Source organism: Abramis brama, assembly GCF_963993115.1.
Source record: "Abramis brama genome assembly, chromosome: 13".
Taxonomy (NCBI): Eukaryota; Metazoa; Chordata; class Actinopteri; order Cypriniformes; family Leuciscidae; genus Abramis; species Abramis brama.
In genome coordinates this window covers 19,935,293-20,223,650 of record NC_139975.1, presented here as the reverse complement: position 1 = coordinate 20,223,650, position 288,358 = coordinate 19,935,293, and the positions used below count along the sequence as shown (strand labels likewise).

At 36.8% G+C, this 288,358-nt stretch overlaps 18 protein-coding genes across 32 annotated transcripts in view; 9 read left to right on the top strand and 9 right to left on the bottom strand.

Annotated features, from left to right (window-relative positions):
* mtnr1ab (melatonin receptor 1A b) overlaps window positions 1-8,577 on the bottom strand; it is a 19,926-nt gene extending 11,349 nt beyond the window's left edge. The window contains exon 1 of the mRNA XM_084134078.1: window positions 8,141-8,577. Coding sequence (XP_083990204.1) covers window positions 8,141-8,330 — 190 coding nt within the window. The 5' untranslated portion in view covers window positions 8,331-8,577. The remainder of the gene's footprint in view (window positions 1-8,140) is intronic.
* An 8,324-nt stretch (window positions 8,578-16,901) lies between these two features.
* fat1b (FAT atypical cadherin 1b) lies at window positions 16,902-49,003 on the bottom strand (the record flags this gene model as incomplete). Its single annotated transcript, XM_084133016.1, has 28 exons — window positions 16,902-16,911; window positions 18,129-18,180; window positions 19,319-19,438; window positions 19,809-20,407; window positions 20,486-20,596; window positions 20,697-20,850; window positions 21,606-22,068; window positions 22,157-22,308; window positions 23,929-24,060; window positions 24,313-25,114; window positions 26,808-26,996; window positions 27,137-27,280; window positions 27,432-27,569; window positions 28,191-28,405; window positions 28,490-28,879; window positions 31,060-31,293; window positions 32,378-32,531; window positions 32,686-32,882; window positions 33,825-37,883; window positions 38,372-38,582; window positions 38,693-38,968; window positions 40,137-40,276; window positions 40,507-40,572; window positions 41,949-42,159; window positions 42,462-42,776; window positions 43,187-43,248; window positions 44,189-44,503; window positions 45,742-49,003. 27 exons carry the CDS (start codon window positions 49,001-49,003, stop codon window positions 18,149-18,151), a joined length of 13,143 nt encoding a protein of 4,380 aa, XP_083989142.1. The 3' UTR covers window positions 16,902-16,911; window positions 18,129-18,148.
* A 31,635-nt stretch (window positions 49,004-80,638) lies between these two features.
* On the top strand, window positions 80,639-85,199 carry asah1a (N-acylsphingosine amidohydrolase (acid ceramidase) 1a). Its single transcript, XM_084133816.1, has 14 exons — window positions 80,639-80,777; window positions 80,873-80,916; window positions 81,040-81,130; window positions 81,328-81,411; window positions 82,282-82,360; window positions 82,571-82,645; window positions 82,743-82,788; window positions 82,894-83,038; window positions 83,116-83,170; window positions 83,285-83,366; window positions 83,933-84,064; window positions 84,146-84,269; window positions 84,437-84,493; window positions 84,667-85,199. Exons 1-14 carry the CDS (start codon window positions 80,709-80,711, stop codon window positions 84,754-84,756), a joined length of 1,173 nt encoding a protein of 390 aa, XP_083989942.1. The 5' UTR covers window positions 80,639-80,708; the 3' UTR covers window positions 84,757-85,199.
* A 749-nt stretch (window positions 85,200-85,948) lies between these two features.
* Window positions 85,949-89,452, top strand: fgl1 (fibrinogen-like 1). 2 transcript variants are annotated; one of them, XM_084132499.1, is made up of 7 exons: window positions 85,949-86,162; window positions 86,291-86,459; window positions 86,572-86,731; window positions 86,810-86,907; window positions 88,361-88,449; window positions 88,800-88,987; window positions 89,138-89,452. In XM_084132499.1, exons 1-7 carry the CDS (start codon window positions 86,094-86,096, stop codon window positions 89,295-89,297), a joined length of 933 nt encoding a protein of 310 aa, XP_083988625.1. In that variant the 5' UTR covers window positions 85,949-86,093; the 3' UTR covers window positions 89,298-89,452. The 2 variants fall into 2 exon arrangements, with proteins under 2 accessions (XP_083988625.1, XP_083988624.1); XM_084132498.1 differs by having other exon boundaries at window positions 86,572-86,907.
* Window positions 89,453-92,290: 2,838 nt separating this feature from the next.
* LOC311094776 (uncharacterized protein) lies at window positions 92,291-98,566 on the top strand. Its single transcript, XM_084132951.1, has 4 exons — window positions 92,291-92,487; window positions 95,029-96,689; window positions 97,823-98,042; window positions 98,294-98,566. The coding sequence occupies exons 2-4, from the start codon at window positions 95,142-95,144 to the stop codon at window positions 98,506-98,508; spliced, it is 1,983 nt and encodes a 660-aa protein (XP_083989077.1). The 5' UTR covers window positions 92,291-92,487; window positions 95,029-95,141; the 3' UTR covers window positions 98,509-98,566.
* A 5,187-nt stretch (window positions 98,567-103,753) lies between these two features.
* Window positions 103,754-122,384, top strand: mtus1a (microtubule associated tumor suppressor 1a). 3 transcript variants are annotated; one of them, XM_084132952.1, is made up of 10 exons: window positions 103,754-104,154; window positions 108,279-108,499; window positions 112,865-112,931; window positions 117,419-117,633; window positions 117,897-118,002; window positions 118,137-118,207; window positions 118,350-118,445; window positions 120,014-120,127; window positions 120,269-120,366; window positions 120,863-122,384. In XM_084132952.1, the coding sequence occupies exons 1-10, from the start codon at window positions 104,037-104,039 to the stop codon at window positions 121,074-121,076; spliced, it is 1,320 nt and encodes a 439-aa protein (XP_083989078.1). In that variant the 5' UTR covers window positions 103,754-104,036; the 3' UTR covers window positions 121,077-122,384. The 3 variants fall into 3 exon arrangements, with proteins under 3 accessions (XP_083989078.1, XP_083989080.1, XP_083989079.1); XM_084132954.1 differs by having other exon boundaries at window positions 103,894-104,154; window positions 120,011-120,127; XM_084132953.1 differs by lacking the exon at window positions 103,754-104,154 and adding an exon at window positions 104,303-104,426 and having other exon boundaries at window positions 120,011-120,127.
* pdgfrl (platelet-derived growth factor receptor-like) lies at window positions 122,378-127,178 on the bottom strand. Its single transcript, XM_084132955.1, has 6 exons — window positions 126,778-127,178; window positions 125,742-126,021; window positions 124,792-124,943; window positions 124,406-124,705; window positions 124,146-124,282; window positions 122,378-123,179 (listed from the first exon to the last, which is right to left on the bottom strand). The coding sequence occupies exons 1-6, from the start codon at window positions 126,830-126,832 to the stop codon at window positions 122,988-122,990; spliced, it is 1,116 nt and encodes a 371-aa protein (XP_083989081.1). The 5' UTR covers window positions 126,833-127,178; the 3' UTR covers window positions 122,378-122,987.
* A 1,072-nt stretch (window positions 127,179-128,250) lies between these two features.
* slc7a2 (solute carrier family 7 member 2) lies at window positions 128,251-142,765 on the bottom strand. 4 transcript variants are annotated; one of them, XM_084133689.1, is made up of 12 exons: window positions 142,438-142,765; window positions 140,421-140,808; window positions 140,177-140,332; window positions 139,291-139,456; window positions 139,041-139,177; window positions 138,732-138,954; window positions 135,348-135,484; window positions 133,532-133,634; window positions 132,725-132,924; window positions 132,481-132,647; window positions 129,885-129,993; window positions 128,251-129,730 (listed from the first exon to the last, which is right to left on the bottom strand). In XM_084133689.1, the coding sequence occupies exons 2-12, from the start codon at window positions 140,788-140,790 to the stop codon at window positions 129,585-129,587; spliced, it is 1,914 nt and encodes a 637-aa protein (XP_083989815.1). In that variant the 5' UTR covers window positions 140,791-140,808; window positions 142,438-142,765; the 3' UTR covers window positions 128,251-129,584. The 4 variants fall into 4 exon arrangements, with proteins under 4 accessions (XP_083989815.1, XP_083989813.1, XP_083989816.1 ...); XM_084133687.1 differs by lacking the exon at window positions 135,348-135,484 and adding an exon at window positions 135,931-136,070 and having other exon boundaries at window positions 142,438-142,697; XM_084133690.1 differs by having other exon boundaries at window positions 142,572-142,669.
* A 3,599-nt stretch (window positions 142,766-146,364) lies between these two features.
* On the top strand, window positions 146,365-158,779 carry mtmr7a (myotubularin related protein 7a). Of its 2 annotated transcripts, none has more exons than XM_084133686.1 (15): window positions 146,365-146,580; window positions 149,181-149,234; window positions 150,001-150,123; window positions 150,249-150,411; window positions 151,322-151,479; window positions 151,565-151,693; window positions 153,289-153,423; window positions 153,508-153,640; window positions 154,673-154,782; window positions 154,866-154,991; window positions 156,089-156,138; window positions 156,229-156,429; window positions 156,542-156,676; window positions 157,870-157,996; window positions 158,160-158,759. In XM_084133686.1, exons 2-15 carry the CDS (start codon window positions 149,211-149,213, stop codon window positions 158,508-158,510), a joined length of 1,965 nt encoding a protein of 654 aa, XP_083989812.1. In that variant the 5' UTR covers window positions 146,365-146,580; window positions 149,181-149,210; the 3' UTR covers window positions 158,511-158,759. The 2 variants fall into 2 exon arrangements, with proteins under 2 accessions (XP_083989812.1, XP_083989811.1); XM_084133685.1 differs by having other exon boundaries at window positions 146,382-146,580; window positions 148,939-149,234; window positions 158,160-158,779.
* A 2,337-nt stretch (window positions 158,780-161,116) lies between these two features.
* cnot7 (CCR4-NOT transcription complex, subunit 7) lies at window positions 161,117-167,114 on the top strand. 2 transcript variants are annotated; one of them, XM_084133684.1, is made up of 7 exons: window positions 161,117-161,239; window positions 162,452-162,658; window positions 164,023-164,216; window positions 164,392-164,553; window positions 164,757-164,901; window positions 165,637-165,747; window positions 165,836-167,114. In XM_084133684.1, exons 2-7 carry the CDS (start codon window positions 162,542-162,544, stop codon window positions 165,965-165,967), a joined length of 861 nt encoding a protein of 286 aa, XP_083989810.1. In that variant the 5' UTR covers window positions 161,117-161,239; window positions 162,452-162,541; the 3' UTR covers window positions 165,968-167,114. The 2 variants fall into 2 exon arrangements, with proteins under 2 accessions (XP_083989810.1, XP_083989809.1); XM_084133683.1 differs by having other exon boundaries at window positions 161,126-161,299.
* A 94-nt stretch (window positions 167,115-167,208) lies between these two features.
* On the bottom strand, window positions 167,209-179,169 carry zdhhc2 (zDHHC palmitoyltransferase 2). 2 transcript variants are annotated; one of them, XM_084133681.1, is made up of 14 exons: window positions 178,844-179,110; window positions 174,480-174,506; window positions 173,949-174,043; window positions 173,320-173,440; window positions 173,048-173,117; window positions 172,926-172,958; window positions 171,892-172,012; window positions 171,707-171,745; window positions 171,223-171,355; window positions 169,922-170,048; window positions 169,745-169,837; window positions 169,437-169,540; window positions 169,225-169,284; window positions 167,209-168,605 (listed from the first exon to the last, which is right to left on the bottom strand). In XM_084133681.1, the coding sequence occupies exons 1-13, from the start codon at window positions 178,962-178,964 to the stop codon at window positions 169,244-169,246; spliced, it is 1,125 nt and encodes a 374-aa protein (XP_083989807.1). In that variant the 5' UTR covers window positions 178,965-179,110; the 3' UTR covers window positions 167,209-168,605; window positions 169,225-169,243. The 2 variants fall into 2 exon arrangements, with proteins under 2 accessions (XP_083989807.1, XP_083989808.1); XM_084133682.1 differs by lacking the exon at window positions 171,707-171,745 and having other exon boundaries at window positions 178,844-179,169.
* Window positions 179,170-180,827: 1,658 nt separating this feature from the next.
* On the bottom strand, window positions 180,828-203,165 carry micu3b (mitochondrial calcium uptake family, member 3b). Of its 6 annotated transcripts, none has more exons than XM_084132796.1 (15): window positions 203,003-203,113; window positions 200,028-200,172; window positions 198,625-198,656; window positions 198,452-198,530; window positions 194,975-195,022; window positions 194,807-194,889; window positions 194,651-194,725; window positions 193,635-193,676; window positions 192,284-192,379; window positions 191,103-191,194; window positions 190,621-190,792; window positions 183,613-183,721; window positions 183,381-183,541; window positions 182,466-182,534; window positions 180,828-182,048 (listed from the first exon to the last, which is right to left on the bottom strand). In XM_084132796.1, exons 2-14 carry the CDS (start codon window positions 200,137-200,139, stop codon window positions 182,466-182,468), a joined length of 1,170 nt encoding a protein of 389 aa, XP_083988922.1. In that variant the 5' UTR covers window positions 200,140-200,172; window positions 203,003-203,113; the 3' UTR covers window positions 180,828-182,048. The 6 variants fall into 6 exon arrangements, with proteins under 6 accessions (XP_083988922.1, XP_083988919.1, XP_083988923.1 ...); XM_084132793.1 differs by lacking the exon at window positions 203,003-203,113 and adding an exon at window positions 201,446-201,790; XM_084132797.1 differs by lacking the exon at window positions 192,284-192,379 and having other exon boundaries at window positions 203,003-203,123.
* On the top strand, window positions 203,025-205,363 carry fgf20b (fibroblast growth factor 20b). Its single transcript, XM_084132802.1, has 3 exons — window positions 203,025-203,596; window positions 204,014-204,117; window positions 204,318-205,363. Exons 1-3 carry the CDS (start codon window positions 203,329-203,331, stop codon window positions 204,561-204,563), a joined length of 618 nt encoding a protein of 205 aa, XP_083988928.1. The 5' UTR covers window positions 203,025-203,328; the 3' UTR covers window positions 204,564-205,363.
* A 28,530-nt stretch (window positions 205,364-233,893) lies between these two features.
* her11 (hairy-related 11) lies at window positions 233,894-235,432 on the bottom strand (the record flags this gene model as incomplete). Its single annotated transcript, XM_084133772.1, has 4 exons — window positions 235,373-235,432; window positions 235,108-235,203; window positions 234,900-234,990; window positions 233,894-234,483 (listed from the first exon to the last, which is right to left on the bottom strand). Exons 1-4 carry the CDS (start codon window positions 235,397-235,399, stop codon window positions 233,894-233,896), a joined length of 804 nt encoding a protein of 267 aa, XP_083989898.1. The 5' UTR covers window positions 235,400-235,432.
* Window positions 235,433-237,787: 2,355 nt separating this feature from the next.
* On the top strand, window positions 237,788-238,542 carry her5 (hairy-related 5). Its single transcript, XM_084133758.1, has 2 exons — window positions 237,788-237,877; window positions 237,965-238,542. The coding sequence occupies exons 1-2, from the start codon at window positions 237,797-237,799 to the stop codon at window positions 238,469-238,471; spliced, it is 588 nt and encodes a 195-aa protein (XP_083989884.1). The 5' UTR covers window positions 237,788-237,796; the 3' UTR covers window positions 238,472-238,542.
* A 10,585-nt stretch (window positions 238,543-249,127) lies between these two features.
* On the bottom strand, window positions 249,128-250,366 carry pfdn6 (prefoldin subunit 6). The gene is made up of 4 exons (XM_084132497.1): window positions 250,175-250,366; window positions 249,730-249,800; window positions 249,511-249,635; window positions 249,128-249,409 (listed from the first exon to the last, which is right to left on the bottom strand). The coding sequence occupies exons 1-4, from the start codon at window positions 250,236-250,238 to the stop codon at window positions 249,289-249,291; spliced, it is 381 nt and encodes a 126-aa protein (XP_083988623.1). The 5' UTR covers window positions 250,239-250,366; the 3' UTR covers window positions 249,128-249,288.
* Window positions 250,367-250,631: 265 nt separating this feature from the next.
* On the top strand, window positions 250,632-285,592 carry mrpl11 (mitochondrial ribosomal protein L11). The gene is made up of 6 exons (XM_084132942.1): window positions 250,632-250,733; window positions 258,621-258,789; window positions 276,568-276,663; window positions 283,347-283,440; window positions 283,920-284,079; window positions 285,381-285,592. The coding sequence occupies exons 2-6, from the start codon at window positions 258,667-258,669 to the stop codon at window positions 285,484-285,486; spliced, it is 579 nt and encodes a 192-aa protein (XP_083989068.1). The 5' UTR covers window positions 250,632-250,733; window positions 258,621-258,666; the 3' UTR covers window positions 285,487-285,592.
* tmem265 (transmembrane protein 265) lies at window positions 263,116-268,732 on the bottom strand. Its single transcript, XM_084132937.1, has 2 exons — window positions 268,162-268,732; window positions 263,116-264,518 (listed from the first exon to the last, which is right to left on the bottom strand). Exon 2 carries the CDS (start codon window positions 264,515-264,517, stop codon window positions 263,468-263,470), a length of 1,050 nt encoding a protein of 349 aa, XP_083989063.1. The 5' UTR covers window position 264,518; window positions 268,162-268,732; the 3' UTR covers window positions 263,116-263,467.
* Window positions 285,593-288,358: the final 2,766 nt, after the last annotated feature.

Genomic DNA, 288,358 nt, shown 5'->3' with positions numbered 1-288,358 from the left:
ACATGTTTGCTATCAACACAGCATCAAGTTTAAATGAATTTAAAGGGATAGTTCACCCAAAAATTAAAATTCTGTCAGTAATTACTCACCCTCATGTTGTTCCAACTGCGTAAGACCTTCGTTCATCTTCGGAACACAAATTAAGATATTTTTGATTAAATCTGAGAGCTGATCACTCCTCCATAGGTTTCTATGTTTCTTGCTGGCCCAGAAAAGTTATTAAAGAGATCGTTAATACAGTCCAAGTGACTACAGTGGCTCAATCTTAAGTATATCAAGCGACGAGAATACTTTTTGTGCGCAAAAACAAACAAAAATAACGACTTTATTCCACTATTCATTTCCTTCTCTCTGGGCCTCGTAGTGTTTTTGCGCTGCGCTTCTGTGTTACACGTCATCACGCATCACACACATGACCAGCGTCAGCCAATAGTGAGCCTACGTGGTGACGTGCAACACAGACGCGCAGCGCAAAAACACTACGTGAACCAACTAGAGGTCCAGAGAGAAGGAAATGAATAGTAGAATAAAGTCGTTATTTTTGTTTGTTTTTGCGCACAAAAAGTATTCTCGTCGCTTGATATACTTAAGATTGAGCCACTGTAGTCACTTGGACTGTATTAACGATCTCTTTAATAACTTTTCTGGGCCAGCAAGTTTCAATCACATAGAAACCTATGGAGAAGTGATCCAGCTCTCAGATTTAATCAAAAATATCTTAATTTGTGTTCCGAAGATGAACCAAGGTCTTACGCGGTTGGAACAACATGAGGGTGAGTAATTACTGACAGAATTTTCATTTTTGGGTGAACTAACTCTTTAAGCCCCGTTAGTTTAGACATTTCTGGTAGATGCTATACTGTAACTACACCATCTAGATCTAAAAAGCATCTTTCACCAATGACAGCCATTCAAAAGCAGCCAAGTATTCAATATTCAATTCAATTCTCTTTTCCCAGATCATGATTTGTTTTTGTTGGGCACTTAAAAGAGTGAAGTGGATTTATATTGTTCTCGTTTGCTGCCTTTGACATCACAGCTCAGGTTAGTCACTAGTGAAGTCAGTCAATCAGCGTTGTCATGATGATGTTGATTCATAGTGTAGATGGACAAGAGACATATATTTAAGTTTGCAGTGGGAAAGCCAAGGGGATGTGTACTATTACAGTAAGTTATTATATTATATATAATTTTAATAATATAAATACATTCACTTTTCTTGCCAATTTGTTGCATTGCATACTAATGTATGTACAGAAGTATAACATGATATAAAAACATATAATATTATGTTGTATACTGTGCCCTTGATTTATCAAGAGTCAAATACAACAAAAGACAAAAACATTGATATGCAGTTGCTCTTTATCATCTAACTGAAAGAATAAGTCAGCACTCATTACAAATGACAATGTTGGGTATTTGTTTTCAGAACTAAGCTTTCTTGGCTTTAACCAAAAGATTTTGGGTCCCGTAGGTACAGTATCGGTTATATTTATTCAATATCCCTTTAATGAAGCTTCTCCACATCTAAGCAACCAGATATTAAAGCAAATACTGTATCACACTGATGGTCAAATTCTGGAATACTGGCTTCTAATTAGTATTGGCTGGGTATCGCATGTTTTTACTGCAGCCTTTGCAAAATAAACTTTGATATAATTTTGTCACTCCAACTGAGCACTAAAGAGAAGCTACACTAACCTTGAGTTCACAGAAATATTATGCTTAAATCAATATTTTATTGCTTTGGGATCTTGGAGGGCAGTTTCAAATGATACTGGAGTCTTTAAACAGAACTCAACACTCATGTCCTTAGTACAACTAAAGACAAGCAGAGTGGCAAAAGACAGAGGAAAAAGTACTGTACTGTATCTAGCATGTACTGTTCAGCTCACAATTGTGCACAGATTATATTAAAGGATCAGCACAATAAAATGTGTCATTCTAAGGTACTGAAAATCCCTTGATAAGGTAAAAATGGTAAATAAGCATATTTACTTCTAAGAGAAACAACTGACAAGAAAAAAACTAATTGAAAAACCCTGAAGGTGTTAATCTATACCTCAACAAAAAATATAGAGACACAGCAAGCAACATTTATTCATGAAGATCATTCCTCACTTCATCTCTGTAGATGATGAGACCATTATGAAGCCCAATCAGGGGGTTATCTGACATTTGATATTAAGTCATCTGCCACAGTCAAACCTAGATAAAGGGTCATAGTCCAGCCTTGCAGAAATACTGAACAAACCAATTCAAAGTGAGTGTGTGAGGATATTGATTTGTGCATTAACACATATATGTAAATTATGTTAATTTGGGCAATCACTCCACACACTGATATTTTGTTTGACTCTCAAGCAGAACAATATATAACTACTGGTATGTATAACATATGTAAAATAAGCAACAACCTGGCCTGACAAAACCTAAAAAAAAAAGTGTGTTTTAAACAAGAGATTGAGATTTAAACAAAACTAGCCCAATAAATGAACATGGCAACTGCTGCTTCAATTATTTGGAGTATTGTAAAAAAAAAAATATATAATAATAAAAAAAACAGTCATATAATAAGCAGCAGCAAAAAAATAAAATAAAATTTGTCTCCACTTATAAAAAATAGTATGGCCACAGAAAATTTGCTATGTCATGTGACATTTGATACAGACCCTGGATTAAAATGTCTGGCACGGTGGTGGACCAGGCTGGCTATGTTTAACAGCGGATGAGCCAAGAGTGGATCTTCAAAAAGGAGTCAGTCTGAAAGTGAGCGCAGCATCAGTACAGTGTATAAGCAATTGTCCATTCATTGCCCAGGCATCGAAACCAGCCCGAGGGCAGGCCAAGGGCCAAGGCAGGCAGGAGTGAGCACATGAACTCCTTGAGAATAAATAAAGATCATCTCAAAAAGCAAAAAATTAGTGAGTTTCCAACAGGGCAATGCAGTCTATTTGTCTGTATTTAGTTCTTTTTGGAGCGTGAATTAAAATAGCAATGAGGACATTCAGATGTGTGACATTAGATTTCATGAACTATCTATTCAATTTGTACTTTAAACATGGTAACATTTTTATTGAGATTGAATAATCACATCGTGGTTCAGTTAAACCTGAACAATAACTTTTAATCATCAGTACTATCACTTTATATCTATGTATGCACTTTGATTGAGACTTTTATATGCTGTTGTTTGAAAATACTTTAAGTAATCACTATTCTCGTTCCAGCCTGCTGAAAGGGCCCTTCTTCCGCTCACACAGCCTCTGTGAATAATTGGTAGAGGAGAGTTCCTCTTGAATGAACAGTGAACTTTATCTAATATGATCGCCTTGGGCTCATAAGCAAAGTCAGTGCTAAAGAACAGTAGTTAGAGATGAGAGCCGCATAGAGAAGATGGGCTCTGTTACACTGTCCGAGACCTTGAAAAATGTAAAAAGGGAACCAAGTGCCTGTATGGGGTTCTTGTAGCTCAACTGGTACTGCATGATGCCCACAATGCTAAGGTTATGGATTTGATTCCCAGTGTGAGTGTATATACCTTGAAATCTACAGGTATTGAGATATAACAAGCATATAGTACAGCATATCATTGCTAGCTCTCAGGTAGAGTTTCATTGGCAGTTTTATGATGTAGGTACACTGGCTGTGTTGAAAGGAGGCTTACCTAACAGCAGGGAATGGTTAGTCTGAATAATCTAAACAGACAGTTGTGCCACAGCAGATAGAGTCTTTGAGGTTGAGTAGCTTAAATAAAACAGATAGACCGCAATGGGGAGTAGCGGAACCACTTTGTTTCAGCACAGAAGAACAATGAAGAGCGAATGTATGCGTGCTCATGTGACCGCATTTTTTGTTTTTTAAATCACTTTACCTTTGTATATGTGGTGGAATGATTGCTAATTGAATATTCACACTGGGTCAGTGGTTTTCAAAATGGGCCATGGGAGGTCGTCTCATGGCGAGGAACATAATGAAGCACACATCGTGGGAGGCTAATGGAACAATTACTGGGTTAATTTGACCCACTTATCATAGGTTATAGTGCACTGTACTCAGTACAGGAGGAAACAAAAATAAACGTATATATTATTAAATAAAGAAATAAAATGTATTATTACAGTTTTTCTCAATCACTTTGGCACATTTTTTCGAAACAGTCTTAAAGGGTTAGTTCACCCAAAAATGAAAATTCTGTCAGTAATTACTCACCCTCATGTTGTTCCAACCCCATAAGATCTTCGTTCATCTTCGGAACACAAATTAAGACATTTTTGATTAAATCTAAGAGCTGGATCACTCCTCCATAGGCTTCTAAGGGATTGACACTTGGACTATATTAACGATGTCTTTAATAACTTTTCTGGGCCAGCAAGTTTCAATCCCTTAGAAGCCTATGGAGGAGTGATCCAGCTCTCAGATTTAATAAAAAAATATCTTAATTTGTGTTCCGAAGATGAACGAAGGTCTTACGGGGTTGGAACAACATGAGGGTGAGTAATTACTGACAGAATTTTCATTTTTGGGTGAACTAACCCTTTAAAGGGGTGGTATAATGCCCTTTTCACAAGATGTAAAATAAGTCTTTGATGTCCCCAGAGTGTGTATGTGAAGTTTTAGCTCAAAATACCCCACAGATATTTTTATATAGCATGTTAAAGTTGTCCCTTTTTGAGGGTCAGCAAAATGCACTGTTTTGTGTCTGTTCCTTTAAATGCAAATGAGCTGCTGCTCCCAGCACAGAGGGCGGAGCTTCAACAGCTTGCACTCACATAGACATGCACTGAAAATGTCAAAAACGTTTAGCCTTTCATGTTCAAACTGTATTCAGACAATGATGGAGAGACTCAAGAAGAAGTGACAACATGATGAATGCAACAGGACGTTTCTGAATGGTTAGTTGACAAATTTATGTAGCTTATGTGTAGTTATCTTCTAGTCATTGATTAGCATATTCTGTCTTGATAATCTATAAATTGTGTTCCGGGGGCGGGGTTTATGTAAATTTTAGGGATGGTGATGTCATTAACCCTGGAGGAATGTCGTGTAGTCCCTACCAGTCGTTTGTTGTAGTCCTTAAAAAGCGATTTCTTTAAAAGCAAATATCTCCCTTTGCTTTGAACTTTGAGCATTGTAACTTTGCAGATGTTGTTTATGCTCAAACAGCAACATTACACACTAACTAAAGTTAAAAAAGGGAAATCATAATCAGCCACCCCTTTAACATTATCTAAGTGCAATTGTCACAACTATTTGATGGAACATCAGAACTCTATTGCATTTCTGCGAAATGTAGTAACTCACCCAAAACTTTTATGCTTCAAAACCTAGTTATTGTGTCAGTAAATTGGCCAATGGCACTAAAATAAAAAGTGTTTTTGTCATTGTGCGAGGCACACCGATCAAAATGTTTAAATGTGTTTTCACCATGGAAATATTTGTTATATACAAATTTCATGTTTTTTTCTACTTTTTTGTTGGCACTAACTGCTTTATACAAAACTGTCAGTGTGACACCGGTGATAAGAACTCCATCCACTCCACCCACAGGAAAATGACTGGCATGTTGAGTTTTGTTTGATATTGTGCCAGTTACCTGAAACCTCATTTTGCTCACACAATGAAGGAATGTTTAGAAGTTGTGAAGAGTTTGACAATTTCACTGGGAATCAACTCATTAATTTTGATTAACAAGCCATATGAATTTAGTCATTGTGCAAATTGTAGACAATTGTACTTACTCTTTTACACACATGTGCCAAAGCGGATGCAATTTGCTTAAATCAATATGAAATTCAAATCTGATGTTGCCAAGAAACTAACTGTTCAGAGATCTGAACTTGTTTTGAGAAGGAAAAAAAAGTCTCTTTTGAGAATTGAGCCAAAGCTATTGAGAAAAACTGTAATTAAAACACCTGATGACTGAAAACATTACAACAAAGATGTGTAAACTGGAGAGACAATAATGAAATAGGTCAAAATGGAGAGTAAAGTACAAAGCACAGTAAATTTCAGGGAAAAGTGTTACAATTTACATAGTAATATCGTTAATTTGTTATATTTTGGTAATGAACATGTAATGAACAAGTACAGTAGGCTATTCTTATTGCGGGCACTTCAAAACATTGTGAATTCCTTATTTTCTGAATTGTTTGTTTAGAATACACATTAGCTTATTTCTGCATCGTGATGGGCTTAACAAAAATGAAAATTCTCTATAGCTGTGTCCCAATTTGGAGGCTCTGTCATTCGGAGGGCGCATTTGAAGGCTGCATACGATATCAAGGATGTTATAAAGGACGTAATAAAATTGACTGTTATTCCTTGTGATGTGCAAAATACTGTCATTTCTTTCTTACATTGCAATCTAACTGTTACTTTTCTTAAATGAGACCGCCTCGATGACGTATGCAGCCTTCAAATGCGCAGCCTCCGAATTTTGACAGCTGCAGTGACATAGGTGGTTCTTATGGAAAATCAGAAATACAGTGGTTGCCCCGGTTACTCCGGTGCACAAAGCAGTTGCATAACATTCTGTTTCTAATACAGAGAATGCTTATCACAGAGGAAAAAAAGGAAGGCATTCAGTATTTATGTGTTTTCAAACAGACATTCAAATTTTTTATATTTTTAACATTTAAATATTTTATTTAAATACATGCCAGTCCAGAAAGGATATCAATTGATTGAAAATGTTCTGATTTTTTATTGTTGTTCTTTGTGTTTTTTAGCACTTTAATCAGTTTGGAACATTTGTTTAATTAATACATTTGTATTATGTATTGTTTTATTGTATATAAATCTTAAAGTTTCTTCTTGTTATTATAAAAAAAGTTATTAAACTTATTATTAAGAGGACAATACTAAAGTTTGTTTATCAATTACTATTATAAAAGCTTCAGCAATTGTCGCAATATGAATATTTGATACCATCACATGCCTAAAGCCTACCAAATTTTAACAGCAAAAACATCAACATGCTGCTCCACATAATAATGCATATTTAAGTATATTTAGTTCATTGCAGTTGCTTTGTACTTTATGTAAACATAAGCACTGTAAAGCATGCACAAGTGCAGGCTACATTTTTGCCCAAGACTGGTTTTCCTTGTAAAATAGTGCTGTTGTAGTTTTCAAACTGGTGCCACAAACTTCACAGTTGAGGAACAACATAAGGTCTCTGTCTCTATTGGCAGAGAAATGTGACATATGGGCCGGTGTGACACCGGTGATAAGCACTCCATCCACTCACAGGAAAATGACTTGCCTGTTCAGTTTTGTTTGATATTGGGCCAGTTACCTGAAACCTCTAAAAATAGTCCCTTACTGCCCAATACAGTCAAATGAAAAACCCTGTCAGGAATGACAGAAAATATGTAAGAATCCAGTTTATGCAGAATGATGCATGATCTTAATTCATTTATGAACTCTTAAAACTCACTTCATACAGTGTACACTGTCTGTTAAATAGTATACATGTAGTCCTGTCAGTATTTGATATCCTGTAATTTTAAGCACCCCATTGACTGAAATCCTGGTGCCCAAATCCTGCTAGTAAGATTTTAATGAAATAATGTTATTATGACCAGTCATTGCCTCAGTAATAAATAAATGAATAAATAAATAAATAAATAAATAAATAAAGCAACTGTAGTGAGATAAGAATTTTAACTGCAAATCAAATAGATATAAATATTAAATACAATGAGTAATTACTAGTAAAGCTGAAAACTAGTAAGTACTGGAACAGTGGCTAACTGTAATACATATAGTCAGTTATATCAGAACAGTTAATATCTGAACCTATATAATGTTATAATGCAATGAATGACAAAAATGCCATAAAGTTCAACTCATATTGTTCCTTGTCACTACTGAGATTTACCCACTAGAATCTAAGGAATAAGTATTGGTGACGAATGAAATAAATGTTAGTCACTATTTAGCTACTAGTATCGAATGAATAGTTACAGGTGAAAGTGAGAAAGATAGCCTACTAATATTGGATCATCTGCTAGCAATTAAAAATAAGCACTGTAGGCTAGCGAGTGACAAAAAAAAAATAATACTAGTAACCTAGGTTTACATGAATAAATGTTTAAAAGGTTTGCAATGTTTGTTTTAAAAGCGACCTTACCTGCGTTTCTAAGTTTCTTGTTTCTGCACACGGAGAAAATCACCAAGAGGTTCCCCAATATATCAACCACGATAGTGAAGATCAGAAAGCAGCCCAAAGTTGTGGAGACCCAGGGAGGGCGATTCAGCGAGATCTCGTAAGGGCTCAATGAAGAACTGTTCATCAACCGGCTGCTGCCATTTATTTTCATCTTATCTTCACTTCATTAATCCTCGTCATAAAGCATAGGATTTGAGTCCATTGGAAAACCATGAGTGGCTGTTTTTGCGTTTACGTAAACTTGCGTAAATTGAAGGTCTCTTGTCATGTCATGGTCCTCGATGGAGTGCACGCCTTCATGGTCTGCGCGCGGACATGTGTCCGCACTTTTATAGCTTTGTGTCTACATCAGATTGTTGGTATGTAACATCCGACAGCAAGTTAAGTTCTTCTCAAATGCACATGGATGAGTGATGAAGCTGTCTGTGGATCGCTGTAACGCTGCCCCGCTGTGGAAGACAACGAAATCGGCTCGGAATTTGGGTCGGAGATGGTTGAGTTTCTTCTTTCACCTTTCACATCCATGTGCTATTATGCATGTGTCCATTCATTATTTTTGATAATTCATAGTTTATTTACACATTCACGTAGTTTAATTAATCGTTTCAGTGCGTGTCGTATTGGTTAATGACCTGGGCTGAAACTTGTAGGTTCAAACACTGATAAACCTTTCGTTTGACTCTTCAGCCCAAGTTGCTTCGTGGCTGTTTCTTTTTTTTGGTGAACTGTTAAAGCATTAAAGCCTAAATTTTAGGTCAGTTTGATGTGCACTCGAAAACATACATGTATAAGTTTAAATCTAATACTAATAATTCAACTTTTTACTCCTGTGCATCTTTCTCAGTGTAGATTTATTTTTTCAAAGTCGGGCATTTCCACCGTTATTACTGTAAAAGATACAGTTCATTAAACACATGTGACAGCTTCCTCCTGAGACAAAATTGAGATTTTTTTTTTGTATCACCCAGCCCTATAATAGACATGCAGTCAGTCATATCATGCATGCGCATGACTTTCAATGAAAAATTCTGAGAAGTTTTAATACATATTCCTGGTGTTATTATTCTAAAGAAAAAAGTGTGCCTTGCATTCTGTTATCTAAATGTAGGAGTTTTCCTACTGCCAGACAGACCTGCAAAAAGGATCTGAGCAGCAATAAATACTGTCCATTAAAAAACAACTTTTAGACCATGCAGCTGTCCATTTTGCACATACAGCCAAATGTATTCGTCATAGCTTAATGTGGTCCAAATGCTCTTTGGACTGTAGCTCTGCACCATGCATTAGCTTTGCATTAGAGGATGCCTGTCAGTGCAGCTTCTTTAAATAACTCACATTCAATAGTTGCAGTTTTATCTCTCTCATACACACTCCATTTCAGACATGTCAAAGCTACACATTTCAAGTTAAATATCATACATTGGAACTATTTTCCCCTGAAGTCCACTTAAAGTCTAGGTGTCTTGCACTAAAACAAATGATAATTTAAACTTTTTTCACAATCTCTCTGGCCTTTAAATTTACTGCAATATTAATGGGTTTTGGATATCAGGCTCAATATAATTCCCTCATTCTTCAAAAACATTCATTACATCATGACAAAACAGTCTGCACTTTAATGTGCCATACATTTGACTTATATCATCTTGTAAGTTTTTCCCTCTATGATCAACTTTCATGTATAAATTCCTTGAAATCAATATGCCATTTTGAAACTCCAGTATCTATATAGTTCAAGTGTTAACAATTGCATTTTATTGAACTTTTGACAGTATAACTTGAACGATGCACAGACAACTTTGGGGTTTGTTTCCAGATATTGAAGAGCAGCACACTTGAAAGAAGAAAAAAATCATCTTATCTGAAATGGAACAGATTAATGAGTTGGGAGTCTGGGGGACAATTTAAGGAAGAAGAATCCAATACAATTTTGCATTCGCTCATTCATCAAGACTGAAGATCTTAACATTTATTGACATGTACCCTTACCCTCCTATCAGAACACATTAACACTGGATCTCATTACACTTTACTCATGGTATTGGTTACTCTAGAGGACACATTACAGAGGAGAATATTCTAGCATTTCCATTTTTTTTTTCATGACATTGACATTAATATTTACAGTAAACACTAATGGAGGTAAAGACTATTATCATTTTTTTTTCCCAATCTCCCTGGGCTTGGTTATATAATTCTGAAACAACGTTGCATTTGAGCTCTGTAATGTGACACATAAATAGCAAATAGGTCATGCAATGGTGTGAAACTGCCAGCATCAGCTTTCAAACTTAAGTCACACATGTGACGCGCTTAAACACTTAAACAAACACAGGCTTGGGCGTTTTCATTTCTGTTTACACTTGTAATATAATAAAAAAATACCTCAACCTTTAAATCATGTCACGCTATCTACTACACCTTATTGTGAAGCAGATGGGAACAGATAGATAAGAACAGACAGCTTGGCTTAATGGCAAATTTACAAAGATATGATGATCTGATGACTGTCAGATTGAACAATGAAGGACAAAGCCACGTCCTAAGTAATTAACTTAAAGTGCATTGTTCGTCTCACTGGCATTTCATTGATAAAGGTTGACGTGTGGTGGACATGTGACCTCTCTGAGTTACCATTGGTTTCCCAAGTAGAGGTATTCGTTTGTATTGAGTTTAATTACATTCTGAACTTTGTCGGTCCTCAGATACGAGGAATCCTCACTCATTTTAAAGAGAGTGTGAGAAAGGGGATACTGGACCGTAGTCATCAATAAATCATTAAAGTGTACCGCGAGTTAATTCTGAGACAGAGCCTTTGTTTTAAAGAAGTAAGGAGACACTGGAGTTTTGGTTTTATCGTTCACTGTGTATCCAAGTAATATTAGGTTTGAGCTGAAGAAACTTTTTGACTCCATTTCAACTTTTCTGAACAGAATGATCAGAATGTTATCGAAATGTCTTTTACAGTGTGCTTATTAAGGACAAGACCTGAATGTCTTCCATTGGCTTTCAGAGAAGATTGATTCATGACCATGCAGTGGTTGTGGACAATCCTACATATTATGATGGTGTTGCTGACAAACTTGAGATTTGTACATTACATGGACAGTTTGTACCTTCAAAGAAGATCCTCTAAAAGCCATGTGAGAACATATAAATAGAAAATGCCCTTACTAGGATGAATAATGTTGACGTTTGTGTACATAAATTACCTACCTCAGGCATTAAATCTGTAAAGGAACAGACAGCATATTCAGCTTAGTTAAATTTCTGATTCGTTATGACACAGCCATGAGTCTTGCTGTGTTTCTGAGGCATGCTGCTCCAGGTCTTCGTGTGACTGTGAGTCCTCTGTCTTCAATAAACATTTGAGAAGTGAATATAAAATGAGAAATGCCATGTTCTGTGCTGAGCAATGAACACAGCCACCAAAATGGTATTTTGAGGTTTTGAAATAAAGAGAGGCTTGTAGTAAAGCCTGACATATTGTTTGGTCAAGATAAACGGTATAGGGAAGAAAGAAGGAGGATGGAAAAGACAAAGCGGGTGTGACAGTCATATCGGTTACCGAACAGATGACTGAAGGAGGAAAGAGGAAGACACAAAGAAGAGATAATGAGAGTGAAGAGAGTCACCTGGAAAGATGGATGAGGTCGGTCTTAAGTGAAAGAGAGAGAACGGTAGGAGAAACATCAAGCAAAGGAGACTGTGAAAAAGTTAACAATTATTGACCACAGTTGAACTCTGAAACTCTGAACTCTGTCTCTGAAAGGTAAAGATGTAGCTTTTCAATGTCTTTCAAATCAAACGTAATTTATTATTGTGACCATTATTATTATTATTCAAGGGAATATTATTTATTAATTTTATCTTAAATTTTGCCATAGGCTGGATAGAAAAATCAATGCTTCAATTAATTTGCTTCTAAATGTCACTTGAACTTGAAAATGGTTTATACTACAGTAAGTGACAATTTCTCAGATTCTGAAAGTTATATGAGAACCGACTATTTGTGAAATGCACAAACTTTTGCAGACGTCAGTGTCTACCACAGCAATATTGAAGTACACTGTTAAAAAAATGCCATTATCAGCAAAATTTTGGCAATGAAGGTAAAATTGATAAGGAATGATTATTTCAAATGGCAGAATGGTGTGTGTATCTTGTTGGGCTATTTTGTGTTTCATTTTATGGACAATTGGTATTTTGCAGCAACACGAAATGGCATTCTCTATTTTCCCTGGATGATAAATAACATTGAGCATGAATGAATAGGAAGAGCACAATAGGTATTCAAGGCTGGAATACAGCTTGTTGTTTATTTATGTATCCATTTATTTATTAAATTCATCATTTCTTCATTTTCCTGGAAATGGCCGGGAGCAACAATAGCTGCCATGAAGAGGTTATTCTTTGTAGATTTTTTCCCCACTAAAAAAATGCTTTGAAAAAACTTAAGAGATCTTTGTACGGGCACTTACAGCAGCCAGAGTTGAAACAAGGACATTCAACATTTCACCACTTTATCACCTTCTGTAGAGGCCAGGTGTGAGGAGACTGCTCATGACAATTACTCCCACTAAACAGGCTATTACCACCTGGTCTGCTCATTAGCATGTTTAATTGAACTTTCTGTGTGTGTGTGTGCGTGCGTGCGTGCATGTGTGTACGAGGATTACAATGAGTGCAATACAATAGGTCAAGTTGAAATTCTGAATGTTCTAGACGCAGTGGAATGTGTAAAGTGCTTTCTTGACACATAAATGTTTTTTCAATTAGCAGAATTTTTTCGAATTTACTGTTACAAAGGTTCAAGATATAATGAATATAATGAATTTTTATTATTCCTATTTTTTCAAAAGTTTTGAAATGTTTCATTTAACATAATTTCACAATTTTGGGCTTGTCCTTTGCGCAGACCTTTTTTTTGCGCAGAAAAGAATTACCCATTTATCTAAAAGCACTGGTCTATAACTGCTGCTCTAAAATAGGCCTATATGTATATTTATATTTTTGGAGGACATTGATTGTATGTAAGTGCTACTCAGGGTATACATATTTATAGACAGCCTAACTCAAGCTGAAAAACCCCTTCACGCACCTCTTGTTTAGGAGAGAGTTTCCATCCATCATTGACATTTGAAATTCAATCATCTATTATAGGCAAGCATGTCTCTTCTTCTATGTGCATTGGGTTATACGAGTGCACTGAAATTATACAGACACTTAAGTTGACTAGATTTATTTAGATTATTTTGACTTTTTTGATTAATAAATCAAAATCTCTTATTTGGCAGTTCACTCAAAGGGATGTTGAAAATCCTGACTGGCATATATTACTAGTTCATTTGTATAAATGGAAAATCAAGTTGAGCACATTGCATTGTGGGATACAGTATTGTGTATTGTGTACAGTACACAGTATGTGGTGTGAATTTTGGCAAAAGTCATCTATGGATTCCATGCATATATTCCATATAAAACCAGCAGGCCTAATACTATATAAAATTAGCATGGTATTATGTAATTTTGAACATAAATTCCCATTCATGGAGATCCTTGTAATATTTGTTGTTCATCACGGACCAGGCTAGGTCACACAATGACAGCGTCACATGACTGCATCATACAAGGTCAACCTGTCACACTGTGTTACGCATATATATCCTGTTCCTCGCCTCAGGCCTCTGTCACTACTTGTCAAAGCATTTACATGATGTTACTCTCATATAGTGATTTGTAAGACATGCACTAGTGTAGTCTTCCCTCCAGTATAGGCTACTATAAGCATGCTGTGGCCATTATATTATGCCTCATACAGTCAATAGAGAATAATTTAACTATCAGCAACATTCCAAAAATTAAAATATATTTTTATTGGAATAATCTCAAAATTAAGTGTTCAAATGTATTATCGTTATCAAAATAAACGTTATTAAGGTCTGAAATCTTGTAATAAAATGTTTTTTTGTTTGTTTGTTTTTTGACCCAATGGCTCCTTAGAGGCAGCTAACCCTACCCTCAACCTTAAACCTACCCATCCCCTCGCTGCCTGGAAGGCGCCGTTGGGGGCATAAAACACCAAACACCGTTATGCATGCAGTCAACCTGGTTGTTTGAATTTATGAGTGTGCTGCCCTCTAGTGTTCAATTGTATATATAATATGGAAAGAATCTCCCATGTATGTATGTATATGTATATATGTATATGTATATGTATATATATATATATATATATATATATATATATATATATAACGTCTTCATATATGTGTGTGTGTGTATATATATATATATATATATATATATATATATATATATATATTATCTGAAATTGTAACATTGAAACAAGCATTTTCTGTAAAGCTACTTTTGACCTGAATACTGTAGCCAAAAATAATGTAGACGTTTCATTAATCAGCTAGCTATTATTCTATTCTATTCTATTAAGTTTGAATTTTGCAAACATTTGAAACCATTAAAATGTTAACATGGTCATGCCCTAAGTTGTAAATTAGCAAAACACTCCTAATTTTACAATAAAATTTAACCTTGATAGCAGACGACCGTCTAGTCATTATTGCCATAACAGCCCTATTGAGGACATCTGCTATTAGCTCCGGATCATCAACCTTTGCAGATGCAAATTTCACAGCTTCAGAAAAGTCCCTTAATGACACTGTTTGATTGCAATAGTGGGGCTAAAGCAGCAGGAGAACAGTGAAGGGATCGTATCCTGTCATCCTCAGATGATTTTTAGCGCAATTTTCCACCGGACAAAATTGCGATTGTTAACTCATGATTTCTGTTCTGTCTGTGCGCACCAATCTTGCACTTCTATCTACTCCTCAACCAGACCACCTAGAGACTTCGGGTTTTCGGCATTATGTTAAGGAAGGTCTAATCTCGGGAACGCACAAAAAAAATCCAGGAAAAGATTTACTATCTCTTAGTGTTGTGATCCCATGAGGTCAGAAAATTGCGCTAAAACACTCAACGAGTTTTTATTACTTGTTTTACCTCACCATATGAACACAGATGCTTTCTACTCCCCAACCTCTTGCTGTTGATTGATAGACCTTCAGGTTATTTACAGTCTTAAAACAACCACCAAAAGAATATGAATGCATAAATGAGACAGAATAATGTATGTCTTAAAAATATTTTCATTTATGTACATACAGAACATCAACATTTCAAAGAGTCCACAAGGAGAGCATAATATACATTTTACAGACCATACATTATTGTGTAAAAAAAAGAGACAAATACAAATACATTTTCTTTTTTATGTTTCTAAAATTTTAAGTTGACATTCTTAAATAATGCCTCTTGCTGGGCACTGGTCATTGACAAACCTCAGTAAATAAATACTTAAGGGATTAAAACTTGAAACTTTAAATTTATTGTCAAATTTGCCTCTGATTACCCAAAACTAACTTGTATCATAGCAAATTTCACAACAGTAAAATTCTCACACTGACCATATCATTTCAATGACAACATTTCTTTTAATGTAAATTCATGTCAGCACGGGAAAAATGTTTGTTTAATTAAAGCTGAAGTGTGAAATTTTTAAATACTTCAATATACTGTAAACAATGGCTAAACCAATGGCATGAGTTTGGGGTTGGACTACTCTATATGTCTCTCTAAACCAATGGCAGAAGGTGGCAGTGTGGTTTAGTAATTCTGTTTGGTGAAGCTAGTGGCACAGAAATCACAGTTATTCACAATAATTTCAAGGTGCACTCTGTTTTTCTTTCCTCATAAAAAATGCACAAAAGGAATGCATAGTGCTATAAAAATTATATGTTTAAAATCGCATACACATAAAATGAAGGTCAATCATATCAGAGGCCAAATGCTCCTCCGTTTATCTTAACTGATTTGGAAATTTTCACTTGCAGAATAAATCATGGCTGACTGTGAATAGCACATTTGACTATGATGGCATTGATAACTAAAAAACAATACTTTACTGTGATGCTTCATCTAAACAGCTAGGTGAGAGTATAAAGTCCAAGACCACTGTCGTGTTGCCACTAATTTTTTGAAGAATAAAATAAAAAACAGAGTGCACCTTTAAAGTAAATCTAGGAATGCGTGTAACAGTGACATATCCAACTATACAAGATTTGACTTTAGGAATAAAGACATGATTCTGCATGAGAGACTTAAGGTGGTTTCAAATCAGAGCACATCAACCCACCAGTGTCACACCTCAGGTGTTACCAACCGCAGCTTCACTAAGATTTTCACGGTCACTGATCGTAGAATTGAATTTCTAACCACTGGCTGGCAAGTCTGAGTAAGTGAGTTTAGAAGTGTGGCTCACAAATGACTTTCCGAGAAATCGTTAATCTCAGCAGGTCCTATAGGTTGGCCCTGAGGCATCTCAAAGGTTGTTTCAATGAGCCGTGGGTAGCCATGGCTGTGATGTTGACTGGGCAACATGGAGTTTGACCTTGCTGTTGGGTGGATAACGTGATGGACCTCTGGTCTGGTATGCTGGTCGTACTCTGGAACTGCAGATATGTCAGTATTAAGAGGGAGAGCTGGAATTGGCAGGAAGTTCTCAATGTCACCGCCAGGAGTAAGGTAGTCCATGTCAAGCACATCTGGAGCGGTGTGCATAGAGGAGGACATCTGTACAAATTCATACTGGAGAAAACCTTGGACCCCAGAAGTGTAGATATTCTGCAGCCAATCTGAGGTATCCCAGTAATAGCCTGTTAGAAAACCAGACAGTTGTACACATTTATCGGAGATGGAAAATTTGTTAAGCTCAAAATATATATAATGTAGGTACTGATAAACAGAGTCACTATATTGTACATGGTTTTACACTACAACCATTCAAAAGTTTGGGATTGGTTGAATTTTTTTAATGGTTTTGAAAGAAGTCTTTTCTGCTCACCAAGGCTGTATTTATTTGATCAGATAAACAGTAAAACAGTAATATTGTGTATTATTATTATAATCTAAATTCACTGTTTTTCAATATATTTTAAAATGGAATAGCAAAAGTGAATTTTCAGCAGCCATCACTTCAGTCTTTAGTGTCACATAAACCTTCAGAAATCTGATTTGGTGCTCAAGAAACATTTCTTGTTATCATCAATGTTGAAAACAGTTGTACTCAATATTTTTTGTGGAAACCGTGATATATATATATATATATATATATTTTTTTTTTTTTTTTTGTGGATTCTATGATGAATAGAAAGTTCAAAGGAGCAGCATTTATTTGAAATAGAAACCTTTTGTAACATTATAAATGTCTTAACTGTCATGTTTGATCAATTGAAGGAATAAAATCATTTAATCCTTCCTGAATAAAAGTATTAATTTTTAAAACAACCAAACAAAAAAATCTTTCCGACCCCAAACTTTTGAACAGCAGTGTATATTGTCACATCATTCACACTCTCACAGCTGCAAGCAGCTCCACAACAGACACACTTCAGTAACGCTCACAGGTATCTTCAGACTATGCTTTGATAGTTTTGAGGCTCATTAATCTTAGACAGTGAGAAAGATCTGAGCACACTGGTTTGAAAGAGATTGGTATAACTCCTCCGAGTTAGAGAAGATTAAACAGCAAAGTGCCCCAGAGATCGATGCCAGTGCATAGGCAATTCACAAGAACCGATCAAATTCACACAGTTGTTCAGTGTAACCAAGCTTGCTAAAGCAGTGGAGCATGCATGAAGGGTCTGATAAACAACAAAACAGAAATAACCACTGTCATTCTCAGAGTACCAAAGCTCACAAGAAAAAAATCAACATTTCAAATGGCAAAATTAATCTCTTAAAATGTCCATGCAATAACATTGGTCAGTGTTTAACAGTGAATAAACAATCAGCTGAAGTGAGTTAGAGAAACATACAGAATGATGATAAATATGAAACCACTAACATGATGTGATATGTACATACTGTATACCTTTTTCTCACCATGTCAATCTATGTTTTGACAGGGTGTTTCACTTTGAAAGCTTGTAAAAGTAAAGAATAAAACATCAGTTATTAAATCTTATTTTACAATTCTTTTAATTTCATAAAACTTTACAAAAGACCATCCCCCAGTTTCACAGACAAGGCTTAAGCCTAGTCCCAGACTAAAATGCACGTTTGAGCTGTTTTAACTTAAAGCAACTTGACCTAGTCTGTTTTGTCTTAAGATGCACATCAGTAATGTTTTTTTTTCTAAGGCACGTTTAAAAAAAACTACTAATGTCCTAATTGAACTAAGGGATATTGTGTCTTAATCTAACCCCTGTCTGTGAAACCAGGGCCATATGTATTAAATCTGATTCTGATGATGGCGTTTGGTAACTAGGTCTTCTGTAAAGTCACTATAAAATGATTATTAGAACAGTAAGAATAGTATATCACCAAACGAATATTACACTTCTGTTCCAAACTTTGTGGGTCAGTAAGATTTGTTAATGTTTTTGAAAGAAGTATTTTATGATCACAGAGACTGCATTTATGTGATCAGAAATACAGAAAAAAACAGTAATATTGTGAAATATTATTACAATTTAATATAACTGTTTTCTATTGTAATATATTTTAAAATATAATGAATTCCTGTGATGCAATTTTCAGCAGCCATGACTCCATGTCTTCAGTGTTTGTTTTTTTTGGAATTAATTGATGATAGATGATAGAAAGATCAAAAGAACAGAATTTATTTGAAACTGAAACCTTGGTTTTACATTATAAATGTCTTTACTGTTACTTTTGATCAATAGAATGCGTTCTTCATGAATAAATTGATTAATTTATTTTAAAATAAAACAAAACCCTACTGACCCCAAACCTTTGAACGACAGCACCATAAGGCTAAACACATTCTAGTATAAAAGAAAACATGAATTGGTGACTAATACTCTAGTTCTAATTAATCACATGCATAACACTTACACTGCAGTCTGTTCAGAATCTCTGCTCAGATTTAAACCATATTAGGGCTGAATTCATTATAGACACGGACACACAGATGCATTAGTGAATACACCAGTGCACAAAATAAAAAATAGATGCTCTACAGAAAAATACCTACGTTTGTCAGATTGTGCATTAGTGGATTTAATTTCAAACTTGAAATTTTTGGTTTGTGCAACTTACTGTTGTCATCCGTGAAGTCTGATTGGAGGGAGCAGATGGACCGCAGCCCTCTATTATCACGAGAAAAGGAAACACTGTCGTCCTCAATTTCTAAACAGGAAGTCAAGTCTTGGACTTTTTCTGGAAGAATGAATATACAAAGAAGGAACAGAAAAGTAAAGAGCAATTCTGCAAAGTTCATAACTAAGACCAACTGCTAAACACCTGACTATTCATGAATTAATTTCAAGAACTCTATTGTTGTTTAAAGGTACCCTCAGTAACTAGTTTTACACTTAAAAATAGTCTTAAATAATAAATAAAAAAATAAAAGCTGACAATCTACATGGAGGCCACATGTGGAGATCACACGACCAGCCAAATAGTACTTGCTTTTTTACTGAGAGCATACATTGAAGTTGCGATATACTTTTTTCCCATATGACGTAAATCTGCATTAAACGGCTTCTCGAACTTGAGGCCTCCAACTGATGCTTCAGACTGCACTTACCATCATACTCCTCATCCCAATCTGCTTGTATGGAATCCTTTTCCGAGTGTGAATGGGATGCTTTGTGATGTGGTAGGTTAGGGGCAACACTGCACACAGCCACAGTCTTCCTAAGACCAAAGAGTGGATCTGGCGTGAAGCTGCTGAACTCAGGCACTGAGCCTCGGTTGTTTCGACATTCTCCAGGAATGCTGGGTGCGTAGGAGATGGGTCGCACCGGGACCTGCGGCGGGGTGTCCGGGCGGGATTCTTTTCGGGCTTGGTTGTATACACTGGACCTCTGAATGTAAGAATCAACATCTTTGTACTTATCAAGGTCTTTATCTCTCTTGCCAGATTTGGAGGTTCCTTTCCACACTATTAAGAAGAGAAACGTCAAAACAAAGATGGCTGTCAGGAATGCCAGCATTGCGACCAGTTCTCCAATCCAAGAGTTCCAGGATGAAGATATAAGTTGGTTTCTCACTTCTGTGTCCATCTCACACAGTTTCCCACTGAATCCCACCAAGCAAGAACAGTTAAAAGATCCATGTGTGTTGACACAACGGCCGTCATTGAAGCAAGGCCTGTCCACACACTCGTCAATATCAATCATGCACCTAAAAAATAAAAATGCTTTGTCAAATATATTGAGGAAAGTACCAAGATTTGTTAAGAGGTCAATAATAACAACAGACCTTTCTCCTTCGAATCCTGACTCACACTGACATATGGGTCCATCAAGACTGTCTATACACTGTCCACCATTTTGGCATGGATTCTCCTTGCAGAAAGGACCTATCTGACACCTGCGGTCATACAGACAGTTTTGGGCATACAGTAATTATGTCCCATTAGAAGATTTTATAGTCAAAATTTCACTTGTACAGTACATTGAAAGTGCAGTACCTTTGTCCTGAGTACTGGCCCCTGCATTTACAGGAGTAGTCCAGGTTATTCTGGATGCAGGTTCCTCCATACAGGCAGGGGTTGGAGTCACAAGGACTGATCTTGACCTCACAGTGAGTCCCAGAGAATGAAGTACTGCATTTACAGGCATAACCTGGGAGAATATCAATGATTCAGCAATAAACCAACTGATAGATATAATATGGAGGTCAGATAAAGATGTATCATCTACAGTGGAGTTAGAAACCAGAAAATGTTGGAGTTAGAAAGCAAAAAAAATTCTGCTATTCTAATTTATATTTAACCCATCATCAGATTAAATATTAAAATGTAATTCTGGGATAAAGTTAAAAATAGGAAACATAGTTACACAGACTTTATTTCTCAAAATTGCAACTACACTACCATTCAAAAGTTTGGGGTCAGTAATATTTTTTAATGTTTTTTGAAAAAAGTTTCTTATGGTCATCAAGTCTGTATTTATTTGGTAAGAAAACAACAACAGTAAAACAGAAATATTGTGAAATATTATTACAATTTAAATGAATGGATTTGAGAAATGTAATGCATCCTCGCTGAATAAAAGTATTCATTCAAGTCTTACTGACCCCAAACACTCCCAATGTGACTTAATATCTCACAATGAGACTTTTAAAAAAGTCACATTGTGAAAATGGAATATAAAGTCACATTAGGGGACATAAACTCCTTCAAGAAGTAAAGTCATAATTACTTGGGGTGAACTAAGGGCTAATCCTGGCTTAATCTAAACCCTGTCTGTGAAACTAGGCCCACATGTATTAAACATAGAGGGCATGTTGATATAGCTGATTATGGTGTTCAGTAACTAGAATAATTCACTTTTATATGAATACAGTATTAATCTACAGTATGTGGGGTTCAGTTTACCTCCACTCTGCCTCATCAAGCAGCTCCCTCCATTCAGGCAGGGATTACTAGAGCAGTCTGGAGATGGGAAGAAGACACAGCCAGGAGACACTCCTACCATGTCCTCAATGGCAACCCCTAATGGATCACTTGAGTCCAAGGACAGTCTCTGTCCATTGAACAGCACAGAGTCCATGCAGGCCTGTAGGCTGTTTGACACAGGCAGATTGCGCCTGAGTCTGGAAATGAGACGTTGAGCGTGTCCACCCAGGACCACCTGGTCGCCCAGGTTTAGGCAGTGGAGGGGTCCGGGTGCGATGCCTGACGCAGAATGGAGCTGATCCAGAACCAACCTGGCATAGTTCCCCTTCACTTCAAGTTCTGCCATGTGCCACTGTCCATCATTCACCAGGACACTGTGCACAGAAACTGTAGCGAGACCTAAACCGCAGTCAAACTGGAACTGCAGTTTGCCTCCAACTATCTGAGGAATACATACAGTCAGTATTAAGAAAATGAAAGAAAATGAATCAAGAAAATGAAATACAGAGTGATTTAATATTCTTTTATACCTCTAGAATGCTGTGGCCTGTTCCTTTGGCAAGCATTACTGTTCCTTCTCTTGAGAGAGTTTTTAACTTGAGCGTGAGCTTCACTTCTCTTGTGCTTTCTCTCAGGCGATATTTAATATAGCTGCTCTGGCTAAATGTCATTGAAGATCCTCCTTAGAACATAGAGGGAAAACAGGAAATAAAGTTAGTAGCACATTAATTAAAATAAATACAGATGACATTTAAGTTTGGATCATGGTTGCATGTGTCTATTTTACAAACCTTTATACTGGCTGGAAAAATAAATGTCTAACTAAATCATTTTAAGCCATGGAAAATTGTAGAAAATGTCATGCACAGAATACCCATGCTAAACTGTTTCTACCACAATCTCATTCTGCCCCACAAAGGGAAAACCAAAGACAGTCTCAGAAAGTTTGAACCTTTGAAATCGCTGGTGTCTCTGACGTCACAAACTACCCTGTAACCAATCAGGTCAACGTGTGATCGTCGACCAGTGGATCTTTGAGCTGGTGTGAGTGAGTGGAGACGGGGATAATTTTCATATTCATAGAACTGCATATACTAAATGAGATATTCACGAGTTCACACGTACATGAAATCAGATGTAGTATTTGGCATGCTGTCCGGGGGAGGGCTCCGAGCTCGGAATTTGGCCCAAACCCAGAGTACTCCCCCTTTTTACTGGGATAGAAACCAGCCGAGAGTGAGGTGATGGGGTGGTGGAGGGATGCTGTGAAACTTGACATGAGACAGAGGTGAGGAAAGGCTTTATTTATACCGGCTTCCTCTTTTGCTGATTGGTTGATTACCTGAACGTGCTCCTCCCGAACTTTGTTACATAAGGTGTAGCCCTTACATTGAATAACCTGAATAACATCCAAGCTATTTTTAGGCATGAAGATTTTTTTTTCAAGGAAAAATGTCATTTTGGTGATCAAAGATGAGTTTTAAAGCTACACTGTGTAGGATTTTCTCCCATCTAGCTGTGAAATTGTTTATGACTACCAACTGAATATTACTTTCTAGCCCCTCCCATTCCGAGGGCGTTTTAACTCCTACGGTGGCCGTATTATTTTAAATCTGCCGGCAGTCGCGAGTAATCTCCCCCTCGCATTCGTCACGGTGCCACTGACTGTCAAAACGCGAAAGGCGAAGCTTGAATTTCCAGGTATTTCCCTCTTTGGCTAATGTATTTTCAAGATGGAGGCACAACATGGCTGCCGCCAGTCGAGCGACTCGCTCGTATGTATTCTAAATGGCAGATTCTACGCTTACGAGAATACTTGATTAGTTGGTAGAAGTAATTACACATTAATGAACACATATCATTTTGAAAGAACAAAGTGTTTTTTGCTAAGAATCAACTTAAAAAATGACACAGTGTAGCTTTAAGGGATACAATTATTGACTACAGTCGGATATAATGGAGGATACCCATTATCAGCTGAAGAAATTCACTTCTATTATCTTGTAGTTGATTTACTGTTAAACACCTCATAGATCCTACTCAAGGGAAGCTGAAATTATGAAAAAATACCCTTGTGTTAAATTGCGCGTGTAAACACTGCTTCACCTAGTGATTAAATCTGCAAATTGCTGAAAATGAACCCTGTATTATTGTACTTAATGAATGTGTGTTTACACTACACACTAAAAGCTTGCAAATTATTATTAATTAAGTGAGCGGGGAACAATTTAATCTGCACCTGTAATGGGTCCTCAAGATGACACTTCTGTCTTATCTGATAAGGAAATTAATTTACTGTTACCTGAGCATTTGACTTTGGCACCACCTGTGCATATGCAGCTGTGTTTTTCTTTCCCAAAGCCTGACACACACTCATAGCCCTCTGGACATGGGTTGTTCACACAGGTGGTTTCATGCTTCAGGCACTTACTGTCTGAAAAGCATTTTTTTAATTGAGATTAAAATTACGTTTCAATTTAATTGTACTTTACTGTATTGGCATGATTGTTTTACATATTGTCAAAGCATCAGTATACATAATCACGATTTTAATTTCAATAATGTTACTTTTCAACAAATATTTTTACTTTTATGATTGTTAATATAATAATAGTACAATAGTTAATAGTAAAAATGAATAAATAAGGTTTTTAATGTCACATTTTATAATGGTCACATTGCATACCTGTGCAGAGGCATTCGGCTGTTATGTTGTGTTTAGGAGTGACATAGCTGACTCGGGCAGTGCTGTATGTGGCCATACTGGTCTGGTTAAGCAGGACCACTCGTCTGCAAATACTCCTGGGACATTCAGAGCTTGAGCACTGACTATTCAAAACCCTCACTACTTGTAGTCCTGTCATCTCTTTGATGGCTGCTCTGGAAGAGTTGAGCTTCTGAGAGAGGGCTTCCAGCGAGCTGGCGCCTCGTCCTGGTCTCTCAAAGAACAGAAGAACATCCAGGCCGTTGTTCATTTCTGCAGGCTGCAGACTGATCAACTGCATGGCGCCCCTGCGGACTCCGGCTACACTGCGGATAGCTTTTTGGACGTTTTTCCAGTGGTCCTGGATAAAATCCTCAGCAGAGATGCCAGCAAAGCCCACAGAAACAGAACTGTCCAGCATCTGCTCTGTGACCCGCAACACGTTCACTGTGACACTGGCTAAGGCTGAGAAACGACCGTCACTGACTGAGACATTAAGCTGGTAATAACCCACGTCCAAGCCTCCACGGGCCAACAATCTGCCATCCTTGCCAATGACAGAGAACAAGCTGTGTGACTGTGGCTCCAGATTGAATGTGAGCGTGTCATATTCATCTTGATCTGTGACGTGGACCTTGCCCAGCATGCCTCCGAAATACTCATCTTCCAAGATCATGATGAAAACATCCAGAGAAAGCACTGATGGAGGATACACACTCGCCTGTACTACAAGCACACTGACAGAAGTGACTGATTTCAGTGGGGGCCTTCCATTGTCAGACACCTGGAATCAGACACAGACCATTTTCATTTTAAATATGAAACTAAAGGTAATGGTTTGCAATAACTTTCATACTTCTCCATAACCTGTGCATACATACAGTATAGTTCAAAACTCCATGAAACCTTTAATATTTTCCTTTTATTCAAATTTTAAAATACATCAACTAACATTTTAAGCACTGAATAATATTTTTAAATGACAACTTAATCAAATAGAAAAAAAAATAAAGAAATGTAATCTATACACTAACATTTGGGGTCAGTGAGATTTTTAAAATGTTTTTGAAATAAGTATCTTCTTCTCACCAATTAAGGCTGCATTTATTTGATCAAAAAACAGTAAAATATTGTTAAATATTATTTCAATCTAAAATACCTATGTCTATTTTCTTACATTTTAAAATGTAATTTATTCCTGTGATGGCAAAGCTGAATTTTCAGCATAATTACTCCAGTCTTCAGTCTCACATGATCCTTCTGAAATTATTCTAATAAGCTGATTTGTTGCTCAAGAAATATTTATTATTATTATCAGTTAGAAAAAAAGTTGTGATACATTTTTTAAAGATTCTTTGATGGATAGAGAGTTCAAAACAACATAATTTATTTGAAGTAGAATTATTATATTATAAATGTCTTAACTGTAATTTTTGTTCAATTTAATGCACCCTTGTTGAATAAAAATATTAATTGGGGTGGGTAGTATATACAGTATATAATAAAATATAATATTAAAATAAATATAATATTAAAATAAATATAATATAAAATGACACATAATAATATAAATCAGATTTAAAATATGTCTATAATTTATTATAAAATTATGTGTTTAATGTATGCAAATTCTGTCAATATTATAGAACAGGCACAGGACCAGAAATTGTGGATAAGGTTTTCACTTGACTGCAATGACACTTGTTCAACACAAGAGGGAACTTTCAACACATAAATCTTTAAGAATGTCTGCTTCGTGTTTTTGATTTAATAACAAATGTATTTTTTAGGTTCACATACATAATGCTGTTCTCAGCCTACAGTACAAATCAGGCCATCACCTTCTAATCATGCATTGTTTGTCCAACTCTGAGTCAAGGAACCCTGCCATGAACCCAAAGTATTTGCAGACACTGGTTAAGTACCTTGAACCTTGTATTATTTCCTGATTTCAGACATTTTTTTGCTTCAATTCATTTAGTTGCAGAACCTGATTTCACCAAGTATAACATGTTCCTGGAACAACATCTTTGTTGATTCTGGAACAATATTGCAACCAACCAATCAGATTTGAGGGACAAGTTTACAGTTTATGTCAAGTTTAGGCTTACAACAAGGGTGCTTCTACATCAGTGTCATTCACCTATCATTTCCATGTGATTTTAGGGATAACTTATGGGTAGGGTTAGGTTTAGGGGTAAGGATATGGTTAGGATTGAATTTTCAAGGCTCAAGGCTCTCCTAATGCAACGTGCAAGGCTCTCCTAATGCTCTTTTTTAATTTCTAAAGAGAAAATGAACCTATAGAACCCCATTCTGATGAAAAAGTAACTTTTGCACTCTATCAGTGAGGTTTCTGGTCCTCTGGCTGTTTGTGAAGGACCCACTGGGATCTGTGAAGTTCAGTTCGAGAAACACTGCTCTAAAAGTCCCCTGAAGGACTGCTACACAACAAACGGACAAAGCTCAGTTCTCACCTGCACATGGAGTATGTGTTGGCCCTTTCTCAGTGGTCCAGCTGTCTTTATCACACCCTGCTGGTCTATGCTGAAGGGGCTTGTCTCATCACCCTTCAGAATACTAAAGGAGAAAGGAGGCCCATTTTGGGGGTAATCATTGTCTGTCACATTGAGCCGTAACACACTGGTCCCTGAAGGGAGATTCTCCTATCGAAGAGAGAAAGATACACAGAATCATTCCAACAGACCTGCGAGTTTACACCATCACCTCTCACTGAGAACTCAGGCATGGAGTAAGAAAAGGTAGGATTTAATTTTCTCTACTCTATAGGAGAGAGTGGTCTTGCCTGGATGATGAGACTATTGTTAGTCTGAGAGAAGACAGGTGGATTATCATTCACATCAGACACAGCCATGTTGATTACAGCGCTGTCGGATTTGGGGGGATTTCCACTGTCGGAGGCCAGCACGGTCAGCATGAAACTTTCTACCTAATTTAAAGGAGAAGAAAAAGATGAAGTCATCCTTGGCTTTCGCAAAGGAATTAGAAACACTGTTATCAAGACCTGTGAAGATCATTTCAAAGCCCACCTTTCCATAGTGAAGGGGAAGAAGTTACTTAAAAAGCTTAAAAAGCATTACCTTTTCCCTGTCCAACGGATGGACAAGTCGAAGTTCACCACTGACTGCATCCATGATGAATGGACACGTTTGGTTGTTGTCCTCAATGGAATAGTGGATTTGGTTGTTTAAATGGCCATCAATATCATTCGCTAGTACCTAAGGAAAAAGATCATTACACTTGATGAAAATCTGTTTATCTCACATAAACTATATGCCACATCTTTCTATACTGGCAAACCAACCAAACTTTACTTACTTACTTTAGCAATACTTTAGCAAACCAACCAAAATACTGTTTCATCATTTAATTAGATGTGCATACTGCTCACACAAAACTTGCCGGCACAATTCCAGGGTGTACAGAGTTTTTCATGCGGTTATTCGGTTGTTGTTCTGAGTGATTTTTTTAGCATGTTGAATTTGTTCTAATCTGTCTAAGAGTTGCCACTATGGCGAGTGATAAAGATGCGTTCCAGTGCTGGAAATTAGAAAAGTAATCAAAAAGTAATGAACTTTATGAATACTTTAATAAAGTAATTGAAAAAGTTACACTACTTATTACATTTTAAATATGGTAACTTTAAAATCTGTAACTTTTACATTTCCAAAGTAAACTTCCCAACATTGTTGATAGGTGATCGGCTACGTGACTGGTAAAACAGATCATATTGTGATGAGAAAGTGAACCTAAAACATAAAATACAAAACATAACTACCTACACTATGGACCACTACAAGGATAAGGTGTATCTTAATGCAAATATGCTAAACACTTACCGTCAGCACTGTGCTCCCGAGTCTGGCGTCCTCGCTGACTACAGCCGAGTAGATCTTCTGGCTGAACACAGGGCTGTTGTCATTGATGTCAAGGAGGTGAATGTTAACAGTTACTGTGTCACTGAGCGACTGTTTCCCTCTGGCGGTGGCTTTCACTGTCAGGTAGTGCTGTGGAGACACCTCATAGTCCAGCTGCTCCATCACAAAGATGTCACCTGCAAACACAAACATTCACTAAGTGATCCCCAAATCCATAGGGGAGTCCTCTTTGAGTGACTGTGTGTATATGTGTGTGTCACCTGTCTGTGAATCAATTCGGAAAGCTCCTTGCTCGTTGCCACTGGTGATAGAGTACGTTGTCTGGGAAGTAATTTCTCTGTCCCTGCTTGCAGCAAAGACATTCAGAAGCTTAGTCCCTACCGTAACACTTTCAGGAACTGTGGAAACGTAGTCCTTGCGCTCAAACACTGGTGGATGGTCATCAGCGTCCAGCACTGTCACCACTACAGAACTGAGAGAGGAGAGTCTATGGGGAGAGCCCTGGTCTGTAGCACGTACCCTCAGCACATGCATGGCCTTTGTCTGTCTGTCCAGGGACATTTCTAAACTGATAATTCCTGAGCTCTCCTCAATTGAAAACAGACCTCCGGCAGAGTCCTCAAACGAGTAACGTATTTTTCCATTCATCCCTGGAGATAAAGAAAAGGGAAAGAGTATTAGGAAATGCCAGTTTTGGAGGTCTCCATTAGATTTCTAACAGCCTGTATTAGATTTGTGGCAGCAAGGGACTGGGATCAAGTTGTTGTTGGTGGAAGAAGGCTGTCTGAGAGTAGTTTTATTCTATTTTCAGAATCCACTGAGTTCATTAAGTGTCCACAGAAGTCCCCTTTCCCTTTGAAGCCAGATTTTTTTTTTTTTTTACAGAAATGGTCAGAGTTTAATTCTTTATCAGTGATTAATATGCTGTTAACTCTGAACAAAACACAATATAGTAACAAAGTCTTGTATAGTAGAGTACTCTTCTAATATTTGAATATGCCAGAGCTGTGGCACAGTGGGCTGTATAAGACATGTCGGCTCGCAGGAAGCAAGGTTTAAGTCCACCCTCTCAAACCACTCACTTTAAAAAGATATCTTGTTAAATTTACAGTAAAAAACTGGCAGCTCTAATGAAAAAATGCCACATGAATAGGAGTTCATCGTAAGTGGGCTGTCCATAATACATGGTGTACAGTGTGAGCAGAGGGTCATAAACACAAAACCAAAACAGCATCAGGGTAACACATGACACTAAAATAATGAAATAAACATAACTAAATAACAGAAAATGTAACACGAAACATCCTAATGTACATTACTGATAACAAAAATAAAGGTAACTTGCAATTAACCAATAAACAGGTTTATACTGTAGCCTTTTTTTGTAAAGGCTTTTTTTTTTTTTTTTTAAGTGCTTCTTTCTACAATAGTCTTTATTCCACGAGAAAGAAAGAAAGAAAGAGTTGACAAAATCATTAGTTGAAAATTTGTTGAAAAAAAGTATTTAATAGGTAAAAGTGTCTTTAAAATGAAATTTGTAAGTGTTTTATAGTATATCCAAGGACATCTGGAGTACATGTACCTTTTTAAAAACCTTGGCTTTGGGCAGGTCTGAATTAACCTCATATTGTGACATAGGCTAAATAATGTTTGGGCCCCCGTGTCTAGAATGCCTATGCATAAATCTGGCACTGGCTTTGAGCAATAGAATAAAATGTACTGTAAACAAGAGAAGCAGTGGCCTGTGCTGTGATTTGGAGTCTTTGTAATTAAAATGACCCCCTTCCTAATGACAAATACGAAGTCTAAAATAAAGACACATTGCTGAGAAGAGTAAACATTTAAAATTTGGACCTAAATTGAGTAAGTGGGCAGAAGAATGTCATTATATAATTAAGTCATGAGTGGGTTGAAATTATAACATTCTGAGGAGAGCGGCTGGGCTTGCAATGAATCCCAAGTGATGCAAAAAATGTGTCTGTCCCTCTAATCTAATCCCTTCATGACATAGTGAGGCAGGAAGGCAGAAATATGATCTAATTGCTTCTTGTTGGGTTAATTTGCAGTTTATATACAAAACATACTTGTTCTCATCCTCATTAGTGCAATGAGAGCAGGCCTTGTTGTTGGTGTCGCCCGGTCGTCCAGCCTAATTGCATCTGACTAATTAACGCCTATGAAAATCCTATGATGACAGAGCTGAATGAATTGAAATTAATCACTTCACAATCTCCTCTCCAATCAGAAAATAATACTCGCAAACACATCTTGATGATGTTATTTCATGAAAGAAACGCTAATTACAAGACATCCTACCTGGCAGTTGTTTACTTTAGTTAGAGGCCACAATAATGTTTGCAAGACATATGATGCGGTTGAAATGATGATGATGCGAGTGATGATTGAAATGTTAAACAAGCAACAGGCAATGTGCTTGAGATGTCAAAAAGGAAAAAGCGATCTGAACTTACAAGGCATAAAAATTCAGATTATCTATATAAAATTAGAGTGTGGACTACTGCAAGAAAGTAATTGTTACCTTCGCAGGGAGCTAAGACAATTGTGCAAGAGTGAAGATTATACTAATTTGTTCCAACGTCATGGAACGCTACATGCTGAGTGAAGACGATAGTGATGAAAGGCCACACAGAGTAAAAGATGGCACAGACTAATGCAACTACTGCTCCAATCAGGTTACACTGCTGGAACCAATGACTGTACATCTAACTACAATCTAACAAATCTTTCTTCATTTTTGTATGAGGGAATTTGTAAAAACAAGGTTACCAAATAATAGAAACGGTTGCTTATGTTGAAAAGTTGTTCATACCAATATCTGCATCGAAGGCTTCTAGTCGTGCCACGCACGTCCCAGGTTGTGTATTCTGAAAAATGCTCACATGATGTGGGTCCGATGTGAATTTGGGGGCATTGTCATTAACGTCATCAACAGTGATGACCACAAAAGCTTGGCAGAAGCGATTGCCCCCATCCACTACACGCACAGTTAGGTTGTACACATCTGTCATCTCTCTGTCCAGGGTTACCAGCGTTTTCACTACACCTAGAAGAAAAATACAAAAATGTAAACTACCGTTTAAAAGTTTGGGGTCAGTTTTTTTTTAAAAGAAATTAAAAAACCTTACTTTTATTCAGCAAGGATAAAGGATACAGCAAGGACAATAAAGACATTTATATTGTTACAAAAGATATACTTCAAATAAATAAAGACTATTCAAATGAAGGTAAAAAACATTTTTCTTTTAAATTAGCATTTTTATCAGGCACATATGTTAATAAGTAATTTCACTTTAATGGCAATGATAAGTTTATTAGTCAGTTATTCAAATGATTATTTTCAAAAATGTCACTGATAAGAGTAAAATTAAAAACATGCTCATTTCAAAGAAAAATTGTCCGAAAAATGTCAGACGGACTTAGAGTTTTTTTGCATCTGAAGTCTTCAAATGCTGTTCTTTCTTATTTAACAAGAAATCCTGAAAACAATTTTCATCACTGTTTCCAATGAATAAAAATAAGAAATGCAGCAAATCAGCATATTAGAATGATTTCTGAAGGATCATATGACTATGAAGACTGCCATAATAATGCTGAATATTCAGCTTTGCCATCACAGGAATAAATTACACTTTAAAGCCTATTCAAATAAAATGTTATATTAATAAAATGAAATGCATATTTTGATCAAATAAATTAAGCCTTAGTGCGCATAAGGAGACTTCTTTCAAAAACATAACAAAATCTCACTGAACCCAAACTTTTGAACAGTAGTGTTTACGATACACTAATATATACTACATGTCAGCAAGAGAAGGATGGGCTCCCTCTGTTGAGTCTTGGTTCCTGCCAATGTACCTCTAAGAGAGTTTTTTCCTTGTTACTGTCATGCTTGGCTTGTTCACTTAAAGTTTTGAGGGATTATTTTATGTAAAGCGGCTTTGGAACAATATGTATTGCAGAAATCGCTATTCACATTGAACACTGAACGCTATAAAGTCAATAACGATCAGGACTGATAATCACAAGGTTGTGGGCTTGAACCTGGAAGGGATTGATTAATGAGCTACTGCCATTATGTCCTTGGATAAGATACTTAACCCCTTGCTTTAGATAAAATTTAATTTTACCTGTTTTAGTGTCAACTGTGAATGATTCAGCTCCGCTGCCACTCAACTGGTACGTGATTTCCGCATTTGACTGGATATCTGCATCAGTGGCTGAGACTTGAAGAATTTGTCTTCCAACAAGTGCATCTTCAGGAACAGTTTGCGCATACACATCCTGAGAACAAAAGTGGATTTCAATTTAAAGTGACTGAAGAAATGGGTGTTATCTAAAAAAAAAAATCATCTGTGAAAAATGTGCATATTCATTAAAAGTTCTCTGCACAGTCCAGAATAAATAACTCAGGGGCTAATGAATATACACATCATGCCTTTTCACAAACAGGACTGTTGTCATTTGCATCAAGGACAGTGATCTCTACGGTAGCCTTTGACTCAAAGGTTCCATCGGTGGCTGTGATGTTTAAAAGATAGAAATCTCTCTCCTCCCTGTCCAGGGTTTTGCTGACAGCGACCACCCAAACACCATCTGTGTGCTTCACATCAAACAGGCCCTGCGGGTCTCCACCTGAATACATTAAACAAAGAAAAATTAACTTTGGTCTAATCAGAAATATTTAATAAGGAGATTAGCAGTCAAATCATCATGCATTTAGCGTCATTCTAAACATCTTGGGGATTTTCATTGTATTTCTAGCTGCATACAAGATACTAATCAGGCGATGTAATGAAACTGAGGAAAATAACAAGATGCTCTGAATATCTCTAATCAGGGTCGGTATTATACAGAACACTCATATACATATCATAGATTATTCATAACATTCAGCAATTGAGCTGGTGGCATTAGTTCTGTAATTTCTTTCCAAAGGTTAATAAACACCTCACAAAATTGTCATGTTGTAATGCCAATACCAGTTTCTTTAAAGGGATAGTTCACATAAAGATGAAAATTTGGTCCATTTCTCACATAAAGCTATCATATGGCTTTAGACTAAGGGTTTTCAAACTGGTACCAGGGGCTGCAAGGGAATTGTAGGGGGCCAAGAAGAAAATATTTTACACCATGAATTTTTTTAATTGTAAAAGTTTAGGTTTTAACATTAAATATTTATTAAATATGTTTAATGCATTTTTTAACATTACTTTGTAATGATATGTATTGTGAAAAACGCTACAAATAAATCTGAATAAAATAAACAGAACTGAAAATGTTACGCTATGTTACAATAATAGACATTTGCCTTTATAATATGATGCATAATATGTAACACACAGTATCTTAAATGAAATATATATCTTAACATTTAAACAAGAGTTGCTTTAGAGGACTTATCACTTATTAGCTGAAATATAATGTACCATTTGATTTCATTGTATAGAAAAGAGCAGTCTGGACATTCTTCTTACAGGAACAAAAAATAATTACAGGGCATGAGAGTAAGACAAATAATCACATTTATGGTGATTTTAATCTCACTAGTTTTACTTGGTAGCATGGACAGTGTACCTGTGATAAAACAGCTGAACCTCCTGTTGATCTCCTCACTGTCAGAATCAACACAGTTGAGAATGGTGATAACTGTGCCTGGTGTAGATTCATCTTCTCTCACAGTACCTTTAAAAACTGCTTCAGCAAATAATGGAGGGTTGTCGTTTGAGTCCACAACTGTCACTTCTACAACAGTAGTGCCTGTCATGCGTAGCCCTTGGGCTCTGTCTGTGGCAACCACTGTGATTCGATATCGGTCTGCCTTTTCTCTGTCTATCTCTGTGAGGGTGGTTATCCAGCCCGTCTCACTGTCCACAGCAAACATCTCCAGAACATCAGGGTGCGCCTGGATTTCATGCAGAGTATAAGTGACCTGACCATTCAGCCAAGAATCAAGATCAGTGGCCTTGACTTGCACTACAGAAGTCCCTTCTGGTAGGTTTTCAACAATATATGACTGGTAGGGGAAGGACTCAAATTGTGGGCTGTTATCATTGACATCTTTGAGATGGATACTCACATCTATAGTTGAGACCATTTCCATGCCATCTTCAACGTCTCGGACCTGCACTGTAAGCTGATACCATTTGATAGTTTCATAGTCTAGTCTTTTTGTGAGTGCAAGCTTTCCAGTACTGCTGTCAATAGCAAAGACACCATCTTTGTTACTCTCTGGGGTGTTCCCTCCAACAAGGCTGTAGATCACAGACCGCTCATTCTGGGCTTGGAAGATATCCATCTCAGTTCCGACAGCCAGGTCTTCTGAAAGCTCCAACCACAGTGACGGCTCTGCAAACTTTGGGATTAATGTTTCAGGGGGAACTATTCTAATTGAAACAGGAATAATAGATTGCATTGGTGGGTTTCCAGAATCTTTAGCCTTCACAAAGAAGGAATACAGGCCAGTTTCCAGTCCAATTAGACTTTCCTTTGTGACAATTGCACCACTAAGTGGATGAATTTCGAAGTGCCCTGAATCAGAGTCAGCAGTGTAAATTATATCAGCATTACTTCCCTCATCTTCATCTACTGCAGATGTTTTGATCACAGTTGTACCACTGGGAGCATCTCCTGGCACAGTAACTTTGTATTCTGAGAGCCTGAATTTGGGTAAATTGTCATTCACGTCAGAGAGAATTACAATAACAGTACAAAAGCCTAATCGCCCACCGCCATCTTTAGCCATTAAACTGATGCTAATCACTTTCTCTTCTGGGTTTTCTCTGTCAAAACCCTCTACTGTGTGAATCCAGCCATCATCCTTGATGGTAAATTTATCATTGGCGATATCATTTACAATGATGAATGTCAATTGACCATATATCCCTGGGTCATTGTCAGTGGCTTCAACTTGTCCAACCAACGTACCAACTGGAGAGTTCTCAGGGAGCTCAAAAAGATACTCATCCTGGGTAAATGATGGGCTTTGTCTATTCTCAGCCATCACATAGATGTTTGCTTCAGCAGTACTTCTGAAAACACCATCAGTTACTGACAAAATTAAGCTGTAGAAGTGCTCAAGAGACTGTCGGCTGATGTTGGCAATCACAATTTCTCCACTTGACGCATCAATTGCAAATAAATTGTTGTCATTTCCAGACAAAATAGCATACTCCAGCTGTCTGGTTCCACGGCTGTCAGCATCATATGCTTTAACACAGGTCACAAGCTTCCCTGGAGAAGAAATCTCACTTATGGTGGCATTATAAAGCTGCTGTGCAAAAATAGGTGGGTTGTCATTAAGATCAGTTACATATATAATCACTTGGACCTCAGCAGACAGCTGAAATGCTCCACCATCAACAGCTTTTACAATCAGTTCATGCTGCAATTGCGTTTCATGGTCCAATAGTCCTGCAGTCCAAATGACTCCACTCTCAACATCTATTCTGAAGTGATCTGAGGTGGCTCCATCCTTTTCATACAACTGATAAAACAATACTGCATTGCTTCCTGTGTCAGAGTCCATGGCTACAACTTGTAACACAGAGGCTCCAATTACAACAGATTCAGAAATGCTAATATTATACACTGCCGCTTCAAATTTGGGTTTGTTGTCATTGACATCTTCCAATATGATATCTACAAAAACATCAGAGTTAGCCCCGGTTAGACAGTCTGTCGCCTGGACACTCAACCGATATGCGGGGTGAGCCTCATAATCCAATGGCTGGATGACTTCAATGAGTCCAGAATTGAAATTAATGTTGAACTGATTGAATGGGTTTCCTTCACTGATGCTGTAGACTGCACAATGTCCCGCAGATTGATTGGCCACGACTTGAAGTATAGAAGTACGAACTTGCACATTCTCAGGGATTACAATCTTGTAAAAAGGTCTTTCGAACACTGGTGTGGCTTTGTTTACCACTGAAATAATGACCTCTGCTTTTGAGAACAGTGGTGGGTTGCCTCTGTCTTGTGCAGTAATGTTAATGATGAACTTGCCAACATTTTCAAGCTCTAGAGGTCTCCTAAGAGATATTTCTCCTGACGGGCTTACTTGAAAATATTTATCATGCTTGTTCAAATAGTATGTAACCTCAGCATTTCTGCCAATATCTTTGTCCACGGTGGTCACCTTCCCGAAAACCGAACCCACGATTTTGTCAATCTGAACAACGGCGCTATTGGGCTGATCTATAAAGACAGGGGCATTATCATTCACATCCTCAATGTGCACTCGCACAAGCACATGGGCGGTTCCATTCAACCTTGACTCTTTTGTAACCTCCACAACGATTTCAAACAAATCCTGCTCTTCGCGGTCAAATGGGATGCCTGTGGAGAAAAGCACTCCAGATGTGCGTCCTATTTCAAATTTACTGTTAGGGTTGAGAATAGAATAAAACAAAGGCTCGTTTACTCTATTTCCAACTACAGAGAGGACTGCCAGGGTCTTCTTCTCCGTTGAGTTTTCTTGCACATAGGCGGTAACAATTTCCTGAATGAACTTCAGATTGTGACATTTATTATCTTTAACATTGACTTTCACAGTTGCAGTGCCAGTAAAACTTCCATCAAAAACCCGGATTGTCAGTCTGTACCTGCTCCGCAACTGTGTAGCATTTTGCACAAAAATATCACCTGAGGTTGGATCAAGCAGGAATTTGTTCCCTATGTTTCCATCTACAACTTCAAAGCGTAGTTTGGTGTCTGGCAGTGAGTCCTCGTCGGTAGCCTTTACTGTTATCACTTTAACCCCTTTGTAGGTTGGAAGGAGGAGTGTTGTCTCATATGAATCCTGAGTGAATTTTGGAGCACAATCATTGATGTTAATGACATGTATAGTCACGTTGGCAGTGTTTTGAGCAAACAAACGTGGCATCCCAGTGTCATGGACCTGAACTCTGAAGTTAAACACCTTTCTCTGCTCATAATCCAGGTTACTGAGAGTTTGAATAGCTCCAGTCCCAGAAACAATAGAAAAATAGTTATGAGCGAATGGCTCCATAATCTCATAGACAAGTCTGGCGTTTGACTGCTGATCAGCATCTGTTGCACGAACAACAAGTGGAACATTCTGAGAGGTCAGAGCCAGACTTCTGACAACAGCCGACTCACTGATGAAGCCAGTAAATTCAGGCTGAGTGAAAACAGGATTATTGTCATTTTCATCCTTTAGATGAATGTTTACTGTGACACTGCTCGACATTTCAGCCATGTCCGAACCTTGCACAATCAGTTTATATGACGAAAGGGTTTCAAAGTCCAGTTTTTTCCTTGTGATGATAGCACCAGAGTTTGGATTGATGTCAAACACACTGTTCACATTTCCCTCTTTGATCTGATAAATGATGGTTGATTGACTGAAGGCAGAAACTAAAGTTACAAAACTTCCAACAGGGACAGATTCACTGATTTCAGCCAATATTGAATTGAAGGGGAACTTCGGCTTGGTATTATCCGAGATAGTGACTGTGACCTGGACGCTTGTAACCACACTGAGAGGAGGTTCTCCTTTATCAGATGCTTTTATTAACAATTCATATTGGTCTCTGTATTCACGATCAAGTTCCCTTGCAACTGTTACAATGCCTGAAGACTGATCAATGTTGAAGGAATTTCCATGATTTCCTACAGAGAATAGAATAGTGAGAATAGAGAGCTTAAAAACAGATCATTTACATCTGATAAAAAATGCATTATTTGTAGTATTATTTATATTAGTATATATCAGGGGCGTGCAGTCCATATAATCTGTGAATGCTCTGCATACCCAAGCCATTCATTGACTTGCTAATTAATAACACTACAAATTACTATAAATTCCCTTGTTTGAGGTGTACCATAAAGCTTACATGATAAAAATACGTATGTAACTGTCAGTCATTTATTTATTTGCGTCTCGCTTATTATAAACCCATTCAACATATCTGACCAGGCACTTTTTTTTATGTGATGTGCCACCCAGCATACCCAGTTAAAGAAGTCACCGCTCGCCACTGGTATATATTATATATAGGATGTCCAGAAATGAATAATAGTTAATAACATTTGGATCGTTTTCCATTAACAATAAAATTTTCCAATGATTTGACAGTGTTAGTAGAGATAAGCTGTACCTGAATCTATGTTGTAGAGGATCTCAGCATTTAGGCCTTTGTCTTTGTCCAGAGCAGTGGCCTGTAATACCGATGAACCAATCGCAGCTGTTTCAAAGACACGGGCGGCGTACTGAGAGCTGGTGAACCATGGTACATTGTCATTACTGTCCTCCACGTTGATGATCACTCTCACAACATTACTTTTCACAGGCACACCTTGATCCCTAACCTGGAATAATATATATATATATATATTAACAACAATCAGCTGTTAAATGCAGTGTGGTTTTTATGCAGTTTCTTTTGTAGTGGACAAAAGAAGTATATAGATGGCCTTACCATTACTGTGAGAATATGTCTGTGCATGGTTTCATGGTCCAGTTTTTCAGCAGTGTACAGAAAGCCTGTCCCAGGATCAAGACTAAACTTCTTCAGGCTAAATAAGTCTGTGCTGCTCAACAGTGTGTATGATAATTTGTTCTTCTCATCTTTATCTGTTGCATTTATTTCCAGTATCTTCATACCAGGCTGGGTTTCCTCTGGAATACTTATCTCATATTGATTTTGTCCAAACTGGGGGCGATGTTCATTTGTGTCAAGAACTTGAATTATGACCTGTTTAACAAAGCACAATCCACACAGTAAATATTTTGAATATGTATTTGTTAAACATTTGTTATATTGTTATTATTATATTATATTACTTACATTATTTTAAGTATATGATTATTTATATTAACCATAATATAACAAAGGGAAAAATCTAGCTGCTTTAATGAAGTACTCCTACTTTTTTTTTTTTAAAGTTCTTCCAGTCAAAATCATTGCATATATGTCCAAAATCCACACTTAATCAAATTTAGATTTACATATTATTTTTGGAAGATGCATGTTTACTCAAGCAACAATAACGTACTCAGTACGTATTATTTGACCTTAGACACACATTTATTAAAATATTTAATTCACACAGACCCTGAAACTGCACACAAGTAAGAAGCCCATTATAGGATGACAAACTGTACAGAGTGCAATCTCCAGGAGGGCAATGCTCTCTGCAACAGGAGAGATGGACTGAGGGCTGAAACAGAGCTCTCTTTTAAAACATTACTCCCTCTCACATCATTCTTTGCCTCTGGGTCTGCTCACACTGATGGATGAGTCTCGCACTGTGACCTGATAAGGCTGGCTGGCTTGGCTGATACATGCAGGTATCGCCCAAGGAGAGGTATGTTCACACCATGACAAAAGGACAGTGGCAACTTATACATTAGAAAGACAGCAGTGAGCCTGACTTCAGCTAAGTGCGCCCAATAGTATCACAGTATGCAGGTGCCAGGGCACATTCCAGCTACTTGGGTTATCCTTTTTTTTTTAACATGAAATTTAATATTTTCTATTAAGCTTAAACCTGATATTTCTATATGTCATGTGTAGCAAGAGAAATGAGTGAAAGTTATACTAAGACACATGATCAAAAATATTCAAATATCAAGCATTTAGAAAAAAGCTAAATGATATGTTTCCTTTGTGACAAATTTAAACCTGGTATTCATTGTGAGACATGCAATCTTTTTAATTTTAAACTCTTTGCAATTTGAGCAGTGGCGAAATGTGTAGGTAATACTAAACAACAAAATAATTATCCTGTCAGAATACAGATCCACGCGTACACAATATGTCAAAGCAAAGATGTGCATAATTTCCTTATCTCTCCATCCAACTGATCCTATTTTACAATGCATGGGCAATTTCTTGGTAAGTGCCATTAAAGACAAAACACCTGAGTGCTGATGGATCTTGTTCCATCTGTTGCTTCAACGGTAAGGTTGTAATTTGACTGCCATTCAGCATCTAGAGCTCCAGCGATGATAATTGTGCCACTCGCCTTCTCCACATCAAAGTGGTTGCCAGCGTTTCCACCTTTTAGTACCAAAACAGACAGCAGCCACATATTAATGCTATTCACAAACAGGCAGAATTTTTGAATAATATAGAATTTGCATTAGCTATTAAAGTAGCAAACGTTCAAAGTAAATATTGTGCAAGATCGCTTCTACAGAATATGAATTCAGAACTCTTTCTGATATGTGACAGGAAATAATGCAAGAGCTGTGAGAAGATAGGAAATATTTCAATTTATCAGCAGATACCTGCTGTACAGTTCAGGTCACAAGCCATCTGTAGAATGTGAAAAGCTTCTTTAACATGTGTGACTCCTTGTGAAGCAAGAGTAGAGAAACAAGAAAAGAAAAGCAGATGAGCCAGACAAGGCGGCGGCAGAGGGGGAAAAAAACAGTTGAAAGCTGATTAGGGCAAAATCAAGGTTGGGTTATTGAAGATTATCTGAACATTGAACTTTAAAGAGCTGAAGCATCAAGAATGACTAGAGATTAAATAGCAAATACAATTCTGTCACCATTTATTCACCCTTTCTTCTAACCCTTATGATGTTCTTTCTTCCAAACATAAATGGAGATATGTAATGATGTTTTTTCCCCATGCAATTACAATGAATGGGAACTGAGGCTTTCAAACTTCAAAAAGCACCATCAAAATATTATAATGTGATGTCTTCTAAAGCCATTCAAAGACATTTTGTGAGGATTAAACTGAAGTTTAAATGAAACTAAAACTCAAAAATGAATTCTGTCATCATTTACTCACCCCCTGTGTGAGTTATTTGTAAGAACGTTGAAAAACAAACAACACTGGAACCCATTGACTATCATATATGGACAAAAACAGAGACATTCTTCAAAATATGTTTGTGGCGAGCAGGACGAGGCCGAGGGCCATGAGAGAACGGCGCGAGGCCGGTGGCGTGATTGATAATGAGCGACACCTGCGCAACGCACCAGTCTCGTATCTCTCATGGAGGAGCGGAAGCATAAAGGAGGACCGACTACAGTGAAGATCGAGAGAGGCCAGGCCTGGATTTATGTTGTGTTTTGTAATATGTGACAGCAGTCATCCGTGAGGGACTGCTGTCTTTACTTTCATTTTGTATTTGTTTATTTTACGTTTATTAAAGTCTTTGAATGTTCGCCGGCTCCCGCCTCCTTCTTCCCACAACATCTAACCTTGCTACAATGTTATTTTGTGTTACAAAGACGAAAGAAAGTCATAAAGCTTTAAAACACATTAGGGATAACAGAAATTGCATTTTTATGTAAACTATCACTCAAAAACATGATAGAAGTAACAATGTCCATAAATCATTTGTCATCAATTCTGGAGTTTAACTCACTGATTTTTTATAGCGTTTAACAGACCACTGGAGAGTAAGCTTATCAGTGAATAACAACTTAAATTTTAGGCTGTTCTTCACTTAAAGCTACCATATGACTTATAGGCTTGAAATGTATCGGATGAGTGTAATGGACACTTTCATGGAAACATTAATGATGCATTTGTGTCCGCTTTGAAGCTTGGAAACTCCTATACATTGCATAAAATCCAACATACTTGTATTAAATAACTCATGTTGTGATTCACTGAAGAAAGAGAGTCATATGGGTTTGGAATCACATGAGGGTGAATAGGTGGGTGGAAATATTATTTTAAGGCTGATTGTAGAGCTTTAGATCTTTACCTTTGATCGTAAACCATACAGGAGAGTCAATTGGCTGAGCGCTGATGACTCCCACCATATGGGCCACTGGATCATTCTCCATCACAGAGAATGAGAGCGGAATCTCCTCAAACGCCAGCAGTTGTTTAGCCAGCTTAGGCTTTGGAATCCACTCTATGTGCAACCGACAGATGGACGACTTTGAAGGCTTTCCATTGTCTGATGCTTTAATCTGCAAGACAGCAATGTGAGTGTTTTCTCCTGTTTTTTTTGACATAGACATATCAAGAGCCTATTTTTTAAGGATGGTAACTGTATGGGGCATACTGTATTTTTTTTGTTAACTGTATGTCAATAGGTGATTTCTGTCACAATATTTACTTAATTTAATTATCAAAGTTAACAAAATTCTCTATCATTTAGAAGCTGCATTCAAAATTCAAAAAATAATTTGTGTCCATTCATTCTGAAGCAGCAAATACACCTCCATTAAGTCTGTCACCATTTGGAGTCTAGGAATTGAAATAAACGTACTGTGAGAATATGATACTCCCCCGCTGAAAAAGCCTCTTTGGAGAACACAAACCCAGTTGTGTGCTCAATGAAGAATTTCCTGTGCTCTTCACCCTCCTCGATTGTGTATGAGATATCAGAGGAGGGACTCTCATCTCTGTCATAAGCAATCACTCGATAAATTGGCTCCCATTCGACTGCCTCTGGTCGTTCCACCAGCTTGATTTTAAAGGTCTTTTCCAGAAACTGGGGACTGTTGTCATTTTCATCCAATACGTTGACTATCACACGAACCGTTGTAGACTTGGTTGGACTGCCATCATCCGAAACAGTGATCTGTTTAAGAATAAAAAACAGATCTCAGGCCTGAGCGCTTGAGAAACTACTGCCAAAACAAACATGAGAGAGGCATAAAATATATTCAATTAAAGGTAAACTTCAATATCTCTTCAACATGAACAGTTCACCCAAAAATGTAAATTATTTTCACACCATCATGTTGTTTTAAACCAGTATGGTGTCATTTTTGTAATTGAAATACAAAATTAGAATGTCTCAAAAGAGTATTTCATTCATGAAGCAGACCAACCATAGTGCATGGATTACTTTTATATCCTTTTTAGAGCTGGGCATATTGTCACTTTGTTCTATTGTTGTATGAAGAAAAACAGCATGAAAATTCTTCTTTGACTTCTGTGGAAGTAAATACAATGCAATATCATCAGTTACAGGGTTCAGCAGCTTACTTCAAGAAGATGCTCTGCTTGCTTTTCTCTGTCCAGTTTCCGTGATGTGGTTGACACCAACCCTGTACAAGAAACGAAAAATGGTACATTTCAGTGTGTTTCTTCGTCTGACTGAGAAAACTTTCTATTAGTAATAAAAGATTCAAGCTGTTCTCCAGCCAAAAAAAAAGGGAAACATTCAGGCTTGACAGATAAAACTACCCTACATTTTGTATTCTTTTATGTTGCATTCCTTCATGTATTTTTTATTTTTTTGCAAAAGAGAAAAGAACTAGTCATAGTTTATGTAATACAGTATGTTCTCTGTTCCTGGAAACGCTAACTGAACGGTCATAATTATTCTCCAGAAAAACATTGAGTTCTCAATGTACCAACTAAGTTCAGTTTGTTCAATTGACTTTGGCAGCAAAATCCTTTGAAAAACTTTTTTCTTGCACTGTTGAGACCTTAAGCTGAGCTGACTGTGTGGCAAGTAATTTGGTGGAGGAGAAATCAATTGGCGCGTCAAATTAATTAGCTGCATTCATTACTTGTGCTGCTCAGTGAATGTAATTAACCAGCTGGTGTGAATATCAATGATGTTTAAAAACTTCAGGAAATATTTCATGTCAAAACGTGTTTTATGTTCAGAAAATGTGTTATTTACTTGTACATTTGTGAACATTAACATGTTAATGCTCATTAATTTTTCTCCCTCACAGGTATGAACATCACTCAAATTTTGCAGTTTATTAATGTCTATTGGTGTATATATTCAAGTACAGGGTAAAATGTTTTAAATTGTGTTCCCAAAATGTTCAAGGTGCTCCTTGTTGCATATGAAACATGAAGGGCATTGCTTTAAAAACACAGTCCCATTTTCATCATCATCATAATAATAATGCTAACACTGAAATAAATGTAAAAAATATGTAAAATGTATTTGAAATTCCTTATTTACTTGTTTAAAACACAAATCCACATGCTGGGATTTAGCAGTTTTGATCAGAAGCATCTATTTACCTGTCTGGGAGTTGATGGCAAAAAATCCCTGTGGATTTCCACTGGTTATTTTATATGAGAGATCATCACTTGATTCAGAGTCCAGGTCAAATGCTTGGATCTGGATGACAGAGACGTCTTTGGGAGAGTTCTCAGATACAGAAGAATAGTACACAGGCTCTGTTGTCAGTGGAGCATTATCATTGACATCTTGAACCTCGATGTAAACCTCCACAAATGAGGAAAGTGGCACAATTCCTTGGTCTGTAGCATAGACTGTAAGCCAGTAATGATTAGTAGTCTCACGATCAAGGGTCTCTTGTGTCCTTATAATGCCTGTGACAAAGAAAAGAAGAAGGAACATGTTGCACTACATGAAGCACTTTAAACATTTAGACTGAGACAGCACCAATGGTGCTGCTATAAAATCTTGTCACATGGCACAGGGAGTTTTGCATTGCAAACTCTAAAGTCTAGATAAGGATGAAGCCACCATACATAACCATACAAAGTAGGAACGTCTTACACATTGCTAATAATATTCTTTTTAAATGAAAACTGTAATCAACATACAGCAGAAGCAAAGAACGAATCTATTATCTATCAGGGAACTGAGAATTCATAACACAGACATTTGCATAAAAAATTAAATGTGTACAGGGCAGACATTATACATAAAATATTGAGTGAATAAGAGGGTAAGGGGAGATGAGGCAGCTCTTTTTGTTTCTCTGTTTGGCAGTGTCTGCTTTCACGCTGTGGGCTTTTTTCTAAAGGTAGCGGTGTGGCTTCTACAACTCAGTAAAACTTGATAACCTCTTTCCTCAGGGTGAGAGTGCCCAGCAAATCGCTCTTTGTTTCGCCCTCTTATTCTCTCTCTTTTTCATTTGGTCTCTCTCACGTCTTTAGATAGCACTATAGTACAAATAACAAAATTAAATCATTGTTGTTTGTTAAAAATGCATAGAGTGGACCCAAAGATTATTGGACACTTTTTTTATAGGCATGAAGAACATTTTAATAATTTAAATATTATAACCCTCTAAATAAATAACCCTTTTCCACTACAAAGAACCTTTTGTGCAATGGAAAGGTTCCATGGATGTTAAAAGTTCCTCATGGAATCATTGATGCCAATAAAGAACCTTTATTTTTTTTAAGAATGTATAAATTCAGTTCCCCTCAAGTTCACACAAGTGTCCTTGCAGAGTAACCACAGATGTAGTTCATCACATAAACTGTAACCATAATTTTGAACAATAATGAAATATTTTGCTTGAAAACTTCAATTACATTCACAATGCAACGAAATATGTTTAAATGTTCAAATACTTTTTGGAGCAATCTCTCATCATTCAATACAGAAGAACAAAAATATGACCATGAAAATTCATTTACAAGCCTCCATGGTATGCTCATTCAACATAGTGTTTGTTTGTCTTTAGATTTAGTGTGTAGATTCCTTAATACTACTGATGATTTACTTACAAATGTTTTGAATTAATAAACCCGATAGACTAATTTAATACATGTTTTTCCTTTAAAAAAGCAATAAAGAATACAAATTAGCTTACCGCTCTGATCATCAATGGTGAACACTCCAAGGCCTGAACCACCTCGTAAGGAGTAGCGAACTTCTCCATCCCTGCCGCTGTCCTCATCATGAGCTGTAACTTTCAGAACAGAGGTGCCAACTGGGATGTCTTCACTCACAGTGCCCCAGTCCACAAAGAATGGGAAAGAGGGGCGGTACATATTCTCATTAACATCCACGATATCCACTTGAATGAAGCAGGATGAGGATAAAGGGTTTGGCTTGCCTCTGTCTTTGGCTTTTGCTGTCAGATTATGTACTTGTCTTGTTTCGAAATCAAGAGTCTGAGAGACGTACACAGCTCCAGTCATTTTATCCACCTGAAAGTTTCCATCATCCCCATCTGTTAGACTGTATCTCACTTGTCCAGACAGGCCAAGGTCAGGATCGTGAGTTTCAAGCCAGAGCACCAAGGTGCCCACTGGAATGTCTTCTCTAACTCTGATATGGTATTGTTGGGGTATAAATGTAGGGGCATTATCATTCACATCCTTCAAATGAATGTGTAACAACACTGTTGATACCATTTTAGGCTCATCAATTGCTGCATCAAAAGCAGCCACCCTCAAAACAAACAATGGATTGGCCTCTCTGTCTAACAGCCCATTAACAGTTACAATCCCTGTTTCCTCATGTATGACAAATTTGTCAGTTTCAGTAAGAAACGAGTACCTAACCATTCCATTGACCGCTAAATCTTTATCTTTCGCTTCAAGCTGAATGATGTCTGTTGCCATAGCAGTGTCCTCACTTATTTCCACTGAATACTCACGCTGAAGGAACTCTGGACTGTTGTCATTGGCATCCAAAATGTTAACATCTAAAATATGAGATGAGGATTTCTGCGGTAAGCCGAGGTCATAAACAGTGATGTTGAGAGTGTAGCTGTCTGTTGTTTCTCTATCAAGTTGCTGGAAAACTTTAAGCCACCCTGTGTCAGATTCTATCGTGAAGCGGCTATCAAAATCTCCCCCTGAGATCACAAAAAGCAATTTCCCATTGAAGCCAGAGTCTGAATCGACAGCTCTTAGGAGTGCTACGCTTGTCCCTACAGGAAGGTCCTCTTTAACTTCTATTACAATAGGAGTGGACTCTATAAACTGTGGAGCGTGGCGGTTAACAGAATGGATGTCTGCGCATTCATCCTCTGCTTCTTTCTGACTGTGTAGTTTAGAGCCAAAAAGCAGCAGCCCTGCTAAAGTTCTCAGAACACCGGTCTCTGCACATTTGGAGTGGACATGTTTGAAAGCATTAACAACTGTTAGATTTAAGAACATAGGAGTACTTGATATTTCTCCATCGCTAGCAGTTATTTGCAGTTGGTGGAATGAGTGTTTCGCCGCATCGCCATCCCTCAGCGACTTTTTAAGTGTCAGCACCCCAGAGCTGGAATCCAATTCAAAAAGATTCAAGTTATTACCAGTGTCAATTCTGTACTGCACTACGCCGAGATCATCGGCATCAATGGCAGACACCACTATTATTTGTTCACCAACCCCTAGAGTTCTTGGCACAGTAACATCACAATCGATATTCTCAAATTGCGGCTTATTATCATTCAGGTTGGTGAGAGTGATTGAAACCACAGCCTCTGCCTCACGGCGGAAAGGGGAGCCCCAGTCTGAGGCTCGAATCTTTAGGGAGAATTTGCTTGGCATTATCTCATAATCTAGATCCTCTGCGGTGCTTATGACACCGGAGAAATAATCCACTTCAAAAGGCTGTTTGTTCACATTGACAATACTGTAGGTGACATAGCCATTTTCTCCGTCGTCTTTGTCATGAGCACGGACTGTTAAGATGCTGGTCCCAATGGGCACATTTTCGGCGATACTGGCTTCAAAATTAGATTTTTGAAAGGTTGGGGTGTTGTTGTTCACGTCACTTACACTGACAACCACCTTGGTCACTGCTCGCCTGTCACTGGTAACAACATCAAATTCATATTGACTGACACTTTCTGCTTTTATAGGTGTCGTGGTGGTAATAAGGCCTGTGTTTGGATTAATAACAAATGGATTCTCATGTTGTTGCATTTTAAATTGTAACGAGTATTTAATCTTAGAATGTTTCTGTACAGTTTTGACCATAACAACAGGAGAGAGAGGTGGCGCAAACTCACTAAGACTAACTCTATAGATGCTCTTCTCAAATGCAGGAGTCTCTGTGTATTCACTGGGCGGTCTCACCCTCACAACTATGGCTGAGGAAAACTTTGGAGGATTTCCCTTATCTTTAGCCTGCAATGTAAGATTGTACCCAAAACTATAACCCTCCCATTCCACTTCCTTGATGGCCTTGATCATGTATTCTTTGCTCCCAGGGTTTGTTCTGAATGTCTTGAACTGCTGGAGTGGATCTCCAGCTACGATGCTCAAAGAGGCAATCTCGCCGTTCTGCCCTTCATCACTGTCCTCCACAGTCACATATGCATAAGTGGGATCCCTGGTTGCGTTCCATGGAGTTAAGGGGACAGCTGTGACGACAGGTGCGTGTTCATTGGCCTGCAGAACGTGCACCTTTAGCTTTGCCGTGCTACTGCTGCTGCTACTCCCATAGAGCTTAAGACCTCTGTCCACGGCCAACACATCAATCTCATAAAGAGCCACCTCAGAGTAATCCAGCTTGCCTGCCAGAGTTATAACCCCACTAGTAGGATGAATGGCGAACATGTCAGTCCACTCTTTGAAGCTGAAATAGTACTCTCCGTTGGTGCCTGTGTCAGCATCTGTGGCAGAAACTCTGCCTATGCTTGTTCTGATGGCTAAGTTTTCAGGTACAGAAAAACTGTATGTAGTCGGTGAGAAAAGAGGTCTGAGATCATTCGTGTCCAGAACTTGTATTTTAACTTGTGTTTGTGCCTCAGCACCAGTATGTCTTTCAATAGCATTTACAGACAGTAGATAGTGGTCTTTTACTTCCCTATTGAGAGTGGCAGAATTCCCTCCTCTGGTCCTTATTCGCAGGAAACAGAAATTACCCAAAACATACTTCTCAGCTTTGAATAAATTATCATGGTCTCCGGATTCTATTAAGTACCAAATGTCCCAAGACTGGTTCGCCATGAAAATGCCCATTTTTATGGGGCATTCAACAAAGGTTTTTGCTGCTGAATTTTCAAATATCATTACATTGTAAATTGGATGAGTAAACTGAAAAGGCAATGCATCATCCAGTTGCTGGGCACCTAAGCAACTCCACATACACAGCATTACAAGATGGTTAATCCAGGATTTACCCATTGTGACACAGGTGATTACAGAGCCAACTGAAAAAAAAAACAGAGCAACAGGTGGAAGGAAAAACTGTAAATATGACATTAAAATAAATAGCACAATAATGTATCAATTCAACCCCCATGTGAAATTATTTAACCCTATAAAGCCTATACTGTATCATATTTTATACGTGAATTTATAAGGCCTCTAATTTATCAACATAATCAAAACTTTGTTTTCTACATGTCTTCTGTCATCTGATTGATAGTTTGTACATGTTTAGCAAGTAAATGGCATTTTAGTATAATTCTAAAAATGTCCACCTTCAGGACTTGGTCACGTTACTTTTTATAAAAGTCATTTTTGTTTTATTTTTAGATGTAAATTATTTTATTTAAATATTAGATATTTAAATATTTTAAGATAAATACTGGACTGATGCAGCTTAGGTTTACTTGATTATCCACACTTTTTTATTTTTTAAATATCAAGTTAAAATGTGACTGTGAGTCTGAAATATGATACTTCTGGCATTTGAGGAAAGTTTGCTACTGTACATCTCTCAATCATCATTGATTGCATTAAATGTTTCCCCCCCACAATAAAACTACAGAACTTTAATCATAAAACTAATCTAATATTAGAAACTAATAACTGATATTTAAATATCATCTTACCAAGACATATTATGGGGAAATATAAAGTGGCAGTTTATTCTTAAATGCAGTTTATGTAACTAGCTTGCTATACTGTTATAAATACCTTGGACTGGGCCTCTAAATAAAACTGAGGTGTTTTTCTCATTCTTAGTATAAGAATGTTATCTTCTTAGTATCTCATTCTTAAGTATAAGCTCCATATTCTCCTATATCATTGAGCAATAAAAGCCCAATTAAATATGATAGCTACTTAACAAAAACACTAATGTCACCCTTTTTTCTTTTTTTTCTTTTCTTTTTTGTCTAAACTGTTAAATTGAAATATATATTTATTTTGTCAGATTTTTATTTCAGGGCTACTTCAATACATACTTATAAATGCTTAATTCTGATTGGCCTATGGCAATATTGAGAAACACGCAGGAAGCGTCTGAAATCGCGTAGGCCTACGTTACTCGCAAAGCATGCATTTTAACCATTGACGAAGTACAATTTTACTACGAGGATTTTCGTGATAACTCTGGCACTTAAACTTGGACGTCCTGACTACGTTAAACTTGGTTCTATCTCCAATCGAACGGCTCCTCAACGGCTCAAGTGGCTCGAGTTGCTCGCCGCACACATCGTCAGCTCGTGCAGTTGCCTTGGCTACATCATTCAGGTATTAGTTTACTCGTAGTAAATTAATAGCTTATTTCTTTTCGTATTTATTTGTTTGTTTGGTAGTGTAACGTAATAAGAACGATAATGTAGGTCAGTGCAGAACAAACACGTGTATTTAGCGATAACGGCTTGATGACAGAAAATAGTCTATCCCATATAATTATTTGAATAAAAGGCTAGCCTAAATATGAGCTGAATAAAATATCAAAAATGTAGCCTACTGGTATTAAATGGTATTTTATTAACTGTATTTTATTTGAATTGATTTGAACAAGACTTTGTCAAGTTTTTGATTGCAAGCACATCGACAGTTCCGACTGAAAGACTCAGTTCTAAAGTTTGTCCTTATACTAAGCTCATTGTTAATGTAAGAAATGCACGCGTCTTATATAGGTTATACAGCCTAGCAGTGATCATCTTAGTAGGCTACAGATATTTATCGCGAGAGCAGATGAAGTTATGGAACTATTCTTTAAAGAAATTGATTTACCTGTATTATTATTTGTGAATAAAAGTGCATGGCTTTAGCTGTTACTTACCATCGCTGCAAAAGAATATTCGTGTAAATTAAGAAGCAATCCACATATAGGCTATATCAGGTATTTCCCAAATAGAAATGCGGTTTAAACTCCACATGAGCCGGAGAGCGGTGCCTCACACAGCTCACACTGATGCTGGATCATTACTGCTCCTCCGAGGAGTCGAGGACAGGTCCGTCTCGATCAGCCTCGATGATGTCATCAGTGTCAGAAGTAAGTTAAGTGGGCTACAGAATGGTTTGTGTGTGATCTGTCAGAAAAATATTTAAGTAACACATCAACAAGATTGTAATAATTCAACTACATGATAATTGTACACAGCTGATGCTACAAATAAGTGGAATGAAATATTTCGTTGTCATTTTGGACCACAGGGTATTTTCACCCTAATACTGTAGATGGGTGTGGTCATACTAATATGACAATAAATGAAAAATAATAAGTTTTATTTGTTTGTCTGTTTAATATTTATTTTTAAAAAAAAAAAAGGAAATTTTTGTCCTCTGAACTTGGTTGTGCTTGTCTTATGCTTGTCTCATTGCCATCATCAAACAATATTGTCTCGAAATTCTCACTTTTCCTCCATAATATTCCCTCTTTTATGCTTGATTGAGTGTTACCAGTTTTTACATGACAAACCTTTCTGATTTATTTTAAGTGCAAGGCATATGCTGAAATACACATTGCTTTAAATCAGTGCTGGTAAAATTAAGCCACGTGATTGTGTTTATTGAACAGTTGTTGTTTGTTTTGGGAAATAGATTGTAGTCCAAATGACATTAAGGAGCATTCAAAGTGTGTGTGTGTGTGTGTGTGTGTGTGTGTGTGTGTGTGTGTGTGTGTGTGTGTGTGTGTGTGTGTGTGTGTGTGTGTGTGTGTGTGAAGGGGTTCACAAAGGAAATACAATGGGGGGAAAGGCTATATGCACTTTCCTAATATCTCTTCCATCAAATCCAGAAACACCAAGAAACCTCGATATGCATCAGAATATTACTCCATAAAGTCCAGTTATTGTGCATTAAAAGTAACTTGCCAAGTGCATGGTAACATGCTTTATTTATAAATCTAGCAATAACAAAACTTAAACAAGCTAGACTTGCATACATGTAAAAACAGTTTGAATTTGTTGGACATTTTATTCACAAACTTGGTTATCCTCTCAGACTGGTGTAGTTTTTAAGATCCATTCAATAAACCACTGCCAGATTTTCTCCTTAATGAAAAACAACAGAATGCAAACCCTGCAGTTTCATTTTTGATTGTATTGGCACTTGCTTTGCAACAAGATGATACTCACAGCGTGGAAGCTGTAAGTGTTGCATTGATCGTTCATGAGTGGGAGGATATATATTGAATAAGCCTGTGAGCAAAACACTTTCGCTTTTTCATCTTGCTCTAACATGTTATTTGCATTCATCTCTGGCAAGAGACTACAGAGAAGCACTCTGCTGTTTTGAGACAATATGTGCTCTGTAATCTATATCCTCTCATGATACCGGCGGTGATATGCCCCTGTACAGTGCTGTTAAGTTAGACACAAAAGGAGAGATAAACACACAACACAGAGCCAAGAGAGAACCCATATTGCATCGTCTTTATTTCCCTAGCAGGATTACTCCGGTTCTCTGTAACGATGCAAAGAAGTGTGATGATAGCACACGGACATTGGTAATTAAACATGGAAAACAATCTGTGCAACACATTTACATAAGAAACTCATAGTCATGTGAAAATTAAGAAGCTGTATAATACCTTTCAAAACCTTTCATCAAAGTTATACATGAATTTTGAACAACACCCGTTTTTTGTCTTAGGACAACTTTGATGCACTTTTTTGATCCACTTCAAATGTTGACTACTGTATTTTAAAGGAACACTGCTTGTTTATCTTTTGTACATGCACTGATCATCTTTATGCAGAAATGACAGAATTGAAAAACAGGTGTGTTATTTAGATACACTGTCCATACAAAACACACTGAGCCATTTATTAAATCCCAAAACTGCAATACTTACACCATCTTTTAAACTTTAAAGCAAGAATACAATACAGAATGCAATTCTGTTTAGCCAGTGAAAGTGTGAATCTTGGCCCCAGTGAAAATAGCACTGTTGCCATCTTATGTGTGACAGTCCAAGACGAACAGATGAACAGCTCTAACTTCTCTTCCTTAGCTCTGGTCACAGAAACATAATGTTAAACAATAAATAGAATGGGTATAATACAGTGTATATATATATGTGTATATACAGTATGTGTATATACAGTATATATATATATATGTGTGTGTGTGTGTGTGTGTGTGTGTGTGTGTGGCAAAAAAAGAAGCTTTGAGTACACAACTAGTTTACAACTAAGTTTTTTTTTTTTTGTACTGCAACTATATTACAAGTGCATTTCTAGGTATACTGATAGTTTACTAGTCAAATACTTGCCTTGTAGCACTTTTTTTGTTTGTTTGTTTATGAAAGTTCATAAGTTGATGTGCATGGCATATGAAAAACATCACAACCTGCTGTTTTTCTTTTTTTAACATCCATAGAAATGAATAAAGAAAAATTATACAAATATACAGAACATTCTTAACTACCCATCCCAAATTATCGCACAAAAAAATAAACAGAAGAAAGAAGAAAAAAAGGGGGAGAAAAAAAAATCAATTCTCCAATTAAGGTACAGTCTCAACAAAGGAAAGGATAGGATTCCACATTTTATAAAATTAGTTAACAGAGTCTCTGATGGAGTGTTTAATTTTTCTAGGTGTAGACAGGACATTAAGTCCTTCAACCAAGAAAAATTAGAAGGGATTTCCTATGCAACAGTATTCGTCTTCTGGCTACCAATGAAGCAAAAGGAATAATATCAGCATGGCGCTTGTTGTACAAGCCAACAGGTGTTATTCCAAAAGATTATTCCAAAAATCATTGCAATTATTGCATTATAATTACTGCAATTATTGGGCAGGTTTTCACAGAGACACTAAGAGCCTTTGACAGTGTAGCAAAAAAAGAAGAATAGAAGGAATACAATTTAGGACAGGTATAAAATGTATGAGGATGATCTGCTGGGGATAGTGAACATCTATTGCACCTATCATCTTCTGTTAAAGAAAGTTTCTTCAATTTTGCTTTGGTGAAATGAATTCTGTGAACAACTTTAAACTGAATAAGATTCAAGCGAGCACAGATGCAGACAGAGTAATTTTAGCTAGAGCATTATTCCACAGCTCCTCGTCAAGCTCCAGTCCTAGCTCTCTCTCCCAGGTTCCCTTGAGTGCAAAAAGTGGAGGGAACTGCGAAGAGTGTAACAGGCCATAAATTGAGGAGATATGGCTATGTGATTTCGGAAGTGACATTATATCTTCAATTCAAGTTTTCTTTGGCTGGTGAGGGAAGGTATCAAAGTGTGCTTTAGAAAAGTCACGCAATTGAAAATAGCGGAATAAATTGGATTTAGGAATTTTGAATCTACTCAGCAAATCATTAAATGATGCAAATACATGATCATCAGGAAACAAATCATGAAACAGTACTAGGCCCTGTTTCGCTAAATTTGTTTTGCTAAATCATTTATGGGAAAACACTCATTTTAAACACATTTTAGCAAAGTTCAACTTATATCCTGAAATAAAGCCGAACTCATTCAACAGGTGCATTATGTTATCTATGAAGCTAAGAGGGTCTAAAACGTATAACAAGAGATCGTCTGCATACAATGAGACACGATGCTCCCTTCCTCCTCTATAAATGCCTGAAAACACTGAAGACTATTTTAATGCTATAGAGAGAGAGACTCTATAGCTAAGGCAAAGAGGAGAGGTGAAAGTGGGCAACCTTGACGGGTGTCACGAGAAAGAGAAAAATAAGGAGACGTTTCAGAGTTCGTTTTCACACAAGCTGATGGAGTGGAATATAGTAGACGAATCCATGAAATTATTTTAGGTCCGAACCCAAATTTTTGTAAGATAAATAATCCCACTCCATCTGGTCAAAAGCCTTCTCCTCGTCTAGCGAAATAACCATTTCTGGCCTTGATGACTTGATGGAGTAAAGACTACATTCAGGAGTCTACGTATATTGGATGACAACTGCCGACCCAGTATAAAGCCAGTTTGATCCTCTGATATAATGGACTGGAGATGAGCCTCTAAATGTTTGGCCAATACTTTAGCTTGTAAATTAATGTCATTATTAATTAGGCTAATAGGTCTGTAGCTGCCACAAAATGTAGAGTCTTTGTCTTTCTTTAATATTAAGGAAATCAAAGCTTGGTTTAAGGATGACGATAAGAATCCTTGATCTAGGGAGTGATTGTACAGTTCTAATAATAAGGGGGGTAACTGAGTGGAAAACTATACTTACAACTCTGATGTTCGTCTTTTTGAACATGACGAGTAGCCTGGAAATCCAGACCTAAATCTAAAAGATTAATGGTCTGGCGTCGACTAATGAAAATCGCCCAGCTCGAGGGGCGGCACCAAGCGTGCATTTGAAAATCTTGCTGCACGCAATTGGATAACACTACGACCAATCACAACAATAAACCCCAGCTACCAGCGGAGCTAACCTTATTGGATATTCTCTGATTATACTCTTACCGTATCCGGTCGGCGAAACAGCAAAAACGTCCTTCTTGCAAAGGAATGATTCGAGCGGCATCTTCTGTTCCTGTTTTAGATAAAAAGCCAAGTCTAACTCGTTCATTGTAGCCGCCAAAGCCGTTTCAAACAACCGGTATTCATCCATAGCCATCTTGCAATTTTTACTAATGACTTCGACGTCACAGCGCTGTCGTCATCTGTTTAGCTCGCCTCTGTCACAGTGTCTGGTTTGTGTTCCCTGGTTGTCCACTAGAGGTCCTCTTCCCGCACGGTGTCCTACACTCTGTTACTACATTTCCCATGATCCTGTCTGTCACTGAGTATTCATTGTGTTCAGCTGTTTCTCGTCACCTCGTTTAGCACTTGTGTATATACCCTGTCAGTTTCAGTGTCTGTCACGGAGTCCTTGTTTTATGTCCTCACACTTCTGTTCCTGTTTGCTGCCTGTTCTTGTTCGCTGCCTGTTCTTGTTCGCTGCCTGTTCTTGTTCGCTGCCTGTTCTTGTTCGCTTCCTGTTCTTGTTCGCTTCCTGTTCTTGTTCGCTGCCTGTTCTTGTTCGCTGCCTGTTCTTGTTCGCTGCCTGTTCTTGTTCGCTGCCTGTTCTTGTTCGTGTTTTATGTTCTTGGATTGACTTATTGGATTTTGACCATTTGCCTGAACTGATTGTGAGTATGGATTACCCCAATAAATTAACTGCACTTGGATCTCTCTCTTTTGTGTGTGATTCGTGACAGCCTCTGGCCCCCCTATATCAGATAACCCGATGTGATTGGTGCAGCTCAGATCGAGGGGCATATTTAATGAGCATCATTATTCGACACCAGAGTAACTCGTTGAGCAAATTCAACTTGTGCTCTCGCGAGAACTCTGGATTACCAGGGTACATGACGAGTAGCCAGAACACCGATTCACACAACCGATTAACCACGTAGAACTGTCAACTCCTTTTTGTGGCCCTTGTAAGAAATGTCTTTGTGAGATTTAGCCCAACTCATGACAGTTTCCTTAATGATGTATCGGTGAAATCTGATAATCAGCGGACGTGGAAATTCCTCTGCGCGAGGTCTAGGCCTCAGACTACGGTGGGCGCGATCCAGTTCAGGTGGTTCTGTAAGGGAGTCACCGAGAAGTTCAGAAAACAGGTTAGTCATGAACTCCCTTGCGATTTTTCCCTCAAGGCCCTCAGGAAGGCCTACTACTCGTATGTTATGGCGCTTCGAGCGAGAAATCAGATCTTCTACGTTAGCTTTAAGTGTTGTGTTTTCCTTTTCCATGGTCGTCAGTTTTGATTGAACAGCGTTTACGTCATGCTCGAGCTGAGTTATTCGGTCGCTATGTGGTCTGAGAGACCCGATTCCATCTCGCTTATGGTCACTTCCTGTGTTGTCAGGGTCGCACCAATCGATTTGATTGAAGATCGGATTGGTTCCAGAGAGCTATTATTTAGAAGTGCAACGAACTCCCCAGTCATGTCTTTTCTGAATTTTTTTAGCTCTTTGACTAGAGATTCAATTGTGAGCTGTGCAGATATGGGCTCGTTTTCCGCCATTTTGCTGCTTTCTTGACAGGCCTGTGCGTGTTGAACTGGAGTCTGTTGTTTATCTCCTGATGTCTTAGACTTGCTCATTTTAAGTGTAAGATTCTGAAGGCGGAATGTTTCAAACATACAAAAAGGATTAAATGAATACGATGTTCTGATAAAATAGGGTGTATTCTGAAGAGATTACATGAAACAATGAGGAGCTTTGACACTGTGCATCTCAACACCACATTACCAAACTGGAAGTCTTCTAATGCATCCTTTTTATCAAGACTTGAATCTGGGTAAGTTTCATTTAAAAAGCAACATTTTAAACAAAAAGCTGAGAAAATCTCATTTTTGTCAAAGACTACATCCGGATCGGATTCAGAATGATGATCAAAACATAGATGGAGTAGATTGAGTGCATTAACACCCCAAAGCTTCATACTCTTCTTGAGTCGACATTTCATTTGGTCACTTGCCTACTCAAAAATTCAGATACTCAGAATTGGGAACATCAGTTTTCTTTATAAATCAATATTTTCAAACAGTGTGAATTTATAAGAAAGTGTGTAAAACTATGTGAAAAGAGTATTTAATAGGCTACTCAATCAAAAGAGTAGACGCAACTACAAGCCAAGTATACTTAGAACACTTAATTATACTTTTAGGTATATCTCAATCAAAAGATTGAGTACAAGCATAGACTGTAAAAAAAGATGGACGACGCCCCTTCGCTCTCTTCCATTGGTGAGAACTGAAGCCGCTAGTGTCCGATATGGCGCTGATATCTTGGGACTTGAGTCTGTGCAGTAGCGATCTCGGGACCAGACCTGCGCAGTAGTGAGCAGGAAGTAAAGCCGCGAAAATCAACGCTCCGCCCTCACTCTCGCAGAATGCACTCTCCCTGCACTTTTTTTAAGTGGCCTATGTCTGCTACGTTCCACTCCAATTTTGATGTCTGTTGATTGCAGTATGACAAGAGGCTTGTTAAAATAAAGTAAATACAATCTCCTCAGTCCTCCAAAGATCCCGAAAAAAAGTCCATTGGTGCTTCAGTGACTACTTCGCTCAGAGAACCTGTCAATCACAGCTGTCAATCATGACGTTACACCACCGTTTTTATAGCATCACATAACTTACTAAAAACAAACTTATTTTAAAAACAGACACTTGAACTTACATCAGCGTGATAAAAACGACAGCAAATGACAGAAAGCACCTTTGGAAAAAAGATATTTAAAGTGTAATTTAATTGTTTAGTTGGTCTCGCATCCCGTTGAATTACATGGGGAGGCAGAGTTTATGACCTATACTAGGACCCGTCACCGGGGGGCGATCGAGACGCTTTGGCTTCACTTTTCAGGGCTTGTGCGGCACGCTTGAGTACAAGTACAAAAATATTTCAGTGGCTTAGTAAATATCACAGTACTAATTAACTTTATTAACTTAAAATCTCTGAATATCATCTACATGATGGTTTGATTTGAACATACAAAATAATTAACTAAAAATCCAACAGTTAATTTTGTCAAAAATGTAGTTAGATTTAAAGGCACACTGTGTAGAAATTGTGTTTTTGTCAAACAGTGACCCCTAGAGTCGCTGTGGAATACTTGCACTGTCGTAAATACCCCTCCACCCCCCACCTCCCACCCTGTACACCGGTACCTGCGTCGGGTATGGAACAGGCACAGATAGACTCCGAAGACATGATTATTGCAATTTATCATAATAGTTTGCAAATTGTGCTCGTTTACACTATTTACAACCTCTACGTTAGGCTTATTTATGTCCTGATAATTATGTGAGATATTGAAAACTGTTCTCATGATTGATAATCGCAAGAATCAACGTCAACAGCGTCGTCTGATATCCCTCAGGACTACGTGATAAATACACCTCACAACACCTGAGTTCAGCTGGCAAACTAGTTTGTGAGGCAAGCTAGGCAATAAAACATAACACAAAAAACATGTAAGAGAAACGAGTGTTTGTTAGCAAGTCTGTTACCAGCTCTGATAATCGAAAGCTAACTAGACATGTGGAAATTATTGGACTGGTCTAATTATCAGCAATGGATGAATGAACAGCATGTAAAAAAAATGACATACTACAAGCAAGCGCAACAACATACAACATAGAATGCAAACAAGTTTACAAATAAGAGATTTATTTACTGGCCACTTCATGCGTTTTCTCAGATCGGATATCTATCTGATTTATGAAAAAGATTCCATTTACACCTGGTCATATAAATGTGTTTTTGCGAAACGGATTTAAATCCGATTAGATCTTCAAGTCACCGAAAGCAACAGATATGAACTGCATTTTATTTATCATCAGCTAAAATTTCAAAATCAAAGACCGCAATAAGAGAGAGCAGTAACAGCCCTGGTAAGATCATTTCGTTTCTTTACTTTTAATGATGATGATTGTGTGTTAAGCGTCTGTTACTTACTTTCACTTTGATTTGCGATAGTTTGCACGTTGTCTTGATGAATATGCTCAGTTGCTCATCTGCGGTGATGCGTGTTCCAGTAGCGTCGTCATATCTGGCTATAACATATAGCCTATAACACGCTCTCACACGTTTTTTATTTATTTATTTTTTAGCGTTTTTGGGAGGAGTACAATTTACATATGTGGTTTCAACAACCAGATGCATTTACACTTGTCCAGTTTCGTCTGGAAAGCGTCTCAGACCTCCTCCTGAAGTGGTTTGAGCGATCGGATTCAAATCCGTCTTGAATGCGTTTCGGAGGGCATTTACACCTGGTCTTTTCACGATCGGATAGCTATCCGATCTGAGAAAACACATGAAGTGGCTTGGTGTAAACAGCCCCCATGACAAAAAAAAGAAAGCAGAACGAAAGCAGAAAACAAACGCTGGTTGGCCTCTCACGTCCAAATTTGAGGAAGTGGTGGGGGAAGTGACGTATGCCGTAAAGCAGTAGAATTTTGTAGTTCTTTTTGTGCTCGGGTTACTACCCGAACCCCGAAGTTACGTAGTGCCAGTAAAAGCGATACAGACCCCGTCAGGCTATGGCAGATGTGTCATTCAACCTATTGTAAGTCGATGTACCATCACAAGGGTCTTGGAAATATATTATGAAGGTTGAAAAGCTACATAGTGTTCCTTTAAGTTTTTTTCACTAAAAGAATTTTGTATTTGACTAACCAATTATTTATTTATAATACACTTAATATTTTTGTGAAATTTCTATCAAAATATTTGAGAATGGAGAATTAAACTGATCTGTTTCAACAACCACTAATATTAATTCAAATCAATATTTAACTCACTCATATATATATATATATATATATATATATATATATACGTTTACTCAATTAAAACAATGCACGTGTGATTGAAATGCCTGATGCCTTGCCTAAAACACACAACTTTATTCCTAAAGATAATAAATGGAATTATTTTGGATGATAAAATGTTCTCAGAACTGTTCACTGTTTGTTTATTGGCAGGTTATCCAATAGCGCAGCATCTTTCGGCTATGAGTGAAACGCAGGACAGCGGACTAAAGTTCACCCGCAGAGCGCGAGTCCATCTCCGGCACGAGAACCAGCGCTGATACGGTGGAAATGGGATAACAGACCCGGTTGATTACACTTGAATTACTTTTTACATTTTTAGTTTTTACTTCTAATATGTTTGTTAAATGTAGGAAATGTTGTATACATGTTAAAACAGTAAAAAATGTGCTGTATTGCTGTAGGCTACTCATCGACAATAAAGGGCAATGTCATGTATAACGTTACCTGTGGTTGTGTGGAGTATTTTACAAAGGTTTACAGGAAATTAAAAGTTAATATTAGGCCTACTCCTACTATAAAAGTTAATATTACTCATAAATAAATATATATATATATATATATATATATATATATATATATATATATATATATATATATATATATTTATTTATTTTTTATTTTTTTTATATTTTATTTTTTTATGTATTCCTCAATAATTTCTATTCAATTTTATTTGTTAATGTACCAAATGCAGTTACTCAGATCTACTTATTTTTTTATTCACATTTACTCAGTACAAATGGTATATGTAAATTATTTAATTGCGGTAAAATGTAATAAATATTTTGGAATGTAAAATGTTTCACCAAAAAAAATTAAAGGTTTTTAGAGTGTATAGGCCAAATATACATAGACCTTTCTGTCAGTATAAAGTCAAGTATATACTTAATTGCAATTTTAAGTATTTCTGAGAAGTACATACAAAGTAGACTGAAAGTATACTTTCTTATTGTTAGAAGAAGTATACTAATAGCACAGTTTTTTGTAAAGACATCCTTGGAACAGCAAAATCCCCTGTGTCTCATTAACACCGCTCAGTGTGACCATTAGTGATGATGTGACCTAAAGTTAACAAGCAGAATCACTGAAGGAAAGAGGAATAAACATTTGAAGTCACCATTGTGGTGATTGGTGTTTTCTGTAGTTGGGCTCTTGACCCTTGATAGTTTTATTAGTTTTTCTCTGGCTGCAGTATTACTGTGTTCAGAAAAAACATTAAAGGGATGGTTCAGAGTAAAATCAACCTAGGGTCCTTTGCACCATGACCTCGATCCAAACACCCCCCCATAAGTTTTTTTTCCCTTGGTCGAACATTATTAAAATTAGAGCTTATTTACAGATAACAGCCGAATGGCTTAGTGCAGGCGCTAATGGAACCAAGGTTGTATCTCGTACGTAAAAAATGACCCCACTAATAATGCCCAGAATGGTACCAAACGTCTACAGTAGTACAAATAGGTTCTGTACTCATAAAACGAGGCATTGGAAAGTTTGTAAGTACATCAGGAGTTTATTTAAATAACACTTGCCTGATGGCTTATGCTACCGCTAACCCGGACATCGAGGTCACTTCAGTGACTTGGGAAAAGCACGTAAAAGTCCTGGCAGAGAGCGATGCATAAGGATGTAGTGTAATATGATATGATATGAAATTAACTCTGAGCTTTAATATAAAATGGCATTGAGGATAGCTGTTGGGCTTTCTAGTATTTGATTTATTGTGAACTCTTGGGAGGTTAGTTGGACTCTGTGCCTGGTATGTGTGGCACACCTGCACAGCACAGATTAGAGAAGATTTATCTGGGGCTTTAAAAAGAACCAGTTTGCCATTGATTTGTGGTCAATCTATCATTTAATCTGTCTGACTGCAGCTGCCATTGCTGCTGCTTCTTAGGTGAGGAAGGTGTCTCTCTTTTACCCACCCAGGAACAGGATATTTTGTATGGCCTTAGGCATCCTCCTAAATGATTCACCCTAAAAATGACTCTAAACATCTTGTCTGTTTACAGAATGTCAGTCAATGTAATGTGTTTACAAGAAATGTACAGTACCTGGAATGATATTTCTAGGATTTTGTCCACAGTTGTGCAAAACCATAGACTGTAAAAAAAATAAAAAATGGACGTAGTGTCACTGACATCACCCGTAGGTTTATGAAAAGCATTTTTGAAGCCCAAAGTGGGCAGAGCCGGTCGTCACCATCTTGGCAATGCGTCACTGTGTGTCATTTTATGGTGTTGATTAGCTGAGTTGACGTGACCGCTAACAGACAGCAGACAAACGGCTAGTAGTGACAGCAGCGGCAATCCACCTGTCACTCAAGTGGCCACGCTCTTAATTATGCAGAACTTTAAGGCTTAATATAATTTAAATGAATGAGTTATAAAAAAATAAAAAAATCACCCCTCTCACAGTTGTCATGAAGGGCAAAATTAGCAATATATACCAAAACCACTTTTTGTACCAGGCTGTAAACATATTTTTTCTGCTGTAAAGTTGGGCATTTTAACATGAGGGATTGACTTTCTTTTGGAGCCTGTCTCTATCGCCAGTCGATGAATTGATTCAAGAGAGAGACTGGAAGGTTGCCGCTTGGGCAAAACTCAGAATTAAAGAGTTGGCTCCCTTTCAATTAAAATTTAAAAAATCAATGGAAAATTTGAATCAAATTGGCCACAACAAACGTTTGATTGGAAATTGGCATTTGCTAAATTTACTGAATTGCAATACAAAATATATCCATCCACCCCTCATTCCATCAAGCCTATAAAACCTTGAAACTTCAATTTATTTTAATTCTTTTCTTCCTTAGATTCATCCTGCATATCATTCATTATGGGTGTCTTTAAGTTGGAGCACATTGGCTAAGACAAACCTTATTATGAACAATTTGGATACTATGGACACAAGTTATTTCATTCTGTATTCACTGTATGCACTACTCTAATTTGTTAAACTAATATAGTGTAACTAAATAAAGCAATTAATGCATAAAACTGTGAGTCGTTGGATGCATAATGGCCAGAAAAAATATATATATTATACATACATTATTATGAATATACATTATGAACACAAGGCTGATGAGACATTAACCTCACGCATAGCATGATTTATGAGCCGTAAGTTCTTAATTCAGGGGTGTCATTGTATTACAGAAAATTAGCTTTTCAAGCTTGATTACAAAAGATGTATTTGTGTTATGGTAATTTATCAAAAATGATTTACAGTGCAGACTTTTAAGTGGAGATTAATAAGCTCTTAAATATGAAACAGATTGAGGTGACAAGGTAAAGCTGACATTATACATTAAATCTGTGTACATAAAAGGACAAACAGATCCAGTGAGTCAAAAATACAATGGAAAGTGAGTTAATTAAAGTAAATTCAATCCATAAGCACCTTCAAAGTGTTTTGACCAACAGCATCCTCTTCCCCCTCCTCCCCATCAGGAAGGTTGCGTTCTCATTAACTCTCTATGTGATAAACTTGGAAATAGGTAGCCATCAGGCCTGGAGAATGTACTCCATCAAACATGTCAACACAAATGTGTCCTTGAACAGGTCTATTAGTCATGCACAATTTAACAAGCAACTGTGGGGATCTGTTAAGTAATCACATCACAAGACATTCCTCCCGACTTCCAGCTCTTCACTCACAGCTGTTACGCCAACTGAACAATCTCCTAGAGCACACAGTCCATACTAATCACTCACTACAAATTACTCATCTTATTGAATTGTAGATGAATCACTAAACTTTTTTTGAAAGGAGACTGAATGTTAGATCAAGTAAGCAAATTTTACATTATTAATCATTAAGCATTTACTAGTTTTTTGGTTCAGTGGTTTTCTGATTCATTCCCATGCATTGGGGCATGAATAATTAATATGGTTGCACATGGTTTTATATTCACTGATGATGATTTTATCACTTTTAGTGATATCTGGAGAGTTCGTTCCTAATTATCAGTCTGCGAGAGGCTCTTTGTGGTATTTTATGAGTGTCTTTTGTCTCAGTGATGAGCATTTGTGTGATGTCATTATTTTAAGACTAGCACATTGCTTTGTATATTTATCATCAAAAACGTGGCAAACAATCTTGGAACAGTTTGCATGGAAATCTTTAAAGACAGTTTCTAAATCTAACTTTAGATTTTAAGTAATACTAACTTGGCAGCATTTTAAATCCACTTGAGACATATACTGTCCATAAAATAATTAAGCAAATAAAAAATAAAAAAATTCATTTAAACTGATTATCAACTTAAACTGTTTAAGTTAAGTTAGCCTAGTGGTCAGTGCCCTAACAATTTTTTTTTTTTTAGCTTTGGGCGACCCGAGTTCAAGTCACGGGTCGTCCAACTTTCTTGATACTATACTGTCCTATCATGATAAAAGGCACAAAAAAAAAATCTTTAAACTGATGCAAGTTAAGCTCCATCCACACACAAAATAGAATCAGCATTTTTTAAGTCATTACATCAACACCTCTCATAATGGAAGTGGGGGAACGGATTCCGACAGCTGTTTTTTTGCCGTCGAATTCTGTTCCCCCATATTTCTGACACACTGAGGTTCTAATATTTATCAAATTGATGCTGTTTAAGCTCCATCCACACACAGAATAGAATAAGCATATTTTAAGCCGATACATCAACATCTCTCATCATTGGGGTGGGGGAACGGATTTCGACAGCGGATTTTGCCTTCGGATTCTGTTCCCCCTATGTTTCTTACACAATAGGGTTCTAATATTTATCAAATTGCAAAAAATTACAAGCCTCAATAGCCTAGTGGTCAGTACCCTAACAATTATTATTTTTTTTAGCTTTGGGCGACCTGAGTTCAAGTCATGGGTCGTCGAACTTTTTTGATACTATACTTTCCTATCATAATAAAAGGCAAAAACATATATTATTTAATTAAAGATTTAATTTTACATATTTGTGTGGTTTGAGTTATTTGTCGAGTTATGTTATCAAACTTCTGGAAAACTTCTTGGTCATCTTCCCCTATGATATTCAACAGGTGAGTCATGAATTATATACCCCACATAAGGAAAAGTACTATTGTTGTCTCTTAAAAAGTAATAACTGAAAAGCTTTGTGCCTTTGTGAAAAGCCTTTGTGCTCCGGTTGAGGAATACCAATAGTTCAGTGCATTTGGAGTCACTGAAACTCTCGATTCAGCTGCTGACTTCTGGACTCCAGTGGTGAATGCCCCAGCTGCTATGCCAAATGGAGACTCAATCACACGGGCACTGGGGCTTAACCTGCGGTTTTCTCTATTTCCACAGCCTTGCCCTATCTGCCATCTATACGGCCCGACTCCTACCGAAAGCTATTCATCACCCTGTCACCTGCTACAGTCTAACCCGCTGCCAAACTGAGCCATTCCTAATGGACCATCATATTCGCCTGACTTCGTTCCATTTAGCATGGAGCACAACTCTGCAAGGGCTCTGTCAGAGATGATATGCCGCATAAAGATGGATTTGTGGGCTCAGCCATGCCTCCCCTCAGTTGTATCTACTCAGCACTAAGATGACAGTAAAAATATACATGATTTGAGTGGAATGTGAGTAAAATTGAATGAAGCAGGTTATTTTTTATTCTGTTATGGTGAAAGAAATGCAAGTTTCGTAATAATCAAGATGATTTATAGGCAAGCATGCAAACAAAAAACAATACATTTAGCATCTAAAGGAGTGTGGACTACAGATACATGTTTGAAGGTTTAGATTATATTTTTCAACTAAAAAATAAATTAGTTTTGTTGATTTCTACATATTTTCATGCTGGATTTTATGCGTGCTTTAATCCATTGCACTACAATGTGTATTATAGCTCTCTAGAGTACTTAATTCTGACTGATAGCAAAATTTTTATAGTGACCACTGAACTTTATATTTTATAGTTTTTCTTGACAACCTCTTGTAAACTAATTCTGAAATTGATGGTTGGCCCTAGAAAAATGTGCATATTTACCCTTTATTCAAATATTATAAAAAAGTTGTTAAAGATTATGGATCCATATTGTGTAGTTGTGCTTGGAGTCAATTGTTTAGACGTAATTTTTGGCCAGGCTGTCATACAGAAAAGAAATTATGAACAAGCAAAAACAAGAGAGAATGTTGTATTCATTTCATTTCATTTTTCATTTTATTTATTTATAAAGCACAAATAAACACAACAGATGTTGACCACTGTGCTGTACAAGTTAATAAGTATAAAACAAAACCACACACAATACATTAATAACAGACAATAAAACACTATAGTTAGGGTTTAGCGAGATCAAAATTATGAGTGATATGCAAGAGTAAATAGATAAGACTGTAGTTTAGATTTAAATTCATAAACAGACGTAGCAGACCTCACAGATAAGGGAAGACTGTTCCACATCCTAGGACCGGCCACTGAAAAAGCACGATCGCCTCGCAACTTCAGTCTTGATCTTGGATATGACAGTATAATGCTGTCTGAGGATCGCAAGCATCTTGTTGACTTTTTCACATTTATAAGATCTGACAAATAGGATGGTGCCAGACCAATCAAAGCCTTAAAAACTAACAACAAAATTTTAAATTCAACTCTATAACACACTGGCAACCAATTTAAAAATGATAGTATCGGAGTAATGTGTTCTCGTCTATGAACCCCAGTTAAAAACCTGGCAGCGGCGTTTTGGACCATCTGAAGCCGTGACATGGAGGATTTGGGTAATCCCATATACAGAGAATTACAATAGTCCAAACGAGATAAAACAAAAACATGTGTGACAGTTTTAAGATCGTTAAAAGATAAAAAGGTTTTGACTTTGGACAGCAGTTTAATATGGAAAAAACAAGACTTTACCACAGAATTTATATGTTGGTCAAACTTGAGAGATGAATCAAAAAGAACTCCTAAATTTTTCACAGTGGGTTTGATATAAGAGTTTAAATAATCATAATCAGTATTCGGGTTTGCTTTCCCCACAGAGGGGCCAAAAACAATTACTTCAGTCTTACTCTCATTTAAGTGCAAGAAATTCAAAGACATCCAAGATCGTACATCAGTTAAACAGGCAAGCAAAGTTTCTAGGCCTTGCTTGTCATTATGTTTCAAAGGGAGATAGATTTGGGTGTCGTCTGCATAAAAATGAAAGGACACTCCATGCTTCTTAAGAATTGAGCCTAGTGGTAACATATATAGTGAAAATAAAATGGGAGCCAGAATAGACCCTTGAGGAACACCACAGGCAACTCGTGCTACAGATGATACAGCGCGACCAATACCCACTGAAAAGGTTCTATTACTAAGATAAGATCTGAACCAGCTAAGGGCAGTTCCTTGAATGCCCACACACTTTTCAAGACGCATTAAAAGAATTTCATGATCAACTGTATCAAATGCTGCGCTCAAATCTAATAGCACCAAGATTGCTGAGTTCCCGGAATCAACAAATAATAAAATATCGTTTAAAACTCTTAGAAGTGCTGACTCAGTACTATGTTTTTTCCTAAATCCAGATTGGAATTTTTCTGCAATATTGTTTGTTTCTAGAAAGCTCTGCAATTGCACAGATACAGCATTCTCTAAGATTTTTGCCATGAAAGGTAAATTTGAGATTGGCCTAAAATTTGATAAGATATTTATATCCAGACCTGTTTTTTTCAACAAAGGTTTCACCATAGCATGTTTGCAAAAGGATGGAACAATCCCAGAAAGAATGATTTTATTCAATGTATGCTTTTTCCTGTAAGCTTTTTGTTTTTCTATGCATTTCTTTTTTCATAGTAAAAGGAAATATTTAGCTGGAGTTTGCCTTTTCTGCCAAATAATTTTGTAAGATTAATACCCTAACCAAGCTTAGTGATTTGACCCTCCCTCATATTTAAAATAAACAAATATCCACTCCGGAAATCTTTTTTGGCCTCTACTGTATTTACATTGATGGAGCAAAAACATACAAAAGAGCTAGCAGTACTGTGGCTAAAATGTAAGTTACTCGACATTAACTTCTTGTTTATTGACCTTTAAAGGAACCGTATGTAAGAAATGTATTTCAATTAATCATAAAATGGCCCTGATATGTCACTAGACATTAAGAAATCATGTTCATTTCAAATACTTATATCACTGACAACAGTAGTCCGGCCAGGATATTGTCATTTAAAAAGTGAAGTTGCAGCCCTCAACTGATGTTGATGTTGTCATTTTGAGTTTTGGCCTGATACCCCACCCTCCACCTATCTACCAATCACGAAGTCAGTAGTGTTTCGGCATCCGGGTTGCCAGCTCTGCTCTAGTTGAAAGCTCCTTGTAGCAGCCAATGTTCCTGCTGGATCCTGCAGCCTAACTGGCAACCTCGAGTCAGGGGGAAGGGGGAGGGGATACACCGCTCTACAGTAATTTGAAAGTGATTGCAGTACCAGTTTTGGCCACAATCTTACATACGGTTCCTTTAAATCAAAATCACACTCGCAATTGTGCTTTTTTCCAGATATCAGCAGGGCTGCGATTACCTGTGACCTCATATATATAAACTGACCTGTGTCTACTTTTTGGGGAATGATTAATAGGTTTCATTTGTGGCTGACAGACTGATCCAAGTATAAGTGGCAAGGAGAAAGAAAAACACATCTATTGTGATGTAATTATTGTAGTATTGCTAATAAAATATTCAATTTGTTATCAGATTGCAGTATTCAGTGACCACCAGTATTGCTACAAGAACGTGGCCTTAAAAAGTGGGAGAGTTTCTCCTACAGTCTTTCCGACACTCTCCCAGAGGACAAGTTCTGTCAGCTGTGTCTTTTATCTTTTCTTTCTTTTAGGACTTTGTCTGGTCGAGATATGGAGCATTTTCGTGTATTTTTCATCAGAAGAGACTGGTGTAACGCTTCCACATGGTATGGTGATAATTTGATAAATTCTGGGTGTTTTAGCTGTTGTTTTTCATAGATGTGTGAGTGACTCATCAATTCTCTCCAGTTGTCAGGGACTCTTGTTAGGCAGTTTAAATTTAAAAATGATATTATCTTTTGAAGTATTGACTCTTATGAAGGATTTTGTACAAATACAGAAGTTGAGATACTGTAGTTGGAATATGACTGACATTAGCTGATGTATTTGTAAATTGTTTAGAAGTTTTTTTTGTTTTTTAACATGTTAATATAAAATTGATGTGTGATTTCATCATTCATAAGCCTTCAAATAATTCAGTGATATATTTAATGCATTATCATCCCTTTAATGTGTAATAATACTGATTAAAAGTGTTGCACCATGGATATTTCAATCTGTTTACTTCACAATTTGATTGTGTAAAGAATATCTCATTTCATCCTTGACATGAAACACAATAAAATGACAGCTAATGTCAAATGATGTGTTAAAGTTGATTGTGCTTTCACTGCAGGATTATGCAAAAGATTTTTTTTAAATATTCTGCATAAGCGATTTTGCATGACCATATCCCAAACGGAGGCCTTTCATCTGAGGTGAAGGATCAGAATAAATAATGATGAAGACACACCATCTGTCTCTTGTGAAAGTGTCTATACACAAAAATACTTGCTAGTATTTATATTTTTGTGCCCACTCACCAGTGATTCATTCAATTCATTGCATGCTCCATTTCCATGCATGCATTGTATTTTATCAAAAGGTGATTTTGTGCACTTTTTTGTATGTTTTTTCTTTCCGTACTCAGCAGAGGAAACTGGAAATTGGAGCTTTGATCAGATGCTTTGTTGAAAAGAAGCCTTGATTTCTAATGGAACTCTGAGGTATAACTGCACAAATGCAAAATGAACAAATAATATGGTCATCAGAATTCAACAATATTTTCTAATGATGCATCAAGAGGTTGTTTTGAGAATTCTATGGCAGGGGAAGGGAACTTTCTACTGTCAAGAGGCTTCATCACACCATCTGTTAGGGAGTTGTGTTTTTTTAGTGTGTGTGGGATCATCATTGCAAAGAGCTGCTTGATGGCCGCATGATATTTTTATTTGTTTATGTCATCTGGTATTAATGTGTTAATCTATTCTAGAGGAATTAATCATGCATTAATCACTTCCACCTGGGATGGACAATGACACTGGGAGTCTCCTTGCTCTAGTGCTTTATTTAAATGTGGTGTATCTCCATTTAGGTCTAAAAATACTCAATCAAACCTAAAATAATGATTGCTTTAGTTCATTTAACGTGTATTTGTTTTGTTTAAAAGTTAAGTGCTTCCAAAATTTTATCCTATAGCCCTATTTGGTCTAGTTTTCTTAACAACATTTGAGTTGAAATTCTTATCACCCCACTTCTGTGATTTTATCTATTTGCATGGGGTTAGAATTGTAATCGCACCATGCAATGTGAAGGTAGACAATGTAGACTTCAACAGTTTCACTGATTGTAATGGGTTCTATTTGCTTTTGATGCGAGAGTCCACCCCTTGCGTTTGGTGATCATGATGCTTGGAATCTGTGAATGATCATAATTTGTGTATAATATGGTTTATCCTTATGGAAATATAAAGAAGCCTTTAACACCAACAATCTTTTGAAAAACGGTGTGTTTTAACCTCACAAAAACAGCACTTTAGCTCAGTTTGAATGAAGTGCCCTTAGAATACGTTTCCTTTCAGACAGAGATGTAAAATCCAGGTTCAAAGTCCTCCTCAGTATTTTGTTCCAATCACCTGGATTTGCTAATTAGCACAGTTTTTCAGCCAGGAGAAAGAACTAATTAGTGTAATCAGCTGGCTGAGTTCATGGGTGGAATAAACATATGGCAGGACTTTTACTGGACTTTACACCTCTGCTTTCAGAGGTGCAAAATTGATTTGTTCCCACCCTGAGTGTAGAGCAAAACGAATGATTGGTTGTAGCGAGAACGTGCTATGATTGGTCAGCGCAATGTTGCCATTATCTGATTGGCTTGAGTAGGCAGTGGGTGGAGTCCACCTATTTGTGGATTTGTCTGCACATCTTGACTCTAAAAATGTTTCAAAATCCACAAATGTGTGCAGCCATCCACAAATGTAAAGGAAGTGATTCAAATAAATGTTAGACTTGCTTGATGCAAATCAATGCTACAAGATGCAAATCTCATTTTATTTATTTGTGAAATTAATTCATTTTTTGTGAAACTCCGATGTCATTCAAATAATTTGATGAGACGGAGTTAGATTTCTCAGAGGACCATTTGAGTTTTCCAAAAACCAGAAGGTAATTTGCTCCGGAATTTTTACACAGACTTGGCATATTCGGTCAGATTAAAATCTCAAGTAGGCCTACATCTGCGAAACACGAATTTCTCTAACCTCCTCCAGGAAAACTAGTCCTAGGGCTTTAGTACGCTGGTCACAACATACCTTTGAAGTTCAAAAATTACACTTTTAAGAACATACAAGAGGATCCATTTAGATTAGGATATTCTGCACACTCCTCCATTACCTAGGGGCACATCACCTCTGTGTTCATGTGTCTGAATTAATGAAGTTTCAGGGTTATATTGGCACACTGGCATAATCTGTAGTCACATAATGTAGTATAAAGCCAAAAACAATTACATGCATCAATGACTCATAATGCGTTTATAATTCAAAATAATTTCATTACTCCCTTCCTTTTTTACATGATTTCACACTTCATTGTGCGGTATTAAATGATAACAATGGCACACATTAAACCCAATGTCTTTTTTCTCTCAATGTAACTATTATCATTATTAATATAAGCCAATTACTACAGTGCCTCTGTTTCCTCATTCATAACAGCAGAGCTATTAATGGCAGCACCAGCTGTTCTGTTATTTCATTGAAATCTGAAACTAAAGTAATCCATTTTTCTCATGATGTCTCTTGTAATCTGTCTGCTAATTAGGAAGGTCATTATTCATTATGCAAAACGTGCACTTTCACGAAAGCCATTCCAAATTATTTCCGTCTAAAGACATATGGCTATTATTTTCTCTCCCCTCTATTCCACATATAGAGGCTCTGCTGTGGAAGCTTTCAGGAGTTATTGCCCCTTTAAATACAATAAACCTAAATACCCCTGCTAACTACAGTACCTGTGGGTACCTCCAGACAATGACGGATGAAAGCCTCCCTATCAGAACAACTGAAGAACTTTCTGAGGTGCGCTTTCCAACCCTGCACTGATAGACACTTTCATTAAGTCCCTGTCCTGAAGTCTTTTGTCACTGGAAGACAATGACAAAGAACCAAACTGATACAATATTCTCCTTACTAGTTCTGTGCCAGCCACTAAAACAACATATACGTAGCCACCGACCACATAATACCCCGTGTAATGTCTCAAAGTAGTTAAAGATTAATGAATCTAATATTAGTATTACTTTCATCACATCTGATGCTTTTGAGTATTGAAGTAATCACTATTTTGATGCATTGAGATTCATCCGATGTTCTGGCTTATCTTGTGTTGAAGAGGCTTCAGTTTAATCATTGTTCCTGTGTGCACGGCCAGAAGTCACGGCCAAGGACGCCGATAAGGTTAATAACAAACTTGATGTGCTATTAGTGTCGTGTTCTCTGACAGAGCCTAATGGAAAATGAGTAGCTTAATTTATCTGAAATCATGTTGGTAATTAGGCTATTCATGACTATGAATATCTGTAATGCGATATGTTCTTAATGTTCGATTGTGTGGGTTTCTGTTGCAATTAATGAGTTTGGTAGAAGTGCATCACTCACAGAACTAAGACAGAAGCAATTACAACATGACAAGTTGAGAAATGTTCCTGTGGTTGTTTTTTTTAATACTCAGCAAGCTTTGTGTTATTGTTATTTATTCTTTTCTTTTTTCTTTCCCTTTGGAGATCCCTTTTCTTTTTCTTAACTTACCCAAAGTAGCCTTTCTTCAAAGAACCAAAAAATATGTTTAAAAAAAAAGTGTCATATATCTAATGGCTCAGGTGCAGCCTCGTAATGCATCATATTCATGCATGGGGTTTGAAATCAATCAAATCAAAACTGACTTCTTTCCTGGTCTCATGACAATGGATCTGGACATGTTATTCTAAAAATGTCTTTGAAAATTTTCATCAGAATGTAACTTGCTCTGCCTTTGAAATGACTTTCATTGTTATCAGCATTGTTTCATTCGCTCCAACCATCATTTATAGAGAGCACTTTTCATAATATAATTTATTTCTGATGAATAAAAACAAGTCCCAACTGCACATTTATTTATTTATGTATACTTATAATAAAACAGATTTCAAATTTCATTAAATATAAGACAAATTCAAAGCAGCTCTACAGAAGATAATAGTGTCATTATTCAGCTCAATTCAGTTCAGTTATGATTCAGTTCAATTCAATAGTTGTGTAAATTTCAACAATAATGAAATGAGTTAATTAAACTATACAGAAGACAATATTGTCATTATTCAGCTCAATTCATTCAGTGTTGGTTCAGTTTCATTCAATAGCAATGTCAATGTTGCAAAATTCATCAATCAGCAATAAAGCAGCTCTGCTGAAAACAGTGATGTCATCATCCAGCTCAATTCAGGTCAATGTCAATTCTCAATAATTTCTTATCTCTTGTTTTGTAATAATAATAATATATCATTATACATCATTGTATATCGTAAAATATGGCTTTGAAACGACGGGGCGACTCGAGTAATTGTCCTCTAGTCTAAACCATCAGGAATCAGCGGTGAGAAGAAGAAAGCTACACAAGATTTTAGTACACAACCTGACAACCACCAATACCAAGGGGCGTCAGACTAGGGGGTAATAGTGGAACTGAGTAACAGGGGCCCTTGGCGAAGGGGGGGCCCCACAAAGATATATTGATATATATTGGTGTTGTGAGGGGCCCACCTCTTGGTTCTGTGACCAGGGCCCAACATTTGGTGCTACGCCCCTGCCAATACCACACTACAAAAAGAATCATAATACAATATAACTAAATTAACGATCTCTTAAATATTTTCTAATTTCACTAAACATTTCATTAAGTTTCGTGAACATTTTTATTAAACATGGACCTTTATGTTCATTAAAAATACTTGTATGCTATTGTATGCTATTTTTTTTAAATCTAAGCAACTAATTTAGATAGTCTTTAATTATACTATACCAGAGATATGAACTATGGAGATATGCTTCATATCACACAATCCTGTTCTTTTTGCGTTGGCGCCAAACAGATGTCAGAAGTGTAACATTTCACCTCACTTCTTCCTTTCTCCCAGATGCTGTTGATAGAGGCAAAAAAGGGTCTGTCAACCTAAGAGTGTGTGACATTTGATAGATGCGTACAGAGGCTTAATTGGATCACCACAGCACCTAGCTAGCTAACCACTCCCTGTAGCACTGCCTAGTTAACTCCCTATTGTGACATGACATTGTTCCAATAAATCACATCTTGTTACTGTCTGTACTGGCTTAAGCCTCAAAACAACGTCTGAACTTGCTAAAGCTTTTTACTTTAACTGGATTTAGATCCAATAAGTCCAGGTGGTTGTCTTTCTGATCTACTTAGGATTCACAAGCCCTAGATTAGTGTCGAAGAAGATTTGTGTTTAGTCTACATTTGTAAGGAAGAATTATTTTATTTTATTTTATATCTTAGGGAGGTCCAAAGATGGATGTATGTATGTATGGATGTATGGATGTACAGTATGTATGTATGGATGGATGTATGTATGTTTGTATGTTTGTATGTATGTATGGATGTATGGATGGATGTATGTATGGATGTATGTATGTATGGATGTATGTATGGATGTATGGATGTATGGATGTACAGTATGTATGTATGGATGGATGTATGTATGGATGGATGTATGTATGGATGTATGGATGTATGTATGTATGGATGGATGTATGGATGGATGGATGTATGGATGTATGTATGGATGGATGGATGGATGTATGGATGTATGGATGGATGTATGTATGGATGGATGTATGGATCGATGGATGTATGGATGTATGGATGTATTTATGTATGGATGGATGTATGGATGGATGGATGGATGTATGGATGTATGGATGTATGTATGTATGGATGTATGTATGTATGGATGTATGGATGTATGTATGTATGTATGTATGTATGTATGTATGTATGTATGTATGTATGGATGTATGTATGTATGGATGTATGTATGTATGTATGTATGTATGTATGTATGTATGTATGGATGGATGTATGGATGTATGTATGTATGGATGTATGGATGGATGTATGTATGTATGGATGTATGTATGGATGTATGGATGTATGTATGGATGTATGGATGGATGTATGTATGGATGTATGGATGGATGGATGGATGGATGGATGAATGTATGTATGTATGTATGTATGTATGTATGTATGTATGGATGTATGTATGGATGTATGGATGGATGTATGGATGTATGGATGGATGGATGGATGGATGGATGGATGGATGGATGGATGGATGGATGGATGGATGGATGGATGGATGGATGGATGGATGGATGGATGGATGGATGTATGTATGTATGTATGTATGTATGGATGGATGGATGGATGGATGGATGGATGGATGGATGGATGGATGGATGGATGTATGTATGTATGTATGTATGGATGGATGGATGGATGGATGGATGGATGGATGGATGGATGGATGGATGGATGGATGGATTAGAAAATGAATAAATAAAAGTTAAGAGCAACAAAAGGAATGTAAAATAAATACATAATAAATAAAGGAAAGAACTATTAATTCAGTATTATATTTGTTAATTTATTCCCTTATTAACCCCTATTATTACATGTATTTGTTTGTTTGTTTGTTCTACCTCAGATATAAATAAATAAAAAGTTTATTGCAACATTATGTCGCACAATTGTGACTGTGTTTCTCATTATTGTGACTTTATATCACACTCTGGAAGAAACAAGTTTCACATACCTGGTTATGTGGTCTTTTTTTTTTTAATTGGAACACCAAACATTTAATTCTTATTATGGACATAAGAAACCTTTTAATTATGTGTAATCAAATGTAACTTTTGAAATATATGCAGTTCATTTTGAATGTCAGTGCTACCCTAGTGAAAAAACCTATACCAAAATATATTTAATATATTTGTTTCATACTAAGTATACTACAAAGAAATTATCATATTTACTGACATATCTCTTGAGACTTACTGATATAATTATTATTCAACTTTATTTGGAGTACTTCTTATTGCGCAATGCACATTTGTTAAGATTAAGCCTTAAAATTTAAATTAAATTAAAATTGATTGCCCTGCGACATTAATGCTTGAATATTCCGCTTTGACAATGAACCAGTTTACATCAAACACTTCGATCATCAGGCATGGTGAGATGTTACTTTTAGACAAATCTTTATATGGTTTTAATGGAGCAGAATGCATACAATGATTACAGATTGTACAAATACAGATTGTGTCCTTTTATATTATTGTAATATAAATATAGTATTTCACTTTTCATGTAAACAAGGTTAGATAAAGATGTTAATGGCATCACGTAAGCTATAGGCTACATAACCTTGGCGTACAGATGCACAGTATATCAAACACAAGATATGCTATCATCAATGCCAGACGAATGCTATCTGTTACTGTACACTTAACATGCAGCCTGCATTGTGCTGGTGGAGCAACGTCCTCTGAAATCTGAGTATGATGGATGCTTTTGTGCTCTTTATGCTAGTTTTACCTTTAAAAGTCTTTTAAATATGATTAAGCCACGCACCCTATGCCTTATATATCAGGGCATGCACAGGCAGGGCAAATTCGAGACATGTGGAGGCCCTTAGCAAAATTTGTGTTGGAACCCCCCCTGTGCCACAGCCCCTACTATAAAGCACTTGAAATTATGATTTCTAACCATTTCATTTATACAATATTTGAGGTATGTATCAACTCGTCTTAGTTAAGGGAATAACATAGTTTAATATGAAAAAACGGTGAAGTATCCCTTTAAGCTCAGCCACATACATCAACAACATATGAAGCAGCCTCTATAGAAGACACTAGCACGCATTTCAGACGTGAATCATGCCAGAGTCAACGAAGAAAGCGCGGTCGGAAGAGTGTAGAGACGGCTCTGCGCGAGTGATATTTACGACAGTAACGTTAAATACAAGTACTCCAGGGGTCGCTGTTTGAGAAAAACGGAAACTGCATAGTGTGCCTTCAAGCCCTGTGTCTTCATTCACTCTTTGTGAAGTCTTGTTCAGTCACACTGCAATTCTGAGTGCAATCGCTATGGTGTCCTGTGTCATGGTTTTTGTTCTTCTGCTTGGTTTTCTGGATTTCCCTGTTTGCCTGCGTTTTCTGCTCGGCTGTTTATTAGCATTATCTGCCCTGTGTTTTTTGACCACACTTCTGGATTACCCTAATAAATCTGCATTTGGATCTTCAGCCCAAGTCTTGGAGCACTATGTGACACCCTGGTTTTAAAACTAAACTTGACATAAACTGTAAACTGTCCCTCAAATCTGATTGGTTAACTGGAATGTTGTTCCAAGATCAACAAAAATGCATTTAGTGCATCAGGTTCTGCGAAATGCCATGCATCACTTTGTGTTTGTGTTGACGTAACAACTCATTAGGTGGGTGCAGACCTGACTGGGTGCAGATAAGTTCTATCAGGGGGCCTAATCACAGCGAAGTGTTTAAGTAATTGAGGATTCTCAGCTGGCTGAGCAGCCAGTCTGCTTTTATCTCCTGTTCGTGAAAGGCTCATAACTCAAACTCCTCTCTGTGCTTCATTCACCTCTCTGCAGGAGGTTGTGCTTGTATTTCAAAGCTGTTTACAGGAACCTGAATGTTTATATAATCAATAACATAAATGCTCAGATTTTGAGATATATACAGGTGGCTGCTCATAGTTTTGGGTTTGCATTTTTGTAGATTGAAAAACAGGGTGCTAATGATTCTAATCGATGGGCTATTGCCAAATTCAAAATAAAACAAAATTAAACATAAATAACGCAAAGAATATCAATTAGGGGTATATCCAGTATGTAGGCTAGGCCTATTTTCAACATATAAACTATGCTGTCTCGTAAATGTTTTGGTGTGAGGAATCATCATTCATTTTATTACCATTTTTGAAAAAGTAAATGTACTTTTTAATTATTAATATTACTTTTTTTTCAACTTTTTTTGCAATCACAGGCTGAAAAAAAAAAAAAAAAACGTCAGCACAAAATGTTTGCTGGGAGTTTATTCCCTGTACCCTGTCAGCGTATACTTTAGGGGTTGTTATAAATCCGCTTTAGCCAAAGTTGAGAGTGTTTATGTGAACCCTCTTTTGGTGGATTAGCAATGCTCTTTCTCTGTAATGGAAACTGAGGCGCCTGGTGCTAGCATGGTCAGTTTAGTGAGTTTGGATTTGTTTTGCTGAACAAGCTGATCTGTCACTTTGGGGGAAAGAAAAAGCTTTTTCATGGCTTGAGAACTACACATTAAGCAGTGTTGTGTTGAAGGCAGTCAGTGATAGGCACCTCATTAGGAAACAATGTGGATCAGCGCAAATCAATTAAACATGGAAAAAAGTTTACAAGTGTGGTAATGGTGCAGTCAGTGGACAACATTATAAAGTTATACTTAAAAGTTTAAATTCAAGTTCGAAACTGTATTGTTACCCAGCTTGAAATGCCTGCTTTATAAATAATACATGGTTTTAAAACTGAATTGTTTACTCTGTCTTTTTCATTATAGGCTAGTGTATGGTTTTTCCTGAGGAAGCTTTTCTTTAATGATTTCAATTTGACTTCGAAAATAAACAGTAAATCCTCATATTGCTGACAAGGTGAGTTTGTAAGTTGCTAAATGTAGTAAATAATTTTTAAGTCCCCTTAAGAATATGTTGTGACCAACAATATTTTGTCACCATAGGCAAGATTTTACTGCCTCCTGCTGGATATAGTTAATCATTAAAAGTGATTTATCCATATTTTAGCGCCCTCATGTGATTCTATTCTATTCTATTCTATTCTATTCTATTCTATTCTATTCTATTCTATTCTATTTGTTTATTTATTTATCATCCCATGTCTCCCCAAATCATTTAAAAAAATGACTTAATAACAACAACAACAACAAAAAAGTGAATCTTTCCTATACATTTTCTATATTACATTGGATAATAAGTAAAATTTTCGCTATGTGTGGGCTATTAACTAACATTAGTAATTCGAAATGGTAATTAGTAATATAAATATTACACATATTCCTTTTTATCTTTCTCTTTCTGGAAAAGTCTTAGCTCTGTATTTCCATTCTTAGAATCCTCTTTGTTTAAATGTTCAATCATAGCTAAATTCCTTTAAATTGCAACATACTTGCAACAAGTATATCTGTGCAGTACCTTTCTAGAGCTGTAATATTTAAATATATATATATATATATATATATATATATATATATATATAGGCCTATATATATTTAAATATTACAGCTCTAGAAAGGTACTGCATACAAAAAATAACTTAAGAATAGATTATTTACAAGCTCTGACACGTTTTGTTTTCCTTTCAAAATATATGCTGAGTAGCCAAAAATAACAGGGCAGTCTTTAAACATTATGAACAAATGTGTAACTAGGTGTATGGAAGCCCATTTCCACCACATAAGAAAAAAGTCCTGGTTAGTCGTAGAGACAAAGTCGAAAGTATTAGACAAAAAGTCAAAAATAAGGTAATAAGTCGAAATTAGGACATAGTGATTATGAGATAAAGTCAAAATTGGCAAATTATGAGTTAAAGTCAAAACGTTTTGACAAAATTCGATGGGTCATTTCTTGACTTTTTATCTTATAACTTAGTATGTCACGACATTGTTCTCATAATTATGACTTAATTCATGTCATAAAAAGTCATAATTATGACAAAAAAATCAAGTAGCTTTTTTCTTTTTAATGTGGCGGAAATGGGCTTAAAAAAATCCAACCATTGGTCAGATGCTGAAATAGCAGAAAAAGAAACCTCGTGATTCTTTTAAAGTGGGTGGCTTGCTGTCGTGACAGCTCCCTCGTGATTCCCTCGCTGGCCAAACTACACACACCCACAGCGAACAAATCAAAACAAGTCAACTTGAACTTCCTTGTTTATCACGTGTGCCGAGGGAAGCTCAAACTGCAGAATTGCAGGGAGCTATTAGTGCAGCGGGTGTACTCATAAACTAGCATAGCCAAACGAAATCAATTAAATAACAATTAATCCATGTCGTAATTATGTTATATCATATTTAAAATAAAAGAAAACGTCTGTTAACCTTTCTTTAAAAAATTAAAGATGCATAAAATTATCCGTGTCCCACTTACATCATGGTACATTCCGCCCTGAAGCTGATTTGATTTCCCGCACCTCCTTCCGCAGTTGAATGACTAAAGCTTTGGAAAACTTCGCGGACAATGAAGCTAACGTCGGTTCCTAATATTTTGGTTATATCTTTATTTATTTTCTCACAGTTTGTTCGAGGGGTAAGAATCAATGCGGTTGCTCATCTATACTTTATTATAAAGTTTATCAGGCTGTTTTGAGATTTACTCATTACCACATAACGTTATATTTGCAGCTGGAGGATTGCAGAAGTGGGATGTTTCCACCTAAAGGACCAACGTACTGCTGTTACTCTTCTCATATGTCCAGTTATTTGTGCTCCTACATTTCATATACTTCTTTGTGGTCTTGTCTGATTATCTGATTTGATAACATGTTCAACTTCTCTTGTCATTTATCTAGGTTTAAAGGTAATGTGAGCTGGTACACTGTAAATCTCGATTTACCCCCTAGTGAGAGATGGACACAAGTGATCAAAGATAAAAACACAGAGGTAACCTTAATATAATACCCTTAATATAATACATTAACTTTTAGGGGTCGGACCTTTTGTTTCTGTCGGTATTGTACATGTTTTTAATACTGATTCTCTGCTGTCTCATGTCTGGTGGATGCAACTTTCTTGTGTGTCTTGTGTTTCCTGTGATTGTTTTTACATCATTAACAACATTAAATCATGTTGTTTTTCAGTTGTTCGCAATGGTACAGTCAATAAAAGACATCGCCAAGGAATTTTTCCATGGAAAACTTATTGATTTAGTTGACGAGGAGCTGGTAAGCAATTAAACGTATGAACAAACTCAGACATCTATAAAAACTCTAAAGTACCGGTCAAAAGTTTGGAAACATTACTATTTTTAAAGTTTTTAAAAGAAGTCTCTTATGTTCATCAAGCCTGCATTTATTTAATTAAAAATACAGAAAAGGTTATATTGTGAAATAGTATTACAATTTAAAATAATGGTTGTCTATTTTAATATACTTTAAAATATAATTTATTTCTGTGATGCAGAGCTGAATTTTCAGCAGCATTTTTCTGGTTTTCAGTGTCACATGATCCTTCAGAAATCATTCTAATATGCTGATTTATTATCAATGTTGGAAACAGTTGTGCTGCTTAATATTTTTTTAATAACCTGAGATACTTTTTTTCAGGATTATTTGATGAATATAAGTTAAAAAGAACAGCATTTATTTAGAATAGAAATCTTTTGTAACAATATACAGTACCTTTCAAAAGTTTGGCAACAATAACTTTTTTTTTTTTTTTTTTTTTTTTTTTTTAAAGAAATTAGTACTTTTATTCAACAAGGATGCGTTAAATTGATAAAAGGTGATGGTAACGATTTATATTGTTAGAAATGTTTTTATTTTGAATAAATGTTGTTCTTATGAATAAATGCTGTTAACGTATTACATTTAAAATAAATGACATTTTAAAGTATATTAAAAAAGAGAACCATTATTTTAAATTGTAATAATATTTCATAATATTACTGTTTTTTTTAATGAAATAACTGCAGGCTTGATGAGCATAAGAGACTTCTTTCAAAAACATTAAAAATAGTAATGTTTCCAAACTTTTGACTGGTACTGTACAGTATTGATATTTTGTTATTTTATATATTTCTCACTGTTTCATAGCCATTGATTGTGGACACACTTCCACACCCTTTCAATGAAGAAATTAAGGGAATAGCAGCAGTTTCTGGCATCCCTCTGGGTGAGATTTTTCTCTTTTGATTATTTTTGTTATTCTTTACATTTTATGTAAAACTTGACAATATACTAAACAATGTAAAATCAAAGAACACTCAAACAACAATGGTGCAATCCATCAAAACAAAGGCACTCACTAATTTAGCTAATAAAAGGACCCCAACTTTAATCTATGATTTATATATATTTTATTTTATTTTGTATATCCCTCTAGGTGAGATTACGCTGTTCAATATCTTTTATGAGGTTTTCACTGTTTGCACATCACTTGTTGCAGAAGACTTTAATGGTGAGAAGATATAAATCAGTTCACATAATGTTTTTGATCAAATTAAATGACACATTTAGGTGTTTTATTGTGTATTTTCTTTCTTCTTTTTGTTCAGGAAATATTTATCATGCCCGGAATTTGGACTTTGGACTATTTATGGGGTAGGATGTGTTTATTTGCCAGATATTTGAGAACACATTGAATTTTCTGCAGCATGCATATTTTTCAAATAAAGTCATAAGAATATTGTGGGTTTTTTTGTGAAGGTGGGATCGACAGAATAAAACATGGACTTTAACCGAGAAGCTTAAACCTCTTGTGGTGAATGTCAATTTCGAAAGGAATAACAAAACCGTGTTTAAATCAACAAATTTTGCCGGATATGTTGGCATACTCACTGGAGTTAGACCTGTAAGTGAATAAACATAAAAAAATATGATGGTTGTGTTTGTTTAAATGTAAAGCAAGTAACTGTTTTACTTGTTTAGGGTGAACTGACCCTAACAATGAATGAGCGTTTCAACTTTGATGGGGGTTATATTGGTAAGATTTTATTAAAATTATTTTAAATTTCTTCTCAAGATTAGCTACAAATCATGTGTGCAGCTTGATGTTCTTGATGGTTGACTGGTTAGATAACATAATGAATTCTCACAGGGATTCTGGAATGGATTATTGGCAGGAGAGATGGAATGTGGATGGGTTTTCTTACTCGCAAAGTCCTGGAAAATGCTACAAGGTACATTCAACAACACTAGCATAACATGAAAGCACAACTTCATTGGTTTCGCTGTCTTAACCAAGAGTCACATAGTTCTAAGTCACACAGTGTTATTGTAATAACAAAATAGCATTATCAGAATAAGAGAAATTTACACAGTAGTGATCAGCATATGAAAATTGCCTTTATTCAAATATTATTAAAAATGTGTTTTAGATTTTGTAAGCTAATTATAATAATTATTATTGTTAATAGTACTTACTTATTTTTGCATGGTAAAAAAAAAAACCTGTATTATTATTATTATTATTATTTAATTTTTTTTGGCCAATTTTGTCAGATAAATAGCTTAACCAAGTCTAGTGTTTTGTTCTTCCCTCATATTTAAAATATTAAAACCATTTCCATGGTTTAATCAGACTTGTAGGGTCATTAAAAACAAATATCCCTTCCGGACATCACTTTTGGCCACTACTGTGTGTGTGTGTAGGTACATGTATATGTATATGTATGTGTAGCTTATATTCAAAGTAAAAACAGGAGAAAACTAATAAGCAGCCTATTTTTTTAATTTTTGCTTGCAGTTACGAGCAAGCCAAAGCCCAGCTCTCTCTGACGAAACTGCTAGCACCTGCTTACTTCATCTTGGGTGGTAACCGAACGGGACAGGGTTGTGTGATAACCAGGACTAGAATAAACACGTTAGACATCTGGGAGTGAGTAAATCATATCACATTTCTATCTGCAATGTTTAAAACTGCCCTCTGAATTTGTTGTTACTGTTGGTGATGTTTAAGACTTGATATAGACCTTAGGAGATGGTACGTCCTGGAAACGAACTATGATCACTGGGACAAGCCTATGATCTTAGATGACCGCAGAACGCCGGCAATGAAGTGCATGAATCAAACCACACAAGCGGTATGTGGCATTTTGTTTTAGAAATAAAATGGCTTTGTAGTAGCAATTTAGAGTAGTTGAATTGGTTTGCAAGCACTTTTAAAATGAGCTCAATTTGTAACTGAACTTTCATAAAGACACGTTTAATAATGGACAACAAAAAAAAATCCAATTTTTAATTTCCACAGAAGATTTCTTTGTCATCTATATATGATGTTCTGTCAACAAAACCAGTTCTTAATAAGGTAAGTCTGTCTTTCAAATGAGTTAACAAAAGCCTCAAACTATATATGTCATGCTTTTTGTTTTAATTTATGTATGGTATGAGTAGGAGAGTGTGTTTGATAACATTTCTGCATCAAATGGTCAAGTGTTGTATAAAGTCATAATGAAGCCATTTTCTGTCCTGTCTTCACAGTTGACAACCTACACCTCATTAATGGAAGTGTCAACTGGAACTCTGGAGTCTTATATCAGAGACTGTCCAAATCCATGTACACCGTGGTGATCTGCCATCACCTCTGAATGAGCTGAGGCGTCAGGCATAATATTATGGAATACTGTTCCTGATCTGTTATTACAGGGCCAATGTGCATGTACAGGAAGCTTTATCACTGCAACACTTTGTGAAAATCATAAATGTTTCTCTTGCATAACAAACTTTGAGTAACCACACATTTTAAATAGAAATGTTTTTGTGAGCTCTTTAATCGGCATGTGCGTACATAAGTTAATTTCAATAAGTGTTGCCTTTTTCTATGAGGAAATACATTTTTCTGAAATCCTTGGTGATGGCAAAAAGTATTTTTGTAATTTATAATTGTTGGTGTCTCTTTTTGGGAATGTGTTAAATGTAAATTCTGGAAATATTTTTTCCAATGTAATATATAAATCTGGTAATTCTATAATAAAATGTTGCTTCAATAAAGGCTAGACATCTTTTCAGCCTCATTGCTGGTCTATATTGTATTTAAATTGAGGAATTGGCAGGATTTGATGTGTGTAATTTTACAACTTTAACCAATGCAGTTCAGCTATATGTTAATTATAAGTTCTTCTACCTCTGCAGCTAAAAGATTTCTCAATATGTGAAATAATACTTTCAGCATTGTTCCTTTTACTGTTCAGTTTATTCTTATTAGATACCTGTGACAATATACATGATTTAAATTTAACAGCAAAGGGAAGGTGCCTTGCCAGAAAGAAAAAAAATGAGCAGATTTTACTTTTACTTTTGTTGTGTATATGCATGTCTATCATCAGCACAAAACATGCATTATTTTTGGGTGAAACACTCCTCTCTCTATCAATGTGCTTCACACATGTTTTTCCCATTTTGACTTTATGGGTGAATCAAATCAGGTATTTGTTCCTGTGGATCAGACATTCTTTAATCATCATTGTTCTATTTATTTTTAAATAAATATTCTCATGTTTTATATTCAATAAATATAGGCTATACATAAATAGAAGTTACACAGCATTCTGACTTTTTCATTTAAAATAACTTCTTAACTGGAGTGTCATTAATTTGTCCAAATTTTACTTGAACAAATTGAAGGTCAAACTTCCCATAATTTTCACTTTCATGGAACAGTTTTAGTGTTGTTTTTGACGTTAAATGTTTTTGGGAGCCGTTTGTAGTTATCTGCACATCTGTTTTGATCCAAAGTGACTCAGCCCAAAGTAGTGCACGTCCAACCACAGGAAATTTGGTCAGGCACCAGAACAGACCTCAGGAGCATTTGTACAAGCTGTTGAGTCTGTAGTTCTTCTTTAGTGCACAAATTGAACTGAACACGAGATCACTTGGTGTCGATATTTCATCTTTAAATACAACATTTAATGAGAACATCTACGATGCCAGTTTTGTTCATCATTTGGATGCTTTGTACTCTGGATTTGTCAGACTCTGTAAGTGTCTTACAATTCATTCTGCTACTTTCTTGTGTGTTGAAATTATCTTTAGTTACAGGTAAATTAAAAAGTGTTTATTTTATGGTGAATTTACAGCTGTCATTCTGTGTGTCGTGTGCATTTAGGCACCTGACGAATGTGAAGATGAGATAGAGCGTCTTCGAGCGGAGATGAAAAATTTGGAAGTTCGCCATTCAAAGCAACATCAACTTATTCAACGATTAACGAACCAGATGAATGAACGTTCCCAAAAAGCGGGCTCAATTTATGACATGGGAGACAAACAGTACATGGGTCAAGGCTCTATATTATTTTATTAAGATATGGTATTCACTGTCCTTGTGTAAATATGGTGTATTTGTCTGATTATAAGCAACACTAACAAAAATCAATCTGCCATATACAGATTGTGCTCAGATCTTCAAAAATGGCAACATGCAGAGTGGATTTTACATGATTAAACCACTGCTGAGTCCAACCCTGATCAGAGTGTACTGTGATATGAGAGAGGGGGGTGGATGGACAGTCTTCCAGAGACGCTCAGATGGCAATCAGTCATTTGACCGGTATGGAAAAGTTCATTGTTGTGACTGTGTGAATGTGCTTTTAAATAAATTAAACATGGTGGGTTTTTTTTTTTTTAGAGATTGGAATGATTACAAAACAGGATTTGGTGACATGAAGTCTGCTAATGGAGAGTTCTGGTTAGGGAATGATAATCTCCATTATTTGACATCTCAAGGTGAGTAAATTTATACATCTAAAATGCATACAAACTGAGACAGATGTAATGTGTCATGATATGCCATAATTTATCTGAATTAGCCTATATTATATCAAGGAGATGTTGAATGCTTGATTCTGATTGGCTGATGAACGTTCTAAGGTGTCTGCACAGCTAAAGTAGTTCCAGGCAGGTCTTGACCGGATTACAGTTTCATATATACTTCGCCAAATGATTGCAGTTATTGCAAAGGTCCTTACAGCCTAAAAGTGGGAGGATGATGGAGTGGAGGCTGAACAGGGGAGGGATGGAGGGCCAGGCCCGTATGGCAGAAGTAGGCCTAGAGAACAAGGCAGAGCCGGCAGTTCAGGAAACCATGGAAGCAATCACAGACAGATGACAATGGTAATCACTGTGAGACCACCGCACTTGGCGGCGCAGAGACCACCGGGATCAATTTTGCAGCCGCTCGCACTAACCTCAGTTGTGGATCCATCACACTAATGGTCAGTCTCGTTCATCCCGGGACTGGTCCAGTGATCGAGGAGATCTATGGAGAACCAATCTCCACAGCTATTGGAGCCCAGTACACATAGCTTTCACTCCCTTCAAACTTGATGTGTGCTGGTTATGACATGAGGAGACTATGGTATGGCAGCCATGATGTGACGAGACTACTGCAGGATTGCAGGATTCCTCATCTGATATTCCCACAGTAAATGAAGAGCCGCTCAGCATTAGGGCAAAGTCAATGTATTCCAGGGAAAAATGGATCTTACCCTCTGGCATCCCCAAAAGAACGGATTCGTTTAAACCCGGACGGAATATGTCATTAAGATTATTATGATTTCATTCAAGTCCACAGTGCAACAGTTGGCATAACTTCTCTACATACTCCTCTATGGTGAGGTCGCCCTGACGAAGGCAAAAGAGGCGAACTGATGGTTCATACCTTTTCTTTTGTATGGTCTTGTGTTCTGTCACGCGCTGGCTTGACTTGATAATCCACAAAATATGCTTGACGCAGAAGAATGATGAAAACACATTTTAACAAACTCCAGGAACCAAACAGAGATACATACCAGCACGAACAATTAACACAAAACAAAGAACAGACGAAGACTGAGGGTTTCAAGACACAAGATGACAAGGGGCTAAATGAAGGACAGGTGTAGGTGATTAGATGACATGGTAACAAACAAAGATAACTATGGAAACAAACAAGATTAAAATGGAAACAGGAACTAAATCACAGGAACTAAAATAAAACAAATAAAAGCAAATAAATATAACAAACAATAGGATAAAAATATTTGTCTAATAATTTAACAGCCCGTCGTCAATTATTTATTATATTATATTATATTATATTATATTATATTATATTATATTATATTATATTATATTATATTACATTATTTATCTTTCAGGGGTTTTTTTTATCCTTAAAATTTATCCTTCTGTTACGCAGATGATTACACCCTGAGAATCAGTCTGGAAGACTTTGAGGGCAGCTACCGTTTTGCAGTGTACAGAAAGTTCAAAGTGGATAATGAACAGGTTTTTATTCTTTTTTTATTAATCTCTTCATATTGTGATTAATTATGTGTAAATGCCCATGATGAACCAACCCAGACAGCAACATAGTGTCGGCCCAGATCCGGCCCACATCTGGTACTCATGGAATCCACATGCACCAGATGTGGCCCGGATCTGGGACGACATGTTGCTGTCTGGGAACAGGTGGCTTGTGAAGTTTCTAATAAATCAATATTCTATTTTCATTAAGAACAAAAAGAAGGGGTTACACAATATCACAATTTTTATACTTCATTTTGTGATCTGAATGGTATAATATCTGTGTGCTGTTTAATTAGTCAACGTTCAAACGATCTCATTTGTCTTTTCAGAACCATTACCAGCTCCAGTTTGGTGCATACACAGGAAACGCAGGGGACGCTCTCTCTGGCAGTTATCATCCTGAGGTTCAGTGGTGGGCCAGCCACCAAGGAATGAAGTTTAGCACACGAGACAGGGATAATGACCGCTACGACCGCAATTGTGCTCAGGAGGACAAGGGTGGCTGGTGGTTTAACAGGTTTACGTCTAATAACATTGACAGAGCTTTTCACATAACAATGACAATTACAACACAGGTCATTTTTGTGTATGTAGGGCAGTTCTTCTCAAGTAACCACATTTCTAGTTCGTCACATTTTTGTATGTTGTTTCAACTGTATTCCTCTAGATGTCACTCTGCCAATCTGAATGGATTTTACTACCGAGGACCCTACAGCGCAGTCACTGATGATGGAATAGTGTGGTACCCATGGCATGGCTGGTGGTACTCCCTCAAATCTGTTCAGATGAAGATCAGACCAGCCAGTTTTGAGCCTAATGATGTTTAACTCATGGATCTGATATCTAAACTGCGAAGGCGATGAATTAGTGGATGATGGCAAATAATTGTAGTCCATCTTAGTAGTCAAATTCTTAACTATTTACATATATAGTACAAAAAGCTATTTTACTGCATGTAGCGCAATAAAAATTTCAACACATCCTTGTTGCATCATTGTGTGTTCTATCACAGTATCTTTAATTTGATTCATATGAAGAAATAAATAAACATTTAAAAATAAATCAAAAGGTTTCATTTAAAATTGCATTTCTTTAAATTATGAATAGAATTTAACTGCCACAAAAATAAATAAATAAATAATTAACTACAAAAATATGTGTTCTTTCTCTTCATAAATTATAGCAATATCTGTCAAGGTTAAATGTAATTAACACCTAATGAATATAATTCAAAGTTCTGCAGAAATCGCAAAAATCTATAGGCTAAAGATAAGTGTTTTAAATAAATAATATGTATTCTAAAACATTTGATACAACTTTATTAATGATTTTATATGTATAGGGATCACATTTTAAGTTAACTATTTTTTTGAAAGATATTTAATAGACTATTCACTAAATATTGAAACATGGTTTAGATGTGCCTAATTTTCTTTCATGTAACCTAGCCTAGTGAGTGACAGTACCTACACTGTAACGGCTCGTGTCCTGCAGTGACGTCACTTAAGGTGAGCGCGAGCTCACCTGAACTCTCACCTGTACTTTGAAAGCGCTGCTGTTAATGGTAGACATATATCTGAATTCGAGTTTAATCCCACTCGCGACGTGCGGGGTAAGTACGCAATGCTACCCAAAGAAGTTGAGCAGTCAGTGTAAATATGTACCTTTCTACAAACACCCTCTTGTACCAAACATTTAATCCGTGATTTAGTAGCGCGAGGCATGCTTCTGCAGTTACTCGTGTCGCGTGAGTTGTCTTCCATGGCTTTTGTTTATGTTTTTATTACGCCTACTGAATGTCCATTTAGTCTGTATTGTCTGTGTACATTTATTCAAAGTGATGATCTTCTGCTTGTATAGCTTTACAACTTTGTTTACTCCACGTGTTATTTATAGCCCGAGCTGCCAGAGATCCCAAACAGGCCTCTGATATTTCTCTGTCAGGTGCACAAGACAATTTAAAGGCAGCGATCAGGAAATAGATTGTGTCTCAGAGGGAGGTATGAGGGAGAAACATGAGCTGGGCAGGAATAAGTTAGTAGATTTTAAGGCATTCAATAAGCTTGTTCCACCCACCCCGCAACATGAAGCAGCCTATGTTTGGCATAGCCTACCCTTATGAATATTATTTAGTTTATGTTGGTTTGATATGGTGATTTCCACAGCAGGTTTATTAATAGTGCAGGTGCTCTTCTGTAGGAGCAGAATTATCAGATTATTTAAGCTTTGCTTAAAAATATATTGTATCCCAAGTAGAATGGTGCATCTGGAAAAGAACAGATTTTTTATATGACTGTTTAGCAACCTTTCAATAAATGTGTGAGAGTCAGCAGATGTCTATGGGTAAACATGGTTGTTACACAACTTTTTGTTGTTTGAAGGTGGATGTTTGTGAGGAGGGTAAAAAGGGAATGTTGATGAGGCATAACATGCATCTAAGATTTCTTTATTTTGGAAAGTCTCATGCTCACCATGGCTACATTTACAAAATGCTTTTCAAACAGCGGTATTGTAAAATATTACAGTTAAAATAACTGTTATTTTAATATATTTTCAAATATAATTTATTCCTGGGATGTCAAAACTGAATTTTCAACTCCGGTATCCAGTGTCACACGATCCTTCAGAAATCATTCTAATATGCTGATTTGGTTCTCAAGAAACATTTTCCTATGTTGAAAACAGTTGTGCTGGAATTTACAGCATTTTTCCAGGATTTTTTGATAAATAGAAAGTTCAAAAGAACATGCTCTGAATCAGAAAAGATGGACTTGAACTCTGTGGCCTATAGTGTCCAACACTTATTAGTGTCTTTTGTTAACCAAGATTATGGATTTCTACTGTGGTTTAAAGGCCTTTTAAAGATGGATTAGTCAGAAATAGTACTGTTCCCAATGACAGGATACCCCTCATGCCTTCTGTTACATAACTTAAGGAAGTCAAGGTATTGCCAAGTATTTGTCAATACAAAGAAAGTGTTGCTTTTTATAGTAAATGTATGCCTCACTGTCATGCATCGAAGAAGGATTGCTTTTATAAACGTATGACATTTAACTTTTTTGTAGATGTTTGTTTTATAATTAATATTTTATATATAGTTTTCACACTAAAAAATGCTGGATTGTTTCAACTTATGTTTGGGTCAAATATGGACAAACCCAACTGTTGGTTCAAATGAACCTAAATTCTAGCTTAATTTAAACCAACAGTTAGGTTTGTCTATTTGTGCGAGTGTAAAAAGTGTATTTAAAAATGGTGCACCCAATTTGTTTTTCATTATCTATTTTCCCAAATGTCACTGCAAACATGTGACTGAAATTCAAAAAGTGAATTTTGAATTCTTTAAAGGCTTTGCAGATTTTTCTACTCGAAAAAGAGTAGAAGCAAAAGTTATAACTATATTTATCAGCTGATTATTTTTGAGTTGACCCAAGCTGGGGGTGAAACAACCCAGCATTTAAGTTAAAGGTTTTCTTCAGCAGAAAATAACTGTGTAGTTGACATCCAGTTTTGCACTATTTTTCCTCATCTGATGCCTAAATCCCTTTAAAAATGCTATTGGCTGCTTAGCAACAGCGATTATACTGCTTTTGACCTGACATGCCCAGGCCACTCCCCTTACGTAGAGCTTGTCTGGGATAGGGTAACCAGCCACTGTCCCTTGTAAAGTTAGCCTTGAGGCTTTGCAGTGGGTTCAGTCATGGCCTAGGCTGGAACTTGAACAGCGTTTTACGAGTAGAGGCGTGTTTTAGTATGCAGGGACAGCCCAAAAGTGTGCTGACAGCAGCCTGGACTGTGCCACATTCCTATGAGACGGACCATTGCTGCGAGCCAGGAGTGGTGCTGAAGGAGGGACTGCTGGGGCTCATGGGTATTTTAGAGCTGGCAGTCTTTATATGCGTGCGTTTAGTGTGGTGTAGTGTTTACCACAGCACTAATAGGATTGATCCTGAGATATGGAGCTGTAAGTGCTGCAGGGGCCTGAATGAGATGTGCTGAACTGACATGTTTTGCCTGGTAGGACTCTGGTTTTATGCTTTTTTTAAAAAAGAAAAATCTATTCATAAAATCTTATAAATTACTCTCTATATAAAATAAGACATCAAGTGCAAAAATGCTATTAGAAAGCCATGGTTGTTGTTTTTTACAGTTACAAGCTGTGGCCATTTGATTTAGGAGAGATAACTTTATGAAATTAATTTGTTTTATATAATAAACATGAAATACATTTAAAGTAAATTTAGGTTTTTTTGCTATCCCTCTGCATGTTTTCATTTTGCTTTTGTTTTATTTAACATTAACTGACATGCTGTTAAATTAATTTTTTATTTGTTATGCCATATGCTATGTTGTTATCTTATGCCTTAAACTGAATTAGTGCCAGAGTTTGACATTTTTCTAGTTTGGGTTCTTAACAATTAGGCTGCTATAACCCTCAAGAATTAATTCATTGTATTTCACTGTTGCTTTTTATGAGAGTTCAATATATCAGTTTTATGTTCCTTTAAAGATGAAATAAGACGCTTCCATCAATAATTCTCCCGGCGGTAGTGAAGTATTAACAGAGGGGCTCTTGTTCCTTTAATGCCCAGCCCTTGCATGAGCAGTCGGACTGTAAATGACTAAGCACACTGTTAGTTCCCTAGGTAACCTTTCACTCAGTCAGCGAGCCGAGGTAGGAATTTTACACTGCCTTTTTAATCGGAATGTTTTGGGAGAGAAAAATAGTTATAGTGATTGTATTTATCATAATGCTTTTATGTGAGAAAATGATGGGAAATGGATGGTTTTGGTACATTTGTTCAATTGATTACCTTCAAAATTATATGCATTTTTAATGTTCAAGCTGCTAAATAAGGATTTGCTTAAACCTGTGAGAGTGTAATATTACTGCATGACTATGATAAAACAGATAAGACAATAAACGTTGAAGACAACATCGCTTACTGTCAGATGCTTAAATGTCAAAGTTTGCGTTATTAGTATTTTGCAACAGCAACAGCAGATGAATATCTATTATTGATAGAGTTGACATTTATAAATGCAAATTCAAAGTGGTAATGTTGTGTGATCACATTCACCTTGTGAGCAGACTCTGATTCTGTCATTTGTGATACTGCTTTTTTGTATATAGTTTCATCAGTATATCAGAGTTATCTTTATAGTTAGTGGCATGTTCACATGTTGTGATTGTATGGGTTGTTATTTCAAAAGAAGCTTGACAGAGAGCTTGTCTCTGCATCTGCATAACTGGCCTCTCTCCTCATTGTACCAGACAGAAGTGCATTAGAGCATGCAAGGCCTTTCCCTCAGCAGAGGCAAAGTATGCCATGCCTCTTCCACCCCTGTGGAGTAGTGCAATGATGTTAATGTGGGGAGACAGAACCCAAAAAATAAGTAGTCTGGCCTTCAGAAATATTTGGGCCATTCTGTATTTTCAGCAGATTGCAAATTATGTTTATTAAATCTTGAAGAAACTGTATTGGTCATCAGATTTCATAAAATTAAGTGGAACATTTTGGAAGTATTAGTGTTTGTGTTAAGTCACAGCAAGCCTTCTGTGTTTGAAAAAGGCATGTGAAGGTGAGCCGTTTTGTCACTGTCACAGGTGTTTTCACTAGCACTCAGGACTGCTTATCTAAATATCTTTTATTTTTTTACCTTTTTTTAATAGAATTAGTTATGCTACTATTCAGAAGTTTTGGGTCAGTAAGATTTATTTTATTTTTTGGTAGAAAGTAATACTTTTATTCAGCAAGGATGCATTAATTTTCCCCCAAAAAATAATGTAACAAAATTATTATGTTAGTTATAGTATTTAAATAGTTTGTAAATGTATAATGTTTCAAAAAAAGTTAGATTTCAAATTAATGCTTTTTCTCATGTGAAGTCATGTAACACTGAAGACTGGAGTAATGACTTCTCAAATGTATTTTTAAATTGCAAAATCTTTGCCATCACAGGAATAAATTGTATTTAAAATATTAAAATGTTCATTAGAAAACAGTTATTTTAAGTTGTAATAATACTCACTACTGTTTTTACTCTATTTCTTCTCAAATAAATGTAGTCTTGGTGAGCATAAGTGACTTTAAATCTTTGTGGTTGTGTACACTACATTTTTTTTAAGATGTTTTATAAAACACTTCATAATTTGGTTTTCAGTTCCACATTAAGAACGACTAGAAGTTGATAACCGATGAGTAAGCTCTTGCATTTTTAATGGCGTTTCTCTAGAAGTCATGAAGAATTAAACAGGGGATCAATTTTCTCATTACTCTTATAGTAATTGGTCAGTAGATTATGTAACATCTGTACAAAGTAGACTGCATTACTTATTGCGACCAACAACACAACAGGTTGCCCAAATTGTAATTGGCCAGTGTAAGTGTTTGTTCAGTGAATTATTATATCCACAATAGCTAATAGCTAACCCTCTTTTTTTAGCTACAGTACATTGAGTCACCTCTGTTATTTATAACCTCTCACATCAATCTAGACAATAGATGCATTGTTTGGAATTTCTGTACATTTGTTTACTATTTCTTTTTTTTTCAGGAACATTCACACAATGTGTTTCAATCAATAACCCTGTGCTGAAGTTCAGGAGACAATTAATACAATTATCATAAAACAAGAAGTGTTTCAGACAGTTCGGATGTGAAATTGCCATGGAAACTACGCATAGATCCATGAATCTTACTTTCTCCATTGAGGACAAAAATGGAAATAACATCACCTGCCCCAGTGAGCATTCCCCTGACTCCATGAGGAGCTCTAGCAGTTTGAGTTGTGGCAGTTCAGAGAGTCCTCCTGATGTCGAAATGGAGGACCGTATCACTTGCCTTGCAACAGTTGAGACTTCTTCCTCAAAGGTAGTGAAATCAAGCTCAACTGCTGTGGACTTTGCCAAATCAAAAATTGACAACTGGAATGAGAATATGTCTCTCTTAATAGTGAACCCCAAAAACACTGAATGCAATGAAAGAGGCAGTGACAGGAGCTCGGAAACCTCCCCTGACAGCGGAGAGCGGGAGCTATCTGAAGTGGACTCCTGCGAGCCATCGCGGCGTGGATCCACTGAGAACTGCTGCTCCGTGAGCTCTGGTGAGATGGTGATGAGAAGTAACAGCTTTGTCTTACATGAGACCGACCAGCCTCTTAGCATCTCGCTGATCGGGGAGTCCAGAACCTCCTTGGATATATCTTCAGACCTTGGCGTGGTATCAGGCATGCTACCTGATTTGTGCGAGGGCCTAGCCGAGGTGCCACAAGGAGAGCCCAAGAATCTGGGCTTGGAGTGTACCTACATCCAACCAAATAATCAGACCTTTCTCATAGATGAAAGGTCATTGAGCATTGAGAAACTTGAATGTGTCACACCTGTTCATTATCATAAATCTAATAAAGATGTGCAAAAGATGGCATGCAACACCAGTGGATCCAATCCCTCAACTCCAGTGGAGGGGAAAACGGTGCTTCTTACTGCTTTTGAGGATCTCGACATCAGTGGCAATGCTCAGACCTCGACTCCAGTGCAGTCTGTGAGTAACAAGACGTTTTGCCTCCCATCTCTATCTCAGTCACCTCTGAATAAAGATGAAGGGGATTCAGTGAGTCCAGTGGCTCAAGTTATAAGTCCGCAGCGAGACACTGCCTCTCAAATGACCAAAACATCCTTGATGTCAGCGAGTAAAAGCAACAAGATAGAAATAAAACGGTTTCCTAAGCCTAACTTCAGTAATATAAAGTCTAAAATTATGTCACGTGCAACCAACCCCTTCAAGACACCAAAGACTTCATCGAGTTCCATAACTCAAACTAATGAAAACCAGACTATGGACCAACCTAAGTCATCTCCAACCCAATCCACTTCTTCTGCAGTAACCAGCACTTCTGCCACACCAGCTCAAAGTGTAAAGAGCTCCAGTGCAGCTAAAAGAAATCGCTCCACCACTTGCCAAGAAAGTGGTCCAGCCTCAAAACTTCGACCTCGCAGATGGTCTGAAAGTGCTACCTTTTCTAAAACGAGTAAAGATGGGTCACAAGAGAAGAATCCACAGGTCAGCGGTGCCTTGAACCTCACCACACCACAAAAAAACACTAAAGGAGGTTCTCAGAATCAGGGTGGAAAGACCAAACTTACAAACACTGGAGAAGACGTGCAGGGGAATGAGTCTCTGAATGTTCGAGGGAAGAGTCAGAGAGTCAGTTTGTTGGTGAGTATGTTATGGCCAATAACCGATAATTGGCTGATATTAAAATGACATGAAGTAAAATGATAAAATCAATCCAAAATCAGTCTTTTCAATTGCTACAAGGGGATTTAGATAACACACTATCATAATGTGTATCATAAGATTTACTAAAGGTTACCTGATATTGAATTATTAGTGTAATCGTTAGATGATGGAAAAGGTAATCCGAATGTAAAAATAAGGAAACGAGTATGGGGAAATGAATATGCAATTATAGGGATAGTTTATCCCAAAATGTAATTTGTCATTTACTAATTGTTGTTTATTTACCCCAGAAGACTTTCGCTCATCTTTGAAACACAAATTAAGTTATTTTTCATGAAACTTGATAGATTTCTGTCCCTCCATTGAAAGTCCGTTCAACCAAAAATTTGAGGCTTTACTAAGTTCAGAAAAAGATTGTAAAAGAAATGGTTAAATTGAATGGTTAAACCAAGTCTTCAGAAAAGACAAACTGGTTTGATACGACCACATTTAATTTAGGCTTTTATTTACATATACAAATGAATCAACGCACATGCATAGTGCACATCAAACAGAAGCTCAACCGTATACATCCTTGATATGTGAGAACAAACCTCATTGAAAGTATGTTTGGTCTTCTGTTACTGACATGAGGGTGAGTATTTTTATTATTCCTTTAAATATAAAAAAAAGTAATGTTTACCTTAAAATGTAAACAAATCATTTCACAAATCATTCAAAGCTATACTTTCTATGTTAGGATTATGACTGCCATCTCAAACAAAACACAAATTCACGAACAAAAATCAAACGAGAGAGTATTTACGCAGTGTGATTGCAGTTTTAATTACTGCTGCGAGAGGGCAGCAAGCTGATTCTAGAAAATGCGTTCCATGTGAACATCACATCATGTTTACAGAGCTGGAGAAGGGAATGAAAAAAAGAAATTGGCAGTGACTTCAGAATTCCCATGGGGACTGCATTACAATAGCTGCTCGTGTCTCTGGTCCGTGTGAGTTTCAATCCCATTCTTCAGCTCTGTTATGGCCAACGCAGCCGTGAGTGTGGGGAGCACAGGCTTGGGGCGGCATGTGTGGGAGCGAGTTGCTGAAAGGGAACTTCTCTTGCAGGCAGTGTCTGCCAGGCCTGCAGCGGCATCATCATGTGAGTGGAGCAGAGGCAGGCTTGGCCCCCAGCCATCCCCAGCCCGGACAGGAGGCGCTCACGTTCCAGCTGCAATCATTCGACCGCCACTTTCAGCCTCTAAGTTCAAGCCTGGCACAGCAGGAAAAGATGGCAGCAGTACCACTGACATGCCTTCACCCAGAAGCAAACTGAGCACATCTGATGGTAAGGGCATAGTATGCTCTTTGGTTAGTTTGGCTGGATTGTCTTACTAATGGTTTAATGATCAAAGTGATTCAAAGTGTATTTCTTATCTTATATCCACTGTAGAGCCGTTAGAAACCCTAGTGATGCCAGATTGTAGTAGAATTAAATGCATAATGTACATTCATTGTTTCTTCATCTGTGAAAAACAATAGTTTCAAGGAGCACTTGCTGTTTTTTTGTTTTTGTTTTTTATTTTATTTTATTTGCAGTTAAGCTCAAAATCCATTTAACTGAAGGTGCAAGTGCGGTTCCAGGATCCCAGTCCAGACCTGTGTTCACAACTTCAACATCAGCCTCCAAATTGCCAGTGAAGCCCAAAATACTGCCCAAGAGTTTCAGCACTCCTCAGACAAGTGGACATTCAAAGCAAGGTGAGCTTTCTGTCCGTCTCCATACTGCTTTTCCATTGCGTTTCATTGTGTAGAACGTAAACCTAGATTGCCAGCCTTGTGGAAGGTTTACAAAAATAATTATGGATAAAAGTGGCTGTTTCAGACAAGATCAACCTCATGCTATCCAGCTTGACCCACATTCCCTTCTAGGTCAGTGGTGCTTTAAAACCAAAGCCTGGAAATGAAATCCCTTCTAAAGGATTCAATCTACTTTGCTTAGATTTTTGAAACATATCGACTTTTTGAATGTGCTTTCAGCTTAAATATAAAGTTGTTTAAGTATTAAGTAGATTCAATGACCTGAAATCAGTTTGATCAGGAGAATCAAACATGAAAATATAGGCTGCTTTTTCAGTCTAGACTGATGCTCTTTTACCTTTTGTATAGTCTGCTGCTCTCATTGGTTTATGAACATGTTGTTTGTATGGACCGTGCCACTCAGTCCCAGATGTCTGCAGGGTAGGGTTTGTTCTGCCTCAGTTCACTTGGAGGGGTATGAGAAAGCAATGCGCATGAAAATAACGAGGATCTACAAATGCAAACGGATATTTTCTCTTCATTATGTTTAACTCTCTATGGAAGGTCATGTCTGCACACGGAGGCACCTTGACTGAAATCCCAGTGCAAGTTTTTACTAATTCAACCTTGAATCAGCGGCCAAGCTCTTGTGCTCAGTGTGATCTGACTCTCTTGACATGCCTCCTTATCGGATCTTATCGCATTTGTATTATTCCTTTGATGTCTGCCTTTCATGGAAAACCTAAGACACGGTTATGGCAAAGTAAGTAGAGAAATGTTTTTTTGTTTGTTTGTTTTTTGCTTTGGGAAATCCAGATGTGGAGTTCAAATTCAAATTTGTTTGAGATAATGACAATAACAAAGATACCTTATAGCAGCGTTTCTATATTGCTAATGTGGTAACAGAAGTCTTTTAGTATTATAGCTGCTGACTGTGGCATTTGGTAAAGATTCAAAGATCAAATCAAACCAAACCACAGCAGTGGCGGCCTATCAGAGAAGGTGAGATATCAGTGAGAGATCATCTTTTTATAGGAGTATGGTTGCTATCAAAAAGCAGAGGTGGACAAAGTACACAACTTCCTTACTTGAGTGAAAGTACAGATACTACTGGTCAAATATTACTCCATTACAAGTACAGAAGTACTTGTTTTTTAAAAGTACTTGAGTATCAAAAGTAAAAAGTAAATGTCATTGCCTTGTTTTCTTATTGTTGCATTGTTACAGTACCTTATGCCTCTGAAGCAACTTAGTGAATACACTGACCAGTTTGTAGTATCTACGGAATTAAGAGTTTTAGGTTACAAAACCTATAGAAATTAAACTGACAAAAAAAGACAGCCATAATCATCTTAATTTTTTTTTTATTTAACACCCCCACCACCCCCACAAAAGTACACATCTTTGTATCCATTCATGTACATTTGACTGTAGTGGTCTGTAAATACAGACTGATTAGAAAAACAACCCAGCTACACAACCATATCTGTATAACTGCCCAACAGCAATAATGCTTTAACTTACAGCAAAACCAAAATATTTATTTGCCATGAAAACAAAACTTTCAAACTGTTAGTTGCGACAACGATACGGTCTCTCACAGATCACTAGTTGAGAAACCGTAGGCTACTAATCGCCGAACTTCACCACACGTGACCCTACAAGAGTGATTACTGATAGGCTGTCTGCCACCCGCAAAAAAAAAATCATGTTTTAGAGGCGAAAGAAATCATGCCCTGACTAACATATCTACTTTCTACTCAAGGACCTTGACAGAAATGTAGTGGAGTAAAAAGTAAGATATTTGTCTTTCAAATGTAGTGAAGTTAAAGGAGCCGTATGTAAGATTGTGGCCAAAACTGGTACTGCAATCACTTTCAGAGCGGTGTATCCCCTCCCCCTCCCCCCTGACTCGAGGTTGCCAGATAGGCTGCAGGATCCAGCACGAACGTAGGCTGCTACGTAGCTGTGGTGACTAGAGCAGAGCTGGCAACCCGGATGCTGAAACACTACTGACTTTGTGATTGGTAGATAGGTGGAGGGTGGCGCTTCAGGCCAAAACACAAGATGACAACATCAACATCAGTTGAGGGCTGCAACTTCACTTTTTAAATGACAATATCCTGGCCGGACTACTGTTATCAGTGATATAAGTATTTGAAATGAAAATGATTTCTTAATGTCTAGTGACATATCAGGGCCATTTTATGATTAATTGAAATACATTTCTTACATACAGCTCCTTTAAAGTAACACGTTTCCAGAAAAAAAATAATAAAAGTAAAAAAAAAAAAAGTACAGATACTCAAAAACTGTACTTAAGTACAGTACTCAAGTAAATGTGCTGTCCACCTCTGTAGATATGATGATAAAACCTGCTTACCTGTTATTGCTTTGATCAATATTGATTCCCATACAAGCCTCCATAGGAAATTCCATTGCAGACCCACAAATTAATTAATCTACTAAAAGTCTGTGGAAGATTTATATTAGTAATTTATGTATTTATTTATTATTATATTTATTTATTTATTTATTTTCAGACCATGCAGAATCCTCTATGGGAACTTTTAGTAAACCTCCATCTAGCAGGACCACGCTGTTAAGAAGCAAGCTGCAGTGCCCACCTAACCGGAGTGTATCGTCAGGTATAGGTAATTACATTCAATAACATTCTGTGCGTTAAATTCACCTCGGATGAAGGGCTAGTACACAAACAGGCTAGGGCATGTCTGAGTTAATTCTCCCAAAATCAAAAGAAAGATATAAGAATTAACAAATGCTAAGAGACTGAAGCCTTTTTAGTTCCATTCAGATTTTTTTACATTGTGATATAAAAACAAGTCAGATTTTGAAATATTATTTAGCTTTTTTTTACATTTCAACTATTTAATCTATTTGGGTCTGTTTAGACTAAAGAAAATGTATATGGTTATGTCTGTTTAGAGTCTGATTTACGCTAAATCTAAAGTAATGTCTTATTTTCTCTACTGTGGGAACAGGATGCAAAAACACATCCTCATCAAGTTCAGTGAGGTCTTTAAGCAGTCCTCTGAAAACCCCTACCAAAGCCCGACCCATGAGACCTGCTTCTACTCCTACAGGTAAGACACAATTTATAAGGAACTTGGAAGTGAAGTGTACAATTATTTAATTATTTGATTAATTATTTTAATTAATTATTTTGATTAATATGTATATCTAACACGGATGGATCTCTTCTTGTCGCGATAATATAAAATTCTCCTCATATTAGAGTAACTATTACAGAAGAATAAAATAAAGCATATTTTGTTACCTTTTGTAGCTTGGAAGGGTTCAGTTTGAGCAGATGTTTTGTTTCATCATCACTGTCCTCGTCAGAGCTCATTTCCCAGTACATTCAGCATCTGGCTCATTTTCCCAATCTCAAACATATTCTCAAAACTATAATTTTCAACATCCTCAAAATCAATATTTTGATCACTGACAGCTTCTTCACCAGATCCACCATCAAGTGACAGTGACACTAATATTTGATTGTGTTCAGTACTTTCTCTGCAGTAAATCAAGTTTTGCTGATGATACTTCCTATTCTTTTGTTTTCTGCCTGCAGTATCTATAGCCCCTTTCACACAGCGCGTTGATCCCGGGAAATTGCCGTAAAATTGCTAGAGTGCCTTGTGTGAACGCAAACACGTATATATAATTATTATTATTTTATTTTTTTCTTGTTATACTGTTTATAATGAATTGATTGAGTAATACTAACAAGATTGATGTCTAACTTTAAAAATAATAATAATAATGAGGAGGAGGGTAGTGAATGACATCTTGGGTCACTAAAGACCAGAGGTATGAGTTTAAGTGTTAATTTATAAATTTTAATTTAGGTTTCAGATATATTCCTTCTCTAATTGAAATAAATACTGTTCATATACTGCATATTGTCTGTGATTTGTGAGCGGAATGTCAGTTGGTTTTCTCTGTGAAACACCCTCTCAGCAATGCAGGAATATTTGTCACTCTGTCTCGTCTCAGTCAGCCTTTCTCAACCTGGCACATGTAATGTGTGCTTTCTTACTCTCCTTAAGGACTGTAATTAAGAATGGACATTGCATTCCTTTCAGGGATTAAGTCTTGAGTGTATGCATGAAACTAAGTGATTTCAGTAAGTACCTTTTTTGGCAAGCCAACTGCCTCAAAGTCAGTGAGACTGGACCCTGCCATTACATTAATCTGAGGATCTGTTTAGTTCCAAAGGAAATTTACAATAAATTGTTATCCTACACATGTGGACACAATCACTTTGAATTAATTTACCCAATAGAAATACACTATATTGAAAAGTGATTCATGCAACACATTAGTCATGTTTTTTTATTTTACTTTAAATTAATGTTTAAACTGCATCCAACTTATGTAGGCATGTAATACAATCAGTATTATATAAAAAAAAAATTCTAATTTTGAATCTAGAAAAAAAAAAAGTTATTTTAATTCATGGTAATTTTTGACCCTGCCTTTCCCTGAAATGATGCTGGTAATTTAATTAGTAATATTTATTAAATTAGAGAAGAATGCAAAATAGAACCATTTTCACTTGTTGTTCTCAGACTTTTGCACCCCTCTGTATGTTCTAGAATTTGTGATATGACATATTCAAGTGAAAGCCTGATATTACTTGAACGGATTATATGTCTCCAGCCTCTAGTATTTGGACTATAGCCTGAGCTGTGCAGACATGCATTGTCTGCTGCCGTCAGCTCCTCATAAACATAATTGCATTTCAAACATAATTTTATGTCTTCTGTGGGTTGCACACTGCTTTTTTCGATTCTTGCTGGCATCAAAGGCTTGTGTTAGACAGTTTCTGTGGTTGCTTGGCACTGCTCTGTTTATGACCACAAAGAAATCTGTTCCCTTGCCCTCGTTAGGGCTCTTATTATTGAGGTTTAAATGGAATTTATACCTCGGGACATCAAAATAAAATTTATTTATTTTTTATTCATTTTATTTTAAACTAACCCTTCTTCAAAAAAAAACTTTTCGTTTTTTTTTAACTACTTTTCTGGATTACGTGCTTTTCTTGTCAAACATCTTGCTGAATGCTGTTATTTTCTCTCCCGCCATTTATTTTTTTAACCCTCCCCCATGTGTGAATGGAGAACGCCAGCGAGAGCTAGCCCACCCACCCACTCCTGCTCTGCTGTTTACTCCTCCCTTCCCTCCCTCCTTCCTTCTGTTCACCCAGTATCCTGCACCTCCTTCGCACCCAGCGGAGAGCGAGAGATGCTGAGCGTCAGTGGATGAGAGCTCAAAACAGTGGATTAATGCTTTCTGTTCTGCCTCGTTTGTCTCAGGGGCTCCTTCCCCTCTTTAATCCAGGCTGCTAAAGTGTGACGGGGAGACAGATCTTTTCATCCCACCTCCCTTCATCACATTCTTTGCCGTTTGTTTGGCATATATATATTTTTTTGCTTTAGCATCATGTGTGCACATTGAGACTGTTTTTCTTGTAAAGAGTTCTTCTCTTTGCGTTTTTTTTTTTTTCCCCGGCAAGATGTTTTTCTCTCCCAAATTCTCTCTGTCCAACATCCACGTGAGGCTGACTGCGAAGGGATTGCTCAGGAATCTCCAGCTGCTGTCAGGATGCAAGAGCACTGTGGTGTTTCAGGCAGGTCTGTTCCTCAGAGAACGTTCTGTTGATGTGGCTTTTCCTTCATTCTGCACAGTGATTCTGTGTAGCTCTCAAGGTGCCGTCTTGGCTCATGTGGTGTTGATTCTATCTTTAGACTGTCTCTCTCTGCCAAAGAGTATTTTATATTTGTACATGGCCAGTAGGCATCTTCTTGCTAACCACATATAGAGCCTGGGATTGTTTTTGCAAGTAACATGTTTATTTATACCACAATTTTGGTTTTGGTGATCACCTACCAAGTCGTTAGATTCAGTAAGTTAATTTTTACCTTATTCATCCTTTCAAGCGAGTTGGTTCACAATTCTAGAAACCTAATTTCCCTGTTTGAAATGCTCAAAGGTTATTTTGGGCTGCAGACTGTAGGTTGAATGTAAACTTGTAAACATTTTGACAAGCTAAATTCCCACCGAAGAGATGCAGTACAGATGTCTGTGGCAGAAACTCTCCTTTTTATAGTGACTGGCCTAATAAGGACTATTACAAATAAGGAAACTTCTATTTATTCCATGTACGTAACATCAGAGAGGACTATATTTAATCTCAATAAATATTTGGGTAAGGTTTCACCTGTTGAAATATCTCTCCAAAAATAAGTGCATATTATCAGTTTGCAGTTGCACTAATTTAATGATAAACTGATTGATGTTCAAATTTGTTTTACCTTTGATAGGACACGTTATATAGGAGTCTTTCCACATTAGTGATTTTTCATATTGGGTAGAAATAATTATTGTACAGTTAGCTGAACGCATAACATACTTATAACATATCATAACATAACATACGTATTTACCAGTACTTCATGATCATATTATCCACATTTCAATTTGGCAGTCTCAGTCTGCAGATTATTTTAGGCATTAGTTTATGTATTTTGTTGCCAAGCACTATTTTATATTATTAATTCTTAAAAACCTTTTATTGCAGATATTATCTATGGTATTGAAATATTGTAGTAAACTGACTCCCATTAAACTGTGATTATTTACCTAAGTAGATCATACATCTTTACCAAGTCTTTAAAGGAGTCCAAGAGACTTATGTGTCTTACTATGTATACTACTGAATGAAGATCAAGTGTTTGTCACATTTTTACCATTGTTAGTTTTAATAGTAGGCAAATACTTTACATTTTGGGTCTAAAATCCTTGAGCTGTATCACTGTGTATGTGGGATTCAAGGGTGTTCCCTTGATAACCCAAAGCACCTTAATAATTGAGACTAATTAACTCCACTGTAATTACAATTTGGATTATCAAGTTTGGCTTAACCGTGTTGCAGGAAAAAAAAAAAAGGCTTGATCACATAATCTGAAATTGGATTTATATCCAAAAATGTAATACCTGCTCTGTTGGGAGACGAGTAACTGAGGCCTTCTCAACAAAAGCAACATTGTTAAAATATTTTTTATAAGGTTTTTTTGCACACTTCCCCTTTTGCTATTGGCTGGCCATACAAGTAGCCCCGCCCTCAAGCTATTCATTGAACCAATGTTGCTATGTTGGGCTGGTCCTGATGCCCAAATAAGCAGATCAGTTGTTTTGATAACAGACTGTTAACACTTTTTAAAGGAACCTACAAATTTGCTTAATATAGTTGACTGGTTAGGGAAAATATTTGAAAAATAATAAAAGCTTACACATTTTATCTTTAAATAGGCTTTTGTGTATATGTGTGTGGTCCTGGTAAACACTACGTTATGACGACAGAATGTCTCCACAAAAATATCCCTAAAATCCTTGTCCTTGTGAGGACATTTTTTGGTTCCTATGAGGAAAACAGCTAATAAATCATACTAAGTGATGTTTTTTTTTGAAAATGTAAAAGTGCAGAAAGTTTTCTTTTCTGATGGGTTATGGGATAGAATATACAGTTTGCACAGTATTAAGATCATTACGTCTATGGAATGTCCCCATAAAACATGAAAATCCATCGTCTGTCTGTCTAACCACAGAGGCCTCTGGCGACTGCTGTTGGAAGTACAACAATAAGAGACTAAATTGAGAACTTGATTCCATTTCATTCTGAAATTGAGTCCGTTCTCCATACCTCTGACCTTTACAGTGACTTGGTATCTTTAATCTAGTTACATTCTCTGTCAGTGTACATTGGCTAGCCTGAAATTGGTGCAACTTTTAAGGAACTAGTTTCAAAGTATATAAGGTTGCAGGGCGGACTGATTTGATACATTGTTGTTTGTTTGTTTTTTAAGCTGCATAACTTGGTCTATTCAATTTAGATTTAACATTCAGTGCTTGCGCTTTCATACACCTGCAGTTTGTTCTTAACATGAGTTGACCAGCAGAGGGAGCCACACAAATGTTTACCCAGCAATGACACCTTATGGTTTGAATTATACTGCATTTCTAAAGTGTTGGCTAACAAGTTTTCTGTGTGCCACACCAAGCTGATGACCTAAATTTTTGCCTTTTAAAAATGCTTTGCTACGTTTTAAGAGAATATCATGTGTACAAATTAGGTTACAAATAATCACCTTCGTAAGACAAAAGCACATCTTTATTCTGACTTCTATGTAGGCTATTGATTCCCCTTTTATGGTTTTCACTTTTTTTTTTACTTCGTTTAATATGTGCCACATAAAAGTATCTGAAAAGCCTGTCTGGATTAATTTTTATTAGCTAGTACAGCTTTTTAATCAGGACTGTGATGTTTTCAGTTCCTCCAATCCATGTGATAAGCTCAACAGCTCTATTTATTTTATGGGTGGGTACAGTGAACTAACAGACCTGGAGCAGTTTGAGACTTTGTCTTGAAGGTGTAACAGGATGCTAGATAGGAAGAACATTCATATATACTGTATGCATTCTGAATCTATAGTCAAATATCTGATCATCAGTAAATTTCAGCATTCTAGACAATGTCTGTTGGAAGTTGTTTATTGACATTTGGATCAAGTTCCTGAGGTGGTTGGCTTGCAAATTGGTCAATGTTCCCAACCTTATTTCTCAGTTGTTTCTCAAAGGACCCATCTGGTCTGTTTCCTAATAGTGTTAAACAATGCACATTTTGTGACTTGTAATGCTGTCTTAAAAAAGGACTATTGTGCATCCCAGCTTGCATTATTTTAGTAGCTGGTTAGTTGCACAATTAAACATGTATGTGTGTAAGGCTGGTCTTTTATAGTGATAAAATGTTTTTTTATGCAATTGGGGATGATTGCATTGCCGAATCAATGTTTAAAGCGCGTGTGTGTGTGTGTGTGTGTGTGTGTGTTAAAATAAATAATGATTCACTGCTAATTTTTTTTTTTTCACTGAAAGTGTTTCAAAGTGTATTTTCTCCCTAATTTTTACCCCTTGTAAAAACCAGTATTTAAACAGTTCAGGCAGTATGTTTGACAAATTTGGTGTTTTCCTTATTTATAATGTTCAGTTGTTTTATATAATTGATCATATATGCATATGTACATGTTTAAAGAATATATATTAGACATAACTTTGCATATGTAAAGTGAACTTGGAGCTGTAAATCAGTTGCCACTGGACTGACATTAGAGGAGAAAGGCCTCCTAAAGTTTGTGGGCCCACCCCTGCCCTATTAAAGCTGGTATTTCAGAAATGTCCGAGGCTGCTCACACTGAGCTGTTATGTAATTACTCAGCTAGGACTAACTGGATTAACAACATGAAGACTTTAGGTGTTGGCATAAGAAAAAGTTTTGTATAAAAACTGCATGGACCTCACAAGGGTTTTACGGCTTTATACATATAGTGCCAAGTTGGCAACTAACTTTAGGTACCCTTCCTCTAGTAGTGAGGCCACTTTGTTTGAGGGATTTGTGCCCTGATTATGTCCTGGTGTTATATTTATGAGATGATGTAAATGAAAACCACAGTGGCATAGCCCTGCTAAAATAAGAGGCCTCTGATGGGAAGATATTATTTGTTGACGGTGAGCTGTTATCTCATTCAGGGTTGCATTTGGTGGATAGCTGGTCTTATCTGCTGTGTGGATCATCTCTGGGATTTAAATGAACGGACAACGTCTGTGATCGTTGTGTCTAAGGTCTATGAACCTTGAGGAGCACCTTGACGGAAAATAATGCTGAATGTTGTCACAGCACTAAATGCATGTTCTCTTACAGTTGACAAGAGCAAGTCAAGGACAAGTTCCCGCAACCAGCAGCCCCCGACAAATGGACAACCGGATCTGGTACCTCCAGAGAGTAAGTCCAGAAATGTGGAGTACTACAAGGCCTTGTGTGAGAAGAAGAACCAGACCATCCAACAGCTGGAGAACACGCTCCGATCCAACAACCGCAGGTTCGAGGCATTTGCTGTGGTCATAAAGCATCTATATGCTGAGGTGAGTATTATGAGATTATATTGCTTATGTTGATGAATCATTCTGCTATACAGCAGACATGAATAATACATGAAGATGGTGACTTCAGGCCGTTGTGGTGATCTGTTGTCAAGTTAAGGTCAGATTTCTTGGGTTAGGGATAGATATCTAGATATCAGGTTGTGATCTGACAGCCCAGCACTGATTGTATTGGTTTGTATAGTCCTGTTGCATGTGTTTGGGGTACTATTGTGCTCCTTAGTGCTCTTTGTTTGTTTTGGTGATGTTCTTTTTAACAGTTTACCTCTTTGACAGCACCTTCTAATGAACTGGCTCATGTACAAATGTTTAAATTATTTTTTTTATTATTATTATTAATAATAATAATAATAATAATAATTATTATTATAATAATAATAATAATAATAATAATAATAATAATTATAATAATATTTTACATTTATTTACATTAAGTGTGTGTACTGTGTATATATTTCTCTTACAGTTCACTTTCCACCCTCATAGACGTATCTGACTGTACTGACTCTGGACCGATTAGAGCTTATTCATTTTATAATTGTCCTTGATATAATGGCAATATGAAGGCTGGTTGGATGTACATGTTTAAAGTGAACATTGGTAAAAAGACATCAGTTATAGTTGTCTGCTGCACAAAAGAAGGGAAGAAGTGCAGTTTGTTTGAGCTGAAGCTGACAGGTTATACTCTGGAGTGCATGTTGGCTGATCCTGCAGAATCTGGACCAAGACCAACTTTAACTAAAAGGCACTACCATAATTAAGCTGCGGCACTTTTACAATCAGTCCATAAAAAGGGGTGTATATTTTTAAAACGGTAAAAAAAAAAAAAAAAATCCAGCATGTCTTTGAACTATAGATCTTGGACAAGAAATTATATTAATTTACTCTAAGGTCCTTGGTTCACATTTTTGCAGTCCAAGGTTGTTGTTTTTTTGCCACTGAAAACATGTTGTCCTTTATAGGAATCTGTTAAAGGGTCATGAAACCCCCCTCTTTCAGCTCAAGTCTAGCTCACAATCTTTTTGAAAAATGCAACTTAAATGGGCGTGGTGGGTGTGAGAAGAAGGGAGGGGAGTGGGTGTGGTCAAAGCCCAAAGTGGCCCATGCATATCGACTGTCACTAAAAATCAGTGGTAAAACGTGAGGAAATGCTAGATTTTTTATAGCTGGCAAAGTTAAAGTCTAATGAAATACACTGACACCTTATTTTTGTCCTTTCAAAAGTAACTGAATGCCCTGCTACACATATTAGCCTACTACAGTAGGCTAATCATAATTCTATTTAAAACATATAAATGTACATGTATAATTATGCCATTATAAAATATATATTTGTTTATATACACACTATAAATGCATATATTTGAAAATAATAAATTTTCCGCTTAAAAAAAAAAAAAAACCGTTCCGTACATAGCCTAGATCTACGCGCCCCCTAAACACACATAATAAAGATGGACAATGACATAAACATTTGCACAAACTAAGCATACGGTCCATACAATTGAGGTATTATCGACATATCTAAATTTTAATAACGAGTGATTATTTAACAAAAGGCAAGTAAAACGGTCAGGGTTACATTTTAGACACACACACACACACCTCTGAAGCGATAGGAAAAGTCCTCGGGACCGCATCACTCGCAAGACCAAAACCTGCATTGGTGTACAAGGTCGAAGTCCACCTTTCTCCAGTTGAATGGTTGCTACACACCCATAGTTTAGATGTGTCCGTGGTTGATGGCCGGAGTCTAGCCCTGGCAGAATCGCGGGGAAAGATGCACTAGAACTTTTGCACCACGAAAACAAACGCGCGTCCCATTATTGCCTCTCTCATCTACTACGCGAAATCACAGTTTGACATGTCTGTCTTTGGAAAGTTCCACGTGGTGTCATGAATAATTAAGAGGAAGTGTCTTCTCATTGGATAAGAAAACTCAGTCATGAATAATTATGAGACACCGATGAGTCATCAAAGTACTATAGTGCTCTGCCTGTGACGTGGACACGATGAAGATTTTAAACCCGGAAGACGAAAATAGCGGGAAAAAAATAAAATGTAACCATTTTCCCCCTACTATTAAATCTAACAGATGCTAACATTGTCTTCAATGGTGTTCAACACACATACCTCTGTTAAAATCTCAGAAAATTTGGTTTAGGGTTTCATGACCCTTTAAGCTTTATAATTGGCGTCTGGTCTTCAGCATGTCTGTGTGAGAATGTACCAGCTGCTGTCTTGATATGGTCAGAAGCATGCTGGGATGCCTAGGGAGCTGCTTCATATCTTTTGTTTGCAATGAGCTGTCAGCACACTGTGTACATTGCCATAATTTCATTACAAGAGGCCACACATGCTTTCCCTGAAGCAGTATCATTCATTAATGTAGTTTATAATGATAAATTAATGTGTTTGGTGTGATGACATCATTCTAAAGTCTGATAAATGGCTTTGGATAAAGCAGTGACTGACAGTAACTTTTTATTTTCAATACAAAAATAATAGTGTTGTTGTAATTGTTTTACTGCATACATATATTATAATAACAGCAATAATAATACTGATAAAAGTAACTTTTTTTTAACATGATAATTTAGTTTCACTTTTACTATTATTATTATTTATTATTATTATTATTAACATTATTAGGATTAGGTTAGGGATTTTTTTTATTATCTTAAATAAGAATCTGTTATTTTCTACTGCATACAGGGAAAAAAATATGTTTTTTATTTAAATATTATTAATAATAATTTATTGTCGTTTTCTGTAGCATATAGACTTTTTTGGCTTGCAATAACTACAAACTACTGTTAGGTAGGTTTGGATCTTAGTCAGGGTCTACTCCATATTTAATTTGACACCAAATGTTATTCTGACATCCTTGTTTTCATTAGTGTCAAATTTAAAGTGACATCCATGACTAAAGTGTATTGTGCAGTTTTTAACATTTAATAAGAGTAAATATGAATGTGAAATTGTAACCTATACCAATTTCAGTCAGCAAATTTTGCAGGGGTGCTGAAAGGAAAGCAAGAAGAAGACAGCACTTCTCCTCTGTCCTCATGCCCTGTGGGAAGGTCACTGCACACTTTTCCTGTAACATGCACCATTTCATTAAGTGCCACTCAGTCAATCAACTGTCAGACATGTCATTTTTTTCTACTTCCTGTGGGTGTCCTAAAGTACAGCATTCATGTAGCTTTCTCCCAAGCACAATACAGCCGCCTCCCTCTGTTGCCCTTCTTTTAGATGTATTACGGTATCCTTTCACCACTGAGAAGGCAAGTGGTTGGAGGAGGTGATAGCCAATGAGCTTATTCCACTAGTCTCTCCGATGTAGAGCGAGACGGCAGAGAGGAGGTAGAGGTGGCAGAGGTTCATGCATCTGGGCTGCTATATTCCTGCATTCTGGACTGAAGTCACAGAGACGGGACTATGGGCTGCTCCGGCAGCAAAGTGTGCCTTAACTCTCCCTGCGCTGGACACAGGGTAAAGACATTATCCTCTCTGCAGGGTGCAGGACTGGATAGATTGGCATTAGAAATGGGATTGCTGTGGATGCCTGTACAAAGGATGTCAATTCAGTGAGATGAGGTTGTGTATTTAGTTTGAGGCATTCTTAAATTTGAGTTTGGTTTATCCTAATGAATATGTTATGAATGCTAATGAGTTCATAACTGTTGTGTAAATGTCACTCTGGCATTGATCTCTGGGGGAAGGGGCTGGTCAGAACGGCAGCACGCGGTTTTTGAAGCGTCTTTGTGTTGGTTGGGGAGGCTGACAGCACTGCAGCTGTGGCGCTCACTGTCCTCCACAGAGAGAGAGAGAGAGAGAGACACTGCTGATTTTATTGCTCTACATTCGGTTGTTGTCATTCATATGTTAGTTTTTTAATTAAACGCTTACAGAGCTGTCATAGTGGTGTGTAAACCACAGAGCTTTGCTGTGGGATTCTTGCATGCCTGGGCATATATCTGTCATGACTGTTTTCTGAATTCATGACTGAATTCTCTTTTTTAACGAGTTAGATGATAGCCTGTTTTCTTTTTGTACACTGCTAGGTTGAAAATGCTTTGTTAATATATCATTTATGCAATGTTAAAATCTGAAACTCATCCTGTCCTGAAGACACCCTTCAGAAGAACAGTCTAATGCATGATTCATGTCTGCAAAAGGAATTCCAGAGTTGTTCTTTCATCATGACATTAGATTGCACTTGGCATTGCCTTGCTCCATGGCAACATACTTTTTGGCAGATTGTGTTTCTTGTGTAATTTGGGTAATGTGAGGCATGCGACGCAATGAAAATGATGCACTGATTTTTCTTGTGTTTTCCCGCAGCATGAAGAGGTGATGAAGCGGCGCAGGGAGCTGTCTCAGGAGCTGGTCACTTTACGGGAGGAGCTGGGTAAGTGTGTGTGAGTCACTGAAGAGTGCTTGGCTTTCACTGTCTGCGGAAAGAATGGAGAGAGCTGCCAAAATGTCGCTATTTCTAATTAATGTAATATTTAGGATATGCTGGTCACGAGTGGTAATCAGTGATGAACGGTGGGCGTGCTTTTTTTTGCCGTAACACGCAGACTACCATGACCTCTCAAGCTTCAGTGTTGGTAGCCTGCATCTGTCAAAAGTTTGGACACATGTACTTTTATTGTAGAATGCAAATAACACAAATGAGACCAAAATATGTTTATGTTATTTTAGCTCTACACAATCGGGTATTTTCCTCCAAATTCATGTAGTGAATTCTGGGGTGCTTTTTAAATCTAAAATGTACTACCATTTCAAAAACTTTGTCAGTAACTTTTTTTTAAAGAATCCTTTTATTCAGCAATAATGCTGTTCTTTTGAACTTTCTATTCATCAAAGAATCCTGAAAAAAATATTTATCATGGTTTCCACAAAAATTTGTACGTAAAGCAGTACAACTCTTTTCACCATTGATACTTAGATAAATAGGTGATTAGAAATCTTTTTAAAGCAATAAATCAGCATATTACAATGATTTCTGAAGGATCATGTGACACTGAAGACTGGAGTAATGATGCTGAAAACTCAGCTTTGCCATTCAAGGAATAAATTCCATTTATAATGGAAAACATTAATTTTTTTGTAATGATATTTCACAATGTTACTGTTTTACTGTATTTTATCAAATAAATGCAGCCTTTGGTGAATAAGATACTTTTTCCTAAAACATTACAAAAAAATCTTACCAACCCCGAACTTTTGAACAGTATTGTATGTTAGGCGCTTTTTGGCTGCTTTAGCTTCACTATTCTGTGCCTATCGTCAATTATTTAAAAATTGTTTTTTGTTATGTAAAAAAAATGTATAAGCATAATTTATATTTGTCGAGAAAAAAATGTCCGAAATGTATATTGTGTCCAAGCTTTTGACTGGTAGTGTGTTTAAATTTACCAACCACTAAGCATGCTTGCTAGTACATGAACTTCCATGTGGTTTTAGATGAGGAGGACGGTCTGTTCATTTTATTGGTCCTGTTGGAAGGACTCTTCCCTCCCATATAGGGGTCATTTAGGAGACACACCTCCAGAAAGCCGTTCTGGTATGTGAAGGTCATACTGACAAGGTCAGACAAGTCTGATGTCCCTCACAGTCTAATGGGCAAAGTAACATGGAGAAATGTTTAGTACAGGCCAGTGTTCACCCCTGAGAGATGTCTGATGCATTGATTTCAAAGCTCATATTACCACCTGAAAACTGAGCATGGGGAGTGATATGAGATTTTTTATCTTTTTTTTTTCTTGACTGATGATATACAGCAGCAGCTCTTCGGGATTAATGTATTTTTTTACGAATCAAAGCGTTTTTTTCTGACTTTTAAGTCCTGCACATGATCTTTCTTTACTATTATAATCACCGCTTAGGCATATTAGCACATTCCAGCGCTTCTGACCATGTTTAAGACCCCGTAAGAATTCTCCAGACCACCTCTTGAAGTCACAATATAGCTGCAGGAATATCTGCTAAATTTTGTCATTTACCCACAGCCTCAAGTATTCATTCCAGCTTTCGCCCTAGTATGACGCGAGTGATGTCAGTGCCATGCTTTTTGGCACACACCCAGAATTCCCTTATAAAACAAAAGTGTCTTTTAACACAGGACAACTGCTCTCTGCCAGTGAAGCGAGTGCTGTCTTCACACAAAACCTGCTAGAACTATGTCTAATCAATTTAGCTTGCCATTTGGCATGTGACTGATTAACTTCTCTGTGCAGAATGGTAACTTCATTGCTGCTACTAGCCTTATGTTTTTATTTTAAAACTATTCTCAAAATAACACGCATTACTTTTAAGAAAAGCATGTCTAGACAGAAAAGCTGTCACATTATTTATTTAAGGCAAATTCACCCAGGCTTGTTAAACGCACGGTTTCGTTTTCTGTTTTGAAAACGTATTTTAACTCTAGATGTGAAAATGTGTGCACATACATATACATGGCACATTTGTTGAGCTTTCTACTGCCAAAAGCTTTCTGAAATAAGCTAAATATACTGTTTGGATGCATATGCACAGTCATATTTGCACAGTCATATTCTTCTGTGAAAAAAAAAAAGGCATATTCATCCTACCTAACTGTCTGTTTTTCCTCTTGTTTGCATTATTTGTATTATTTATAGGCCTTCAGCCTTGCTCTGCATCATAAAAATAACCTATAATAGAATTACGCTGAAGATGAAATGCATCAAGCCATTAGTGAGATCTGGGTCTGGCTCATCTTCTCTGGACGGATCTGATCATGGTTTAGATCTGCTAACTGTCCCTTGTACAACAGAGTCATTAGATACTGTTCTCATTTAACCCCTAAAAGCAACTTAATGATGATTCTGATTGTAACCCATTTTAAGACTCTCTTAAAAAGAAAAAAAAAATCTGTTGTTTTCATCTTAGAACACAGATGATTAGGTTGCAGTGCCAGTAAGGGATATGACCCAAGTTTCCCCCTGGAGAACAACAGCCGTTCTTGTTGTGACTCATTTAAGTAATTCATTTTGCTGACATGCTGTTCTTGACCTTTTGATAATAAAGTACAGAAACGCCTACTGGTGCATCAGTAAACAGATGAGATGAGATGAGATGAGCTGAAAAATACACTGTTATTCTACAGAATTTAGACATTGTAGCGCTTAAATCAAGCTTCCCTCATGCATACATATATGAAAAACTTGCATACAAATTAAGAAGTCCAATATTACTGAACGCTTAATGCATATAAAATACTTACACTGATGTGAAATACAGCCTCATACTGTACATCTCTTTGCATACATACACCTATGAAACGCTCATGCATAAGCTGACATATCAGCCTTATGGAGCAAGTGGACTGATGAGCTCTGTCTGAAACAGCAGCCCAGTTTTCAACTTATTTCATTATATTTTAAAGTGACTTTTAAATATATATTTATATATATATATATATATATATATATATATATATATATATATATATATATATATATATATATATATATATATATTATATATATTTTACTGGCCTTTGTATGCTGGTCGCATCACATGACTTTGTTGGTCCCACCATATGTCTTGGATTTGGCGGATTAACATTTTAAAAATATTAATAAACCGTGAAGCAGTTTGTTGTATCACCCTGACATTTGACTTCACGCCCCCTTAAAATAAAATCACAATAAATTAATTCAGAAATGAAAAACATGATCATCGTAGAAGAGGTGTTTTCAAGTCTTTGTATGTATGAATTTCAGAAATAAATACAGATATTTTAATGAATAAATAAATACCTGTATTCATTTAAATACCTGTATTTATTTTAAAAAACAGGCATTTAAATGCATAAATATAAATAGAATAAATCTGTATTTATTTATTTATTTATTTATTTATTTATTTATATATTTATATATTTTTTTTATATATTATATATATATTTAATAAATAGTTTTTTTTAATGAATAAATGAACACATTTAAATGCAGATATTTTATTGAATAAATACAGATACTTATCTACATGTGTTTATTTAAATACATAAATATAGTCATTTGTTTAAATACAAATATTAAAGTAAGTTAATAAAAAAAAATGAAATGTATTCATTTCATTGACTTTAATTTTATATTTGTACCTTAATTATGGAAAACCATAGGGTGTCCATTTAGCCAGAAATCCCAACCTCAAAAGGTCCCACCAGAATAGCCTGTTACTTCATGAGCTGGATGACTTGACTGCACACTTGTACACTACAAAGACAGGAGCAGCTGCAGCATTCAGCTTGCCACGTTTGTGTGTAAACTACAGCAGTCCTGTGTGCCAATGTGTTCTGTGCAGTGAAGTGTCATCTGTTTCTGTGGAGACACAGTCTGACACAGTTTTTATGACACAGTTCTGATGGAGAGAGTTAGGAAACATCTGTTCATTATCCCTCTCTGGATTAGCGTTCCTTTTGACGAACTTTCCCTCAGTTGTAATTTGACGTGTTTTGAGTAACAGTTGACGCTTTATTTACAGAACTGCTGGAGATACCATAACTGTAGAGACAACTGGGACTCAATGCAGAATACTTGAGTAATGATTCATAGCGTCTAGTGTTGGCAGGGCTTGAAATCAAAGCAGCAAATGGACGTGTTGGCCTTTCAACATTTGCTCTGGTTATTCCACTGCTGTCTACTTATAGAATATCTATATTTTCATATCACAAACCGGTGCATAAGATATTAGATGTCCTACTCTCTCTTTTTCTTTTCTTTTTTTCCCCAAGTTGGAGGGTTGCTGTCATATCATGCCCAAAAAAAGGCATCCTAAATGCTGCTCTGTGTTGTTGATGTTTGTTAACTGAATGAATCACTTAATCGATCTTCTAATGTCCAAATGGTCTGACCTTTTCCTCAGTGAGCTCGGTTTACTCTTGTGAGCGTCTGGAGCAGGAGAAAGAAGAGCTGCGTGCGGCCTTTGATGGAGTCCTGCAGAAGGTCCAGGAGCAGCACATCTTGGACCTCGCTGACCTTGAGGAGAGACTGAAGACCTTCTACTCCACTGAGTGGGAGAAGGTTCATCAGACCTACCAGGACGAGGCCGATAAGTGCAAAACTCAGATGGAACAGCAGGTGTGGAGGACAGTTGGCCTTTTTTGCCATGACACTTTCTGTTGGATCGAGTTAATTTTAGAAGTCTTCTAAAAACTTAAAAAATGATATTTTCATGATACTTTCTTATAACTATGCAAAGTAATTTCATAGCTTTTTGTTTTTGGCATATGAGCCTTGACCTTTTAGTTGTTTGGACATATGATATCTCATTTCTTAATCATTTATACACTAAAATAAACCAATGAGACATTTACGAAATTTCTTTATTTGTACTTGTCTAGATAGAAGAGTTACGATCAAAACATGAGGCTTTGAAGAAGGAACTGGAAGTCAGCCATATAGAGGAGGTGAACGGCCTTAAACAACACTTTGAGGAGTCTTTCAAGGGTAAATAATCTTGGGATTTGTTTTTTATTTTTCTCTCTAAAATGCGTGTGTAAATGTTGCACCTGTTACTTAAATTTTGAAAGCCAACAACTTTACCTCCCACTCATTAATATATCCTGACTTAACTTTTTCAGAACTCAAACAGTCCCATGAAAAGGAAATGCAAACTCTCAACAAAACACTGATGGAATCAGAAACATTATCTGTAAGGCAATGACCAAAAGCTAAAATTCTAAAAGTTCTAAAAATCCACAACATTCTTGTTCCGTTTATTTTTCCTTTCTTGTTTTTTTGCCCTGTTGAAATTTAGCAAACATTTTCATATCAGTGTATTTCTCCTCAAACAGAATCAAATTCAGGAGCTCATGACAGAGAACAACAGCCTCAAAGAAAAACTGAACGGTGAGGTGAAGAGAAGGATGGATCTGGCTGAGAGAACGCAGGTACATAACACCCCTGTGTAGCTCCCAAATATATGTGTTATCAAACAGACTCAACCATTGCCATTGATAGTAATGCATCTCTGCTTTGAGTAGACTGTGTTTTCTATGAATAGCAGGTTAGTATCAGATGGGTCTTTCCAATCAGGACTAAGAAGATTCCAGAACTCTCAACATTCTGATAATTATTTAGATAACTACCCTGCATAAAGCTGCCAGACCCTGCCCTATGAATAGTGTGACAATGCCTCTCAATGCAGCATTGTCAATGCAGTGTGACAATGCAGCAGAGGCAAAGTTCATATATGGGTGTTTCTTCAACTATAGACACTTGACCTTGTGGACTGGTAGAACATAAACTTACTGTACATTTACATGGATGCATTTAGCAAATACTCCTAAAACGCACTTCACATTCTCAGTTCTTTTAGTTTGTTCACTAACAAATCCAGTAGTGTTTATGCATGTACACTACAGGAGAATTCTTATCATTTTTATTTTATTTAGTAATTCTATACTGCAGTGTTAAAAAGTTTGGCATCAGTAAGATATTTGGGTTACGCTTTATTTTAAGGTATCCTTGTTACAGTGTAATTACACAAATAAGTACTGAGTAATATTAATGAACTACATGTACTTACTATAGGGTTATGATTTGGTTTTAGGGTTAATTACTTGGGTTAATGCATAATCTCCTGTTATTACTATAAGTACATGTAATGTGTAACAACGTCACCTTTAAAATAGTGTTTCCGCTATTTGTATAAAAATTTGTTTTTAAAGAATTTGTACTTTTATTAAGCAAGGATGCATTAAATTGATTGAAAGTAAATAGAGATTTATAATGTTACAGAATATTTCTATTTAAAATAAAAAATAAATATTTTTTTAATTCATCAAAAAATCGTGAGAATTTGTTTCTCTGTTTTCACGAGAATACTAAGCAGCACAACATTGATAATAATAAATGTTTCTTGAGCATCAAATCAGCATTTTATGATTTCGTAAGGATCATGTGACTCTGAAGACTAGAGTAATGATGCTAAACAAGTTATTTTAAATTGTAATAGTATTTCTTCATAATATTACTGTTTTAATGTATTTTTTTTAATCAAATGCAGCCTTGGTGGGCATAAGAAACTCATTTCAAAAACATTTAGAAATCTTACCAACCCCATTTGTACAGGGTAGTGTGTCATGAAATTTGTATTATATAAATATTATTATGTATGATTGATTTGTCATAGGTACAAAATTTGAGAACCTGGGTCTGGGACAAGAGTAAAATGATTAAATCTATACTGTATATGCACTTGAAAACTAGTAAACATAAATGACAAAGGTATGATGAAACATTTACAAGTCAGTTTAATGTGGTCTTCATGTAACAAAATATTCTGTTAATTTTGATATAATTCAACCCCTGGGCATAAAAGTGCCTGAAGTTAAAGAAAGTGTTAGCCCACAAATGTAAACATGAAAATGTAATAATTCCTGTCTTAATGATGAATCCAGTTTAGGAAAGCCAGTGTATATCCCTGATCTTTCTTGTTTATTTTATGTTGAAGAAGGACTCCCACACTCTTTATCTGGAGCAGGAGCTTGAAAGCCTTAAAGTAGTGCTGGACATCAAAAGCAAGCGGATCCATGAACAAGACAAGAAACTCATTCAGATGGACAAACTGGTGAGCTCAATTATCTGTTTTGCATAAAGCATTTAGATGGAGAAATTCTCCTTTGTGTTCATTCTAATCACAGTAGAGATGACATAAATCTTACGCTCTTGTCTGTGTTGGAGGAACACTAAGACTTTGATTTATTCTTAGATGGAGAGGAATGTGAAGCTGGATGAATGTCTTAAGAAGCTGCAACAGGAGAACGAGGACCTCAAAGCCAGAATGGACAGACATGCTGCTTTGTCTAGGTAGCGTAATACAAGATTGTCTTCCTAAACTTATGATTTGAGACATAAGTTTACAGTTTGTCAAGTTTAGGTTTACGACAAGGGTTAAGTGCTTCTACATCAGTGTTATTCACCTATCATTTCCCTCTGATTCTAGGGATCAGTTATAGGTAGGTAGGGTTAAGTTTAGGGGTAGGGATTGGGTTAGGACTAAAACCATACCTGCCTTAGGCTTTTAGAAATGATTTTACTCAATCTACCTGTCTAGCTTCTAAAACTTCATCTAAGTCTTTGAAGTTTCATAGTATTTGCATTTGGTCTTGGTAGAAGAGAAATTGCACAAATTAGCTTCTGGCTATGCTTTGAAAATTGAATTACTTTATTATTTGTGCTCTTGTAACGGCGTTTTCATTGCAGCTAAGCTTTGTGCCGAGACACCTTCTCTTCTTTCATCTGGTGCCGTAATAGTGACTTATCTAATCAAGTTTACCTGAGCGCTGACTTGTTTTGTTTTCAGACAACTATCCACAGAGCAGGCAGTTTTGCAGGAAACCCTCCAGAAGGAGTCCAAAGTGAACAAACGTCTGTCTATGGAGAATGAAGAGCTGATCTGGAAGCTTAACAACGGTGATCTGAGCAGCCCACGCAAGGTCTCTCCTTCCCCGTCCCTCACTCTCCAGTCACCGCGGAACTCTGCGGTGTTCTCCAGCCCCACCGTCTCGCCCAGATAACAGTAGCCTTCAGCTTCCAGGAAGCACTTTCATACAGGACGGAGCACTTCCTGCATGCTGAAGCTGGTCTGGACCATTTCAAAATGGAACAAACTCTCTTGTACAGACTAAAAAAAAAACTGAAGAAAATATTGCACAGCAGCACTTACCAATGAGGCCACCCTCGTACGTTTGCCTTTCACGTCTAAGGAGAAAAAAAGGAATATCTCAGGGCTAGAAGAAAGTTTCTCTCCAAGTAGTTGTTTTTTTTTTCCCCTCCTGAATTGCTTTGTTGCTTGAAGTTCCTGACTTTGGAGAACTGACATCAGAATTTATGAATTGGGCCTTTATCAACTTCTGAAGCTTTTCCACCAGACGCCTTGAAATGTACCTGTGTAAATCCAGATTTATCATTGCCCTGGGACAAATGCCCAAATGCCAGCTGGACATTTCCCAGATGCTGTTGCTTGTGTAGCATTTGGTTTCCCTTTATTTCATGTTAGGAGCTCAGACCCCAGGTGAAATGTTCTAAAGCAGCGCTTCATAGATCAACTCACGCCATAAACTGACTGTTACGATTTACTCCAATGGAAATATTCACTGACTTTAAAAACCAGGTGTTCTCAAAACCTTATGCAAAAATGTCTCATCTATATCATGCCTTTATTTTTGATTTTGTAAATGGTATTCTTTTTATATCATCACACATTTTAAGAGCTAGGTGAGCTTTACCCAGATCATGATGCATGTTTCATCTCAGATGTGCTCTCCATATCATTCATATATTGCATAGGAGTGTCTCAATACAATGATCAATGCAGAATGAATTATTAATAGTTGATTAAAAAGCTTTAATGTTTTAAATAACGCCTGTATAAGGGTTGAATTATCCCTTTTCCTCACTTCCTTGGCAATCAGAAATGCTTGCAGAGTGCTTGATATTGAAATGGCATAATGACATAGGCAGCCCTGTGAATGAAGGCATTTACTATTGGGAAGCTGATTTTTTATTTTTATTTTCATAAATATTTTCTTGAATACGGGTTTTGTATATTGTTCAGTCTGATTGAGCCCTAGGGGAAAGATTTGAGAGTTTGTGTGTCTTTATTTCTATATTTAAGTCTGATCATGAGACCAATGTAATTGACTGAGCATGTTCCAGTGGCCTCTGTCTGAAACCCTCCACTGCAGCTTTACATGCAAGCTACATACAAAGAAGTTGTTTTTTTTTGTTTTTGTTTTTATATGCATTGCAAGCTGTTTGTGTGGATGTTGGCGTGAAACTGAAACTCTTGAAAATATGCAATTAATAAAGAAATTCAAAATTCACCTGTATTTGTCAGGCCGTTTATCTCCGACGGCATGCAGGAACCTGTTTGTTTTCTTATTGCTCTTCATCATCTTTTGGCTGTAAGTCTATGGCAGCACTTAGAAGTGTAAATAGCTGTGAAGTTTGGCATAATTTTACTATGATCTGGTGAATTCTACTGTAACTTATTCTTGAATTGCTAATAATTCAATATCAGAAATCTCTGCTCGAGGAGAAGAAACATACTTTGAATGTGTCGCACTGAACCAAAATAAGCACTGGGCTCCCGCTGCACATTCCACATACGGAGTCCATTAGAGCGGAGAACAAAGCCTTCACGGTCCTCAGTCATATTTCAAGCGTGTAAAAATATGCGTATAGACCTTAACACCTTCCATTTTGAGTATTACAGGTTAACATGGTTGTAATAACTGATTCTATTTCACTGGTAATAGTGCATAATATATTAAGTATAGTGTTAACTTTCTTTATCAAGTCTCAAAGAAGCATTTTATTTCCAAGTCATATATAGAATACATGTTTTTCATAATGATTTAAAAAGCAAGAAGCCTGAAGTGTGAATGGAGTCCAGCTCAGCTCAGTATATAATCTTGATGTTCTTTCTAGGCATGTGACTTCACCGATGTGGCCACCAATGTCTCTCCGTTCTTATTTTTGGTGGTGCAGATGTACTTTCCATAATCGATCGTTTCAACATCATCCACAATCATGACGCTCTGGGAGATGCGTGTGGTGTGTCCCACGCCACGGTTGATCAGCCTCCAGGAGTCATGAATGATCACTGGCCTCTGACCCTGAGAGACACACACACACGTCACGATAAGGACAACACATCTCAATCTACACTACAGGTCAAAAGTTTTGTTTTTTTAAAGTCTCATGACTTTCAAGGCTAATATTGTGAAATATAATTACAATTTTAAAGAACTGCTTTCTATTGCAATATGTTTTAAAATGTAATGTATTCTTGTGATGTCAAAGCTGAATTTTCAGCATCATTACTCCAGCCTTCAGTGTCACATGATCCTTCAGAAATCATTCTAATATGCTAATTTGATGTTAAAAAATTTCTTATTATTATCAACTTTGTAAACAGCGCTGCTTAATATTTTTGTGGAAACCATGATACGCTATTATTCAAAGGTTTGGGGTAAGTAAGATTTTAAAAAAAGAAGAAATTAATTAAACAAGGATGCATTAAATTGATAAAAAGAGACAGTAAAGACATTTATAATGTTATAAAAGATTTATATTTAAAATAAATGCTGTTCTTTTAAACTTTTTTAAAAGGATTATGAAAAAAAGTATCACAGTTTACACAGATATTAAGCAGCAAAAACTTTAATAATAAGAAGAATTATTAATAATTGAGCAACACTAATAATTAATGAGCACTAAATCAGCATATCAGAATGATTTCTGAAGGATCACGTGACACTGAAGACTGGAGTAGCCTAATGGCTACATTTTAAAATATATTAAAATAGAAAACAGACATTTTAAATGAATATTTCACAAAATTACTGTTTTTACTGTATTTTTGATCAAATAAATTGGTGAGTATAAGAGACTTTTTTCAAAAACATTAAAAATCTTATCTCAACTTTTGCCTGGTGGTGTATCTCTTTAAAGTTATCATGAGCAAAGCTGTAACATCCACAAAATGGCATAATACTGTGATTAACACATTATAAAACGATAGTCTCAATCAACCTGAATCCGAAGCTCAGATGAGGGAAAATAACAAAAGTAACACTCACCAGGCCAGGATACCTCCAGCTGAAGCTGACATTCACCTCAGGTTCACCCAGGACTGTGCATGTAACGTTAAAGATGTCTCCACCTCCCACCGTGTTCGATGAAGCCTCGATAGTCGCAAAAGGGGGGCCACTAGGCACTACAAGAGGAAAAACACCCCCAAAAATATATCTTTTAGATTCATACAATGCCAAAAACGTGATTAAAAACTGTAAAATGTGTGCTAAGTGTTATTAGCAACACTATTGCGTTCTCCTCTTACCCTCCACATACAGCAGCTGGTATTTAGTGGATATTTGCGGGGTGGTTTTCGAGGTGCTGTTGGCCTTGCAGTAATAAGCTCCCTTATGTTCTGGACTGGGGTTTTTGATGATGAAGCCTTTGGTGGGATTGTAAGATATCTGAGTCCCATCCACTGCGATTTCTTCCGGGGGAACTTCCCTGTGCAGCGAGACTTTGATTTTGGGGTTGGTCACCCGGCAAGGGATGGTGGCGGGCTTGTCAGGGCGCAGGTAGATAATCTCAAAATGGATGGCAGAGGGGACGAACAGCTCATCTTTGTCTAGACACAAAGAGAATTGTAACAATGTCTTTGGAGGTTCAAGATCACGTAGGTCTCTTTGTGTGATATACGACCAGATGCTGTACCTGTAAAGTATATGTAGGTGGCAGAGGTACTGTCTACATCTTTTTCACATTCTACTCCATCACAGAGCAACACCCAACAGCTGTACTCCCCTGTATCGGCAGCAGAGGGCGACGTGAGGATCAACTGACTGTACCGCTCATGCTGCGTGATGCTGGAACAGCAGAATCAAACACTTTATACTTATACCATATACCAAGAATACCATATGATGTCTATTTCTGCAGTATTCTACAATTTAAGTTACATTTAATGTACGTTGATGATAACAAATTTCTTCAGAAAAAACATGTTTTATCATATTATAATCTCACACAAATGTTTTGTTTCAGTTTGCTTGAAATATCCTTGATGTCTCTTAAATTACAGTTTTTGCAGTGTCTGCTTTTGAAGTAGTTCAAAACAGGGTTATTATGGTTAACTAAAACTTAAACTAAGAGCATTAATAAAAATTCATTACTTGAAATAAAATGAAATTTAACTGAAATAAAAATGTTTAAAAAAAACGTTTTTTTTTTTTTTTTTTATTAGTTATAAACTATAAAGATATCATTAAAAAACACATAAAAAATACTAAACCTTTAATTAAAATTAAAATGAAAACAGAAAATGTGAAAACAAAAACTAATTCAAAATATTAATAAAAATCTCAATGAAATGTTAAAGAATGAAATGGGGTTTTTTTTTCTAGATAAAGATTAAATTAAATTTAATTCTTTCATTTTTTTTATTTTCTTTTTCTAAAATAACTTATTGTCAGAGTCGTGATTTTTAACATCTCCATTTTGATTCTTTAACTAAATCTTTCACATGGAACGGAATCATGAGACAATGGAATCCTGCATCTTTGAAACACATGTATTCCAAACATAAGATACTCCAGTAGCTGTTTAGCCAAAATATTCTCAATCGAACACGTTCAATGAATGGATAAAGTGAGACGGAAGGATACCTGAGGCGGTTATCATTGAAGGTGTCCAGGTAAGAGGGATATGCCCAGCCAATCTTAGTTCCTTTGCATCTCAGTTCCAATGTTTTCCCAGGATTCAAGGATAGGCTCTCGCCCAATCTGAGAAAACGGCCTTTATCGAGGACCTGGGTGAGGATAGACTGGCCCTTGCTTCCTGCCTCCTTTTCTTTAACTTTGGGGTAGCGAACCTTTGCCCTCTTTCTTCCTGGTCTTATGCGGTTCTCACCAGCCTCTTTTTTATGCTTGACCTGCTGACACACACCTGCGTAAACCAAAGCAGAGTTTTCCTCGTCACCAGCAGATGCATTTGGATGAGAATGGCAAACTTGGGGAATAACATTCTGTTCTGTATTATGCGAGCCAGGACATGAACATTATACAGAATGTGTTTCATTTCTCTCTTTGAGACACTTGATAACTCCTCTGCCTCCTGTGACCAAGCCAAAGAAAAGAAGGAGAGAGAGAGAGAGAGAGAGAGAGAGAGAGAGAGAGAGAGAGAGAGAGAGAGAGAGAGAGAGAGAGAGAGAGAGAGAGAGAGAGAGAGAGAGCGAGCATTCTGCCATCTGGAAATATACTTCAGCTCACAGCTGTACAAACAGCAATTGTGGAAATATGCCTTTCCTGTTCTATGTGCGAAAATGTAGAAAACTGAACAATATAGTGGTTTACTGAACCTTTTAAACCTTGACATCTAGAGGAATACGTTTGGATGGAAAAAAAGTAATAGCATCTTTAAAAAATTGCCTTGTTGATAAGCTCAATCAAATGTGATTCTCTGTCTTTTGCCTCTGCTGTATAATGTAAGCATAAGTTAAAGTAAAACTGCTCTGATTTGTTCTCTCCTCTTTCTGCTCTGGAATGTTGGTTTCTATTGGCAGCAGAGTCACCACTGGCACACCATACACGTTCATCCATTACATCTCTCAACTTTTTTACTATTTCAAGCATTGAAAGACAAAGTTTTGACTTTATGAAGAAAGAATAGCAAGGCAGATGAAACAAAGAGAGATCTGCTCACCATTTTGGACCTCCAGCCAAAGCAATACCAGTGTGAAGAAGAGCCAGAGCTTCATGATGGCTGAAGTGGAGTGTTTCAACAGGGCTGTGTGTTTTAACTCTGCAGTGTTTCAACTCTTCGTCCACTGTCTCCCTCGTTTACACAGTCAGCTCCATCCTTCGCGAAAAAGAGGAATTTCCCCAGCCCATCTGCACACTCCCCCTTTAGTGTCAATCTATGAGTCCCATCCAACGGTCCTCTAATGCCCTCTGCTGGACTGTAGTGAACCCTGCATGGGGTAGCCTCTACAGTGAATGTCGTTCAAACTTTAAAGTGATAGTTTCATAGATATCATATATAAACGCTAGATGTCTTACGACGCAGTCACTTCCGGCATCACCGTTCGGCCATCTTGTCACAGTGAAGCTGTGAATTAAGGTGAATGATCAGCACGCACACAAATCCTCTTATCTCGCTGAAATCTTGACGGATTTACAAACGGTTTGGTTTCTTACAAACGTTATTAACGTGGCTATAATCCCGAATGCTTAAACATGTATGTTATAATTATTCATATGTATGCAGTGTATGTATGCAGTGTCATAACTACATCTCTGACGTTTATAACAAACCAAACCGTTTGAAAATCGGTAGAAAATTGAGCAAGTTATGGTTATTTAAAAGTACATGCACCATTAAACGAGTGAGCGAGCACACTGTGGCAAGATGGCCGCCACGTGCGGACGTCGACCTCCATTGGCCAGCAGCGCGCACGAGACATCTAGCCTTTATATATGATATCTATGGATAGTTTAACCAAATATGTCATCATTTACCCAGCCTCAAGTTGTTTCAAACATGTATGAGTTTCTTTCTTCTGTTGAAAGTATTTTGAAGAATGTTGGTAACCAGAGATTTGATGGACCCCATTATTTCCCCCCCCATACTATGGAAGTCAATGGGGTCCATCAACTGTGTAGTTCCTGACATTCTTCAAAACATGTTATTTTGTGTTCAGCAGAAGAAAGAAATTCATACAGGTTTGGAGCAACTTGAGTGTGAGTAAATGATGATTTTTGGGTGAACTATACATTTAATGTCAATTATTGTGAGATTAATTTTGCACTCTTGCTGTAAAAGCAAAGGTCCGCTATCCATTAAAATTAAGTAGGCAGTGTTGCCTCATTTTATATATGAAAGATATAGCTGAAATGTAATTGTTTCTTGTGCCAGCTGCTTTCTGCAGTTTTGTAATAATATAATCAGCGTCTGATGAGGACATTGAACTTTGTTCTAATAGATAAGATGCATGTAGGCCTCACTGTAAAAAAATATACGATCAATAAAGTTATGACAACATAACTTTTTTTATAAGTTAAACTAGATTCAACTCATGTTAATGTGATGCAAGTCAGTTTAATGTAATTTAAGTTGAAATGACTTAAACATTGTTGATGGTACTTAAAACATTTATGAATGTGGAAACCTTAGTTTAAAAAGGGGTAGAAATGTTTTATTGCTTTGTATGAAACCACTTTGTAATGTTTTGACAATGGCATAAACCACACATCATTACTAAAAAAACAAAAACAAAGGCTCTAAACAGATTAGTTGATGTGCAGCATTTTTGATGAGACATTAACACATTTTTATTAATCCTTGTGCCACAATCTTAGCCTCTCTATGACTCATTTACAGTACATTTACACCGAGTGTTTAAGGCAGAGAAGAACTTGAGTGCTAGTTAGCAGAAGAAACACTTTCAGATGCGCAGGTTGTCCATTCTTAGACCCCTGCTGACATCACTCAGTTAACTGGCTTACACAGATTGTCGTATACTGAATGACTGCAGTGAACTATCTGTAGACTGAAGATTATTCATCAAAAAAAGTTTTTGAAAAAGCCCCAAAAATATATAGTAAGTAAATAAAGTGAATAAAACAAGACAAAACACTGATTACATACATAACTTGCTCTTCTTCAACATCATCAGACCTGGTTGTTAAACAACAGGTTGACCTATGAATACTGTAGACTGGATATGTCAAACATTTAACGATAACTACACAAACATATGTAACATGGATAAAAAATAAGAAGTATGGTGATTATCAGAATACAAGAAATAGTGTTATCTGAGCAGCTTAACATCTCTGGCACATACAATAAGATGTGGTCAATAGAATTAATTTTTAGAATGAAACACTTTAATAAGAAAAGAAAAAAAAAATCTGGATGTTCACCAATATCTGCAATTATTAGTTTTAACAATATCTACTCTAATGTTCCACATTATTTGATAATGCCACTTTGCCACACATTTGTCCCATATCATAGTATATAAGTATATGCTTTAAAAAAAAAAATACTTCTTCCTTTTTTTAATTGAACAAACTACCAGTGGAAGTAACCTTGAGATACTGACTGTGGAAATCTTAATACTTTATAGAAAATAAAAAACACGCTTTCCCTTTCTCTTCCAAACACATTTAAAGCAAATTGCTCGCATGTCCTACAGGGCTGTAAATGTTTGAACTGAACCAATAAGAAATTGCAACTCTGTAACAATTTGAATCCCTGTTTAGGAACGAAGCAAGCGATCTACAGTTCTAAAAACGCCATAAGAGTGTATAAATAGAGTCAATTCCATAATCATTGCATTGAATTTTCATCGTCAGATCATACACCCCTAATGTCCGACATGAAAACATCAGCACAGAGATTGTTCATGATGGCAGTGACTGTAAAGGCAGAGCTCAGGTCTGTTAGCATGTTGGTGAATGCTGTAGATAACAGCTAGATACTGTCAAGAGTTTGTCTGCTGTTCTTTAACATGGGCTAGTCTTCTCTGTGTGTGTCACATACTCCACACTGCATGTCAGTATCTTTTTCTCCATTGCAACACCACAGTTCTGTATATGCCTTTTGCGTTCATCGCTGTGCCACATTCCATATCCAAAATAAATGAGGAAGCCTGTGGATTGATATCAAAGTTATGATTTATATCAAACGTGCATGTCAAATTTAGTCATTGTTTACTAAAAAGAACAAGAAAAAGAGCAATGAGACCTTTAGACACACTTTAGACTGTGCACGTGTGTGTGTGTTTACCCAAAGATTGCACGTACCTATGGCCATCCAGATGGAGAAACGGATCCATGTGTCTCCGCTGAGCTGAACCATGAGATACACGTTGACAAATATACTCAAGATGGGTAGAAAGGGCAACAGAGGAACCTGAAGCAAAAAATACACACCGATTCAAACATGTGCTTGACTGCACTCTGCTCAACACTCACTTATGAAATGACCCAGACTAAAAAAGAAATAACACAATTAATGGAGGCTCTTTCGGGTCATATCACTTTGTTTTTCAAGTCAGATAAGGATAGCACACAATACGGCCCTCCAAAGAACACAGAGTGCTTGGCAAACACAGATATTTTATACAGGCTATTACCCTAAAACTCAGGGCTGTTCTGGGCAGAATACACATCAAGATAAACACAGCAGCAACGGTTCAACATGGGCCACATGTATTAAAGGGATAGTACCCCTAAAACGAAAATTCTGTCATAACTCACTTTTATGCTATTTCAAACCTAAAAACCTTTTTAAGACCTGAAGAAATCAAAATTAATACCGTACATTAGGGGTGCGCAATATTGACAAAAATATGTCTAGATATTTTCAAAGTTTTGTTGATAATAATTAAATGATATTTTACTGATTGTATTTTTGTACTGGTACCCTGGCTGGTTTAGGCCTGTTGTTGACAGAAGACTCACGAAGATATTCATATTTTTTTTATATTCTATGCAGTGGTCACAGTTCACAGTAGTGACCGAAATGAACATTTTTATTAAGGGGCAATATTTGCCACCTTAAATTGATTTCCAGGGGCATTTTCACCTATATATGGATATTGTTTCTAAACGTATTTAGAGGTATGCATCACCTTTTATGTCAAATTCTAACATTCAAATTAAATTATATTAGAATAACACAGTACCAATGTCAAATTAAATCATTAAATTAAAATCCATCCTTGCAGTGCAGAGGTGACACAGAAGCGGCATCAAAACTGGCATTACTATATTTACACTTCATTTACAATTGCATAAATAAAGCTATTCAATATTTAAATATGAAATGATTTATAATTTTAACGTTTTAATTAAAGGATACTTTAAATATGAAACAAACCACCAGTAGGTGGCGGCAAGTCACTGTCTTAATAAGCGAGTTGTTAGAGTCATTTTATCAACCGATTTGTTCAAACCGCTGATTCATTCAGAAAAACAAGTGATTGTTCATTGAATCGTTAAAATGATTCGTTCAAAATGCAGATTTCAGTCAAAAAAAAAAAAAAAAAAAATCATCGCTGTCTGTTGGACCACGGCTTCATTATGAAAATCTCGTCGGCAATAGGCTAAAGTGAAAATTGACAATATTGTGTCCAAAAAGTAACTCACAATGTTAACTTTATTGTTAATTTAACTGTTGTATAAAATAAATAGCACATTTGCAATTGTGCAAAGGAAAACGGCACTCTTGCTCATGTGATATTCTAATATAACAACATATAATATAAATATAAGACAAAAACTCATTTGGGGACATCTATAAACTGACACATCACGCAGTGAAAGCATGAGAGAAACACGATGCCAGCTCGCACTCGCAGTGCCTCGTACATAGTTAAAACAATGATTACAATATCATCATAGTTCATAGACAATATCGCACACTCCTAAGCACATAAAGAATGAACTTACAATTGAACTGACATTTACTCGTTTTCTTCTCTCCTCTCGCGTGCAGGAGACAGACGTAGGCTAATATACTGCCATAAGTGACGCGAATTGTCACGTGAACAAGCAAATCCACCAAGATAGAATTAAAAAAATAACAAGAGCCGCTAATTAGATCAAAGTGTCATCTAAAATTTAAGACCTTTCATGAATAAAAATAAGAAATTTTTACAAAAATTATAATTTTTAAGACTTTTTATGGCCTTAAATTTAAAAAATCTAATTTAAGACCTTTTAAGACTTTTTAAGGATCCGCGGGGACCCTGTAAGTGACCAAAATTATGACTACTTATAGTAGCTTGACTGGTCACCATTCACTTTCATTGTATGGAAAAGAGCACATTCTGCCTCTTCTTTTTGTGTTCCATTAAAGAAAAAGGAAAATAAATAAAAAATATCTCTTTAAGGGTGTGACCGACCTTTCTACAGGAAAAATAATTTTGGTTACTGAAAAAATGTGTAAATGTAACAAATACTTGTATCTATATGGTTGTGGATTTATTCAGCAGGACTCATATTGACCAAAAGTGACAGCAAAGACATTAATAGTGTTAAAAAAAGACTTCTATTCTTGAATAGAGAATAACAAATGCTATTCTTTTGAACTTTCTATTCATCAAGGAATCCTGAAAAATGTATCGTGGTTGCAACAAGAAAATATTAAGCAGCACAACTGTTTTCAACATCGAACCAAATCAGCATATTAGAATGATTTCTGAAGGATCATGTGACTCTGAAGTCTGGTGAAAATTCAATTCAGCTTTGACATCACAGAATTAAATGACTTTTTAAAATATATTTTAAAAAAACATTTATTTTAATTTGCGATTATACTTCACAATATGACTTTTTTTACTTTATCTTTTAAACAGTATGTTTAGATAAACCTTTGGATTTCAAACCTACATACCATAAAGGAAACTTTCTTCCTCGTCTGAGGTTGTCTGCAAACTAGAAGGATGCACATGATGAAGATGAACAAAGATGCGGCCAAGACCCCCAGGGCCCAAGGCTCCAAGGCAATAATGGCCTGTCCGTAGTATGTGTTGAGTGTGCTCACAACACACACAATAATCACTGCAGGGAAAAGAGTCACAGATCAGGATGACTACATAACTAAACCTGTCAGACCAGTCTCTAACTGCTGCACTAACCCATGATGATAACAGACGCATTGACGGCAGTGGAGGTCTGTTCGGTGGGCAGCAGTGGAGGGTTGAGCAGAGAGCGCAGGGTTACACCTCTATCCTTCAGCATGTTCAGATGAGACTCAGACTCTGTCAGTTCAGACTCGCCAACATCTTCCTTGCCTTCATTGATCCTAGACTTCTCGAACACAGCATCTGGCTGATACCTTCACACATACATTTTACATTAGAATAGTTGCTTATGCAACTAGAAACAGGAAACATGATTAAAACACTAATACATCTTTTTGTAAAACGTGATAAAAAAAATCATTAAATGTGACAGTATCAGTTCGCAAGAAAATTGTCCATATCAAATCTGTCAAATCGTTCAAACACACATTATACTGTTGAGAACTGACACATAACCACTGCATGGCAGATTACTAATAGTACACACATCATTGTACCAACTAGTTGATTACGTGATTTCACCATGTTTCTGGATCAACATTCCAATCAACCAATCAGATTTTAGGGACAAGTTTACAGTCTATGTCAAGTTTAGACTTTAGTGCTTCTACATCAGTGTTATCATTTCCCTCTGATTTTAGGGAATTTATGGTTAGGATGAAATTTTTAGGCAGGAATGTTGTTCCAGGATCAACTAAATATGTTGATACATTAACATGTCTTACTTGGCAAAAATCACAGTGACCAGTTGATTAGTTCTGCCACTAGTCGCGCATCAAGATGCATATTAATATTAACAAATTTTGGTCAAGACCATATACATTTTTGAAATAAATCATTTGAAAATTAATGTTTACTAACCTGAGGATAAGAACACAAGCTGCCACTAATGAGTACGCCAGCAAAGTTCCAATAGACATCATGTCCACCAGCGCTTTCAAGTCAAACAGAAAAGCCATGATTGCTGTTGATATGAAACAATTGCTGATCAGGTGGAGTTTAAAAATAATACATCAAATGCATGCATATCACAAACCATACTTGCATAAATGAAATGGTTTACATACATTGGCTTAAACTATTTAGACACTTAAGTCACACTTAAAATGCACAGATTTCATGGCATAACAATCTACTGTAAATATCTCTATTTTCTCAGAAATAATTTAAATTCTCTTTAAACGCGGACATACAGAAAGAGAATCTACTGTTTTGTATTGCATAATTTAAAACTATGCCAACTTTTTTTTGCCAAAAGTGCTATTTAAATAAATCTGTTTCATATTATATTGATATTTAATCCAATATCATTCATACATTTATAAGTGTGGCTTGGTTGTCAAAAATGCATAAATATACCAACAGAGCATGCACAGTTTATTATTTCATTGGTTTTCATTTAATAAATTAAATCTTCCTATTTTGAAGAGCCTGATTCCAAAATAATCCAAGTGTCATCATCAATGACTTTAAACTCAGGATGCAATAGCATTGGTATCCTCTTATCAAATCTACACCAGATGTGCCCTATGACTTCATATACAGCTGCTCAGACTTCCTTCACAGTAAGAAGGCAGTGTACTAACAAACATACAGTGCTACGGTATGGGCTTAATATGTGCAATGTGCAGGGGGCTCCAAAAATCAAATCTACCCTGCGTCCTCATCCCCCGGCTAAGCTTCACCTCTGCTTTTTCATTCTTTAGAAGTCCTTGGAATCCATAAGCATGGCTGACCCCATGCTAGCATCAAAGTGCTGTATTAACACACTGTAGGGGAAGTACTAAGAATCTCTCCCTGCAGCTTTCATCAGAAATCTGCACCTGACACATACATATATGCTGGTGTACATCTATATGCGATATCAACAAATCAATAGTAATTTCCTTTCTTTTTCCAGCAAACTTCTTCAAACGCTCTACATATCACTTTTGCATGCAATAAATAACATTTACAGAGAATTTACAGATTTTTATCACCACCACCAACACCAACACCACAGAAAAAGCTATGGAAGCTTGTTTCTGCCACAGAAGTAAAAACATTTAAAAGATAATTGCGAGTTTACATCTCGCAATTTTGACTTATTTTTTCAGAATTGTGAGATATAAACTTGCAATTGCGAGTTTTAAAGTCCTAATTGTGTGATATAAACTCGCAATTGCATGTTATAAAGTCATAATTGTGTGATATAACTGACTTTTCTTAGTTATAAAGTCAAAAAAAAAATTCTCAGAATATCTCACAATTCTGTCTTTATAACTGGCAACTGAGTGTTATAAAAACAGTATTGCGAAATATAAACTTACAATTCTGAGAAAAAAAGTCAGAATTGCAAGATATAAACTTTGGTTTAGTTTATATCTCGCAATTGTGACTTTTTTTAACATGCAATTGTGACTTTATATCATGCAATTCTGACTTTATAACTCGCAATTGCAAGTTTATATCACATACTTCTGACTTTTTTTCTCACAATTGAGAAAAAAAAATAGAAAAAAAGTCAGAATTGCAAGATAGAAAAAGTCGCAATTACCTTTTATATTTTTTGGTGGAAATAAGCTTCCATAGAAAGCATGCTTCTATGCAGGGTAATTAAGCAGGCACACTGCACCTCCACCAGGCTGACACAAACAGGACAGCAGGCCATGCCAGGCCTACCTCGATCTTAGCTTACCCGCGGTAGTGCCCGCTGCCATAGTGGCAGCCACTGGCGACTGACGCTTACTCACTTTGGAAAGAAATCTGAATAGCACGCCATCTCTTGCCATGGCAAACAGAATGCGGGGAAGAGGGAACAAAGAACCCAACAGGCTAAAAACAAAAAAGGAGTCATGGTTCAGATACCTGCAACTCTGGAAGGAAAAGGACATATTAACCAACACCGGCAAGTGTGAAGGAGCAAATATTTACTGGAAATTCATTTTTACTAATATTTATAAAGATTAAACTAAAAAAATAAGCATTTTCTTGCCAATAAAATATATTAGAGGGGAGTATAAATAGACACAAATTAACTGCCTTTACTTTATTCCATTACTTATTAATTTCCTTGATTTATCCAGGCCTGAAAGTTAAAGTCTTTAAAAAAAAATCTTGATATCTCCAGGTTTTTTGTGACTGTTGGAACCCTGTAACAGATGAATTTGATGCATGTTCCTTAAGAATAATTTTGTGTATTGCACAATTCCACTCTTTTTCACATTTGCCTGGTGGATCACATTGGCAGTATGCATAGCAATCGTGCCTCCATCTCTCACCTGCAACTACACCTGAGACCATTGTAGCAATAAGAGGGGTCTTCGTCTTAGGATTGATTTGGGCTAACACTTTGAAAAGCACCCCATCCTGTGCCATAGCATAGATTACACGCGGCATTGGGAAAATGGAGCCCAGCAGACTGCATGTGAGGCAAACACATCAGCAGAAGCAAAGTGTCAATTAATCACATGCTGCAGATCTGATCCCAAACACTTCAATGCTGTGTACTATATTACAGGCATCCACAAATAATGATTTTTATTTTAAAGTCAACATGAAATCAAAATTAACACTGTTTACTTTCTTAACACATTTCTGGTCTTTGCATGATTGATGAATGCATGTTATTCCACAGAGAACTAAATTGTTGTTTCGACTGACATCACCGGTCTTTTACGTTTTTAACTCCTGCCCTCCAGTCACTGGATATTTAGACAACATTTTCACTGAATCAATTCCCAAAGGATAGAATTAAGTCTGCTACATTTTGTTCTTTTTGAATATTCTGTTAAAATCTAAAAAACAACACATTACAGAATTAATACAGGTTGCAAAATGCTGTTTCATGTTGACTTTAGGAAATATAAAATTTGACAGCACATCATTGTATAGCACTTAGCAAATGAAGCAAATGGGACCAGAGGTGCAGATAAATCATCTTCATTTTTTTTTTTCCTGGGAGTATTGCACATGGCCTAAAAGTAGCTTGAATCAAAATGATTGGTCTTGGGTAATAATTTACCCAATTTTGGTCTTTTATAGCAATAGAGTGCAACAGTCGGGTTCCGGAAGTAAAACCTTCATTCATTTTCTCCATAGGGAAATTGCTTTTTAATGATAACTTATAAACTTTTAAAAACAACCTTACTGTGAGTTACGAGGTTGTTAATCAGTGTCATTGGCTTCAGTTGAAGACGTAAAAGCATGCATTATTTCAAATGCCACCAATCAAGCAAACCATGCCAAAAATATCTCGTTAGCAATGAGCTCATTGAAGTAATTAAGTTGTCAACATAATGATTACAATATATAGAAATTCAGCATTAGTGCATGTTGATTGGTGCATGTCATCGTGCAAGTTTGCGTCATCTGAAGTTGGAGTCATTTCTTCACAGGTGTTGAGGCAACATTTTCAAATGAGTAGTTTTATATTTCTCCATCTTTCTTAATTTGATTATGCTGTTCAAAAAAATAAGCTGTTGAACAAACTTGATTAAATTAAGGAAAACTTTTCCACGAAAATGAATTACATTTTTTCCAACAAAATCTAATTGGTTTGAAATGATTTATTGTCTTGTTGTATGAACTTAAATTAATTTAGTCATTCCTGCAAGATAAAGTTTTGTCAGGTTGACTACATTTAATTTTTGCCCTGCCTAAAATAGCCAACATTATAATTTTAGCTAATTTGACACTACAGTTATTTCCAATGATAGCAGCTACCAGTGTTCAATTAAATTAAAACCACTTTTTACAGAGTAATATTGAATATTACTTATGCAGGTCTGCAAATGAGGTTTAATGCATGTATAGAGTATACAGAGTGCCCACGGCCCTAAATTAAACACAGTCGCCACTCTTCTGCATAATGGTAACCACAAAATTCAAAAACATTACAGAAAGTCCTCTAAGTTTCTAACATAACTGAATATTAAACACTAACATTAGCTAACAACATCTTTCCATTTACAGAAAAACACATAAAATAACACTTTAGTCCCTAAATTTACCCTCCTAATGCAGTCGCTTGCAAAGCATGCTGGGAACTACAGATCCACTGCCCAGTTAGTTGTCAACAAAAATTATTCATGTAGTTTTCACACAAATTAATTAAGTAAACTTCAGTTTTAAATATATTAGGTTGATTTAACACAATTAAATTAAGCTGTGACAAAACATTAAACAATCGTGTTACTTTAGCTTATTTTAATTCATTAAATTTAACAAGAGGCAAACATTTATTTTTTGAGTGTTCGCAATGCTTCATGGGATTGTAGTTCTTTCTATCACTAAAGTCTTGTACCTTTGTAATTTTGTCTGAATACTTTTTTTGATTCAAATCAAAGTTTGTAACGTTATGATTCACTTTGTAGCTGGTTGGCTTGCTTCATGGCTTAAAATGCGTTAAAGACTTTTTGAAATCCCTATGGGACAAATTAATGGGGAAAAAAAAACAACTTCCGGAAGGAACCAACGCTGCTGAAACCATGCACTGTTGCACTCCATAGGTTCAAGATAAGAGGTTGTATACTTTACCAATCACACACCAGGATGTTTTTGAACATAATTAACATTAATATTAGAGAAAATCTAATAATCATTACATAAATGCTGTGGAGTGTAATTCATGCAGCTTCAGAGAGCCTTGCTAAATGCTAATGGTCCTTTCTGATTTAGGTCACCAGGAAAAAACAGAAACTCATTCCACATGAAAATTTTGTTCTGAAAGAGAGCAAGTTTAAATCTGTATCATATAAAAGCTAATTATAATATAATGTGATTAATTAAATGCTATGTATAATTATTTATATATGGCTCTCTTTCAAACAAACCACCATCAAAAAGTCATTAGGGATGCAAAGCATATAATCAGTCCACCACAAACCCAACAAAGAACTCCATAAAAATTAATTAGGAAAGTGTTGTGTTTCACCGAATGACAAACAAATGACAAAATGAATAAATGCACTTTTATGCAAGTATTCACAATGTTTAATCTGAGCATGCTATCTCAATATACAGTCTTGTGAGATGTCTTGGCCAGCAGAACAACATTATGGGAGCAAAGAAAGATGTTTACCTGGTTGAGAGAGCACAGAGCGATCCTGCCGCTACTACATATTTCGCAGGCCCCCAGCCCACATATTCAAAAGCCAAAGGTAGAGGACTCCTCTCATCCAGCAGGTAGTAGGGCATCATGAGGGTGAGGGCCGCTGACACTCCAAAGTAGGCAAGGAAGCAGACCAGCAGGGAAACAACTATACCGATGGGAATGGCCCTCTGGGGATTCTTCACCTCCTCACCTGGTCAGAATCACACATACCAACACACTTGGAACTCAAGATCAGATTGGAGGACGGGAAATAACTGTGCATAAGTGACTTAATACCTGTGGTTGCAATGCAGTCAAATCCCACAAAGGCGTAAAAGCATGTGGCCGCACCAGCAAGCGTCCCGCTAAAGCCATAAGGCAAAAAGCCCCCTACCCCGTAATCGCTGGTGACATTAGCAGTGTGTGAGAGATTCCTGTAAGGAGATTGAAGTGTATTGAATGGTTAAGATCATAATTCACACATCAGGCTCGCATAATTCATCAACATATAAAACAAGAGAAGGAATAAGAAAGAGATATTCTTCACCTTCTGACAATGGTGACGTTTATGAGAGATTCTTCTGAAATATTCCAATTGAGCGCGTCTCCTTTGACGAATCCAGAGATGATAACAAAGATCAGCACAAGCACGTTTACAGCTGTGAAAATTTTGTTGACCCAAGCTGATTCTTTCACCCCAAAGGAGAGAAGACCTGTGAAAAAAAGAATTACAGTGTCAGACATGCATGTGAAAGTCAGAAATGATTTATGTAATCATTAGTTTTTCTAATAGTTCTTAACTTAAATGATGTAAGACGTACAAACATTTGTTCATTTAGCAGATGCTTTTATGCAAAGTGACTTACAAATGAGGAATCTAACCATTGTTGGTAATTAGTAATTAATTACTGTAATATAATTATTTTTCCCTTTAAAAAGTAAAGTAAGGGATTACTCTTAACTTTTCTGTGATTTAATTACAGTTACTTCTGATGTAATTGAATAGAGTAGAACAATTCTATATAAAATAATAGTGGATTTAACATCAACAGTTAACCTCTAATGTTAAAATGTATGTTTTTAATGTAACCATCTCCCTTTAAATACTTTGGTCAGTTCAAAAATAATTTATGCAATTTTATATTATTTATTTGAAAGAATTAAAAAAGCAGTTTCATGTCTATCCTTGTATTGTTTAACTGTTCGAGCGTAATATGGGATTTAGAAAGTAATGCAATACTTTTAAAAGACAGTAATTAGTACAATAATCTAATTACACAGTTGGAGATGTAATTGGTAGCTAGTAATTAATTACTTTTATACTGACAATAACAACAAACTGGCAATAACACAGAATGCATGCTAGAACAAGGAGGAATAAGATTTCAAGATTCAAGTGAATGAATTTACTAACAGACTTTTCTTTTCTTTACCTGACAGGAGTAAGATCAGGCAGACAGCAAAGAAATCAGGGTACTCTGCCAGGCCAGGCAAATTCATTTTGAAGTACAATTTGCAGAACTTTTCAATGTGGCCCCCTATAAGCTCATCAAACGTCCCACTCCAGGCACGTGCCACACTAGAGGTCCCTGTGCCAACCAAATATCAGTTTATGTTGGGAAAATATCATTTCATTTACAATATTATTGCTTTAAAATATGACTAATTCATAATTACCAATGACGTATGACAGAATGAGGTTCCAGCCTGTGATGAAGGCCCAGAGCTCCCCCACGGTCACATAGCTGTACAGATAGGCCGAGCCCGTCTTGGGTACCCTCGCACCAAACTCAGCATAGCACAGGCCGGCCATCACAGATGCTAGAGCTGCGATGAGGAAGGACACCACAATGCTGGGGCCAGAATTGCCTTTGGCCACCTCCCCAGCGAGCACATAGACACCGGCCCCCAGTGTACTTCCCACCCCGAGGGCAATGAGGTCGACAGTGGAGAGGCAGCGGCACAGCTTGGACTCCTCCAGACAGTCCTGGTCCACATTCTTCCTCCTCACAAGGGAGCGGCAAAATGTGAAGCAATGTTCCAGCATTCTTCCTGTTAGCACAAACTGTCAAGAGAGTTTTTGTCAAATAAATAAATCAAGTACACTAACTATGTATATTTGTTTTTTTAGAGTTGAGTATGTGCCAAAAGAAAGATTTCTGAAGATGATTTCTTTCCTTTACTATGTTTTACATATTCATGACCTAATCTTTTCTGTATGATTTGACTAACACTGCACAGAAGAAATGCGCAAAGTAAAGATTTCATTATGCAAGATCAGTAGTATTGGGAATCAAATTGGAGCTGAGGCATGCAAAAGGACAATTATTCAATAACACTTTCAGCTTTTGTTCTCACTTGCACATGTCTGCAGTTTAAGCAGCAGGTTTTAGTATTGCCCAATGTAGAATAATGCATAAGCCTTAGGCATTATTGCATAATAGTGGGATAAAGTGCTTTCATTTTGATAGGCGTAGGTATTTGGCACATCACTTATTGGCCAGTGTGCTTTTTTGCAATTCAAGCGTTAAGTTTGTTATTTTATTTGAATGGCTTACAAGTTCATTGTAAAAGTTCATTATAAGTGTATCAAGTATAATGAGTTTATATAAGGTTTATATAAAGCAGACTTGAACATTTATTTAAAGGATATAGTCTGCTATGCAAACTGAGGACATTACAAGGGTCCTCGCTCAATGAAAATTTGTTACATAGCCTTAATTAAATCCATTTTAGTTATAGCACTGTCTCTTTAAAAATACATATATATATATTTTTATGTGTGTGTGTGTGTGCCAAAAGAAAGATTTCTATATATATAATAAAAAACTATTTTTGTTTCTTGAGCAGCAAATCAGCATATTAGAATGATTTCTGAAGGATCATGTGACACTGAAGACTGGAGTAATGATCAGCTTTGAAATAACAGGAATAAATTACATTTTAAAAGATATTCAAATAGAAAATAGTTATTTTAAATTGTAATAATATTTTACAGTGGTATTGTTTTGCTCTATTTTGAACAAATAAAGGCCTTCAAAAACATTTTAAAAATCTTAACAACCCCAAACTTTTAAATGGTAGAGTACATATTTTTATATACATACAAACAGCATATAGAACAGCTTTAGAGATTTTTTGGCAGTCTTATTTTGCATGTAAATGAGGATGCAGACCAAAGTTGCACTTAAGCCGCTTCCTAAATAACTTCTTTTACATGCAAAACACATTTTATAAAAAAAAGATTTAGCACATTGTGATGTGTATGAGCAAATGGCTGTGCATTAGCATTACACTGTGTCTCCTTACAACCTGTGAAAGGTGTTAAGGAGTCACACAGGCAGAGAAGACTGACATGCATAAGGCTGTTGGCTGTACCTGTGAGCCCTGAGGGGTCGGACTTGACAGGCAACTCTGAGGCTCAGTTACAGCACAGCATATTTAATAGCTGAGCTAAAATGTATTCTCTTACTGTAATGGGTGAGTGGATCTCATTAATACTACAGTAACAGCTACAGACTTTGCACATGCGATGATCATAAATTAATTTCATATTTTACTCAGCTTTTGGAATAATATGTCTTCAATGGACCTGATAAAAGTATTTAAAAAAATATGGCTGTGTAAATGCACATGAGCAATGACAAATCATCTAAAATCATGTATTTGCATTAACACAGACACTAAAACTTACCGTCTGGTGAAAGACTAGCAGATGTAGAATCACGTTATGCAAGTAATGCCTTTCTCCTAAGGGCTTTCAAGCAAACACACACATACACGCCCCCCACACTCACACCTATCCACTGATTTCTTTAAAAAGCTTACAAGCTCTGAAAGATCCAAGTCAGTCCTTCCCAAGTCCTGTCTCAAGTTTGCCCCTGCCTTCCTCTAGCTCAAATGACATGTCAGCCCACAACCGCACTAGTTTTACTGCCTACTTTACTCTATCCTAGTTTGTCTTAACTTGCCCTGCCCCCTATGAGGAGGACTTGTCTGGCAGCTGTGTGCTGTGTTGCCCCAAAGAGGAGGAGGGACACTTACACTTACACTTCACACAGAGGGAGGCAGTGCTAATATCCCAATTCAGACAGGTCACTGGGGTTTGTGAAGAAAAAAATTAAAACTTGTGTGTGTGTGTGTTAATAATGCTGCCTGATTCCTTTTGAACAAAAAAAACCTCATGGCCGAGTAAGTCCCAGCTGCCAGTGCACTTACTGACCGCTGATAAACGGTTAAGCAACTGACAATGACAAACATTGAGACAGATCTGTTTGCCCTGTGCAGTCCGGAAGAGTTGCTAAAAGCATGAATGCTGATTGGACAAAGAGGTCTGCAAAAGCAATCACAGGTAACAGGCTTTAAAGGGTGATTGTTTCCCTTATAAGCTCATGAGCACAGGGATATTGAGTCAATAGGCCTGTTCAAAACAGTAGTGCTAATATCACTAATTTGATATAGGGGAAATCATGGTGAGTCACTCAGGGTTGAATTTTATACACATTCAAAGTCCAGTTAAAGAAATGCTGAAAACATATTTTAAAAACTTGAATTAAGAATATTTGGTAACATTTGATTTTGATGATCCCTTTTGAACATGCTATTCATTGTGGACTGTCTGCTTAGTATCTGCCAACACTTCATTGTGGTCCTCCAACAGACATTCTACTGACTATAAGTAACTTATTTTAACCCTAACCCTACCAGTATACTAATATTCCACTAATACTCTACTGAGAGTTAGTAGACATGTAGGTGCAGTGTTCCTTAGTCAACAGAATGCTTTAAAGGGACCATCAAAATAAAGTGAAACCGAATATTTTTTGTGAATTCTAAATTGTTCAATAAAGCATTTCCCTAAATGTAAGGTCAGAGCAGATTGTCTATAATAAACCATTCAATAGCATTCCCACAGACTTTAGTCAGGGTAGCGCCATATTTCATTTTTGACAGGAATGAAAACAAGGCTGTGAGGAATAGAAATACTATAGAATAGAATAGAATAGAATAGAATAGAATAGAATAGAATAGAATAGAATAGAAGTTCAATGTACTGTTACTTAACAACATGCAGATTGTTCCACTGATGAATGATGATTTTGTTTCAGCTGATGAAACGGGGAGAAACAAACTTTCAGTAGGCAAAAACTCCATCAATCCATTTTGAAAGTTGTGAATTGTGAAAATTAAGTGATCTAGGAAATTTATACAGCGCATGCCACAGACTGTATATCACTCACAGCCTCGTTTTTATCTGCATTCACGAGTTTTGGCCCGAACCCAGAGTACTCCCCCCGGTTGTGATAATAATAGTTAGGACTAGAAGTGAGGAGATGGGGTGGTGGAGGGATGCTGATAAACTGTCAACGAACAGAGGTAAGGCTGGTGTATATATACCTCTTATCATTATTTGAGTTGATTGGCTGAATGTGCTCCTCTCATGTTAATCAGGTTAATTATCTGAACGTGCTCCTCCAGAACTTTGTTAATAAAACATCATTTAATTCAATATAGCGTCTAACCAGACTATGGCGTTCATACAGAACACGTTTTTACATTCCACTGTGCTGCTTTTCAATTGTTTCTAAACAAGCCTTTAGAACTGCCAAAATTCTTAGTGGTTCTAGAAACATTCCTCAGAGAATTTGGTCTAGGCTGACATGATAGCATCACGTAGTTGCTTTAGATTTCTCATCTGGAAGTAGCCATCAGAAGAGGAGTACACTGTGGTCTTGAAGGGATGGACATGGTCAACAACAATACTCAGGTAGGCTGCATGTGGCATTTAAAGGATGCTCAATTGGTACTAGAGGCCCAAAGTGTGCCAAGAAAATATCCCTCACAGCATTACACCACCACCAGCAGCCTGAACCATTGATACAAGGCAGGATGGATCCATGCTTTAATGTTGTTCATGCCAAATTCTGCCCCTACCATCTGAATGTCGCAGCAGAAATCGAGACTCATCAAACCAGGCAACGTTTTCCAATCTTCTAATGTCCAATTTTGGCGAGCCTGTGCAAATTGTAGCCTCAGTTTCCTGTTCTTAGCTGACAGGAGAGGCACCCAGTGTGATCTTCTTCTGCTGTAGACCATAGTTGGCTAACGATGCTTTTGGGAAACGCACCCCAGCCCGTATGGCACCAACAAACCATGCCATGTTCAAAGAACTTTAAATCCCTATTTTCCCCATTCTGCTCAGTTTGAACTTCAGCAGATAGTATTGACAATATCTACATGCTTCAATGCATGGAGTTGCTGCCATGTGATTGGCTGATTTGATATTTGCGTTAACGAGCAGTTGAACAGGTGTACCTACTAAAGTAACTGGTGAGTTTATTTCATACACTTAAAAGGGGTATGGATATGCTCGCTCAATGATACTAAAGGCCAGGAGTGAAGAATTAACCTGCAATTAGGTATTTTGCATACCCCGCCAATTGTGACATGAACTGTGAAATCTTTAATGCAGTGTCAATCTGAAAAGGTGAAAGCATCTAGTGTAACTGGTGATGAGTCTTTCTCTGATCTAGCATGTGTCAGACTGAGATGTTTTTCTCCATCAGTTGTAAGGCTGTGTCATTATGTGCCCTTTATCTATCTGAACACCACAGTGAAAGCAAATGCCATCCTGAATGGATGGGTAAGCAACCACAGCAAACATTCATCCACTTTCCAGGGAAACAGCAGAAAGGCTGCTTTACAGACATTCAGGGAATGTGGTTTACAGCATTTGCCAGTGCTGGCACAGCCATCAGGTAAAAGACAGACCTGACATGAAGCAAAAGAAATTGCATCAAAAGCCTGATGCAACTTCTTGCTAAAAGAACTTTTGAAACATCATGAGATGTGCACAAACAAAACCGAATCTGTTGGTTCATTTCATATTAACAGACTCTAAATTGCATAAAAACTAGTGAATGGGCACTGGTGAACATCTCTCACAGTTTTTCGGGCATAAAATCAAGTCCAAAGAGCAGCTGTATTCATCTGCCAATATACTGAAGTCCTACACAGCTTAGAGAACAAAAGAAGACAAGATCCTTGGACAAATGGGATGAAACCTGTTGAACTGCACATTCATTTCATGTCATACAACCAATTTTTCCCAAAATGAGAGAGAGGTTTTCTAAATACTGTAGGTTTTCCTCTGCTTCTCAGGACAGGCCGGCACAAATTATTACAAGGTTACCGATGTCACGCACATGACCGTAGTTGATGCATCTAATGCAAAAATATTGGTTCTAATGTCAACACCGCAGCACTGTTTGTCATAGGGACACTCCACACCACTTAACAGAGCTGTCACCAGGAAATGTTCAAGTCAATTATTAGTGGGAAGAAAGGACATTACAAGCTGATTCCTGCAGATAAGTATGCATACATGGATGCAAATTGTAAAACTGCTGTGCAATCAACTTTAGCTTCATGCAGTGTCATTGCTGTAAAGCATGCAGCTGTTACGAAGATGAACTGCCCTCTCTCCTTCTTTATCTGAGAGCAAATAAGTTTCATGCAACGAACGTCAATTTGTGCTTACTTTTGTTTTGATGACGCACCAACGGTGGACACTGGCAGAGTCCTTGGAGTTCAGTTCCCTGTTAACCATCCTGCATTAAATGACAGAGAACAATCTTTAAAATGTTCAGCCTGATAGATATTTTACTTCACTTACAGCTGTCTGCTAGAAGATTATAAGTTTAGACTTGAATGATCATGTGTGCTGACTCTGCTAAAGTTGAATATCTAGACAGGTTTGATCTGTTACAGTGAGCATTAGCACGGGAAACTGGTCAGCTATGACATCACTTCAATTCCTAAGGCACGATTGGTGGAGGTAAGACCATAAAAGCTTTATTTTTGTGCTAAGAAAGTATCATCTGATATCATAACATACAGTAAATGCAGGGAAATAAGAGGGAAAATGAATATAAACTTACACACTGAATAGTGACACTGACCCAAATCTTCCTTAAAACCCATAATCTTGTTTATATTGAATGCCAGTGTGAAGGCTGAAATGATCACCTGTGTGTATTGCGAGATATACTTAATGCTTTCTTTATTAAAAACATGCTCAATTTGTCTAATCTTCTGAAGCATAGTGCTCCTGTGAGAAACTGCCCCAAGGTTTTCTAGTTTAGTCAAATTTATGTCCCAACCACACAGCGAGGAATTCAGTTACTAGGCCACAAGTTTTGTTTTTTTAAGACACTGAATACATTTGTTGATTTTTGCATGCCGGCTAATGATATAAAGATTCATGAATAATGTTCGGATATAGCTGAAGGCTAATGGATCAATCCTTAGTTACAGAAACCGGGCCATTACTGAGGTCCCAATCCTGCTTTATTACCCTTATGGCTGTGAGCAGAGCACTTAACCATAAGTTGGTCCTGCGGGTCTGCCCTCATTTCATATAGGCAACAATAAGATCTAGTGTGCTATATGTTGAAAAGGGTGATAATTATTGAATTCATTGTAAGTACTGCTAAAATCTAAGACATGGATGGTTATCAGAGGCATATTTAGAGAATGGGCGAATGAGAGCAACACTACGTAATTATGCTCTCAGGCAAAATGCATTATCATATATAGTAGGTCTACTCAAATTCTACAAGCTTGAACAGGAAAGATGGGAGGCTACAGTATAAAATCCACCATAACAATTTTGGTGTTGTGAAACTGATCACTAGAAGTTTAGATGTAGGCATATGTGTTATATTTTAAGCTTATGATACTGTATGGAAAAAGAGATCTCCTAAATGCAACGCAACAGTGATTTGCCTTCTGGAGTAATCTATTAGAATGGACAAACAATCTCCATACTAAAAAGATAAACAGCATTGAACTAAATCCCATATTGTGATTGGACTTGAAATGGTCAATTGGCAAATCAAAGTCCTTCACACTATCTTCCCCTCAACATTAATGATGTTTATACTGAACAAAACTGCACAATCAACTGTCTAAAAAAGGCTCACTGATTAACTCAAAGATTCATATGACGTCACAGCAGTGTCAATATGTATTTTGTGTAGAGAGATGGGGGAGAGAGTTAGTGAAGGACAGGCAGAATGGAGAGTGTTTTTAAGAATGAAAGATAGTTATCTGTGAACTTAATTTAGGCTATTATTAACTAAATGCTCTGCCAGTCGGATTGATTGAAGTGTTTACACTTCAGTCAAGGCTTTTCAGACCAATTGAGCCATCAATCCAAATGGTTTGTTTGGCTGCATGTTAACATATCAACGAGTCATTTACTAAACTCAAAAACAGACAAAGTAGCTGGCAATATTGTGCTTAAAATGTAAGTTCCTAAAACTTAAAGAGTTAGCTCACCCAAAAATGTACTCACCTTCACAACGTTCCAAACCCGTAAGACTTTCGTTAACCTTCGGAACGCTAATGATCTTTTTGATGAAACCTGAGAGCTTTTTGTCCTTGAATTAAACCTGTTCATCATATAAATCGATCGAGTCTCTTCCGAAAATTTGGACTAAACTGCTTAATTCATATGGATTAGTTTTACGATCTCTTTATGAACTTTTTGAAGCGTCAAAGTGATAGTTGCGTAGCTGTCAATGGAGGGACAGAAAGCTCTTAGATTTCAACAAACAGTTTGTGTTCCGAAGATGACTTGATTTTGTCCATGGGGAATTGGTTGGATCGCTGGATGGTTGTGGTTTGCCCTCCTGCCAGTAAATATCTGCAAGAGAGAGAGAGAGAGGAATTAAAGATTACAAGGGCACATGAGTTAAATAAAAATACTGATGTGCATGGATTGTTTATTTATCATTTATTGTAATTACTGCAATATTCCATAAAAAATAGCCTATAAATTTTGATTTCATGGTGACTTTAAAACCACCCCCTACCTGATACTCCCATTCTCCAGTAATTTCTGAAATTAATTCTAACATGATGTTTTCGAATTAGAAACAGAGACTTGAAAACATCTTTTGTGCAACTAGATAGTGTGTCAACATTCCCCACAAGTCAAGTTGTATCTTTCTTCCTGGCCAACTACAATGGAAATGTTGGGCTTTTTTGTATCCAGGAGTTAAACATAATTGCATAAAATTAAGAAAATGACATACACTCTATATATGACTATATACTCACAAGAATACTCTAATACTTTTAGCGTACAGATATAAACCATACCGATGATGATTACATTTTCTTAATTTAGCTAAAATCACGATGAAACGTGTTTGGAGCGGGCTTTAGGACCCTGCAGCGGGCCACGCACTGAGCGCAGCAGCGCAATGACCTGACGGTGAATCACAGATGACGGGAGGAGCCATATCCCTATCAACCCGAATTCAAAGAAGCGCAGCGTTTATAACAATTCTTGAAATATTATTGTGTTTAAATTAACACAATAACACTCGTTCAGCATGACACTAAGAAGTATTTCTGTACCCCGATAAGCTGCACGCGCCAGAGGTGTGGTGGTCAGAGATGGAGCACATCAGAATGCCAAAGGTAATGTCCAGCATCCATGATACAATGATTCCCTTTACATGCCATGAACCACACATCTCCATGTATTGCTTCCACATGTTTCATCATCATTTGTAATTTGAGGTTTTATAGTTGTAAATGGATTAATTTACAGGAATCAATGAAATCAGCACAGTCACTGAGACAAATGTTCAAGGGGGAAAAAAGTAAAGGCCTGCATCTGATGAGTTATAATTTAAAGGATATTACTGAAAAGCCATATTCACATTAGGAATGAGTTTTGCTATTGTGTGCCAATTGATCGCAGATGATTTAAACACAGTATCACCACAGGGCAGAGGGATGCTCACTATTATGTTTGTGGTATGGTACTTTATAGTGCAGCATCACTAATACTAAAGTCTAATTCAGAGGTTTTAAAACTGGGGTCCGGGACCCCCAAAAAATGTGATTAGGGATTAATTAGTTCTGTATTAATCTATTAAATATATTAAATTAGATTAAAATAAATAAGAATTCTCATTATTATAAATTAAAATTAAATAAGCAAATAAATAATACATTTATCGGTACATTATAGTGAGTACAAAAAATAATAATAATGTAACTTAGTAGAAATTAATTTTAAATCTATAATATTTATTTTTCAGTGTATAAATTGGCCATTTATAAAAGATAGATGATTTTTTATATTTTAGGATGGGAGTTCCTCACATGAGGGTGATCATATAGGGGGGTCTGTGGCATCGAGAACCCCTGGTCTAATTAACTTGGTTATATATTGCAGGTTGAAAATGTCTGGTTAGTGGATAGAAGTTCCTCTCGAAGAACTCAAGTGGGCACGCTCTACCTGACAGCCACACACACTATCTTTGTAGGTAAAGGATCCGAGAACAGAAATGAGCTGTGGGTAAGCCATGTCAAATGTATTAACTAATACCATTGATATTTGCGGTTCATCATCATTGTCAAGTATTTCTGTGCTTAACCGTTTTATAAGTACAACAACTGACACAGTATGCTTGTTTTTCACAGGTTCTGCACAGTTTAGTGTGTAATGTTGTAAAGCATAAAGCATCTCAGAGTGGATACCCTTTATTAATCCACTGCAAGAACTTTCAGGTCATACAGTTTATTATTCCTCAAGAGAGCGACTGCCATGATGTTTACATTTCACTTTCACGTCTGTCTAGACCAGGTGGGTCACTTTGCATACATTAAGATTATAATGTCAGTGTATTCCCATTCTGCATACAAGTGAATTATTCTATACCATTCTGTAGTGTGTGCGTAGTGCGTTCACACTGAATATTCTTAAAAGAAAAAGTCCCGGATGATGCACTTACTTAACCGGAAAACGAAGTGTGGGCTGGACAATTCTAGCCTTCAAGATCCATTTTCCTGCAGAGTTTAGCTCTAACCTTATTCAAACTCACCTGAATGTAGCTTTTTAGTAATCCTGAAAACTTTGATTAGCTGGTTCAGGTGTTTTTGGTTAGGGTTGGAGATAAACTATGCAGGAAAATGGGTCTCGAGTGCCTGAGTTGCACAGCCCTGCACTACACGGTTGAGTACTTAGTGCAGGAATAGGCATCGTCGGTCCTGAAGTTTAGCTCCAACCCGAATGAAACACCTGAACTAGTTAATCAAGGTCTTACTAGGCATACTAAAAACTTCTGTTCAGGTGCTGAAGCAAGGGTGAGCTAAACTCTACAGGACTGAGTTTGGACACCCCCTGGTATTAGTGCATTCGGGACACAACTTGTTATTGAAATATTGTTGAAATAACCCCCGGTTTCACAGACAAGGCTTAAGCCTAGTCCCAGACTAAAATACATGTTTGAGCTGTTTTAACTGAAAGCAATTTGCACTGAAATATCTTAGAAAATGTCACTGCCATTGTTTTTTCACAAGATGCACACCAGTAATGTTTTTTTTTTTTCCTAAGCCATGTTTAATTGAACTAAGGCCTAATCCTGGCTTAATCTAAAGCCCTGTCTGTAAAACCGGACCATAATGTTCAAAACAAATTATAGTTCTTCAATACACTTTTCTATATTTTAGTGTACATGGACATTTTGTCATGTTGTTTTCCCCTTGTCTTGCAGAAAAATATGAAGAGTTGTATTGTTTTTCCTTCAATCCTAATGCTGACAAAGCTGAACGGGAGCTCTCATGGGACTTTTTAGATATGAAGGCTGAATACAGTCGAATGGGACTTCCAAATAAGCAATGGCATGTCACCCCCATCAACCGAGAGTACAGAGTTAGTGTATCACCCACCAGCACTATGTAAACACAATCAGTATATTGTTTAGTTTTTTTTAATAACTTTTCTTTTTGTGACACAGGTGTGTGATACTTACCCATCTGACTTGTTTGTGCCTAAATCCGTCACCCTCCCTGTCATCGTAGGGAGCTCTAAGTTTCGTAGCAGAGGTCGATTTCCCACGTTGTCATACTACTGCAAGGAAAATCATGTAAGTCTGCCTCCATCTGGCACATTCTCTCTGCAGTCTTAGCATTCATCTGCCCCTTTTAATGAGGCTGTGGAGAATTTTATCCTTTCTTTCATATGTCCTTGCCTGCCAAATACTTAGTCATCAGATTGAGGATGCGAGTTCAAGGTTCAAGAACATAGTGTTCTTGAGACTTGAGTGCTCGGTATATTAAAAAAAAAAAAAACTAAAGAAGAACCATAAATGTGATGCAGCTTGATTTAGTATTAAACTCCAGCTTAGTATGATTTCTTTACAAAGAAAGTGCTTATTTTGTTTTTTTGAATTACAATATAATGGATATTTTAAAAGCATGGTCAAGCCCCCTCTGTACCCTCTTGGGTTCGGCACTCTGTTAAAAGACATTTCATTGAGGTCAGATATTCCCCTTGGATTCTCTGTGTTTTCTTTTGGACACATGAATTCAAAACACATGGAGAAGCTTGTGACCTCCACATAAGGATCATAATGGTGAGGCCCTAAGGGGTCAGTTGCAGTTTAATAATCCACCCCCCATTCATGGTTCGTTAACCCCAAAATATGATTAGAACAATGTCTAAAAATGTAATATTGCAAGCTCAGAGTTTTATGAGGCCAGGGCCAAATTCTCATGAAATACCCATTCCACTGAGAGAACATTGTAATCTTCTGTTCTTTAAGTTTAATTTATTAATCAACCGTGAAATGATCAGGCTGGGAATTATTCTGAGGCCGTACGATAGCTTTATTTAAAGCATTAAAATATAATTTTGATTTTCAAATTATTCAAATTGAAATGTATAATTTTATACATTTTAATAAAATAATATATTGCTTTTTTTTTTTTTAGCTCGGGTCCCCTTTCTATGGAAGTTTGTTTCCGCCACAGTCAGAATTGTGAGATATAATCTCACGTCTTTTTTTCCCTCAGAATTGGACTTATAACTCGTAATTGTGAATTTATATCTCACAATTCTGAGAATAGAAGTTAAAATTGCGAATTGATATAAACTCGCAATTCTGACATTTTTCTAGAAATTGCAAGATAATATCTTGCAATTCTGACTTTTTTCTCACAATTGCGACATTATATCATGCAATTCTGAGAAAAAAAGTATGAATTGCAAAATGTAAACTGTAAAAAAGTCTGAATTGTGAGATAAAAATCGCAATTACCTTTTTTTCTTTTCTTTTTTTTGCATTCCATGGTGGAAACAAGCTTTCCTTTTGTTCTTCAAGCTGAATTTATATATTGAGCATAAAATAATCAGGCTGGGAATTACTTTGAGGTCAGATGATAGTTGCATTTTTACTTGATTAGTTTATGGAATGTATTTTTTAATTAGGCCTAATTACATTTAATTATGTATTTATATACATACTACTAATAAAATTAAAATATATTTTCATGTATGTATTTATTTATGTGAATATTTTTATTGGTTTATTTAAGCCATTTTGCACACTAAAATAAACATTGAACCACTTAGTCTTGTCCTACACTAATATGAAGAACTAATTTTTTGGTCATGTCTTATCTTGACTCCACAGGATGCCGACATATGCAAACACCAACTCACATGATGTCTTTTCTTTAGGCCACAATATGTCGCAGCAGTCAGCCTCTTTCTGGCTTCAGTGCTCGCTGCCTGGAGGATGAGCAAATGCTGCAGGCCATCATGAAGTCTAATCCTGGCAGCAGATTCATGTATGTTGTGGACACCAGACCCAAGGTCAGTCCGCTTAATATCAGTATACGATGGAACCGATATCAGAATTACACATGAAAGACACGTGAGAATCTCATGTATTTCCAGCTGAACGCAATGGCGAATCGAGCTGCGGGGAAAGGCTATGAAAATGAGGACAACTACTGCAACATTAAATTCCAGTTCATCGGCATTGAAAACATCCATGTGATGAGGAACAGTCTGCAGAAACTCATAGAGGGTATTGTCTCCAATATTAAGTGAGAAAATGAAGTGACCCATATTAACCAGTGTGTTAGATCCAAAGATCCTTCTGTTGAACCAGCTTGAACCAGTATATAACAGCTCCCCTTCAATTGTATGGGAGATCTTCAGACCACTTAGCGTCTTATCATCTATAATAAAGATGTTCTGCAATGAAGCCGTATATTGTACCACAGGAGAGTTTCTTGGCAAAGCAGATCGTGTAGTAGGGGTGCTTTGAATCCATCTGGCTTTTATTCCTCGCCTATTTTTGTTTTGTTGACTTGACGATTGGGGACCTTTTTCCCCCTGATTTAGAAAAGGAGGGCGTGAGAATGATATCGTCTAGTGTTGAAGAAATAATAGCGGCACTGGGTGTGATAGCTTTTTGACCCGTAAAACATTAGGGAGTCATCTGGTCGAATAATCTTGTTGGCTTCCAGCAGAGACTGTTTGAGATCTCATTACAGCATGCTTGATTCTTCCTAGAAATACAGTCAATTTGGTCCCTGCCACCAAGAGTGAGCGGGTTTGTCAGTATACTGGCTTCAGCGGCTGTCATCTGGAGTGTTCTCATGGGACGTCACCAGCCCTTAAATACTCTTATCACATTTGAACTGTTGACATATCAAAGCTTACAGTGCTCACAGGGAATGTTTATGTTGGTTTGGAGAACAAGAATCAATGCTACTTATAGAAATACAAATTTATTTGGTTGTCATAATAACTAATGAGCCATAAGACAGAACTGTCATCAAGTCAATTTATCAGCAGTGCATATTTCAAGTAACATAAATAAAGAGGACACTTTTGTTAGTCACTAGCTTTCTTTGCAAAGCCAAAGTAAATATTGAGCACTAAAATTCTTATATCACTTAAATATATCACTTAAAATTCCTCATATCATTTCCCTACTCTAAATTCTCAATAAAGCTCCTGGTTTTCATCATCGTCTTTTCACAGGATCGTATATAAACCTTTGTGGTGAATTTGTCTGGATCTTCTCAAAGTGTCTTTTTTTTTTTTTTAGTTTCTGCACTGCGTTCTCCCACCATGAGAGAATTTCTCTTGGGGCTTGAAAATTCAGACTGGTTAAGACACATCAAATCGATCATGGAAGCTGGAATCTTCATATCTAAGGTAAAAGATCTCTTTGAGTGTCAGCCCATGCATGAGCACTTGCTCCGGTACTGATTTCATGTTCTTACGTGACACGCACACAGGCCGTGGCAGAGGAAGGGGTCAGTGTCCTGGTTCATTGCTCTGATGGCTGGGATAGGACGGCTCAGGTTTGCTCTGTGGCCAGTGTGCTTCTGGACCCCTACTACAGGACCCTCAAGGGACTCATGGTAAACGGCAGCATGCACATTTTTCATTCAAGTCACTGAGTTCACAGTGTAAGAAGATGCATAACTGAGAGGCTGCCCATGAGTCTTGCTCATTTAATCATAAGGATCGACTCAAGCCGGATCTCTGCTGGAGAGGTTTCATTCAATAGCAGAGCTCAGTTTAGAGAATCATCTCTTACTTAGAAATTTACCTTCATATGGGGTCAATTTAAAAAGAAAAACATAATTTCTAGCACAGATTAAGTCTGTCTGGGAATACTATCTCATTTCCTGATACACTAGCAATAAGTCTGTGCAGATGCACAAGCACCATCAAACGGAATTGCAAAAATATTGCATGTTTTCGAACAGGTTTCCCATGCTGTTCCTCTGCCTTTTATTGATCGGCTAAACAAGATGGTCAGAACGCTTAAACAAATAGATCAATGTTCTGCTAGCGCTACAGTGTTTGCACTTTTTGAAGAAGTCAGTTTACAAATTACTTATAGTTGTCTCTGCTTATGAAACTGGGATATAAAGACCTTTAACACCGGAAATTGACATTTTACCTTTAAACTGTTCTCAAGTACACTACCACCACACGATTTCTTAATGTTTTTGAAAGAAGTATCTTATGCTCACCAAGACTGCATCAAAAATACAGAAAAATATTGAAATGTTATTACAAATTAAAATAATTGTTTTCTATTTTAATATATATTAAAAATTTAACTTATTCCCATGATGGCAAAGCTGAATTTTCAGCGTCATTACTCCAGTCTTCAGTGTCACATGATCCTTCAGAAATCACTTTAATATGCTGATTTGGTGCTCAAGAAACATTTCTCATTATCACTGTTGAAAACTGTTGCTGCTTAATGTTTTTGTGGAAACCTAATATGGCTCAATATTCTTAAATGTATGGAAAGTTCAAAAGAACAGCGTTTATTTAAAATGGACATCTTTTGTAACATTATAAATGAGTTTACTGTCACTTTTGATCAGTTTAATGTTTCCTTGCTCAATATAAGTATTAATTTATTTAAAACAAATTCTGACTGACCCCAATTTTTTTTTAACAATAGTTTAAGTAAAACCCTGTTTTATTTTATGTGTAGGTGCTGATTGAGAAAGACTGGGTTTCATTTGGACACAAGTTTTCACACAGGTTGGACTTCATCTTAAAATTCACTCAGGTTTTCTGATGTACTAGATGCGATTGCTCATTCTAAATGTAATTTACTTCATGGCGTTTCAGATGCGGTCATCTAGATGGAGAAGCCAAGGAAGTGTCACCTGTTATAGACCAGTTCCTGGAATGTGTATGGCAGTTTATGGATCAGTTTCCCTGTTCTTTTGAGTACAGTGAGAAGTTTCTAATCAGCATCCACAACCACGTTTACTCCTGTCACTATGGCAACTTCATTTGTAACAGCCAGAAGGAGAGGAAAGATCTGTGGTAATTGCCCTGTGTATTTGAGACATGAATGAAAAACTTGATTTTGTTGTTAAAATTTGGGGTATAGTGGATGTTAAAACTCTCTGCATGTTTTTTTTTTTCTTTTCTGTAGCATCAAAGAGAAAACCCATTCCATATGGCCTCATTTATGGGAGAACAAACTGGACTTCATGAACCCTCTGTATAAACCCGATCAGAGCCAGAATCAGAGACTTCTAAGGCCCAGTACTGCCCCCTTCTGTTTTAAGTATGTCAGAACATTTTTTCCCCTTCATGTGCAGTAGCACCTCACTGCAGTACACGAGATCCAGGGGGCGGAGTTGGATCCAGATTTAAGGGGTGGAGATTGGTAGGTTTAGGGGTAGGTTTAGAGATCAGGGGGTGGAGATGGGTAGGTTTAGGGGTGGGTTTAGGGATCAGGGGGTGGAGATGGGTAGGTTTAGGGGTGGGTTTAGGGATCAGGGGGTGGAGATGGGTAGGTTTAGGGGTGGGTTTAGGGATCAGGGGGTGGAGATGGGTAGGTTTAGGGGTGGGTTTAGGGATCAGGGGGTGGAGATGGGTAGGTTTAGGGGTGGGTTTAGAGATCAGGGGGTGGAGATGGGTAGGTTTAGGGGTGGGTTTAGGGATCAGGGGGTGGAGATGGGTAGGTTTAGGGGTGGGTTTAGGGATCAGGGGGTGGAGATGGGTAGGTTTAGGGGTGGGTTTAGGGATCAGGGGGTGGAGATGGGTAGGTTTAGGGGTGGGTTTAGGGATCAGGGGGTGGAGATGGGTAGGTTTAGGGGTGGGTTTAGAGATCAGGGGGTGGAGATGGGTAGGTTTAGGGGTGGGTTTAGGGATCAGGGGGTGGAGATGGGTAGGTTTAGGGGTGGGTTTAGGGATCAGGGGGTGGAGATGGGTAGGTTTAGGGGTGGGTTTAGAGATCAGGGGGTGGAGATGGGTAGGTTTAGGGGTGGGTTTAGGGATCAGGGGGTGGAGATGGGTAGGTTTAGGGGTGGGTTTAGGGATCAGGGGGTGGAGATGGGTAGGTTTAGGGGTGGGTTTAGAGATCAGGGGGTGGAGATGGGTAGGTTTAGGGGTGGGTTTAGGGATCAGGGGGTGGAGATGGGTAGGTTTAGGGGTGGGTTTAGGGATCAGGGGGTGGAGATGGGTAGGTTTAGGGGTGGGTTTAGGGATCAGGGGGTGGAAATGGGTAGGTTTAGGTATGTAAGGTGGGAGGACTCCTCCCCTTGGATTTCATGTTCTGCTTCATGTGTAGGCTTTGTCTCACTATTTTGACCTGACAATACATTTTCCCTTTCTTGATTCTCTTTCTCATGCAGTTTTTTTTCTTTAGTCCTAAGCACATATACATTTTTAAAAGTCAACACAGAAGAAATTGTTAAATGATATATGCTATTTGTTTGTTTAACAGCAAAAATGGTTTGTCTTTTCTGTGTTTAGATACTGGAGAAGGCTGTATAATAGATTTGATCGTGAGTTGCACCCACGTCAGTCTGAGCTGGATTGTTTGATGACTATAAAAGAGGAAACACAGCAACTTGAGGAAGAACTGGCTGTCTATGAGCAGGTACAACATTTTTATCATTTTATTTCGAATCTCTTTTGAATTACAATAAAATTGTGCAAAGACCACGTTGTTTACTTAATATGCATGTTCTACAAATACAGAATTTTTATTCGCACAATGTTTGCCATTTTAACTTTAGTGATCAAATATTTTACCTTTGCAGAAACTTGCTGTTCTGGGTAAGGAGCGTGCAAAAACGCTTTACATGCAGAAGGGTTTGTTGGACGGCAAACAACAGACGCTTTGGTCTTTACCTTTAGATGCAAGCCTGGTCAATACTCCTCAGGATTACATTGGTGGTGCTCCCAATGTTTTCACCTTACAACAAGGAGAGAGAGAGAGCACAGAGTTTAGCCTGTTTGGAGACAAACCAAAATGCTCTGATGCTGACAATAGTGACCAGGAGTCAGGAGTGGCGGATTTCAGCTCCCATTCTTCTGGTGAAGAGTCCTTGCCAAGTGAGGACAGTGTGAAGGATCCTGACTCAGATGAGACTGGCCCCAACAAAGCATGAACAAATGCGACAGTTTGCAAAATGAGAAAGCTTTAGCGTCTAAGAATGTGATCAAGAGAAGAGTGTGGGCATTTCAAATTATGCAAAGATATTGGACATTGTGGACATGTGTCTCATGTGTATGGCACTACAGAAGCATGTCTTTCTGTCTGAAAGTGTATTACGGGTGTACTATGTAAAGAGTGATGTTTTATTCTGGTATATAGAATTTCTCATTGGCATGAAATCTTTCAAAACATTAAATGCATGAACAATAAATGATCTCATTTGAATTTTTTTGCACTTTATGCACTTGAATAACGTGAATACATACATTAAACTTAAGTTTGTTGTGAAATTAATATATTAATATCTTTAAGTGTGCTTAGGCCTGGCAAATGTTTGAAAACAAATTCAAAGAATCAAAAGAAACCATACCAAATAAAAATTTTTTTTTTTTTTTTTTTTTACAAATAATTGTTACATGATGTGATATTTATTACATCATGCTTTTGGTAATTTAAGAAATTAATATTATTGCAAATAATTTTGAAGGATGGAGACAATTCATATTTTGGTCAGTTTAGATCCATATTGCAAATTTGCTCACCTATTTTAAAGTCTTTGTCACAAGGTGTGTAATTGTTGTTGTTTTGTTTTTTTTGGTCTCAAAACAACAGTTGATTGTGATTTATACACACACACACACACACACATATATATATATATACACTAAATGAATATTATTTTACTTAAATTTCACTTAATTGAAACCAATGTGTTTATCCCTTAGAGTTATTTGTACTGCAAGATCACAACATTTACAAGCAAATAAAATATAAACTCTTTTTTTCTAAGACATATTCTATTCTAAAATATTTTAAGAGAAATAGCCAACTACAAATTCTGTACAAATACATGAAATTCTGAAAAGAACTAAAACCTTAGTTCACCCAAAATGAACATTTTCTCATTTCTTACCCTCAAGTTGTTCCAAACCTGTATGAGTTTCTTTCTTCTGTTAAACACAAAAGAAGATATGTTGAAGAGTGTTTGTAACCAAACAGTTGATGGTAGCCATTGACTTCCATAATAAGAAAAATATTACTATGGAAGTCAATGGCTACATTAACTGTCTGGTTTACCAATATTCTTCAAAATATCTTTTGTGTTCAACAGAAGAAAGAAACTTGTACAGGTTTGGAACAACTTGAGGGTGAGTAAAAGACAATAACGTGTTAATTTTTAAAGGGGTGGTATAATGCCCTTTTCATAAGATGTAAAATAAGTCTTTGATGTCCCCAGAGTGTGTATGTGAAGTTCTAGCTCAAAATACCTCACAGATATATTGTACATAGCATGTTAAAATTGTCACTTTTTGAGGGTAAGCAAAAACGCACCGTTTTTGTGCAAATGAGCTGCTGCTCCCGGCACAGAGGGCGGAGCTTCAACAGCTTGCACTCACACAGACATACACTGAAAATTTCAAAAACTTTTTGCCTTTTATGTTCAAACTGGAGTCAGACAAAGATAGCCTGAAAATCCAGACCTAAATCTAAAAGATTAATGGTCTGGCGTCGACTAATGAAAATCGCCTAGCTCGAGGGGCGGCACCAAGCGTGCATTTGAAAATCTCGCTGCACGCAATTGGATAACACTACGACCAATCACAACAATAAACCCCAGCTACCAGCGGAGCTAACCTTATTAGATATTCTCTGATTATACTCTTACCGTATCCGGTCGATGAAACAGCAAAAACGTCCTTCTTGCAAAGGAACGATTCGAGCGGCGTCTTCTGTTCCTGTTTTAGATAAAAAGCTAGCTCGTTCATTGTAGCGGCCAAAGCCGTTTCAAACAACTGGTATTCATCCATAGCCATCTTGCAATGTTTACTAATGACTTCGACGTCACAGCGCTGTCGTCATCTGTTTAGCGCGCCTCTGGCCCGCCTATATCCGATAACCCGATGTGATTGGTGCAGCTCAGATCGAGGGGCATATTTAATGAGCATCATTATTCGACACCAGAGTAACTCGCTGAGCAAATTCAACTTGTGCTCTCGCGAGAACTCTGGATTACCAGGGTAAGACAAAGATGGAAAGACTCAAGAAGAAGTGACAACATGTAGACAACATTTCTGAATGGTTAGTTGATGAATTTATGTAGCTGATGTGTAGTTATCTTCTTGTCATTGATTAGCATAGGGCCTGTTCTGTCTTGATAATCTATAAATCGTGTTCCGGGGGCGGGTGATGTCACTAACCCGGAAGGAATGTTTTGTAGTCCCTACCAGCCGTTTATTGTAGTCCTTAAAAAGCAATTTCTTTAAAATAAAATATCACCCTTTTCTTTGAACTTTGAGCGTTGTAACTTTGCAGATGTTGTTTATGCTTAAACAGCAACATTACACACTAACTAAAGTTAGAAAAGTGAAATCATAATCAACCACCCCTTTAAGTATCTCACCATTGAAGATTCTTACAAAAAAATAATATAGTTCTTTAAAGAATTCAACCTTTAAAAGAGCTATTTCTTTGAAAATTTACATATACAAATGTACATATACATATACAAATACAAATGTAAAACCCCACAATGAGTTCAAAGGTCACGCGCCGTCTTGTCGTGACGTCACGCCGAAGCGCTGTGATGTAGTTTCAGAGGTGGCAGCTGGTTGTTGATATCGGTGTTAGCCCAATAAAACTATATAAAAGTATAGAGCAAGGTCCCAGTCCTTTCTAAACAAGGTGATTGTGTATTACTGAAGCAGTATACGCTTTAAGTGTAACTACCTTGTTTGAGGAAAGGTAAGTCCTGACAGAAAAAGTGAACTTTGATCATAATATCAGGACAAACTTTTGTGGCTAGGCTAATAGCTAACATGCTAGCCACATACACAAATAAACACTCACCCGACACCAAACAGCATCATTCACATCTTACAAAGAAAGATTATTTACACAAACCTCCAAAAGCTGAGTGTAGACATGATTTCAGGACGTTTGCGGGGTTGTTTAGTTGTTTAGCAGATGTTGTGCTAGCTGGTGCTGCTAACCTGTCAACTTACAACTGACTTGATAGCTTAAGGACATATAAAGTAACCGATAATAGGTTATAAAGGCACTTTAATGTGCATGTATGTTCAAAAGCATTTTCTGGCACACGACCAATCTTCTTACTGGTTTTGTTGGCATATTGAAGTGAATGCTGCTCCTGTTAGCCTGCGACCGTTTTGACTCATCTGGCACTTGTTGTAATGTTTAGGCACATTACAACAGGGTTTTTTTTGTGAGTGATATGAGTATGTCTGAATCATTATCTGTTCAGTGTTGTCATGAAGCAAGAATAGTAGATGAGTAGTCATGTTTACTAAGTAAAGTCTAAAGTGAAGCATGTGAAGTATTGCAGAAAGTCTCCCTCTGTTTATTGTCCTCATAATGCTGTTGGGGATAAGGAGGATACACTCATCTAACATCTAGTTTGAAGTCAGTAAACAACACATGGCTAATGATTTACCAAAGTGAATCAGCCAGGGCATGACATAATCCACAGACACATACAGTGGATATAAGTTTGAAAATTTATACAAACCTGTAGTTATTGACCATTGCAGAAAATACAATTAGGTACAAGTAAAGGGAACAATTAGGTCATGCTTTGATTACAACATGCTCATTTTTAATTGGACAGGAGAGTTTTGTATGGAGATGTTATATATATTTGCTGTTTGAAATATTTTCTACCATTTACTCTGCGTTGGGTTTTTTTTTGCATTTGTTTTCAGTAGCACATTTTTAATTGTCTCAAGTTACCCTATGTCTGTTTATACTGTGTGTGCATATTTGCATATTGTTTATTTTATACACTATCTATTACCTTCTTGTTTATGGTGTAGTGACAATAAAGTGATTTGATATAAAATGTCCTGATTGTTATGTGATTATATATTTTTTTTTCAGGTAAAAAGAGGGAAGCGACTATTATTTCATGAGTATATCCCCTGGGGAGTGTTTTTTTGGTTTTGATGCCGTGAACCTGAGAGTGGAACTATGCCCGCAGCCACTGTGGATCATAGCCAAAGAATATGTGAGGTTTGGGCCAGCAACCTGGATGAGGAGATGAAGAGGATCCGACAGGTGACTCGAAAATTCAGCTATGTCGCAATGGTGAGTTACTTTGAAGCATTAAAGTTTTATTTAAATCAGTCCAGTTTCGTTTTTCAAATGTGATCTAGGACTGACCGTCTGCCTTGTCAATTTGTAAGTTATGAAATCAGATCCATATGTTGAGACAGTGCAGTTAATATCTGGTATGTCTACATCAGTTGCCATAGTAATGACTTGAGCGTCAGCCTGATGGCAAGAGACGTACAAGAGTCATTGTCATTGTGAAAAGAAAGGATGTACTGTAAAAAGTGGTAACCTGCAATTGTTACCTAAAAGTTAATTGCGACTTTTTAACTTGTAATTCTGACTTTTTTTCTGCAATTCTGACTTTTTATATCTAGCGATTTTGACTACTTTCGTCAGAATTGCAAATTTATATCTCGCATTTCTGACTTTATAACACGCAATTGTGAGTTTATATTACTCAAAATTGTGAGTTTATACGCAATTCTGAGAAAAAAAGTCCAAATTGTTTATATCACGCAATTCTGAGAAAGTCACAATTGTGAGTTTATATCGCACAATTCTGAGAAAAAAAGTCACAATTGTGAGTTTATATCAAGCAATTCTGAGAAAAAGGCACAACTGTAAGTTTATATCACGCAATTCTGAGAAAAAAGTCACAATTGTGAGATATAAACTCACAATTGCGAGAAAAAAGTCAGAATTGTGAGAAAAAAGCCACAATTACCTTTTTTATTGTTAATTCAGTGGCGGAAACAAACTTTCATATTTTTTTACTTGATTAAACCAATAACATTTATTTTGTTGGTTTAGGTTGATTCAGCAATAGTAAATAATATTTTTGACTTGAACAAAACCAGTTAATTTATGTTAGATATTATAATTTTTAGGTTACCATTTTTTTCAGTATGGCAAAAACTGGACATTTTAACTCGTGCGGCGCATCAGACAACAAAAAAGGTAAAATGCCAAAACCGCTTGTTTGTTTGCTCGTTCATTCATTAATTATTCAATACACAATGAACGATTTGAGCAACATGAGTGAACTCAGATAAAGCTGCTCTTTGGGAATGACATTAGTCACATCGCTTCATAAATGATAATTTTTTTTTACTAATTTGAAATCCAGTCTGACACTTCCAAAATAAAATATAAATATTAGATGGAAAACTTAAAAAACTTACGAAAATTAAAAATGTTGCTTTGGCAACTAACTGAAATAAGTTGAAGTACTAAAATTACAAAAACTAATGATAATAATGATAAAAATATATATTTTTATTAAAAAAAATGAGTCTGATATGCCAAACGTCATATATTTTCTGGCCCTTTTTTTTGAACATGCACTATAAATATACAAGTAACCATAACACTCATAATGTGTTTTGTTGCATTTGTAGGACACAGAGTTTCCAGGTGTTGTTGCAAGACCAATCGGAGAATTCAGAAGCAATGCAGATTACCAGTATCAGCTGCTGCGGTGTAATGTTGACTTGTTGAAGATCATCCAGCTTGGCCTTACATTTATGAACGAAGATGGCGAATACCCACCAGGAACGTCAACGTGGCAGTTCAACTTCAAATTTAACCTCACGTAAGCATTGCACTTTGTAATTAAAGAGGTATTGCACTCAACAAAGCATCAATCCATGATCTCTCTTAAATGTGCATGTTGAAGACGTATGACAAGATGACTTTTCTTGTCTTCAGGTGTAACCATAGCCATCAGTGTGATTCTTTATGAAAGCAGGACATACTGTCTTTTGCAGGGAAGACATGTATGCACAGGATTCCATTGAGCTGCTCACTTCGTCAGGTATCCAGTTTAAGAAGCATGAGGAGGAGGGTATTGAGACACTGTACTTTGCTGAGCTGCTTATGACCTCAGGTGTGGTGCTTTGTGAGGGGGTCAAGTGGCTCTCATTCCATAGGTAATCTTACAGTAATACTATTCTTATACAGAAATCAATACAGTGTTTCAATGGAGAATCAAGCCACAACTCCATTAAAATTGAAAGATTCTTGACAGCTTGAGAAAATGTACAGCACTGTAAAAAAGTCTAAAATTGTGACTAAAACTTCATGAACTATACGCCTCTATTTTCAAGCTAATTGTTGTGTCTCTTCCAAACAGTGGCTATGACTTTGGGTACCTGATTAAAATTTTGTCCAACTCGAAATTGCCAGAGGAAGAGGTTGACTTCTTCGAGGTTCTTCGTTTATTTTTTCCCATCATTTATGATGTGAAATACCTCATGAAGAGCTGTAAGAACTTGAAGGTATTTTAGCGTTTGGAAATGTGCATGAGGATGTTGTCATTAGAAATACAGGGCCTACAAACTATTCATGACTGTGGACTTTTTCCTCAGTGTTTTACAGCATTGAATCATGCTGTTTTCTTTTCTTTTCCTTTTTTTTCCCTTTTGTGTGTGTGTCCATTGATCAACAGAAAGAAGACTCAAAAACATATCTGGCAAAAAGACGGCGTGATCTGCAATAATCAGTTATTTATTTTTTAAATTTATATAGATTACTATTCAGTATTGATTGAGTATTGTAGGTATTCAAATTTTGAGTTGGCTTTGTTTATAATTTTAGTTTGTTTTAGTGTTATTTCTATTTATCTTTAATGTATTTTTATTTCAGTTTTAGTAATTGTAGTGCTTAAATGTTTTTTTTAATAGTTTAAGCAAACCTAAGACTGCAATCGCGGTCAAAGGTTATCTACTAAATATTTGCATAGTTATAGTTAAACAATTGTAATGATTGAATAAAACTAAAACGTTGTTTTTGTTGTTGTTGTTGATCAGTACATAAAGCCAAATCAAATTTTCTGTTTTTGAAACAATAAAACTTGAAAACTGGTGGTGAGTGTGTATGTATAGCCATTGCAGGATCACACCACTGTCATCACTACAGCATTTGCCTTGAAGTGTACCAGGGGCTACTTTCATTTGTAGCAGTGTGTGTGAATAGAAGGAATCTGTGTCTGATTTCCATCATGTGATGTGCAGGGTGGTCTGCAGGAGGTGGCAGAGCAGCTTGAATTGGAGAGAATTGGACCTCAGCATCAGGCAGGGTCTGACTCGCTCCTCACAGGAATGGCTTTCTTCAAGATGAGAGAGGTGTGCCTTCATCCACGCTTGTTAAATATCACAAAAAGTGGCACTGGATTCAGCATTTGTACTGACTGTAACATCATTGTCGTTGCAGATGTTTTTTGAGGATCACATTGATGATGCCAAGTATTGTGGTCACTTGTATGGACTGGGTTCAGGCTCATCCTATGTCCAGAACGGCACCGGAAATGCCTACGAGGAGGAGGCAAACAAGCAGCAGTCATGACACAAGAATCCCTCACCATAAAGAACCTCATATACAGGGCTCAAAACATGGGTTTTTAGTTGTTGTTTTGTTTTCCATGAGCGATTTCATAGGAATTTGCACTTTAAAGCTCCCATCCAACAGAAGAAAAAAAACTTCTTCCCTTTGTTGCCTTCTCTGGGTTAAATCTTTTCACACGATGTTCATCTTTTATGGTTAAGCAAGAGGAACCATTTGGTGTTTGAGTTTTTTTCCCCCCCACAGCTCAGCCTTAATATTAAGCTGCTTTTTATGTTCTTCTTTTTTATCGTTAATTTATTGGATTCGTTTCCTCTCGTGTACGGTTGCATAATTCATTGACTGATTTGGCGAGTACACCAGTCACCTACTGTACGTGAACTGTCATTCCCTGATTGCAGTACTGTTTTCTCACACTTCGCAATAGCTTTAGACAGATGGAGGATCTCACAGACACAGGTAAATACAGGCACTTAATTGTAAAGCGAAGCCTCGCACTGATTTTACTCTTTATGTTGGGTTAGCACAGATTTTACCACACGAGTAAATTAAGAGTGATGATGTAACTGCCACTATTTAAGTGAACTGAGGACACCTCATACTTCTGCATCAAAATTGTCTTTCCATTTTCATTTTTAAAAGAAATGTAAAGGTTTTGTAGTATTTTAGTATCAAAAAGTTCAAAGCCTTTTATTCATTTAATGTAAGAAATAATGACTCTTAAAGGGAATCTTATCCAACTCAAGTACTCAGTATCAGTGGAATTCGTTTTACTTGTAGTGCTGGTTTTCGGAATGGTGCACATTTTGTGCTGTTTGGGGTTTTCTCCTCATTTTCCTCTTTATTCTGTTTTTGTATTGTATTGCTTTACAATTCTGTGTTGCCTAGATCTGCTGTATGTACTGAAAGATAATTGAATAAATGCTGTGTTAACTAATCTGAGCTTATATAGACATGTGAATCGCATGAACACAGCTTTTCTTTTCTTTACTTTTGAATGTGTGATTTGGTGAATAATGATTCTGGTAGCTCTTAACCTCCCTCCTCCTGTTTGTCTGTCATCTTGATGTGTACAGTATCCACAATGGTATTATGCAATATAGAGTGACTGTTTTTAGAGCTTTTGGAAATAAAAGCCTGATTTTTCTAACATTTCGAACTGAAGTCTGTTCAGACATATGCTGTATTAAGGTTTGATTGCACAATTCCTAGTGTTAGATTGAAACAATACCAAAACAACACTGTAGCACTTAATAAAATATCGCTTTATTTCTCTTACAGTAACATTCATCAAGGCATATCGTTCAATGGCGTTGTCATACGGAGTGGAGTCTGAATGTATATGAAAACATTAAGCTAGAGCCAGCAGAATTTCACAGACTCTCAAAGAACAAAAGCAGCAACGACAATCAGCTTGTCTACATACACAAAGCAAGAACCAGTAGAAATCTTGTATCACAGTTTATTTTTAATGTGGTGTGTGACCCTAGTAATCACAAAGTAACAGAAACCCTATACGACATTTCCATAAAACTACAAAACTGACAACACACCACAGCTCTTGGCATTTCTGAGGTTTTGTTCACACCTCAAGTCAAAATCAAGTACAAGTACATTTGCATGCAATATATGGAATCAAATTCAGATAGAAATATGGTAAGTACTTTAGAAGAGCCCTTAGATAAATCAGATGCGACACAAAACCACATCTGAGTTTTGCATTAAGTGTGCAAACAGAGTTACCCAACATATTCTAAAAATAATCAATATACTGACGTGAAATGTTCACTGCAGCTGCAGTATCACAATGCATATGGACAAGAGTTATCAGAATACATTTTCCTTTGCATACTTGATTCGACAGAACCATCAAGAAAACAACATTTAAAAACTGAAATAATGTGCAGCTTCAAGCGCTGTTCAAAGTGCATACAGAGTATTTTTGTTTTCCCTCTGCTTGTCAGGTGAATAAACAGTGTTTTTGTCTGGATATGCAGTGCTAAAAATGTTTTGCTACATCAGTCTTTTTGCTTGTGTACGACCTTTGCAAAACTCAGGACAGCTGGGATCCAGACTTAAGGGTGACGGACAAGATCCTCATTGACACTTTGTCAAATAAAACAGATCATAGACACGATGTGCAAATGCATCTGTATAGTAATGACCAAAATTTTACCAAAACCGGTTAAAAAAAATCTGTTGTAGTGTAGTGGGCTTTTCAGTTTTCACATTTCAAACATGACAAACGACTATGTACCACCATCACACAGCATGCATAAATACTTCACGTTTCCCAGACTAACAAAAAAATGTCACCTTCTTAAGCAATGTCTACACCACACAAGCTATATTCAAGGCATTTTCCGAACAAACTTCTAATTTTTTTTAAACGTGGGTCCAGGAACCACCGTGATGTTACCTTGTTCAGCCACATCTGTGGGTATCTTTAGGCACATTAAGATATCTCAGCCATACAGTTTCTAAGGAAGAGAAGAGACTGTGGCCCTTTATGAATGTACACTCCATTATCCTGCTTCTCAATTCATCAGGTAGAGAGTGGAAGGGCAGTGCAAGTCTGTGCAAGAGCAGCAGAGACGTCTTCACTGTTCCACTGATAACAGACATCATTAGGACAAAACTCCTAATGTATAAATATAAGAAATATAATATAATATATCAGTATATGTGGTATGTACAGTACACTACCATTCAAAGGTTTGGGGAAAGTACGATTTTTTAAAAGAAATGAATACTTTTATTCAGGAAGGATCCATTAAATTAATTAAATGCCCAAGTAAAGACATTAATAATGTTACAAAATATTTATATTTCAAACACGTGCTGTTATTTTGAACTTTCCATTCATCAAAGAATCCTGAAAAAAACATATCGCAGTTTTCACAAAAATATTAGCACATCGCACAACTGTTTATAACATTGGTAATAATAAAAAATGTTTCTTGAGCAGCAAATAAGCATATTAGAATGATTTCTGAAGGATAATGTAACTGGAATAATCACATCACCAGAATATTTAAAAAAATAGTTAATTTAAATTGTAATAATATTTCGTAATTTTACTGTTTTTACTGTAATTTTGATCAAATAAATGCAGCATTGGTGAGCATAAGAGGAACAAAAATTACTCCAAACTTCTGAACGGTAGTGTTACAGTACTATAATTCTGAAGCACTTTAAAGTTTAATTATCTGAAAATAAGTCAAATGTTATTGTAATATGTACACACAAAAGTAACAAACCTGTTTCATTAACATGTTCCTAAGTTTCCTTCTCAATAGTCAAGGCTGGGTTGCTTGTACCTGTCAGGAAAACACAGAATGAAAAGTGTACAACGTTGTTTCCCCACACCTCATTTCCCTCCTATCTATTAGTCATATCTATGGTCGACAAACAGAACGCTCAATGTAATGGTTTTGTAATGATCTCAGATGTGACATAACTGTCCTGTCACCTCGCTTGTCTCTGTCTTCGCTTCCCTCTGACTGTCCGTTATTCAGCAGCCGGCTCTGAGACTCTCTCAGAGGTTTAGGTGGAAACTGATGAGACTCTCCAGCACTGGAAGAATGAAAAGGGCATGCATGAAAGCTCTGCATATCAGCAATACACTATCCCACAATGCAATGCGCATTTCTAGAGTGACAGTGGAACCAGAAGTAATATCTACTGCAAATTTCAAGTTTGATTGGTTTTCTTATATATATATATTTTATATTGTTATACAATATGTTCCTGAATGAATAATTTATCTGAAGCATGAACCTTTTGATAGAAGGGTTGCGTCCTGGAGGCAAGGAGGGTTGTTCGGGGTCCTGGTTCACTAGACATGTGGGGAATGAACAGCCGTCACCCAGACTGCAGAAACACAACGTGATGCAGAGGGAGTGAGATCGGCGAACACTGACACTAATATTTTCAGTGCTACTGAATATGACATACCTTGAAAAAACAGGCAGCAGCCAGTATTTCTTTTCTTCTCCAAACACTTGTCGAAAGTTCTTGTTCGTTCCTAAACTGAAGCCGTTCTTGTCTGGTCCATGCTGGAACGCAGGAGCTCTGAAAGCCTCTGACAGGAGAAACATTTAAACCGCATAAACACATAAAGACACTTCATATACAATCCTACTAACATAATTTCCAATTTTCTCTTAACTTTTAACCCTCTAAATCCTAACATATGAAATACTAATCAGAAAAATGGCGACTAGTCACTTCCATTTTTTTTAATGGAACAGTTTATTGAGCCTTTAGACAAATTTTTTTTGTAGAGTATCATACTTTTATGACTCATATTATAATGTATGATATATAGGAGAATATGGAGCTCATACTCAAGAAGAAAAAAACTCCTCAATTTTATTCAGAGGCCCAAACTTTATTGCTATTGCTGATATTTATGTATATCTGATTGCTTCTAATGTAAATCAATGAGATTGTTATAACAGTATAGCAGAGTACTTACATGAAACGCATTTAAATATCAGTTGTCACTCTATTTCTCCCAAAAATATGTCTTAGTAAGATGATATTTAAATGTTTAGTCTTCTAACTCTGTGTTTTAATTGTGGGGGTAAAGCATATACTGCAATGCAATGATAATTGAGAGATGAACAAATAAACATTTCTCAAAAGCCTGACATCTCATATTTGATACTCAAATTTTAAAAAATAAAATAAAAAAAGATTTTAAAAAGAAATCAGATAAAAAATAAGTAAAAAATTCACAGCAAAAAGACGTGTCACAACCTGAAGGTGGACATTTTTAGAATCATACTAAAAAGCTATTTACTTGCTAATGTAAGTATGAACTATCAATCAGACAAGAGAAGGCATGTAGTAGACTGTGTACAACAAAGATTTGGTCGCGTTGATAATTTATTGTCCTTAGAAATTTGAGTATCAAATATGATACAGTAGGCTTAGCAGGGTTAAGAATAAAATATATGTCTGATTCTGAAATTAATTGTTTAACATTTTCAACCATAATGCATCTTGACACACTTGCTTTTGCCAGAAGACTGGGCATGTTACCACAGGTACATGTTCCCTTGAGGATCTGCCGCAAAGGGCAGACGGCAGAAGACCTAAACACCACCAGCCCCAGATCTGAGTCACTGGTTGTATGAGACGTATTTGATCAGGCAGTGCGGACAGATGATCGTAGAATGCAAAATACACACTATTGAGGAGCCCATGTTTACAAGTGAAATCCAAGGGTAATTACAGCACAACCCACTCACCCAATGTGGATCTGTTCTTGCAGACAAGCCAGCAGTGGTAAGCAAACAAAAACGCTAGGCTCACTGAGAACGTGGAGGCAGCGAAAAACAGGAACATGATGTGAAATTTGGCTTGGGTATCAGGCAGGCCATTCTGTGAGAAACATGGGGAAAACACCACAAACAGGCATAGACAAACAATAAAACAAACAAAAAAACAGCTCAGGCCTAATTCAAGCTATTGGCTGCTATATTATCTAGTTGATATACAGTTTTACAGAATATAGTATGTCTGGAATACTCAGTTACATACAGTTGTGAAATTAAACTTGTGGGATACATGGTCCCTATGGACAGTCTATTCTAGACTAGAAAAACATTTTGAACAAGCCTACATTTCCTTGTCTACTGGATCTAACAGAAAGTGTAACTAAGGTGATATGCTGAGGGAAACTATCAAAACTACAGGAACTATCAATAATGTCAGTGATTGACTCAGTCCTACCAAATACTGGATTAGACGCTGATGTGTTTTACCATCAACCTTTTAAAATAAAAATAAAACATTGTTTTTATTGAAAAGATGATAGTACTCCAGTTGGTGTGTTATTAAATTAAAGACAGCCTATCTGAACATTCAAATGATCTGTTTCCTAATATAAGCCTAATAAATTAATAATTCATACTTACAGTCCAGAACTGAATGAAATACTGCAAGTCTGTGGCAGTGACAAAGAGGCAATACAACAATGAATATGCTAGGAAGAGCATGAAAAACTTGTAGTTGGCGAAGCCCACGCAATTGTTCACCCTGTCAAAAAAGACAAAACGCCTATTAGCCTCAATAAAATTGGATATTAATATCTATTTTTATTGCAAAATACTGCCCAACATACATTATAACAAGGGAAAATGGGCTGTTTTTACCTTAAAAGCTATTTCATTTCTACCCTTCTTGACGCTACTTTTGTTTGTGAAATGTAATGTAATCAGATTGATTCAGCTCATTTAAATAATATTGTGTTTGTGTGACCGAACCTGGCCATGGTTACAGGTGATCATGTCACTTATGCAAATTAATTCATAAATAACACAAGAAAGAATATACGGAGCCCAGAACATGACGTGGACAAAAATATATAAATCATGGCCAATTCGTTCTCTTGTTTTAGTCAATTGTGGCCACGTAGAACTAAATCGTTACCTCGTTTTGATTTAACTAAAACAAGTAAAGGAATTATTACAAAGTGGCCATGATTTAGAAAAACGTGGGAACGAATTATTATATTGTGCACACGATTTAAAACGAGGGAACGGATTAGTAAAACGTGCTGACGTAGGCCATTTGTAAGTTGTGGGAACAAATTTCTAATTCATACATATCAAACATATGATTTTTTAGAAAAAATTTAAGCATGAAGGTCCATCCCTAAATCTAACCATCAGTGGGGTGTAAACAGAGCGTAAAAATTCACTAAAATTAGTCACCAATTGACCAAAATGTACAATTATACCACCAAAAATGTTCACTTTATTAGGCTACCTTATGGATTTGACCCTAGTGTAGCTTTAAATGGCAAAATCAAATAATGTGTGCTAGGAAAATAATGATTGTTTTGTTGGTCTAATAGAAACCTATAGAAATGTTTGGTGCATGTCTTCCTTCCAAGACCAAAAATCTTTTTATTCTTGCTTTGCGTTTAATCTACTGAGCTAGTACATACCACGGACAATGGTGATCCATCTTTAAAATGCACCTGTAAAACAGCAGAGGCAGGAGCTGTTGAAATGCAACACAGCAAAATCTAATATGTGTTGTGTCTTTCAAAAAAGGAGAAAGACATACATTTCACAGGCAGAGCAATGATGGCATCGATCAGGCTTCAGCAGCAGACAGCGATCACAGTAGCGGATAGCTGTATCAAGACAGCTTGTTAAAATACAGATCGATAGGATTCACTGAAGACTGAACACAGATTGAAACAAATGTAATTGTCTGCGGCCATTATTTGTTCCTGAGCCTAAATTTATGCTGAATGGACTGTTACAGACTTGGCATGCTAATAGTGATGTCTTTGGCACCATTAGGATGTGCTGAACGTAAAGAAAAGTGCCCACCTCCTGACATTGTGCGCGTGTAAATGGGCAAATCCTTTGCAATTCTCCTCAAGACTTCCTGTTGAGATTCTCTCCGATCTTCACGCTCTAGTAGTTCCTTGTCAGGATGTGACAGGTGGAACTGAAAGGAACAGACAAAAAAGCAAAATATTTTGATATTTCCTATGTGACAAGCAAGCACGGTCTGCACTCAGAGAAGTGAGAGGAGTACGACTGATTGCCAGTTTGAGCCATATGTGGTTTCTCTATTACAGTTGGTTTCTCATTCCCTCAGCATGAAATAATAACAGCTTCCAGTGAGGTGCTATAGTTACACCGACGATCACATGCAATTTACAACCAAACATGCTGTTTTTTCAATAAGCGTAACCAACAACTCATCCTAAAGGGTGTTATACCATACTTTTACAAATATTACACTGCTAACAGGTAAATAATATTCATTATAAGCCAACACCTTATGAGTCATACTGAGTATGCTGTGCAAAATAACATTTAAATTACTTAAGAGATGGCACAGTTCACACCACATTCGGATGACTTCAGTTGTCTGCTATTAATTATTGGTGTTTACTTTGAAATTAATAGGTATTAATATATAATTTATTTCTATACTCTAATTTACTTACCTCTTTGAGGGGGTTCATGGGTTTTGTGAAGATGGTTTGCCAGTATGACCACACGAACATTATGAAAAGCACATGATAAACCAGGAGATAAACTACTGTGATACAAAAGAAATATTGAAAGCTGATTAAAAAAGATCATTACATCATTAGTGGTGCTCCCTAAGGGAACTGCTCATGACTATGGTGGGGGATTATTAAACTTATTAAACTTTGGTGCATAGCATAACTCATTCTGCACTGTTAACTCAAATCATGTGGTTGGTTGAGGGGATGTGTGTTTTTTTTTACAATTTTACCAAGACAAATGATAATATGGGTGAAAATGTCCCATGGACTTACATTAGCATAATTACGCCAGTCTTCAGTGTCATATGATCATTCAAAAATCATTCAACCATTTATAAACATTCAGAAAATGCACAAATCATTATAAATATTTGCTCCAATTAAAGGAAAGACGTTGCCATTGAAATGAACTCTTTAAAAAAAAAAAAAAAAAAAAAAAAACATTGTAGGAAAAAGCTAACTTACTTTTCTCTCCCATGTTTTCAATAGATTCTGTAGAGGAAAGAGAAAGAAAAAGGTAACAATGTCTCTACAACTTTCTTAATGCTGTATTTTTTTTAAATTCTGCACTGGATATTACTGTATAAACTGTAGGACTGAAACTCCTTGTGCATTTAGAAGGTCAGCGAGCAGCAGATGGTTCTGATCGCAGTTGCTGGAACTCACGCTGTACAGAGACTCTTGATCACATGCCCAAATTCACTAACTCATGATTGCATCTCTTCAACTGGTGCTCTTTCAGGACGATGAGCTATTTTTTGGTGACGAGGTTAGAGATACTAACTATGACCACACAGGAACATGTAGAAAAAAAGCTCAAGATCAAGATCAAGATTAGACCACATGCACTCAGATGACACGGAAGGAGGATTTTGTTTTGCACAGTGTGTTTTAAAAGAAATATTATTTTGAGGTTTGACACATCCTAAGCATATAGGCTCTTCAATAAATATCTAGTTCTTTAAGTTTACTAAAAATGCAGTGTCCTAAAAGCCTCACTAGATTAGCCTCATCTAATGTGACTTGGGATGCACTACTCTGTACTCTTTATCCAAAATATGCTCTTTGAAAGATCTGGCACATAAGTAAAAAAATAAAATAAAAAAAAACCTCTGAAGCACAAAACAGAAACGAAATCCCAGAATACAATGCATTATTGCAATATTAATTGAGTATAATAGATGCACAGTTTCAGGGGGTGCTTAAAAAGTTGTGATATGTTTATGATTTTGTAATAATTCACAAAAGGCATGTAAAGAATAACTGCAAGTGTGCAGCAATCACATTATATACTGTAATAAGGCCATTATCATCACACCTTATAATTGGTATACAACCCTCTCAATTCGAGCAATAAAACCTGTCAACAGATGACGAGACACATTATGACCAATTTCAGCAATTAAACTGTTTATTCTGCTGATGACATTTTAAGAAATGTCAAATGTGTTTGTTGCTAAACTCAATGTGCAGCACAAGTGATTTGACAGCAGAAATAGGTCAAGTAGAGATTGGTGAGGTTGAGTTTGACAGCTTGGCTGTGAGATTACCTTTGAGACATAAGCATCAGCAGACAATATGTTTATAACAACCTTGGTAACCATGGGTTGGGTATATAAAGATTCAATGACAACCAATTATCATGGCGTGCTAAAATAAATGCAACGACAGCATAGTAGTAGTATTAAAGGGGTGATGAACTGAGAAATCAAATTTTCCTTGAGCTTTTGACATATAAGAGGTCATCATACTATAAGAATATCCTGTAAGTTTCAGAACTGAAAACGTCCTTGTTAGTCCAATAAAAGCTGTTATTGACACCAGGCACAGCGAAAGACAGGTTTTTCAAAGTGGGGATCTATGACGTCAAAGGGTATCAAACACCGCCTCCGCAGAAGAAGATCAACGCCTACTTCAACACTGCCTGTTTAGCCCCGCCCACCGATTCGCGCATTACATGAAACTCATTATAATATGCAAAACTGTTATCCAATCATAGCAGTGGGTGTTTACTTCCAAGTCTTCAATGCGGCACGCCCATAAAAACCGAGCGTTTCAGGAGCTAGGCTCAAAACCAGGGTAGAAAATAGCCTATTACTTTTTCATTTTGATGTTTTTGAATGTAAAAACCAAGCCAACGTCATAAGTTGACCTCAGACATCAATATAATTTTTTTTTTAAAAACAGTTCATGACCCCTTTAACAAGTAAACAGATCTTCTTTTAAATTAACACTATCTGTTACGGTTTAGGGTATTTGCATCATTGTTGCAATGAGCAAACTGCCCTGCTGAAAAATCCATCATAAACCAGCATGAATTCAGTGTTGGTCTAGGCTGATTTAGGCTGATTAGAGCTGGCCCACCATCACTCCCACTTCCCATGCTGGTCCCAGCATGCAAAACATACTTATTGCTGGTGACCAGCAATGCTGCATTTTTCAGCAGGGTAGATATTCCCATTGAACCCAGACAGACTTAATAGCCTTCAATTCATGCTCAAGTTCAGACATAAAAGGGATAGTTCAGCCAAAAATGAAAATTTCGTCAATAATTACTCACCCTCATTTCGTTCCAAACCCATAAGATCTTCGGAACGCAAATGAAGATCTTTTTGATGAAATTTTTGAGCTTTCTGTCCATCCATTGACAGCTACGCAACTACCATTTTGACGCTATAAAAAGTCCATAAAAGATGGTTAAACCAATCCATATGAATTGAGTGGTTTAGTCCAAATTTTCTGAAGAGACTCGATCGCTTATGATGAACAGATAATAGATTTAATTTAGGCTTTACTCACATTTAAACATTGATCAGTGAACATGAACAGAAGCTCAACCAAACATGCTTGACGCATGAGAACAAACCTCTTGCGGAAGCTCAAACCTGCTGCGTAACACGAGAAGGAACCTCATTGGTTCTTGCTGAAGCTCAACGTGCTGCGTAACACGAGAATGAACCTCATTGGTTCTTGCGGAAGCTCAACGTGCTGCATAACACGAGAATGAACCTCATTGGTTCTTGCGGAAGCTCAAACGTGCTGCGTGCGTAACACAAGAATGAACCTCATTGGTTCTCGCACGTCAAGCGAACATGCTTGAGCTTCCGTTTACCACAACTGATGTGTGAGTTGATTAATGTTTATATGTAAATAAAAGCCTAAATTCAATCTGTTCATCATATAAAGGGATAGTGACTCTTCAGAAAATTGTGGACTAAACCGCTCAAGTCATATGAATTAGTTTTATGATCTCTTTCTGAACTTTTTGAAGCACCAAAGTGGTAGTTGTGTAGCATATGGAAGGGCAGAAAGGTCTCAGATTTCATAACAAAAATCTTCATTTGTGTTCCGAAGATTAACGAAAGCCTTATGGGTTTGGAAAGACATGAGGGTGAGTAATTAATGACAGATTTTTCATTTTTGGGTGAACTATCCCTTTAAAGCACTTCATGGTTTTTATTCTGTCAGTTCAAGTACAAAGCAAGGGGTGGGGTGCCTGGAGACCCACTGACTGCAGTTCAGCATAAACCAGTATAAAGTGCCAGTGGGAATAGCCATTAGAAATGTGGCCTGGCCTTCACTCAGTGACGTCTCCAAGGAACATCACAAAGCAGCTGTTTTCTGCACAGATATTTAAACGTCATTTGATTCTATTAAAGGAGTCCAAACACACACACAGTGAGTCTTCAGAGAATAACAGGGCATCCTCATGATCATCCACCATTCAAGAGAACAATAAAGCCTCTTCATGATGTTTTTATGGGAACATGATAGCAGATGTAATCAAAGGAATGAATGATGTTAATGTGAACACAAACCTTTGCTTGTTGCGCATATACAAATGACACAGTAATAATAAAGCTTGAAGATGTTTTTTTCAGTGCTCAGAGCTCATATTTACAGCAACAAAAGAAGGGGGAGAAATCAAGTTTTGTATGAGGGTCTTAATGGGTAGTTATAGAGTGATGCCAAAATTTCTCCATACACTATTGCATAGGGGTCAATGACATGATGCTATTTTTTTGTGGATATACGGTATTAAGTTACTCCAAAATACATTAAAATTAAAATTCATTAAAATACTTGAATACACCTTTTCTAGGAACATATATGCATTTTCTGGATTATTATTGTTAGTTTTGCTATTATTAAAATGTGTGGGGCTTAAAGTCCAAAATGTCTAGGTGGTGTTAACTGTCCTAAGATTGTAATAAAATTAAAAAATTAAAAATGTCATAATGTCATATAAAAAAGCAATAGAACTGTTTAGTTTTTTAACATAGTTAATATTTTGAGAATGGACCCCTTATGACCCTCATGAGTTCTTTTAAAATATAACATATTTTGACTTTGAAAAGGTAGCCTACACTTTGTACAGGTCAAATGAAGCAAAAACATTTATGACATTAAAAAATCATTATAATTATGTGTGTGTGTGAATTCAGGTTGATTGGGACACATTTTGCCATTGAGATTTGCAATATTTTTATCATCTCACATGCTTATTAGGTACTGACCCATATATGTTGCTTTTCAGTTTTATAATTAAGATGCAGAGACATGCATAATATAATATTAAGGGGATCTTGTAGGCTCCAGACACACATGCACATATAAAGAGAGGGGTTAAATAAATTAATCTCAAACAACTTGACACTAATTATGACCCACTCTTATAGTCAATCTGTTTATAAGCAAATAGACCCGATCAATATCAGAGATATGTTGCTCTAGTAGGCTAACAGAAGCAGACATATGCATGGTCGATAAACCAGGTATTATTTATTCATTCACACCAACTTCATCCAGAGAGCTGCTTCCAGTCTTACCTATGCAGAGCTGCACTACATACGCGTAGTAGGACCATGCCACGATCAGACTGATGAACAGCACAGGGATCCAGTATAAAACTCTCCAGCAGTCATCGCTGCGCGAGCCCGACGGCGCCATCTTTCTATTAGAAGACCAAAAGTGGTCAAAACGACAAGTTCAGCCTCAGCGATCCCGCACTGCTGTTAAAACAGCATCATGTCTTCTTCCGTGTGCAGATGCGGTTCGTCTGCTCCTGCATCCTCCGGTTCTTCGCTCGCTCTTGTTTGCAGTAGCACATCGGTACCGCCCCTTTCTACAAACTTACATGATGCTCACGCGATGCGGTGGTGTTACTACACTAAGGCTCGACTACCGCCGTCTATCAAGTCTGCTGTGTTTTATTTACCAAGCCTGTTGAGATTTGCTATATATCTATTAGATAGCCTATTTATAAATCTATTTGCTATAGCCTATTTATAATGTCGCCAACTCTCACGCATTCAGCGTGAGACTCACGCAATTGACACTTTTCACACGCTCTCACGCCACATTTTCTCACGTAAAGAAAAATTGCGAAGAAGAGGACACTGACACCGACAGACAAGACAGAGCAGGTTACTTTTCATATGAAACAAATATGAACCTCTCAAAATATGTCAATTTTATTACGAAATTCAAACAATAAATACCGTTTTGGCGCTTGTAAATGTGACGTGATAGATCGCTGGCGCCTCAGTTCAAGCGGCACGTGAACCGATCATCTCTTACTCTTACTACTACTAGTTAATTGTAAATAAACACGCATGAACAATAGGTAGGCTATGTTGAAAGATACCGTACAACTTACCGAAATTTATATACCTCATACATAATATCGATCAATCAGTGTTTTTCACCCGTGGAAATGGTCAATAAAACAGCTGGAGAACGTCACATAACGTTACATCTACCTCCATTAAGCCATTTAATGACCATAGCACGGTAGTTGGCTAGAAAAAATATTTTGCAAAATTTTGCACCAATGCTATATTTTCTAAATGTCATAATCATTTGTTAACAAACACACTAGCCTACTTCAATGAGCTCATTGTTTCTGCATTAAATTATTACATTGTTTAAATTAATACATTTTTAGCTAACTGTGACTTATATATGTACATTTCTGAAATACTTAACTTAGACAGTTAGGCTACCTCTGATAACAGATATATTTGAGTTGTAATTTTTAACCTTTATCTATTAACATGTATCTAGGCTACCTAATATTTATCTAAATGAATCAATATTGAATCAAGATCGGAATCAAATCACAAGAATTTAATTGAATTGAAATCATGAAATTTGTCAATTTGAAATCAAACAATAATAAAAACATTGTCTTACCAGTCATTGTATGTTGAAACATGTTGTCACTAAAATGGCCCGGTTTCACAGACAGGGCTTAGATTAAACCAGGATTAGACTTTAGTCCAATTAGTATATTTAAGAAGTTTTTATAAATGTTCCTTAGAGAAAAAAATGGGGAAAAAACACGTGTGCATCTGACAAAACAATGGCACTGACATATTTTAAGATATATCAGTGCAAGTTGCTTTCAGTTAAAACAGCTCGAACGGTTTAAACCTTGTCTGTGAAACCGACCAGTTAAGTAGTTCATTCTCTGCTGATAAACATTTGAAACCAGTCTAAGCTGGTTTTAGATGGTCATCCATTCTGGTCTGCTGACTTTTCAGCAGTTAGTATAGAGAAAATTAGCCTGCAGCCCAGCCAAACTAGCTGAAAACCGGCCTGACCAGGCTGTGAGACCAGTTAAAGCCAGCTTTGACTGGTTAGTAGGCTATTATTGTCTAAGGAACCCCAAAATCTTTTCATTGTTACATTGAGCTTGACTAAACAAACATAAACATTAACCCTATAGGTCTAATCTAAAATGTTCACTATAAACACTTTTTTTTTCTTTTTTTTTTTAAAGGAAGCACATGAAGGAATGACACAAAAGTATTATTTTGATTGTGGTTTTAATTTATTCAAACATTCTAAGCAATCTGAATACTAATGCATACAAATTAGGCTATACACACAAACTGTAATATGCAATGTACAGATCTAAAACATGGTCTATATTCAGTAAAAAGCACAGTGGGTTAGCCCGGAGCTACCTGTCACACAGTTGTCACAAGCTATATTATAATGTTTCAATTAGAGAAAATGGTTCTATTATTAAAAACCCACATGTGACGACATGCCCCACGGGTCAATGTGTGTTTAATGACCTGTATCTTTTTTCCTGGGTAATAAATTAAAAAATGTCCAACAGCTTTTTTGTAGGGCAAGGCTTTAAAAATATGTATCTGCACAAACATTAACTTTAAAAAATAAACGTACCATGAGAAATATTCACTGGAGTAAAACGAGTGGATTCAGTTTCTGCTTGTTTGTTGTTTTGTCTTCGCAAGATATTTCTTAAAGGAGTGGCAGTGTAAGAAACCCATAAAAGAGGTGGAGAGAGGGATCTGTATGTGTAGCACATTGTGAGATAACTGAGGTCTCATTATTGCTCTGTGCACTCAGCACTGTCAGAGTCTGTGTAAGCTGATCTGGCTGGTGGGCAGTGGACAAGCTCAGAGAAACTATGTTAGCAATGTGCTCATTGTAAGGAAAGATTATCTGGCTTATAACTCCTAGAGAAGCAATTAGAACAATGCACTTCCAATACAGCAGGAAAATCCCAAGAGGACATTTTCTTTACACAAAAAGATCAATAAATAGAATAAATAACTGTATATTCCACCAGAATTCAGCATTTTCCACCTCAACGTATAGTTCCCTTTAAAAATGGACAATTTTTACATTTATGAAGTGATATATCATCATAAATAAAGACACTTTGCAATCTCAAAATGTGGGCACTGGACCCATTTAAATGTATAAGACTTTTAATAAATACCTTTTTGATTAAGAAAAGTATCATGGCTATATGGCTATTTCATTAAAGTGTTATCCCTTCTAGTTAATGGCTTTTATAAAGTGCCTGCCAAGTAACAAAGCAGTAACTATAGTCCAGAGAGGTAGCATGTGTTAATCTAATTATGGCAGTATTTGTATCTTACAGAGTTTGACACAGGTCAGGTAGGTAATTGCATTGAGTCACTGAGAACTTTAATCCAATTTGAGATATCTTCACTGAGACGTGAGGGTGAAGAGGAACAGCGGGACTATCACCTGCACAAATCAAAGACATAACAGGAGAACAGCATATATCAAACTAAATAACTGAATCCAACAAGTGATAGAACAAGACAAGAGAATAGAAATGAAACAGCTGTTTATTTCATTCAAACTGCATTTACTCTATTCATACACCCAGAGTAAGTCGAATTGTTTCCTGTTTAGGTGTTTCATGGTGTGGGTTGGGCTGTATTCTATTACTGTGTTAAGTCTTAATACACTATGTTAGGCTGGTATCTTGTATCTCTGGATAGAAGACATTAATTTTACAGAGTAATCTGATGCTAGAAAAAGAGCTTTGGCTGAATGCTGAGCAGTGCTAGCGCTGTAGTTCAGAATCATTAATTTTAAATTCTCCAGGGCAATATCTAACTATCTACAACATTTTTTTCTATTTAGACATAAACTTACCTATTTAGCAGTGAGTTCCTTCTTCATACAGGCTTTAAAGGATGTGAATCTCTCTTCACCCTTATATCCCTGAGTTTACAATGATAACATGAAGAGAAAATATTTCTCATCAACATATTGGTTTTATGTCATCAACACATATCACAAATCAACATTATACAAAAAAAAAAAAGGAAATTGAAATTAATTGTGCTGGTCAATGAGTGAATTGGCAATACATGGCCACTAGATGTCAGCAAAATTGCACCAACAAGAAAACCCAACTTTTCTGTTGTTGAAATACAAGGGAACAATATTGGATTACAAAAGTTTGGGGTCAGTAAGATTTTTAATAATCTTATGGTCACCAAGGCTGCATTTTTTTTTTTTTTTTTTTTTATAAAAATACAGTAAAACAGCAATACTGTGAAATATTGTTACAATAACTGTTCTATTTTAATATATTTTAAAATGTAACTTATTGATGTGTTATTGATTTCCAGCATCATTACTCCAGTCTTCAGTGTCACATGACCCTTCAGAAATGCATTCTATTTGCAGAAACATTGAAACATTTTTTCAGAAAGCAATAGAAAGTTCAAAAGATTTTGTTTATTTCAAATGGATTTTTTTTTTTTTTTTTACAATGCATAAAACATATTTACTGTCACTTTCGATTCATTTAACGCATCCTTGCCAAATAAAAGTATTCATTTCTTTTTTTAATCTTACTGACCCCAAACTTTTGAATGGAAGTGTATAATACTAACAGTGAAACTAATAGCAACAGTACAGTGATAATGACTAATGTGAATTTGAAGCTAAAATTGTGCTTACATTTTACAGGAATATCTATCCTGTCACAAGCAAGGTGACTGACAGCTGATTTGCATAATAAAACAAAGTAAAAAAAACGGAGTTCCCCAGCATATTTACCCAAGAAGAGCCACGATGCAGCCGATCTTTCATTATCCCAATGAACTCCTTGTAGCTTAGATGGTCATCATGGTCCACATCAAAGATCTTGAAAATAGTGTTCACAAGGTGTCTTGACAGCTTCAGGCCAGTGGCCACATAGACCGCACGGGCAAACTCATCTGTGAGCCGAGAGCCAAACATCATTAGCCACAGACTTTGAGGAGTAACTGGATTAAATGAGCATGTTTACCTTGTCCAATTGGGCGATTTGCATAGTTGTACATTTGCATGGCAATGGCAAAATCCTCCAGGTTGTTGAGGAACTGAAAGAAGGACCTAAACTCTTCAAAAGTGATGCCCTAAAAGAAAAGATCAGTGTTAAATCAGTGACTTGCAGATGAAATCGTCAATGTTCCTTTAAATAGAAAGCTTTGGGCAATAGAAAGAGATCATTAAGTCAGAGTCTTTATAATAGGATAGCACTTGTGCAGCGAGCTAGTACATAAAATGATGAATTTCAAAGATAGTTTCAGAATAACTCTCCCTAAACAAGGCAAAACTGCATCACGCCTCACTTTCTCAAAAACGAGGGCACCTTAAGTGTTTGTGGGAACTTGGAGAGCGATAACAGATCCCAAGAGCCAAGGCAGAAAATAGCAAAGTCAAACAATCCCAGTGCACATCTCTCCTGCTCCCGCACCCGATATACACAACTGGAGCTGTCAACACCTTTGGATTGTTTTGTTAAAGGAGAGGTCGGGTAGCTTGTCGACTCTTCTAAAGAAGATTAACCTGATACTTGCATACGTAAAAACAAAAGGGGATGTGTCCAAAATATCTCACCGCTAGCAGATTACCCAAACAGCGGTCCTTTTGATTTCCACTCATCCATTTCCAGGCACTAGACCCACGTCTTTTTCTGAAGCCGCTCTTGCAACCAACAACTGTTTTACAAATGATCTAATGAGTAATATGTGACGCTTAGGTGGTTTTACAAGTTAAGCCGTATTGCAATATCTCTTAACTTAAGAATAAGAACCACTTGTATATCAATGGCCATCCACCAACAGCCTCCTCGAGCAACTGAAAAGACTCTAACCTTATAATGTGAGGGTCAATGTGCAAAAAGGGAAACATCCTAAAGAAAAAAAGGCACTACCATCGTTCAGATTATAAATATCCTCCTCTCTCCACGTCTGTGGTGGTATTTGTTTTGCAATGCAATGATTTGAATAGACTCATTTATAATGCATGAAAACATGATAAAGGAGTAGAAATATTAGAATACCTCCAATTGTGTTTCTGTGCTTCCCAAGCTAACAGGGAACGTTCTCAGAACTTTGGTTAACGTTCAACCAAGGTTCAAGGTGAACAAACATTCTTGCAGTAACGTTAATAGAATGCTCGTTCAAAGTTATCTGGGCTTTTAATAACTTTCTCAAAACATTAGCACAAAAATGTTATTTGACAACTCTCGGAATCGTTTTTGCATGTTATTGAATGGTCTTGGTGGCCTAGATCTGCTACGCTGCTTCTGTTGATTATTGTTGGTGCTGCTGAAGAGCATGTATGGACTTGCTACTGTCAATAGATACACAGACACGCTGCTGTGAGCATGTAATAAATGCTGCTGTTGCATGAATAGACACATAAATTATATTGCAGATCTCGGCAGGTGGAGCTGGGGGAGGTGGAGGGTTTCAGAGTTAATCTAATGGCGTGCTTACAGCAAACACTGAATCAGACTATTTGAATGTTGAGCAAGCAATCTCATTGGCTGCAGGATCAGCAGAGGCCAAACAGCTTGTGTCATGCGGTAATGATGAGACTGTGTGTAAAGAACATCGAAAATGTACAACGAACATTTTCTACTTTTTCTCACTGAGAAGCACTGCTGCTCAAACCTCATAGTTACAACGCGGACTGTTGAGCAGACGCGTCTCAAGCCTATTAACGTTAGTGATCCAACGCCGGATACTCTTATAGGTTACTCCTGTGGATCATGGCTGAACGCGTCTTCTCCACACTCACTTACAAACAAACATTTTTTCGCCTATCGTGCGTCTACTCTACACCCGTACCACTAAAAAGACGGATTATATCCAAGACTTCAGTCATAAATTAGTATTAATATTGATAGCATCACTGGTAGCGTCGTTGCTAACTTACTGTCCATCTGTTAAAATGGCGAATATATCGGATGTAAGTAGTCTACCTTTTGGTGCAGGTGAGGACACATTTGAGCTTCACGCACTGCAGTCTGAGCTGGAAGCTGTTGAGAAACAGATCCGCGACCTTTTAGTGAGACAAGCCGAGCTGATAGACCGGCGTTTAGCTTTTGAAACATCACGCGCCGATGCACACAAATCAGTGATTAACGTTACTAACCCGCTAACTCCGACCTCGTCTACTCTGTGCGTTTTTCAGCATCGGTCCCGAGCATAGGTCCCGAGCGCCGAGGTCACGATCAGCCATGGTCTCGTTCACTCCGGCTCCAACACGCCACCACGAAGCCTGGATGGTTCCGCAGCGGAAGACGCGAGTCAGGTCTAGACCAAGAAGACTCTCTCCGACCCTCCCAGTTTTCGAGATATCCACCCAAAACCACTTCTCCCCTCTTCGCGAAACTGAACGCGATGCTGTGATCATCGGCGATTCCATCGTTCGGCACGTACACGCTACGTTAGGTAAAAGTAAGGTGCACAGTCACTGCTTTCCTGCTGCTCGTGTTTCTGAAATCGCTGCTCGCGTTCCCGAGATTCTGAACGGTGACAAGCGCGTCGGAACTGTGGTCCTGCACGCGGGAGTGAATGACATCAGGCTGCGCCAGACGGAGGTTCTGAAGAAAGACTTCAGGAATCTGATCGATACGGTACGCAGCACATCGCCTGAAACAACGATCGTTGTGCCAGGACCGCTCCCCACGTACCGACTAGGACAAGAAAAGTTTAGTAGATTATTCGTGCTAAATGAATGGTTAATGTCATGGTGCAATGAGCAGAAGCTGCTCTTTGTAAATAACTGGATTCTGTTTTGGGAGCGTCCTAGGCTTTTCCGTGCTGATGGCTTACACCCAAGCAGATTCGGAGCGGATCTTCTGTCGGATAACATCTCCAAAATGTTAAATATCTTTTGACTAGTAACCAAAAGTCCAAATCATAGTCTCTGCTGCACCAATTTAACTGATATAAATACTAGGGTAGAACATTGCATAGAAACTGTGTCTATTCCTCGTTTAGTGAGATCAAATAATAAATCTACTGCAGGATCTAGGAAAAATCTAATTGTTATTAAAACAGAAAATGTTGCTATTAGTAAACAAAAACAATTTCTAAAGCTAGGTCTTCTAAACATTAGATCACTCACACCTAAGGCAGTTATTGTAAATGAAATAGTCACAGATAATAGCTTCGATGTACTTTGCCTTACTGAAACCTGGCTTAAACCAAATGATTATTTCGGTCTAAATGAGTCTACTCCAGCAGGATACTCCTATAAGCATGAGCCCCGTCTGATTGGTCGTGGCGGCGGTGTTGCAACAATCTATAGAGATATTCTCAATGTTACTCAGAAAACGGGTTATAAGTTTATTTCGTTTGAAGTACTTGTACTAAATGTTACGCTCTTAGATGTTAGAAAAACATCCCTATTATCTCTAGCCTTGGCTACCGTATATAGACCGCCTGGGCCTTACGCTGATTTCCTAAAAGAGTTTGCAGATTTTCTCTCAGACCTATTAGTCAATGTCGATAAAGCATTAATTGTTGGAGATTTTAACATACACGTAGATAATCCAAATGATGCGTTAGGGGCTGCGTTTACAGATTTATTAAACTCCTTTGGGGTCAAGCAAAACGTTACCGGACCAACTCATCGTTTTAATCATACACTCGATTTAATTATATCACATGGAACCGATCCAACCGATATAGATATCATTCCACAAAGTGATGATGTCACTGACCATTACATGGTAACTTGCATATTACGTACTCCTGTAATATATAATGCTGCGCCGCGTTATTGATCAGGCAGAACAATCCTTCCATCCACCATAGATAATTTTTCAAATTGCTTATCTGATCTGTCTCAGCTGCTCAGTGAACCCAAACAAACAGATGAACTAACTAGCACTATGAGCACCATTCTCTCTGGAAAATTGGATATTGTTGCACCCATTAGATTAAAAAAGGTCAGAGAGAAAAGTAAAGCACCATGGTACAACAATACTATGCATGTTCTAAAGAGAGAAACCCGTAATTTAGAGCGTAAATGGAAACAAACTAATTTAGAGGTCTTTAGAATCGCATGGAAAGACAGTATGTCACGTTATAAAAAGGCCCTAAAAGCGGCCAGGGCTGAGCACCTCCGCAAACTAATAGAAAACAACCAAAACAATCCTAGGTTTTTATTTAACACCGTGGCTAGACTAACAAATAAACAGATGTCACCTGAACAAAATATTCTGTTACAGTTCAGTAGTAATGATTTCATGAAGTTCTTCACTGAGAAAATAGAAAACATCAGAACCACAATTGTAAACGTTCAATCCTCAATCGCGCCTTATAATTCAGCCTCAATTATCACCCCGCAAGAACAATTACAGTGCTTTACAACTATAGAACAAAAAGAGTTAAATAAACTTATCACTTCATCTAAAACAACAACATGTTTATTAGATCCTATACCAACTAAACTACTGAAGGAAGTGTTACCTGTAGTGGAAGAGCCTCTCCTCAATATTATTAACTCATCTTTATCTTTAGGTCATGTTCCAAGAACATTTAAACTGGCAGTTATAAAACCTCTCATTAAGAAACCACAATTAGACCCGCATAATCTAGCAAATTATAGACCCATTTCAAATCTTCCTTTTATGTCTAAAATACTAGAAAAAGTGGTGTTCGCTCAACTGGGCTCTTTCTTGCAAGAAAATGACATCTATGAAAAGTTTCAGTCTGGATTCAGACCGCATCATAGCACTGAAACTGCGCTCGTTAAAATTACAAATGATTTACTTTTAGCTTCTGACCAAGGCTGTATCTCAGTACTAGTTTTACTTGATCTTAGTGCTGCGTTCGATACTATAGATCACACAATACCAGGGTATCTGCACAATTTTTAAAGTCAAATTTAAGGCTTTTTAAGACCTGAAGAAATCAAAATTAATACCGTACATTAGGGGTGCGCAATATTGACAAAAATATGTCTAGATATTTTCAAAGTTTTGTTGATAATAATTAAATGATATTTTACTGATTGTATTTTTGCCTGTTGTTGACAGAAGACTCACGAAGATATTCATATTTTTTTTATATTCTATGCAGTGGTCACAGTTCACAGTAGTGACCGAAATTAACATTTTTATTAAGGGGCAATATTTGCCACCTTAAATTGATTTCCAGGGGCATTTTCACCTATATATGGATATTGTTTCTAAACGTATTTAGAGGTATGCATCACCTTTTATGTCAAATTCTAACATTCAAATTAAATTATATTAGAATAACACAGTACCAATGTCAAATTAAATCATTAAATTAAAATCCATCCTTGCAGTGCAGAGGTCATACTTATCTGACCGCTACCATTTTGTCTATTTAAATGGAGAAAAAACGATCATAACTCCAGTAAACTATGGAGTGCCGCAGGGATATGTGTTAGGCCCTCTGTTATTCTCAATATATATGCTGCCACTTGGAAATATTATAAGGAAACATGGAATTAGTTTCCATTGTTATGCTGATGACACTCAAATCTATATTTCATCACGGCCAGATGAAAACGCTAAATTATCCAAATTGACAGAGTGTGTTAAAGATATAAAAGATTGGATGACGAGCAATTTTAAAGACAGAGGTACTAATCATCGGTTCAAAAAAACGCCCACAAAACCTCTCACACTACAACTTAGTAGGATGTCCTGTTACTTTATCCTGTACAGTAAAAGACCTGGGTGTTATACTAGACTGCAACCTGTCTTTTGAAAATCATATTTCATATGTTACAAGAACAGCCTTTTTCCACCTTAGAAACATTGCTAAGCTACGTAACATGCTATCAGTTTCTGATGCAGAAAAGTTAGTTCATGCGTTCATGACCTCGAGACTAGATTACTATAATGCTTTATTAGCCGGTTGTCCTGCATCCTCAATAAACAAGCTACAGTTAGTCCAAAATGCCGCCGCTAGAGTTCTTACTAGATCAAGAAAATATGATCATATAACACCAATTTTATCATCGCTACATTGGTTACCTATAAAGTTCCGTATTAATTACAAGGTATTGCTACTGACTTATAAAGCCCTAAACGGCTTAGCTCCAGTCTATTTAACGGATCTTCTATCGCCCTATAATCCATTGCGCTCTTTAAGATCACTAAATTCAAGGCTTTTGGTCATACCTAGGATATCCAGATCAACCAAAGGAGGGAGAGCATTTTCACATTTAGCTCCAAAACTCTGGAATAGTCTTCCTGATACTGTTCGTTGCTCAGACTCGCTCTCCCAGTTTAAAACTAGACTAAAGACGCATCTCTTCAGCCAGGCATTCATATAATTCTTTTAATCTTACAGTTAAATCCGACCTCTAGTTCATAAACGCCAGAGGAGAACTGGCCCCCGACTGAGCCTGGGTTCTCCCAAGGTTTTTTTTTTTTTTTTTTTCCATTAGGTCACCTGGTGGAGTTTTTCGGTTCCTTGCCACTGTTGCCTTTGGCTTGCTCAGTTGGGGATATTTGGGAATATTTATTTAAATATAATATTATATTTAATTTAATTAATCAATCAACAATACTATTGATCAGCATTACCAAACGTGGACGTTTTCCACTAGAAACAAACATTGATGTATTATTTTAATTTAATACTGTGAAGCTGCTTTGATACAATCTGTATTGTGAAAAGCGCTATATAAATAAACTTGACTTGACTTGACTTAAAGGACCTATCAGCCTTTATACATTGTTCATGGAACGGTTCAGTTGGACGTTCACCTAACATTCTGTTTAAACATTACTAACTATTTGATGATGTTTGAACTATTTGACTATTTTTGACTATAGATGATGTTGATGAAATTATAAAATTAAATATTCCCTTGTTTTTCATAACCATAATCAACATTCGCATAACCCCCCCAAAAAATATAACATTCAAAATAGTGGATGTTTTGAACTTTCAGAAATACATTTTTGCATAAACTTAAAGGGAACATCAGCTATGTGTGTGTGTGTGTGTGTGTCTAGAGCAAGTACTACCTTTTCATCGGGTATGCTTTGACGCACATTCTCAAGGTAGCCTGTAATGTTCTCCACTGTGGTGTAGCGCAGCAGGATACTAGCGAAGTCTTCCTCACTAATGGTGGTCATTCCCTTGGAAAAGCTGAGGAACTCAATCTCAAGGACTTCTGTCTGCAGGTTGTCCATGAATCTGCCGACAGAACGCGAGTGACACAGACACAGTGTTAAAAGGAGATGCCATCACTCGCTCAGTAGGACACTAGACAAAGTGACTGGACCATCCCAACATGCTTTGATAAGAATATAGCATCCTTAGTGATTCATTTTAATTCCCCTTCAAGGGTCATGCATTATAACATGGCCCCATGTTCTTTGCCTTTTTATTTTTTCATACATATAACAGATATATAACAGAAACTTAATTTAGGATCATGATAGAGTTAAATCTTCACTTAAGACTAGAAGTCTTCAAGATCATGGCCATCAAATCTGTCTCTCACCTGTAGAAGTCATCAAATGTAAGTTCACTTTTGCCCTTTCTTCCAAAGAAATGAACCAGCAGAGTTGTGTCGGTGACATTTTCTGCTGCGTGCTGTGAAAGCAAATTATGAAAACACATTATTCAGCTGTAAGAAACTGAACAAGAGAGCAAAATTTGTTTGAATAAGTGTACACTAAAATAGTGTGATGAGGAAGTGCAGCCATAAACATATAACAACATTTAAAAAAAACACAAACACAAATAAATGTAAAATGTACATTTAATTGGCATTTAAATGATTGATTAAAAGCAAATGATTCATTTACATCAAATTTGATGCATGTATATATGTTTTTATTATGCTTATATGCCACGCTGCCGCTCCTTTACTCACACAGACCACTTTATTGGACGAATTACAATTAATTTGCAGTGCTGTTTTACTTGGTCAAAACAATCATATTAAAAATACATTTGAGTGTGTTGAAAGTTATGTTATAACGTTACTCTGTGCGTTCGCTCGGTGGCTGGTGTGAGACACTTGTGCACTGCGGTAAGCTACAATGAATATAATAAAAGCTGGATGACTTGTGCTGCTAAATGGCATGCAATTCATTTTTAAATATTGTATGGTGGAGAAAATGCTTTATAACTGTCACACTGACACATCATGAAGCAGCCGACATCATCCCATGCCACGCAAACAACAGGTCGCTCATGCAGAAATCTGCATACCAGATATACCTCAATGTTTTTTTGTAGCAGCGTATCTTTACAAAAACAAGAGGCATACTGTATCTGATGGTAGTTTTGAAACTTGTACTATCATAATATGCTAGATCTACATCTCAATATCTGAGCTTGGTAAATGACTCAAAAACAATGTCAAATCCATTTATTAAGCACCAACATCGAATAATAATAATTTCAATGAGATGCATGAATAAGGCCAAACATGATGTATTCTTGAATGGCTCAGTTACAATTATATAAATCTTAAGAACTTAAAAAAAATATTAATATTTAACTGTAACATGAAGTGTACTGACATTAGTGAATCAAAATGACAATAAACAAAAAGAAAAAAACAACAACAAAACAAACAATGGGAAGAACCTCACAAGGGATGGCGGACAGGGAATGGTCAAGGGAATTATGGGATTCGAACGAGAAAGCAAGTGAGCTCGAGGATACTTGTACCTCCATCAGATCTGAAAAGAGAACTATTCTCGCACCATGCCTTAGAACATCCCAGAAACTTCTGGGTTCAGACTGAGGCTGCTCTTTTTTAAGTACCTGCATATTAGAGGTGAAAATATTAAAGGCTTAACAATAATCGCCAAAAATTCAGACAATGCAGTGAAAGACTAATACACATGCAAAACCATCTGAAGTAATGCAAGGCAATGTTAAGGAAATGTTAAGCAGCAAAAAAAATAAAAAATTTTCAACAGTGATAGTAATAAGAACCATTATTAATAATTGAGTTCCAATAATAAGTGATAATAATTGAGCAGCAAATCAGCATATTAGAATAATCTCTGTGAAACTGAAGACTGGAGTTATTATGATGCTGAAAATTCTATTAAAAAATATTAAAATAGAAAACAGTTCCGTTAAATTATAATAATTTTTCACAATATTCCTGTATTCACAATATTCAAAATAAAACTGTATTTTAAATCAAATAAATGCAGCCTCATGAGCATAAGAGACTTCTTTCAAAAGCATAAAAAAATCATAATTATTCCAACGTGACATTGGTGCTTCAGTCATTTTATAGTGCATTCTGATAACTGTTTGATTTACTGAATGAAACAAGTTATGTCCTTGCAGTGGATTGTGATCAGTATTTTTAAAATCAGTACTATAGTTTATAGTGGTTAAAGCTTAAAAAGCTCCACATCTCTCTTGTTTGGTGTGGAAACGATTTCAGCTGTAACTCTTTAGTGGCACAAAACTTCATGGTCAAGCCATCATAAGAAGTAACCCAAACCCAAATACCACTCTTCAAGTAACTGTAAAAATAAAACATGGGGGTCCAGGGAGAGCTGCCATTCTTCAGGTGAGGGCCTTTTAACGTGATTCTGTGAGACCATTCCTTGGCAAAAAAAAAAGCTCCTGACAGTAGACAAGCAACATAAATCATCTGTCGTAGTCTCTGGATGATTTTTCTGCTCTCCTAGACAATAGAGCAGCATTTCAGACTGCGTCTGACTGAGCCCCATTAGCCCCATTGTCCCTCTTCTCTGGAGGTGAGCCATGCGTGAGGGTCACTCTTGTTACGCCCTATCCAAACATTTCAGCATGTAAAATAATATTGCTCCCTGACTGTCTGAAAGAAGCCACTGAATGTGAATGTAACCCTTCTGGTTTTTGAGCACTATATAGGGTGTAGCTGCATAAACATCAGTGGTTAGGACAGACATGCACAGTTGTTGTTGACTATGACTGTACAAGTTCAATCAAGCACCAACCACAATAACCGCCATGCTAAGAACACACGTCGAAGTCATGCTCATAAGGATCATTTAGTATACAGTATACATACATTGCTGCTGGCAGATCCTTGATATCCATACAGTTCCACACTCTCACACAGCCAAGATTATGATAGCGTGCAAAACAGGATAAGATCAAATCAAATCACCATTCAGCTTTGTCATATTTCACTAGGGATTGTGAAAGACAATGAACTCTCAAAGCGTTTTCAAAACACAGTCTGTAACAATCAGCATTTCCCCAGCATGAGAGATAAGAGACTCATTGTTGTTTTGTACTATGCAGAAAAATATCCATGTACATTCGTTCAAATGAACATTATGCATGAATCACTCATCTAGCAATTTTAAATGCGATTGAAAACATGCAACAATAAAATCTCAGAGAAAATAAAATCAATGGCTATTCATTCCAACATAGGTGTTCAAATATTACAGGAATAATTCATCTAAAATGTCTTCCATAAAACACAAAAGGAGAAATGTATAGTAAATAGATAGATAAATAGATAGAGCAGATAATTTATAACAATTTATTTCTATATTACTCATTATTAATTATAAATGATTAAATATTAAATTAAAGCAAATGCAATAAAAGTGAATGGTGGCAATGGCTGCCAAGCAGTTTCGATCTCTTCCCCAAACAAATCAATCAGGAATCTTGACATTTAATACACATATTAATACGCCTGGTTTCACAAACAGGGTATAGATTAAGCCAGGATTAGACTTTAGTTCAATTAGGACTCTTTAAGATATATCAGTGCAAGTTGCTTTCAGTTATAACAGCTCAAACATGTATTTTAGTCTGGGACTAGGCTTAAGCCTAGCACCATTCACTTTATTGTATGGAAGAGAGCAGTGTGAACATTCTTCAAAACTTCTCTTTTGGAGTTACACAGATAAGAAAAAATTTGGTACAGAATTTTTATTTTTGGGTGAACTATTTCCTTAAATCACTTTCAAATAAACTGCACATCGATTCAAGATATGGCAAGTGCCAGCAGAATATGCTCATGCGACGGAGGACTGTAAAATTGAAAAAAAAGTCTGTTTTTCTTACCAGTTGAGATGAACTGTCAGGATCTCCTCCTCGCTCTTTCTTCTTTTCATTTTTCTTGCGGAATATGTCCTCTAACTAAATGTAAAAAAGCAGAACTTTATCTTTACGCATGCTGACGTTCACATTAATAAAAAACAACAACAAAAACAACCATACCACCATGAATTCTCTCCTATCCACCATTTCATTGCCATCTGCATCAAACATGTTGAAAGCTATTTTAAAACCTGCATGTGGCTCTAGAAGACAAAAGAAAGACATAATATGAGGGACATCAATACATCCTCTAAACAAGCGTGGAGAATTACCTGAAGACAAACTTACTTGTCAAAATGCAAAGCAGAAATAGATACTCTGTGTAAGCGATGACACCTGAAAAACAGTACATAAACATTTCTTTTTAAGCTTGTGTTCCAACATCCCAGAACCTGCCTTCAAAATATATTTTACTATCAAATGTCATTTTAAACTAGGCGTCCTTTCTTCTTTTACATTGATAAGATCTAAGAGGATCCTGTTCTTTACTCGTTTGGTGTTCTCTTTGCACAAACAGAGACGTTAAAACGTAAAGTAACAAGGCTGGACACAAACCCAAACAAAATTAGACCAGGCCACTGGCTCCTGAGTTCCCCTCTGTTTATTTTCCTAGGTGTAAAACATTCTCAAGTGATCTGTAACTGATTGCAGATGCCTGATGTGGGTTTGTTTTCCTTTTTGAGGTCTGTTAGTCCTTTGTTGTGTGAGAGGAGAAGAAAGGAAGAGCAACTGTCAGGTCTCTGTCTAGGAGAGACTTAAGGAGAATTGTTCCTGCCACTGAAAGCATTCCCAAGCTTTTGTTTAAGGAGATGATAGTGACTTGGACACAGATAGTTCAGAAGGGCTTCTTTGAGTGCTGTGGGAAAAGGACTTTGGAATGTTTAAGGAAAAGGATAAAGAAAGGTGTGTGTAAAACATAATAGAGAAGATACATTTTCACAGGCCACCCTGATCCTTGATGTATTTGGTTGATTGATTCAACACCAGTTTATATTTGTATTTAACTAAGCCTGGGAATTTAATGTGTTCATTTAATATAATTAATTATATAAAAATAATATATTCATTTAATAATTTATTTATAATGAGCAGCAAATTCGGGATATTAGTATGATTTCTGAAGGATCATGTGACTCTGAGGACTGGAGTAATGATGCTGAAAATTCAGCTTTGCATCACAGGAATATTACATTTTAAAAAACATATATATATATTATATTATATATTAAAATTATATTCAATTATATATTCAATTAAATGAACCCTTAGTGACCATAAGATTAAAAAAAAAGATTTAAAAAAAATCCCCAACCTTTTTTGTAAACGGTAGTACATATGGGGCTGTGAATTTATTATTAGAATTGTTTACATAAATAAATAAAATAATATAATATATTAATGGTATTCTTTTTTTCGTTCCGTATTATACAATTATTTAAAAACTAAATTATATTACTTATTTTTATAGATACATTTTTACCTTACCTTATATTTTAAAAATAGTTTTTTGAACTTTAATTACAAAATAATATGATTAACAAATGCATTTAATCATGACCCTAGACTCGTAAGTCAATGCCATTGAGCAATTAAAACCAGAACTACGCATTAAGAACTACGCAGAACTACATTAATCGTTAAAAGATCAAGATCTCGGTTCAAACACCCATGCAATCTTATTCCTAAATGACAATGATCCGCATGTCTAACAAACCTATTCAGAACGATTCAGATCTGATCTAGAGAAAGCGGAAGACATGTATAGGTATTTCATCATTACGCCAGTAGGTGGCGACAGGTGACTGTTAAAAAACGTATTTGTCATTCAATCATTCATTCCAGAGATTCCGTCAAAAAACGCTGATTCTTCCAGTAATGAAACAATTGAGTTATTGAATCATTCATTCAGACCCGATTTTTTATTATTATTCATTCAGATTAATTATAATTAATAACATTTTAAACATTTGATCAGAACCTCTAGTAAATTACATGTTATTTTGTTTAGTTGTCTGTTCAGAATCGTGGGAGAATCGTGACCTCTATTTTAAAAAAACAATAAATCGTGAATCACAATCTATCCAGAATCTTGCAGTTCTAGTCTATTTAGTGCTTTACTTATCTGCTACAACGTCTTTGGATTATCTTTATTTGGGGGCTTTACTCAGCAATTCAACATATTCATATCATGCAATTAATTCACTTATGTTTTTCAATTGATTGCCCTATGTATATCTGCACCATATAAAGCTGAGTCAAGACATCCGCTTGTGGCTGCTTGTGCATTTAGTCTTTAGGATCTCAGGCAGGTTTCATTAGAGCCACACACCTTCAGTCTTGCAGAAAGAAATCCAGCCCAAGAGCTCAAACAGTTGTCAGAACACAAAGAATTCCACAGAAACAATTGATATAGAGTGTCAGTGATGGAGATGTAATCCAACGCCATTCTTAGAATTCATACTGTCCAGAGTGATACAGGGCTGCCACTAGGACAAGTCTCAACATTGCAAAGTTCAAACAGCTCTTTTCATTTTCTGAAGTAAGGCTTTGTTCACAGATCAAGCCTATCTTCTTTTTTTTTTTTTACCTAAGTGCAGCTTTAACATTTAACAGCCGGATTAAAAGCCCAAACCCAGGCACTGGCACTCAAGGAAAGCAATGGAATATCATGCACTGTGTGGAGTGTTTTAGTGTTTTAAGTGTAAGAAAGAACACTACAAGGAAAGTATTGTTAGCATCTGGGAAAGCCCCACACATTAAAAGATATTAGTCTCATAAATTAAATGAATATTCTTCTTCTTTTTCTAAACCCATATTTTAGTGTGAAAATATTTTAAAATGTTATTTATTCCTGATGCAAAGCTGAATTTTCTGCATCATTACTCCAGTCTTCAGTGTCACATGATCCTTCAGAATTCATTCTAATATGCTGATTTGGAGCTCAAGAAACATTTCGTATTATTATTAAAGTTAAAACAGTGCTGCTTTATATTTTGTACTTTTTTTCATGATTCTTTTGATGAATAGAAAGTTCAAAAGAACAGCATTTATTTAAAATAGAAATGTTTTGTAACATTATAAATGTATTTACTGTCAGTTTTGCTCAATTTAATGCATCCTTGACCTTGATGAATAAATATTTTTTAGAATTCTTGCAATAGTATAAATTACTGTTAATATGTCAAGTAGGCTATACAAGCAAACATTGCTTTTTCTTAAATCACATCTAAAATGTAAGACCTCAGGGCAATATGAAGCTGGATAATTTATGGATTAAGGTGAGTGCATGATTATTTTCGATTCAAAACAACATACCACATGTTATGCACTGGGTGTTATTTGTCACCTTCCTATCTGTGATTATCCCAGAGCAAAGTCACAGTAATGTCAGACTGATTGAGAGATAAGACCATTTACAGCCTGCGCACTCTCCTTCCGCATGAGAACAAGTTTCAGGATCCGGATTGTTTCATAACACCATGCATGTGGGTGGTCTAAGCATCTGCACGCTCTAACAACTGTATCCTAATTGTACCTATAATCACAATATCTGTGATGTTTCGGCTTTATGCACATCATTCATAATCATTCATTAGCTCAGTATTTAGAATGCTAGCCACACAAGTGGCACTTTGAAAGCAGATCCTCTCAAAATCAAGTTGCCTGGAGGGATTTACTAAAGTAAACAATGATCAAATGACAAAGCAAACAACACTGCATTATACAATACAAATTGATAAACATAACATGATTATCAGGTCTCACCTCTTTCACGCTGGTTTCGGAACAGACGGGACGATCCTTTCCAAACTGGTGGCGTATCTGACAGAATCTTGTCTAGATCCTTTCAAAAAAGCGCATATACTGAGGATCATTCAGATTTTCAAAACTCAAAACTAGATAAATATTCATCAAACAAAAGAAAAACATGATCAAACCTGTTTTGTGAGGGATCTCCAAAACCTCTTTTCTAAAAAATAAAAAAGAGAGATTTATAAGAATAAGTGGTATTGTCAAAACTATTTCTAAATAAAAAAGGCAACAAAAAAAAAAAGGTCAGAAGTGTTACACTCTACTTTGTGTGCAAAAATTCTGTATGAATGACAAGTTGAAACACTGACAAAATACAGAAAATCTGTTGCTGTCTTTTTGTAGAGTAGGCCTGCGACGCTCAGGTTGAAAAGATACTGTTACTGTGAAGCAGACACTCTGAAATGTTTTGACTGGTTGAATCTGTTTCACCTTTCTCTTATTCTTTATTAAATAAAAGGGATAACAGTTTATACTCCATTTTGTTTTTAATACAATTTAATGCATAGAGAAATTAAAATTAAAATTCCTTTTAAAGGAAATGGTATTGGTAAAAAAAATCCAAATAACTGTATGGTTTAAATATGAACTGTAGCTTCTGTTTATATAATGCACTGAAATTTTTACAGCCACAGCATAAAGCCATAAATACCACTATTCGTTCCGTCATGCATGCCATTAAAGATGGTGACGCAATGTTTGCCAGTTCACATTTTATACCCGTCTGCACATTCCAGGAAGTCCAAGTTTCAGATAGCAGCAAACATGACTGGTTGAAACTCAACCCCCATACAAGTATAGCTGGGTCGTGAAAATACAGCTATAGAGCATATCAACTCTACCATCTGGACCGATCTCTGCGCCGTTCCCGTTAATTTGAGATTAAAACTTAATGTCTTCGGTTTAGCAGAGACCCACTGTATCTGACACGCACGTTTAAAAGTTGTCTGTCTAGCTGCTTTCAGATTTTGGTTACAGAAATAGGTCGTAAATGTGATGCTGGCGGAGAGAGATGACTATCTTCACGCAGGTGTTACGGCTACATGTGTTGATTTTATGCCTGCATCGTTACTTGCTTGCTTTTAAGAAAGGTTATACCTTACTAAGGCAAAGATCTATAATAAAATGGATAGTTCACCCAAAATTCTGTCGTTATTTTCTCATGCTCAAGTCATACTGTAAGAAAAAATCCACAAAAGGAGAAATAAAAGAAGAAATTTCAAAGAATATGCTGCTCACATTTGCTTTTGAGTCTGATCTTTTCATTTTTTAAAACTGATTCATTCAAAAATTTGTGGTTCATAGCCATCGCTACTTTTCTTTTATGATTCTTTTGCATTCTTTTGAAGCTTGAATGCTCTATTGAAGACAGGTTTGGTGAGCAAATGATGAGAGAATGTTTACTTTTGGGTGAATTAATCCTTTAAACTAAGATTAAGTCAATAGGAGGACGTCCTTAGTCTGCAGTTACACAATCATATGTTGAGTTCATATATTCTGCTAAAGAAGATGAACTGTTTGTGTAACTCACTCTTTGGTTCGCTCATAGTGAGAGACTCAATGAAGTCGAGGGGTGTCATGTAAAGCTGTCCATCATACTCCATTGAGCTGAAGAGCCTGAACCTGTGCTCATGGGCTGACATAAACACCTCTTCATCTTCAGCAGATGCACTGGCCTATAATCAAACAAATACACGTGAATACAAGATAAGACAAGAATGTCATTGAAGAAAGTGCTACTCATCTTTTTCCTTTCCTCCCTGTTTTTAATATCACTACCGTTCCAGTACAAAAACATGGACACAAACATCCACAAGCAGATATATCACGGGCTAAGCTCACTAGGACAGTGTTCTTCTCACTCTACGGTGGCCGGCGGCCAGGCCCACTGGGCACTGTGCAAACACCCTGGGAATGTGTGCCCTGCTACTTATTACCCCCATCAAACGTCCACCCGGCTGCCAAGCTGCCGTGTCCAGTTACCTTAACCCTGGATTCCTGTGTCTCAATCCACAAGTCAAGGTTATGTCCAACCAAAGCAGATAAGGGTACAAAAGGGAACATTGCAGAGAGATTCACACAAGACTGATTCAATCCTGTATGGTTTAATGATCAATCTGATAACAGTCTGATAAATGCTTTTCAACAACAGTCATACCAAGAGTATGTGTTCCCCTTTTGCTTTGTTAAAAATATAAAATAGACAAAAATAATAAATTAATTTAACTAATTGTGATTAATCTCATATATGTATAGCTCCTTTTTAAGGAAAGAAAAAAAATATGTGTGTAATGTATACAAAAAATATGGAAAAAGTCCTGTGCAAATATGTATATTACAAAGGACTTTGAACTTGTTTCCTTTTTCAAATTTTTATTTAATGTGTGCAAGTCACGCATTTGTGTGGATGACACTTGTAGCTGAATATAGTTTGTTTTTCATTGGTTGTCTAAAAGTGACTTTAATTATAGTAATTTAAAAAAAATCATATCAAGCACAACATGAGTCTATTGTGGTTTAGGAAACACTGATCTAATTCACTGTACAACAAATCTGGCAGAAGGACACATGCAAAAAAGATTTTGACAGGAGAAAAGGTTGTTGATTGAATTTGCATGCCTAGTAAAATTATCCTTTCGAAGTCAGTAGCCTACTAAGCATGCAAAACAAATCCATAAACATGTCCAATCGTAGGCTATCTATAAAGTTCCAACATTTCTCTTATAAGCAGTTTCATAGAATCACAGTGCATCATCACCTGACTAATGAACTGAGACACTGAATTCAGCACCTCTCTGGTGGAGAGCGACTGTTTTGATGACACATGAAATCCACTGATTTTAAATGTTTAGGAATAATAAAAACCGAGATGCTATAGAAATATACCATGAAAACACCACAAACGTAAACACTGCAAAATGTAGCAACTAAAATGTAGATATAGCCTACCTGCTCTTTTGCAGCCACTGCTGGGAGCGGAGAAATCAATGCGCGCAGACTCGCTGCGTGTCCCCGATCCAGACTCGAAATGTGCTGGTAGTAAACAACAGCGAATCCACCGAGAGTGATACACACCCCTGTCCCTACGTGTCTCAGAGCTGTTCTTTCCCTCAACGATTGTCGGCTGTTAAAATAAAGGTTTAACCCGTTTGTTAAGCTGGTGAACTTGTTTCGAAGAGCCAGAACCCGACGTACGGCGGCCATCATGACTGTGTCACCGGCGCGGGGAGAGGAGAGGAGACTGCGCTCACTCATCGCGAGATGCGACCTCGCTACATCACATCGTGCAGAAACACATTAGCAGCTGTATTTGCAGTCATTTGTCCTTTCCATTCGGGTCATGGTTAGAATTCATAGTTAAAGCCCTCAGACCTCAAAATGTTATATTTTAAAATAGCGTTTTGAGAAGACGTCCATCAAAGTAGTTATTTATTTCATTTCATCGTCGCTTTTTCATTCTTAAAATTTGACCAGGTAACCAGTCCTAGCTAAAATACTGTATGAGTTGTAGATTTGATCTTCAGTTTCTATAATTAAGTGTTTTTCAAACTTTGATATAATAGGCAAATTCCCATATTTGTCTACAAAAAAAAATATTAACGTAGAATCAAACTTTAAAAAACTAAATTGTAGATACAAATTAATGTCAAGTCATATTAACCTGTTTAAAAAAAAAAATTACCCATCATTTCCCATCATTACACTATCCCAACGCACAAAAAAGTTGCCTTAAATTTTAAGTACAATCAACTTGGATGTATAAGTAATTTCTACTTAAATTAAACTGACTTAAAAAATATTTGAATCTTGTAAAACCTATTTAAAAAAGTCGAAAATTTATTTACTTATTTTGATGAGTTAAAGCAAAATTATTGATCATATTTTATTTTTTTTAGGCTACATTGCACCCACAAATTGATTATTTTTTATGAAAAAAGGAAACAAATAGGAAACATTCAAAATTCAAAAAGTAAATAAAATAGAAGCTTATATAGAAATACATAAAACGTGGGTTAACAAAAGATTAACAGACAGTGTTTGTACTTTCATAATGGTGTCAAATGTGGCTGCTGTTCACTTTCCACGGCATATGGGCCTATTTGTGATATCAGAACAGAAGTAGCCTATAGATTATTTACAGCCTAATTATTATTTCACCCCGTAGCTCATTTTTGTAAATTGTCCTACACCTCACAGCTACACACACACACACACACATTGACATATATTGTTTTAATACTGAGCTAATGATATTTAACCTAAAACAAAATCGTGACAAGTGCTGCTTTCCTCCTGCTTGTGAGATCGTCTACATTCGTTGCCCACAATGTATGCAAAACCTGGCCCTCACAAACACAGGCATAAACGAAAACACAGACAACTTGTGCGCAAAAACTCAAGGCTGGACCAACCCGATGTCCCGCCCACAGAAGCCCGAGCTCTGCACCTGCCCCGCGCGCGTAGCAGCCACTCACTGCGCAAAGCACTTCCCACAACAACACATACCTGCTGCCTCAATACCTGCTGCACATTTATTCATGTCAGAAAGCACCACCGGCCACCATGTGGACGAGGCATGAGAGCAGAAATTAAAGGACTTGTCTGAAGTCAGTTATTTGCAGTTACTGTTTCTTCCCCACTGGATATGTCTGTATAATCCACTGGAGTCAAGTGATATTCCATATGCGCTCAGCATGGATCCACTACAAATGACGTGCTCGCATGGATATTATTCGTCGTAACGAATAGCTTTGGACGATTGCTTCACCGTATTCATCTAGATCAAGTTTCCCTGAGCGCTCTTGCTGGATTGGAGGTTTGTAACTGCAGCTATGGGAGAGATCGGGACGTTTTTACAGAGCCTGGAGGGTTTCGGACAGGTCGGATCACAGTTCTTTCTGCCACCTCTAGGAGAAAACCTCGGGCTGTTGAATGATCACTTAGTTCCAGCAGAGAGACTGTCACGGAGCACCTCCGCAGATTTAACGCACTTGAAAGGGATCCTGCGGAGAAGACAGTTGTACTGCAGGACTGGATTTCACCTTGAAATACTCCCGGATGGCAGTGTGCAGGGCACGAGAAAGGACCACAGTCGTTTTGGTAATTTCCCTCTTCGTTTCCAGCTTGTTAGATTTGTTTAAACAGAAACTGAATCACAGTATGAACTCAATAGCACTGTGACTGTACACTTTTAAAAATACAGGTTCACCAGTTTTTATAGTTCTTATTGAGCAACTTAAATATAACATAGAACTTGTATATCTATTAAAGAACCCAAACATTCAATAACTTGAATATGAAGAACCTAAAGTGTAATAATAAAAAAAAACACTTCACAGCAAAAAGAAATGTATTATTATTAATGCAGTAATATATATTCATGTATTTATATATTTACTTTATAATAGTCTTTGAAGTATAGAGATGAATAATGCATTGCAGTTCAACTTTTTCACAATATGTAATGAGGGTTTAGACTTCAAAGAACATCTGAACAATTGATTTATTCTTCTCCAGGTATTTTGGAATTCATAAGCCTTGCAGTTGGATTAATAAGCATCCGTGGAGTGGACAGTGGTCTCTACCTCGGGATGAACGACAAGGGAGAACTTTATGGCTCTGTAAGCAGACTTTCACCCAGTTTTGACTTTTTCAGATCTTGTCTTACCACCGAGAATGATCCTTCATGATTGTTGTTCTTATTAAAGCCCAGTAGATGTCATATATGTTTCATCGTATTGACCACCTCTCTTTCTCTCCATGTTATGAGTTTTGAGGAAACTGCATGACTTAGTTCACCAACATGTTTTTTGTTTCTTAGGAGAAACTCACAGCAGAATGCGTCTTCCGTGAGCAGTTTGAGGAGAACTGGTACAACACATACTCTTCTAATCTCTACAAGCACGGGGAGAGAGGAGCACGGTATTTCGTGGCTCTCAACAAGGACGGCACGCCACGCGATGGGACAAAATCAAGGAGGCATCAAAAGTTCACTCACTTTCTTCCAAGACCGGTGGATCCTGAAAAGGTTCCAGAACTGTACAAAGAGGTGCTTGGACACAGTTGAGACAATCGGGTGAGAGAAATGCCCAGTTTCTTCTCTACGTGAGGAGGAGATGATAATGTTTGGCCACAGCATCCAAACATGAGATCTGCTCTGGAAATGCACTGGCCAGTACTGATGGTGAAGACAACAGTCTCGAAAGACTCCCAAAGTGTGAAAGTCAAGCTGCATTTGGTGTCTTTGTTGCTGACGAGTAGCATAACCATGAAAACCAAATCTGAGGGTTTTGGAGGTTTTAAACATGGTGCTGCTTTGCTCTGGAAATATTCAATATGGGTTAAGAAGGACTTGAAGGAACAATGCTTACGTGATGCTCAGAGATGACAGAACTGGGACAGTAGAGAACAGGAGATGCCATCTCACACGATGTTATTTATACAGTTCTTGATTCACATATTTATTGTATGTATTTATTTATTTGGAAATATAAATATATATATTTTTGCATCTAAAAGTAGATTTTTTTTATATTATACCAAACAGTAGAAGGTGCTTTGAAATAGTGGCAAAGCTGTTCTTTTTCATATGACGGAAACTGTAAAAGTTACTTATTATCACTGCTATGCTATTACGGAGGGCGAGAAAGTGATTTACTATTACAAATGTATGAAGAACGCCATGAGACTCTGTGATTTTATTCGATTTGTTTCAAGCACGATTTCCCAAGATGGCATGCTGCACAGTACATTTTACAGGCCATTAAATCAAGTATTATAAAAAAAAAAAAAAAGCTAGTTGTTTGATATAACTCAATTCTGAAATGATTATTATCTGGGAAACATTAAAGATCCTTTCTAACTGTCATGGTTATCATAGATTCTGAAACTATGAATTAATGTGTTGTGTACGAAAAAAAGGAGACAAACCAAAGCTGTCTTAAAGGTATAGTCCTCCACCTCTCACATTAATGTCGTTCCAAAATGGTATAAATGTCTTTCTTCTGTAGAACATAAAAAATATATATTTTCAAGAAGTCTGTGTTTTTTGCTCATACAATGGAAGTCAGGGGTCAACAATATAGTTTTGTTATTAACATTCTTCAAAATACCTTCTTTTATGTTCTGCATAAAAAATAAATCACACAGCTTTGGAACGACATTAGGGTGAGTAAATGATGACTATTTTTATTTTTGGCTGAACTATCCCTTTAAGTTGCTGTTTAGCCTAGACCCAGGGTTGTCCTGCACTCATCAGCATCAAAGTTCTTTTGCGAGACCTTCTCAAGTAACAGCTACACAATGACTGAATCTGAGTGAAATAAAAACTGACCTTTTCTTTTGGGTCAAACCCAAAGTCAGAGTAATCTCTGCTGATGCTATTCATGATGCCTATAAACACACGAGGCAAAGCTATAAAGAGAAAATGTGTCTGCTGTGCGGTCTGTAAGAATGAGATAATTGGTAAAAAATAGAAAAACACTTATCAAATGCTATTTTAATTCATCATACGTATAAACCACACAAGGTTTCGTGTTTTTCTTTGACAGATAGTACCTGCATTTTCACAGGAATCCAAGCAAAACGCTCTGAGGGAAAATGATATGAGATTTAGACACCACAGGCTAAACCTTCCTGAATGTTGTTTAACGGCTGAATGAGACATTTCCACAACAATGACTAAAGAGGCACATCTATACACAGTTTCTAAACGGATGAGAGGACATTTTATGTTGAAGCATGAAGATACGGTCTGTGATCTCAGTATCTCTGTGATGGTGAGCCAGGGTCTGTCTTAGGAGGGGAGTGTACTTGCAACATTTTACAATGTGGGATTTTCCCCATCTTAAATCTATTGAGTGACTGTTAACAACAGATATATGAGTCTGAGTATATGATCACTCCGTGAAGATAAACAACTGTGTAATTAAATCACAAGTGCTCTGATTTCTATCATCATATATAATTTTGTAAAACATTTGTATGGTTTAACAAATAAAAAGTCAATGTTTCCCCAAGTTTCATGTAATCATTTTGTTTGTTTTGTGCAAATGTCACCATAGCTATTAGGTCACCACTTAAGAGAGTTCGTGTCACGAAATACTCCCTGGCACACGAAGAACCAATGTATTTTTCCATCTGTCTGAGCTGAAATAGATGCCTCTGTCTGTCCTTCTAGCAGGTGGTCTGAATCACTTTACAGGCAACACTTAAATCCTTCATCCATGCCCTCTCTCAGCCCTGCCTCATGCACTTAATGGATGCACCCTTATTTTCATCACCTCAGACTGGCCTCAAAGAGCACTCAAAGAAACCCTATCAGATAGGTGTGTGTGTGTGAGAGAGAGAGAGACAGGTGTGTAAGTGAGGGATCTGTCTCTGTAGCCCAATCAGACATTGCAGGTGTTCCCACAGCACTTGTCAGCATGTCCTGGGTCTCTGATCTTCAAGGCCCTATGTTTGTCAGCTGCGAATATGGGGCGGGAGTTCACACAACCCTGTAGAAATACAGCTTTGTAGTCCCGTGTGGATTACAATAGTGCATAATTCATATCTTTACAGACTGGGGGAAGTAGCAAAGTCTCACCTGGTGTTTTAAGTTGTAGTCTCAGGGCAGATTTGTGTTTGCACAAGGGTGGTGTCTGACAATATCCTCAGCAACTGTTTATCTTGAGCTCTTTTGCATAAATGACCGCTTTAAAGCCAATGGACAACGCTAAACGATCAGTCAAGATAAGTCAAGTCACCTTTATTTATTATAGTGCTTCATAGCAGCTTCACAGTGATAAAAGGAATATGATGCATTTCGGCTGTCTCCGCAAGGCTGCATTTATTTGACCAAAAATACAGTAAAAACAGTAATATTCTGAAATATTATTACAATTTAAAAAAACAGTTTTCTATTTTAACATAATTTAAAATGTAATGTATTCCTTTAATGGCAAAGCTGCATTTCAGCATCATTAGTCTTCAGTGTCACATGATCCTTCAGAAATCATTCTAATATGATGATTTGCTGCTCAATAAACATTTCTCATTATCAACATTAAACCCAAGTTTTGCTGCTTAATATTTTTGTAAGATTTAAAAAAATACTGGTAACACTTTACAATAAGGTTCATTAGTTAACTACATTAGTTAACATTAACTAATAATGAACTGCACGTATACAGCATTTGTTCATCTTTGTTAATGTTAATTTCAACATTTACTAATACTTTATTAAAATCTTGTTAACATTAGGTAATGCACTGTGAACTAACATGAACAAACAATGAACAGCTTTATTTTCATTAACTAACATTAACAAAGATTAACAAAAACAGTAGTAAATGTATTGCTCATTGTTAGTTCATGTTAGTTAATACATTTACTAATGTTTAATAAAGGAACCTTATTGTAAAGTGTTACCAAAATACTTAATACTTTTATTCTGCAATAAATTGATCAAAAGTGACAGTAAAGACATTTATACTGTTACAAAAGATTTCTATTTCAAATAAATACTGTTGTTTGAACTTTCTATTCATCAAATAATCTGTAAATGTATCATGATCTCTAAACATTTTCAACACTGATAACCATTATTAATAACTGAGCACCAATAATAATCAATAATAACTTTTCTTTTGGTGAATTATTTAATACAATGATAGTGAATGATTACAGGGACTGTTAAAATGGTATATAAAAAAAAAGCAACATGAAAGTTTCATAAAAGTGGTCCATGTGATTCTAGCTCTCCTTAATGTATTCACAAGATTTCATGAGACAAAAAAAAAAATGTTAAATTTGTAAATGAATGGTTCAAATCTTTTCAATTAAAATTAAATTTAAATGAAATTACAGAATTAAAACTATTCCTTTAATATGATTTGAGATAAAGTAATATTTTAATATGTCAGACCCTGAAAATAATAATAAATAAAACTATAAAAGGAAGAAATAACACTGAATCAACTATCTTCCTGAGGATTTTTCAGAGTAACACATTGTAGGTGTAGAGGAGTTAATAATATCCTTTCACGCCTTTCTAGCACGTCATCTTGCTTCATTTTTTGGTGTATGTCTTACCACTCTGCAAGTAGGCAATGAATGTGATGTTTTTATATTGACTTTTGACTTTCAAGCTGTCAACTATAGTTAAACTGTTGTTCTGGTGTTTGCATTACTATGGAGACATCAGGAACGACTTGCACGATCCAACTAGTAGTTACGCATTTTAAAGCTCTTTTAAACACCTCTTATAACGTTGCACGTCTTTTTCTATCATGTATTTAGGAATGAGCAATGTATAAACAGGTCTTTAACAAACAGATAAACAATATGGCTATTTGAGAGCGTGAAAATGATCAGATTGTATTTTAACATCAATGAGCAAAATAGCTCAGATCAGTTTCATGAATATTATCATGACAATATTTTCACTCATCTCAAAAAATGGTCATTTTGAGCATCTCTGCAGTCATGGCGAGACCTCTGGCAGTAGACTTCACATCTTCTGAAGGCTCTTCCCCACCCCCAGACTTTTTACGGAGACCTTCTCACATCTGCTGAGCAAACTTTTCCAGTTCTCCCAAGGGGCCCAGATCTGGCCCTCTCCTTGGCCCATGTGTCCACATTATAAAGCCACAAATTAGCTCTTGACATTTGGGCACCATAATTGCTCCTCAAAAGCATGAGGCATCAATTAGGCTCCCAGCAGTGTGACAGCTTATCCCTATAGGACATGTCTGATCTGAGGACAGAAGCTGCTCACGGCCTGACTGGTCTGGACAAAGACACCCAGATCCATGTTCATATAAGCAAACTGCTGCACTGAGAAGGATCACATGATATTCACTGACTTATTCAAAAAGATTTAGTGGGCGTTTCTCACCTTAATACGATAAACCAGCCAGTTAATCAAATAATCATGTTCTATAATTTATCCACGTGCTATACAAATATTAATTTCCACATGAAGAAGGACTGTTTTGGGGTGTTGAAATGGCATCATAGATGTCTTTGATTCTCCATAGCAGGCTTTTCCCACAAAGCTCCCTTAACCTAAAGGTCAAAACAAAGGTCAATTGGTTAATTTCCATACTTTCCACCCAAAACATTCTTAAAGCACTCCGAGTAATTCAATCAGCAGCTAGAACATGCAATAACATCCTTGAGTGAAATAGAAAATCATTAGTGTTTGTTTTACATGCTAAGACTATAAAATGACTGTGAGATTAACACTTCGCAAACCTGAGTCACTATTTGAGGAGGTCACTGAACAATTAGAGATGACTAAAATCTGACTATAGTTTAGATTTATTGGTGAAAGCTTGTAAAGACGGTGTTGCAGAGTTTGAAAAGCCCACGAAAGGCATGTGCACTGTACACTCAATGCTAGCAAGTAAAAGTGGAAATGTGCATTGTTGGCCATAAGTGAGGCGTAAAATTGCTAACCCATTTGTCATTGTGCTCCTTGATGTAGAGGTCAATCAATGGATTCTTTCATGACAAGCCTGCAGAATTGAATGTTTTTCCACGGCCTCACCCCTTCACACCTGGACTGCCAGATAAAATAACAAAACAAGAAGAGTGCAAAATAAAAGAGGGTTTAGCAGAGGACTGCCTTGTAGGCCAAGGAAAACTGATAGGTGAGAGGAATTTGTCATGCATCTAGGTACCTCTGTTCAGTTTGCAATGAATAGAGTGCATGGCAGAGGAAACCTTTGTGATTTTGTCACAAAATCTTTTCATACCTTTTCCAGTATGTACTGTTAGCATGCACACATTACTACATAAATGCTTTGGCCTTAAACCCCAAGGGTAATTTTCAAGAATTACTTGTACTTGTTTGTTTGTGTGGTCCTATGAATGCATTACATTGATGAGGATGTTGAGAGATTACTTTGTTTTCCTGGCTCAGCATTAATGCACTTGTGTTCATCATGAGTTTTGTGCCATACATTCCTGATTAACTTTCAGTTGGTTCCTGCTAGAGTTCCTTTGCATTCAAGGGTGAGAACGGATTTCAGTTTACATGACAAATTGCTCGTTGTCTAAATGCAAATATCTTTGATTCCCCTTAATAACCCCATCAGAACCTATTGACGTCTCTTGAGGAGAAATTATTTCCGCTTGTCAAGCACTTGTCTGGATTCCAGTTGCCTATATCAATAGTCTCCTCCTTTATTGGGCCGGTTGTTGATTTTATTGTTCAGTGAGACAGTGAGTTCACATTTTACAGATTTTGCTGCAAGGAAAATATGAATGATAACCATTTATGAGATAAAATTAGCGCAGCTTTAAGTCAGTACGTACGAGCTGATATTGGATTAGGTGCGCAACCCTGCTTTGTTAAAATTTGTAACTTACCTTAAGCCAGCATGTGTTCTGTGCAATATTTACCCAGCACTGGGTTGCCAATTGGGTGGCTTTTAACAAAGCCATTTTTAGAATGTATGTACAAAAAGCACATAAGGCTCATGCCTTTGTGATGACAGTGATTTTTATGGCTCAGTTCCATTTAATTAAACCAAAACACAAGATGTTGTGTTGCTGTCTTTTCCGTCTACAGCATCATCAGCTGTATTGGCACCTGAATTTCAAAGGATGTTTTTACTTGGTGAAATCCCATGTGTTTCTTTGACATGCCCTGCAGTGATCATATATACAGAGATCAAAGTGTAAATATCAAAAAGAGTGGCCACCTGTCAATGTGTACATATGCAATTAAAACGCTCCCATCAAGACACTCTATAAATCATAGGGCTGAGCACCGCAGGTTCTGACAAGACATCAGACGTGTATGAAAACACTATCAGAGCCAGCATGGGAAGATGACTGAGGGGGTCAGAGGTTAAATTATAATATCCTGATGATATTATCACAGTTTTTAGTCCTTGTAGCTCATTGAATATTTTACTAAAGATATTTGCTGTAATATTTGAAAATAATACTTAAAGGCGCTGTATGTAACTTTTTCACTCTACTAAAGCATACAAATACCATAATATGTTTGCATATACTGAGGAAACATGCTAAGTGCACATACTCGTTTCTCTGAAAAACACTACAGCCAGTTATTTTACTTTGAAATCCAGGCTGGAATGTTTGTTATTGTATTGGTCTGTGATACTGCACGTTGCCAATTGTCATTGTCCATTGCACTCGTTCATTGTTGTCATTGTATGTTGCGTGCGCTCAAACTGGCAATCCATGTGAGTGCCGTCCAGTCTGAGGAGCAGGTAGCAGGAGAAATGGCGATCTCCGATATTTTTAATTCGACTGCAGTACCTACTTCGACCACTAGTTGTCATTATTACATACTGCACCTTTAATGGACAGATGGGAGGAGACAGACAGACAGACAGAAAGACAGACAGACAGACAGACAGACAGACAGACAGACAGACAGACAGACAGACAGACAGACAGACAGACAGATAGATAGATAGATAGATAGATAGATAGATAGATAGATAGATAGATAGATAGATAGATAGATAGATAGATAGATAGATAGATAGATAGATAGATAGATAAAGTTGAAATAGTCTTTCCCTACTGTGATGTATATCCAAGTGAAACGGCTTCATGAAGAAAAGAACTGTGTTACGCCCTCACACCATAAACACGTCATCAGAGAAAGATGTCATTGCAAGAGGGAGGGGAATATATTTTGATTAAATATTATGAGGACACTTGAATAAAAAAAATAAAAAATAGATGTGAACAGACAAATCATTTATAATAAATACGGCAATATTCCATAAAAAAATAAGAATGGTCAATTTTGACTTCAACAAAAATGGCTTGTGCAATCACACTATACTGCAAAGATGATGCAGACCAATTTGACATCGCTGACATCCATATTTATACTCATTTTTGTCAAGACACATATTATTTATAAAATAGAAGATCGAGTCAAACCAAATCATTGGCTTTTTTTGTCAAACTAACATGATTTCCCTTCTGTGTTGTGCTGCTGGAGTACACACCCTCAGGCCTGTAAATTTCATTGGAACAAATAACAGAGACAAATTCAAATGGCTTGAGATTAAATGTGCACAGGCAGGTTCTCAAAGGAGCTCTTTTTACATGTGCTTTGTAGTTTTTATCTGTTGAATGTAATTCATAACACACATTAAAGTCTCTTAAAGAGCTCAGAAGACCACATGCATACTTAAAGAAGAAAATAACAAGATTTAACATTGGCTGAAAGATGCAGAAATGTTTTTTCCAATGAGAAAGAACAGACTAACACAGTGTGGCATTTTCACGCGCTGAACAAAATCCAAAGCCGTCACAGAGAACTCAATAAATAAAACCAACAGGATTCACGGTTGTCGGCTTCTTGGGGATGGATTTTTTTTCAGGCCTTATCAGAGAGCTCAGGTACAGAAGTTAATCAGCAGAGTACAAAGAAGGCCTTTATTTTGGTGAAACCTCCATGCTCTCCGATATCAAAGGCAACACAAGCTACCACAACAAGATGCTGCACAAGGTGATAAGATGTATACCATCTGACATGCAGAAAAATTTCTGAAGGGTACCTGGTGAATTAGAAATGTGAGATTCTGATATGGAAAGGTCACTCATTAGATATAGTTCAAGTCAGGTTCAGGCCTCTCTAAGGGTATTTCCCAGTCTAATATCTACATTTGGGGTTTGAATTTCAAGTAATTAAAATATGATTAACTTCACAAAAAGTTATTTTTTTTAAAACAATTTCATATTTTTATTCAGCAAGGAGGCATTCAACTGATCAAAAGTGACAGAAAAGACATATATAATGTTATAAGTTACAAAGATTTACTGCATATTTCAAACAAATGCTGTTCTTTTGAACTTTCAAAGAATCCTGAAAAAAATGCATCACGGTTTCCACAACAACAAAAAAGCAGCAATGATTGATAAGAAATGTTTCTTGAGCATGAAATCAGCATATTCAAATGATTTCTGAAGGATCATGTGAGACTGATGGCTGGAGTAATGATGCTGAAAATTCAGCGTTGCCATCACAGGAATAAATTAGTTATTTTAAATTGTAATACTACTTGACAATATTACTATATTTTGATCAAATAAATGCAGCCTGGGTAAGCGAGACTTCTTTCAAAATCATTAAAAAATCTTACAGTCCCAAAACTTTTGAGCAGTAGTATATAATATGGCAGCTCTAATTAGCATTTTTCTATATTTTCACTTAAATATATATATATATATATATATATATATATATATATACAGTGCAATGCATAAGTGAATACACCCATGCTAAAGTTGACTAAAAAGACGAATAAAAAATCATATTTTGGAAATTGAACTTAATGCCTTAATTTAAAAAATTAGGAAAATTCCAACCTTTAAGGACACCAATTTTCTTTGTGAATGAATAATGTATCGTAAATAAATAAATGTTCTTCCTTAAAATACATGGTGCATAAGTGAGTACACCCCTATGTTAAATTCCCATAGAGGCAGGCAGATTTTTATTTTTAAGTATTTAAAAAAAAAAAAAATTAGGATACTATGCATCCTGATAAAGTTCCCTTGGCCTTTGGAATTAAAATAGCCCCACATCATCACATAGCCTTCACCATACCTAGAGATTGGCATGGGGTACTTTCCATAAGATCATCTCTCAATGCAAATCAAACTAGCTTTTAGGCTAACTGAAATAAAATCATGCCAATCTCTAGGTATGGTGAATGCTATGTGATGATGTGGGGCTATTTTAATTCCAAAGGCCAAGGGAACTTTATCAGGATGCATAGTATCCTAAAAATTAATAAATAAAAAAATACTTAAAAATAAAAATCTGCCTGCCTCTATGGGAATTTAACATAGGGGTGTACACACTTATGCACCATGTATTTTAAGGAAGAACATTTATTTATTTACGATACATTATTCATTCACAAAGAAAATTGGTGTCCTAAAAGGTTGGATTTTTCCTAATTTTTTAAATTAAGGCATTAAGTTCAATTTCCAAAATATGATTTTTTATTCCTCTTTTTAGTCAACTTTAGCATGGGTGTATTAACTTATGCATTGCACTGTATATGTATATATATATATATGATCATTAAGTTTTGGCATTTATAAGTTATACAAGATTCAACTATTTTTTTGTCAGTTTAATGTAATTTAAGTTGAAATGACTTAAACATCCAAGTTGATTGTACTTAAAAATGTAATGCAGCAACGTTTTTTTTTTTACAGTGCACCAACACTAGCTATAAAATGTATAGGTAGAGATTATTACTCAGTTATTCAAAAAAAGATTATTTAGATTTATTGTGTTTTTCTTCCTTTGAACTGGATTGCTTAAATTGGGGGTTAAAATGTTATTTCTGTGAAGTGCTTAGAAAAACTTCCTGTCATCTGAATTGAAGTTTGGCTCCTGAGACCAATCTGACCCCAGCCGTAATTATCTGGAGGGGAAATTGTTAGGCAGGCAGGTATAGATGGAGTTCCCACCAACATATAGTGGTCCCGCATAAGAGATAAGTGGTAAAATGACATCCTCTTCCTCCAAATAGAGATTTTAAATCAAAAGTCATTATACTGGTTAAGTTTCAGTTAATCTTTTAATACCCTTTCCTATATAGATCCAGTGGAGATATCACGATTGATTAAAGACGAGTGAGCAGCTGAAGAATGCATGTGCCAGCGTTTCCTTACACGACAGGGCTCAGAATGACCCAGTGCTTTAGATGTTAATTATCCCACAGTAATATATGCACACCCCCCCTCTGCCCTCTGCCCTGCTATTCCCTGTCGAAAAAAAAAAAAAAAAATTGCAGTGTGTGAATGTAGTAAAAAAAACAGGCAGATGAATTATCCAAGCTCTCTAAAATATATTTGTATAGCTTTGTTTTTATATACATTCACATTTATTATAGCACTAAAAAGGAGTAAAAATCAGCTCAGAGGTGTGTGAAAATAAAATGAATTTTAATGCAGGCATTATTACAGCCTGGGCATCTTCACCCATTTACAGGTCTGCAATACAAATGTTTTTAGCATGAGAGACAGAACAGTCTTTGCATTGAATAAAAAACAAAAAAAGGTTGGACAACTACATCCCTAAAATTAGATTCAGTGAATGAGTGACTTCAAATATGACACCATATTTTGCACAAAAAAAGCTGAAAATTTGTGTAGCATCAAAAAAATATAAAAATATAGGATTTTATTCTGCGAGCACTGGTCCCATGAGATTGCTTGGTGCCATAAATAGTACCAAACTACACTGATTTTGAGCTGTTTCAAAGAAAAAAAGTCTTTTGTCAGTCCAAAAAGCAGCTAGACTGCAGGAATGTTCTCTCACAGCCAATAATTCCAGAAAATCTAGGGCTCTGGCTTCACATGGGCCACCCTAACATGAAGAAGAATGGCAGCTATTCAGATGTATTCCAAGCTTGATGCAGATGTGTAAGAATCAGCAGATCAAAGTAGATCTGTGTGCACATTAAGGCTTTTCAGAGGTTTTCAAGAGCTGAAGCGCTGCTTAGTCTGACATTCCCCCTGTCACCATCAAACAAAAGCATCTCTCTCTCTTGAGGAAGGGGTGTGAGCTCCAAGATGAGCTTCAGCCATGGTGACCAATCACAACAGTGTACACAATCCATCGCCTGAGGCAAGAAACAGTAAGGTTTATGTTGTCACTTTCAAGACATCATATGTTTTTCTTCTTAGTGTTTCTGCTTACATTCTTGAGCACTTGTCAAAAAAGAAAGCAGCGAGAAATTTGTATTTGCTGTAAATGTTCTCTGAAAGCATCGGCGATCATGGGAATGCATTCCTTACCAGCATTAGTCATGTACATGTATGTGCAGTTCTGTTTATGTGGTGACCATGAAGCGTTTACAAGAAAAACAAGCAGGGAATTAAACATGTAGTGATGTCTTTCTGAGAAATCCCACTCTGTCAACAAGAAACAGTTACACCATGTTCAAGAGCAGATATAGTGTTCCACCCTGCAGTCTGCTGTGTGCACCTGAGAGCTGAATAATGTCTAAATTACAACTGGAACAAAAGATTCTTTTATGCAGGGAGCACTGGGCAGAGATGACAGCTATAATATTGGCCTCAGTACATACAGGTAACATTCTAGGTAAGAGGAAATAGCCTTTTTAAGCTTGACATTGACATGCAGAACTGATAACATAGGGTTAGTGTGTGTTGTGGGATATATGCAGGGGGAAACATTAGATGACATTAATGCTGTGCTATGCAGCGTAGATAAGAAGAAGACCAGCAAACATCTTATTTTGTGAAAGTGTACACTCCAATTGGTTGCTTTAGTTTAGACCATTAAAGGGGTCCTGAATAAAACCATTTACACTCTCAAAAATAAAGGTTCCGTGGGTGCAGTGGGTTCCACAAAACCTTTTTACTGAACAGTTCTTAAAAGAACCATTTTTTTTTTTTTTTTTACTGTGAAGGACATTTTAAATGTCTTCTTTTTGTTATTTATCTTTTAGAATTAATTTAATTTTAATTTTATTTATTTTTTTTAAATCTAGGGGAAAATGTAGATTTTTTTTTTGGGGGGGGGGGGGGGGGGGGTACATTGAATACTGTGTTATGGGCGAGGCCGAGTGAATATCGAGACTGAAAGAAGATCGAGTTCAAGTCAAGGCCGAGTTTACATGCTTTCGAGTCCATGACAAGACCAAGACAATGAAAATACGAGTCTTGTGGTCTTGGTCTTGACTTGTTCTCGACCCTCTTTTAGCCTCGGTCTTGACTCGGACTCGAAACTCTTTTAGTCTGTCTTGTCTCGGACTCAGCCCTCTTTTAGTCTGTCTTGTCTCGGACTCAACCCTCTTTTAGTCTGTCTTGTCTCGGACTCAACCCTCTTTTATTCTGTCTTGTCTCGGACTCAACGCTCTTTTATTCTGTCTTGTCTCGGACTCGACCCTCTTTTAGTCTTCGTCTTGACTCGGACTCAACCCTCTTTTAGTCTCAATCTAAACTCGGACTCAACCCTCTTTTAATCTTGGTCTGGACTTGTTCTCAACACTCTTTTAGTCTCCGTCTAGAATCTGACTAATCCCTCTTTTAGTCTCGGTCTTGACTTGTTCTCAACACTCTTTTAGTCTCGGTCTGGACTCGGACTCATCCCTCTTTTAGTCTCGGTCTTGACTTGTTCTCAACACTCTTTTAGTCTTGGTCTGGACTTGGACTCATCCCTCTTTTAGTCTCAGTCTTGACTCAAACTTGACCCTCTTTTAATCTTGGTCTGGACTTGTTCTCAACACCCTTTTAGTCTCCGTCTAGAATCTGACTAATCCCTCTTTTAGTCTCGGTCTTGACTTGTTCTCAACACTCTTTTAGTCTCGGTCTGGACTCGGACTCATCCCTCTTTTAGTCTCAGTCTTGACTCGAACTTGACCCTCTTTTAATCTTGGTCTGGACTTGTTCTCAACACTCTTTTAGTCTCCGTCTAGAATCTGACTAATCCCTCTTTTAGTCTCGGTCTTGACTTGTTCTCAACACTCTTTTAGTCTCTGTCTGGACTCGGACTCATCCCTCTTTTAGTCTCAGTCTTGACTCGAACTTGACCCTCTTTTAATCTTGGTCTGGACTTGTTCTCAACACTCTTTTAGTCTCCGTCTAGAATCTGACTAATCCCTCTTTTAGTCTCGGTCTTGACTTGTTCTCAACACTCTTTTAGTCTCGGTCTGGACTCGGACTCATTCCTCTTTTAGTCTCAGTCTTGACTCGAACTTGACCCTCTTTTAATCTTGGTCTGGACTTGTTCTCAACACTCTTTTAGTCTCGGTCTTGACTCGGACTCAACCCTCTTTTAGTCTCGGTCTTGACTCGACCCTCTTTTAGTCTCAGTCTTGACTTGAACTCGACCCTCTTTTAGTCTCGGTCTTGACTCGACCCTCTTTTAGTCTCGGTCTTGACTCAGACTCAACCCTCTTTTAATCTCGGTCTTGACTCGGACTCTATCCTCTTTTAGTCTCGGTCTTGACTCGGACTCGACCCTCTATTAATCTTGGTCTTGACTGGACTCGAATGAGCTGGTCTCAGCTACAACACTGCATTTAGAACAAAGAAATGTTGTGTTGTAAGTTGAACAATAAATATCTAATTTCTATCTAATCAAAGTTGTGACACTGATCAAGAAACATTTCTGATTATTATCAATGTTGAAAACAGTTGTGCTGCTTAAACTTTTTGAGGAAACCCTGATCAATTTGTTCTGGATTCTTTGATGAAAGTTCAAAAGAACAACATTTATTTGAACATCACAAATGCTTTTACTGTCACTTTTGATCAAATTAATGTGCTACTGCAGCATAAAAAAAGAAAGAAAGAAATACTGACTCCAACCTTTTGAACGGTTAGTGTAACTGAAAAAATAGAAATGCTCACAGAAAACACACTTCAAAGAGACAGAAGCTCCGGTGCTCTGTCACCAGCGAGTGCCTGCCTGTCAGCCCATGCTGCATCTCTGCCAAATCCAAGCCCTTTCAGCTGCCCCCTGCTGCCATCATCATGGTGCTGTGGGGGAAAAATAACACAAAAAAACTGATGACAAGCTCCTTTCATGACACTTATCGTTGCATTCTATCTAAAATCTAGATGAGCCAGACAAAGCACCACCAGTCCCTCTACCACAAATCAGAGCGTAATCAATCTCAGCATAAGGAGTTAGGCTCATATCACACTACCTTTATTCCTGTAAGTGAGGATCTCCGCCTGGTGGTCCACACATCTAGCCTGAATGCCGCATGATGATGCTTGTCTTTATCCCAAAGAGATATCTTGGTGTTTTAACCTTGGTTTAACAAATAGAACAAAGTCTTGCCGCAGATCCTCAGAGACACACACACTTGCACGCTACTCTTACGTCGCTGATGGATACATTGTGGTGTTGGTTTCAAGATAGGACAATAAAGGCATATGTTTCATCGGCACATACGATGTCACAGAAATGCGGGCTGCAGTCAGAACAACTGAGCACCCGGCATGTGCTCTTTTTTTTGTAAATTGACATGAAATCCAATTTCATCATTTTTTCATTCCAATGAATGACACATGAATGATGCCAAGATTAAAGTTTCTGCACCAGTCATGTCAAAACAGCCATTATTTCAGCTGACATACCAGCACATGGAAAACTTCCCACAAAGCTTTTCTTTGGTGAAACATCTCAACCTCAAACATCAAAGGAGACAGGACCGCAAAAACAGTGGGCATGAGCCGTTTCAAAAGACGAGTGAAGCTCCATTCACACTCTTAAGACCCAGCCGCACCTTCAGTTTCATGACTAGCAATCTGAGTGTGTTCCATCTGGACCACCTGGAGGATGATTTTATATTGTTTAACAGGCTTTGAGATCTTTGTGACTCTTATACTCACGGACAAGTATCCGTGTATGTAAAGCCTTCTCCGAAGCACAATCATCCAGCATTGACCATTGATCTCTGCGGGCTGTTAGAAGATGTGTATCGTAAACACAGAGGGCAAGATGAAGGTGACTGGGGTTGAGATGGATCACAAAGCCACCCCATGAGTTTAAAAGCTCCTCTTAGAAGGTGTTTTCCTGTCAGTTTTAATGTGGATCTGCCTGGAGGTGCTGTTTCAAGTTCATATGTAAAGCTCTCTTCAAATGGAGTGCAAGGAGAGAGAGAAAATCACTCTGCATTCTAAAGCCATGACACTGTCAGAGATTTGAAATAAAAACTTGCATATTATTTTGTTTAATAATTTAAACAAAAAAAGTCAATTTAAATCTTTAAATAATTTCTTAGAATTATCTCCCTGCATCTGATTGACATTATTAATAGGCCATGTTTTGGACATCAGAAGTAAGTATACTTCATTAACCCTTAAATGCAGTGTTTCGCCAATCATAATGACATGTTAGGGTCTTTAACGACCCGGATCTATATCTAACACGGATGGATCTCTATCTGACGTGATAATATACAACTCTCCTGACATGAGAGTAACAATTACAGAAGAATAAAATAAAGCATATTTTCTCACCTTTTGTAGCTTGGAAGGGTTCAGTTTGAGCAGATGTTTTATACCATCATCACTGTCCTCGTCAGAGCTCATTTCCCAGTACATTCAGCATCTGGCTCATATTCGCCATCTCAAACATATTCTCAAAACTATCATTTTCAACAAATTCAAAATCAATATTTTGATCACTGACAGCTTCTTCACCAGATCCACCATCAAGTGACAGTGACACTAACTGATTGCGTTCAGGACTTTCTCTGCTGTAAATCTCTGAGCCATTTCAAGTTTTGCTGATGATACTTCCTATTCTTTTGTTTTCTGCCTGCGGTATCTATGAGTGAAACGTCACTTCATCATTGTGTATCAGACATTGACACCTTGTGGAATAAATGTGAATTGAACTTATTCAGTCATCAAAGATTAAATAATTGTTGTGCAGAAAAATATACTTGCACTGTTACACACCTCGGGTCGTTGGCGAAAACATGCATTCTTTGTTAATTGTATTGTTTTTTCTTGTTATATGGTTTATAATTAATTAATTGAGGAAAACTAAGAAAGTTGATGTCTAACTTTAAAAAATGAATGAGGAGGAGGGTATAGTGAATGATGTCCCGGGTCACTACAGACCCGAGGTATGCATTTAAGGGTTAATTGAAAAAGCAGCAGTTTTAAGTTGTTGTTTTTTGTTTGTTTTTTTGCTTTCTTACATTTAAAAATAAAATAAAAATTAATAATAAAATAAAAAAATGAAAGAAAAGAACTAAATCACAGATGTATTCTTTTTAAAGGGCTAGTTCACCCCCCAAAAAAACGTAAAATTCTGTCACCATTTACTCACCCTCATACATTACCAAAATTGTATGACTTTCTGTCTTCTAGGAAACAAAAAAGAAGATATTTTGAATAATGTCAGTTTTTTTGTCTATACAAAGGAAGTCACCAAAATAGTTTGGTTACTAACATTCTTCAAAATATCACAGAAGAAAGAAAGTCATACAGATTTGGAATGAGAGTGAGTAAATTATGACAGAATTTTTATTTTGGCGTGAACTGTCCCTCTATAAAAAATGTTTTATAAAAAAACGCATGCCTCTGCAACCATTCCCCATATAGCAGCTGAATCTCTGCACAAACAATTTGAATTGTAATGTGGTTATGATGAGCGGTATGCACTTACAATACAATGAAAGGCATTTGTTCTTGGCTCAAAGCCAGCCTGTACTTTCCAAATGTAACTATGGCACTTTCCAGATTGGATTCACTAGTGCTGCTTTGGGAAACCCCGCATCCAGGCCAAAGGTTGTTTTCTCAAAGTATACAGTCTGCACAGCAAAGATGCCAGGTGTTAACTGATTGTTTTTAAATACCAGTTTCTACTGCGCGTTTCCCGTGGATGACAAACACAAGTTTGCACACAACATAATAATAATAATAATGTGATTTAACTTTGGATGTTAAAATTTTTACATTCGAACATTTCCTGTCAGAACACTGGGAGATGATTTCAAACACACTTGCAAGATGACTAGAAAAACAATAGCATATTTAAATCCCATTATAGGAGAAAACTAATTTTTCAGTGAAACTATCTACTTCACCTCACATTGCTTTTCAGACCTGATCAAAACCATCTATCTCAGTATTTTTAGCTAAAATAGAAATCACACACTATTTTTAACTGCCGCCAGCTTTTTCCAGCGCTGACCTCTGAACTGTTAAGTTGTTCCTGGTTTTTAAAAAGGGTGTTAGTGACCGTAGAAGAGTGCAACCTCCTTATTGAACTGAAGTACATCCTGACGGATTACAAGAGCTCCAGAGCAGAAGTTGTTACCCAGCATGGCTTTAGGCAACCTGGGTCATGGCCCACCCACTGCAGGGGGTGCCAGGTCAGAGGAGCCAGCCACCAGAGAGACTCCTCAGTTAACACATAACCTCAGGGCACGATAAACTCCACGTCTACCACAACTTCTGCTCATGCCACATGCTTTAACAATGCAGCTTGAAGCGATAAACATGAAAAGAGCTCCGTATTTGTGAGTTCACCACTCAAAATGGACACAATTGCACATTGTTGGTTTCAAAAGAGCTATTTATACAGTACGGGGGACTAATTGTGCTGAACATTGTGAAAGAGTTTATTTTTTAGGCATTCAGAGACATATTATACAACAATTGACTCTCTAAATTAATAGAGCATTTGTATGGCTCCCCGATGAAAGACATTATTCAGCAGAATGAAAATGTCAAATAGTGTCTCAGCAGCACAATTGCTAGTCTCCAAAGCTATTGTTAACGCGTTTTTGTTTTGACTATCTGGGAATAGAGGAGTATATCGCATCTATTTACTCTCTGTTACAGAACCGGGGTGGTGCTCTCCACTACAGTGGCTTATAAAAACAGTTTTTGCCCACAGAACAGCTATTAAGGACTTGGGATCTGTGATAAGGACAATATTTAGCAAGACTTCCTGGCTGAAATATGATAATGAACAATGGCTAAATAGGCCTCTGTTGCAAGTTCTTAGGAGGCTGCCATGACCTAGAGCATTCTAAATGGAGTAAATATAAACCCTAAACCAGTATTTAAACTGCAATATGCTGAAACAGAACAATATTTGGTGTGATCACTGCTACAGTAGTCTTGGTCTCCACACCCTGTCCGGTGCGTACCTTTGGGGTGATGCACGGGCCCTGCTCCGAAGACTGCCGTGTCCTGGAAGCGTGTCCAGCTGTCCTGTCACTCTGTCAGCAATGCTGCCTCTCATGGCCCGAGATTAAACGCTCCCGATGGGGCCTCCAGGAGAAGTGGCTCACTCGCATCTTAGGACTTATGTCAAAAATGTTTCAGCCCAGGTAATTTGCTACAGTCAGCGCTCCTTTCTCTGGTAACTTCAAAAGCTCCTGTGAAGGGAAAACAGACAAATGAAAGAGGGGAAAATGGTATTTAGTTGTGAGTAGCGAAAGATTGAATTCTTGAGGTCTGGGAAGATCTCAGGAAGAGGTGTCTTCCTCCAGGTACACCAAGCCAAATCTCAATGATGCCCTTGCAATCAGTTCTAATGAAACTTTAAAGGAGTAGTTCACTTTCAAATGAAAATTAGCCCATGATTTACTCACCCCTCAAGCCATCCTAGGTGTATATGACTTTCTTCTTTCAGACAAATAGAATCGGAGTTGTGTACATAAAGCTTGGAAGAGCCAGGACATTTTTTTTATATAACTCCGATTGTATTCGTCTGAAAGAAGAAAGTCATATACACCTAGGATGACTTCAGGGTGAGTAAATCATGGGGTAATTTTCATTTGAAAGTGAACCAATCCTTTAAACCAATAAGTTCAATGATATGACACAAATGTATTTATCCCATCTCAATAATTTATTCAAACATACATTAAAAATGTAATTAATACTTGCAATGACTTAGATACAGCACTTATGTGATTAAATATTTTTAATTGAAATTAATTCAAATTCACTTTTAATTTATTTTTATTTTTTTGGGGGGGGGGGGTCATAAAGTATAATATATATATATATATATATATATATATATATATATATATATATATATATATATATATATATATATATATATATATATACATATATATATACACACACATACATTATATATATATGTATATATACAGTGCAATGCATAAGTGAATACACCCATGCTAAAGTTGACTAAAAAGAAGAATAAAAAATCATATTTTGGAAATTGAACTTAATGCCTTAATTTAAAAAATTAGGAAAAATCCAACCTTTAAGGACACCAATTTTCTTTGTGAATGAATAATGTATCGTAAATAAATAAATGTTCTTCCTTAAAATACATGGTGCATAAGTGAGTACACTATGCATCCTGATAAAGTTCCCTTGGCCTTTGGAATTAAAATAGCCCCACATCATCACATAGCCTTCACCATACCTAGAGATTGGCATGATTTTATTTCAGTTAGCCTAAAAGCTAGTTTGATTTGCATTGAGAGATGATCTTATGGAAAGTACCCCATGCCAATCTCTAGGTATGGTGAAGGCTATGTGATGATGTGGGGCTATTTTAATTCCAAAGGCCAAGGGAACTTTATCAGGATGCATAGTATCCTAAAACAAATTAAAAAAAATACTTAAAAATAAAAATCTGCCTGCCTCTATGGGAATTTAACATAGGGGTGTACTCACTTATGCACCATGTATTTTAAGGAAGAACATTTATTTATTTACGATACATTATTCATTCACAAAGAAAATTGGTGTCCTTAAAGGTTGGATTTTTCCTAATTTTTTAAATTAAGGCATTAAGTTCAATTTCCAAAATATGATTTTTTATTCCTCTTTTTAGTCAACTTTAGCATGGGTGTATTCACTTATGCATTGCACTGTATATATATGTATGTATATGTATATATGTATAATGTATATATATATATATATATATATATATATATATATATATATATATATATATATATATATATATATATATATATATATATATATATATATATATATATATATATATATATATATATATGTATGTGTGTGTGTGTATATATACACACACATATATATACATATACATATACACTCACCTAAAGGATTATTAGGAACACCATACTAATACTGTGTTTGACCCCCTTTCGCCTTCAGAACTGCCTTAATTCTACGTGGCATTGATTCAACAAGGTGCTGAAAGCATTCTTTAGAAATGTTGGCCCATATTGATAGGATAGCATCTTGCAGTTGATGGAGATTTGTGGGATGCACATCCAGGGCACGAAGCTCCCGTTCCACCACATCCCAAAGATGCTCTATTGGGTTGAGATCTGGTGACTGTGGGGGCCATTTTAGTACAGTGAACTCATTGTCATGTTCAAGAAACCAATTTGAAATGATTCGAGCTTTGTGACATGGTGCATTATCCTGCTGGAAGTAGCCATCATGGTGGTCATAAAGGGATGGACATGGTCAGAAACAATGCTCAGGTAGGCCGTGGCATTTAAACGACGCCCAATTGGCACTAAGGGGCCTAAAGTGTGCCAAGAAAACATCCCCCACACCATAACACAACCACCACCAGCCTGCACAGTGGTATCAAGGCATGATGGATCCATGTTCTCATTCTGTTTACGCCAAATTCTGACTCTACCATCTGAATGTCTCAACAGAAATCGAGACTCATCAGACCAGGCAACATTTTTCCAGTCTTCAACTGTCCAATTTTGGTGAGCTCGTGCAAATTGTAGCCTCTTTTTCCTATTTGTAGTGGAGATGAGTGGTACCCGGTGGGGTCTTCTGCTGTTGTAGCCCATCCGCCTCAAGGTTGTGTGTGTTGTGGCTTCACAAATGCTTTGCTGCATACCTCGGTTGTAACGAGTGGTTATTTCAGTCAAAGTTGCTCTTCTATCAGCTTGAATCAGTCGGCCCATTCTCCTCTGACCTCTAGCATCAACAAGGCATTTTCGCCCACAGGACTGCCGCATACTGGATGTTTTTCCCTTTTCACGCCATTCTTTTTAAACCCTAGAAATGGTTGTGCGTGAAAATCCCAGTAACTGAGCAGATTGACCGGCCTCAGACCGGCCCGTCTGGCACCAACAACCATGCCATGCTCAAAATTGCTTAAATCACCTTTCTTTCCCATTCTGACATTCAGTTTGGAGTTCAGGAGATTGTCTTGACCAGGACCACACCCATAAATGCATTGAAGCAACTGCCATGTGATTGGTTGATTAAATGATTGCATTAATGAGAAATTGAACAGGTGTTCCTAATAATCCTTTAGGTGAGTGTATATATATATATATATAATGTATGTGTGTATGTGTATATATATATATATATATATATATAACAAAACACTGCTTATTAACATTTGAATAACTTTTGTCCACAAAATCAAAGTTTTGTAGTCCAACCAACATGCAGAAAAAAAAAGCATAAAACAGGAAACAATATCATAGTGAGGACCCCTGCAGACCCTCATGACTGTGTGTCAAGGTCAATAAATTGTCATGAAGCGGAAGTTGCGATAGTCTTTACTGGCCACTTTATTAGGTACACCTTGCGCCTTCAGAACTGCCTTAATTCTTAGTGGCACAGATTCAACAAAGTGCTGGAAACATTCCTCAGAGACTTTGTGACTGTGTGAATTGTAGCCTTAGTTTCCTGTTCTTAGCTGACAGGATTGGCACCCGGTGTGATCTTCTTCTGCTGTAGTAGCCCATCTGCATGCATTTTGTGCTTTTACTGTGATGTCATCTGAGTGACAGGTTGTCCCACCTTTGCACCAGTAAACACACCATCTGAGAAGGTATATTGCACATGTAATAATGTTGTGCAAGGATAAATCATTTCAAATAAATACTGCAATATTCCATTAAAAAAAAAAAAAAAAAAAGTTTTGATTTCATGGTGACTTTAAAATATCAGATAATTAAGATATCATGTGGTAAAGTTAATTCAGGTTATAAAATGCCATGTGGTGCAAAATCACTGGACAAATTACATTTTAATGTCTATCTTACTATATGAGGGCAGTTGTTATCTTCAATGCTCAGCAAATTTCTCTTTTATATAATGTTTTTACAACCATTAATATCAATATTAACATGTTTAAAGCTCCTCCTCTACTCAACTATCCATGTAATTGTTTTAAATAGACTGAGGGCAGTGATCATAATCATGGCTTAAAGACACAATTGACCTCTTTTTTTAATTTGTTTATTTATTGAGTCGCTTCTCTAACATTAACACATTTTAAACATAATTCCTTACAGCTCTGACATAATCTAACAAAAGTTTTTTCTCGATCTGTGGAATGAGGAAATGAAATAAACCCCTTTGCCGTATTAACCAGACCTGTCAACATTACAAGGAAGCTGAAATCATTAATGAAGACTCATTGACCTTACAGCTAAACATTAAGATTTAACTCTACAGCACGGTAAAATGACGTAAGGTTTAGAAATGAAATAATCTCTTTTTCCAAGTTAGAACAGTGGATTCTGACTAAAATAACATTAATGGGACACCACTCACTGGATATGCCTAACACAAAGACATTTTGCACAAAAGTAGGGATCGGTTTTCAATGAAACCACACCGTTTGTGCGTGTGCGTGCCGACGAGGATGCCTGTGCTTTGAAGGACGGGGCATGTACAAGTGTGTGCACGTGTGATGAAAGTGTTTGACAGCAGCCCTGCCTCGACAAATTGCTTTTGAGATGTGCCAACACAAATGTATTTAACTCTGAGTCCAATAAACCGTGGCAAGAGCAGTGACATCTCTGTGCTGGATCCTTGTCAATGTTTTCTTTAAGTCTCTCCCTCCCTGCTTTGTACCAGATCAGGAATGCATGTGTTGCATTCACTATTAACAAGACTAAGACTACACAGGTAACAGGATCAGCTCTAATCAGTGTGACCAGAGAACGCTTGTGAGGGGATTTCAGGCTTTTGTACTGAAATTTGCGAGGTGATTTCTTCCCCAACACGTTTAATCGTGAATATTGAGGCAGCATTCCTCCGTCCAGGCAGGACGTCCTCTTTAATTTGCACTTCAGTCCTTTATTGCTGGTCGTCATAATGATCAAAACATGTAGGACGACACCAACTTGCCATTATGTGCTAGCTTCTTTTACCTCACAATGAACAATGGCCATCTCATAGGTAATGGCACTGGTACAGAGAGAAGCTTCTGAATGTAAAGATGGCAGAAGCAGAGAAAGAGAGAGAGAGAAAATAACCATTATCCAAAGTCATGTTCTATCATGTCAGAAACTCTGTTTTCTCCAGCCAAATCCCTTGGTGCCTTGCTCAGAAAATATTCAGGCTTCGTAATGGAGATGTGAATGGCAGATAGGGAAGAGGTTACGGATTTATCCAAGACTGAAGGAGAGAGAGAAAAATTCTGACATTTATGAGAGACAGACAAGTCATGCATCTTCGGCTTACCGCCCAGGAACACCGGTAACAACACCAGGCTCTCTGTGTCCACAAGCCAGAGCTCGATTATGGACTGAATCTGTTAGTACTATCTTATGTTGCCCTCTGCTGACCATAAGGCTGAAACAGTGAAACGCTCTGCAAATCTTTGGAGAGAATAATTCACTCTTGCCCATGTAAAACCACTTCATATTTTTGTCAGTATTGGGTTGAACATGGCAGATATTTTATGTCACATGTCTCAACATACACTATTATAATGGAAAATCAACACAATGAATATGTTTGGCAAGCCACTGAGATGAATAAAATCTGTTGTTTGTGGATTAGCTACAGCAGAATTAATGGAAATTAATGATTTTTTTTTTTTTTTTTTTTTTTTTTAAATGTATCAACATTAAATGCTATAGAATCTTGAAAGAAAATATTTTCTTGCAGTCACTGACGACACCACAAGATGGCAGCAGAGTACTGTAAAGAGTACGTGTTTGTGCAGAAAAAGGACAATTGTTTAATAATAATGATGCTTTTATTTTTATTTTCTATTGTTATGATATAACTGTCTAATAATATATCCCTTTTAGAGCTTTGTGCATATTGACTGATGTAAAGTTTAAGTTTAACTGAGCCAAGACAATGTGGTTTTCCACCATGCGGGCGAAAGGTTCCATTAAATTTTGGCACGGTTGGCTAATATGGTTGATGATGGTACCAGCCACGATAGCCAGTGTATCCAGCTTATAATATATCAATATACTGTTTAACTATGCCAGTGAAGTCTGGAAACTTTTACCTTTCTAAATGATCCTCAATGTGTCTCGTTCCAAAGAATGTCTTGTGTGCATTCTAATCATGATTCTGTAGCGTCACATTACATGGCGTTCTAAAAATACGGCACTTAGTTAAAAGAAAAAAGAAGAAGTTAAAAGAAGTTCACTTTTAAAGAACGTCAGTAGATTTTGTTTTTCCCCCCCCTATTTCATTGTTTTTAAACACAAAAACGGGTTCAACTTCTGTGTGAATGCTCCCTAAATGATGTTTTATTAACAAGGTTCGGGAGGAGCACGTTCAGATAATTAACACAAGTGGAGAGCACTCAGCAATCAATGGTAAAAGGTGTATATATACTCAGCAGTCTCACCTCATTCCATTGACAGTTTTGCAGCATCCCTCCACCACCCCTTCTCCACGCTTCTAGTCCTAAACACTTACATACGGGGGGAGTACTCTGGGTTCGGGCCGAACTCCGAGCTCGGAGCCCTCCCTCCGGACAGCACGCCAAATACGCATTAAACTTTACCCCTTCAAATTATATGTAAGTGTGATCTCGTGAAACGTGCCAGATGGTCGGCAGGAAGAAGACTGACCTATGGAAATATGTGACCCTAGATCACAAAAGCAGTCTTATGGGTAATTTTTTTTAAATTGAGATTTATACATCATCTGAAAGCTGAACACATAATCTTTCCATTGATGTATGGTTTGTTGCAACCCGATCTCACGGGAAAACGTACAAATTCTACGAGGTGGCTAATTCGTACGAATTCATACGACCTCACTCGTACGAATTCGTACGATTTTTGCAAAATCGTACATATTTTACGAATTGCCCAATTCGTATGAATTCATACGAATGACCTACCCCTGACCCCGCCCCTAAACCTACCCATCACGTGGGTTTAGACAAATCGTACAAATTCGTACGAGTGTGGTCGTACGAATTCGTACGAATTAGCCATCTTTTTATCATTCGTACGAATTCGTAGGTTGTATCTCGGCCAAATATTGTCCTATCCTAACAAACCAATGCTGTCTCACGACCAATTCGTACGAATTCGTACGAATGATAAAAAGATGGCTAATTCGTACGAATTGGTCGTGAGATAGCATTGGTTTGTTAGGATAGGACAATATTTGGCCGAGATACAACTATTTGTACATCTGGAATCTGAGGGTACAGAAAAATCGAAATATTGAGAAAATCGCCTTTAAAGTTGTCCATTTCTATTGGCGATTGTGCTGCATCCATTCACAAAAATAAATGTTTTATATATTTAAGGTGGGAAATTTACAAAATATCTTCATGGAACATAATCTTTACTTAATATCCTTATGATTTTTGGCATAAAAGAAAAATCTATAATTTTGACCCATACAATGTTTTGTTGGCTATTGCCACAAATATACCCGTGCAACATAAGACTGGTTTTGTGATCCAGGGTCACATATGTGGTGTAAAGGCCTTGATATTTTTTTTGTATTTCATTTAGATAAAACTTTGTTACAATGTGTTTTGTTATAATCTGGTACAACAGCACAAAAAGCTTTTATTTTAAGACAAGAATGGAAAATGATTAGCAAAAATCATGTCATGTCACTTTTTAAATAACCAAGACTTAAAGGGATAGTTCACCAAAAAGTGAAAATAAGCCGATGATTTACTCTCCCTGAAGCCATCCTATGTGTATATGACATTCTTCTTTCAGATGAATACAATCGGAGTTATATAAAAAAATGTCCTGGCTCTTCCAAGCTTTATAATGGGAGTGAATGGGTGTATGTCTTTGGAAGTCCATCAAAGCGCATCCATTCATGATTAAAGTGTTCCACGTGTCTCTGGGGGTTAATAAAAGCCTTCTGAAGCGAAGCGATGCATTTGTGTAAGAAAAATATCCATATTTAAAACTTTATCGACTAAAATAACTAGCTTCCGGCAGACGGCCGTACGCATCGATTTACGGCAAAAGAGTAACCCTTGAACTTGACGCACACAACGTAATGACGAACGCCGTTTGCCCAGCCCTGTTTGTTTGAACCACGAGAAGCGTCGAAGCTTACGTTACTCCTAATTAAATTGGCTTGCGTAGGCCATCTGCCTGAAGCTAGTTATTTTAGTCAATAAAGTTTTAAATATGGATATTTTTCTTAAACGAACGCATCGCTTCACTTCAGAAGGCCTTTGTTGACCCCCAGAGACACGTGGAACACTTTAATCATGAATGGATGTGCTTTGATGGACTTCCAAAGACAGACACCCATTCACTCTCATTATCAAGCTTGGAGGAGCCAGGACATTCTTTAATATAACTCCAATTGAATTTGTCTGAAAGAAGAATGTCATATACACTTAACTTCAGGGTGAGTAAATCATGGGCTAATTTTCATTTTTGGGTGAACTATCCCTTTAAGTAAATCATATTAAAAGGATTTTTTTTAATATATAATATATATTTTGGATTTTATGAATTGTATCTCCCAGTATGCCCTATTAAAGGGACAGTTCACCCAAATATTTAAAATAATTTAGTATTCACCTTCAAGTTGTTCCAAACCTGTATGAGTTTCTTTCTTCTCTGAACACATGAAGATATTTTGCCTGTAACCAAACAGTTGATATGCCCCATTGATTTCCATACTTTTGTCAATTGGGTCCATCAGCTATCCCTTTCATCAATATTTATGTGTTTTGTGATGCAAAAAATATGTAATATGCAAAATATACAGCATGTATGACATGTCTAAGTGTCCTAAAATTGAGGCATATACATTTCTTGTGTTTTTACACTGCTGAACTATCTCAACCTTAGTCCAACCTTAGCTCTGGCTTGATGGCCACTGTCTTGCAGAGTTTAGCTCCAATCCTTATCAAACACGCATGGCTGTAATTTCCAAGAAAATCTGAAGACTTTTAGCAGGTTTTGGTGTGTTTGATTGGGGTTGGAGCTAAACTCTGTCCTCCAGGAGCAAGGTTGGCTACCCCTTAAGGTGGCCCTTATTTTTCAAGTTTTGATTTATAATTGTCTGACCCCCTCAAGTTGTTCCAATACATGAAAAAATAATTCAGGCAAAATATGAGCTCATTTGAACAATATTTAGAGGTGGCTCGATGACGTTGAAATTTTGTATAATCAGTTATTATGCTCAATTTGTGATAATTACCACTTGCCTAATTTTATCTAAACTATTTAAATTACATACTTGCTTATTTAATGGCAATTCTGAATTTACACCTATTTTGCACAAAATATATTCTATGCATTTCTTGCAGAAGCATAAATTGTGTTAACGACGGGCTAACGAAGCCACTTTCACAGAAATGCGTGGTGTTAAGAAACTCTGAACTATTGACTTTGAACTGTGCAAACTTAGTCCAGGCAAAGTAGCGTTTTACGACAGACTAACTGTAAAATAATTTTTTGCAGCTTAGATCATTTCTATGAGGTGTCCAGAACAACATACTAAGTCCTAAGAAATCCTAGTTGAGGAAATATGTTAAATTCTCACCAATCCGAGATGTGTGCCAATAAGGCCAGGCAACAATACACCCCAGTGGGGCTATTTTTTCCTTTACTCCTATCAAAATGAAACTTTACACAAAGAAAGTACCCACGAAAAGTATTTTTTTTTGTATTACAAGTTTCTTTGAAAATTTATTTTAATATGCAAATGAGCTATACACTAATCGAATATGCCCAAAATACACCCAAATAGGCTTAATTTTTTCCTTTACTCCTAACACAATAAAACTTTACATAGTAAAAGTATACATGAAAAGTAACTTTTTTTGTATTACAAGTTTCTTTTGAAATGAATTTGAATATGTCCTAATTTGCATACAGGCAGAAACATCATTCATATGTTTGACAAATACATCGACCCGATCTTCATCCAATCATCCTACTGCCAATGGGTGATGCCAATGCTGCTTTTAGACTGGCCTCTAACCTGAAAACTGCCTGGCTTGGTAGTACCTGCCAGGGGTATAACCCCCGCCGGTATAGTCTTCAGGGTCGGTAACAACAGGTAACAACAACATGGGGAGGTTTCTTATTTGATTTTAGTTTTTTTTTTTAGTTTTTTTAACTAACCTAGATATTGCTGTTGCTAGCTTCTCATAACACTGCAAAGCTACTTTACAAACGGTGGAAGTCTGATGTGTGGCCCGCCTGGTCTGAAATACTTGCTAACTACAAAAAGAGAAGCAGTTTTGGTGTCTGGCAAAATTATTTTAAAGAGCTGTAATGTCTGGAAAGTGTGTCTATCTGGTTTTTCATCTGTCTTCTGTGTGAGAGTGAATCGTTTAGTTGGTAAGAATGACTTCTGCCTGTAATCTCGTAATCTTATAGTGTGAAAGGACTATACTTCAGCTACTATAAAACTATTTTTATATATTTAAATAAACAAACATAATACAACAAGAACTGATGAAACTGATTTATTTCACTGCTAGATTTACAGGTACCAATGAAGACAAACATTAGATAAAACAATAAATAGTCAAGTTAAAGTACACATGTCACTGAAAACATGACAAAAGTATCTGGTGGCAAACAATCTTGTGTCAAGTGACAACCCTGTGCACAAGTCACACCATATGTCCAGTAGGTCCCTCTGAGAGCATGATCCTTTCTCCATTGGAGCAGTGCCTAAATAAAGGGAAAACCCCCAAATGGTAAGAGTTCAGCTCCATGGCCTCCATGTGGACTGGGTTGGAAGAGGAAACGGTTCCTGTCTAAGAGCCAGAACAGGTGACTGAGGTGGGGTAAAATCTCTAGCCATGTGGGGCAGAATGGGCTGAGGCACAATAACAGGTCTATGGAGTGAAAGTGGTGTTATGAGGTGAGACAGTGGATCAGGAGGAGGAGGTAGAGAACAAGATGTGAAAGGATGTGCAGGAGAATTATTGGGAGAGGAGGAGGATACGCTGGTAAAAGTGGGAGATGATGGCGGGGAACTATATTGTGATGAAGAACTGGAGGGAGAAGTCGACTGACACAAAAGTTTAGAGCCATACAAAGACGATTCAGGGTGTAGAAGAAGTTCCTGGTAGTTCTGGGTTGATGGTGATAGAAGAAAGCCTGTCTGGACCATTAGTTGATTTCCTGCTTTGGAAGCATCAGTTAGGTTATCATCAAGACTGATTCCTACTTTCAGAAGAACCTCCTTCTGCTTCCAATAAAAGTCATTGGCATGGATGTGGCCTGCAGAAACAGATGTAGGCCTATCAGACTGATTCCGAGTGGTCTTAGAATCCATTTGATTAGACGTCACTGCAAAAAGAGAGAAGAAAATTAGACACAAATTAGCCAAAATATTTCTACAATAAATAATAGCTATTAAAAGGTACAATATATACTTTTGGCCCTCTATCGGTTTAAAAAAACAAAACTACATGCATGTTGCGGAAGAACATTATTTTGGTTGTGCTTCGACTCTGTGTGACTGAGTATGAATGTGGTTCTTTCTCATAACTTAAAAATGAGAGATTATCCTACTGCTCATAAAATATTCACTAAACTCATCTAACACTTAGTGAATCAGGGTAAGGCAAAAACATGTTTGGAAGGATTGATAGTGTATTGACTCATTATTTAAATTGTACATTTTGAACAAAAAAGTTGCATAGTGCACCTTTAATACTTCATTCAGAGGGGTGAAGCAAAAGGTAAAAATAGTAAAAACGTACCTTTTGTCTCAGTCTTTCTTGTGGTCTTCTTGATGTATTGAACTGCAAGGTCTAAAATCTCTGCTTTTTCCAGTTTAGGATTGTGTAAACGCTGTGGAGGGATGGAATTGAGGGAGAGGGTTTTGTCATTGTCATTTTAGGGTTTTGTCAAAGAAATGAAGTGAAGCAACTGATCGTAAACTGAGTTGAACCGAGGTAGTCTACTCACCGAATCTGCGGTGTTCTTGAAAAGCAGATCTCTTAACGCGTCCAGATTATGGTTGATTCGATCTCTTCTCTTCTTCTCTATCACAGGTTTTAACTTCTTAAAAGTAAAATACATTTTTTTTAATTGTTAGAATGTTTTCAATTCCCCAATGCTTTCATTAAACAACTTTTAAGATTTGTGGAATCAAATAAAAATATGCAGATTATATTAAATATAGGCCTAGGCTAAAAGTTAAATGTTCCTTTGAAAGAAATGTTACTCTTACTCTTTTGATGCCTTCTGTCTTCGCCATGTTGAGAGTTAAACAGTCTGCTGTTCACGCTAATTCGAGGATGTGGGAACTGCTGAAATCTAACCAAACGGGAATTTCAAGCCTATGGAATGGCATTTGATTGGCGGAGAGTTGGTCGTGACGTAGGCAGCGTGAGCTTTCCACCCCATTCTATCTGGCCTTTGCTAAACAATCCCCCAACAATCAGTAAACAGAGGTATTATGGCAAAGTAAAACTGCATTCAATAGTAGGCTATATCTAAATATAAAACCTAATAGTATATTTAAAACAGTCATTAATAAATAGATTAAAGTTTTATATTGACGCATATTTAAAAAGTCCAACTATCCACATTTTGATGGCTTAATTTTTCTGTTTAAAAAAAAAGCGTTTGCCATTTGATTGTCTACTGCAATATGCAAATGTCAGCAAATGGTTTTGAATAAGCAGCTGAGCACAATGCTTGAGGTAAAGTGCTAAAGGATAACACATATGGACAAAAGGCATCTGTCCTGAGATTTTGGTGATTAAAGTAAGCACCATAACAACATTTTTGTCAGTAGGCATACAAAAATTAAAATTTCAAAGTGATGCCAATATGAAAACCTGCAGGGGTAAGAGCACCTTAACTTTTTTTTTAAACCATTTTGAATTGAATACTGATAAAGTATTCTCAAAGTAATACTCAAAAAAGTTGAATCTTACAGAAATTAGCCTACATAATTGTTGACAAAAAAAATTCAGGCATATGTCCTTATTGAAACATTTTTGTTTCGACAAATGGTTTTAGTTAAGAAAATACTCAAAAATAAGAAAATACGATGCATTTTGGAGTCGCGCGCCAAAGCGAGATTAGCTCGTGGCCATCAGTGAAAAGTACACGCGCATCTTGCTTTATGTTGAAATGGGGGATGTGAGGAGGTGTGATGCCCGGGCTTTTAGAGCAAATCTGTTAAGTGTGTTGTATGGGAGTGTTTTGATAGAAGTGTGAGCGATTAGGCCAACCATTATTGTCCCACACTTAGCCCTACTTTGGAATGGATCACCAGTAGCCTAATGGCGCGGTTGTTTTTGAAACTTTCTGAGATTTATGTAACGGCCTAATTTCAGAGAATACAATGGTTATTTAATTGTAATTTTTACGTGTTTTGTTGTTGCAGTTTTGTTTGTTTGTTTGTTTTTTAGTTGTTGTTGTTTTTTTAGCTTGGTAATTGGCACGTCCACAATTTAGCCTATAAAATTTAATTTCTTTGATAATAGTCACTTCCAATTAGCTTTCATTCGTCAAGCAGGATAATTATTTGAGCACACACGAGAAGACCTCACACACATCAAAAGAACAGCAAAAACACCACTTTCAATTGAAGGCACATTCGAGCGCCTCAACCAAACCAAAAGCACGTCTTCCTTTGTTACGCATCGGTGTATAGAGATAGCCTACACATGAAAAAGCAGCCTAGTGATTGTAACCCAACAGAAATACGTTACTTAATTTTCATTGTGAGATTAAACCTAAAAAATGATTGGATTTTGCAAGGCAATATGCCTATCCAACATTCATAAGGGTAGAAAATTATGTGAGGTAGAGAAGTTTGTTTATATTTAGGCTAGGCGTTCACACATTTATTGTTAAGTAGGCCACAAGCAATAGAAACAGTAAAATTTGCAGTGTTATATATACTTTTCCAAATGGCTAAACTGCACTTTTTATTAGGCTATCGATAATCAAACTATTTGAAATTCCAACAGGTATAATAGTCGCCTTTTAGTGGTTCTTTTAAATATAACGCATATGAATGGCTCAAACCTTCTTTGATAATCTTTGGCAATACCTTAACTGAATAGCCATCGTTTAAACATCCCAGTGGGGGTCTAAATGGGTCATTATTGGCTCTTACTTCACAATCGACATTATCTACAGGCATTGTCTCTTTCATCAGTGCGTATGTGAATATTAATGAGGGGGCTTGCTGAGGGACGCACGCGATTGGTCCGTCTTCTTTTGTTATTCATTATGAGGAGAGTAGGCGTGTAGTAGCCTACGGACTGTACCATAAGTCATGTGAACTCCAAAATGATGCTCATAATCTCAGTTTAGAGGGAATTTGGTGAATCGCCAGAATGAGCAAACAAGCTGTTGACATATCGGAACAAAAAGACTCGAGACGGGTAAAAACTTATTTTATTATGGGCCTATTTGTTTTACCAGGAATTTTTCAGACCTCTGAAAAGTAATTATAATTCACATAGAACATTATAATTCGATATTGGGCTATTCTGTGTTTCTGTTTTGTGTGCAACCTGCAAAATACTGTAGATTGTTTGATATGGAGACTTGTTCATGTTAACGCTGCTAAGAATGATATTTTAACATAATATTCAAACTACTATGATTGTTACAGGTCCCAAAACCTCTCATGGAAAAAAGGAGGAGAGATCGCATTAATCAAAGCCTAGAAACTTTGAGAATGCTATTATTCGAGAATACACACAATGAGGTAAGTTATTTTATTTTTTAAAGACTCTATTTATTGTATCCTGCCCTTATGTCTTTATCTGACCACGTTTTGTCTAACTTTTAATAGAAGCTAAAAAACCCTAAAGTGGAAAAGGCTGAAATCCTGGAAAGTGTTGTGCACTTCCTAAAAGCTGAACAAGGATCAGGGAACGACCCTTTTCAAATCACTAGAGGGAAAAGGGCACGCACAGAGGAGTATGATGAGGACCTGAGCTCACCTTGCAAACGTCAGAGCTACAGTGATGGAATGAGGACATGTCTCTTACGAGTCAGCCATTTTATTGCTAGCAAGAGCCATGAGTATGGGCAGGAAGTGGAAAATACATGTGGAAACCTTCGCAAATCACATGCAATGCTACTTTCTGCACCACCCCACAGAGAGACTCAGGTGCATCTCTATGAGGATCCATCACTGCCAGCACAGCAACATCTCACTCATGCCCAACTGAGCAATTCTTGCACACCATCTGGCTGTGCAAAGCTTGCACAAAGAACTGTCCTGTCTGCTCCCATCATGACTTCAAGTCCCAAGCAACCTATTATGCTCTGTGACTCCATCTGGAGACCTTGGTAGAAGAGCATGTCCTAAGTTCCTGCGTAGCTCCCCAAAGACTGGAACGGCCTAGAGCGATTCATCTCTGATGATTCAGCAGTCTGGGAACAACTCTGGGACAATAGACTATGTGAATTGTGTAAATTTTCAGCATGTGTAAATATGTGGATTTTGTACAGTAGATGCCAAAGATTTATTTTGTTATAAAAAGGCACTGACAAATCTGTGCCTGTATAGTGTGTTTGGTGATATTACAGACAAACAAAGATACACACACTTGTTTTGAGATGTATATATTTCTTAGTTGAAACGTTGATGCCTTTTAATACTTTCATATCAACGAATTTTCTTTCAAAACTTTTATGAAATCCATTTTTGACTGGGGAATTGTACTTAATGAGGTGAATGTTTCAAGAGTTTTGTTCTTTAGTGCCAAGAAAATGTTGTAAACTTGTGGAAACTCTAGAGCACAAGTTAAAGTCGTTTTTATTTTTTTGGTAATTGTTGTAATTGCCATAAATTTGTGTTCTTCTATGAACCGTTGAAAATGTTAATTTCATTACTTTGAGTAGGTAAGAGATTGTCTTTTTTAAAACAATATAGCAAGCTTTTTGTTTGCTGTTATTTTTCTTGTCAGCAGAATGTGAAATGTTGTTCGTAAAGTATTTTACTTTGAACAAAGAATTAAACCTCTTTGAGGATATATTCTTTTATCTTTGGTCTGCTCCCGTTCCTAATATTTGCATGTCTTTAATTCATTTCCTGAGAGATATTCAGCATTAAAAAGCATTGTTCTTCAGTGTGAATGTTCAGCGTTCCAATGTGATAGCAGTTGAAAACTTGATAACAGACCTGGCATTTGCAGATTTTCATTGGGCAATCATTTGGTCATCTCAATGATGTTGCACTTAATCTATGGAAGATATAAAGTATTGAGGTGCAGATTGCTTAACCGCTCTTCTGCTAGAAACGTGGGTGTGGTCTTTACGGGCTTTTGTCATAAGACACGTTAAATGGTTTGATTTCAGATGTCCATGTTGTTGGAATTTGATAGTACTCTGTCTATTAATGAGTCACCCCGTAAAAAATCTGTAGCAATTTGGACTTGATCGAAGATGGTAGATAGCCTGCCCTATATGACAACAAAAAGTTCAAGTTTTAGCCACGATTGACTCGCACGCGTATTTAAAAAAAAAAAAAAAAAAAAAAAAGTTCAGAGTTTGAAAATATACTTCAAGTATTTTTTTGTTATATGGTTAATTCTAGGCTATAAGAAATAAATAACCCCAACTGTAAGGATCCAACATAAAGAATACGCCCAGTATCCATTTAAACTACATTTGTATTTCCCTTATGTTGTTATGCTGTTAAATACGTCTCTTTGACATACATTTTTATGAATAAACGAAAAAAAACATTTTATCCAATCAACAGTTGTTTGGGTGCAGCACTATTGTCAATATGTTAAAATAAATGTATGCGCGCAAATGTTTTTGAAACTTGGACTGCGTCATGAGATCAATTTTCGATAATTCACAGCCTATATAAGCCACTTTGAAATAAGTTAAAGTCTACACTGTAAAAAAAAAAGTTGCTGCCTTAAATTTATAAGTACAATCAACTTTGTAGTTTAAGTCATTTCAACTTAAATTACATTAAACCGACTAAAAAATAGACTTGATATAACTTGTAAAAAAGTTGAAAATTGCTTAACTTATTCTGATGAATAAAAGCAATGTAAAACATATGTTGTCATAACTAATACCTCATCAACATTTACCTATCACAATCAAATGGAAACCATACAAATATTTAGAGGCTAAAAGTTATCATTAAACAAAACGACCTGTGGAAAGTAGATTTACCACTAGATAGAATGGCTTAGTTCTACTTAACGGTCATACTCTCCCTTAAATCAACCTTCATGTGCAGCTTTGTTTCGCTTTGTCGCTCCGGATAAGCTCTTAGATAAACGAGTTTCAGCTGAAATGAGATTAGACCTTTGAGAGATGCCATGCACCGACTGATGGCTGAACCGGTTATTACAGAGAGATAGCCTAAGTCTCCCAAATGCCATTCAACACAAAAGGTGTAAATAGATTATCCTTACCGGATGCGTGCTTTTGTCTGTTCTGATCAACAAAGAGCAATGCAAGCAGCCAAGTAGCCTATATAAAATGCAGATGTGAAGAAAAGTATTTTCTATACATTTTTAATTATGACTATTGAATGTTCTGATGCCATTAGTTCTTAGGTTATATTTGTATTGATCTACAGGATTGTTACTCATTTTAATAATAGGCCTATAGACATTTAAACGTATACTTCAGTAATTATACTTCATTACAATAGGCTACTTGAACATTATTTTTCACTTTACGCGAGTAGCTAGCTATAAATCTATTGAAACTAAATAGGCTACACTCTTATTTATTTTTATTTTCCAGGCAAAATATATTTTTGAAGAGAATCCATACAAATTAATTTAGGCCTTAAATATTTTCCTCTCTCCTGTTCTCATCCATTTCACTCAGTATAGTTGTTTAACAACCATTTTTTTTAAAGGCTGTTTAAAATAGTTCCTGTTTTGGATTTCATCACAAGTCTAAAGAACTTCTACTTTTCAATTAGGCCTATAATTATTTAAATTAATTAGGCCTAAATGTTGAAATTTACTTTTATTTTAATGTTATTGCATTTGAAAATGAATAAAACATTTTACGTAGTGTCCATGTATACATTTTCTGTATTTGAAACTTTTGGATGTGTCATATTATTGTTTTCTCAGGAGGTGTGAATCAGACGCGTCTTGGAGCATCTTGCTTTCATAAGGGCAAACTTAGGCTACACCCAGCTTGACATTTTCGACTATTTAGGCCTAACCGCTTGTGGTGGCGTGTTCAAAATCTACCTCACTCTTATGAGACGTGTCTCTAAATCTGGTCAATCAAATGCTCTATTCAAACAAACAAGTGGTAGCCTTATGTGGTTAATTTTTGCGCCATATCGTGACAGGTCTCGCTGTCGACATACTGTCAGCTGCTGCCAAATTACGCACGAGCGCGAGGTGCTAACGTTCATACTATCACCTCACTCATGGGAACGAACAACCAACGTTTATAGCAACGCCACCAACCCACTTCGCTAGTTCAACATGTGGTCTTTCTGGCCATTTGTCAAAAACTGTAAAAATGGTCGAAAGCCGACGCGTGCCCTGACCTGGTTATAAAAACAAAGGAAGCACGCGCAGCCTGGAGCGTGTTCAGGTGACGATCGAGGCGCGCACGCATATTTGGCGTAAACGTGAAACACTGTCACTCTTACTTCAAACAACACTTTAAGTGAATAGCAGTATATAACTGCTCTATGAGTATAAAGAGAACGAATGAGTATATAGTCTATAATTATCACACATAAAATGGATAACTGTTTTGTATAGGCCTATTTACATTTTGGAGGCTTGTGTATATGTCATTTAAAAATCTCAAATAGGGCCTACATCAGAACTCCAACGTGAATCTACTCAAAACCGTCCAACTTTTGCATAATTTACCCTACTCAGCCCAGAAAAGTCTACTTCAAAAAGGCGAACAATACCTTTAAAGTCTGTCTGTTTAATTAGCTTTGCATATTATTGCTTCAATAAATAGCTAATCCCTTTAGAAGCTTTTCGCCAGAGTTTACGGTTTGGACTTAATGCGGGTGTGTTGGCAACCTGCTTTTAAAGCGTATACAGGTCCCTTACAAGTAGCGCCGTTCTTTTAATGCCTTTTATTCATGCGAGTTAATCCCCGGCGGGTGGGAAATGAAGGGGGACAGGTCCCCCTCTACGGGATATTAATTGGAGGTAAGCATCCACAATGCGGACGTCTGTGCTTCAGCGCTTCTCCATTGCGCGTCTGATGGCCTGTTGCGCAGGGGCGGATGCACACCCTGTTGACCGAGCTCTTCAATGACATTACCCTGAGCAACATCTGGTCGCATGCACCACTCGCCTGCCCCTTTAATTAGAAAACGAGTCGCCTCACTGCTCAACTCTCAAGGCCTTGATAAATGGGGATGCGCAGCCACTGTGAGGTATTACCTGACCAAGGACTTGTGCTTTTAGGAATGTGGAAGTTTTTATGCATACAAAGCCATATCTGTTGTGTTTGGTAAGAATCACACTGACACAGGGAGTAGCATCAACTTATCGTAACTTTTACTTCCATCTCACTGTCTTTTCAGACCCAAGTAAATGAACGCATACATTCGTCAGGCATAACAGAATGATTCAGCACAATCAAACTCTATGCATTACTGAACACTAACTCAATGCATTATTAAACCCCACTTGAGAGAACACAACAATATCCTCTTGGGACCCAGGAATAGACTTTTGTCCACTGTAGAGGACATTATATTTTAGTGAATTTCTATGATACCACACCTCGCCGTTTTACGATGTCCTGTAAAGAGCCCATTCAGGGCTTTTCAGAGATACCAAATGTTTGGAGGTTTCACCATGACAGCTTCTCCTTGGTCTTTAAAAATTACTGACATTCATTTAGTGATCAAATTTAGCACTCTTATGTAAATATGATATTTTGTAATTATCTTTTAAATTTACAAATTTTCTAATTGTTTGTCATAAATCAATATCTCAGGAAAATGTTATGGGGTTTCTAATCAAAATATGACTTTCTGTTACAAATCAGGGCATTGATTTCATACATGGACTTAAAACATGTTTATCACAACAAGTGAAAGAAATTATACATCAATATTCCTATGAAATATTTAATATTATTATGAAAACTCTCATTATTACACATTTTCATTACATTTTGCCCGAAGAACACATATGGGTGATTCTTAGACTATGGGCACTTTTATGTACTTGTTTGGTCATATTTTTAAAAATACATACAATTTTGGACAAAATCCTCTTTCTTTTTCAAACTAACAGCGGAAGACACGAAGGGGCCGAAAGAAATCAAGAGCCCAGATACACAAGGAGTCGAACGAGACAAGTGCTGTGATCAACATCTCGGGGAAACCCTTACTAGAAGACAGCATCAAAGTCCTCTCCAAAGGATTATCCTTTGCCCCTACCTGCTCAGCGAATGAATTTAAGACTAAAATTGACTTGTTCAGATTCTACAGAAATCTACATCTGAAGGCATGGTATAATAGAAGTCCTACTTCCTTGGCAAGTTCCTCGGACACAGGTCAGACTGATTCTCTTGCTTCTAAAACTCTTTTCAAACCCAGATCTACTTTTTGTCCATTGTTTCAAAATGCAGCTTTAAATACATTTGAGAAGAAGGTGAATTTTGATATTGAGAATTTGTTTAAAAATAAAAATAAAAGAACACCAGCTCACAGTAACCTGTCTCACAAAGAAAAGGCTGCTTTAGAAACACTGTTAAAAGATGATGCTATTGTCATTAAAAAAGCAGATAAGGGTGGCGCTATTGTGGTTTGGAGCAAAGATATGTATATCAAAGAAGCTCATCGTCAGCTCTGTAATATTGAATTTTACCAACCTCTAACACATAATCCAACTGAGTCTCTTAAAGAAGATTTAAAAGAGATACTTAGGGAGGCCAAGGAAAAGGGTTGGATTACAAACAATGAAAGTGAGTTTCTATTTAATGATAATCCACGTATGGCGTCATTCTATATGCTTCCTAAGATACATAAATCTGTGGAGAACCCTCCAGGTAGACCTGTTATATCAGGCAATGAGAGTCTTATTGAGCCAATATCTAAATATGTGGATTATTTTATCAAACCTCTTTTGTCCTCACTACCTGCATATTTACAGGATACTACAGATGTTTTGAATAAGATTGAGGAACTGAAAAATATTGATAGAGATATAATTCTAGCCACTATGGATGTTGAGTCACTATATACAACCATTGATCATGAACAGGGTTTGTCAGCACTAAGATTTTTTATGAATGCTCGACCGGAGTCTGAAATGCCTCCTAATGATTTTCTACTTGTCTTGACGCGATGGTCTTTAACCAATAATATTTTCTTATTTCAAGATAAACTGTTCAAACAGATTAAAGGTTGTGCTATGGGGGCTTGTTATAGCCCCTCGTATGCTGGGCTTTATCTAGGTAAATGGGAAGAAGATTTTGTGTTCAGTAATGATAGGAACCATTTCTTAAGCCACATTGTTTGGTGGGGAAGATATATTGATGATATCTGTCTAGTTTGGTCGGGATCTGAAATTGAACTACAAGCTTTTCACAGATTTCTGAACAATACGAATTCAAATATTAAACTGGATCTTTGCTACAGTAAAGAAAGCATAAACTTCTTAGATCTTTTTATTTATAAAGACAATCAAGGTACCTTACATACATCTTTATATAGAAAACCAACAGACAGAAATACAATCCTCCATGCAAAAAGTTTCCACCCTAAGAGGCTAAAAGAGAATATTCCATTAGAACAGTTCCAACGAGTGCGACGGATTTGTGACCAGGAAAATGACTTTAAAACTAGATCAGAGGACATGGTGGCACGTTTCCAGGCAAGGGGATACAAAAACGATATCATTCAGACAGCTTATACAAAAGCTAGAAGTCGGGACAGACCAACTCTATTACAAAAAAGAAGTGGTCCCACACTGAAAAATGACAGAGTGGTTTTTGCGACAGCATATAGCACAGAGGCAGAAAGAATTAAACAGATAGTTAAGAACAATTGGAGTATCATTCAGAGTGATACAACACTAAGGGAGATTTTCAAGGAACCACCTTTAATCAGTTTCAGGAGATGTCCAACTTTACAAGACAAATTAGTCCATAGTCATCTTCAACCAAATGACCAACAAACTTGGTTGAAAACTAAACCAAAGGGGTCCTATAAATGTCATCACTGTAATCACTGTACTAATGTTGTCCAGACCAAAACCTTTAAAGACTGTATCTCTCAGAAAGAGTGCACTATCAATCATTTTATAAACTGCAAAACCACATTTGTTATTTACAAGTTGGAATGCACAGAATGTAAAGTCTTTTACATTGGTAGAACAAAAAGACGCTTTCAGGATAGATTGGCAGAACACAAATATGCTATTCGTATGAGTAATCTCAACTATCCTATGGCCAAGCATTTTCTGCAGCATAATAGTAACCCATCAACTTTACAAGCCTATGGAATTGATCATATCCCCATTTCGATAAGAAAAGGTGATAGACAGCGCCAACTCAATCAAAGGGAGGCTTTCTGGATTTTTAAATTACAGGCCACTAAATATCCGGGTTTAAATGATGAGCTAGATTTAACGGTTTTTCTGTAAAGCCTTTTGTAGATTTGACATGATTTACTTTCACCAATGTTTATTGTGGTTTTTTTTTTTTTATTTTTTTTTTTTTTTTTTAAATGCTATTATGGTGACATGTTGTATCAGACATCCATGTTTGTAGTTTTTGTAGTTTTGTTTCTAGTGGGAGGAGTTGATCATTGGGGTTTTTCCACTATAAAGACACTTGTAACCCTTTACAGCTGTTTGATTCCCTGACGAAGGCCAGTGTGCTGAAACGCGTTGGAGTCATTTTAAAAGTCTTTTTTGACTATGCCATAAAATAAAGGCATTTTTAATATTCCAGGAGAGTGCCTTGGAGTTTTTCTTTTGTTTACAATAAAACCTCCTTAAAAACTTTTTACCTTTCTATTATGATTTTTTCATACTTTTCAACCTCCTTATAGGTGTCAAAATCACTGTTTTATCCTTGTCGCACACCCAGACTTTTTAACTTCAACAATGAAAATACAGTTTAAAAGTATGACTTATCTGGTAACTATTAATATACCTAAATTAAGCACTAGTAAAATAATTAAAATACATTATAGTATTTAATGTGAGACCACCATCAATATTACTTTTTATACAAAATATAGCTGTCGCACAGTATTGGTGTCATTTCCACCACAACACTGTAATGTCCCTTTAAAAAGTTTGTGTGAAAGATTGTTTAGGTGGTTTCTATGGAAATGTTCAGAGACATCAGAGCACATGTTGGACATGGAGGCAATTTTAAATTTTCATCAAGAACAAAATAAGAAAAATCAAGGTAAATATTGCTTGATCAGTTAATATATTTATTCTACGTCATTTCCAAACATGCTGTACCTTCAAGGGTGTTTTTAAAAAGTTAAAAACATTTAAGTTAAATAAGAGTATTTTACATACATGAAATGCTAAGTATTAATTCAAAGCTAATCAGTGAAGCTATCTTCCATTTTTTCACAAAAAACTACAGAAATGTCATTTCCACCACACTGCCCTCTGTGGTGGAAATGACAGCATTTGGTGGAAATGACATTTATGATTACAAAGTACAATTGATATAGATTGCAAGAGTAGATTGACTTTGTGAATTGAGTTTACTGAGTGTGATGAGTTTAAGAGTTTTTCAAATAAATATTTCTCTAAATATTACTGTTTCTCTACATTCACGTTAATTCATTGTCATTTCCACCACCACCCTGTCATTTCCATCACCACACACATTTTTTAAAAACATTTAAAAAGTTCTCATCACACATTTTACGAGATCATGCTCTACTTAATATAAAAATTCAAGTTATTTTTTTTTCTAATAAGATCTTGCCCAAACCAATATTAAATTTCAGAGTGTCACAGGTGTACAGTTCATCATTTGGTCCTTAGGGCAGTTAATTTATCTCATTGACAAATGTATAATTACTGATAAAACTAGTTACAAAAATGATCTTAGACAATTCTTGAGTGGCATAAGTTATTCTGTTTTTAAATAACAGCTGTATATAGAGATGTGGTGGAAATGACATTTGTTCATTGCAGGTCGGAATTTTTTTTAAATATTAACAATTTCTCTTGTAATCTAAGTTTGTCCTCTTACAGACCTTAAAACTAGACAAATTATTTAAACTTATGAGACTGTGTTACGTGACTTTTGAACAAGTTTTTTTTATTCAACTTCACAAGCCTAAAAGTGCCCCTAATTGAAGAAACGCCCATATATGCTAATTAAATCCTGAAACCTTAAAATTGATTGGTGAATAAAAAATAATAAAAAATCCCATTGTTTTTGCCTATATATCATATACATCATTTTGTGTTTTTATTTTTTTTTAGTCCTGGTGTCCACTACAGAGGACATAGCATATGAATAAAATATATTTTTTCAAAAAATGTTGTTTTTTTTCTTATGCTCTAAACAATGTAGCACAATGACATGAAAAAATACTACATTCTCAAATTATTCTACAGTCTCAGGAGGATATGACATGTTTTACTTTTTATAGGCTATACATTCATAAATAGATTTAGTCAAATAGCCTATGACCTAAAAAAAAACTTGCCACCATTAATTTTCTAAAAGAACTACAAATACTATTCATGTTTTCATTCAAGCTGATGACCATGTCATGGAAGGTAGAATGGAAAATATGCTTTTAACGGCGCTGGTTTGCCTGAAGTACATAAGACATACCAAGATCTACTAAGTCCCCTTGCTACTTATATCAGAGGCAAGAAACAAGAAAGATTATGCAGGCCTACCCAGAATAATTAGGGTTACAGGCTTACACATAAACAAGACACAGGTCATGCGTATCAATGCTCCTGTCTCTGACCCAGTTACCATTGAGGATATGAATGATTTAATGTACCTTGGCAGCATCATTCACACTGATAACAGAGCCCAAAAAGACATCAAGGCCCGAATAAATAAAACAAGAGGAGCTTTTAGCGGAACCATCTGGAAGTCTAAGCTAAGCCTTAAGCTTTAGAACAGCAATGTTAAATCAGTGCTTCTGTATGGCTCTGAATGTTGGAGAATAGTGAAAGTAGGTATGAGCAAGGTAGACGCCTTCCATAACAGTTGCCTTAGGAAGATCTGCAACATCTACTGACCCAATGCCATCTCTAATATCAACATGTATAAAAAGACAAGATCCAAGAGCATACGACAGATCAAGATACAGCGATTAAGATGGCTCGGACATGTACTCAGGATGTCTCAGGAAAGGATACCTAAAGTGACTTTGCGTTGGACACCACCTTGGCAAGCGCAAACGAGGCAGGCTAAGAACAACATGGTGACGAACAGCGGCGACTGAGCTGGAAAAATAAATGTGATTTTACTTTTTCACAACTGTTTTCCCCATCATTTTACAGTTAAAACCCCAGGAACAATTTCTACTCAACTTTATTTTCTTACATTTTCACTCAACTTGGTTAATTGTACATCCAGGAAACTTTATATTGTGCTTATTTACATGTAATATTGCCATTTTCCCCCAAAGCATCAAAACTCATCTCTTGTGTGAACACTATACGGCTGGGAAAAAAATATTATTCTATGCTTTCACTATATTTTTTAATCCCTCCCTGTTCAAGCTTGTACTATTCTGAACAATGCTTGAAACTTCGTATTGCTAGCACTTTTCATGTTTTTACCTCCTTAAAGTGATTCTAAATGTAATTTTGTTTTCAATGTATTGTTGAACAACATGCATTTGTGTTTAATGTATAAAATGTCATAAAGATTTATGCTTTTTACTTTATCATAAAAGTTTGTAGTATGAATTACCGAGTTTGTAGTGCTGTCTTTAGTTTGTGCACTCTTGTTTTCATGTTAACAATTCACGTTCTTGAATATAGTGTGAATTGAAAGAGTCTGAACATAGATAAACAAAATTTATTGATAGCCTAATAGCATCAAACAAACAAAAAAACTACAGATTTATGTTAATAGACATGTGAACAAGCATGGGTTATTAGTAGGTACATTCAGTCTCTGAGTTTCACTGGATAAGACTAGTGTCCCGACTGAGTTATAATCCATTTAGGCCTTCCCAACAGCTTGACCCTGAGCCCGCTGGTACTCCTGCTGTAGGCTGGACAGAACTTCCCGATGCTGATCCGACTTCTTCTCCATCTCCTTCAGTAAAGTTTCATAACGCTGACTGAGATGAAGAGGAGATCAGTTAGTGGTTGGCCTATGTGAACTACTCACTCATTTACAGCAGAATCAAATGCAATATGAGTGGTCACTATTCATACATACATTTCACCATTGATGTATTCCAATCTCTTGCCCACTGTTGCTTTGGCTTCATCTAGATCTTGTTTGACCAGAACAGGTCCAATTAGTTTGTAAACTGTATTTTGGCAATCCAACAAGGCAAGCTCCTACAGAGGGATGACATATGTGGTAAACCATGACAAACATAAATAAATTAACATGCAAATGTAGAAGATATTTGTATTGTAATTGTATTCTTACCTCCTTAACAATATTATTTTCAGTCAACTGTGCCTCCAGTTTCTGTCGTGCTGACATACTTTTACTGACATCTGAGAAAATAGAGTTAATAGTCTATATATTCACAATAAAGAAATGAGAGAAAGGACATTTTTGTGTGCGCAAAAATTGCAACGCAAACCAATTTAAAATGTGCACTACTTGAATCTAACACGTTTATACACACACTGAAAAACGCTTCTTTATTAAGCAGATCACTATGACAGCTCTGAACAGGTGCTGAAAAACTAAATCAAGCCCAACTTGAGAAACTGACAGTGACATAAAGACACTTCTAAGTGCGTTGTAAAAAAAAAATATATATATATATATATAACGATAGTTTTATGAAAATGGATGTTAATATGCACATGCACAGAGTGTTGAAAGGATTGCTAACATGGATAGCTAGCGTTGTGATATATACCTTTTTGCAGTTGTTGATATTTCTCCAGCTCAGACTGTAATTTCTTTTGAATCACTTCAGCCATCACACCAGTTATTCTGATTTCGGATCACTTTTTATCTGGATAACTACAAACAAAAATATATATCTTACAACAAAAGCAGTCAGCAGCACACGGATCATGCAGTCTGTCTGGGGCGCAGAGGAAATGACGCAATGTTCTTCATGTTTTGACAGTGTCACTTCGCCATCTAGTGTTGAAATGAAACATTTTCGCCCCCTCAAATAAACCTCTTGAAATGGCCATTAATCAGGAAATTATAGTTTGTCCTCATTTACTTACCAATATATTACAATATGTTATGTAGTGGTCAATATAAATAATTTTCATAATAAACACTACTAGATACCACCAATATTTACAGGCGTAGTCCCCCTCCTGTCCATATAGGGGCAGTCTATCTGCTTTTATCAAACCACCAGAAGTGACAGTAAAGCCAATATGGCAGCGCGCATGGTTCAAATACAAACGTGAAGGTCTTTTTCGCTTGTACGTGAACAAATATTATCCCACTTGCTGGTAATGTGAATTTCATTATTCTTTGTATCACAATCAAATGTATCGTTTGTTTTAAATATGTACATGAAGCTGCTTATTAACCATCGTTAGATTAATGTGCTATATGCATGCTATGATGTATTATTATTATAACTACCTTTTCTTTAAAAAGTTCCATTCTTTTAACAACTGTAACCGGTGTAAGCTACTACTCAGTGCTTCAGTTCTACTGTGTCATAATATCAGTCACTAATTCAAAATTGGGCTCTGTGTTTTCCCACTATTTACTAACGTGACCACGATATCTTCACAAATATTTATGTTTGCATGTACTAAATATGTCAGTGTAATGTGTATTATGTGATGATACATCCTTCTTCTTCTTCTTCTTTCTTTTTTTTTTTTTTTTTGTTGTTGTTGAAGTTTTTACAGTCAGCATCCTTCAAAAGACAAACTGTCTTGTGACTATGTAGCCCTACCAGTCATGTAAAAAAACACTTAACATGAAATCAAGTCACTCTGCACTTTCATTTACAAACTCTCTTCTTTGTTTTTTTTGTGTTTTTTTTGTTTTGTTTTTTTTGTCATTTTGGTCACAAATGTTACTGGTGGTGGGATTAAAGGGATAATTCGCGCAAAAATGAAAAACAAAAAATAATCATTTAGTCACCCTCAAGTTGTTCCAAACCTGTATGAGTTTCTTTCTTCTTTTGAACACAAAAGAAGATATTTGGAAGAATGTTGGTAACCAGACGGTTGACGGCACCCATTGACTTCCGTAGTATATATTTTTTTTCCTGCTGTGGAAGTCAATGGCTACTGTCAACTTTCATTTTTGGGTGAACTATAACTTTAAATGTGACCCTGGACCACAAAACCAGTCTTATGGGTAATTTTTTTAAAATTGAGATTTATACATCATCTGGAAGCTGAATACATAATCTTTCCATTGATGTATGGTTTGTTAGGAATAGGACAATATTTGGCCGAGATACAACTATTTGAAAATCTGGAATCTGAGGGTACAGAAAAATCAAAATATTGAGAAAATCTCCTTTAAAGTTGTCCATTTCTATTGGCAATAGTGCTGCATCCATTCACAAAAATAAATGTTTTATATATTTAAGGTGGGAAATTTACAAAATATCTTCATGGAACATGATCTTTACTTAATATCCTAATGATTTTTGGCATAAAAGAAAAATCTATAATTTTGACCCATACAATGTTTTGTTGGCTATTGCCACAAATATACCCGTGCAACATAAGACTGGTTTTGTGATCCAGGGTAACAAATGGATTATTTTTATTATATTAACTGGAATATTTCCATTAACCAGTAACACCAGAGGTAACACCATATGGGTAATTCCATGTCAACTCAACCAGAGGTCCCTGGCTCAAATCTTGGATTTTGGTTTTTTTTAAAATCTGTAGACAAACATAAATAGTGATGTAAGCCAAAATATTAAATATCACAGGTGTATTTTTAGTGAGTAATCCACTATTTTGTAGAGGGGTGGTCAAAATGACCATTTTCACCTGAGATCTGTAAGCAAATTACAGGGGGGTTAAAATTAAAATGACTTTAGAAAGATGGCAGCATCATTATTTTATTTTTGCACAGAGATTGGTAGGTATATTAGTTAAATATGTTGACTTTAGCAACATACTTTGTTTCATATGCCAACAGTGACAGTTCTAAAAAATGGCAAAAAGCACTTCTCTTTTTTTTTGCCTCAAGTTTGCATGCCTGTAATGCCTTTAAATCTTGTGTTTTTCTATCAGCTCATTTGCATATAACATACCTGTCTGAGTGCAATAAATATTATTTTTCTAAACTTTGCATGCCTGTAACTCTAAACGTATTTAAGATATCTTATACCCTTCTAGATTCTCATCCTTAATAAACTTTTCTTTTGAAATTTTCAATTTTAGGGCCCTATATAGTTCAGTGAGTCCCATAGATATGGGGATCTCAAAGCAGCTGCATGTTCAAATTGTTGAATTTTACCCATTTTCAATGGTCAAGAAACAAATGTAGATGTAGATAGAACTTTTTAAACAGCTGATAGTTATTGTGTTTAAAGAAAAATGTCTGAAAAACAAGACTGTAGTTACGATACTGCGTATTTGAACTCTTGGTAACTTCAGAGGCTGTTAAAATGAACAAAGATCTTCCAAATATCCATAAAACTGATTCAAATAAAGATTCTTATAAATAAACTTTTGAGAGCAAGTTAATCAACCATTTTCAGTGGATTTTCTCAAAAAATGAACAAAAATCCCATCTTCCAAATATCCCTAAAGCTAATTCAAATATAGATTCTTATAAATAAACTATTGAGAGCAAGTTAATCAACCATTTTAAGTAGATTTTCTCAGAGTTATGTTTTATGCAATTCTTTTGATGGAGGGAAACAAGATACATTTCTTATTCTTCGGACATTCCACTTTAAATGCAATAAGTATCAGCTGTGTGTGCAAAGTGAACCACATTTGGTTTTCAATCACTGAAAATTCAACCATTTGAACATGGAGCTGCTTTGAGATCCCCATATCTATGGGACTGAACTATATAGGGTCTTGAAAATGAAGATTTCAAAAGAAAAGTTAATTAAGAATGAGAATCTAAAAGTATATTAAGATATCTTGAATAGTTTTAGAGTTACAGGCATGCAAACTTTGGAAAAGGAATATTTATTGCACTCAGACAGGTGTTCTATACAACTGTGTTGATTGAAAAACACGAGATACATTTCTAGTTTCAACATTATTTGTTCTTCAGATATTCTTCTTTAAAAGAAAATGTGTAGAATTTACTCATGGAGCCACATTAAGATCTCCATATCTCTGGGATTTAACCATTGAGGGCCTTTAAAATGGAGATACCAAAAGAAAAGTGTAAGAACCAGAATCTTAAAGAAACTTCTTGAGTTACACTGGCATGCAAACTTTAAGCAAAAAAACACAAGAAGTGCTTTTTACCAATTATTATTTTATAATAATATATAAAATAATTATATTATTATATATATTATTATATATAATAATACCCCCCCTTCTACAAAATAGTGGATTACTCCATAAATAAACACCTGTGACATTTAATATTGTGGCTTTCATCACTATTTATGTTAGTCTTTCTACAGAAAAAATATTAACAAAATCAAAAATTAGAGACGGGGAATATTCCAAAATTTGGTTGATTTGACACGGAATGACCCATATAGTTTTAAGTTTCACTGTGTTTTTTATATGTTAGTGTTTATGATAGTGTACTTCTGTGTCGTAGTAATGTATCAAGAATACATAAATCTGAAAAGTCAGATTCTTATGTAGATAACATTTTATGAGGTGAGTCAGAGTGACAGATTGTTTTGTGCAGGAGTGGTAGCATAATAGTCGTCATTAAATGTAAGATGCGATAGTCTTCTTTCTTACTGTGGCGTGGATCAACAAGAAAAAATGTAGGCCAGGTCTTGATTTTGTCCATTAGGAATTGATTGGATTGTTGTTGTTTTGTTATTGCTGTGATGTCATGATGAGTGACAGGTCGTCCCGCCTTCACACCAGTAAACGCATCATCAGAGAATAGATGTTGTTTAAAGATTACGAGGGCACATGAATAAAATGTGCATGGATTAATCATTTAATAAATACTGCAATATTCCATAAAATAAAAAGAATTGTCAATTTTGATTTCATGATGACTTTAAGGGTCTTTGCTGTAGGTTTAGTTCATAGATCAGGAACTGAACAGCTTCTGACTGGGGTCATTATAAGCCCTTGTCCCCAGATTAGATGCTATTTCTGCCACCAATGACTAAACGATTGGGTGAAAAGAGAAAGAGAATCTTGTACCTGTTGTTCTGGAAATTCTTCTGAAGGATCTGTTAGGAAAAAAAGTGACTAAAGTTTAATTAGGATCATTTACGTTCGATCTTAACAGTTTGTGTGCCACATTTTAGAGCTGCTTTGTTGTAAAAGACCAGATTTTGACACCATATAGCAAACCTGTTTTGTGAAAGAGCCTGAGAAAGTGCTCAGTGCTGTTGCTCATTTTACATGCCAAGAGAGGCCTTTCTTAAAAACAGCAAAAAAATGGATTGCTTTATTCTGATGGTCAGAGAGAGAATGGAATATGATCATTCAAAACTAAAACGGAACTATTTTTAGAACACTATACATTCTACAGTTTGCCTCAGGGTAAAAAGAGGAAAAATTGTGATACTAATCAGAAACCTGACCTAAACTAAATTCTCTGAAATTAGTGCTAATTTGAACCATAACATTCCCACATGTTGATAATTTTGTTTTTAAATTTGATCATTGAATCAAGTGCTGATGAGTGTGATAATGGCGTTATGTTTGACACGGTGATACTTCAATGGCATTTGAGTGTTTCTGCTGTTTTCTAGTTTGCTGTTTTAAATTAGGAGGTAGTTTAGCTCTTTGCTGAGGTTATCACAAATTGCACTCTGCGGTGTTGTCAGAAATCAATATGCACCTGGAGGGTATCACAGGAATTGAGCAGAATTCTGAAACACCAGCCTGCTCACTGAATTGCGACGTCTGTTGCACCATTGTTTGTTATTGAGAAGAGAATAACAGAATCTCAGTTTTTATCTTGTTCTCAAATCATTTAATTGCTTATAGTGTGCAGAGCACATGTTTTCATTCACTGTTGTAACCTTTTTGCGAACGTCAATTTTCCCATATTTTCCCATTTTGTGCAAAACGCAAGCTGGTCGAAGAAACTAAATCACTTTACCAGTCATTTCAGTTATGCATAAATGTTTTATATACTTTCCTCCTCATTTATTTTCCAGCTTTTGTCTACTTTGCGAAAACAACAATTGCTTGTTCAGCAGTATTCTAAATGGCTATTCTTGCCTCAACAAACATGTTTTCCCATGTCTGCAAGTTCAATTTGTCTCAAACCAAAAACAGATATATCAAGAGAGTTAGAATCCAAATGAACTGGCTGGCTTTCAAAAGTCGGGCTGTAAATCTATATATGTAAATGTGAAACTGCAGAGGGAATGATTTTGAGGTTCTTAAATCACTTCATAAAGAGAGTCCTGTCTCTCTTTGTGATCTTAAATCAGGAATGATGTAGCCCTGCTAATGCCATTGACTCCCTTGAGTGTTTCATTTTCCATAAACCAGGTTTTATCCCTTTGATGTTTGAACAGAACAGAGGTAGGTATGAGGTTTTTCTAGTAATATGGCTTTCTCTGAATTTGCGTATTAATTCTCTTTACTGAGTCTAGGGATTTGTTTTTTTGGCTAATGGACAAAATGCTCCAAAAAATAAATAAACAAACCTGGCCCACATTCATCTATTGCTAATGGTATATTGCCCTATTTTCCAGTGCAATTTAAAATCCCAGAAGTTGGCATTACTTTTTATCATTGTTATGGCTAAGATACTTCAGTGTAAAACACTGCAACTATTCATTTTCAGGTGCCAATTGTTTGTACACCTACTTCATTATTCTCTGTAAAAACAATGCAGAAAAAAATCAAATATCACTTTGACTATAGATTGAGTTGGATAGTAAACAAGCAAATGTGAATGTACTATGCAATGATGTTTCAGTGTTTTCAGGAAATTAAATTAGCCTGAAATAATTTTATCATAAAAGGCAAACAAAGCTTAATTTTCACAGATGAAGACATAGCAGCTGAGTCAGTACATTTTCATGACTCCATAAATAAATATATTTTTAAGATGTTTGATTTTTTTATATATATAAAAAATATATGAATTGTTATTAAATATTGAAACATTGAAAATGTTATTCAAATATCAGTCAAATGAAAATAGGGAATTAATGTTTATTTTTAATCAATTGTTTGTACTGACTTTGCTTGCAAGGAATTGTTTATTCAAGAATTTAATTTAATTAATTAATAAATTAATTTATTTCAAATAAATGCTGTTTTTTTAACTTTCTATTCAGCAAAGGATAGGAAAAATAGAAAGAAAAAAGCAGTTTCTGCAAAAATATTAAGCAGCAAAACTGTTTTCAACATTGATATACTGTAACAATAAGAAATGTTTCTTAAGCACCAAATCTGATTTCTGAAGGATCATGTGACACTGAAGACTGGAGTAATGATGCTGAAAATTCAGCTTTGTCATAAAGGAAATAAATTACATTTTAAAATGCACACAATAGAAAACCAACAGCTAGTTTAAATTATAATAATTATTAACAATATTAATGTTTTTACTATAGTCTTGGTCAAATAAATGCAGCCTCGGTGAGCACAAGAGACGTCTTTCAAAACATTAAAATCTTACCAACCCCAAAGGGACTGTATTTGTGGCGTTTCTTATTTCTTAATTGCAATGATTCAAACAAAACATGTTTTCCCCCCCCTGAAAATACCAAATATTATTCTCAAGCCGTTTAATCTAATTTGGAAAGCTGATGAGTGCTTCAAAGCAGTAAACACCGGAAGCACAGTGAAGTTTGACAGAACATGCCTGCAGTCCATATTCACTGAATTTCTTTTCTTTCATGTATTTTACATCCCCATCACGTCAACAGAGTTGCTTTCAAATGGAAAAGAAATTTCATGCATGTTTCTTCAAAACAGTCAGACACTCTGTTATTTTCGGCACCAAGTAACCCCCACCCCAAAAAAAAGTAAATTGGTGCCAAACACAAATAAATTGCTTCAATTCAACTCAGGATTGTTGATTGTCCTCTTTTGCGTCTGAATATGTTAAGATACTTGGACCTCCTGCCAAGAAGTAGAGGTTTATCAGCAGCCCCACCGTCCCTGACTGCCTCTTAAATTGATTCAACATGCTTTTTAAAACAGCAAAAATATATTTGGAGAGCAGCGTGAAATAGAACAGCGAAAAGAAGGGCAGGATGTGATTGGCGTTTTAAAGAAAACACAGAAAGTAATTTTTAACGCAATGCATTCCCACAACTGGTGATTGCTGAGCCTAAATCTGCTGGTTCTGCTCTCCTTAGATAACCTGCATATTCTGAGATCCAAGACGTTTCAGTGCTTGTGAAATACTCTTTTTGCTTGTCTCCTTGCGCGCAGATGCGAGGATTAACTTGGCATTAAAACCAATGGCGCGTTCCAACATGTGGCTAGCGAGGTGTGTTTATTTCACCCCTGTCCTCATCTCCCTTGCATTTATGAATGTATAAAATAGTGAGGTTAACCTGGGAACAGGGCACTGTGAATAATTTAGAGATCTCGTTTTCACCTGGGTTGAACAGTCACAAAATGAGTCAAGTTCTAACGTCATATTTGTAATTGGCTGTGCTGTGGTCTGGCGAATGGCGTTGAACACGTAGTGGCTTTTATTCCATTTGATTTATATCAGATTATAGGGCGTGTTTTTTATGAGTCATGCTTCACCATGTGCATACATTTCAGGCCTTTTCCATCACTCCACTAATTGATTGAATCATGTAATTGAATTTAGTCTTGAATGAAAAAAACAGGTATTACCCTTTCGCCCTTTGCGTGAGACACTAAATCTGTGCGTTTTGGTTCTTGGTGGCTGCCGTCCAATCTTCTCCATCGACCCTTCCTGATGTAGACCCACAGAGCGCTAGCTAACTGTAATGGATCAGCAGAGTGCAGGGAATTGTTGAAGGCAGCCAAGCACAGAAGCTCCTCGAGTGCACGGCACACATGTGCTTTTATCCCTTATCTTTGAAGGTCCCTAGGTTTCATAGCACTTCGTCTCACGACTGTCTTCACACACAGCATCTCGAGATAAGGCCACTGTGCACTCCTGGGAGAGCTTTTATGGATCATAGAGCTTTTGTGTGACTCACTTTTCAACCTCTGGACATGTATTGATTTTTTTGTGTTAAATTTTTAATGGATTAAGGAAACCTCAATAATTACCTTTCCCAACAGGCAAAGGGGACGGACAGACGAGTGGCAGGCCAGACACATAGACAATATGTCTAAGATATCTAAAGCGGCCAAGGCAGTGAAAAAGTTGGATACTGGAGGCGTCATCAGAGCCATTGTAAGGTCTGGACAGGCGGCTCCTGGGCCTCCCCTGGGCCCCATTCTGGGACAGGTAAGCTTTTAGACCTCTCGTTTTCAGCATTGATTTCATTTTTGTGTGAACTATCCCTTTAGTCTTTATCCAGTAAATCATGAAAAACTGGACAAAGCCATGTGAGATTATTGGTTAAAAAGAGTGGGAACCCTGAAGAACATAGAGTGCTTTAGGAATGATTTTTGTAGACCAAAAACAGGAACCAGTTTGCATTTTTTTAGCACATCCGGTTACATCGTCTTGAAGTTTTTTTTGGTTAAATGCCTGAAATAAGGTAAGTGGTTAACACAAGCTCAAGATGGTTTCATTCACGTGTTGTTCTACAACATAAAATACACCAGAAATACCCTTGTGATGTTTTTAAAGGGGTCATATAATGCCATTTTTGTACAAGTTATTATGATTCTTTAGGGTCTAAATGAAAAGTTTGTAATACACTTCAATTAAAAATTCTCATTAGTATTGTAAGAAAACACTCATTTTACCTGGTCAAAAACAGTTCTGTTTTCAGCACGCCATTTAAATGCATGTGTCTTTAAATGATAATGAGCTTTGCTCACCACGCCCCTCTGTTCTGTGCGTACACCATTTGTAATAACACAATAACCATAACGCGTTGTTCATTATAAACTTGGGATTATGAATTATATTGAGAACGTTGTACATAGAAAACATGCCGTAATGTACCCTGAGTGTAAACCTTAGCCGCATTCATTGTGAAGCGTGCTAGCGATTTGCAAAGATTAATATAAATATTAATATAAAGGTTAATAAAACGTTACACTCACTTCTTCTGGAGGTTCAGCAGGAACACGAATAGTTGGTACCGATCCTTTTCTCAGGAGCAGCTTCTTAGCAAAACCAGCTTTATACTGACCCTCCTTTATAAAGCAGTCTGGTGAGAAATGATTTGCGCAAACATGAAAGCATTGACGTTGATCGTGGGGAATATTTCCTTCGAAAACAAAACTCAGCCACTGCATCTTCAGCGGTTCAGATTTAGGAACATCAAAATGACTGCTGTGTTCGTTATTACACCCAAGAACAGAACACCACAATCGCTTAGACGCCATTCTGCTCCAGCGTATCAACAATGTCCGCGCGGACTATGATGACAGCTCGCTCAGGGCGGGTCTGTGTTGAAACGCTGCTGTCAATTAACAATCGTGGGAGGGGCGTCCGACCGTGTGACGTCACACGGTCATACGGCTCGATTTGAGACGGGGAAAACATATAAGGAGATTAAAAAAAGACCACTGGATGGATTTTTATCATTTTATGATGGTTGTGTACAGGCACTGCCAACACACATTTCAGTACAATCAACTTGTAAAAGTGCATGTACCATTATATGACCCCTTTAAAGCATTTACTCGTCTCAAAAAAGATGGTAACTGAAAAAGTTGTCGAAGCTTATTGGTAGTGATGCTGAAGTCGTGTGACTGTGGTATAGTTCATTTATAACCTATGTTTAGCTTTTTACTTCTGGCAAATGTATTTAAGCTTTGAAATTCATAAAAGTTGTGTTCATTTGTGAAGATTATCATGATGAATGAATCATAAACTGTTGCTGAGGTTATTTTCTGCAATAATCCAAAAGGATTATGGAAAAGTCTTATTGTGTTTTTGTTGAGGGAACAAGGGTTATGCCAACTTCTGGGTTGGCCTATTAAAAAAACACAGATTACAAGTTTCAAGTTCTGTCGTCTTCTGCAGGAGTTGAATGTTCAGAACGAAAATCTGATATTATATATTTTACCACATCTTTTTATCCCTCTTGTTCACAGAGATCTGATGTTTCTCTAAAGGTTTTTTTTCTCCACCACATAGGGACTGTCATTTAGCCCAAAGTTCACACAGGCTTACCTCTGCTCTCATTTGTAAAGCACATTCATAACTAACAAGCTAATTACAGCTGTAATGATGTCATTACAGTCCCTTGCCCATCATGATGATAATAAATGAGACACATTTTCTTCTGCCAGTGCAAGTCAACCTGGCCTCCAGAGTGATCTTGCCTTCTGAAAAAAGCTGTAATGAACTAAATATGAGGTGTAATGAGTCTCAATCAAGCAAAGCAGCACCATATGTCCGTGAAACACGCACAGTCGTGTGTTTGTGCATGCGTCTACACGTGCTCTTGTAAGCTCTGTTTGAGCTCTGCCATCTTTGGCTCTACTTTTATGTGTATTAAACTGTAAATAAATTGCAGCCAGCAGGCCTTCAGCTTACAGCTCTGGCCCTTTAATCTTCCCGCTTTCTCCCTTCTTCGTTTCTTTCTCTCGTCTGGCTAACCATCCCTGACAGGGTAAGCGCATAGAGGTAGGCTGCCTGTCGGCCGGGGGGCAAATTTAAACAAACGAGAGAAATAAAAGAGGGAGTTCTGGAGGAGAGGGTGGAAACTGACAGCTTCTGTGGAGGAGAGTAATTACAGTCCAGGGAGAAATTAACTCAGTTGGATGGAGGAGAGAAACAGGGACGGAATAAAAGAGGGGCGTGCAAGACAATAGTTCAAGTGTTTACATTCAGATCAAGCATACCAAAACTGACGGGAAATGGGAGAATCTGTGAAACATGTCCTCATCACATTTCACGTCATAATCAAAAGAAAATATATTTTGCAATATTTTCATCACAATTAGCGGAATAGTTCACCTGAAAATTATTAACTCTTTATTCCCATCCATCCGTCCATCCATCCATCCATCTATCCATCCTTTCTATTCATCAAAGAATACTGAAAAATGTTTCCACAAAAATATTTGAAATATTTTCCACGCTAATAAAAAAAGAAAAGTTTTCCTGAGCACCAAATCAGCATATTATAATTTCTAAAGGATCACATGACACTGTAAATTCAGCTTTGCCATCACAGTAATACAGCTTAAATTATATTAAAATAGAAACGTTATTTTAAATTGTAATAATATTTCACAATATTACTAGTTTAAAAAACAGATTTTAGAAATGGTTGTATTGCTTTAGCTGTAGATTCTTTCTTTCTTTTCTTTTTTTTGCGATACAGAATTTAGAGAGGGTTTGAAATGTGCTAAAAAATTATGTCACTTCAAAATGCAAAAAAAAGTTATTTCATTAAGCAAACTACTTATTTGTGTCTTTTATTTTCAGGGTGAAATATGACATTTTACTCATAATAAACATGTCTGACCTGCTAGTTCTGTTCTTTTCACTGATTTATCTTCATTACGGGCAAGCTGAAGAGTTACAGTGAACATAACATGGAGGGTGTGCATTTAAAATGAAGAGAGAGCGAGAGCGAGAGAGCGAGAGAGATGAAAGGCTGAGAAATGCCATTCTGGTCTGGTTCATATGTCTGATATACCTCTAAAGCGAAATCAGCTTCAAGTTGAGCTGCTCTCAGTAATTCAATTAATTTATAGCTAGGCTTATTTTTAGCATTTATCATGCAAGTTTGTCCCCTTTTACGTTCGGTAAATATTCCTTGTAAAATCATGAAGTGCGGTATAAGCTCTTAGCTCTTTGAAAAATTATTCCCATTTCAATTAATATGAGTAATAACGGTTTACTATAGCAAGAGTGGGGGGATTGTAGAGGGCTTTAGAGGCTGCTGATGGAGAGTGAATAATGCCCAACCCCCCCATCAACATAATCCACACCAGGGTTCATTCTCTATCACCACATCAGAATGTCTTTCCCTAACATCATACTCCTATGTACAGATCTGTCATTGGTAACCACAATGGGAAAGATTCTTCAGTTCATGCTGTGGTAACTATGATACATTTAAAGGTGGAGATTGGTGAGCTCTCACTGTCCATTCTGTGTACAAATGCTGCACACAAAAGGGTCTAAGTCTAAGACAAGTTCTAGGATTTTGAAAGATTGGTGACATTTAATTTTGTGCTGGAGTAATGTGCTGCTTTTACACAAAATGAATGTAATGTTTTCAAGTCAACTTTTGGCCTGAACTTGCTATGCTGATAATATAATTTGTAATGACAATTTTTGTTGAAGTATAAAAATGCAAAATAGAAGCATTTTCTCTAGTAATCTCAGACATTTGGACTCCACTGTATGTAATTTGTGCAGAAAGTTTTACTGTTTTAAGTGTTTGACAGATACTTTCGTTATTGCGTTTTCTCAACCATGAAATGTCCATTTATTTGGAGGAATGGATTAATTTGTTTGTGAAGACTAACCATAAAAATTGTGATTTAAATGAAGTTCTGTCACATATCATTTTTGAAATGTTGTCATTAAGTTTGACAAGTCTCCACAAATTTACTGTGGCGCTGCTTCTGTCTCGCATGTCAGACCAACAGATTATAGGTCTAGCTGCATCTGAATGGTAGAGGCAGGTGTATATTAAACATTTTTATTACAGAGTGGAATATTAACAGTGGTCATGCTTCACAGTACATGGTTTAATTCAAGTCCTTGATGAAAAATAAACAAGAGTAACAATATTAATTGTAGCTCTTTAAAGAAGGCACTTAATTAAAACAGCTCCAGCTTCATTATCATTTTGTCTGGGAGCTTCACACCACAGTAGGCTACTCGTGTTTGGCTTTACAAATCATCAGTTGTTCAGACTACAAAGTGTGCTAATACGATAAGTTATCTCTGCTAATCTTGTGGAAAGCACAGAGACAGTTGGTTGGTTATGTGCCCACAAATTCCAGTTGCTGACAGATTCAGGGCTTTTCCGTGACCTCTAGAGCTCGTGGGAAATGTAAGCCGGTCCCAGAGAGGTCTCGGTGGGGTCCAGGCTGACGTGAGAGAGCGAGTGGCTGTGTCCGTGAGTGCGTGAAATCGTGTGGTAGCGCGTGGAGGACGGCACTGGAGATGTGCACTCTTGCTCCTGCTCCGTGGTTTGTTCCGAGGCCGCACCTCGAGTCTGGTTTTCAGTAGTTCCTGTGGCGGCTCCTGTCCCCTGCATCCCTCTGCTGCCCTTTCTGTGCCTCTCCCAGGCGGAGCTCAGCTTTACTGCAAGAGCCAGCAGGTTTTTCCCCAGGAACACCGTGGACACCCGTGGGTCCCTGTACCACAGCATCCCGACCCCTCTGGGCACGAGCGTGAACACATTAATGGTCACCAGACTGAGCCACGGATAGATGGCCTCCTTTCGTGCTGCCTGCAGCCCAGGCAGCGCAGTGGCACCCAGCTCTGTGAGCGACACGCATGGCAGTAACAGCAACAGCACGTAACAGTAAAAGAACACTATACCCTCAACCCAAAGAGGAACTCCTACGCTACCCTGCACCTCCCATAGCCCAGCTTGCAGATCCAACACATCAAGCAAGTCGACCACCACCCACAGAAGCCGGCTGCGCACCTCCTGCTTCCTACGGAGGGGAGTCATGTAATCGGCTCCTGTCAGGATGAGGAAAAGCGAGGGCAGGCACACCGAAAGTAAAAGAGTCAGAGTCTTGCGGGCGAGAGGATCCGGGGGTCGTCTCTCCTGTCTGTAATTCTGACACACAAAGAAAAGCTTCAGCTGCAGCAGCGAGAGGAAAAGGAACCAGAGAGCATTGGCGAAGCCCCGACGGGGAGAGCGAGCCTCTGAAACCACACCGGCAGAAACAAAGCGGAGCGCCAGCAGGAAACACAGGTCACCGAGTGCGACGGCAACACAAGGCCATATCGCAGGACGGGCTCCGCTTCGAGGTCCCAGCATGCTCTGCTCCAGCAGGTAGAGGTCGACCACGGCCATCGTGCTCACTGTCACCAGAGTAGACACGCACACCTGGGGCGAGGGCAACATGCTTGAAGTAGAAGGAGAAACAAGGACATAGTCAGACTCTGATGGCTCATTAAGGAAAGAGATGAGGATGGTTTAAGAGGTTACATCCTTCATTTCCTGATAAGGACACGAGCTGCATGATTATGTGCTATTACAAGACCGGAATATACAGAGAAATGTGCACTTTCTGAGTGAATTAGCCATAAATCTTCAAAGCCTTTGATGTACATGTTCGTAATACTTTAAGGCAGAACAGTCCATTTTTATGGACTAAGCAAATTGCATCATTTTCTACAATGTGCAGGTCAACAATAGACTATTCATACTCTCCCTTGATACCTCTTCATTGTTTGGCAACCTTTAAAATAGGATAGTTTTTAACTTCAATTTCGAAAGTAGTTGAATGTCTGTACCGAAGGTATTTCTTGCTAAATGTAGTTTGCAATCCTTGGAGATTTTACGATTCATGGCATTTCAAAGGCTTGTTTAGTTGACAAACAAAGCTGGTGACATTGACAGGATTAGTAAGATGAGGTTTGTGGCAGTGCTGAATTGCTTGTTTGAGACAGGGCTTTATGGTGGCCAGGGTCTTTTTTCATTACTTCCAAAACAAGCACATCTTTCTGCTTTCAATCTAATGTATTTTTCCCAATTGACGCCTCGAATATAATAGAATATGCCAGAATCTCTCTTTTTTTTATTTTTTTTTTATCTTTTTAAATCTGATTTCTTAACTCATGAAACTTTAAGTCCTTTCGTCTTTGGAAGTGTCTGTTATGCGTAGTATAGCATTCATGTCAACTCTTGTTCCCTTATTAATTAATTATATTGAAGGGAACCAAGGCACACTTTCAAAGCCTCTTTTCCTCGTGGCTTGCTTTACATGCTGGTTTTTTCACATATTACGGTATTTAATGGTTTTTGGTTTCAGTAAGCATGACATGATCAAGTCTGATTCTCTGCCTCGTTTTCTTTGGCCTTTCAAGTGCATTGGCCACCTGCAAAATGGCGACACTCAATCTTAATACTGTCTGAAAGGTGTTGTCATAACACTGCATACTGATGTTGATTTTATTCATGTTTCCTCAAGCCATATTTCAGCAACAGACAGTGTAAAACTGGGGTATTGATTCATGTAGAGAAATGATTGTGGGCTTTATGGTGAAATCGAATGCAGGCCTTCTCAGCCGAATGAACTCTATGTCCGATGCACTATAGCCATCTATTAACCATTTGTGTTTGGTGTAGAGCAGGGATAGGCAACTCCGGTCCTGGAGGGCCACTGTCCTGCAGAGTTTAGCTCCAACCCTAATTAAACACACCTGAACAAGGCAATCAGTGTTTTCAGGATTACTAGATAGATACAGGCAGGTGAGTTTTTATGAGGGCTGAAGCTAAACTCTGCAGGACAGTGGCCCTCCAGGACCGGAGTTGCCTATCCCTGGTGTAGAGTGTCAACACCTCAGATAGATTACTTTTTTTTTTAAATAAGAAAGTCATTACTGTTGAGGACATACAGGGTGTCAACAGGGTTATGGAATACAGTTTCAACATTTTATTTTATTGGATTTTTCTTAAATGTTATAACTACATAAAATAATAGTTTACACAAAAATGGTTTGGAATGGCAAGAGGGAGAGTAAATTATGACAGAAATGTTTTGGGTGAACTATCCCATCACAACTCATGCAACTTTTAAAGACCCATTAGGTATACATGTGGATACATGGGGGAAAAGTGTTAAATCGTGAGGTGAAATGGAAATTGAATGGGGTGAGAGAGAAACCGAGAGAGCAAGATAGTGATTCATTCCCTTGGCTTTTTACAGACCTAATAAAGTGTTATGGCAAGATGGTAATGGTTCATAAATAAGCTGAGGGAAATGAAGAAGGAAAGAGTGACGAGTATAACACAAAAAGCACAGGCGACCTGCTCTGGGAAAAAAGGAGATGTTGTGTTGATGAGAATGTGAATGGAAATATATTCATAGCTTGGGAACTGTAGAAATTAAATGCATTAAGTGTGAGGAAATGAAGGGAGTATGTTGGTAAATGACCTAGAATGATTAATCTTCTGTGAGCTCTGTGGAATGAAAATGGAGTGTGCGTCACTAATATCTGATTTTGACTGCAAGATCTTATTTTGTATCTCTGTTACTGATTTTCTGCTTTGGTATTCAATTGAATCCAATAATCTCAGACTGAGTGTTGAATTTAGGAGAAGCCACATGCTCCTGAAGAAAAATGCTTCAGCACAGGACACATCTTTCTTTTTCAATCAGAAAAATGATAGAAGAGTTATTTTTGGACAAAAAAGGAATTGAAACCCAGAAGGCTTGCCTGCAGGTGCAGAGCTTATCTTTTGACTCCACTGTCAGCACATAATTCATCAGGTTATCAAGTCACTTGGATGATACTGGTTTTTTTTTTGGGGTTTTTTGTTGTTTTCAAGCACATCAATAAAGACTAGACTTCAGTAGACTACTGACAGCCAATGCATCCTTAACTATAAGTAATTGCTTAAGGCCGCAGGTTACAGTGAATAATTTCATGCAGTTTTGCTTTGTACAAATGTGTGCTTTGATCTGTGCTTTCATAGGCTACGTCAACAAAAGATGAGCAATGTACAGACACTAAATTATTGCGTCTTATAACGATTTTCTTTTTCTTTTTTTGTTAAAAAGCAATATTGGTCAATTGATAATATTTAATATTATATTGTTTTAATGTTGTAATCGAATGGTCATGGAATTGTCTAAAAGCAGAAATAAAACGACAGAATAATTTCTCCATATTTGTTATTGTAAACTTAATTTAAAAAAACTATCGATCATTAATATTTTCAAATGTAATTATTTGAATCTCAGTTTAAAGTGATGTCACCAAAAAATAATAATAGTAAATAATAGTAAGCAAACAGTTTTAAAAGAACAGACGTTTCTCAAAATATCTTTTATGTTCTATGGACGCCAAGGGAATGATATAGGGTGAATAAATAATGACAGAATTTTGAACTATGTCTGTAATGTTTTATAGAGGATAATAAGTAGGCTAATGTAATGAAGTAATGTACGACAATGTGAGGAGAAATGTAAAAGCTTCTCATAATTAACACTCTAAAGTGATGGTCATTATTAATGGTCTAGGTTAAATATAGTGTGATGAATATTGTAAATGTTTAATTGCTGTGTGCAAGTGCCCATAATCGCGTCTACCTCTCATTCTTGGAGATGCTCTCTGCTGGACTCATGCCACAATGCCCTCATTTACGAGTAAACGACTGAAAATGTTCGTCGGTAATGTGCCATTGAATCATTCCCACACAGAGAATATCACCACAGTGGCTCTCACTATCAGTGTTAGCGAAATAAATGGCATCATCTGTCTTGATGCTTGTAAGTGTCGAGCTGCTGCTGCTGCAGTACACGTGTGATCATCAGACCTGTGCCACTTCAATATATCACCATATTGCGACAGGTGTCATTGCATTAGGATACACATCCGAATTGGCAAGGTGTCAGTCTCACCAGTGAGCTCGGTCAGCGGCGAAATCTAAAATATTATGAACTTTTTGGACTTGAAGGCTGCATGAATAATTGAATATCAAGTTGCAAGACAGCTCAACTTCATGTAAGCAGGAATGGATGAAGTAGAGAGTGTATTTACCCCACAGCATGAAGACTTCACAGCAGTCTCAATCTAATGACCAGCGCAAACCTGCAGGCATCAAGGCGATATCATCTGAATCCAGTGTCCGAAATCGCGCTGTTCGTCCAGTAATGACACTGTACTGCTTCTTAACAAAACTGAACGTGGAAAATAATCCAGAGATGTCAACCACGTCACGCTCAAAGGCTACATTGTCCATAACATAAGCCCCGACGTGTAGTTTATTCGGGCGAAGTGATGAGGAAAGCAAGCCTTTCTGCCTACTGACTTTCTTTGTCGCAAAACCCTTATATAATCGGCATGTGGTTTATTCCGTTATCTCGACTCGAGCAGGCTCCTTCCCGGTCCATACAGACTCTCAGGCGGCTGCGATGAAGCTTTTTGCGGGCTGAGCAGTAGAAGTCGGTCAGAAGTGCGTTATAACTGCTGACTCTGTAACTGAAGCCGTTTTTCCGAGTACCTCGACGTCGCCTTCATACTTCACTAACGAACGAACGCGTCGCGAGACAGTTTATGATTGCAGTGTGTCATTTGTAGGCAGCTTACGTGCACTTGCACCCCTCCCTCCGATCGCTCTCCAACTCTAACGCTTAGTTGCTTCTCTCTGAACCTCTTGGATTTCACTTCAGATAGCAGGCGGGGATATTTGAATGGCCTCGTGCCTATTGCGAGTCAACATCCGGATGGGTCCGTGCTGCTAATTACTGCTGCTAGTGCAATCATTGCTATGATAATTACATTGTTCTTGCCTGGAGGAGAAAACAACACCCCCGATGTCCCTGCTGTTAGTGACGAATGATTGTGTGGTGTGAGATGAACTAGAAGGTGCTATCAGATTGGTTATTGTCATTTAACAAATACTTGAAAAAACAAATCTAGAATAACTAATTGCAAGGACAGTCCCCTGGGTAAATGCCTGACTGAAGACTGGTGACTGTGTTCATGCATTGCATAGATTGCAAATGAGCTGCAGTCTTTGTATTGTAAGCATAGATCTTTAAAGGTGCACTCAGTATTTTTTTTAATCTTACGTTTTTTGAAGGATGAATAGGCATACATTTGAAAAATGTAAAAAAAAAAAAAAAAAAAACTAAATAAATTTATGTAGCCTACATTTTTGTCAGCGTAAAAGCTGATTTAATAAATAAAAGCTGATTTATTTTTTGGTCACATAATGACATATATTCTCCCATGCTAGTTAGCATTGTCAGTTGAGTCCCTTTAAAATGAGCAAATGTTGTACTGTACCTCCCTGAGATATTCACATTTCTCCCATAGGGAATCAATACTTACGTTTTAAGATAAAAAAAATATATAATTTCATCAGTATCCTGGGTGTCTTTATGGGTGCAATTAGGTCCCAAATACCACCCACGCCTTGAAATGTTTTAACTTTTTTGCAACTTTAGGGGCCAATTATGAAAGTATTTGTTCCCCCAAGAGACGCTGATCTGTTTGGTCCTGAATGGAACAAGTTTTTCGATGTATCTGTCTGCCAATTCCTGTGAGCCAAACAATCATAATTCTTGACATATCACACCCTAAACATAAGCTTCCTAAATAAGACATTTTTTAGAAATAATGAATACTTAAGGGGGGCTGAAAAAAATATGAAAAGTTAAAAAAATGAAACAAGCTGTGAACATAATGTTTGCTATTACAGCATCTGATTTGACATGCACTGACTCCATTGGAAAAAATACACATCAGTCTATTTTAATTATGTAGAATAAGGGGGAAACTTAATAAGTTTGAGGTATCTGCTCTTGCATGATCAGAGCACCAGTATGACTGGAGATTGAGCTGAATCTCATTATCTGTTAAATTTCTCTGACTGGACAGTTTCCACTCTCTTTATTGAAATCAAAGGTTGTATCTTTTCTTCACAATGTGCACCTCATATATTCATGGTGAGGGGTCATCTTGGAGTTTTAATCAGCCAGATGGGAAAGAAAGGCATTGAAGGCAAAGTCATCTTTCTTGTCACAGTCTGCTATACGCACCACTGGTTTCCAGACATTTTCCATTCCTTGCCTTCAATATTTTTTTTGCCTTTGTTAGCTCCACCCACAACTCCATTCTATCTCTCCATCTCTATCGCCTCCTCTCTCACTCGCTCTTTCCCTTTCAGTCCCCGTGGGGCTGAAGTGGTTGAAGGTCACTCTGATCTGGCTAGATTTCAGTAAGGAGGGAGTGAGAGAGGCGGAGAAAACGAGACAACAAAAGTCCAGCAGTGCACAGTCAACACTTTCGCCCCCATAAAGTTGGTAAAGACTTCAAAAAAATGCCTTTTGGAAATGTTGCAGGCCTGATTGGTGCCCCAGGTGTGTACTGGCAGAAGCTTGTCCCAAGACATTCCTCGCTGCATCCATCTGCTGCGCATTAGAGCACTTAGCTGACACCACACATGCTCCAGCCACAGCAAAACAATCTGTCTTACCGACTGGAAGATTCTCGCAGTGAGCGCACAGCTCAGTGCTGTTTTTGATCATAAATCCGCACCTTAACTTCCTGCTTTTATGTCTGGAATTTAAAATAGCTATAAATCTTACTATTAAAACAAACCCTGGCGAGCTGATAATGATAATCGGTTAATTATGAGTCTTCCTTATTAACTGACTGGGATGTTGCAGAGCTCTGATAAGATAAGACATCCTCTGATGCGATGTAATTCTCTGAAGAGTGGGTCTGAGGAATTGAGCTATTTCCTTTTAATAACATACGTTTAATGAAATCTTTTCACACTCGCTGATTTCCATCAGATTTTGGACGATGGCACAGATGCGGCTGCCTCAAAGCATTTATTGTCCTTTTTAACTTTTTCTCTGCCACATAGCCTCATGCTGTGTCTCAGACCTTCACCCTGCATTTTATTATCTGTAAATAAATTTGTTCTGCATTAATAATGATGTCAAGTCAACAATCCGCCATATTCAAGGACGGAGCGGTTCACCAGCGGGGCTGCACACTCATTTAGAGGCGCAACATGTTACTTTTGCTTCCAACTGAAGTAGGTATAGCTATCAATATTGGCTGTAAAATTGGCCCGAAAATAATGTGTCCCCAGTAGCACGTCTCGCCCTGTAGCCTTCGCTTTGAACCCATTAATCATCACTGCATATGCTTAAAAAGAGAGTGATGTGTTTGATACTTAAAAAGAGAGTGAAGTTACAGGGGAGTTTGGGATGATCAAAGATAAAGCCATTAGCCATTCTGACAAACTTTTATGTTAGCGTTATGTCTGATGCAAACATTCTGTGATCGCTCATGGCTCAAGCAAATGGCTAATAATTCTCTGTGCACCAAAAACAGGACCCTTCCCTGTACTAGGCCTTGTCCATTCCTCTTCTGAAGTCTCCAACTACCAGACGGGCCAAAACGGTTGGAGGGTATGAGGCTAATCAGCTGTATGACGCCCTTATGGGGAAGAACGTAATAAAATGGGAAGAGTACAGCACATTGAATTAGGGAAGGGGAACTGGAGTAATTAATTAGAGTGTCTCACACTGCAGAGTTTAATTAACCCCTCGTCTACACCTCCCACCTCACCCCCATCCTTCAGGACGCTGGCGTGGGCAATGAATTGCTCGTCCTTGGGTGCCAGGGGCAATTAATCCTGCCTGCTGCCCTGAGGCCACGTCCCCTGTCATGCTTGTGTACACACAACCTTTTTTGCACTTCTGTTTCACTCACCGTTACATATCAGTTCACACAAGGAAGGAACATGCGGTGCCGTGTCCTCTAAATTTTACACTGAAAGAGCCCTCTGAAAGAAACTGTTGTTACGCTCTCTCGCTCGCTTTAATTCTTCATCTCGCTCTTCCTCCATTTTACTCTTTCCTTTTGTTTTGTATTGTCTGTAATGTAGAAGGACAGTCCAACCTATAATAATAATTAATTCATCATTCTGTCATCATCTGCGCACGATCATGTTGTTCTGAATCTGAACCTGTATGACTTTCTTTTATCGAACACAAAAGGAGAAATTCTGAGTTCAATTATCGGAAGATGCATGAGACATAGAATATAATGCACAAGTCGTACAGACACTTTAATGCAGTTTTGTTATTGTGAACTAAAAATAAACTATTAAAAAATTTTATATAAGTTTAAAAGCTTAAATACAATAAAATATGGCCTGGTTTCACTGACAGGGCTAAGATTAACCCAGGATTGGAATGGCACTGAGATATTTTAAGAGTTAAAACGGCTCAAACATGCATTTTAGTTCAGGACTAGGATTAAGCCTTGTCTATGAAACTAGGCAAATAAATATGAACAACGTAAGCTTAAAAAAACTTAAATGAAAATTAGAAATGTTTCTTTGGCAATTAACTGAAATAAAATAAGTTGAAGTACTAAATTTACTAAAATTAAAATTGAGATAATTGTAAAGCCAAATGAAAATATATATATTTTTAAAATGAATAAACTGAAAATATCTTATTCAAAATATCAATGAATACTATAACGGCAGTAGGTATAAATAATAAATAAAAAACACTGCTTTAATTATACTTTTATGTGATTTTTTTGAAGCTTGAAACCTTCAGCTCCTTTTAATGCTATGAAAAAAAAATGGAAATCTTATTAGGTGTTTTACAGATTTCACCAAAGTCACACAATGACTTTTAGAATGACATGGGGCGAATAAAGAATAAATTATGACACAATTAAACATTGGCGCTCTATTAAGTGCCTCATTTTGTTGTAATTTATTTTTTATATATTAGTCCTCATCACTGATTAGGTATTTTGTCCAACAGCTTCTATCCTCTTAACTGACCCATACAGTGTTCTGTTCCTTATATGAAGTGTTAACAATTTTAATTTGCTTAATTTCTTATTCATGCATTTAATTACACAGGTTTTCATTTAGTTGGAAGTCACACTGTCCTCTAATGCCTTCTCCTCAGAGGCTTTGCTGTAAAGTGATTGAACGACTTGAACCCACCACTGTGCTTATTTTCCTTTTGGGTTTTTTTTTTTTTTTTTTTTTAATGGAATGAGCTCACAGCCCTCACACATACATTCTTTATTCATGCCGGTCCCCTATGGCTTCTCCATACATCAGCGCTCTGAAGCCTTTCACCCGCTTTTGTCAAATGGACCTTCTGAATGTTAGTATTGATCTTCATTATTGTTCTCATAGGGGACATGACTTGAACATAACACTGTTCTTCTCTGTCCTGCACTAGAAATATACACACATCATGTGTGCAGTATTATTAGAATCACTTATATGTGGCCCTTCAAGCTGTTACTTGCAGCTATCTGAAACAACGGTTACTTTCCCAGTCTGTTCTCACTCTTTTTGTCATTCATCCATGTCAGCGGCCATCTCGTTAAAAAGAATTGCTGAAGCTGAAAGCTTACGTTATAATAATGAAGCGAATGCAAAGTGGGATAACTGATGAAAAGAATGGAAAAAGGAGATGTTTTGTGAATCACAAATACAGTCCGGATGCAGATACCATGCACAACATGTGGGGGTTTTAGTCTGGTTAAGTTATTCAGTCTTTTAGAGTTCCCTTCTAACACAATTCAGGCAGGATTTGTCTTCCGTCGGGACCTTCACTGTGAATGGCTGCTTTAGAGAATATTGATATGATAAACACTTTTAATATTCATCTGGTATAATATAGTGCAGTGTCCAAGGTTGGTAGCACGCCTCCATCATGGTGATGTACTGCAGCCATTTTGTTCTTCGCAGTCCTGCTTTTATCAGACACTATTGAAGAAAGAGGAGGTTTAATTGGACCGCTTCACTTCTGGATGATTAGATCTTGGGTTTTAGAGAGCTATACTGGCAGTTTGGCCAGCACTTGAAAGTGAATGTATCTGCCATTAAACGCAAAGCGTCTTGGTCATCCGGAGCTTTATTCCGTAAAGATTGCCAGAGCAATCTTCATCTTCGAGCCTTGTCCTTTCAACCAACAACAGATTTCCATTTTTATAATGGCCTCACTTATGATATTAAAAGCGTTACGTAAAACTCAATTGCTACGATTTCTTCCATTGTACCGTCTTTGTTTGGCACAGTTTGAATGTCTTGTGTGTCTGATCAGTACACTGTCAGTACACTTCCATCACATTTCATCCTTGTTGCCTGCCTGCTTCCCCCCCCCTCCATCGTCGGACCTCTTCCTCTCAGATCTGTCTGCTATCCTCTGCATGTCTCTGCTTGTTTGAACTCCTTTTCAGACAAAAAAACAACCACTTTAAAGTGTTATAAAGCAGCGGGTGCAAAAACCAGAGTGGAAGCGGCGTGGAATCTGTGTGTTCACCCAAGGGTTTTTGAGGCTCTCCTTACAACCTCGGTTTAATATTAATCCATATTTAATTAGGAGTCACCCACTGCCTTTCTTGTTTACTTAGATGTGTTGTTCTCGCTGAAGTTGGGGGGGCTTGAGGAGATGCTAGTGGGGTTGACATGGGATTACTATTAATAAGCAAGTCAGGAGGGAGATAGGCTGCCTGCCATCCAGGGCTTTTGTTTTTCATTTTATTCGTGTTAAAATTGAAATTGCTGAACAGTAATACCTCTGGAAGTGGTGGGGAAATATTTGCTGTTGTCGCATGGCAGTGTTTGCTTTAACTAATCTGAAAAGATTGCATCAGTATTTATAAGTTAGAATCAAACACCAATGGCAACTAAAGGAAGTTCTTTGCAAATATATGGCAAAAAGTGCTGTTTATCTTGGCCCGTATATCACATATGGGAGGTAACTTCGACTTTGGCAAAAAGTCTGTTATGTTTTGCAGCTCATTTTGGCCAAGAACCACCTACTTAAACAGGAAAGGTCTGACTGACATTTAACGTCACCAAACTCAAATAATTTTCTTTTAACATGTTGTTTGAGGCAGTTTTTTTTTCTGAAATAATTGCCATGGTTGTGCAAAATTCAGAATTCCATTTTACTTTATCTATTTATACACACTTTTCTAAGTTAAAAATTCCAGTTATATGAATTTATTTGAATTTCAATTCATTTTAATTCTGAATGCCACACAGCCCTGGTTGATACCCTAGTAGAAGACTGTAAAAATACAGGAAAATGTGTGAAATACAGCACCGTTCAAAAGTTTGAGGTCAGTAAGTTTATTTAGCAAACACGCATTAAACTGATCAAAAGTGACAGTAAAGGCATTTATAAAGTTACAAAAGATTTCAATTTACTTTCTATTCATCAAAGAATCCTAAAAGAAAAGGTCACCACAAAAATTTGTCACCACAAAATTATCATCCAGCAGTGATGCTAACAAATTATTCTTGAGCGGCAAATCAGCATATTAGAATGGTTTCAGGACTGAAGTAATGATGCTGAAAACCCAGCTTTGATCACAGGAATAAATTACATTTGAAAATATATTAAAACAAAACCAGTTATTTTAAATTGAAATGTTTCACTGTTATTTTTTTTCTTCTATATTTTTGAATAAATCAAATAAATGCAGCAATGGAGAGCATAAGAGACATAACAAAAAAAACAACAACAAAAAAATCTTAACCACAAACACTGGAATGGTGTAGTTAATGTTAATATGACAGAATTTATGTCTATCCAAAAATATTTTTTTTCACAGACATCTGAAACAACCAATAATACAATTCTGCTCATGGATATATATATTTTTTTTACTTGGTAGTAGGTGCTTCAAACAAAAGAACTGATGCCACTAACTTACCAGTTCTTGGCATTTTTAGGGCAATATGCATCAAACGGTCAGTGGATGAACTGAGGGTGATCCATGGGTTCTGTGCCTAGTTGTAACCAGACTGCTAACTGCAATAGCAGCCCTTTCCTAATAGATCAGAGTCCGACTGTTAAATAAAGCTCTGTAACATCTACTTCAAGATGAAACAAGTGTGCCAGTCACTGTGGATCCTTTGAAAAGTTCAAGTGCAAGGAAAACTTTCACAACTGTAATAAGATTACAGATTAGCAGCTGCCTCTGCAGTCAACCCACAGAAAACACTCATGCTCTGGTGAAGCTGCTCAGGAGAAATGGCGGCCAGTGTTGACTTAATGTCAGCTATACATTTAGCTTTCTGCCTGGCAAGGGCCAGGAAAGAGAATCTAATTTATCTGGAGTCTCAGAGGCATGATGACTGCCATACTCTGACATTATACACATACACACACACACATATACTCACACCCTTGGGTAAATAGGCTTCCACCAGCCTCTCTCGTTCACTTTCTCACTCACTCACTCACGCAGGCATCCAAGCATGCCGAGGCATTCACAGTGCACCAATGAGTTATCGAATGATTGACACCATGCAGCCACTCTAAATGGATATTGGTATTCATCAAAAGACTGCCACGATGAATAACAGGCTAAAATGCGTGTCGGTCTAAACCTTTCTGAATGTTTTTCCTATGCCTTCTTTTCCAGAAAGGGATTCCCATAGGGGCCTTCTGCAAAGACTTCAATGAGAAAACCAAAGACCTCAAAGAAGGCATCCCTCTTCCCATCAAGATCAATGTGAAGGTAATGTAACCACTAATTAGGAATACTGTTGTCGTTTTCTCAATGTCAACACCACTTTACCAATCAGTCACAGAAGTGACGTCTTGGGGGCCTCATAATACACCTTATTGCTTTCAATCTATCTTGCTCTTGTTTGTTTTGCCGCTTGTTTTCTCAGTTTATGAGTCCCCGGGGGTGCTCGTTTACATTCGCATCTCAGTCGCATTAGCAAACAGCATTAGATGCTCCTCGAATGCCAAAGTGCGGATTAGGCCTTCTACTGACATTATGATCAAATGAAGGTATTGAGCGAAGTGGATTAAACAGATGAACAGAGCTTTCCCAATCTGAGCGTGACTCGAAAACGAGGAATAGTCACTGATGCGGCGTATGCAATGTTCGTCTGGCCTGGGTTTATCTCCCCACTCACCTTCACCGGGAGCTTCAGCACGTTTATTATGATGTTTTGTCAAGGACACACTTTCCATCATTGAAGTCAAAGACCGTAAATGTACTCCAACTCAAAGTTTCTTGGAGAAATAGGGCCGTCTGATGGATCCCTCACTTGTGTGCATTAGCAGCTTTTTTTTTTCCCTGACATATTTTAGTCTTTGTTTCTCTCGTACAATCATTCTGTCTCTTCTAATCTATTCTCTCCCATTTTTCACCCATCCTCTGTAACAAAATGAGAGGTCTAGCACTTTCTCCTCATATTCCCAGTCTCTTAAATAAAGATGGATTGAAGGCTGTTAGTAATGCTTGCCGAGTCGGCGACAGATTGCTGGGGCATTTGAGCAAAGGCCCATTATAAAGGTTGTGAGAAATGGCTTTTTATTATGGAGGGGTCATTGATCACAACTTTTAAAGTGGCACGACTGCGTGAAATGAGTTCTCATTACAGGTTTCTATCTCTTTTACATTAAAGAACTGTTGAAAAGCTCTTGTGTGGTTTTCAATTGGAAGTCCCAGTTTCAATAACCCTCTTTGTGAAAGTGAAATGGGAGATGCTGTGGCAGTTCAGACGGGGGTGCAGACATTGTGAGTAAATTATATGACCACATTATGCTCCGGCACTGCCACCCAATCTAGGGTGTTTTAATGTCTAATGCGCTGTCTCAGTCAGAATCCAAACACATAATCTTTTTTTCTGAGATGATTAAGTGAGTGTCCGTGGTCCAGTTCTGCCACAGTTTGAATCTAAAGGCTTCTGTTGCATAAAGTAGAACTAGATATCTTTGGCAACAATGTCACCTTCATCTAGCTCATCCCTTTGTGTTGTCCTGTCAGTTGTGCTCGCCCGAGGGTGGGAATTGTCAGGCTTTGTTGTTGGCGCTCCTCTGCAGGTACATCAACTCTCGTTCCAGGACCAGCTGCAAGACATTTTCAGAGGGAGAGAGAGGAAAATGTGCACCTCAGTGCTGACGCCATTCATCATTCGTTCTTTGAATACACATGCAACAGCTCACTGTGATTTGACTTGCTGACATGATCGTTTCTCATCTTTTTTGCAATAAAAATAAATAAGGTAACACTTAATTCTTACTATTAAGTAGTTGCTTATTAGCATGCATATTACTAGGATATTGGCCGTCTATTAGTACTTATAAAGCACATAGTAATGCATTATTCTGCATGACCATATTCTACATCCCTTAATCCTACCTAATACCTAAACCTAACAACTATTGGGTGTGGGGTGTGGGGTGTGGGGTGTGGTTGCTAAGGTGCTCTCAGCAGTTTTAGCACATTGCTAGGTGGTTGCTCGTGTTATGACCCGGTTGTTGTTGCGGTTCTGGTTGTTTGTTTTTCTTTAGTTTTTGTAGGTCTGATTGGTGACTGGGGCATGACTTGAGCACACCTGAATCTCGTCATGGCACCTTATTTAAACAACGTGCAGTTGTTAGTCGGGGCCGCTCCTAAGCCAGACCTGCGCTCCAGTTGTGAGAATATTTGTTTTGTTTCGCATCCATGCATTCTGACAACACTCACAGTTATTCACTCATTCACTTGCAGTCACGACTGACCAACATTATTGATTACTGATATTTAGATTTGTTGTTTTTGGACATTTTTAATGTAATAAATTCTTAATTTTACTGTCATCTTCCCTAATGTCGCATCTTTGAGTCATAAAGTCATAAAAGCGCTGTATTATTCATGCCAGGCCGGTAGTTGATGTCACTTTGTAAAAAAAACTATGCACCTATGACTTAACACTTAATATGCACATGACATCACCATTTTCACAAATTCACATTTTTGTAGTTTACACTGAGACAATAATGGCATTGCACAATTTGCATTTTCAGGCCCCCAAAACACTGTTGTTGTGTAAATGAATGGCCAAAATGCATAAAGTTTTCCTCCTTTTTAGTATTATTTATATTCTATTATAGCATTTATTAATATTTTGAATGACCCTTTTCATATTTTCAGTTTTAATTTATGTGCTGTTGTAATTTTTATTAGTTTTATTATTATTATTTTCAGTTAGTTGCTATGGCAAGATTTCCCATTTTCATTTACTGTAAGTTTTCAAACATGTTTATGAGCAATAGTAATATTAATGTTTGCCTTAGTAAACACCACTGTTTGTGCTTGTGTGTTTCTCTCTCTCTCTCTCTCTCTCTCTCTCTCTCTCTCTCTCTCTCTCTCTCTCTCTCGATGCCTTCACCCAACTCTTAGACTCTAGAAATAGAAAATGTACATAAAGAAATACAATAGTAATTTTAAAAAAAGGGTCAATCATAGAGAAAAATGGTTAAAAAAAAAAAAAAAACTTTTTACTCTTTTTATTTGCAGTATTTATGAAACTCTTAAAGGAACAGGTCCCCCCAAAATGAAAATTGACATAATTTACTCACCCTCATGTGGTTCCAAATGTGTTTGACTCTTTCTTCTTTTGAGGCATTTTGATAAGTTCATCTGTTTTTTTTTTTGGTTGTTGTTTTTTCATATAGTGTAAATAAATAATGACCAAGGTCTGTCAAGCTGCAAAAAGGAAGAAAAAAATCAAGATGAGTCAATATTGTGTGCTATATTGCAAGCCAACAGCTTTCATTGTATAGAAAAGAGTAGTTTGGACATACTACTACAAATAACATCTTTTGGTATTCCACAATCAAAAGTCAGATTCTGGTTTCTAAAGACATGAGGTTGAGTAAATGATGACAGAATGTTTATATATTGGGTGAATCCCTTTAAGACATCCCTTTAACTTTAACATTGCCAAACAAAGGGAAATGTATTTTTATGATTCATTATTCGAGTCCTACAGGCAGATTAGGCCCTAAAGCCAGCGTCCTCTCACTATAACGATGAGCATTCGACAGGGATTGAAGATTAGCCTGAGCTACGTGATCTTTAGCTGCAGGGGGTGTGGGGGAAATTCTGGTCGAGTTTGCAGCACAATGCTTGCTTTAGGCTTGAGCCGGATGGCTGCAATGCATTTTAGCCAGGCTGTCTCCCCAAATCAGACTGCCTGTGAAGTCCCAGTTGTCCCATTAAGCTGTCTGCTGCACACTCATTGTTTTTGAGCCTCTCTATGCAGACTAATCCCTGCCTTAAAGCTTTGGTTTCGGCAGGCCTGACAGTCGAGGGTGTGTGCCGGGGGAATGGAGGGTGTGGATGCATGCGCCTGGCTTCACTCGACTCGACTTTGAGTTTATGAGAGGCTGTCAGAGTCTATGGATGACAATGAGATTCTGTCAGGCTCCAGAGACTCTATTGGATGCTATAGGAGTTTAGCTCTTCTCGCACTCGAAGAGAATAGTGTTTGTGATACCACCCGCTATGTGCGATGAGACTGAGAGACTGAGACCGATAGCTTGACGCCCACAAACCCAAAAAACGAACATAACATTTTGTTCCCGCAGTCTCAACAGATAATTGTCAAAACAAAAACTCAACACACATAATGTTTCAGAATAACTGCAGTAGATAAGGGTGTTCTCAAATATTGTAAGCTTTCATTTTATTCATATTGTTCTTATGTGGTTTTTATGTGATTTTATTATGTCAGATACTAACATTTTACTTCATTTGGATTCTATTCAAACAACATGGGTTTAATTCATATTTTCGTCTTTTGATGGAAATCAAGGATTATTTTTAAATGTATGCACATGTAGTGAGCACACTTTTTTTTTTTTTTTTTTTTTGAAGGATCAGCAGTTGCAGTCCTGGTTCACTTAGTGCCTTAGGCAAGATACTACGGGGAAAAATGTATATGTAACAAAGATGTACTAAACAAACTTGCCACTGAACTTGACAGCCAGGGATCACCATGCATTTTAGTTGTAGAAACCAGCAGATTTTTCTCAGGCAATTAAATTGATTGATTTGCCTTATTTATATAATTTACACAGATCAGATAATTTATTCATTATCATATTGTTCCTTTATTTATTTTAATTTATTTTTATATATTGTCTTATTTTCTTCCTGCTCTGTGAATTTTATTGTATCTCCTTCCATATATGCATGTACATTTTTATGTACGTATAAAGTCTGTTTAAAAGTCTGATTTAAAATTCTACTTATTTTTGATAATTCATTTTGTATTAAGGGGAAAAGTCATTTAAGTGACATGAGTGAAGGTAGGGAATTTAAGCAAAGTTTAATGGAAATTCAAAGCAAATAATCTGCAGCATGTACAACTCAATAGGACTGACTGTTTTGCTTTTATTAAGTAAATCACATAAAACTGATCAAATAGTGACAGTAAAGATATTCATGTTAGAAAAGATTTCTATTTCAAATAATTGCTGTTCTTTTTAACTTTCTTTTCCTCAAACAATCCTGAAAAAAAATCTATTGTGATTTCCACAAAAATATTAAGCAGCAAAGCTGTTTTCAACTGTTATTTAAACGTTATCAAATCACCATAGAAGAATGATTTCTGAAGGATGATGTGACACTGGAGTAATGATTTATTTTATTTATACTTTTTATTTATACTTTATATTTTATTATTTTTTTTCACCTCGCTCTGAAATTGATGAACCTGGGCAGGGTTCGAAATGACTTAGGACTCTTGGGGGGTCCCCTAAAATTTAATTATTAAATTATTAAAAATTCTGAAGACTACAGTACCTTGCTACACTATACTGTAGGCAAAATTATATGGACCAATGTTGAAGGTGGGATAATGGTCTTGGGCTGTTCTTCATGGTTTGGGCTATAGGCCCAGTATTGTAGTGGTGTCTGGAGAAGTGGCTATAATCTAAACTCTGGAGCAACAAAGTTACAAGTTATTTTTCCTCTTTTTCTCTCCATGATGCAGGATTATAAATTAAGAAAAATAATATGAGCTTCCTAGATAGCTTACCAAGCTCTCATGTATATACTCATTCATGCTCAAATCACATTCACTTTAATCAACTCACAGACTTGAATTAAGTCCTGGTTATCTTTCATAATCACTGACTGAACAAGTAGGTTGTTATGCTAGCTTTGAATAACTAGTCTAGCTGCTAGGTCTGCTATGGAAGCTTGTTTCTGCCACAGAATAAAACATTTTAAAAGATAATTGCGACTTTTTATCTCACAATTGCGAGTTTAGATCTCGCAATTCTGACTTTATTTCTCAGAATTGCGAGATATAAAGTCAGAATTGCGTGAAATAAAGTTGCAATTGCGTCATATAAAGTCAGAATTGCGTGAAATAAAGTCGCAATTGTGTCTTATAAAGTCAGAATTCTGACTTTTATTTCTCGCAATTGCGAGTTTATATCACGCAATTCTGACTTTATAACACATAATTGCGAGTTTATATCTCGCAATTCTGACATCTTTTCTCAGAATTGTGAGATATAAACTAACAATTGTGAGATATAAAGTCCATTTCTAAGGATTTTATTTTTTTACCTCAGAATAGTTTATCTCACAATTCTGACTTTATAACACGCAATTGCGACTTTATATCATGCAATTCTGACTTTATATCTCCCAATTGCGTATTATAAAGTCAGAATTGCGAGATATTAACATGCAATTCTGAGAAAAAAAGTTCTCAATTGCAATTGCGAGTTTATATCTCATAATTCTGACTTTATAACACGCAATTACGACTTTATATCACGCAATTCTGACTTTATAACATGCAATTGCGACTTTATATCTGAGATAAAAAGTCAGAATTGTGAGATGTAAACTCGCAATTGTGAGAGAAAAAAAAGTCAGAATTGTGAGATTAAAAAGTCGCATTTTTCACTCTGTGGTGGAAACAAGCTTCCATAGTCTTTTGATATAGGAACTTGAACTCCTAATATTTTACTATAAGCAATTATGGAGATATAAACATAATCGAAGCACTTACAGGATTTTCATTCAGGATTTCACTCTTTCGTTTTGCCGCGTTCAGCTACAGTGCGTGTCTGCGGGAGCACCACAACAACAATCTGTGACGCTGTATAGGAACTCACTCGGCTAATGGCTGCCCTGATTGCTGCCTCGCGCTAGGAAATAAATTAATTACTGTTATAAATATAAAACGTCACTAAAGACCTATAATTTTCACAATCATTTTTAATGTTAAAATATATTTGTCGGGGACCCCCCAAAATCCAAAAATAAATTCTTATGGGGGGTCCCTAATGACTTATGGAGGGTCCGGGACCCCCCCAGACCCCCCTCATTTCGAACCCTGAACCTGGGTCATTTTGAATGGGCTGAGCTTACCCCTCTTTTTTTTTTTCCCTCAGTCGGACAGGACGTATGACCTGAAAATTGGGCAGCCCACTGTATCTTACTTCTTGAAACAGGCCGCCGGCATTGAAAAAGGAGCCGGAAAGACTGGTAAGCGAAACCCTATTACGAGCAGGGCAGCTGTGGCCATACATCCTTCCTTCCATCTCTCAGCAGTCTATTTGTATATCTTGCCACTGCCTTATGTTTCAGTAATAGACAGACCCCCCCCCCCGCGGGGTGTTTTGGTTCAGATTGAATTTTTTGACTGATGATATATTGATGATGAGCAGCACTGGTAGGGAGCCGTGCAATTACTAAGGGGAACTCTGTGGTGAAGGTGGCATTTAAAAAAGGAGAATTATGGATTTGCTTCATTTTCATACATTCCACTCCACCTCAATTATTCTTTCTTATGCGTCCGCTCTTTCCCTCCCCCTCTTTCTGTTACCTCTCGCCTTCACTCCATCTCCACTTCCGATTTGCTCAATCATGACCAACCACACCTCCTGCTGGTTTCTCTTTCTGTGCTGCTGTGTTTCATCACCTCTCTCTTTCACCTTGTCCCTTCACTTTCCCGTATCTATCAGGGCATGAGATCGCTGGAATGGTGACTGTGAGGGCCGTATATGAGATTGCACAGGTCAAATCTCAGGACGACAGCTTTAAGCTGCAGGACACCTCCATGCAGAACGTTGTCAAGAGCATCATCGGTTCCGCCAGATCCCTCGGCATCAAAATCGTCAATGAGTGAGAGTCCTTCAAACTTCATTCAACCACTTTATTCACAACATACAATACCAGTGAAATGTTTCAATACACTAACTCACTCTTGCCATTTTCCACATTTTATAACAATAGTAATGTCTTCAAAGCTAGAGAATAGCAGAAGTGGACGTTATGTAATGACCAAAGACATTAAAACAAATATAAACTACTATTCAAATGTTTGGAGACAGTAATGTTTTGTTTTGTTTAATTAATACTTTTATTCATCATTTATGCATTAAATTGATCAAAAGTGACAGACTTTCAAATTGTTTTATTATTACGGTTTCCTCAAGAATATTAAGCAGCACAACTGTTTTTAACATTGATGATAATGAGAAATGTTGAGAAAGGATCATGTGACACTGAAGACTGGAGTGATGATATGGAAAATTCAGCTTTGATCACAGGAATAAATTACATTTTAAAACAATAAAATACAAAACATGTATACATTTAAAAAAATTATAATATTTTACAATATTACTGTCTTTACTGTATTTTGATCAAATAATTGCAGCCTTGTTAAGCATAAGAGACAAATCTCACCAATACCCAAACTATTGAATGGTAGTGTATCTCTTAAAAAAATATAATTAAAATTTTAGTTTTATGAAGACATTTATATTTAGGCATAATTTATATACAAAGCAATGTTTTCTTCATGTCTGGTCTCTACTGTGAGGTTTAAACATCCATCTTTTCCTTGTATAAATATTTCAGACATCCCACCACCTAGTAAAGACCTTAATAAGAGATAATAAATAATGAATAATGAATAAATAATGGCTGAATAAATCAACTCTTACTTCACACTCTCACCAATGACTTCAGTTCTTGTGCTCATTTATGCCATTTCTCACGGTTGAGAATTGAGCTTGATTTGCAGGCTTTTAAAAATGAATCATAAAATTCATGTTATGTATAATTAATGCTTTAATAACACTGAGAGATTGTAAGGGATGCTGCTAGCTCAATTATTGACACTATTCATTTGAGAAGTGTTTGCTTGACACCTTCCAGAACCTCTGCGACGTCAAATGTCATTACACCGTTGAAATCTGGCAACATTTTGACGGCCTGTTCTGTTAGCAGAGTCTGGTCTTTTTCTTAAACCAAAGCTCTTTAATAAATGAGCCATGACACCTAGGTGCAAATGCTCAGACCCATCATTATACTTGAAGGAGGAGCAAAGCTCGATCGCTAGAAATGTTTGAAATTCTAGTGTAATGCATCTGTTGATATGCCTCTCATCTCCGTCTTCTCTGTCATCCCTCTGTCAGCCTGTCACCGCTGGAGTACGGGGAGTTCCTCCGGGAGCGTGCGGAGAGACTGAAGGCAGAAGCGGAGGCAGCCGCTGCCGAGGCTGCGGTAGTAAAGAAGAAATGAAGAGCTGCTGTGTGCTAGTTATCGTTACAAAACCCCCATTCACACGGATTCGTCCCACTATTCCGGATGTGTTTTTCTAATAAAATGCTGCTGTTTTACATCCAAATATATTGAAGTGTATTTTTATTTTATTTTCTCAGTATCTCTCGTTGTTGACTCTCCCACTAGCTCTTTTCTTTTCTCTGCCTCCTCCAACCTTTTTTTAGGCCTCTGAGACACTTTCTCCTACTCTTTCTCTCGCATCCATCTCTTTTAGCCATCTCTGGGTAATAATTCAGGGTTTTTTTTATAACTGCTGTGTCTTTGACACCTGTGCTGAAGTAGATTACCCTTTGGCAACACGGTGAAAAAAAAAACGAAAAAAAAAATTTGGGTTGATATGCAAATGTCAAAGCAGGACACGTTTAATACTTATTTTAAGCAATTGTATGCACCCAAATTGGTAGAAAAGTTTGTCTCAATGCATTTGCTATAGTTTCTAATGTTTATCTTGCATAACTGATAATATTTTATCTGGGTTATGTAATCAGATTCCAAAAATGAAATGCTTGTAATTAGATTACATTACGTTTTAAAATACTCAGACTACTGTTACTTTTTTTACTTAATATTCACAAAATGGCAGCAAACAGTTTATGATTAATTGATTCTCTCTTATTCTTTTTCATCTTTTAAAAGCCTAATACTTATACAGCACCTGTAAAAAGTTTGGAAACATTAAAAATGTTTAATGTTTTTGAAAGAATTGTCTTATGCTCACCAAGGCTGCATTTATGGAATAAAAAAAAACAGTAATATTGTGAAATATTATAAACATGTAACATTCATGTTTTCTATTTGAATGTATATTAAAATGTAATTTATTTCTGTTATTACTGAATTTTCAGTCTTCAGCGTCACATGCTCCTTCAGAAATCATTCCACAAAAATATTAAGCAGCACTACTGTTATTAACATTGATAATAAGAAAAAAAAGCACTATATAAGAAAATTTGACTTTTGGGATAGAGCCTGGGAAAGAAACCTTGAAGTGCCAGACTGTACAGGCAAACAGAAGATGTGTAATGGATGGTAATTTGTTCCATAATGGACTAGCCCGGCACTGACCCATTGAACAGTGAGAGACTTCACAAGCGCCGCCAAATCACTTTCCTCAAAGTCAAGTGCATTCGTGATTGTTTTCCAAAACGTTTGTCTAAAGTGAGTGAAGGGCAGAGATTTTTTTTTCCCCTTTGCGAATATCACAATAGACCATTTGGCTCTCTCTTTGATTTAAACGAGATTGCGGTGTCTGCACTCTATCTAGGCTTCAGTGACGGAGTGCTCTCCATGTCGCTGACTGCAATTTCATAAGAACGGAAGCACAAGAGACAATAACATGAAGAGGATGTGATTTCACGTGCCATCATGGCCCCACCCCCATATAGAATGATGGCTGTTATATTTGATGGTTATAAAGGGCAAAAGCCATCAGAATCTATATCTTATGCATTAGATGAAGCTTGTCAAAGTGCAGAATCTCAAAAGAGCCCTGAAGGGATTTAGAGGCAAGAGTCTTTCTCAGACATGGTCTTGTGGTCATATGAGATCCGCAGTGCGTTTTCGCTTTACAAATGAGATTTGCTGTTACATAATCCAACCCTTCTTCATCAATATACACCTGTAGTGAACCCCACACTTACACTACCTCATGAATATTGCAGAAAGTAGACTGAAGAACCCCACTTAGGAATCAAAAATTCTGTTTTTGCCCTCATCTTTTAGTCCATATTAATACAAAATGGCCTGGGGCATAAACTAAAAAAACAGAAACTCTTGTGCATATTAACAGCCGTGTCCATGCAAAAGTGACAGTGAATGCCACAGCATGTACAAAAGTGAGAGTATATGCTGCTATAAAAAATATTTGCCTTTTGAATCTGTATTCAGCAATTTTCATAGAAATACCAGACATCAGAAAAACTTTCTCAACATCAGCTGATATGCCAGTAGGGCTAAAAGATAATGTCTGCTCCACTTCAAAGAACTACAGAAGAGGGGGAGTGTTTCCAAATAGGCAGCAATTTGAAGATATGTATACACATCAGTGCAGTGGAGACTTCATAGAAAAAGCTTTTCAGGTTAGCTGAATGCTAAAATGAAACCTCAATTAACAAACATCCTTCTGACGAAGACAGAGGCAGAATTTGGAATAAGTATCTTGTGATTATTCTGAATGCATAGTACATTCTTTCTTGCTCTATCTATCTATCTATCTATCTATCTATCTATCTATCTATCTATCTATCTATCTATCTATCTATCTATCTATCTATCTATCTATCTATCTGTCTGTCTATCAGTCAGTCTGTGACAAGATTTTGTCAATATGTCAATCGATGTACATCACTCATAATACATTAATTTGTTCCAGTACAACAACAAAAAAACAGAAGAAAATAAAAATGTTATTTTTCTTTAATTAGTTAGTTTTAATTGGTAATTTGATTAAGTTTCCATTCATCCGAATATGTTCTGATACCTATTTGTGTAGAGGAGAGCAGGCCACAACCTAACACATTTTTACTTTTGTCTAGTACAAATATGTGGTCTTGTTTCATTATTACAGTGTATATTTTTTTGTGTGTAAAGTGTAATTTGACAAATTCAAGACCATATTTTAAAATGTTATCTAATATAATAAAAAAATATGCAGACTAAAATATTCTGTCAATAAAATACAAATGAACTTTTCCATTTAAAATAATGGTGTTTTAATAATTAAAAAATAAACTAACATTAGTAAGAAATGTACTTTTGTTATGGTTAAATAAATGTTCAGCGATATCTTCCAACGGTTCTCCATAGAGTGTTGATATGGCAGAACAGTCAT

Coding starts and splice junctions, on each gene's coding strand:
- asah1a (XM_084133816.1), top strand. CDS start 80,709: ATGAAGCTAACGTCGGTTCCTAATATTTTGGTTATATCTTTATTTATT. Junction 81,412..82,281: donor ATTTAGTTGACGAGGAGCTG/GTAAGCAATTAA, acceptor ACTGTTTCATAG/CCATTGATTGTGGACACACT. Junction 83,171..83,284: donor CTTTGATGGGGGTTATATTG/GTAAGATTTTAT, acceptor GAATTCTCACAG/GGATTCTGGAATGGATTATT.
- fgl1 (XM_084132498.1), top strand. CDS start 86,094: ATGAGAACATCTACGATGCCAGTTTTGTTCATCATTTGGATGCTTTGT. Junction 86,163..86,290: donor CTCTGGATTTGTCAGACTCT/GTAAGTGTCTTA, acceptor GTGTGCATTTAG/GCACCTGACGAATGTGAAGA. Junction 88,988..89,137: donor GGTGGCTGGTGGTTTAACAG/GTTTACGTCTAA, acceptor GTATTCCTCTAG/ATGTCACTCTGCCAATCTGA.
- LOC311094776 (XM_084132951.1), top strand. CDS start 95,142: ATGGAAACTACGCATAGATCCATGAATCTTACTTTCTCCATTGAGGAC. Junction 96,690..97,822: donor GTCAGAGAGTCAGTTTGTTG/GTGAGTATGTTA, acceptor CTTCTCTTGCAG/GCAGTGTCTGCCAGGCCTGC. Junction 98,043..98,293: donor CAAACTGAGCACATCTGATG/GTAAGGGCATAG, acceptor TTTTATTTGCAG/TTAAGCTCAAAATCCATTTA.
- mtus1a (XM_084132954.1), top strand. CDS start 104,037: ATGTTTTTCTCTCCCAAATTCTCTCTGTCCAACATCCACGTGAGGCTG. Junction 112,932..117,418: donor CACTTTACGGGAGGAGCTGG/GTAAGTGTGTGT, acceptor CCTTTTCCTCAG/TGAGCTCGGTTTACTCTTGT. Junction 118,208..118,349: donor TGGAATCAGAAACATTATCT/GTAAGGCAATGA, acceptor CTCCTCAAACAG/AATCAAATTCAGGAGCTCAT.
- pdgfrl (XM_084132955.1), bottom strand. CDS start 126,832: ATGAAGCTCTGGCTCTTCTTCACACTGGTATTGCTTTGGCTGGAGGTC. Junction 126,022..126,777: donor TTGGCTGGAGGTCCAAAATG/GTGAGCAGATCT, acceptor TGGTTTACGCAG/GTGTGTGTCAGCAGGTCAAG. Junction 124,944..125,741: donor TTCAATGATAACCGCCTCAG/GTATCCTTCCGT, acceptor CTGCTGTTCCAG/CATCACGCAGCATGAGCGGT.
- slc7a2 (XM_084133687.1), bottom strand. CDS start 140,790: ATGCTGGAACATTGCTTCACATTTTGCCGCTCCCTTGTGAGGAGGAAG. Junction 140,333..140,420: donor CATTCTGTCATACGTCATTG/GTAATTATGAAT, acceptor TGGTTGGCACAG/GGACCTCTAGTGTGGCACGT. Junction 132,925..133,531: donor GCTTGTGTTCTTATCCTCAG/GTTAGTAAACAT, acceptor GTATGTGTGAAG/GTATCAGCCAGATGCTGTGT.
- mtmr7a (XM_084133685.1), top strand. CDS start 149,211: ATGGAGCACATCAGAATGCCAAAG. Junction 151,480..151,564: donor CCATCAACCGAGAGTACAGA/GTTAGTGTATCA, acceptor TTTGTGACACAG/GTGTGTGATACTTACCCATC. Junction 153,424..153,507: donor TTGTGGACACCAGACCCAAG/GTCAGTCCGCTT, acceptor ATGTATTTCCAG/CTGAACGCAATGGCGAATCG.
- cnot7 (XM_084133684.1), top strand. CDS start 162,542: ATGCCCGCAGCCACTGTGGATCATAGCCAAAGAATATGTGAGGTTTGG. Junction 164,217..164,391: donor AACTTCAAATTTAACCTCAC/GTAAGCATTGCA, acceptor TGTCTTTTGCAG/GGAAGACATGTATGCACAGG. Junction 164,902..165,636: donor AGAGCTGTAAGAACTTGAAG/GTATTTTAGCGT, acceptor TGTGATGTGCAG/GGTGGTCTGCAGGAGGTGGC.
- zdhhc2 (XM_084133681.1), bottom strand. CDS start 178,964: ATGGCGCCGTCGGGCTCGCGCAGCGATGACTGCTGGAGAGTTTTATAC. Junction 173,441..173,948: donor CCATGAACCCCCTCAAAGAG/GTAAGTAAATTA, acceptor TGTTCCTTTCAG/TTCCACCTGTCACATCCTGA. Junction 169,838..169,921: donor CTGCTGCCTGTTTTTTCAAG/GTATGTCATATT, acceptor GTGTTTCTGCAG/TCTGGGTGACGGCTGTTCAT.
- micu3b (XM_084132793.1), bottom strand. CDS start 201,751: ATGAGTGAGCGCAGTCTCCTCTCCTCTCCCCGCGCCGGTGACACAGTC. Junction 193,677..194,650: donor CTGACAGTTCATCTCAACTG/GTAAGAAAAACA, acceptor TGGCTGTGTGAG/AGTGTGGAACTGTATGGATA. Junction 183,722..190,620: donor AAAGCATACCCGATGAAAAG/GTAGTACTTGCT, acceptor CTTTTCTTTTAG/GGCATCACTTTTGAAGAGTT.
- fgf20b (XM_084132802.1), top strand. CDS start 203,329: ATGGGAGAGATCGGGACGTTTTTACAGAGCCTGGAGGGTTTCGGACAG. Junction 203,597..204,013: donor AAAGGACCACAGTCGTTTTG/GTAATTTCCCTC, acceptor ATTCTTCTCCAG/GTATTTTGGAATTCATAAGC. Junction 204,118..204,317: donor AGGGAGAACTTTATGGCTCT/GTAAGCAGACTT, acceptor TTTGTTTCTTAG/GAGAAACTCACAGCAGAATG.
- her5 (XM_084133758.1), top strand. CDS start 237,797: ATGGAAAAAAGGAGGAGAGATCGCATTAATCAAAGCCTAGAAACTTTG. Junction 237,878..237,964: donor TCGAGAATACACACAATGAG/GTAAGTTATTTT, acceptor AACTTTTAATAG/AAGCTAAAAAACCCTAAAGT.
- pfdn6 (XM_084132497.1), bottom strand. CDS start 250,238: ATGGCTGAAGTGATTCAAAAGAAATTACAGTCTGAGCTGGAGAAATAT. Junction 249,801..250,174: donor ATATCAACAACTGCAAAAAG/GTATATATCACA, acceptor CTATTTTCTCAG/ATGTCAGTAAAAGTATGTCA. Junction 249,410..249,510: donor GAATACATCAATGGTGAAAT/GTATGTATGAAT, acceptor TCTTCATCTCAG/TCAGCGTTATGAAACTTTAC.
- mrpl11 (XM_084132942.1), top strand. CDS start 258,667: ATGTCTAAGATATCTAAAGCGGCCAAGGCAGTGAAAAAGTTGGATACT. Junction 283,441..283,919: donor AAAAGGAGCCGGAAAGACTG/GTAAGCGAAACC, acceptor CGTATCTATCAG/GGCATGAGATCGCTGGAATG. Junction 284,080..285,380: donor GGCATCAAAATCGTCAATGA/GTGAGAGTCCTT, acceptor TCCCTCTGTCAG/CCTGTCACCGCTGGAGTACG.
- tmem265 (XM_084132937.1), bottom strand. CDS start 264,517: ATGTTGCCCTCGCCCCAGGTGTGCGTGTCTACTCTGGTGACAGTGAGC.